The 288,358-nt window shown below is 38.2% G+C and overlaps 3 protein-coding genes across 9 annotated transcripts; 2 read left to right on the top strand and 1 right to left on the bottom strand.

Moving 5' to 3' along the window:
• Window positions 1-57,967: 57,967 nt before the first annotated feature.
• Window positions 57,968-205,192, bottom strand: OXCT1 (3-oxoacid CoA-transferase 1). Of its 2 annotated transcripts, XM_042950990.1 has the most exons (18): window positions 204,937-205,192; window positions 196,159-196,267; window positions 194,984-195,074; window positions 178,802-178,937; window positions 175,094-175,243; window positions 170,691-170,797; window positions 167,433-167,493; window positions 135,504-135,611; window positions 134,104-134,218; window positions 130,770-130,864; window positions 128,986-129,034; window positions 122,658-122,730; window positions 121,969-122,044; window positions 88,808-88,897; window positions 79,047-79,127; window positions 68,894-68,995; window positions 64,338-64,404; window positions 57,968-59,098 (listed from the first exon to the last, which is right to left on the bottom strand). In XM_042950990.1, the coding sequence occupies exons 1-17, from the start codon at window positions 205,012-205,014 to the stop codon at window positions 64,351-64,353; spliced, it is 1,575 nt and encodes a 524-aa protein (XP_042806924.1). In that variant the 5' UTR covers window positions 205,015-205,192; the 3' UTR covers window positions 57,968-59,098; window positions 64,338-64,350. The 2 variants fall into 2 exon arrangements, with proteins under 2 accessions (XP_042806924.1, XP_042806915.1); XM_042950981.1 differs by lacking the exon at window positions 57,968-59,098 and having other exon boundaries at window positions 63,839-64,404.
• Window positions 204,184-248,876, top strand: CA1H5orf51 (chromosome A1 C5orf51 homolog). Of its 2 annotated transcripts, none has more exons than XM_042951009.1 (6): window positions 204,184-204,834; window positions 232,909-233,015; window positions 240,054-240,197; window positions 242,678-242,809; window positions 243,707-243,821; window positions 247,585-248,876. In XM_042951009.1, the coding sequence occupies exons 1-6, from the start codon at window positions 204,825-204,827 to the stop codon at window positions 247,869-247,871; spliced, it is 795 nt and encodes a 264-aa protein (XP_042806943.1). In that variant the 5' UTR covers window positions 204,184-204,824; the 3' UTR covers window positions 247,872-248,876. The 2 variants fall into 2 exon arrangements, with proteins under 2 accessions (XP_042806943.1, XP_042806935.1); XM_042951001.1 differs by lacking the exon at window positions 204,184-204,834 and adding an exon at window positions 229,104-229,282.
• Window positions 248,877-256,655: 7,779 nt separating this feature from the next.
• FBXO4 (F-box protein 4) lies at window positions 256,656-271,093 on the top strand. Of its 5 annotated transcripts, none has more exons than XM_042950953.1 (7): window positions 256,656-256,961; window positions 258,197-258,432; window positions 261,066-261,286; window positions 265,045-265,120; window positions 265,231-265,406; window positions 269,266-269,336; window positions 270,550-271,093. In XM_042950953.1, the coding sequence occupies exons 1-7, from the start codon at window positions 256,773-256,775 to the stop codon at window positions 270,637-270,639; spliced, it is 1,059 nt and encodes a 352-aa protein (XP_042806887.1). In that variant the 5' UTR covers window positions 256,656-256,772; the 3' UTR covers window positions 270,640-271,093. The 5 variants fall into 5 exon arrangements, with proteins under 5 accessions (XP_042806887.1, XP_042806878.1, XP_042806895.1 ...); XM_042950944.1 differs by having other exon boundaries at window positions 269,161-269,356; XM_042950935.1 differs by having other exon boundaries at window positions 256,658-256,961; window positions 269,161-269,336.
• The last annotated feature ends 17,265 nt before the right edge of the window (window positions 271,094-288,358 follow it).

Below are 288,358 nucleotides of genomic sequence, written 5' to 3'. Positions count from 1 at the left end.
TTAAGAATGTATGCTATACTTAGACATGTTTGGAAAACAAAACCTAAACACGGCTGAGATTTTACATCTCATGTAAACATGAAACAGAAACATATTTCCTCAGCTAGAAGGATTTTTATGTAAATTAAATGTAAACCCCAGGAAGGAGATAAGATGCTCTGAGACGCAGCAAAGGCATCCTGAGATCCTCTAGCAATAAAAGACCATCTCCATAATTATTTCCCAAATCCTAATTCTTCTAAAAATTTACACTCTTCACTGGATATGTAATATTTATTTAGTTTAGGTTAACTGTTTTAATGAAGGATTTAATATTTTTTTGGTTGAGACTTCTCATGTTCTACTCATCAATGTAACTCTAATGCAGTATATTATCTGGTGGCCACATACCTAAATCATAGGTTCTGTATTTTGGAGAAATGAGTACATTCATTCCACAAACTGAAGTCATTAAAACAAGTAATAGTAAAGAATGCAAATATCCTAAAAATAAATGTTTGTGTAACTGGTCTCGTTTTAATGAAGATTTTCTTCTCTGTTCTTTTTTAAAGTTTTATTTTTATTTATTTTGAGAGAGTGCAAGAGGGGTAGAGAGAGAAGGAGAGTGACAGAATCCCAAGCAGGCCCCATGCGGTCAGCTCAGACCTCAATGCAGGGCTCAACCTCAGGAACCGTGAGATCATGACTTGAGCCCAACTCAAGAGTCGGACACTTAACTGACTGAGCCACCCAGGAGCCCCAATTTTCTTTTTTCTTTTAATTTGTTTTTAGCTTTATGGATATACAATTAGCAAATACAATGGTAAGATATCTAAAGTGTACAATTTGATGATTTGATATGCACATACATTTGAAAAATTCCCCCTATGGAGTTAATTAACACATCTACCCCCTCACATGTTTACCTTTGTGTGTGTGTGTGTGTGTGTGTGTGTGTGTGTGTATGTGCGTGTGAGAGAGAAAATATTAACTTCTACTTTCTCTTAGCTAATTTTAATTATACAACACAATGTTATTAACTATAGTCACCATGTTATGCATTAGATCCTCAGACCTTATTCATCTTATAACTGAAAGTTTGTACCCTTTTTGCCAACCCCCAAGCTCCTAGCAGCCACTTCTCTCCTCTCTGTTTCTATGAGTTCAACTGTTTGTTTCTATTCCACATGTAAGTGATACTGTGCAGTATTTGTCTTTCTCAGTCTGGCTTAGGTCACTTAGCGTGATGCCCTCCAAGTTGTAAGTTTGTGATCCCCTAATCGTAAAAGCATTTTTTTTGTGCTAATGGTTGGATCTCATAACCTTTCAGAAGTTGAGGTTTAACCAAGGATTGAATAAGCAATGCTTTTTACCACTCTGTCCTGATTCATATTGATCCACCAAAAATATAGAGATATTTGTCAACCTGTCTTATAAAAACCCATTTCAGTATTATCTTCAAGGCCTCCGGCATCAGCTGAGGTCTATAGCCTGCTGGCTCAAAAGCCATCTAGTTCCTAAATTCCCCCGATTAGAATCATTCCTCTGATATGAAGTATTGGCCACTAAAAGAAAGAGATATGATTCCAATTATTAGACTAAAAGCCATTAATATAAGGCACAGATCGGTTCATCACACAAATACAATAGGAAGAGTTGTTAGACTTAAAGCCAAACACCAGACTTTGGATTCTTGCTCTACCATGCCCTGTGTGACTAGAAGAAAGCCGTTTAACTTCATCAGACTTCTGATTCTTCTTCTGTGAAATACATATAACTACCATCAGAATGCTATACGGATTAAATGAGATGGTATGTTTTAAAGCTTTTATAACAGATTTTCTGATGCCTTTTAGGGACCAAATTAGTTGTTTTAAGAACAGAGTACTGAGCATTCAGATTTAATGAAGTGTGTGGCAGGTTCTCCTATTTGCTTAACCAATAGTTATTTTCCTCCTTTTTTTTTTTTAATTGATCCAATTAAGGAGTGACAACAGACCCAGATTAAAATAATCTTATCAGCCATGAGCTACCTTGCTCTGGATGTGAGAAAATAAACCCAGACTCAACCAAGCTAATGCAGTGGAGTTTTCTATTATCTGCAATCAAATGTAGTCCTGACTGAAGGAGAAACAGGAAGCCAAAGGAAGCATCTGGAGTATAAGTTGTTGATTAGAGCATATAGGGTGATTAAGATAGGGTGCAAAAGGGCTAGGAAAAATGTAAAAGGGAAAAGGGAAAAGTTTATTACAAAAAAAGAAAAATCTTGATTGGGTCCACACTTGTCCCAGACCCAGCCCAACCCTTAGAAGGTCTGATGGCCACTGATCACAATCGGGATTGAAGACAGGCTTGCATAGCAAGGACACTCTGAGCTGCCTTGCCCTGTAGGACAGATTCCTTATTTCTCTACATAAAAGTGTTCCGTGTTGCCATGTTTCTATTTTATTAGGTGCTAACTCATTTAATAACTCTTAAATTAATTTTGAACCATGTATTATATTTATGTTTCAAAAGAGCTTTTTTATTGCCAAGCAAGCAGAGGATAATAAAAATGACTGGATTAATTTCAATTCAAGAGCAATGGATTTCTTTTCTTTTTTTTTTTTCTTTTAATGCTAAATCGACCCATGCCTGGGTCATAGAACATGAATGGGCTTGGTTTCCATTTTTAAAGAATTTCAATTGATTTTAACTAAATTTCATATATATAAATGTCCTTGAGGAGATGGCCAATGCTTAATAGAAACCAAAGCCACAGATTGTTGATTACCATCTTACCATCTCACCTAGGTATATTGATAGTAAGTTTCTGTCCCGTACCACCTAGAGATACTATTCTCTAAACTCTATGAGCACCCACTGAAGAAACATCAGTGTAGGCTACTACGATTTAAATCATATCTTACGACAAAGGTTCAAAACATGAAACCAAGGTAATGCAAGTGAGGCACTTAGCTCAGGCAAAAAATTTAAGGGTGTCAGTAAAACTCAGCACTTAGGATAATTTTAAATAATTTCTTGGGGGTGCCTGGGTGTCTCAGTCAGTTAAGTGTCTTACTCTTGATTTTGGCTCAGGGCATGATCCCACAGTTCATAAGATCAAGTCCCACATCAGGCATTGTGCTGCCAGCACAGAACCCGCTTGGGATTCTCTCTCTCCCTCTCTCTCTGCCCCTCTCTCTCTCAAAAAGAAATAATATTTGAAAAGCTCATTAAAGATAATATAAATACATAAATAAATATTTGTACACAATGCTTTTTAGAAAAGCATTCCCCCAAAATTCCCCCAAATGCATGACAAATAAAATCTAAAACTTTACATAAAAACAAAGTCTGAGTCTGCACTTGCATGATTCACCTTACTTGCTTCATTTTAACCCCAGCCCCAATGTCATGTTACATTGGAAAGTCTTCTTTGGATCAGATCTGATCCTGCCCTGATCCTGTGGGACTGGGCAGTTGCAAAATAGAAGCACAGAGAGAGATGACAACAGCCATTGGGGTAAGACCTTGGGAGGACAACGACTGCTCATGGAGGCTCTGAGGCCCTTCCTGGATCTTGTTAATGAGCTTCCCCAGACAACCAGTGTCTTCCACTCCCATGGCCACATCTCTAGAGCCATGATGATGGCCACTTGGCCCCTGTGTGTTCAAGTATAGCCTGGGAGATTTTCACAATACTGTGCACTCCCTTTGGATGGGGGCATTTGCTCCACTGGAATTGATGTGTCCACATGGATTCTGGCTGGGACTGAATGACACCAAGTGTTCTCTGAGCCAGACTTTGGTCACATCCCATCATGCCTTGTGCTCAAGCCCTCCTGGTTCTGACAGAGTATGGTGAAAAAACTATCAAGTCAGTAAACAAAAATAAATTGATATTTTTCTATTTTCCTCTATTTGAAAAAAGTTAAAGTTAACACTAAGTTTTTCCTTTCTATAACCAAGAGTAACCAAGTAATATGACCTTCTGTTAATAGATTCTCCATTCCTCCCTTAGGCTTGGCTAGAACCACCCAGGCTGTATTGGTCTTCATTGTGAAGCCCTCATTAGTGCAAATGGCACAATAAGTAAAAATGGATCTCCACACCCAGGCCTCATTTTAAATATCATTGCCATATGTGCTCATGAGTCATGCATTATGTTTTTAGGCAATTCTGCCAGTAACAATACTTGATTCAGGAAGGTGTCTGACCTGAGGCATTAACTAGAGAAAATAATTTATTCCTTCAATTCTGTCCCAGCAGAGTACTACATTTTGAAAATGGAAACAACTCATGTGGATCACACAGAGCAGCATGCATTGCTACAGAAGCAAATGTTTCCAAAAATCTCTCAGACCACATTGGAGATGGTCTTCATTATCTCCTGATAATGGTTCTGAATGACACTATTTGATTGACACTAATGCCATTTGATGTAGGCAAAACTAATCCTCCTAGCCCAGGAGAGCCAAAAATATTTGTGAAGTTCCTTTTTTTGGAAGTGAGACGCCATAATTTTACATCAATTCAAGTTGAAATGGACCCTTAATTTGTTGTTTTCCTCCTGTATCTTTTTATATGAGGTTTCTTGCTGTCAATTATTGAACCATATGCCATATTTATAAGGACTTTGAGCACTTGTTTCGTAGCAGGAAGGGTTTCAGTGTTGGTTTCCTTAATTTTTTTATGACACAGTGTCTATTTGCTCTTCTCATATTTCAATCATCTTCTTGCCTCTGAAAAATTAGACCAAACAGAGATGGACAGGTTCACCTAATCTAGCCCATTCCTCCCTTTTTTCCTTATTCTGCACCAGTCTCGTCTCCCACTAAAGTACTTCAAAGAGAGGCTGGCTCTGTGTACACTGTGGACATCAGATGGACAGTGACTCTGTATATACTGTAATAGTCATTTATTAGCATTGGAGGAGAAGAAAGTAGGCTTTGAGGCTCACTGAGGCAATAGGCACTTTGCTTTTCCATCGAGCACTCCTAGGAACCTGACTGCCCTCGGTGATAATGTTCCAAGGGCTAGAGGTAGCAAGATCAATCTTGAGTGTGTCTTTGTGGATGAGGGTAAAATCTTTCCTGAAGGAAATTTTGTTGTCTGAGGTCAAGGATACGAAGGAAAGAAGAGTCTTTTGTTTTGCATGGGACCTTGTTCTAATATTTGTTTTTCCCCCAGGTATGCAAGCCACTCAGAAACCTGCCTCATTTTCCATCCCTCCTTCTCCCTCTGTGCCATTTTACTCTTTGTTTCTTCATGTCTCCCCATCTTTATTTCTTCCCTTTATTCTCTCAGTCAATATGGATGGTAGGAGAAAAGGCCAGTACTCTCAGGATCTAAGTGAGATGAGGTGCTGAGGATAAAGCTGGGGTGGGGTTGAAGCAATGCTACAGTTTTCAGCCACTGAATCAGGTTCTGGGATTTGTTGTATGGTGTACTTGTTCTCTGTAACATTTTCAGCAGGAAGCTTGAATACAGAACTTGAACAAACCTCCTGCTTCAGAAAGCAGATCTGGCATCATGATTGTCTGAAACTCTCAGCTCCCTGAGTATGCTCACTGAAGATACACAGGCAGTCATTCAAGGTTTAGCTAAGGTAAACGCCTGCGTTCCACCGCAGTCAGCCTGGCAGAGGCTGATCTCCTCAGCTGGCATGAAACTATCCTCACAGACGGTGTCTGCTCTCACCATGACCCAACTCTGCGATCAAATATTCCCCTGAAGCCAGCTTCTCATTCTATTCTCTCATTCAACCCTAGGATCCCCACTGATATCAAAGGGTATTCCCACAGGGCACGGTGAAAAAGGCCAGGCTGGCCCCTCTAATTGAGCTAGCAGGACCGCAGGAGTGTGGAAGTTAAGATTCCTTTGAAATGTGTTTGGAACATGAGAGAGAGCAGGGGAGGCAGGAGTCCCAGCAACACAGTCATTTGTGCCTTACCTTTGCCAGTTTCATTCCAGAATTTCGGCTCCAGAGAAGAGATATATAAATAAATGTATTTATTTCATCAGAGTTTGAATAAGGAAGGGCACATAACATCTTTTTAATTTGGCATATCATAGAGTTGTAGGCATTTCCTGGTTTTCTCTCCCCCTTTAATGAAAGCAGCTTATCAATCTAGTCATTTCACATGATTGTCTTGATTAGACAGATCCTGATGCTGATCAGGTCAAAGACTTCATGCCAGAAGGACCAGTTAGTTTTACCTCACTTCAAGGCTTCATTACTCATGAATCCCAAACAGCTTGGAAATGTCTGCCATTGTCACACGAGGGACAAGAAGATGAATAGTTGCACACTTATCTCTCATGGGACCCATACTATCACCTTCACATCTAAGGGACAACGTTGATTTGCTGTCGTTAATGTTGTTGTCACACTGCAGCATTACATGATGCTCTACAATGGCCAAGAGAGCCAGCAGCCAGCAGTAGAAAGTATGGCAGACCCAGAAGTCCTCAGTCCATTTTTTCTTCTGCCAATACCTTATTGTGTAACTTTGGATAAGTCACTTTCCCTCAATTTCTTCATCTGTAAAATAAGGATGATACAACTAATTCCTATACTACCTTCCACACAGGACCATTTTGAAGTTCACAATATATCAAACATTTGAAAGTGCTTTAAACACTAATGTCTTTTAAAAATCACTCAGTAGTTATTTCTGTTCACCATTTTGAGCTACAATCCCTCCATCAATCATTGGTAAAAGCCAGCTGGGCACATTCTGAGGTACTACACAATAATTTAAGTTCACTACTAGGACAATGCCGTCACTGACCTGGAGTGAGGAGGAGGTGGTCTCTCTTATTACTGAGAATCACATGGAGACTAGATTCCAAGAGCCTACTCCCTCCCAAAGCAGGTGAAGCAGATAAAGAAAAAAATGGGCTCTCATCAGTGGTGTCAGAGCTAGGAAAAGAACTGATATAAAGAGAAGCATTATTACCAGTAAAGTCTTGGACCTAAGATGAAGGAGTACCCACTGAATTTGTGGCACAGAGAAAAGAAAGAAATACTGACCTGGGACAGACAGGAGTTGAGTAGGATGTTTGTGAGTGGAAAAACTTTTTTCCATCAGCAAATCTTTGTCACAGTACTCCAGAGGCTTTCTTGACTTCTTAGACTTGACTTCAAGCTGTCATCAATAACTTTCATTCTTGCATCACTACAGATACATATCACACTGGACAGGCAGAAGGATGCATGAAAGAGGTGTGAAATGACTGAGACCCTGGGACTCTGAAAAGCTTGTGCTAAAGCGACGATAGGTGAGACAGTGCCTATGCCCCACCAGCACCTCATAGCCTCCACCATGAGCTGTAAATAAAGCAAATTCAAAACAATGTGTTTAACAGACAACATAGGTCATTCCCAGGAGTGAATTTGGGGAAGCAGAGGTAAATGAGGAACACTGAGAACTTCTGACTTTAGCTTAGAATATTTTTATGTTGTAGGTTTTTGGTCCATAGTGCTAATTCAGTGTGTCTGGAGGGGATACTCAATTTGCCATGCTTCATTAAGTATCTACTTACAACCTTACAAATAATAATTTTCAAATCTTTTACTAAGATATTTGAAAAACAAAACAATTAATCCACTTCTCTCTGGGTAATTTCAAAGCACTTATCTCCATAGTATCCAAGAAGCCAGACAAATACAAATCTAATAACAAGGGAGGAGAAAATATCCTTGGTGTCTCCTACAGAGAAACCAGGTGAATCTGAAACAATGCATGCAGCATTCAAGTACCCTTCTGTTTCCCAAATACAATACTAATATGATAAGCCAAACACTAGGATATTAGGTTCTCTATCCCTGGTTTTGGTTGTTTAAATACAAATCTTCTACTGAAAACATTTGCTAACTGAGTTATTTGAATCTGTTGTTAATTAGACTGAAGTATACACGGATTGTAGAGTATTTATCTTCCCCACAGCTTACCAAATGGAGGTAACCAGTCAGGTGCAAACATTTTGTATATAGGATAGAGACCTTTTCGTTTTCTTTTTTTTTTTTTTTTTTTTTTTTTTTTTTTTTGCCTTCCTGTCCCCAACACCAACTCCAGCCATTAATATTAAATTTTATTGAGGCAGTTTTACCTTATGAGTATTTCAGTATGTCTATGACATCAAGATTGTATTAGCTGTACTCTTCAACTCTTAACCAGGTAACTCACCTCACTTATTTGACATTATCACAATGTCAAATGGTGTTTCACATAAATGAATTTCCCAGCTAGCCATAACTTATCCATTAGAGCCTTTGAATATGTTTTATTTAAGCTATTTTATTTGAAAATACTTCTAACATATATTGAATGCTTATCTGCCTCATAAACAGAGGTTGCCTGTCATGATTTTGTCTCTTTATTTTGCTTGGCAATTCAGGGTCAACACCATGAACATCCTTTTATCCTGCAGGGTTGTACCACGGAAATGCTTTCCATTATGAGCGGAGAGGGCCACGTTTCTGTACAAAATGGCTCTGGGCTACTGTGATGTTTGTTTATTTGAAATTCTTGAAACTGCCTTTTCTCATTTCTCTGCATCCTCCATCACAATATGACCATCATCATGACTTCTTGCTCATTCTAATGAGTTTTCCCTTCTGATATATTGTTTCTAATATATTATGAACTGGGAATACTCCTAAGCTTGTTAAAATTTTGCACGCAGCAAGAACATACAGGGAACAAAGTGAAGATCAGGGGGACTATACAAATAAACTATATAAATTTAATATATGGGTATTGAGAAATACATTTTGTTGCTTATAAGCCTTCAAAAGTATTACTTTCTGGCTATTTAATATCAGATAGAATAAGTGACCAATGAGAAAGGGAATGTTGCAGCATTTAGATGTGTGAGATGGCTTTGGGTCATGTTTGTTCATGGCATATTTTTTGTAAAAACATAGTTCACCAGCCAACCTGTAATTGTGAGGTTGAGGCAGATGTTGTAAGGGACTTCTGTATTAGAAAAGGTCTCTTAAATGTTATTAACCAGTCAGTATGCTAAGTCTTTTTTTTTTTAATTTTTATTTATTTTGAGAGACACAGAGAGAGAGAGAGTTAGTACCCGTGCACACGCACATGCGTGAGCTGGGGAGGGGCAGAGAGAGAGGGAGAGAATCCCAAGCAGGCTCCATGCTGTCCGTGTAAGGCTTAACATGGGGCTCGATCTCACAAACTGTAAGATCATGACCTGAGCTGCAATCAGGAGTCAGATGCTTAACCAACTGAGCCACCCAGGTGACCCTAAGTCTTGGTTTTTATCATTTGACCATTGACAATATTAACTTGGCCATATTTAGCTCCTAGAAGATCATTCCTGATTAGGGAAGGATTACAGTTCAACAAATGTCCAAAGAAGAAAGTAGCTTTGACCATGCCAAGCTTTCTCATCTCCATGATCTAGATGAAATGACCATGAATGGCCACATGCTCTGCGGAGACAGTATGGGGAGAGGAACTGGAACCCTGAGTGTCTGAGCAGGATTGTCACCAGCAGTCACCTTGAAAAGATGGAAATTTGCCCTGAAATAGGTCAGAAGCAGCTAATTTCAAAGCCGCTAAAGTGCGGGTTTCTGAACTATTAGATAAATATCTCTAAAAACATTATCTTGCCTTTTCTCTTAAACATCTGATACCACAGGAAGCTGGAAATGGGGGAAACTGAGTATAGTCAAAGGACTCTCACAGAGAAACCCAACAGAAAAGGAAGAAATGTCCTTGGCTTTGCTCCCCACCTTCTCTTACTAAATAATTAAGGGGCTCAGACCCCAAAAAGGACATTGTTTTACCTCCAGAACCTGGAAAGGATCCTAGTGAAAATGTTTGCAGTTTAGTCCATTGTATTTGTATTTTTAAGCAGGAACTAAAAACTTTAATAATAATAATTTTTAAAAATGTTCTTCTCAGTCTGTGATAAATTGACAGGCTGCAAAAGTTTGAAGGGATATCTGAACCACACCCCAGCTCTCCTTTAGCTATTTTGTGGCCATCAATTCCACAAAAGTCCATTTTGTCATCTGACCATGAGCTTCCATCCTCTCATATTTCTATAAATCAGAAAGAAATTAAAGCTGTAAAGAAGTCCAGGACAGGCCAGAGCCCAAGGCATATTTTTAAAACATGGCCTCAGAGACCACAACATATTTCTTTTGATTATAAATAGTTCTTACTTCAGGCCTAAAAAGAGATGTAGTCTTTAAACTATGTCTCTGCTCTAGCAAGAAAGGGCTCTCTCATTGGGGGGAGGAGCAGGGGCCAGGGTAGATAACCATTCATCCATTTAGTCAATCAACAAACATTTATTGAGTATCTAATGCCTACTAAGACTGTGCCAGGATTTAGGACCATAATGGGAAGCAAAATAAATCCAAACTAGGGACTTAAAGAGCTTGCATTCCAGTGAGGCAGACAAGCATTAACAAAATATTATACAAATTAATAATTTAAATATCACTGTGAAAAGGGCCCTGAAGGAGAAGTTCAAGTAATTCTATAACTGGGACCATATCAAAGGCTGGGAGCCAATACAGGCTTCCTGAGGATGAGACATTTAAGTGGAGTCCTGAGGCTAAGTGGCTGTTGACAGTAACCATGTGTAGAGGGGGAGAATATGCCAGCCACAGAGAAGGACAAATATGGAGCCCTGAGAGGATCTCTGTTTGTTCACACCAAGCATGTGAATCATAAGTAGACATGTTTAGAATCTGCATGGTCTTTAAGTCCTCTTGAATCTACAGCCTCTGCCTCCTCCCCAATCCCCCTGAGTCCTGGGAGTCTTATCCAATGACCACAGCTCCTTAGATGCCTTTCTCCTCTCAAATATTTATCATGTCCTTCAGTTAGTGCTAAGTACTTACTGCCTTAAACTACTTTTTAAAATTATCTTACTTGTATTAGTCTGCTTGGTTATGACAACAAAATACCATAGACTGGGTGGCTTAAACAACAGTTTACTCCTCACAGTTATGGAGGCTGGGAAGTCCAAGATCAAGGTGCTGTCAAGGTAGATTTCATTCAGAGGTATCTTCTTTTGGCTTGTAGGTGACTGCCACATTGCTCTGTGCTTATTCAACCTCTTCTTTGAGGGCACAGGGGAAAGAGAATGAGAGCAAGAAAGCTCTCTGATGTCTCTTCTTACAAGGGCACTAATACCACCATGAAAGCCTCACCTTCATGACCTCATCCAACACTAATTATGTCCCAAATGTCCCATCTCAAAATACCATCACATTGGGGGTTAGGGACTTCAACATATGCATTTGGAGGGGACATAAATATTCAGTTCATAACATTCCTCTACGCATATATATCTTACCTCTACAACTAGACCGAGTAAGAGAGTTGTTGTTGTTGTTTTTAATGTTTATTTATTTTTGAGAGACAGAGGGAGACACATTGCAAGCTAGAGAGGGGCAGAGAGAAAGGGAGACACAGAATCTTAAGCAGGCTCCAGGCTCTGAGCTGTCAGCACACAGCCCAACAAGGGGCTCAAACCAAACCATGAGATCATGACCCGAGCTGAAGTCTGATGCCTAATGACTGAATCACCCAGGAGTCCCCGAGTAAGAGAGTTTTGTGGACTTGTCCTACATATCCCCAAATTCCCAAAGCCTCTTGTACATATCAATTGCTTATAGCAGCTAAGTGATTGCCAACAAATTCTTTCTGTCCCTATTCAATTAATCAAACACACGGAATTAATTAAATAAACTGAGAGACTTATTTAAGTAACTCATGTAAGCCTAACTACATGTCAAATGATTCAATATTTGACTACAAACATAAACTTCTTTCCTTTGGCTTCTTCAGTGTGTGTGTGTGTGTGTGTGTGTGTGTGTGTGTGTGTGTGTTGGGGAGTATGGAGGTTTTTGGTTTTGTTTTTTAATGTTTATCCTTGAGAGAGAGAGAGAATGGGCAGGGGAGGGGCAGAGAGAGAGAGGGAGAGACAGGACCCATAGCAGACTCTGCGCTGACAGCAGAGAGCTCTATGCAGGGATCAAACTCATAAACCTTGAGCCATGATATCATGACCTGAGCCAAAGTCAGCCACCCAACCAACTGAGCCACCCAGGCATCCTGGGGAGTGCATTTTTTTCTACCTGATGTTTTTAGCTGTTACTGGCATATTCTATTCCTTGCTGAAATATTTATTTCCATACCTGGTTAGGATTAGAATAATGAAGAAAAAAACCCCTGCTAAACAAATGAATGCTGAAGACATAGTTAGAAACAAAACAAAGGTAGGAAACAAGAATGTTTAGCACTATTCCAACTTTTCTATCTATCTATCATCTATCTACCTATCTATCTATCTATCATCTATAAAAATCAGTCCATAGAGCAGAACGGTAAAGAATGGAACTCAAACCAGAATGCCTGATTTTGAACCTGAACTCCACCACTCACTAGATATGTGACTCTAGACAAGTTACTTAACCTCTCTTGTTTATATGATGGGCATAATAATAGTACCTACATCATAAGATTGTTATGAGAATTACTGAGTTAATATTTATAAAGCATGTAGACCAGTGTGTGACACATTGAAATCTTCACATATGGCTTCATACATAAAATGAAATAAACAGAAATACAGCAAAGTACATGTGTCATAAAAGACGATGAATGTATATGCAAATATGTTGACAGAGGAAATCTCTGATGATAAAGTTATTTGATTAATACTCTCTTTAGGGAGGGAGGGGTCTGTATTTCCAAATTTTCTATAATAAACATATTTTTGGAGCAAAACCAAGAATAAAAATATATTATTCAAATATGCAATATATGTGTATAAAGGTATACATATACACACACACACACACACACACACACATATATATATATATATAATTATTGCACTGCTTATACATCAGTTTCTTTTTACGAAAAACTGGAATAATAATTATCTTACAAGTGTGTTGTAGAAAGGAAATAGTTTCTGTTTGCCTTTCTGCATATACTCCCACCCTTCTGTACCTTGACCTGTATGGACTATACAGCAAGAGGCTCCCTTGGCCTCTGGCTTCAGGTTGTGTTGGGTCACTATGGAGCCCCAACACAAGGTCATAGGATGAGGAGAATGAGATCATGGCTTGTATTTCCTGAGCCCCTCACATCAAGGTTGCTTCAAAGGCCCAATGCCCTCCAGCTGAGATTAGGTTTGATTCCTACAGCTTTGGATAGGCTTCTCTCATTCTTTCATTCCAAGGGTAATGGCCCCATTCTTACTAGTCCAGGGGTGCTGCATTATTCTTCTGTGGGTTCCCTACACCCTGCCCAAACCTCTGTGCATGTTCTTTTGTTAGACCTTCCATTATTTATTCTAACTGAGCTTGCCATCTATGTCTTGTTGGAGACTGTAACACAGGGCAGACATTACCTGACATAGGGTGACTGTTCAGTAATGCAAAGTTGGGTATTATTTTAGAGGTAAGAAAATAGCGCAAAGGCTAAGTGCCTGGGACTGAAGCCCAACAATCTGCCAGTAGTACAAGTTCCTTGTCCTTCCCAGAGCCTGATGCCATGTTCCAGAGAATAGAGTGTATATAGAGTGCTGACTACACACTGGTCAATGGCCTGAGTTAGGTTAGGACCCACCTATGAAATACTTAGTTTATATATGAGAGAACAGTGGTTAAATGTGGTTAATTAACCAGGTTAATTAGGACTAAGTAATGTTTGAAGTGTCTGGCTCCAAAATGTGTGCTTTTAACACAAATTTAAGTGGCTCCCTGAGGCCAGGACATACAAAGCCAGTAGCGACTTCAGCCTTTTGGCGGGCATGCATACAGCAATTTTCCAAGAATACTGGAAGAACCTGAACCCCTTCAGCAGCAACTGGCAAGGGCAATCTTGGTCTGGAAGGGGAGGGCCATGGTAAGAACATATTATAGGCCAGGTTTCTTTCCACCATACAGACTGACAGAAGCAGCCCTTTGCTGGTGGAGAAGGGTTATAATTCTTTGTCATTTTCCAAGCCAAGTTGGTCTTACTTTCATAGCCTACATAGTGTATTTTATGCCTTTATGCTCTCAGCTCTCCAGGGTAGGAAGCGGGCTCTTTGTCTGACATAATCTCATCTATTCTTGATCTGCTTGTTTCATCATGATGCTACGAATAAATAAACTATTCCCATTATTAACATGATTTGTTAATCATGCACCAAGAAGGCTTCCTCCCCACATGTTTTCTTGGCCTCCCTCTTAACATGCACTATTACCTCATGAACTAGATAGTTTCCAAATAAAGAGGCAGGTGCTATAACCATCAGAGAGGCAGTTGGTCTAGTGATTAGGAACACAAACTCTGAAGCCAGCTATCACTTTACTACGTGTGCCTGTTTCCTTATATGCGTCAAGAGGATAACTCTGGCATATCTCTCAGAGTGCTCGTAAGGATTGAAAAAGTGAATATATATAAAGACCTTACAACAGCCCATGGCACATATGTGTGCAATAAACTACATTTGACCAGGAACCAGAAAAATGCTTTTAAAACCTTGACAATGCATAGGGATCAGAGAAGATGGTGGAGCAGCATGGAGACCCTCAGCTTATCTTGTCCCTAAAATGCAGCTAGATCGGTACCAAACCATTTTCGCACATCTAGGAAATTGATCTGAGGATTAACACAATAATCTGCATAACCTGAGCCACAGAACTCAGCAGGTACACAGTGCAGGGAAGTGGACTAGGGTAGAGAAAAGCCACAGAGTGTAGGCAGCTGTTTTTGCTGAGAGAGGACAGAGAAAGGGGGAGAGTGTAGCACATCAGGAGAATGCAGAAAAAAACACTCCCCTGCTGGAGAGAAAGAGAAAAGAAGTGCAAACACTCACAGGGGACTGAATAAGAAATCTGTTCCCCAAAATCACTGACAGGAAGAAAGGAGAGGGTTTCAATACCACCAGGATTCTATAAAGGGTGGAGCACAGAGTCTGAAGTTCCAGAGCTCAGTGCCTGGCAGTACTCTGGTGAGGAAGTAGGGCGAATCCCCAGGAGCAGGCAGTGCGGTCAGAGAGGTCCATGTGCCACACAGGGAAAAGCAGTTCCCCTGCTTGGAGAGCATTTGGTAGAGGCCATATGGCCTCCACGCGGGCACAGATCCCAGTGGACCCCGGAGAGCAGCCACATTTGCTGGTATTGGAACAAAGAAGCCAACATCCAGTGAAACCTGGCGCTGGCTGTTTGTTGTGATTTGCCACAATCTCTGAACCTCTGCTGTTGTGCGATCACATGAATGTTTTCTGGGGCAAGCCAGCACCCAACCATTGCTCAGTGAGACCCTCCCCCAGAGAGTTGGAGTAGAACCAAACCACGGGGGGTCTCTGAAGTGTGGGATTTTGAAACATAACCTCATCTGAGATAAAACTCTGGATGGAGATGCTGCTTTGGAAGGAAGACAGCTTAGACATGGACAGGGTAGAGGTGGGGATTGAATGGAGGCCTGAGACAAAGGAAGGGTGCTTGATCTTGGGTTTGTGAGAGCACAAATTTCCTGTGCCAGAGACTAGGGAGCTGGGTGAAATCATTTCCACCTCTGCCATGCATGCACATGGGCACCACAGTGATCCAGCCCAGTAAGCTAAGGGAGCTTACTTATGAAGGGAGCCATTTCACCAACCCCCACCCAACTGCACCCTCCAAGCACATCCCCTAGAAGACCAGCACAAGTCCCTCCACCTGCTTAGTGTACGGACTATATAGTGCTTCACAGTTTCAGTTCTAGGGGAAACTGGATGTACCTTCATTAAGGTTTCAGTCTGTTTGACAGTTCATTTATTGGTTCAGTTTTTTTTTTTTTTGCTTCTGTTTTTGTTGAAATTGTTTTTGTTTTTGTTTTCCTTTCTTTTCTTTTTCTTGGATACAAAAAGAGAAAATTTTATTTTTATTTTCTTTTTTTTCATTTTTAAATTTTTTTTCTTACTTTATTTCTTTTTAAAATTTTTATTCTATTTCATTTATTTATTTAATTTTATTATATATTTTTTTAATTTTTAAATTTTTTCTTACTTTTTTTTCTTTTCTTTCTTTCCTTTCCCTTTTTTTCTCTATTCTATCAAGTTTCTTTCAACAAACAAACCAAAATACACCTAAGATCTAGCTTTGATTTTTTGTTTTGTTTTTAATTTGTAAAATATTTTTCTTCCTCCAAAATGACAAGAGGAAGGAATTCACTCCAAAAGAAAAATCAGGAAGAAATGACAACCAGGGACTTAATCAACACAGATATAAGCAAGATGTCTGAACTAGAATTTAAAACCATGATAACAAGAATAATAGCTGGGGTTTAAAAAAGCATAGAATCCCTTTCTGAAGATATAAAGGAAGTAAAATCTAGTCAGAAAGAAATTAAAAATACTATATTTGAGATGCAATCTTGAATGGATACCACGATGGCAAAGTTGGATGAAGAAGAGCAGCAAATCAGTGATACAGATGACAAAATTATGGAGAAAAATGAATCAGAAAAAAAGAGGAAAACAAGCACAAGACTGAGAGAACTCAGTGACTTATTAAAAAGGAATAACATCCAAATCATAGGAGTCCCAGAAGATGAAGAGAGAGAAAAAGGGGCATAAAGTTTATGTGAGCAAATTATACCAGAAACCTTTCCTAATCTGGGGAAGGACACAGACATCAAAATCCAGGAAGCACAGAGTACTCTCATTATATTCAACAAAAACTGACCATAACAAAGGCATATCATAGTCAAATTCACAAAATACACAGATAAGGAAAGAATTATTAAATCAGCAAGAAAAAATAAGTTCTTAACCTATAAGACAGAGAGATTTGCAGGAGACATATTCACAGAATATTCACAGAAACTTGGCAGGCCAGAAAGAAGTGGCAGGATATGTTCAACGTGCTGAATCAGAAAAATATGCAGCCAAGAATTCTTTATCTAGCAAGGCTGTCATTCAAAACAGAAGGAGAGATAGAGTTTCCCAGACAAACAAAAACTAAAGGAGTTTGTGACCACTAAACCAGCCCTGCAAGAAATTTTACGGGGGACTCTTTGAGTGGAGAAAAGATAAAATGAAACAAGACCAAAAGCAACAAAGACTAGAAAGGACCAGAGAACATCCCCAGAAACACCAACACTACAGGCAACACAATGGCACTGAATTCATATCTTTCAGTATATACTCTAAATGTCAATGAACTAAACATTCCAATCAAAAGACATAGGGTATCAGTCAGAGAAAGACAAATGGAATTTGATACAAAATAGATGAACATAAGGAAATGGAAGCAAAAATAACACAAAAACAGAGAGGGAGACAAACCATAAGAGACTCTTAAACACAGAGAACAAACTGAGGGTTGCTGGAGGAGTGTTGGGTGGGGAGATGTGCTAAATGGGTGAGGAGCATTAAGAAGGACACTTGTTTGGGTGAACACAGGGTGTTATATGTAAGTAATATGTAAGTGATGAATCACTAAAATAAATAAATAAATAAATAAATAAATAAATAAATAAATAGTGTAGTAAAAAAAAAAACCTTGACAATGCAGGAAAGGAGGTGTCAGGAAGTGGGGGGCCTAATGACTTTCTTGCTTGTTTTAAAATAAATAAATCCTAAGAGGAATAGAATAACCTGGTCTCTCAGGCAATTCATTCATCAAATACTTTTGAACACCAAATATGTGCCAGATATTCTTTACTAAGCATTGCAGATATAGCAGTGAAGAAAACAGGAAACAGACAACATGGATGCTATATTCTTGTGGAGAAAGACCAGCAGGAAGTATATAAGTTTCACACTGACTATAGTCAGTCAAGGTACTCTGCCAGTCCTCAGGATTAAGACATATAGCCCTTTTTATTAGAGATTTCAGTCTCTTGGGGGAGCCTGGGCAGTTACATAAAACAGGCACATACAAAAGGCCAGTGATGGTTGCTGATGAGTACTGTTGAGGATAAGAAATGAAAAGCCTGAAAAGGAGACCTGGATGCCATACACTCACAAGGGCAGGACTCAGCAGAGTCACCCTGCTCCAAGGTGTGGGCTTCACGTGGGTGGATTCAGAAGTTCAGTTTATTTATGGTGGCCAGGGATGATCAGAAAGTGGAGAACTTACTCCAAGTAACCATATTCACAAGAGAGTAATGTATAAATCAGTATATCAAAATATGTATGAGGATATATTCTTTTCCTGTGACAAAACTCAGTTGAATCAGGGAAGGCAGACTTCGAGGACTCAAGATACCTAAAAGGGTGGGAGAAGAAGAAAGGAACCTGAATTCATAATCAGATGTGTAGTTAGTGAGGTAGGATCAAAGAGAAATGAGTTAGACAGTCATAGGTCAATGGAGTTAAATAGTCTCAAGTGAGATTGCCACAATGTGGGCCACTCCCTTCGAGAACATGCCGGCTTCCTTTCATCCTTCACATTCAAGTTCTTTCTTCCTGGGCTAGATATACTCTCTACTAATTTTAATTCCTTCTTGTCTTTGCTTTATGCAGACCTCTTCTTTTTTATTAAAAGGTTCTTGGGGCGCCCTGGTGGCTCAGTCGGTTGAGCATCTGACTTTAACTCAGGTCATGATCTCACACTCCGTGAGTTCGAGCCCCTCGTCAGGCTCTGTGCTGACAGCTCACAGCCTGGAGCCTGCTTCAGGTTCTGTGTCTCCCTCTCTCTCTGCTCCTCCCCTGCTCATGCTCTTTCTCTGTCTCAAAAATAAATAAAAACATTAAAAAATTAAAAAAATAAATAAATAAAAAAATAAAAGGTTCTTTCTTCATTCCCTTGACTAAGCAGTTTTAGCCTGTTCCTAGGTCTTTTCCCTTTCAGATCTGCTGTGATCCTATCCCTGAAGCTACTGTCTGCTAATAGTGAATACCAGCCTTTGGATGATCTTTATAATTCTTTATAAATTCAACATTCAGAAGGGACTCTTAGAATACCATACCATGTAGCCTTCTGTGGACCACCCACCACCAGAGGGTTGGAAGGAGTTGCTGATCACACCGAGATGAATAGAGAATCTTGCATGCAGGAGGACCACTTGGAGCAAAGGATGGAGTCAGGAAAGAGCATCTGAAGAATGAAGTGAAGCAAACTTCTAGCAGAGATGGGATCATAACAGGAGCATGACTCAGGACAAAAGAGATGGCGAGGACTATGATATGGAGGGCCTTAAGCTCCAAGTCAAGAGTTAGGAATATACTATATACGCAGAAGGGGATCAACTGAATATTGTTGAACAGGAAGGTTCAAAAAAAAGAGTCCTTGAAAAATTAATTTGGCAATAATGCACAGGGAAGAGTAGAGAGGTGGATTGGAAGGAAGAAAAGGTGGCAGCATATCACTTTTTGGACTAGGACAAAGAAGAGGACAGGATACCAAACCCTGAGTCCCTTCTTAAGCCCTCGATTCTCATCACCCTAAATAACTGCATTAGGAGGAAGACAAAAATGACAATATCAAAAGTAAGACATCCCAACATCTCCTATCGTTCATTCACCTAGAAATTGTTAAAAGTTATGGAAAATTGGCCAGTGATGAAAATGAGCTAGTCTTCCTATCACCTCATTCTCAATTGTCCTTCTATGAAGTTCCTGTTCCCTGGCTCCTTCCAAAAACACCCAGACATAAACCAACTCTTTTACTCCCAGGTAATTTTATGTGGAATAGACCAAGGTGCCCTGGGGAAAAAAGAGGGTGGGGGGCTCAATGAAGAATCTGGAAACAGGCAAGGAGTTCTGCATACTTTCTCCTAAACTAGCATACCAAACCTAATCAGCATCAGGGCACAAGGCACAGTCAGGAATGTTAGCTCAGTCATCAAGTTTAGGATACTATTATGACTTTCTGCATCAGTAAGATAAGAGAGTTAAGCTAAAAAGTCTGTAAGTCAACTTCTACTGTCTATATTCTAGAGTCTAGATTCCCTTTATTTTAGGAATTCAGGTCAGGCCACACCAGCATAAACTGAGGTCAGGAAAAGAGATTCATTCATCAGGATAAGAAGAAGCCAGCAGGGCGCCTGGGTGGCTCAGTCGGTTGAGCGTCCGACTTCAGCTTGGGTAATGATCTCCCGGTTTGTGGGTTCAAGCCCCGCATGGGGCTCTGCACTGACGGCTCGGAGCCTGGAGCCTGCTTCGGATTCTGTGTCTTCCTCTCTCTCTGCCCTTCCCACACTCATGCTCTGCCTCTGTCTCTCTCAAAAATAAATGAACATCAAAAAGAAATTATTAAAAAAAAAAAAGAAGAAGAAGAAGCCAGCAATACAAAGAGCAAGGGAAAAAATTTCTTGGCAGAAAGAATAGCATCTCTTAAAGACTAAAAGGAAAACATGCCGGCAAAGAGGAAGACAAATGAGGAGGAAGAGTTAATAATGGTTTATATTTACTAGACACTCTTCACATGCTCTGCTCTAATTGTTTGCATGTATTAGCTCTTTTAGACCTCACAATTTTCCTATAAGGTAGGTGATATTACCATTCCCATTTTACAGAAGAAGAAACAGAGGCAGAGAAACTAAGTTCTTCACCCATGATCATAAAGACAGTGGTGGTGGAGCTAGGCGTGGCTCCCTGGATGTCTTGCTTTCATGCCCACACTCCTAACTGCAGTGCTTGGCATATTTATGGAACTGGAAGATGGTAGTGTGGCTGGAGTACAGGGAGCCAGAAGAATGACATGAGGTGAACTTGGAGGGGTAGGTGGGGGGCCAGCTCATGAAAAAGCTCTGATAAACAACTTGATTTAATTCAATGTGTAATGGGAAGTGCTGAGGAGTTCTAGGTAGGAGAGTGACATGACACAATTTACTTTCTAAAAACCCCTCTCTGATCGCTGGGTATAGATGGCCTTGGATTAACCATATGACCATCACCCAGGAGCTATTAGAGATACAGAACCGTAGACGCCAACCCAGGCACAGTGAATCACAATCTTCCTTTTAGCAAGTTCCCTGTGTGAGTGTATGCACATTAATTTGGGAAGCACTGGCTTAGAGATTCCACTTTGTAATGGTTGGAGAGTGGAGAGGCCTGTGAATGAGACTGGGGTGGTGTGGCCGTTAAGGAAAGAGAAGGATTGGGAACAGGTAGGGGCACAGAAGCCAAATGAGGAAAATATTTCAAGAGGAAAGTGTTGTGAGTAGCATCAGTGCTGCTGAGATGGCAAATAAGCTAGACAAGGATCAAGTGGATTTGGCAATAAGAAGGTCCTTGTGACCGAGAAAGAACAGGTCTAATGGACAGCAGTGATGAATCAGAAATTTGCCTCTAATCTTGGGCAAAGAAGAACAGGCCTCAGGAAATCCGTCAGGGATGCATAAGGCTTGATCCAAAAAGATGTATTAAGGTCAGAGAGAGCAGATGTTTGAGGTGGAAAGAGAGAATCCCATCATGTCGGGGTCAAGATTTAGAAGAGAAGAGGTCAGAAAAACTAACCCCTATCCACGAAAAGATCATTAAAGGGTCTTAAACACCTGCTGCTCTATCTACCTCTCTTGACCCATGCAACATACATGACAATGTCAAGCACATGGGAAACACATACACATTCCTAAGGTAGAGTCCAGGTCAGAAAGTCACAATCGCCTTGGGAATGATCCAGAGAATTTACTTATTCAGCTGCTACTTTCCAGGCATTGGTCTAGATGCTGAGGATACAATAGTGAACAAGAGAGACTTATCTGGTTCCTGTTTTCGTGGTCTTATAATGCGGGTGGAGAGAGGAAATGGGGATGTCCAGGGAAGGATAGCAGAAAAATACACAAATGGATATACAAATTGATGTCAAATAGTAACAGTACCATAAATCAAAGTAAACCAGGCTAAGGATATAGAAAGGCATAATAGGGCCTGGTGTTTTGGATAAAATAATCCATTTTTATGGTGACATTTGAGCATTTGAAGAGAGAAAGAGGATAAATAGCAACCAGATTTATTTTAAAGCACTATATATAGAACCTATACAGATTGTTCTGGAAATGCTGGAAATTCTGAAAATTATTCAGCAAGCCCTTAGGCAGGGAAGTATCTTCCAAACTGATAATTACTTATAAATAATAAGGACCAAACCTTTAAGAAATTGTAGCAAGCCCCCAGGACAGTGGCTTGAAGCTCTTTCTATTCATGTCTGAGGCAAGGCGAGACCAGTGAAATCTGTGAGGCTCAGGCAGGATGAAGGGGACAAGCTATCAATCATTTCAGTCTAGACAGTGCAGAGTTGCAGGGTTTAGCAAGGCTGCAGGCTCCAGGTGGCTCCTGCTCTCATAAACCTCTTCTTTCCTCCTTCCCTATAATGCATCATTATAGCATTTTCTCCCGGCTGGTTCTCAGAACCACAGTGCTGCTCCAGTACTGTGGTAGCAATTCTCTCAGCAATGGCTTCCTCACTGCTCCACCAACCCTGCAAAAATATCCTACAAGGCTGAAGAAAGCATGATCCAGCTTCTGTTAAAAGGGCAGTCTTTTTCCATCTGTTTGCTCCATTGCAAAAAATTCTTCCACCTGAAACCCACACCGAACTATATAAAACCTCCACTTAGTGGAAGCTGAAATTTTCTTCATGGAATGGCTTTTCCACCATCGGTTCTAGCATACCTGAAAACTCTCTCAGCAACTAGAACTCTAAGTCACTGGGTTCTTTCCTATTATGCCGCAGTGAGATTCTATTACAAGAAAATGCAGGCCCATTTTGTGAATCTTGAAAGCCAGTAAGGGAGTTTGGTTTTCTAAATTACGTACCACTATTTGGGCTTTTTGAAAGCAATTCCTTTCCTGGATTATGCCTTATTTCGAACAGGTGGCCTTCTTTATTCAGTTCATTATAACACTATTCCCAAATTGGCTAATAGAGCCCTTGATGCCCTTCTTAGATGTAACTGGCACAAATGTCTGCCTTAATAAAGCTGAATACCTAGAGGTGGGTTATTTTTCCCTTGAAAAATGCCATGTCTATGCTGAGTGCAACACATTTACTCCAAATTTCCTTTTTCAGCCAGCAGAGATTTGTCACATTGTGACATTCTGTACATTTCCTTATAGCATATCAAGACTATCTGGAAGATATATTACTTCAATTAGGTGTGTCAAACCATCTGCCACAGAAAATTCAAAATGCCCTCTCTGCCACCTGATGGAACACAGTTGATTTATTCAGAAGGTAGCTGGGAAGTTGGCAAAGGCTCAGTGCTTCGTGGAGGGAAGAGGTGCTGTCACGAGACACAAAAACAAAACCTCGCTCATTATAAAAAAAAAAAAAAGGAATGCCTGCCGAAGGCACAGTGGAAGGGAACGTAACAGATGCTCTTATTAAATTAGTTTAGTTTATACTATATTGCAGATCCCAGGTTGACTTAATATGAATGAATCTTGACATAATCCTTGGAAGTCGATCAGTTATTTGCAGCTGCTTTGCCACTCCACCTGCATATTTTTGTGTGCAGATGATATGCGGCTCCTAAAAGCCTCCTCATAAAGGCTGACATGCTAATTGCCACATATGAACAATCTACAATCCCTTGTGTATATGGGTCGGGGGTGAATAGGAATATAATGGGAATATGGTATGTCATGAATTTCTCTGGATTTCTTTCCTGCCTGAAAGATTATCAAGAAATGGGAAAGTAAATATTGAATGCCTTACTTTAGAGAATCAGCAGTGAACTGTAACAGTATTAATGTGGTCCCAAGAGGAGAGTTGGGGGCCTTACGTATTTCTCATAACAGGAATGTTCTGAATCATACTTTATCACCACCAAACATGACTTTTTTTCACAAATAATGTGGAGTGGATCAGACCCAGTCTTGTAGTTCTTTCTCCCTGTCAGCTGTCTCTGAAACCCTTTACCTTGAAACCTTTAAACACAACCTTTCTCAGTCTCAGCACTATTGATATTTTGTACCTGATAATTCTTTGTTATGTGTATATGCATATGTGGGAGGAGGAGGTGTCTTGTGTGTATTGTAGGATATTCAGCCACATTTCTGGCCTCTACCTGCCAGATGTCTACAATCCCTCCCCAGTCACAACTATCAAAAATGTCTCCAGACATTTCTAAGTATCTCCTAGGGTGAGAGGGTTAAATCATTCCTGGTTAAGAACCACCCCACTAATGGCTTGGAGGAGAAGAGATGCCAGAGTTCCCCATGGCAAGTCACATGACAATTTCCAACCAATTGCAGATCGTTGGCCTGGTCGAGGTGGTAGCTGTCTCAGTGACTAACGAGTGCCCATTGTTTCTTCATGCTAGTAATGGAACTACCAATGGGACCAAATTCTTGGACATACGTGATTTGTGGATATAACACTATTAAAATCCTGTTCCCTAGCAGTCATGATAGAGATAAATATGCCACTTTCACGATCTGGAGTAAATTGTCTAAGGTCATGAAGTATCTTGTGGTTCTTCCAAGGAAACCAAGGCAGGGCAGATCAAGAACTCATAACCTTCCTTTCTCATTGTCTAGTTAACCACAACAAAAGCAAAGCACTATTCAGCAGTTTAGACTTCAATTATGCCTCCTGCGTGTGTCGGGAAACAGTGAGATGGACTTCCCACAAGCCCACAGCCCATAAAGGATGTGGGCTGTAAATACTATGACACTCAGGATAGGAGGAAGTTCACATGGCCAAATGATAATGTAAACTGACATATGGAAAATGCTTTATGCTTTAAGTAAAAAAATAAAGTTTAAAGAAATTGGTATTTATTTTTGACAATCTCTCTCTCTTTCTCTCTCTCTCTCTCTCTCTCTCTCACACACACACACACACAGTTGTTCATGGCATATTTTAACCTAAGGTTTGGATTACTTTACTCAATAATGAATATGACCCTGGGCTCTAAATCACTGGTGTTCATTACCTAGAAGCTGTCCTTTTACTATTATTCATAAAATTGATTAAAGGCACTTTAAATACATACATACATACAAACATACATACATAAAATATTTTCTACAGTTCTACTTCACTCTTTATGAAGTTCCAAACATATTTCTCCAACGCAGAGGCATCCCCTTCTTCCATGCCTATTGGAGTTAAATTTTTATAATATTGTTCATCTAGCACTTAGCACTTCTCGGCCTATCATCTCAAGTAATCCTTACAAATACAACTGTCCTCATTTGACAACTGGGAAAACTGAAACTGAAATTATCTTCGAGATCATCTGGGGAAGCATAGAGCATAGAGGATTAAACACTGCTCCTCTGGTTTTCATCAAAGCTTTAACCACTTGCATTTGTTGAAATGTAAAAGGGACACACTAGCTGTTAAAATACCATAAATTTAGATGTTGGCATCTGAATGGTGAGTGACAAAATATTTAAAGAAGAAATGGTAATATCACATTCTAGACTGGCTCTTTGAGAAGGTAAAATGCTTGGCGGATCATAGTCTTGAAGTAAAGCGGTACGGGTGGGCAGGTACAATTGCAAGGACATAGGCATATCACACATGCGTGTTCCTCTCCCTTCATGCATTTACTCAAGTTAAATCAGAGTAACATGAACACCAAAGGTAGCCCTACAGTTAAAGGAAAATCTTAGAAAGATAAGGGAAGATAAGTTATATGACTAGAGAAGGAAACAGTCTCCATTACTGTATCTTGGAGATCAGAGGGTGTGTGGGTAATTGACACCCTGTCACCTCGAGGTCTTTTTCAGTGCTACCTTCTCTTTCCTCTCAAGCCAACTGCCTTTTTAAGTCATGGTCTTTTTAGCTGAAAGCCCAAGCCAGCCCCCACACAGCACCCTACCCTCCTCCCAACCACCGATCCATGGCAAGTGTGCTTACCTTGAGATAGTCTTGACAGAAGGAGTAAAAAATTTAAAAATTGCTTCCTAGTTCAGCACTTAGGGAAGAATACGCAACAAGAGTTTCATGGCGCCATACTCTCCTCTTAGGAACTAATTTACTCTAAGCTATGTTTTCATGTTCAGTGGCTTATAGGAAAATTGAGGGTCATCATATGAGCCAGCCTCTCTAAGGTGATATGAATAGCTTATAACAAAACAATTTTGACTCAGCCAGTGTGGAGCACATAGTCATGAAGAATAGGGCCCAGGTGATGGGCACTGTAGAAACCTGAAACAGAACAGATTTAGGAATTAAAGCATTCAGAGCCCGTCAGCTGCTCCCCACGTATTAACATGTAGTCCTGCCAAACAGCGTGTTGTCCACACTTGTTGTCCTTTAGCAGTCGCTGTGCACCAATTATCTCTGCAATTTATCCTCATTATCTCTAATTATAATAATGAGAATCTAAATTTTTGTGGAGCCTTAAGTTACTTTCTGATACTAAGGGAGGAACATTAACTCTTTCAAGTCTTTAGGGTGTCATTAAAGGCACAGCAACAATAGCATGCTAAATGACACCTACTGTCCTAGGAAAAAATTAATCTACCTATTTCAGTGTTTGGCAGAAAACCATAAACTCAGTGCAGACGATAACATAAAATAGTGATACAAATAGTGATCCTAATCTGTGCGTTGAGTTACAATGAAAAATAATCTTGGGAGGCCTACCTGGTACAGTTGATGGAGCATGCAACTCTTGTTCTCAGGGTTATGAGTTCAAGCCCCACGTTGGGTGTAGAGGTTACTTAAAAACATTATTTTAATTAAAAAAAAGTAGTGTTATTTGTGGGCATCTCCTTGGGTACATCTACAATTTTAATTTCCCCTAAAGTGTTTTCACAGTTCAGTCACAGTCAAGCTGGGACTTTGTTTCTTTTATACTTAATTCCATGACTGTTGCTGAATAATAAAGGCGTGGGCCTAATAAGTCAGAGTCTCTTGAATCTGATAACTCCAGCAAACACATTTTAAACAAGTCCAAGGCCTCCAAGAAGCCTGCCATGGGTCTAGGAACCAGTTTCAGTGAAAAGTTATTAAACAAAGAACTAAAACAACACCGCTGTCCTTCCAACAGGATCACCTGCCTTTTTTTTTTAACCCCTCTGGCTTCTTTCTCAGTGCTGTGGGAATTCTAGTGTCTACCTAAACTCAGCTTGTATCCGGGAACATTTGTGTTCAAAACACTTTTCCTTGTGCCCAATCCTTTCAACATAGCAGATGTCATTCCAGTTTGTCTAAAAAACTCCGTTAGAGACCATGTATTTGCTCAGGAGACCCTGAAATTTTGGCATATACACCATCACTACACTGTTGCTTGTCAGTGAACCAGCCCCCCTCCTGGCCTGAAAGGGGACGTGTGCTCGTTGTCTCTCAAACTTGATGCCTATGTACCAGCTGATAAAATGCAAATAACAGGATGGGAATTTTCAGCTTTTTTTTTTTTAATGTTTATTTGCTTTTGAGAGAGACAGAGTATGAGCAGGGGAGGGGCAGAGAGCTGGTCGCGGGCTTGAATTCACGAACCATGAGATCATGACCTGAGCCGAAGTCGGATGCTTAACCTACTAAGCCAGCCGCGCACCAACTGGAATTTCCAGCTTTTTAATTCAGTTTCTGACCATACTTCTAATATAAGTGATTATATTCTCATTGTTGGCTAAATGAGAATGTTTCTTCAACAACTAATGTCCTCACATAGGTTAGTGGTATTTTTTATACTATTATTGCAGTATAAAGTTGTATTTCTTCTGAGACCACTTCACATTTCAAATCGAGAAATGCACCTATCATATATACACAGAATAACTTCCATAGCAACTCTCCTGTCCTTTAAATTTTTAGTATTGTCATTTTTAAGTATAAATTTCCTGGTTTTTAGGATGTAAAGTCACAGGCCCCGAAAAATTGAAGTCATTAAAAATGGGCATAACATTGTGGACTGATGTCTTTAGAAATGAAAAAATAGTCAATAAAAGCCCAGTTTTTCATTGTCATGTAGATGTGTGCTATTCTTTGTCACAGCTTTAACCTCTGTCCTCTTGCCAAGAACAAAGAGACAACAACAAAAATCTACAAGAAAACAGGAGCCAGATGGAACAATTACTTTCAAAGCTGACCCTATCATTGAGGTAGTTAGTTTCCATTCCTTTTACCTTACCTTATTGTAGGAGCTGAAGTGGGCTCTGGAGAGCTTTTCTGAAACTGCTTCCTAATAGATTCTAAGAGAGTTTCAGGTTATTGGAAGAATCCTTGACAGATATCGATGAAGAAAAAACACTCCATGAAACATACCATACACTTCCAATCTGGAGAGAGCCACGGGAACAATTACAATTCTATTTCAAAGTTTATTGGTGTGGAAACCTCACAAAAGAGTTGCACCTCCAAATAACTCTTTTTCCCCATCTCTGCTCTCATCTACCGCCCCTTATCACTCAAACCTTTAGGGGAGAAGCCCTCCTAAGGCTTTCTTCCTGGGAGCCCTCGTGTTTCACTTGTCCCTGACCCCACAGGTCGTCTGTGAAAGTTCTTTATGCAACATGTGTGTATTTCCCAGCGGCTTCTAAAAAGCCAGATTCAATGATTCTGCAATTCTTAAACCCTTTGTCAAAAAATATTTTAAGGCAAATTAATTTGTCAAATCCTTCCACTCAGGTATCCTGAGATTCAGATAGCAATACATTCCTTCAGAATAAAGCATCATTTCCCAGTAGTGCTGAACATTTCTTGATTGAACATACAACAGTAGTTGAACATTTTTCTTGCTCTTCCTTGTCTTTCAATTCATGATTCCGGAAATATTCACAGATAGGAGCAATATTCACAACAGTTGTAGTTGGCTGAGGAATCCTTTGCAATATTAAACAATACATTGTTCCCTTAGATCTGTACATCTAGGCATAACATCAAGAAGCAGGATACTGTTTCTTTGCATTGGCAAATAGCTGGAAGATGAACAATATGATTGCAAATACTTTCATAAGAATATTTAGTAAAATAGAATATTTTAAAATATTTTAAAATTTCAGCTTCATTTCTTTTTATTTAAAATGTGGTATTTATTAGCTATAGTATATGTTTTGCCTTTAAATTTAATTGATGTGAATTTCTCTTCTAGGCTCTTTAGCTGATCTAATAATTAAATTGATCTAAGGTTGATTAAGAGGAGAAAAAGAAATTTAATTTCATACATATGGGAACTCATAAAATTAGGAGACTCAAGGAAGTGACCACAGCAGGCAGCTTTTATACCTTTTAGACAAAGAAACAATAAATTTGTGAGGAACTGACAAGACAAAGAAGTTTGGGCTTGGAGTAGCAGGTTAATGAAGCAGTAACAAGGTTTGTTTATACAGCTTTCTTGACCCTGAATTCCCATCTCTGATGCCTTTTGCCCTCCAGGTGCAAGGAGGGTAGCCTTCACATGGGAAATTTATTTTCTGCTTTCAGGGGGAGAGAGGAGGGTCAGAGTGTCCTTATTGCACTGGCCATTTCTTCAGTAGCTTTAATTCAAAATAATCAGCATTCCCAAATGGCATATTTTGAGATGCCCTGCCCTGCCCCTATCATGGTACCATTTCAAGATAGGAAGATAAAACAAGTTTAACCGTTTGTCAACTGATTTATAACTTACAAATTCCCAGGCCACATAAATGTTAGGGGCAGGCCTGTTTGCCTTTTCTCAAGAATTCCCAACTTTGTGTTCAGTTTCACTTTACCTGGATGGCCTCTCACCAGGCTCTTCTCTGCAAACTACTCTTCTAGAGGTTTCTTGAATTCTCAGGTGGACATACAGATGACGCTTCTCCAGCTGCCACCCAGGATTTTATCTTCCATGTTCTCCCCTTTCTTTCAGCACTCATCAATACACAAACGCATGATCTCAAGGCTTAGGGGAATGAACGCCATCAAATTCTGAACAGAAAGTTGGGGATCTACTCCCATGTCTATCCCAGAAAATGTGTCCAAATGAAAAGAGTTTCCTTCCTCCCCTTCATCTTATGACTTTGTGACCCATTCCAAAGCCATTTATTCACATCAAGTATGCAATGTATATTCTGTGAGTAAAGCAAAATTTTCTGATCAGTGAGTCATTCTCTCAAAAAGAAAAATTACTCATGTGGGCTACAATTATTTGGTGAAAGTTTCTGGAACATTACTTTTTAACACTCCTCATATTTTTAGATCTTTGCCTTATGGTCTAAATTTAAGAAGTTCAACACTTTTTGAACTTTATTTGGAATAAACTACTCTTATATCATTACTTTAGGAATGTCCAGGATCTAGCTAATGCGAGGAGGACACTTCACAATCGATGCTCTAAAGTCTGCAGGGATCTGTCTCTCAAGATGTAATACATGTGTAAGCTGCTATTAATAATAATTTCTCGTGATTAGAGAAAAAATTAGGTAGTCCTTGACTGTCAGGTTGTTATCCTAATGAAAAGCTGTCAAGATAATTTTATTTTACTCTGAAATGTCTCCATCAATTAACTTTAGCTGATTGCCAGAACATTAACCTTGATTTGCCTTTCAGATCTGCCATTCCCAGAATGCTATGTAAATAAAGATATGGTATCAAATATGTCACTGTTTAAAGTTGATTTGTTGGATTTTTTCTATGCTATATAAATAAAATCGAATGTCCTAATCACAAAAATGCATTAAGCATTTTCCTGGGATTAAGAAAATAGGGGCGCCTGTGTGGCTCAGTCGGTTAAGTGTCCGACTCTTGATTTTGGCTCAGGTCATAATCTCACAGTCGTGAGATGGAGTCCAGCAGTATGCTCTGCACTGGGTGTGGAGCCCGCTTGAGACTTAAGATTCTCTCTCTCTCTCTCTCTCCCTCTGTCCTCCTTCCCCCTGGACACACATGCACATGTGGTCTCTAGAGAAGAAGGAAGGAAGGAAGGAAGGAAGGAAGGAAGGAAGGAAGGAAGGAAGGAAGGAAGGAGAGAAGAGAAAAGAAAAGAAAAGAAAAGAAAAGAAAAGAAAAGAAAAGAAAAGAAAAGAAAAGAAAACCTAAATGTGTCAAGTGAACTCTAAATCTTATTGCAGGTACAGGTACTCTGTGGGTTTTTCAATGTTCATAGAACTATTTTATGCTCATATGATCTGTAAAATAATGATCCCATGAGTGATACCCATTGTTATGATTACTACTGGAAGTGACATCTATAAGATCTCCTTTACAATTTTGGTGATAGCAGGTTCCCCCAGAAGGGTATACTCAGGGTTCACAAAAGAGAAGCATGTTCAGATGACAGGAGAGAACAGAACATATCAGCATTTTAATGGCCCCAACAAATCAGAATTTAAGCCAGTGGTAATATCCTTAGAACCCCCATATCCACCCCAGTTCTGTTCTTCAGTCCACCCAGTTGTTCCTGAGTCCCCTTCTAGTGGAGCTCTGTTGTCTCCAGGAAAAAAAAAAAGGGGGGGGGGTGTTGGTATAGAGAGTAATGATTCACAGGTCTCTTGCTACAGTGCTGAGTTCTTAATTACTCCAACTGCATTTGAGGAAAGCACAGGGATACTGCATTACACACAATACTGAACTCCTCAACCATTCAGCAAAGTTTTACCTTAAGTAGTCTTTATGCACTTCCCCCTGTACTTGATTGCAAGCTCGTCAAGGACGGGAATAACATACAGGGCATTAACTGCCTCCCTCAAATATCCAGCATGGTAGTAGATGTTCATAGATGTTCAAATATTGCTTGTTGATTGAGAGAAAAAATGAATGGACTTCCGTTTCTGATCAAATGTTTGGTCAGGTATCCAACTGAAAACAACTATGAAGACCGAAGAAAATATTTGTTAAGCTTTATTAATTGCACTGAAGACCTTGCGAGATTGTGGGGATTTTTCAGGCCAAATTCTATCCATAGGATAAAACATAGAAGTTTTTCCTACTAGGAAGCAAACTACAAGAAAGAACTATGGGTTGCTGGAAAGAAGTAGGTGGGAGATGAGCTAGATGGGTAATGGGCACTAAGGAGGGCACTTGTGATGAGCCCTGGGTGTTGGATGTAAGTAATGAATCACTGAATTCTACTCCTGAAACCAATACTACACTGTAGTTAACTAACTAAAATGTAAATTTAAAAAAAAAAGGCTTTCCTTATAAGAAGAAATCACTTTTCTTCTGAGAAAACACTGAGAGCGTTTGCTGAACCTGGCAAACTTAAACATCAGTTTGCACAGCCTCACTGGTACAGGAACAGAAGCCATACTCAGAACCTGCCAGACGGGGACTTTAATCAGAGGACACTTCAAAGAAAGTTGCTTTGGTGCTGAACAAAGATGGGGAAAATGTCCCTAAAAAGTTATAAACAAAAGCTGGCCATTATGACAATCTACAAGCTAAATTTAAATTCACTAAGGAGGGGTAACAAATGTACCACACAGGTGCAGGATGTAGATAGTCGGGAGGTTGTGTGTGGTGGGAGAGGGGATATGTTGGGAACTCTGTACTTATCATTCAGTTTTGCTGTGAACTTCAAAATGCTGTAAAAAATAAAGTCTACTAATTAAAAACATTATCTAGGGGAGTCCTCAAAAATATGAAACAGGATTTATTTTAAAAAGGTTCCAGACTCAATGCTTCATGCTCCTCTCTTCAAGTCCTCTCTGAAAGAATATTCTCTGAAAATTCCCACAAATACTTTTGTAAGGGTCGTGCACACAGTCAAAACCCCAAAAATGCCCAAGGAAATAATTCTTCATAGTAAAATTCAACAGAAATGGAGTTCTTAAAATTTCAAGTGATGAAATAAGAAGACTCGTGATTTAAAATAAATCAGAGGCACCTGGGTAGCTCAATCAGTTGAGTGTCTGACTCTTGATTTCAGTTTAGGTCATGATCCTAGGGTGGTGGGACTGGGCCCTGTGTTAGGTTCCATGCTGAGAGTGTGGAGCCTGCTTGGGAGCCTCTCTTTCTCTCTCCCTCTGCCCCTCTCTCCTGCTCATGTGCTCTCTCGCTATCTCTATAAAATAATAAAAAATCCAATAAATCAAATCAAATGTAAGCTTGAGAATATTCTCAGGAAATAAGAAATATAAAGTATGATATATTGGGAATGCAAGCTGGTGCAACCACTCTGGAAAACAGTACGGAGGTTCCTCAAAAAACGAAAAATAGAACTACCCTACAACCCAGCAATTGCACTACTAGGCATTTATCCAAGGGATACAGGTGTGCTATTTTGAAGGGACACATGCACCCCAACGTTTATAGCAGCACTATCGACAATAGCCAAAGTATGGAAAGAGCCCAAATGGCCATCAATGGATGAATGGATAAAGAAGAAGTGGTCTATATACACAGTGGAGTATTACTCGGCAATCAAAAAGAATGAAATCTTGCCATTTGCAACTACATGGATGGAACTGGAGGGTATTATGCTAAGTGAAATTGGTCAGTCAGAGAAAGACAAAAATCATATGACCTCACTCATATAAGGACTTTAAGAGACAAAACAGATGAACATAAGGGAAGGGAAACAAAAATCATATAAAAACAGGGAGGGAGACAAAATACAAGAGACTCATAAATATGGAGAACAAACTAAAGGGTACTGGAGGGGTGGTGAGAGGAGGGATGGGCTAAATGGGTAAGGGGCACTAAGGAATCTACTCCTGAAATCACTGTTGCACTATATGCTAACTAATTTGGATGTAAATTAAAAAAATAAAAAATAAAACAAGTTATAAGCATAAATAAAAGATAATTTAAGAGAGTTAATTTGAAGTTCAAGAGAAATCAACAACGCAATTTTGCTGCTGAAAAAACAAATTCTATCCTAGGGTACGTTACTAGAATATAATGCTTGAGAAAAATGAGTGGACAGATTGTAGTTTCTGCAAGTCCATCAAACCATACCAGAAATATTGTGTTTAATTCCAGGTATGGCTTTTTGATATGGCCATTGACAACCTAGAAATGTTCCTATGTTGAACAGGGCAAGGGAAGAGTTCAAATTTACTGTAACTGTTATTTGTAAGAGGGGCTATGATGCACCCTCTGCCCTGTTCACCTACCTCTGCCCATGGATAGATAAGTAGGGAAATATGATAGATCTCTTAGAGTCAAACCATAAAAGCCAGCACAAACTGGATTAGAAGAGAGAGATCCTAGGCTTCATGAAACAGTATATAAAGTGCTACTTACATAGTATTAATATGCATTAAACAAGTCTGAGGAAGCAAGCATCTATTAGCGAGGTGGGAACACAGGAAAAATGAGTCATAGAAGAAACCATGAGGTATGCCGAGCCAAGCCCAGTCCAAGACAGAAGGGGTCTAAAGTTATGGAGTTTTGCAGACAGTCAAGGGCATTTCTATTGTGACTGAAGAATACAACCAGCTCTCATAGTTTGATGCTATTAAACATTCAAATCATCTAAAAAAATAAAATAAAATAAAATATGATGTAAGAGATTTGAACAACAATGAGAGAGCACCTTCAGAAATGATAAATCTAATTATTGCAATAAACAACTTAATAAATGGATTTATCAGCAGATTAGATACATCTGAACAAAGTCACTGTAAACTGGAAAAGAGGTCAAACAAAACATTTCAATATGTAGCACACACAAAAGAGAGGAAGAGTATGAAGGAGCAACTATGGGGCAGAGAAGATGAAGTAGGAAGTGTAACCTACATATAACTAGAGGTGCAGAAAGAGGACAAAAAGGAAGAGACTGGGACAAGATTTGAAGAGATAATGGCTGGCGTTTTCTACGACCGAAAAAGGACACTGATTCATGGATATTGGAATCTTAAGGAATCCCAAGCAGGATAAATACAAAGAAATTCATATCTAGTCATACCATAGAGACACTGCCCGACAACAAAGACCACTGAGAGATTTAAGGTCAGAGAGAAAAAGATGAATACCATCAAAGGAGGCACATTTTGACTACCAGAGACCATGGAAGCTATAGGAGAGTGGAATGATATCTTCAACATGCAGAGAAAATGCTTGACAACCAAGATAAGGGAGAAATTAGTTTATTTTCAGAAAAGAAGAAAAAAATGTTTGCCAACAGACTTTCGCAGAAGGAAATTCTCAAGGAAGAAGGAAAGTGATCACATATCTATGATGCAAGAAGGCATAGAAAGCATAGAAACTGAGACGTGTAAGCACATAGAAGTGAACATATTTAAGCATATGTAAGTGATAATAGAAATGTAAGCACATCCTGTTCAGACTACATAGATATTTTGACACTTCTCGCCACTTCCATCACCACCACCCTAAGCTAAACCAACATCATCTTTTGCTTGGATTGTTGCGATAAGCTTTCTAAAATGTCTTTCTGCTTCTTCCCTCAGCCAGACTGATTGGTTTAAAATGTAAATCAGTTGATGACGCTTCTCTGCTCAAAACTCTCCAATTGCTCCTATATCAGTCAGAATAAACCACAAAGCCCCAATAGACCTACAAGGCTCACATGATCGGGCCCCACATAATTGAGCTCCCCACTTTGTCTCTGGCTTCATTTCATGATGCTCTTTCTCACTATCTTTATTCCAGTGCAACTGGACTCCCACTGTCCTTGAACACACCAGAGTCGCTGCTGCCTCAGAGCCTTTAAAGGTTCTCTCCCTCTGCCTAGAATGCTCTTGCCTTAGAAATACATAGCTCTCTCCTTCACCTCCTATGGGTCATTACTCAAAAGGTACCTTTTCAGTGAAACATGATGGGACAAGGCACTCAGAGGGCATGAACTGGTAACGTTATATTCCTTGTATTACTTGGGTCCTTGATTTATAAGCATTCTTAAAAGTCATTACATGTGTTTTATACACTCCTCTGTGTATTTCAACATTTTAGAAATGAAAAAGATGGGTGCCTCAGTGGCTCAGTTGGTTGGCATCCAACTCCTGATTTTGGCTCAGGTCATGATCTCACGGTTTAGGAGTTTGAGCCCCACATCAAGCTCTGCACTGACAGTGAGGAACCTGCTTGGGATTCTCTCTCTCTGCTCCTCCTCTGTCCTCTCTCTCTCTCTCAAAGTAAATGAATAAAAATTTAAAAATAATTTAAAAATGTAAAAGAATATTCAGTGAGTAAATGAACAAACAAATGAACAGCCTTTTCTAGGAGAGCTCTTAACCTGGGCTTCCTATGACATTGCTGCTCACATTTTGGGAAAGTTAGTGGAACCAGACTCCTATCAACCCTCTTGAAATTGCTATCAGTCTCATGCTTCTTAAAAGAACACAAAGTTTTTCTTTTAAAAAATAGCAATGACCATCCTTAGAAACTCATTCAATAGCATTTTTAAACAATCATGTGCCCCTTTTTAAAAGCTTTTTATCTTCAAAGTCGTTGCTAAAGCTTTGGATTTTGTTTGCTTTTTGTTCCTAAGCCAGGCAATCTGCATAACAACAGTATTTCATTTGAAACTCCCATGCAGTGTTTAGAAACCAGCTGCCTGACCACTGTTTGTGACTTGTTATTGGTACAGCTGAGGATTAGCCAGCTAAGGTGATAGTTTTAATTATTTAGGGTATATGAACTCCTACTCCTTTCTCAAGCTTATGGCAGGCTTTGGAACTAAACATGTCTGGGGTCAAATTCTATCTTTGCCATTTACTAACCAGTCTTGAGCAATTCCATGAACTTTTCTGAGCCTCTGCTTCTTCAAGTTTGTAGGATTGATGAAAAAATATGAAATAAGATAAGTAGGATATCTCCCACCAATATCTGATGCATAACAGATGCCTACTAAATGGAAATAATTATTACACCAGAGTACATTTAGCCAATCCAGAGGTGAGGAATATGAGAATGGGGGTAGAGGAAGAGTCTAGGAGAGAGACCAAAATTCATTTCTTTCTACAAATGCTTTATTCAAAATGGAGGTTGTATTTAGGTCATTAGCCAGTTTTCATAGGGAACAGAGATTCATCTGTGATCACAGGTACACAGGAGCTAAGATAAGAATGCAAGGTTCCTGAGGGATCATCAGGCAAACAATCTTTCAAATAAAGCTCAGTGCCTCTAGAAAATCTAGCTATATTCTAGAGCTCTCCTGAAAAATTGTGTTGTGTCTGCAGCTGTGTCTAGGTGCCAGATCCCCCATATTCCCCAGGCCTGTCCATTGGCTCTGTCTTTAAGCCTAGTTCTCTTTCCGACTCCAACAGAACTTCATGGTCAAAGTTTCCCAGGGAACCCCAAATATCCCTTCAAATGAATAGCCATAGTTCTCTCAGCTGCTAGAAGTTCCTCATTTTTTGGTCTTATATTAGTCTTTTATTCTGTCACATACCTGTGAAGTTACATATTGGTACTGGCCATCTCTTCCCTTGTATTAATTTAACCTCAGAACTAGTCCAGGTTTCTCTGCAAGATCGTCCTCATAATTTTTCTTTGACCTTAGTTTTGCCTATTTTTAAAAAATCCAATTTTTACATTTTCTAGGAGAAATAGGGCCATGAGCTGTGTTTCACAAATTATATAGTGCTTATATGTCCTATGATGTTTTGTTATTCCAACAGCTTCTTTCCAAAAGTTCCCTTCCCCACCCTTCGTGCTCTGTTTTCTGTCCTTTCTTCATGCAATACTTGCTCTGCTGTTATGAAGGAATGGGCGCATTGTGACATGAGTAGGTATGAATGAATAGGGCAGTAGTTTCTCTCTTTCTCCAAATATTCTGCTTACCTAGAATAGGACCCTAATACAAACCTAGTTCTGCAAATTTTTACAAGGAAAGAGAAGATGGAATAATGACACAAAAGCGCTGAGAAGCAAAAGGAAGATCTTCTGCAACAAAAAGAGTAAATGACTTATGTCTGGAATTGCCTAAACTGAAGTAACTAATATTTAATTAATATTTAATATTAAATTATTATTTAATTTTCTCTACCCTACCACATACAAAATTTTTTTTCCCCTGGTGCCTGGGTGGCTCAGTAGGTTGAGCAACCAACTCTTGATTTCAGCTCAGGTCATGATCTCATGGTTCATGGGATTGAGTCCTGTGTTGGGCCCTGTGCTGACAGCACTGAGCCTGCTTGGGATTCTCTCTCTCTCTCTCTCTCTCTCTCTCTCTCTTTCTCTCTGTGTGTTTCTAAATAAATAAATAAATAAACATTAAACAAACAAATATTTTTCCCATATAGATCTGAAACAGTGATCTCCTCTCCTGGCCCTTTCTATTTCCCCACTCCAAACAGATTTTGTTTTCATTCCAACCTATGAGAGGGGGATATTGTGTATGCCCTTAATAGTGCTATAGGGGACTTAACATAATTTTTATTGTATTTATGTCATTTCCCTAGCAGAACTCCAGCAGAACAGATTTATAAGTGAACACAAAATTTAAGATTATACAATTATTCTAAACAACAGGAGAAAGTACTCAATAATTTGAGGCAAAAAAAAAATCACTTATTTATGCCTTTAAGAAACTCATTACGTTACTGGAATAAGAAATAAACATGAATGAGGATTTAGCAGAGAAAGAGATAACCCACTTTACTGAAGAGACACCATTGAGCTAGACCTTGAAGGATAGGCAGGATTTAAACATGCAGAAAGACATTCCAGAGAGGAAGAGAGAGAACAGCATGAGCAAAAGTTAATTTAAGTGGAAAGGGATCAAGACCATATGAGTACCAGTATGGTGTTAGTTGTTCTGCTCTCTCATCAACTACTCAACAAGTGCTAACACAATCCTTATTTACAAAAGAATTTTCATTTCCCAAAGATTTACTTAAAACATCTAAGCCATATCACATCAGGAAATTATCATGTAAGCTAAAATTATGAATGCCATTTCGATCAAGTACTAAAAAAAAACAAGAAAAAACCCCAAAAAACAAAAACTTTTTCAATTATTTCAATACATTTTTTCTACCATTTACTCATATCTTTCTTGATAAAGTAGTGAAGAAAGAGGCAGCAACACAGCTTAATTTCCTTTGCAGGTATTTCTGATTATCTGAACACTCCAGTGACCGAGAGTGCCTCATGCAGCCTGTAACAACATCAGGTTCTGTACTGTGGGAGGTGGGGATGGATTTGGAAGGAATCAAGTTGGCTGTTGAGGGTCTTGACTATCTGGGATGCAGGTTCCTTAGTCTAGCTGAACAGTTCCATGATATTAGAGACTGTGTCTGTCCTGTTCACTGAATGTTTCCAGTTTCTAGCATAATGTTTGGCATATTTGTTCAAAACATAAAATGTTTACTGGCCAGGTGGTCTCTTGGAGTTTGGTCTCTATGGTTTAAAATGAGGAACTGAAGACAGAATCAGGTATGATCTTCTCTTAATGTTCTCTTTTGATGGTATACTCTAAGGTTAGAGTTCACATAGTGACCCACAGACAGGCTTTGTTTGATCTGCACAATGATCAACAATTTTAAATTAAATACCCCAAATCTAAAGATCCACATATCAAATATACTTGAAAAAGCAAATGACATTATATTATTGTGCCAAGAAATTGGCTTGCCTAATGCCAGTTAGCTTGTTTAAGCTGGGCCTGATCTCTCTAATGTGCTACACTCCCCATCACTCCCTATTACTTACTCATTACCCTATTACTATAGCTCATTTTATCCATTTCCTTTAACTCTCTGGTCCCTGTAGACATTTGACTTTGTAATCTTTTAAATCTTTCATAAAATATTTTTCCCACGTAATACATGGGAATATAGACACACAAAAAATTGCATAATTACATTCAGGTCCCCATTAAGTATCAAAACCTGAAAATGGCAGTCAAATCTAGTGAGACTTGCATCCAAGCCATTACATACTTCTAGCTTTGAATTTCTCCTCATTGCCAAGGCTTTGCTCTCTCTCTAATGTAAAAAGCTTTCTCAAGACTCACTTGGAAAAGAAAAAAATGTAACACTATATAATTGTAAACTAGTTTTTGTAGAAACTGTAGGAGCATCTATATTTTACAATTCTGAATCTGTAATTTTAAAGATTAATTTTTCCATGAAGCATTAGCTATACTTACTCATGCTACTAAATTAATTTCCTTCTCCCTGACCTTAGATTGTTTTTTGTTTTGTTTGGAATGACCACTGTTAAGAGTCTGAGAGGCTTTCTAGTCCATTGTCAAAGGCATCTTCTATTGTGTATAGGGAGCTTGTTTTTAGAGGATAGTGGATGTCTCTGTTTTTATTAAGAGAAGAGGAAAACAGGCTTCCAAGATTTGGGCACATGCTAATGGTCACAGAGCAGGTAAGTTATGGACAAAACCAGAAGGGGAACTTACTATATCCCTTAGCCTCCATTTGAACTGTTTCATTATATCATGCTTCCTGCACCTCCCCTCTTCCGTTTTCAATGCTACAGGGAGAACTGTTACTTTCCAGAACAATGGTGGTAATAAGTCTAATCAGGGCCCATTCTACCAAGCACAGAGATGTCAACACACTTGTGGAATTTCACAGTTTGCATAGCTCTCTGTTTATTTCTCTAGAATCCTTCCTATCTAAAAATTTAACTGTCACTCCTTGAAAAAATCACTGGTTAAAAATGGAATTTCACTGGAAAATTCCACTAATTCCACTGCTTTAATGTTGTCCAAAGCTAAACTTCAGTCTATATTGGAGAATGGTCAAATTGTCTCAGAAGCTAATCATTCTGTTATCAGTCTACTGACCAATTAATTAAGATTGATCACCACATTATGGACCCTGATTGTGTTGGGGGGGGGGGGGAGGGGAGCATTATAGGGTCTCTAAAAGAAAAACAAGGCCTAGGGAAAAATTATTTTCTGTGTGAGACTAATTGAAAATACTGTAGGAATTCAGTAATGGGACTAGTAGAGTGCTCTGTATTAAACTGAGCAGGCTACTTTAAAGAGATGGGACTGTATCTGGGTCTTAGATGGAACTGTATCTGGGTCTTAATCTGGAGTAGATTACAGGTAAGTGAAAAGGAAGAGAGGTAGTGAAAATGCATGATAGGGGTGCCTGGGTGGCTCGGTCGGTTAAGCGTCCGACTTCGGCTCAGGTCATGATCTCACGGTCAGTGAGTTCGAGCCCCGCATCGGGCTCTGTGCTGACCGCTCAGAGCCTGGAGCCTGTTTCAGATTCTGTGTCTCCCTCTCTCTCTGCCTCTCCCCTGTTCATGGTCTGTCTCTCTCTGTCTCAAAAATAAATAAACGTTAAAAAAAATTAAAAAAAAAAAAAAAGAAAATGCATGATAATTTATACCAAAACAGGGGCAAACGTAGAGTGTCTATAGACTGCAAACAAGTGGCTCCTTAATTACTATAGGAGTATGTGGGAAGTAACAGAGAAAAAAGTCGTAGGTAGGGTAGGACAAGACACTGTATTTAGGACTGAATGATTTTCAAGGATGTGTCTGAGTATCTAAATCTACAAATAACCAAATCAAAAATAAAAATAAAATAGAATAGGAGAAGACATTTGCAAATGACATATCAGATAAAGGGTTAGTATCCAAAATCTACAAAGAACTTAATAAACCCAACACCCAAAAACCAAATAACCCAGTGAAGAAATGGGCAGAAGACACGAGCAGACACTTTTCCAAAGAAGACATCCAGATGGCTAAGAGACATATGAAAAAATGCTCAATAACACTTATTCCATTCTAGGATAACCACTCCCTCCATCCCACCACACCTACATGTTGTATTTGTCATTACAAACCTCAGTAGTGCTCACCTAAAAGAAGCTGTTTCCTATAGTAATTTGTTTACTTTTCCAGGCTTTGAAATACAAGATCCAGGGATTTAACCTGAGAACTGAATTTCACTCTTAAATTCTTTCATGACATTTTGTGTCTTTCTGTAGACTGGGCAATGGTGAAATGGACCTTTACCCCATTTCAAGTAAATCACCTGCAACTTGCAGACTTGTTTTTAGGGCAAGTTCCCTTATTTGGTTTATTTTTAAAGGTTTATGATTTATGTTTATCAGTATTGACATTTTCAGGAAGGAAGAAACAACAAATTCTATATTTAAGAAGGAGAGGAAAGGTGAGAGGAATAAGTAGATAACCAGCTCTTTCTCCCTGTTTCCCTTCCTCTCTTTCTTTCTGGATTTTTTCCTTATCTATCTACCTACCTACCTATGCATTACCTTATATTTGTTATTTAAACCATAATTGATTATAGTGGCTCCATTGACCCTTAGGGGAGAAGATGGCTTTTTGCTTGGTCAAATACCTTGATCAACTAGTTTGGGAATAAAACATGAGGTCCCCAGATAACAATCTGGAAGGAAACAGATAGGTAAAGAGAGAACCAAACTGTTCCACAAACCCAAAATAAAAAGGAATTTGAAGATAGAGCAAAAAATGGGGATGGGAGGGGAATGAAGGGAAGAAAGAGCTGATCATCATAATGGTAGGAGGGACCTCCAGAGCAATACCACATACAGAGAGACTTCTGGGGACAGGGATAGCCAGATGACCATTAAATATTGCTAAACATCTCTTCTCTGTCATCCCGAACTTAAGGTTAATCTTTACACACAAAACTTACTTATGTGGGTGGAGATATGGGGAAATTAAGGAAAGCAAGCTGTATTCCATGAATGTACCAACAGAAGAGAACAGCAGGTGAATATGAGGCATGAGTGAAATGAAGAGCTCAGAAGGAACAAGAAATTACAGCAAGAGCTGACCATGAGAATGTAAACCCCCTGGAATTTGAAGAAACCTTGGAGAGTACATCAGCATCTCCATTTGATGGGAATAGGGGCTTAAAGCAAAGTTAATGAAACTCTCAGGATAAGGTAGTGTCATTGGACATATAGGAGGTATCTAACACTCAACTATATGTCCACATCTATATCTTTATCCAAAGATAGATACACCATCTCCTTGTGTATGTTCCTTGTAAGTTAGATCATGGTTTTATATACTTGTCACAAAATTTAAGTTATTAATATATTAATCGTCTCAGAGCTATTTACCTTGCAACTTTATTTAATTCTATGTTTTTAAATACCTAGAGGTCATCTCTACCTTGGCAAATATAATATCTCATAATTGTCTCCTCTTCCTTTCTTCCATATTTTGGTCTCCGGTGATATCATTCTTCCAGTCTAATTAATAGATTGAAGACTTTCTCTAGCTCCTCCTTTTTCTGCACATTCCTCAAGCAAGCCTTTGGGTATTTCCTTTACAATATATTCTCTATGAGTGCACTAGTTTTAATATTCTTATTTACTAATAATTATATGTTCCAATTACTTTTATCCTAATTGTTAAAATATGTTAACTAGTCTCACCACCTTGAGTCTCCCTTCTTCAACAACCATCTCTGGTTCCAGACCATCTGTGTCAAGTTTCTATTTAGCTAAACTGGAAGTATATTTCCCATAATTTCTTTCCCTGCATGCTTCTGGGTTAGCAAAAAGAGAAATTTGTGTGAGGCTGGGAAAATGAAAGTGAGGCAGCTGACATTACATTCTGAAAGCTGGTGTATAATATGAGGTACGTTGTAGCTTGTGAAGTTGTCACTGATCTGCTGGTTCACATTGCAGTGTGGAGAAGTGGCCAGGCCTCCAGGGGCTGCTGGATTTCCTCTCTTAAGTTTTGAGTCCTGGACCAGATGTATTTGTAGCTCCACAATGACAGGTGTAAGCTTCTTCTACAGGCCAAAGATATTATCAGATTGGAAATGGTAAGAGACAGGTGCAGATTCCACTTTGTCCTCATAGTTGCCAGTTTGTCCTTTCTCTTTGCTGTTTAATGTCCAGATGGTCTTGATTACTGACTCTGCTGGCCTACAGTGACCCCACACTCATTACCAGATGCAGAGGTAACAGTCTTCTATAGGATTCTTCACCAGCTCCCATGGTGTTCCCATTCTAATTCCTATAATAAATTCTTTATTCCTTATCACTCAATATGGCTCTGCTCCCCTAATTGACACAGAAATTGGTACCAGAAGTAGTTCTAGGAGAATAGAACTATAAGGATGGGTTTTCTAAATTAGTTCTGGCAAATCTGGAAATGGTTTTTTGATTGGATTACGCTTAAAGACATTAATGGTTGTGTTTTCCAGAGGAAAAGGGAACACTGATGGTACATGGCAGGCAATAGCAGAACAGTCATTCAAATGATCACTCTTAGACACCTATAATTGAGTGCTTATAGAAAGTAAGGCATGGGGTGACCAAATGATGCAGCGATAGTGATTTGCGCTACATTGCCATTCAACTTATTTGGCTTGTGCAGACAACAGATAGATCTTGGAGAAAGACAACAGATTATCTTAATCAGATGGTGACTCCAATTGTAGCTGTTGTTCCAGATGTGGTTTTGTTGCGGGAGTAAATCAATACAACCTCTGGCACCTGGAGTGCAACTACTGATCGGGCAAATGCTTTTTCGTCTGTATCTTTGAATAAAGATCATCTGAAGCAGGGTTTTTGTTGTTGCTGTTGTTTTGTTTTATTTTTTTAGTTCACAGAGCTCACAGTAGATCTTCCCTTTCTTACTTCAGAGAAACTATCAATTCTCCAGTCCTATATTATAATATAGTCTGTAGTGACCTTGATTACCTCTCCATTGAATAGGACATCACACTGGACCATTGCATTGATGATAATGTCTGAATCTGATTCAGATACCTTGGTAAGCTGTATGTGTGCCAGAGGGTAGGGAATAAATTCCCCAAACATTCAGGGACCTGCCACCTTGGTGAAATTTATACAGCTCCAGTTATCAGGGGTTTGTCAAGATATTTCTTCCAAAGGGATAGACAAGGTGGCATCTGGTCCATCCCACCACTAGAAAAGGGGCACCACCACACACACATAAATCTCTGGATTTCTGAGGCAACATATAACTAATTTGGACATGCTCCTCATACCTGTTTACCAAGTAACCCAAAAGTTTGCCAGTTTTCAGTGGGGGCCAGAATAAAAATGCTTTGTAGCCTGCCCTGGGTGCTATGCAAGCTGCTATGCTGCTTGAGTTACATGACAAAGATTCAGTGGCGTTTGATGCAATGGTAACAGATGAGCATACTGCATGGTATCTTTTGCAGACTCCTTCTCTGTAAGCCAATAACAGTACAAACCTTTAGGATTTCGGAACAAGCTTCCCATCCTCTGCACATCTCCAGAGGATGAGAAAGCCATTTTTGGAAAAATAGTTTCTGGCTTTCTAAAGGCCCTAGTAGAGACTGAGTACTCGACCGTGAGCACCAAGTTACCAAGGGACCTGATCTATGACCAAAACTGGCTCTGGATTAGCAACAAAAGAATTTTCCATGCAATTTGGAAGCAGAAATGTAGCAAAAGTTATAGACATTGCTACTGATCTGTTGACTCCGTTGTCGGTATGATCAATGGCCAGGACTGAAGCTTTTGTAGTTTTTGTTCCACGTCGTCCTTCAGCTTCTCCAAGTCCTGAATCAGGTGTGTATGTCACTCCAGGGTGAAGGATGTTGGCTTCTCCAGGCCACACTTGTGCTCAAAGTTGGAGGAGAAATGCAAACAAGGGTTCTAGTTTATCTGCTTGAATTCCATGTTGTCATTTTCCCCAGCTTCACATTCAGCTTTTCTTCCCAAACGCCTGCCCTGCTAGCCTACTTTAGGCCACCACAAGACAGAGAGGTAACGTCTTTTCAGAAAATTCTACCTTAATTCCCACATTAACTGTATAAATTTTAATTCTTATGGAAGTCTTATTCCTTTTTTCTCCTAGTGGTTCTGCTTCATTGAATAAACCCTAATTGAAACACTACCGTTTTACTTTCAAACTTTATATATCTTTTTTAAAAAACTTATTTAATTCAAGTACAATTAACAGACACCGTTATATTATTTATAGGTGTACAATATAATGATTCAACAATTTTATGTGTTACTTAGTGCTCATCACCATAAGTGTACTTTTAATCCCCTTTACCCATTTCAGCATCTGCCCACCTGCCTCTCCTGTGGCAACCACCATTTGGTTCTCAATGTTTAAGAATCTGGGTCTTTTTAATATCTTTTTTTCATTCATTTTGTTTCTTAAATTCCACATGAGTGAAATCATATGGTATTTGTATTTCTCTGACTTATTTTGCTTAGCATTATACCCTCTAGATCCATCCATATTGTTGCAAATGGCAAGATTTCATTCTATTTTTATGGCTAAGTAGTATCCCATTATATATATTTATATAAATATTATATATATAAATCTGCCCTTCAAACAATATGAATTGGACTTGCTAAATGGGAATTTGAAGGGTGAAGCCATTTATTACTGAGACCACTCCTGCTTTTGAAACCTGACTGGATTGAAAGGAAGCCTACAAACTTGAATGGCCTAGCTCTGGGAGACATTTTCATATGATACAGCGCTAAGCTGAAGAACCAACCAGTCGTTAGAGGGTTCCCAGACCACTGCGGAGGGGAAGAGGGCTGGAGGTCAAAGTAATTGCCAATGGCCAAGGATTTAATCTATATAACGAAGCCTCCATAAACACCCCAAAAGAACAGGGTTTGTAGAGCCTCTGGGGTTGGTGAACACTTGGCGATGCTTGGAGAGTGGTTTACCTCAAGAAGGCATGGAAGCTCATTCCCCTTATTCCATGCGTCTTTTCCTTCTGGTTGCTCTTGAGGTATGTCCTTTCATAATAAACTGGTTATCTAGTAAATAAACGATTTCTCTGAGTTCTGTGAGCTGCTCTAGCAAACTAATTGAACCCAACGAGGGGGATCTTGGGAACCTCTGATTTACAGCCAGTCAGAAGTACTGGTAGAAGTTTGGGTTCGTGACTAGTATCTGACGTAGGAGGGTGGAAGCAGCAGTTTTGAAGCAACCTTTAACCTGTACAGTCTGATGTTATGTCCAGGAAGATAGTGTCAGAACTAAGATGAATTGAGTTGAATTCTTTGTGTTGTGTGGGAACCCCTCCCCCCTTCCCTGTCCCACCACACACACACACACACACACACACACACACACACACACAGATGGTGCAGATGGTGGAACTGGGTCCCGGAACCTAATACATTGGTTTTTTTTGTTTTTTGTTTTTTGTTTTTTATTAAGAATTCACTCTCCAATTTATTCTTCCCTTTTTTTTTTTTAACATTTGTTTATTTTTGAGACAGAGAGAGACACAGCATGAACGGGGGAGGGTCAGAGAGAGAGGGAGACACAGAATCTGAAACAGGCTCCAGGCTCTGAGCTGTCAGCACAGAGCCCGACGCGGGGCTCGAACTCACGGCCCGCGAGATCATGCCCTGAGCTGAAGTCTGACGTTCAACCGACTGAGCCACCCAGGTGCCCCTATTCTTCCTCCTTTAAAAATAATTTGTCATTTGTTCCTCTGGTTGCTTTTAAGATTTCTCTGTCTTTGACGTTTAGTGACTGGCTGCTCATATGCCTGGGTTGTTTTTTTTTTTTTTTTTTTTTTTAATCCTACTTAGGTTCAGTGGACCTTCTTTAAACCTGTGGTTTAAGTACTTCTGACCCTCTTGGGATAGTCTCGGCCAATATCTTGCCCATTAAAACTTTAGCCCCATTCTCTCTCTTCAACCTTTTTCAGATATTAGATCTTTTTACTGTGTTTCACAGGTCTCTTATACACTTTTTAGTATTTTTCTTATCCTTTTATTCCTTCTCTGCTGCAGTCTAGATACTTTATCTTGTTCTGTCTTCCAGTTTACTGATCTTCTCTTTCACCTTCTTGATGAGGGAGCATAAGGAAGCTGGCAGGTCACAAACACCCCCCTCCCTCCACAACCAGGTGGGATTTGTGTGATATTTCTTGGGCACTCCTGGCTGCCCAAGAACAAAGAAAAGGGGAAAAACAAATTGTTAACTGATATGGATCATAGTTCTGCAGGACCTAAGTTTCCATCACCCTTCCATAGTGAAGTGGGAAACAAAGGCAGGAGGAAATGGCAGATAGAACTCAATTTCCTTATAACCTGCAGCCCGTTGACAAATAAATACTTGAGGCTGGCAGAGTAAAATGTTTCTTCTGAAACCCCTTACTGTCTTAATGCTAATGCTTTGCTAGAGGGAAAAACAACCTTAACTTGACAATAGCCAGGCCTCCAGTATCCTGGGAGTCTTCTTTAGCGTATGAAAACCTCACTGGAAACTTCCCCCGGACTCTACCTCCCTCCCCCCCATAAAACCAGTCTCTCCTCATGGTCCCAGGGCAGTTCTTCCTGCCCCTGCTTTAATAAAATCACCTTTTTGCACCAAAGACGGCTTCAAGAATTCTTTCTTGGCCATCAGCTCTGGACCCTATGAACCCCACTATCACCCCCCCAAAACCTCATCATTTTCATCTGTTCTTACACTCATCTATTGAATTCTTAATTTTAATTCATAAATGTTAGAATTTCTCTGTTTAAATTCTCAATCTCATCGTCTACTTTTCTGAATATATTAATCTTTTTTTTAAGCCTGTGTCCAACGATTCCAACATCTGGACTACCTGTCTGTTAAAACTTGTGGCAATAATTTGAGGCTATTTCTGAGGTCCTCTTGAGAGCAGTTTTTTCTTTCTGCTGAATAGTCAGATCACCTTATTTCCCTCAGGGACTGAAATGTTTTGAAGATGGGTTTTTGTCCTTACAAAGGCTTATTTATTTCTCGTCCATTCTTACTTCTTAGGTATTGCCCTTCTGGGGAACTAAGTGGAATTTTAAGGTATTTACCGGTGATGAGGGAGCCAAAGGCAAGATAAGGGCAAAGCACAAGGCAACAACACCCCTTCCCCCAGGTGGGATGTGTGTGTCATTCCTCAGACACTCCCCAGCTGCCCAAGAACAAAGGAAATGGAAAAATCAATGGTTTACTGATAGAGATCGCAGTCAAGCTGGACAGGAGTCTCCATCAGTTTACAAATGTCTTAGTAAATTACAAAAAAAAAAAAAAAAAAGGCAATCTTATCAATAGCCTAATCTCCGGAAACCATAGACATTTTCTGAAGCCCTAACATCACCTTCCCCTCCATGATGATGTGGGGAACAAAAGCAAAACAAAACAAAACAAAACAAAACAAAACAAAACAAAAAACCCCCAAAAAGCGTAGATAAAAGTAAGTGTCTATAAGCAGCAGCCCATTGACCAACACTTGAGGCTGGCAGAGTAAAACATTCCTCCAGGAACTCCCTACTGTCTTAATGTTAATGCTTTGCTAGAGGGAAAAGTAACTTTACTTCAACAGTAGCCTCCAGTAGCTTACGAGTCTTCTTTAGCATATGAAAGTCCTTTTGGAAACTTTCCCTTGCTTTTAACGCCCCCACCTCCAACTCCCAAGCATATAATCAGTCACTCTTCATAACCCCAGTGCAGCTTTCTGACCACATGTCCTGTCCCCATGCTTTAATAAAATCACTTTTTTTTTTTTTTTTTTTTGCACCAAAGACGTCTCAAGAATTCTTCCTTGCCCATCCTGTTGTCTTGGGACCCCATCACTCCAAACTGCATCACTAGGACTTTTCCTCTTCAGCTGGCCCTGATTTCTAATTTTTGGCTCTCCAACTTCATGAGGCACTGTTAGCTCTTCAAAGTTTTCAGATTCCTAGGCTGTCATTTTATATTTACTTTCTCAGTGCTTTGGACCCACAAATCTTATAAATTAGCAAATACCTCAAAGGGGGAAAATGCCATGGAATGTCAAAGCTTACGAATGTTAAGACTAACTGCACTGTACTGTTTTTTTGCTCCAGAAAATTATGGTGCATTGTATACTCTTTGATAACCTCAGCATGTTTTTTGTTTGGCAGTGGTGGTGGTGGGGCGGTGAGGGTGTTTTATTCAGCTTTCCTGGTTGCCTTCTGTGGCCAGTTTTATCTATGGCAATCTATACATCATTACTAGAAGAAGAATATTCCTTGCTTGCTTTTTAAAAGAGTAATTTTTTCATTTTACCTTCAAAAGAGGTCTCATTTTTGCTTTTTCATTGTTTGCTTCACAGTGATATGCCCAAATTCGAAAGACCCCCAAGAACAAACCACCAGAGTCCAGAGTCAAAGACAAGCGGCAAGGGTCGTTTATTGCAGGTTCGAACCCGGACCTCCGCGCACTCGTGACCAGTGATGCTAAGAGGTCCCGAGTGAGGATCTTACAGCTTCTTTTATAGACAGGCACAAACAAGTTAGGGATTTTTTGCGGTTACAGAGCTGTTATTGGTTGACATTTAAATTTGAACATTCAGCAGAACTTGATTGGTTCCCGCCTTTTTTTCAAACCACTCAGCAGAACTTGATTGGTTCCCTGCCTTTAGGTCAGACCACAACCGGGCACGCCCTGGCTGGTTCCGGGAACGGTGGGGGGAGGTCTTTTCTTTGCAGTTGTGAGTACACCTGGTAATTTTTCTCTTAGTCTCTCAACAGAAGTATGTGGACTCAGAATGCACATAATTACCGACAGGGCAATGCTGGTTTTTGATCAGTTTTAATTACAAGGCCAGAACAAATTCTCAGTGAGTACTTTTACATTTTTAAATCAACAGGTGTCCTTGGTGATAAATGCAAACTGATGAGAGACCATCATGCAAATTTACATTCAACTTTAATGGCTTAATTGTTCAACATTTTAAATTGCCATTTAATTTCAATGCCAGTAATTCTTGATTTCATATGCTATACCTGGCCAGGAAGAGAATAGATAATTGAAGACCACAGATAATCCAGTATCTCTTTTTTGGCCACTGATTTTAAATTTTCTCTCCAAACTCAATTTTCTTACACAAAGACTTTATTGTACGTAAATATTTTTCATGTTCCAGAGGACACATAAACACATAAGAAAATTTCCACAGACAAAAGAGAGCCCAAAGAGAAAAGCAGGGGTCATAAAAAAAAAAATCTAAAAATGAAAAATGAAGGGGAAATTTCTGAGTGGCTACTATGCACCAGGCACTTAAAATGTATTTTTAATACCAACAACAGCCCTGTGAGGAAGATATGTCCATTTACATAGTAGAAAACAAGACTCAACGAAATTAAGAAACTTGTTCAGAGACATCCAAAGGGTGACATTCCTAGATAAAACAAAGTAAATCACTACTTCCTACTAATAGGATGATAACAACTTTTTCTTTATTCTGAATGGAAAAAAATAAAGAACATTCACCAAGGTTTTGAGCAAATTAAAAAGGCAGTTTTTGAACATTTGGTTATTTTTGCACTTATTTTTTCTTTGAAATTTTTACTGAGATGATTTTAATTTCTCATTCAGTTTGAATAAATAATATCGAGACGTCCAAGTCCCTGGTACATGTTTTCCTCCAATGACATCCTCTTACAAAACTGTCTTACAATATTGCATCCAGGCTAATCACAATGCAATCCATCAATCTTACTCACATTTCTCCAGTTTTACTTGTGCTCATTTGTGTATGGGTGTTTGTGTATATTTGGTTCTGTATCATTTTATCACATATGTCATAGTCTGTATAGCCACCACCACAGGTAAAATACAGTTCCATCACCACCTGGACCCCTCAAGTGATCCTGTTATGACCATACCCACCTCCTTTCCACTCTTCCTCCTAGGTCCCTAAGCCTTGGTAACTTCTATTCTGTTCTACATTCCTAAAATTGCATCATTTCAAATATGTTACGGAAGGGAAATGATATAGTATATAATCTTTTGGTATTGACTTTTCATTCAGCATAATTTCCTGGAGATACACCCTAGCTGTCATGTGTTCATTTCTTTTTAATGCTAAGTAGTATTCCATATTTGGGATTTGCCAGCTTGTTTTACCATTCACCCACTGAAGGACATCTTAGCTGGTTCCAGGTTTTGGCTTTTATGAATAAAACTTATAGACATTCATGTATGGGTTTTTGTATGAACATAAGTTTTTAATTTTCTGGGATAAATGCCCAACAGTATTTGCTAGGCCATATGGTAATTGCATGTTTAGTTTTAAAAGAAACTGGCCAACTGTTTTCCAGAATGGCTATATTATTTTACATTCCCAACAAGAACGTAGGACTGGTTTAGTATGTCCACATCCTCGGCATTTGGTGTTGTCACTGGTTTTTATTGTAGTTATTCTGATCCAGTGTAGTGGTACCTCATTGTGGTTTCAATTTGCATTCCCCCGATAGCTAATGATGTTGTCTTTTCATGCTTTTTGCACTTGTTTTAATTCAATTAAGCACTGAGATGTGCATTATTGGTGATTGGAAGAATAAAAAAAACCCAATTTTTAAAAATCCATCCTCATATTGTCTCCTCCATTGAGACTCCAGTTCCTTTTGATTAAATTTCTCGTCCAAAATCCAAGAGACCATCACTAAATCTCCTTATTCAGAACTGTAGTTATTATAGGGGCTCCTGGGTGGCTCTGTCAGTTAAGTGTCCGACTTCGGCTCAGGTCATGATCTCGCGGTCCATGAGTTCAAGCCCCGTGTCAGGCTCTGTGCTGACAGCTCGCAGCCTGGAGCCTGTTTTTCGATTCTGTGTCTCCCTCTCTCTCTGACCCTCCCCCATTCATGCTCTGTCTCTGTCTCAAAAATAAATAAACATTAAAAAAAATTTTTTTAAAAGAACTGTAGTTATTATAAAGATACTGAAATGGATATTCATTTATATACTTCCTTTGAAAGCCTTTTTAATATGAAAAATTCCATATAATTAAGTGAATAGTATAATGAATTCTCATGTACCCATCATGCTCAGCTTTAGTAATTGCCAAAATTTTGCCATCTATCGTCTCTTTCCCAATTTTTATCATTTTTGCCAGAGTATTTTAATTAAAAAAAAATTTTTTTATTAGAGGGAGCGAGTGAGCGCACCTGAGTGGGGGAGGAGCAGAGGGAGAGAGAGACTCTCAAGCAGGGTCCGTGCTCAGTGTGGAGCTTGACCCCATGACCCCAGGATCATGACTTAAGTCAAAATAAAACTCAGACGCAGGGTGCCTGGGTGGCTCAGTCAGGTGTGTCTGACTCTTGATTTCAGATTGGGTTATGATCTCACGGTCATGGGACTGAGGCCGGCGTGGAGCCCCACGTTGTGCTCATAGCTCAGAGCCTGCTTGGGATTCTCTCTCTCCCTCTCTCACTGTCCCTACCCCTGCTTGCAAGCACTCTCTCTCTCTCTCCAAATAAATATTTAAAAATAAATAAATAAAAGTAAAAACAACAACAAAAAAAAAAAAAAAAAAGGGTTGGACATTCAACTGGCTGAGCCACTAAGGTGCTGTTTACCAGAGTATTTTAAACCAAATCCTTGCCATATAACTCCACCCATGAATTAATACTTTTCCTCATGAGGTCAAGTCATAAGATTGTTTAAGCTAGAGAACATAAGTAGAATATAGGGCAAAGGTTCACATGCTTTCTTCTTGCACTGATGAAAAAAAAAACCTGTGCTTTCAGAACATGATCAATCAGGCAGGTATATTTCTTGGAAAGTCTCATTGAGTTATTTTTAATATAGTTACTCTTTTTCTAGACTATACAACCCTGTTCTATATCTATAGGTAGATTAACCTTTTTACTATGGTCTTGATAAAATGAAAAAGATGTTTCCTTATTAAATGGAAAATCATAGGAGATAAACATATGCATCTACTCTATGTACAGGGCTCTGACTTTAAACCCTCATTTTTTTTCCTCCCATAAAAAATGACTTTTAAGTTTATGCCTGAGTTAACTTTTGTAAAGATGTCCACTTCTACCACAAGCTCAGCTGTTCTTGGAACATTTCTGCTTCTCTGTGATACTATAGATGACAATGAGGTCATTTCACAATTGCTTCTTTTCTGGAGAACACAGCTGGTTCAGTCTGGTCAGCAAGATTCTCGTTGCTGCATTTCCTGAGTCACCACAGTATTTCAATTGACCCCTTTCCAGAACAGATTACATCCATGTCATATCCTTCCACAATAAAACATCTATAATCAAATGACTACAGTGGCTATTGAGTGGTATGCCCTTTACTCTGGTCCAGAATTGTTTGGGTTCATAACTTTTTTTTTCTTTAAAAAAAAAATTTTTTTTTTTTTACATTTATTTATTTTTGAGAGACAGAGAAATAGAGCATATGTGGGGAGGGGCAGAGAGAGGAGGAGATAAAATCCAAAGCACAGAGCCCGATGAGGGGCTCGAACTCACAAACTGTGAGATCATGACCTGAGCTAAAGTCGGATGCTTAACCAACTGAGCCACCCAGGCGCCCCAGTTCATAACTTTTCAATAAATATTATCACACTGAAATTTTAAACTCAGATTTTCTTAAACCAAGCATAAGCAATGACTGATTTTTGTCTTCCACCTGCTCCTTACCAAGAGTACTGCATTATTTGTGGCAGAATTCCTTCTGATTTTGTACAGATCATACCAATTTATGAGTTACTTTAGCTCTCTGTTTTTTGTGGAGTTTGTTTTGGTTTTGATTGTTAAGAGTCACTTTAGCTTCTTTTTTCCAGACACGTTTACACATTTTATTGAACAATCTGTGGTATATTTTAGGATATGCTGAACAGAGGCAGGCAAGTATGAAATCTAATTTCAAGATCCCTCTGAACAGTCTCCCATGGTACACATACTTTTCCTCCACAGAAAAGGGAAACTCAGCACAATTATAAATTTACTCTTAAGTGTGATTATTTGATTAAGAGCTATTTCTCTACATTCATTGCTCTATCCCTAGAGCCTACTGCACTGCTGGCTCTCAGCGGGTACTTATGTCAGTTATGAATTTATTGCCTTTCAGCTCCAAATTCACCCATCATTGTCTTCTCCAAGATAATGGGAGCGGGCCCTGCAAATAGTATTCCTTTGCCAACTAGGATGACGTTAAGCTTTGTCAATAAAAAGTTTGTAAGAGACACTTGAAGAGGAAGAGGTTTTTCCTCCTGGTATGATGTACTTCTCTTGTCAGCGCCCTGCAGCTCACTCTTTTCCCACTGTCCAGGCCCCTGCAGTAAACAAAGCTCCTCCAGAATCCAAAAACTGTGATACAACTGGCTTACCTAGTTCCTGACTCCTGCAGTGTGGGGTGGCCCGTGGGGCCAGTGCCTGCAGCTTCCCCCAGCACTACTTCAGGGAGTGACACAGGACACTTCCCTGTGAACAACATCCCTGTCATCTCTTCAGGTGGCTTTGTGGCAACTTCTGAAGTGTGGCATTCCCCTTAAGGACAGCTTCCTCTGGCTCCTCAAAGGCAGATTTCTAGCAAGTTCCGCTGGCATGGCACCAGAGCGACTTCTCTGTCATCTGTGAGCCATAGCTATGCACTTTCCCACAAGGTCTGGATCTCAGTCCTGTAAGCCTCTTCCTCAGAGGTTCCATCTCAAACCCAGGGTTATGGCTGTTCCTTAAATCCACTATTCCCATGTTGTAGAGACTTCTCTTTTCCTTTAACTAGCTAATCCCTCAATTCTCAAATTCCCTGTTACAGTTAATAATTCTTTACGTTAGAATTTCTCTGTTCAATTTACCATGTAAAGTGTCTACTGATTGGACCCTACCTGATAAAGTGCTCAAAACCACCTATTGAAAGAAGAACAGAAAAAAAAAATTAAAAGGAGGGAGAGCATAAGAAATTTAAGACCCCCAAATTATTATTGTCATATCCCCAAACCAGTTGTATATTTATTTGCTATTATTTGGAGTTAGAAATGTATGATCCTGTGTCATTGGAAAAATTATTTTCCAATAATTCATCCACTCTGTGTACTCCATCACTAAAAATTTATTGAGCAACTAGTTTGCTGAGCATAGCCAATACATTTCTTGGGATAATGAGAGAGTTGGTAAGTCTACAAAGAGAATCCAGACTATAAAACCCACAGAAATTTCCTTGAATATCAAGATTTCAGGAAACTAGATTTAAGACTGCCTTTAAATCAGACTACACAATATTTCCTGTTCTCTCCCTCCAACTCCCACCAATAAATAAATGAATGGGCAAATAATATGGTAAGTAATTTAATTCCTGTTCTTTAAAATCTCACTGTCAGGAAATGTGGTTAATGTCTAAATTAAATTCCTCACCCCTCCTTTTCTTCTCCTTTCCTTGACCTAGGGCATCCTTCACCAGTTATACACAGTATTTAAGTTATTAAATAACTCCTTGAGCTTCTGTAGCTCAAGTTAAATATTCCATGTACTTTATTTTTTCCCCATAGTTTGAGTCTTTTTAAATTGTCTTCCTGAGCACTTTCCATGTTGATCACATGTGTCTTAGTTCAGGCTGCTATAACAAATACCACAGACTGGGTGGCTTAAACATGAAACATTAATTTTTCACAGTACTGGAGGCTGGAAAGTCCAAGATCAAGTTGCTGGCAGATTCTGTGTCTGGTGAGGGCCCTTCTCATCATTTGAAGATGGCTGGCTTCTTGCATCCTCATATGGCAGAGAGAAAATGGGCTCTTGTGTTTCCCCTTTCTTAAAAAGGCACTCATCCCACCATGAAGGATCCACCTGCTTAACTTCCTCTAAACCTAATTACTTTTCAAAGGCCCTATAATGGGGTTTGAGGTTTCAACATATGAATTTTGGCTGGGGAGGGGGGACAGAAACATTTATTCTATAGCAATTTCATCTTAAATGCCATTGTTCTCTCTTTGGCAATCTCATATAGTTTGATACTATGGACTTAAGTGACTCCTCAAATACTTTGGTCTTCTACATGTGTGTATCTGGGTAACTGTTATAAATTAAATGCCTTTAATTACAATAATAAAAACATTTCACATTTAGAGTAAACTTATGTTTACTTAAGACAGAAATTATGTTTATGGAAAGGATAAGAGTTGGGGGGGGGGGGGAGGATAGAAAGACAGAGAGAGTTACCTGGAAGGCAAATCATGACTGAAAGATTACATAATAAGCACTTAGACTGCTTCAAAGAACTGTTTTAAACACCATTTACACATGCACTAATATAATCACCAACTCTTTCCTATCCATAAAGCAGACATTATGCTCACTGAGAAAGGCCTTAGAGAACCCCTTCCGATTCACTGCTTCTAAAATGAAGGATTTCCCACACTTTAACATCTTTGAAATTGGAATGCATTTCACAAATGACAGTATCCTACCATCGCCTTGGCTCCTTCAGCTTTTGGTAGCCCAACTGCTCTGGAAGAAGCTGAGGCAGGCACCTCAGCTCCCTCTCATCCTTTTTCTGACCTGACTCAACACCCCAACCTGTCCCCTGGACAATCCAAACCCTTATCAGTAAGAAGCACCTAGACTGTAAATACACAAACTTCAAGGCAGGTGGATTTCCTTGGGCCATTAACTGCTCATGATGTCTATCAGCTGAATAAAGCCTCCATTAACAGCCCTTCTGTTTTCTAAATACAAAAAGGAAATACTAGGCAAACTTACCTGAGACTGAAGTCTAAAAATTCTTAATATGTATACAATAACATTTTATAAACGATAAAAAGCAATCATAGTACATTTTAAAATTGATGGTGTTCGTGCTCTCTGTGGAGCGTCTGGGTGGCTCAGTTAGGTGTCTGACTCTTGATCTCAGCTCAGGTCATGATCTCAAGGTTCATGAGTTCGAGCCTCACATTGAGCTCTGCACGGACAGTGTGGAGCCTGCTTGGGATTCTCTCTCTCTGCCCCTCCTCTGTGTGCACTCTCTCTCTCAAAAATAAACATTTAAAAAAATAAAATGAAATAGAATAGATGTTGCCTTCGGATATTTAGACCAACAGAATATAATAGCCCAGAAATAAATCCATGCAAATATAGTCAACTGATGTTCAACAGGGGTGCCAGGAATATACAATGGAGAAAGGACAGTCTCACTCAACAAATGGTGTTAGGAAAACTCGATATCCATATGCAAAAGAACAAAATTGGACCCGTATCTCACACCATACACAAAGATCAGCTCCATTCAAGATTTAAACCCATAAATCTATAAAACTAGTTTTATGAATCTATAAAACTCCTAGAAGAAAACATAGGGGAAGATCTTCTGAACAATGGTTATGGCAATGACTTTTTAGATAGGACACCAAGAGCACAAGTAACAAAAGCAAAAATTGACTAGTGGGGCTGCATATCATAAGGAACTCCACAACTCGATAGTAAAAATTCAAATAACTTAATTAAAAAATAGGCAAAGGACTGAAATAGACATTTTTCCAAAGAAAAGATACAAATTGCCAACAGGTATATGAAAAGATGCTCATCATCACTACTCAAGGAAATGCAAATCAAAATCATAATAAAGCATCACCTCAATAATAGCTTAATAAGATAACTACTATTGAAAAAAAGAACAAGTGTTGATGAGGATGTGAATATATTAGAACCCTTGTATATTGTTGGTGGGAATGTAATGTAAAATGTTGCAGCTGCTATGAAAAGCAGTTTGGAGGCTCCTCAAAAAAATTAAAAATAACCTATGATCCAGCACCTAAATGTCCACTGACATATAATTGATAAAGCGAATATGTTATACACATACAATGAAATACTATTCAGCCATAAAAAGAAGGAAATCCTGCCATATGCAACAAAATAGATAAATCTAGAGGACATTATGCTAAGTGAAATAAGCTAGTCACAGAACAAATATTGCATGATTACATTTAGATCAAGTATCTAAAACAGTCAAACTCATAGCAACAGAGTAGAATGGTGGCTGTCAGGGACTGGGGCTAGGGGGACATGAGTTGCTGTTTAACAGGTATTAAGTGTCAATTACGTAAGATTAGTAAGTTTAGAGATCTGCTGTATTACACTGCACCTATAGTTAACAATAATTTGTTAAGAGGGTAGATCTCATGGTAAATATTCCTACTCTGATAAAAAAAAATTGATGGTATCTTATATTCTAAGAAACAAGATAGTAACAAATGTTCTCATACTGTATGTGTCTTGATGGCCCTAATGCTTTCCCATCCCTATACCCCCCAAAACTCCACAGGCTCCAGTACTGTGACCAATTTTCTTCTCATGGACCCTTTCTTCCCCAGTGAATGGCACTAGATCTCACTGAGTGATGCTCTCTCCGTGTCACCAATAATATTTATTTTCAGGTTGCCAATGTCAACCTTATTCCTGGAGTTCAACTGAATGGGTCTGAGCCACAACTCTGACTTTGAACATGTGTTAGGTTAATATAAAGGAAACCAAATTTCAAAAAGGAGTTTAGTCACAGAAATGAAGCAATGCCCATCAGCCCCTCCTGTTGATGTCAGTTGAGCATTCTTACCTGCAGTTGCCTACACAAAGCCTTTCAGATGAGCAAACTCAGTAATTTCAAGTCTTCCACAGGGACATTTTGCCTGGTGGGTGCCATTATCCTTTTTATTTTGGCAACTACCCATTTCCTCTCAAACTGGGTTGTACACAAGAGCTGTGTGGACAGGGGAACAAAGCTTCAAGATCTGTCCCATTAGGTTTAAAGGTTTTGTACTCTGTTTTATAGCTTACCAGAGAGCAACAAATCTAGTTCTATTCAGAGGATTTAATTCACATCTCATTAACTACCTTGGCAAAACCCAACATTAGCTTTGAAAGGCTAATTTGATTAAAGAATTGATGGACATTACTTCTCTCTGACTAATGAAGTTAATTTTAATGGAGGTAATAATGTCTCCCTGGAAGATTACTGGGAGAATAAAAGAAGCCAGCTAGCATATTCTAGGTGTTTTGTAAATTATGAAATGCTAAACAAATGTAGATGATTATCACAGGTCTCTGTATTCCTTTGTTGCAGTTTTTAGATTCTACCTCTTGTACCTTTCCCTTTCTTTCTCTAACTCTTTCTTAGAAGACTTGCTTAATTATTTAGCTGAGGGAAATCCTCAAGCCTGCAGGACTACCACCTCAGGTTTTCAACCAGTAAATTGGTTTAATATCATATTTGGAAGCCTACCATGCACAAGTTGTTATACAAATATATAAGGCGTTAAACACATACACGATACATACTACGTTCCAGTGAGGCCATTATACACACATTATGAAGCAGTATCTGGCTTAGAACCAGTTAGACAACTCTTAAACCCTTACCCACATTGAGCACCTACAAGGGTTGGAAACTGGAGATTAGAGGAATATTTATGGAGAAAATCTGGAAGGAGCCATTGGGGCACTCTAACTCCAAGAAGGCTAGGTGGGAGATGCTACCTCCTGTCCCCAGATCAAGAGAGAAGGGCTTCAAGTGGAACATCACAGTGTGTGTGTGTGTGTGTGTGTGTGTGTGTGTGTGTGTGTGAATCCATATCTCTGTATCTATAACTGTATCTATATCTGTATCAGACTGGTGTCTGATTTCTTCTTGAAAATTTTAAAGGGTAAGAGATAGAATGCCTAGGAATGAGCCAAAGAAAGAAAATGACTGTGTTGGGCCCTGCAGTTTGTCAGGGGAAATGGGAGGGTTTCCTAGGGACCCATGGTGGGTTATGCTACAGAAGGGCCAGGATAATTGCCTGAGGTAATTTCCAAGTGGCCATCTGGAGTGGCACCTCATTAAAGGTAATAATGACCATGATAATCAAGCACATTTAACCTCTAAAACCAAATATATTTTTTGTTTGACTATGGTTTTGAGGGAAGGAGCTGTCTCATCAATCAGTTACCTGGATTGGTATAGGTATCACTCTCATGGGACTTGCTACAGGGTCCATAAAGGGTGTCTTTGGATGATTTTACACAGACGTGTCTAACATAATGGAAGTAAGAGAATTCAAGTGTATGCCATACAGACATGCATTCAGATCACGTGACACTTAGTGATATGTATGCTTAAACCTACTTTGATATTTAGTACAGTCTTAGGTGGGAAAGCAGTGTAGATATTAAAAAATGATGGGAACAATTCTGTCCCAAGGTAATATTATGACATGGCATTTAAAAATGATCTGTCAGTATTTTGGCAACATTTTTCAATGTATCGATTTATACACTGTTATGTGTTCATTTTACAGATATATTAACTATGCCTTATAGAACCATGCTGAAAAGCAGTACATTCTGCTTCTTTTAAAGATGGGAAAATCCGAAAGTAAGTTTAAGAAACTGAAGATCATGCTCTGGTTGGAAAAGATTAGTACTAAGAAACCCATCCACTGAATAAATCTCTGCTTCTATTTCCATTGGAATAATTTTCAAAGCTATGTTGAATATACTGACATTGTCAGAAAAAGAACCTCTACCCACAACCTTCCTACCCACTGGTAATACCTATAAATGCTCTTATATGTGTTCTCTGGGACCAGCTGCAGCAGTTTTACTCATGTTCTGCATAACTTCTGTAGGAGACCAGATCCCTCCCAAGATTCATGAATTACAAAAGCTGTTTGAGTTCACACTTTGGTTGCAGATGAAAAGACCCACAAAGACCCAGCCGAAGGGAAATGGGAGACTTGTGGGCTCATGTACAAGCACGGCTGGAGGGAAGGTAGCCTTAGGCACATGGAGAACCAAGAACGCAAATACCACTAGGAAGCTCCTTACTTACAACTCAGTGTGCTTGTGTTTCAGCTTGTTTTGTCCAACTGGAACTCAGCTGCTAGGGTGTGCATGTGTGTAAGTATGTATGTGTGTGTGAGTGAAGGGGGAAAATGGGGTGTTGGTGCCAGACTCACATTCTTATGGCTTAGTGACCAGAAAGGAATAGGAAAATTAGCTTCTCTTTTATCTCCAGTTTTTGCACATGGGAGAAATGACCTTACTGGTATATCCTGGCTCATAGCACACCCCCGCCCACCCCCCCCCCACCCCCCCCCACCCCCCCGCCGCAGCGTATGAACACTATGGACAAAGAAGAGCTATCAAAACAGGCATTTTCTGGGCACACACCCAACCCCTTGGCCAGGGCATGAGTCTGTCACCAGAGGAACAACACAGATGCTGGGCAGACTATACTAGAGCCACTTCAAAATGCAAGCAAACTCAACATGCCACTGGGAACCTAATTAATTAATTAATTAATTCATTCATTCATTAATATATGTCCTAAAAGAATGTAAGATAAAAGCAAAAAAATACATATTAATACATGAAGCCTGGTAATCAATATTTATAGATAAATGACTGGTTCTGACAAGGAGTAAAATCAGAATTCATTTAGGTAAAAATTTCATTTGTTCTTTCATAAAAAACAGTATTTGCTCTTTGGTAAGATAGAAAGAAAAGCAACAACTTGATTAGAAGCCATAAAGTATATAAACTATTTATTGTTGGTCTTTCCACCAATCTCTAGTGTATTATTCCCATGATTGGTCACACCATTCCCAAACAAGAAAGAAGACAATCACACTGATCTATATCAATTCAGGATATTTACTGTATTTCTTATTGTGTTTTTATCCATGGCACCCTTTAATCAAGAATATAAAGTCATCTACTTAGGTTTTACCATTCAAAGTTGGGGACACTCTTAGAATCACATTATCTTAAAGTAATGAAATAGAATAATAAGCAACTAAGTCTGCAAATATAGCAACTGTCAATAACATACATTTTACCAAATTATAATTCTAAGATATGTATTATTCTCTGGACCTCACAAATTCCAAAAAGAGGCCTTTTTACCAGTATTGGGACAGTATGCTTTCAATCCCGCAGCCAGCAAGACTCTTTTAGATAGAGAGTGTGATACAAAAAAAAGCCTCTCTCCTCTAATACCATACATGACACAATTGTAGTTGTACCTAAACAGAAAGGGAGCTTCGATGCTAACTATCACCTAAAAATACACATCAATTCCTATATACATATCTGGTGCCAGAGGAATGACATATTGCACTGTACTATGCCTACATCTGCCTGGAGAACAGCTGTCTGACCTGTCTTCAGGGTACCCGGTCTATTTCTCCCATTTGATACCTAGGATGCCTGGGATGCCCACAGGGTGACTATTTGGTAGGGAGGATACTTCTGAGGAAAAGTTCCTTACAAAACCCACTCTACCATGTTTCTTTTCTTTTCTTACGTTTATTTGAGAGGGAGAGAGAGAGGGAGGGAGAGAGAGAGAGAGCGAGCGAGCGAGCATGCATGCGCACAGACACACATATGTGATCAGGAGAGGGGCAGAGAGAGACGAGAGAGATTCCTAAGCAGGTTCCATGCTGTCAGCACAGAGCCCCATGTGGGGCTTGATCTGATGAACTGCGAGATCAAGACCTGAGCTGAAATCTAGAGTCAGATGCTTAACTGACTGAGCCACCCAGGCACCCCTACCATGTTTATTTTCTAACACTAAAAGTTCCCTGCTCTTCAAAGCCTAGATTTACTTATCAGTATTTCCTTTATTTGGATAAAGCTGAATTAAAAGTAGTTTGTTCAAGGAAGTAGCCTGGGCAGAAGAAAGAATAGTGCTCTGCAGAAAAAGGCATTCAATATTTAGAAACTTTTCTCAACAGGGGTGCCTGGGTGGCTCAGTCAACTGAGCATCCGAATTTGGCTCAGGTCATGATCTCATGGTTCGTGAGCTCGAGCTTCACGTCAGGCTCTGTGATGAGAGCTCAGAGCCTGGAGCTGCTTTGGATTCTGTGTCTCCCTCTCTCTGCCCCTCCTCTGCTTGTGCTCTCTCTCTCTCAGAAATAAACATTAAAAATTTTTTTTAAAAAAATAAATTTTTCTGAACAAAAATAAGAGATCCTGAAAAGAAAGAAAAAAATATTTTAAACTCTGTTGTCACTGTGACAGGATTCATGATAAATTATCCCATAGCCCCTTGTGGCTTAAAAGGAAGTCTTGAAGGAGTAGCCCACTGTACCTCAATCACATAGAGAAAGCCTCTTAAGGGCCCCTCTGGATACACAGAAATACTACATTATTTTAAAATGAGAAAACAGACTAGATCAGTTAGGTTTATAGCCCTCTTCTCATAATAAACCTTCATCTTTGGCAAAGCACAAATGGTTGCTTGGTTTATAAAGGCAACTTGTTGGTGAGATGTCAGCACCAGCAGACCCTACACACTCTGGTCTCTCCCCATGAACCAGTTACTTCTCCCACACAGAGATGTTCCTGTTTGCCTTACTGAACATCGATTTAGTTGTAGAAAGTGTGGGAGGAGAAGGGATGCTTTAGGGAAACAAGATGCAATCACAAAATCAGAGGCTCTAAAAGAAAAGTCAGAGGAGGCCAAAAGAAAAACATAATCATTAAGACAGCATTTCTCCTACTCAAAATTCACACAGATGTTATCATTCAGCACTAGTGCAATGCTGCCTTGGGTATACTCTGGGTGGAGTTCTTTATCTCCCTCATTCTTTTTTTCTATACATCAAGATTTAGTTGGGAGGGACAGCACATCAGTGAAAGTCTTCCTAAGGGCCCATCTTGGTACAATTTTGTGTACATATCACAAAAGGTAAAGATAAATCCAATGTGAGCACCAGTTGTAAAGATAAGCCTTCAAAGCAATCATAAAACAAGTAAGATAATCATTTATATTATATATATATATATCTGTCTTTCATTAAAACTTTATAGCACACTAGAGAGAATAAAGACTACATGGCTGCTACAGTGTAAAATGCTGGAAGAAAACTAGTCAAAACTGCTTCTTAGATATACAATTATGATTACTGATGTCCTTTCAATGAAATCCTATGTGGTTAAAATGAGAAACACACAACCTGGGAGAAATGTCTATTCCACATTGCAAGTTGTGATCTGCTGCATTGGTATGAGTTTTGGTGAAACCTGGTAAAAGAAAGAGAAGAAAAAATGACCAAATTGTACAAAACCTCATGGCATCAACATCTCTTTTCTGAATTTCCAAACCTGAATAATGTTGGCAACAAACAGCCTTGCCACAGACATCACCTAGAGTTTCCTCATTATTTTCCATTCTAAACCAACGAGACAGAAAACTCTTTCCTGTTTATGTTGTGGGTATATAGTTCTCAACCTTCTTGCACGTTACAGTTCCTAAATTAAGCATCAGTAAGACTGGCAACAGCAAGAGGGTGGAGGAACAGACAGAGACGATAAAGGGTCCAGAAAACCAAGCTCTCGGAATGGATCACTGAGCTCTGAGATTGATGCCTCTGAGAGTACCCAAAACAGAGACACAGAGTAAGGCACAAGTCTCAAAATGCTCAAAATAAGTCTAGTCAATTCCCAATTTCGTTGACACAATGTAGTCTTTGGATTAACTGGGCCCATATTAATGAAGAGATACATGATCGATGATGAATTTTATCAGAAATATCATAATCAGAATGGAAATGATATGAAGGCAGTAAAAAGATTCCAAGTTATTTTTAAAAAGGAGGTAATAGCATTAAAAATATTAAATGTTGACTAGGTTTATGTTCAATATACAGAACAATACATGCATTCCTAGAAGACTTGAAGCAGAGAAAAATGAGGACAGGTCTACATTTAATGGTAGAGCTGGTGGAAGAATAAAGTTAAATGTAAGTAATTTGGCTTAATTTTGACTGATCTTTCAAGGCAATGTCAGGTACAGATGTCTTCATTCAGTCTGGCAAATATCCATGGAGTCCTATTAAGAAACAGTCCCCATGGAAAGCACAGTGGGGGCATATTAAAATCTAGATGATTTTTGAGCTCTTCAAGAATGAAGCGATTGAAGTGGGCCTAGCCTTCCAGAATAAACAGTTAATATTTTGTTAAATTAATGAAAAAATGAATGAATAAATGGATTAAATAAGCTTTAAAGAATTAGAAGAAAGGTTTTAATAGAGGTTAAAACAGTATTAACAATAGGAGTAGACAATTATTTGGCTTTGATGAGGTTAAATATTTTTAGTTCATTTATAAATTGTTTCTGTATTAGCTCTTCACAATGTCAAGAGCTAATGCCCCCTTTTCCGTTTTTCTACTAAAAGAATGACACGATCAGAGTAAAAAGGATCGGTATGGCTTGGTATACAGCTTAAAATAAATGACAGCTCATTCAGACCTGCCAGTTCCAAGAGCAGATATATAATAATAGACAAAATAATAGACATATAATAAATAGTCAAAAATCACAGCCCACATGTGCATAGATCTTCAACTCTACTAAAAAGAACAAAAGACATATGGGCTCTGAGTATTTAGAAAGTGTGTCTCACAAACAACCCATTTTCTTTTTTTAAACAACAGAGCATCTGTAGAAATAATTTAATGAAATGAAGCTCTATTTTTCGGGAAACAGATCATTTCCAATAGATGCTTTATAGCATTTCCTTTAAAAGGAAACTGGACACCTTAATTTTATAACCTAAACATCTGATCACTTTCCTTGGCATACTGACCCTACTTTGAGCTCTTAATGTCATTTATATCCTCAATGTGGACTCTGACTTATATGAAAAAAGAAAGAGATGAAGTTTTATGTAGACTGACTTGGCCCACCTATTTTTGTAATGAAAAACACCTACTAAATCACCATTTTTCATCCTGTTCGCATGCTCAGTCTCATCGACATTTTAAGCCCGTGCAGGCTGAAGCAGATCATCCTGCCAAGGTGATCTACAGGTAACACAAGACTATATGATTTAGGTATAGAATATAAGCCAACAATTTGTTTTCCCAGTCCATTGAAATCCCAATGGTATACAATTTAATTCTGGCATAATGCCAGTTCATAATAGATACGGAGTATAAATTTATTCAACTTAGCAAAGAATATGTACACCTGGCTTCTTCCAAATTTCACTGCAAACATATAAATAAGCTGTATTCTTACTTAATTTTTGCCAATGGTGGTTTAGATGTATTCCTGCCTGTAGAATAAGACCAAGACCCTTGGGAGTAGGAACTACACCAATTTGTTCTATTTTATTCACATTTCATAGCTCAATGTGGGACACAAATGGGTGTTCAATAAATAATCATGGTTGACTGGAAGTTTATTTTACCTCTGGAAGTTTATTTTACCATGTGATTTTCAAATATGGATTCAATTTTTTTTAAATCTAATTAAAAAATAAAAACAGAAGGAAATAATGTTGTTTCAAAAAAGGTCCACAGACATATATGGTAAAGAAAAAAATATTTTATGTAACACAAGCATGCATTAGAAAAGAGAGAAATGAATAACCATTTGAATTAACTACTCAGTGGAAAAAGAGACTTTGGAGATAATGCAATTTAAGTGATGGCATATCACTTTTCCCTTTTCTTTCTACTTTGGCCCATCAAGTAACTGGCAGGAACACACTGAGTGAAATACAGGAATCTGACATTTTCATTAGCTTGTCACAGCTTTAATAGGAGAAAATGTTAGCCAACACATTTTCAAAATTACTCAGACCTAGGTTTTCACCCTTTTTTCTTTATTATGCAACAACCTGGTTGTCTAACTATTCCCTTCTAAAATGTTTATTTCCAGGTATACATTGAAGACTGAGTGGGCCTTTTCTCAAAAAGGAATTTTGACTAACTTGTATAAAGTTATATAGAGAGTAAAATGGTACCTATCCATTAATAACCACATGGAATATCTTCTAAATTATGATGTGATGTGAAACACTTTATTTGAATTATCAAATTTGAATTTGAATTATTTAATTATTAATTTAATTTGAATTATCAAATAAAGAAATATTACCCTCAATATAATTTTATTATTGTATGTATTTTATTGATAACCCAGCTATTACACAGAACATATTAATTAGAGCATTCTAGTCCCTAGCATTACAGAAAAACAATCTGCTACATGTGATTTCACCCATCAGGATCTAAAGAGATGCCACTGATCATCAGATCCTCAAAAGCTAGCTCTTTTGTTGAGATGGTTCAGCTGATACTACACCTTTTCATTTTCACAACAACACTAATATGCAAATTCACATCTTATCTCAATAGCCTAATTTGGAGGAAATAAGATTACATGTCAATGTCAAAAGAGAAAGAGGGTGATATGGTATTAAATAAGAAACCACAGAGATATTTTTCAGTGCATCAACATAGGGAAACTAGCACTTAAAAACAAAAAGCAAAAAGCAAAAGCAAAAAGCAAAAACACTAAAACACCTGACTTAACTTTTCATCCTGACTTAACTATATAAATGGAAAAAAAAAAAAAAAGCAGATAACAACAAGGGTCCTTTCTTTGTATATCCTCTTTCGTGGCAAAGAAATGAAAATCATGTGGATTCGAAAATATTACCTGATGAAGAAGAGGTAGACAAAGACCCTCAGACAGTACCATAAACAGTTATATGTGGATAATGAATTATGCAGCAAAATTGTTTTTATAGAAATTTGTTATGCATTAACAGGTACCAGCCAAGCATGTAGTACCTAAGGAAGAAGTGTGTGAAATATATGCCTGATTTATCAAATAGGTTTTGTTAAATTACTTTCTCCAGGATGGGTAGCTGCAACATTTCTTCCCCATTATAACTATTTCATTTTAACTAGTAAATCCCTTCTTAAAATGTATGTGAAAAGGAAATTCTTTTCCTTCAGCTTTTCAGAGACATTTCTCCTTTATTTTGATTAACTTCAAACAGACTGAACCATCCTCTCGACCCCCATTAGATGGGTGATCAGTGATTTATAAACAAGCACTTACATTAAAGGGTGACTATATTATAATATTATTATTTTTGTTTTGAAAAGTGATTTGGGGATTTCTTTAATTATACTCCTCTGGTGTATTATGTGCTTTGTAAGTCTGAGTTTTTATGCACTACGTTTTTCTTTAAATGCAGGATATACCTATTTTGTGACTGTAACTCAGTGTCAGAGCTCAACGTTCCAACATGTTCAATGGATGGAATAATCAAGCATCGAAGTTAATAAAAGAGAAAGCCCTAAGTCATAGGTGGATTAAAAAATAAGGGAGCATCATTTCTCCATGTGTGGCTCACATCTTGGAGTTAACGGAGTCTAGCCACAGCTCTGATAGGTAACCCAAGAACAGAAGATTTGCAAGGGATTTTACAGAAAGTAGCTTTGTGTTCAAGCTCCACCTTCTGTTTCCAGCAGCCCCTGGTGGTTCCTCCCCCTCCTGCTTCTGACTCCTGAGCCAAAGGGTGGCCGTGAGTCAGAGCCCGTTCCTGCTCCCACCTGCTCTCATCTGGAGGCACCCTTCCCTTCACTCCTGTTCTCTGTAAAGGTCAACTCCAAAAATGATCACAAATTAATGGTTCATGTCCTGTAAACACCCATTAATCAAGCTCATGATATAGGACAAGTGGCTGGATTTATTCACAGAAACACTTACTGCAAAATCACACCCAGTGCTCTTTTTGATGTCATCCACGGTCAGGCCTTCCCAGAGTTCAATCAGAGTCAGTCCTTTCTTGTTGTCCACGTCAAACACAGCCTGTCGGAATCAAGAAAACGACAATGACAATTTCCATCACAGTAATAATTTTACAACACAAAACAGAAACAACCTCTCAAGTTCTTAAAGGAGAGACAAGACCGAGGACAAAAGACTCTGAAAATCAGCAATGAGAAAATGTCAACTCTAATTGTTATATTTTGGTGAGAATAAATGCCAGCTCTCTAATCGGCAATTGGTTGTGGAGCACTGTTGATGTCAGAAGATAAATGAATGTTGACTGCTGATGGCACATGCTACTCCTGTAACCAGTTTTGGGTTTTTGTTTGTTTTGTTTTGTTTTGTTTAACTACTTTCCTTTAGTTAGGTCTAACACTTCTGGTCAAAATTTCAGTTAGAAGAATAATGATGATTTGAAGGAAAAAAGGAATGAAGAAAGGGAGGGAGGGAGAAGATATTTGGAAGGTGAATGTACAAGGATGGTGGGGGAGAGCTGATCAATGCTGCTAGGTAAAGAGTTACAGGAAATAAAAGAAAGCACTTCGAAATGGTTATGAGTAATTACAAAGGGATAGCTGTCCTGATCCTGAAAGAACCGCCCCCCCCCCCCCCCAGGTAAATATTACAACTTTCCCTTTTAAGTCCTGCAAAGACACACAGGTCCAAGAGGACAGCATGAGAATCTCCCCCTTGGTATGAAAATCAAATGAAGATGCTCGTGTTTAGGACAAGCATGAGAAGGCTAACCTCACCTTAATGGTCCTTTACAACATTGTGGTTGGTAATGCCAGGTGATGGTAATGCCCATTGGTACAGTATGACCTCAGCACGAAGACTCAACTTGTTGTACCTGACTTAGGATACCTGCCATTTGTTACACTTAGCAATATGACAACCTGAGTGGAAGGGACTGACAAAGTCATTTAATATAACCTCCCGCTCAGGAATTCTTCCATTCTTCTGAGATGGTCGGCTCTGCTGAGAGGCTTCTGATGCTAGGAGGCTCACTTGTCTCAAGGCAGATTAGATGGTCCATGGATGGGCAGCTCTAACTATAACAGCCCAAAACTGCTTCCCTCTTTCACTTGCTGGATCTACAAGCAAAAGGCACTGTTCCCTCTCTTGGCTGTCACTACTAGTTTCCTCTCTCTCTGACTTAAAAATTATGTTCCTCATATCCTTCCCCTCTTCCAGGTTTACCTTACATTCAACTATTATTCACAAGCTGATCTTTATTTTCAGCTAGTTTGGAAATCAAACCCAAAATTTCCATTTTAAACACTCTAGTGGATAGGAGGCTAATATGAAGACACAGCAACCTGTAGAGGAAAGAACCCTGGCTTTCGAGCTGGACTGGAATTTCGGCTCTGCCACACACTAGCTAAGTGATCTTTGGTGAACCTGCCTTTGCATGTGTACATGGATATCAAAAAACCCTACTTCCCACGATTGTTATACAGGACAAATATAATGAACATTATCTGGGCACCTGGCATCATGCCTGAGGCATAGCAGGGGCACCATATACATGCATGTTCTTTCTCCTTAATAGCTTAACTTATTGTCACTTGTGTGTGAACTCAAATCAAAGCCCTAAAATGGTTATTAGTCTCCCCGTTAACTGATTTTTCCCCCTTGAGCAAAACATTAAGAGGACATGATACCTGAATTCTATGTTTATGTTTGATGAATTTACAGATTACCTGGTTGATTTTACTGGAAAAGATTTAAATTTTAGAGGAAATATTCCAGAAAACTTCCTTTTTGTTTGCACATTTTTATGTTCCTAAAAAAAAAACAACCTGTTTTTTCAGTAAAAATATGTGTTTTGAGAAGGAAGAAAATGGTCATTTAGGAATGTCTGTATGCTACATTAGCTTATTTAATTCCAAAATGACAATTAAAAAAATTTTTTTAATGGACACTTTTGCTTTGTAGAAAATGTGTCTGGAGCATTATTCATACTGATTTTCTTTTCCCTGCATTATGAACAACTGTAAATTTATCAAAATGAAACAAATTAAAAAAAAAGAGTCTCTAGATTATATTATTAAGAACAGGAAGGGAAGGGATTTGGGGAAAAGATAACTGTAGTGTCATGAATATAAGCCTTCAGTGATCAGGGAGAGAAAATCTATGGCAAATCTACTTACTGCTTTTAGAAAACTTTTAACACCTTTATCAAACTCTAATTAGCTCTCAAGGTCATATACTGGAAAGCCAAGCATCTATTATTAAAATGAAGGGAATTTACTTTTGAAATATTTAGGAAGATTTCCATTTAGCAGTATAAAGTATAAACAAAACCTTAATAAAAATGGAAACCACATTATAGATAAAGCAGTTAATCATAGCCCAGCTGCTGGCGAAGAAAGCATCTTTCATAACCTCATTCTAGCAGTACAAAACTAGGAAATCAGGGTCAAAAATCTCCAAAGCCTCTTTCAAAAGGCAAACTAATGGAATATCTTTAGAAGTTGAAAATGGAATTCTAGGGGCATATCTGCAATGGCAGGCTGAACACATTTATTGCCCTGATGGCACCGCATTCTCATTCAGTCATTCAACAAATATGCATTAGAGCACCTACTATGTACAGAGCCACAGGGGTAAATGTGCACCGTTCCCTTCCTCGGGGTTCCCACAGCTGTCTTTCCCTTTGCCCATTTTTATCTATCCAATGTCATCTACACTAAAGGCTTCAATTATCCTTTACTAGGTTAATGACTTCCACAAGTTTGGTCCAATACTGACTTTCCTTCTGAGCTCCACATCCACATCTCTGTTTATCAGAAATCTCTGACTGGACGTTCAGGATGTTAACATGTTCAAGAATATCCAACTGGGTGTGTCAAAGCTGAACCCAATCTTTTACTGCCTCCCACTGCTCCTCTTCTGTCTCTTCCTACCGTCTGGGCTTCATTAGGAAAACTTAGGAAGCACCTCTGTCTTAGCAGCCTTGTCCAATTCATCATCTAGCTAGGTTGAGTCCATCTGGGTCTCTCGAATCTCTCCTTCTGACCTGTGATTTAGAACCGTGATGCTTCTGGCCTAAATCACTGAACGAATCTTCTAACTGAACTCTGTCTCATCTCTTCTCCCCTTACTCTGCATAAAAGCTACAGCATTCTTTCTAACATGCAAATCTAATCCATCTAAAATCACTGAAGGGCTTCTACAAGCAACATAATGGCAATAAATTCATATCTTTCAGTACTCACTCTAAATGTCAATGGACTAAATGCTCCAACCAAAAGACATAGGGTAACAGAATGGATAAGAAAACAAGATCCATCTACATGCTGTTTACAAGAGACCCACTTTAGACCTAAAGACACCTTCAGATTGAAAGTAAGGGGATGGAGAACTGTCTATCATGCTAATGGTCAACAAAAGAAACCCAGAGTAGCCATACTTATATCAGACAATCTAGACTTTAAAATAAAGACTGTATCAAGAGATGAAGTAGGGCATTACATCATAATTAACGGGTCTATCCACCAAGAAGAACTAATAATTGTAAACATTTATGCACCAAATGTGAGAGCACCCAAATATAGAAATCAATTAATCACAAACATAAAGAAACTCACTGATAGTAATACTATAATAGTAGGAGACTTCAACTCCCCACTCACAGCAACGGACAGATGATCTCATCAAAAAATCAACAAGGAAACAATGGCTTTGAATGACACACTGGACCAGATGGATTTAACAGATATATTCGGAACATTTCATCCTAAAGCAGCAGAATGTACATTCTTCTCCAGTGTACATCGAACATTCTCCAGAATAGACCACATACTGGGACACAAATCAGCCCTCAGCAAGTACAAAAAGATCGAGATCATACCATGCATATTTTCAGACCACAATGCTATGAAACCTGAAATCAAAAACAAGAAAAAATTTGGAAAGGTAACACATACTTGGAGAGTAAAGAACATCCTACTAAGGAATGAATGGGCCAACCAAGAAGTTAAAGAGGAAATTAAAAAGTATACGGAAGCCAATGAAAATGATAACACCACAATCCAAAACCTCTGGGACGCAGCAAAGGCAGTCATAAGAGGAAAGTATATGGCAATCCAGGTCTTCCTAAAGAAGGAAGAAAAGATCTCAGATACACAACCTAACCTTACACCTTAAGGAGCTGGAAAAAGAACAGCAAATAAAACCCAAAACCAGCAGAAGACAGGAGATAATAAAGATTAGAGCAGAAATTAATGCTATCGAAACCAAAAAAAACCAGTAGAACAGATCAATGAAACCAGAAACTGAATCTTTGAAAGAATTAACAAAATTGATAAACCACTAGCCAGTTTGATCAAAAAGAAAAAGTATCTAAATAAATAAAATCAAGAATGAAAGAGGAGAGATCACAACCAATACAGCAGAAATACAAACAATAATAAGAGAATATTATAAACAATTATACGCCAATAAAATGGGCAATCTGAAAGAAATGGACAAATTCCTAGAAACGTATACACTACCAAAACTGAAACAGGAAGAAATAGAAAATTTGAACACACCCATAACAAGTCAAGAAATCGAATTAGTAATCAAAAATCTCCCCAAACAAGATGGCCTTCCAGGGGAATTCTACTAAACATTTAAGGAAGAGTTAACACCTGTCCTCTTGAAGCTGTTCCAAAAAACAGAAATGGAAGGAAAACTTCCAAACTCTTCCTATGAGGCCAGCATTACCTTGATCTGAAAACCAGACAGAGACTCCACTAAAAAGGAGAACTATACACCAATTTCTCTGATGAACATGGATGCAAAAATCCTCAACAAGATATTAGCCAACCGGCTCCAACAATACATTAAAAAAATTATTCACCATGACCAAGTGGGATTTATACCTGGGATGCAGGGCTGGTTCAATATCCACAAAACAACTAATGTGAATCATCACATCAATAAAAGAAAAGACAAGAACCATATGATCCTCTCAATAGATGCAGAGAAAGCATTTGACAAAATACAGCATCCTTTCTTAATAAAAACCCTCAAGAAAGTAGGGAATAGAAGGTTCATACCTCAAGATCATAAAAGCCATATATGAACGACCCAATGTTAATATCATCCTCAATGGGGAAAAACTGAGAGCTTTCCCCCTAAGGTCAGGAACAAGACAGGGATGTCCACTCTCGCCACTGTTATTCAACTTAATATTGGAAGTCTTAGCCTCTGCAATCAGACAACACAAAGAAATAAAAGGCAACCAAATTGGCCAGGAGAAGGTCAAACTTTCACTCTTCACAGGTGACATGATACTCTATATGGAAAACCCAAAAGATTCCACCAAAAAACTGCTAGAACTGATTCATGAATTCAGCAAAGTTGCAGGATATAAAATCAATGCACAGAAATCGGCTGCATTCCTATTCACCAACAATGAAGCAACAGAAAGAGAAATAAAGGACTTGATCCCATTTACAGTTGCACCAAAAACCATAAAATACCTAGGAATAAATCTAACCAAAGAGGTGAAAAATCTATACGCTGAAAACTACAGAAAGCTTATGAAAGAAATCGAAGAAGACCAAAAAAAAAAAAAGGACAAAGATTCCATGCTCCTGGATAGGAAGAACAAATATTGTTAAAATGTCGACACTACCCAAAGCAATCTACATATTCAATGCAATCCCTATCAAAATAACACCAGCATTCTTCACAGAGCTAGAACAAACAATCCTAAAATTTTATGGAACCAAAAGACCCCAAATAGCCAAAGCAATCTTGAAAAAGAAAACCAAAGCAGGAGGCATCACAATCCCAGACTTCAAACTATATTACAAAGCTATAATCATCAAGACAGTATGGTACTGGCACAAGAACAGACACTCAGATCAATGGAACAGAATAGAGAACCCAGAAATGGACCCACAAACGTATGGCCAACTCATCTTTGACAAAGCAGGAACAAATATCCAATGGAATAAAGACAGTCTCTTCAGCACGTGGTGCTGGGAAAACTGGACAGCGACATGCAGAAGAATGAACCTGGACCACTTGCTTACACCATACACAAAAATAAACTCAAAATGGATGAAAGACCTCAATGTAAGACAGGAAGCCATCAAAATCCTCGAGGAGAAAGCAGGCTAAAACCTCTTTGATCTTGCCCTCAGCAACTTCTTACTCAACACGTCTCTGGAGGCAAGGGAAACAAAACCAAAAATGAACTACTGGGACCTCATCAAAATAAAAATCTTCTGCACAGCGAAGGAAACAATCAGCAAAACTAAAAGGCAACTGAAAGAATGTGAAAAGATATTTGCAAATGACATATTTGATAAAGGGTCAGTATCCAAAATCTATAAAGAACTTATCAAACTCAACACCCAAAAAACAACTATTCCAGTGAAGAAATGGGCAAAAGACATGAATAAACACTTCTCCAAAGAAGACATCCAGATGGCCAACTGACACATGAAAAAATGCACAACATCATTCATCATCAGAGAAATACAAATCAAAACTACAATGAGATACCACCTTACACCTGTCAGAATGGCTAACCTTACCAACTCAGGCAACAACAGATGTTGGCGAGGATGTGGAGAAAGAGGATCTCTTTTACATTGTTGGTGGCAATGCAAGCTGGTGCAGCCACTCTGGAAAACAGTATGGAGGTTCCTCAAAAAATTAAAAATAGAACTACCCTATGACCCAGCAACTGCACTACTAGGTATTTATGCAAGGGATACAGGTGTGCTGTTTCGAAGGGGTACATGCACCCCCATGTTTCTAGCAGCACTATCAAACAATAGCCAAAGTTTGGAAAGAGCCCAAATGGCCATCGATGGATGAATGGATAAAGAAGATGTGGTATATATACACAATGGAGTATTACTTGGCAATCAAAAAGAATGAAATCTTGCCATTTGCAACTACGTGGATGGAACTGGAGGGTATTATGCTAAGCAAAATTAGTCAGAGAAAGACAAATATCATATGACTTCACTCATATGAGGACTTGAAGAGACAAAACAGATGAACATAAAGGGAAGGGAAAGAAAAATAATATAAAAACCAGGAGGGGGACAAAACATAAGAGGCTCTTGAATTTGGAGAACAAACAGAGGGTTACTGGAGGGGTTGTGGGTGGGGGGATGTGGTAAATGGGTAAGGGGAATTAAGGAATGTACTCCTGAAATCATTGTTGCACTATATGCTAACTAATTTGGATGTAAATTAAAAAAAATAAAATTTAAAAAAAGTCTAAAAATAAAAAGTAAAATCATTGAAGGGCTCCCAACTGCCTTCCAGATAAAACTCAAATTTCTTAACAAGGTGTTCACATTCCTTTATAATTTAGCCCTTCACTGTCTTTTCAACTGTAACCTTCAGAGTCCAGTCCTGCCCTCGCTCTACATTGCTCCGCTGGCAGGTCCTTGGGTTGGCTGTTTATTCTTAATAGCTCCACAACTCTGCCTATTTCCTTTCCTCAGCCCAGAAGGGCCTCTTTGGTCTTATTCTAACTTGTAAAACTCCTACTTACCTTTCAAGACTCATCACTGAATCTATCAGTTTTCTCCATCAAGTGAAGTGTACTACATTTATTCAACAAGCATTCGCTGCGTATGAGCAAACATCATGCAAAGTACTGGATAAACATTGACGAGTGAGACAGGCAGAGCTGAGAGGTTATTTCAATACAGTGGTCAGTGCTGAATTAGGGTACGTACTAGGATTCAGGGAAGCACCCAGAAGACTTGTGGAGAAAAAGGGAAGACTTGCCAAAGAAAGAAACATATAGTTGAGACATAAAAAAAATGAGCAGGAATTAGCTAGATGGGAAGGGTGAGAAGAACATTCTAGGGAGGGAAACAAGATGTGCAGAGTCCCAGAAGAACATGGAGGGTAGGGAAGGCAACACCATTCACAGCATTTTAACAGATGAAGTGGGGAGAATTTAAAAGCAGAAAGAGAGAAACTGAGATTGGAGGAGAAAAGGTAGAGTCTGTGAAATGCCTTGCAAAACCCATTACAAGTCTGTATTTGATACCATTCGAACCTCTCCTGACACTCTCCCCAGGTTGTTAGGCAGACTTCTTCTCTCCTGTGTTCCTAACTCCTCATCTGGCATGGCTCTTCTCACATTTATTACCCTAGCCTCGGGTACTGCCAGATGCACGCTGTCCAAGCCTCCTGAATGTGCTCCCTGGGGGCGGAGACTGATCTCTTTTCTGTAGCAAACTGCTGGTAATACTCTAGTTCAGACAAGATGCTCGCAAAATCCTTATTAAATGAATAAATGTATAAGACAACAATGTGAACGGGGAGAAAGGATAGATACAAGTTTTTATAAATGGCAGTAAAGTTAAATAATAGTCTGTTATATCATAAGGAAATGTAGGTATGAGATGACAGGTGTCCAAATGAATGGTGCACGACTGAGGATGAGGCACAGGCAGGAGTGCGAAGATGGACAGAAACCTCTTCATGATCAAGAGGAAAACTGCATGAGGCCTAAAGGATGGATAGGATTTGGGGAGGCAGAGTCGAGTGGAACGTATTGCAGGTAAGAGCAGTGAACTGGTAAGAACAAGGCCAGAGAGCACATGTAGTGGGGATGCGGGAGAGGGCTTACTTAGGAGAAGAGGAAGATCAATGGGAAAATGTTGCTGGAATTATCCTTAGAAGGTCTACCACTTCATTAAAGAAAACAGGATTGAGGACTGCTTTGTCGTTATTTTCAAAGTAATAGAATCTTTTCAGTAAGTCCTGTCACCACAATTTTGTAGGGGTTCAAGAAGCGGTAAGACTCAGGGAACGAATGGTAAAATAAAATACTCTGTAGTTTTATCCAATTTCTATTCTCTACAAGTCATCTTTATGGAACTCCACATAAACAGTGCTAGGGGAAGGCAACATTTACAACACAATGCTCTTTAAAATGTGGGGGCCCCTAGGTGGCTCAGTTGGTTAAACATCTGACTCTTGATTTCGGCTCAGGTCATGATCTTACGGTTCATGAGACTGAACCCTGCGTCAGGCTCTGCACTGACAGCGTGGAGCCTGCTTGGGATTCTCTCTCTCTCCACATCTCTCTCTGCCCCTCCCCCGCTTATGCATTTGCTCTCTTTCTCTCTCTCCAAATAAATAAACATTTTAAAAAATGTTTAAAAAGTAAAATGTGGATCTGTCAAGTACTATGAACCTCTGAACCTACTTCAAAGGGCTGCGTTGGGGTGCTTCTCACCACACTTCAGTGAGAGGCAGCAAACCAGACTAATGCCAAGATGCTGTCCCTGTGGCTCTTGCAAAAAGAACAGCATCCAAACAAACCAACCCTGATACAGATAATTTTATTTTTTGGTTTCATCAAGACACTGAATCAAGAAAACGGCACCCTCCTAGCTCACTTAGGAGAATTATGTCATTCCAACATTCTAGGTTCAAGTCTGGGTCAGAAAGATGACTGTAGACAACTGCCAGTGAGGCTTCTCTCAGATGTGAGCAGCTTTCAGTCACACCATTACCAACATTTTCCATCTAAGAAGAAAAAATCTAGAAAAGCAGTAGAATGGCTCGTGTGTTCTGAAGTTCTTTTTATAAAAGAGCTGAAAGCATACAAGAACCACAGAATAGATTTCTTGGCTCACTGTGGGGCCTTTGAACCCAAATGATGAAAACCCCAATTTTGACAGAGTTTCCTAAAATGAAATCAAACAATTTGTACTTGTGAGTTGGGAAAGCAAAGAAGAAAGGTAGAAATGATTACTATATTCTTAACTTTATATACATCATCCATCTTAGACATGTTAATCGTCCAAGTAAAAGGATGAATAAAACTTCTCTGTGATTATATATACTGTCAAAGTTACCAAGGACAGTAGTGCAATTGTGTATATGCTGCATGGTATACACACCAGAGAGATGCATGTCAAGGATTCTACCTTTAGAAACATTAAATTGACGAATTTTCCTATTCAGTCTACCCACGGATTAACTTAATCCTATGACTACCAACATACCCTTTTAGAGGGTGATGAAAAAAAATCTAAGAAGTCTTATAAATAAGAAAAAAAGTGCTGGCTGACATTAGAGGAAATGAAAAGAGGCACTGTACCTTTTCAGTAATGATGCGGTTGACGCATTGCTTTCCAGTCAGTGGCAATGTACATTTCTCCATGATTTTATGTGTATTTCCCTGTTTTAAAAAGAAGGAACATCAAAAGAGTAGTTAGGGACCAATTCTTACTTAGAAGTGGAATAATGATAGGACACACAGGAACTATCAGAGAAAGCATCTCCTAAGTACAGGCTGTTTCAAAATCTTTGCACAGTCACGCTTTTGCTTTCTTTCTGGGGATAGCTTCTGTTCCTAACATAATTTAGGTAGAATACCAAATGGATAGCAAAAGCCAGAAATGATTTAGTTGGGAAACACCTTGTCATAAATTTAAACTCTCAAGTCTCAGTCCTTATATATAATGTAAGAGAAATTTTACTTCTAGTATCCTGCTTCCTTTTCCTTTTCAGGGAACGGTCTCCTCGACAAACACGAACTATTATTCACCAAGGATAAAAAGCATGTACGAGATGCGAATGTGTAATACCCTTCTTAAAATTAATTTTGTTAGAAAAGTAAAACATACATGAGAACACCAATGCCTAGCCTCCTTTACTTACTTTTGGACCTGCTCTCAACAGGAATCAATTTTTTTTTCTAGCATTTTCTTTTGTATCTATACATTTTCCTATTACCTCTTGTTTTTTACAAACTGGGTTCCATGCTATTTGTTTCTTGATTAATTGATTTTAGACACTATGTACTAACTTCTTATTGTGGTACATGAAGACTTAACTCTCTTATAAAACCCTGTCCTCCATTGCCATCTGCACTTCTTCATTAGAGCTAGGCTGCAAACTGTAGTTAACTCAATGGTTAGAATTTACACCATTCTGCCTCAATGACCATTAAAACTGTTCATCGCTGAGCCAGGCAGTATAGTATACCATGGTTTTATTTACTTTCTCATACCGCTGTTTGCTGTTCCTGGAGTTTGTCTGAGCCTCAGTTTGCTCATAAGTAAAATGTATGAGCTGTCCTAAATCTGTATTTTTTCTTTTAACTACTGTACCCTTTCTTCAAACATAAAATAAAAAGGGAGTAAGAATAGAAAGCGGAGTATTTATACAAAGAAAACAAAACCACGAATTCAGAGAGATGTATGAACACCTATGTTTACTGTAGCCTTATTTACAAGATATGGAAGCAACCTAAATGCTCATCAATAGATGAATGGATAAGGAAGATGTGGGCACACACACACACACACACACACACACACACACACAGGAATATTATGCAGCCATAAAAATAATGAGATCATGCCATTTGAGACAACACAGATGGACCTAGAGAGTATTATGCTAAGTGAAATAAGTCAGACTGAGAAAGACAAACAGCATATTTTACTCATTTTACTCATAAGTGGAATACAAAAAAACAAACGAACCTGAATAAACAAACAGAAAACAGAACGAGACCTATAAATACAGAGAAAACTGATGATTGCCAGAGGGGAGGGGGTGGTGTGCTGGGCCAGGCTGGTGAAACAGAGGGAGACAGATGCTTCCAGTTATGGAATGAGTAAGTCGTGGGAATAAGACACACGGCACAAGGAATATCGTCAATGATATTGTAACAATGATGTATTGGGTCAGATAGCAGCTACCCCTCTGGGGATCACAGCATCATGTACAAATCTGCTGAATCGCTATGCTAAACACCTGAAACTAATGTAACACTGTGTGTCAACTATACTCAAAAAAAGAATGGAAAGCAGGTTTTCACCCATTATACTCCTTCCTCCAGCCTACATCCCAATGTAGACATGGCCTCTGGGCACCTGTACGGAAACACAATTGAAACATTAGCTCTGATGATCTGATTATAATTATCATTAAGCTCCTTTCTAAGTATCAAGCAACAGGAGCCTAATTTAGTATTTCCCTTGAGGATGAAAGCTACTTCATCATATTCTAGATCTTCTACTAAAAAATGGAAAAATGCTTCTATTGATTCTTTTTGGGGCCTAAAGCCACCATACATGGTGGCTCAGTTGGTTAAGCAACCAACTCTTGATTTCAGCTTGGGTTGTGATCTCACAGTCATGACATGGAGCCCTGCTTAAGATTCTCTCACTCCCTCTGCCCTTCTCCCTGGCTCATGCTCTTACCAAAAACAAACAAACAAACAAATGAATAAATAAATAAATAAATAAAAATAATAATAAATTAAAACACCACACATGATGTCATAATCATCTTTAGACATCTTACTGTTTTACCACTAAAATAAGCACCTGCTATCTGGCTTATATCTCTCTCAAATTTCTGTCAGATCTAGTGTACAGTCATAGGCAAGGAATTTCAGATAACTAGGTTTAATTAAAAAGATTTTGTTCCTCGCAATAAACTTTCAACTCTCCAATGCACCAGTAATTAAAAGGCTTTAGTGTACTTCACCCAGTGCATGGCACAAAAAGTATTATTTTTTGAATAAATGAATGGGAGGAAAATGAAAGGTCTACTGGAAATCCCAGATGGATTTCAAAAAAAGACAAACCCTACTATTTTAATTTAATCAAAATGAGTTCCAAATACATATAAAAATGGATACACATTACGCCTTTAATAACAAGTTATATGCTTCTGGATCTTACTGTATAAGAAAATTTATAATTGTAGAAATAAAACCTCACTTTCACTTCATTTTTAATGCTCTACTTTCTTTCCCAGTTTCAAAGGAAGTTTGCACGTGCCACAGAAGCTTAATTAAGGAGCTGAAATTAATGATGAATATTCAAGCTTGTACAGTTGTCAGGTCTCCTTACATTGAATATAACTCAAATAAGGCATGTCACAGTGAATTCCAGGCCTGCCTGGGTACAAAGGGAGCAATCTGTGGGCCTCTGAAGAACATTTTTTGCAGGGAGCTCTTAGCTTTGTTCTCATTATTTGAGCACGATCCACATCTGGTGTGAGCAAAACTACTTGGATTTTAATGAACAACGAACTCCATTTTAGGAGGAATCAGGAATTTCAACTGACAGGACTAACAGAGACCTTTCATGGACTATCTGCTATATAAACAGGATAGTGTATGGTTAAGAGTGTGGGCTGGAGCCAAAGGGCCTGAGGGTAAAGTCTGGCTCTGCTCCTCCCGGGCTGTGCAAAGTTCCTGGGCCTGGGCTTCCCCAGCAGCCCTCCCCCCATGGGGCTACCACAACGGTTCAATGAGATCCAAGTGTCCAGCACTTTGCAAGCGCTCAATAAATGTTAGCTACCATTGTTTACACAAAACCTATTTGACAATTCCACAGTCTACCAGGGAATTCTTTAGCTCTTATGTTCCTATAAGAAGTTAGACATGTGATTATGCAGAAAATGGCCTAAACCCAACTGCTGAGACCCACAAAACTAATGAAACCACAAGACGTTTTTGGGGACACACCATACGGCTGGCCTAGGAAACTGGCACCGGGTGTATTCTTGCAGTGAGAACAATGTAGCTAGATGACTCCATTCACATTTAGCTCTAGCACATAACAAAGATAAAGGAAAAAGAGAAAATGAGAGGCAAGAGATTAAAGAATGTCACAATTTCAGTATTCAACAATAGGTTAGCTATGAAGCCAACATTTAACTAACTCCCACTTCAGGGCTCCATTCTAACTGTGCCCGGCTGAGCCTTCCAATGTGGCATGGCGGCTGCATAGATTAACGATTCACAAAGGAGGAACAATTGCTGAGTTTTCAGCATTTAAAATTAAATCCTAAAAAAGAGAGGCAGTGTAGTGTGTGTGGCAGCAAAGAACACTGTATGAAGAATCTAAAGAGCCATTTTTTTCATCTTATTATCTGCCATTTAATGGTCATTTGATGCCTTCAATTCTTTGCGCTGTAGTTTTCTTTATGGTTGCCTTGTCTTCCTCACCTGGTCACCGTAGGAATCACACAAAATGTTCTGAAAGTGTCATAAACTAGGAGAGGTAGAATCTACACACAAATATTTAGGGTCCGTGAGGTCTGCTTCATACTTACCATTCTGCTTCTTTCTTTCTTCCCCAAGAAGAAATGCCAGAAAGGCATAGGAACAGATACCAAGTACAGCATTAAAAATGCTTTGACTAGTCCCGAGGGCTCCTGATTTCACTCGGTCCTTATTTGTGAACTTCATCAAAACCTTGATGAATCGCTAAATCTCTTCCTCTACCTGCCTCTCCACTTTTTCTCTCCCCACCCCCCTTGATCACTTACAGGCCTCATGGCAACACCGAGGAATTTACCTTTTTCTTTTTAAATGACTTAGGGCCATAGTACTTTGTATTACTTGCTTCGTGGTGATCTCTCTTTAATTCTTTTGATATTTGTGTAAAATCCTGGACCTAAATTCTTCAGTAACGAGTCTGGTTAAGTGATAATAAATCCCCCTGGTTATCACTACAGTAAGCTTCATGTTATCACAATAAACTTAATCCCAAATAACAAGCTCTCTGTTTCACAACATGATGATTTTTGCATTTGATGTCAGCATTTATTCACCTGAGGCAACAGAGCGTGCATGTAATAAGATTTTGCTTTACATAAAACGCTATTGCTCATCTTTTCTGTTAAGTGCTTATTTTAAATGTGGCTGCAACATAGTTCTTCTTTTAGGAAACTTCTTTGGGGAAAGCCCTAAAGACCAAGTACAAGAGAAAGCAAATTCTAGAAGTTGGTTGTTCCTTAAAGGACCAAGTCTTTAAGCCTTCATTCATGCTACCCAAAATACACACCACCACACAAGCACCACATTCAAATGGCAACACTCTCCCTGTTCTTCAGGACTTGCTGTCTGAATATTATAATTCTAACTGAAGGAACTCCAACAGAGCTAGAGCTGTAAAATACCATGTGACTGAGTATCTAAGGACCACTACAGGCTGCTTTCTAGTCCCAAGATATGTACTTACACATTCCCAACATTGGTGAGCTCACTAGGAGAAGCACAACGAGCAGAAGTATGTGAAGGGACTTACAAGACTTTGGGGAGATAAATAAAGGCATGATCAAAGGGAGAAGCAAGACATCTCAAGACTGCAGAATGAAACACACACATTTATAAGTCAGGAGAGAAGCAGAGTGAATTATGCCTGCTCCCTCTTAAAGCTTCAGGGCTTCCAGTAACTTGCTGAAAAGATGGGCTACGTAGGCTGAACTTTGTAAGAGAATATTCAATACTTTGGTAGCACAATGAAACCTATGACAGATCTCTCTTTGGGCTTTTGCCAAAACATCATAAAAGCCTGAATGTCACTGCCACTTGCCTTTTCTTCTTCCCACTGGTCTCAATTCTTAAACCAGGTGACAAAGCTTGTACACACACACACACACCACAAATACAAACTATTCAGGAATGCTGTATCACAAAACACATGACTGCCCAATCACCATTATGACTGGTGAGGTACACAGAAAAGAAAAATGGGACTGGCTAATGAAAGACAATCAAGGTATGAAGGGTAAAAGGACAAGATGATATTACTCACACTGAATTCATAATCATGGGATATTTTGGCCTTTACACAGCACCTATTTGCTAGGGATTCCAACAATCCTTAAAGGACTCGAACAGAAAGACTCAGCTAGCTCTGAGAACAGTTGCTATTACAAATGGTTTTTCTATGTGGATGTAATAACGGTTTGTGGCTACAGGCACATTCTCAAGGGGAAGACTAACCAAATGAGATGATACATATAGCAAGGCATTTTTTCTGAAAACAGCCTTCGGGGCTTTGAGATCTTAGAATACAAGGCCATCTTTCTGAAATATAATATAAAAATCTTTATCATGGCCTTTTATTTTCTCTCCAAAGACTGCATCCTATGATCTCCAGCCTAAGGATGGGACAGCCCAGGTATGAACAGGAATGATTTTCTCTTTCCATTCATGAATTGTTGTGGTACCTCAGAAAGCTTCTCTGTGAGTCAGTTTTCCTTTGAAGAGCCACGGACAAAGTCTCAGAATTTAAAGTTATTAGCTTAATTAAATTCTATAAGACATTTTAAAGAGCTTTAGTTGGACTGTGTTCTGCTTTTTTTCCCCCCATTATAACATTTTTTTTTGGCAGGCATTTCTATCATTAATGAAGAAATAAAAAGGCAAAACCATGTAAGCATTCCTATTTTTTTAAGGTAAATTTTTTTTTCTAAACAGATCCTAGCCACAAAATAGTCTCATTAGCAAGTTATAAAATATTGATAAGCTTTTATAAATGAAAAAATATTACACCAGCTGAAACTGTGTTAATTATAAATTATCCCAACAAATAAATACTTTATTTACCTTGGGATACTTTTCAATGCTGTTGAAAAGTATTCCAAGAATGTTTCCCAGGGAAGAATTTTTTGTTTAAAAAATCTTTCACATTTGTTGGCTTTTGGTAACACATTGGGTATAAAATAAATAGGACTAAGAAATCTCATTTACTTTTTATAATTCCTCCCCACAAAAAATAAAGACAATGTAAAACTACATTCAAGATTTCTATATGATACCTTTGCTATCAGATATAGATTAGACGTTATCGAAAGATATTCACAAAGATTTATTCCCAATGTCATAACAATGACGATTCCCTTTATCCCTTCAGAATCCAGACCTCCTACTGTAATAAAAATAAAATCTAAACCTCTTTTAGAAATAGAGCTTTCATTTATGTTCTCTAAAATAGGTACCCACGCTTTGCTTGTTTCCAATAAATGACAACTATGACCGAATTTCCCTGCTTTTGTGCTTTGAAAGTTTTACCCTTAGGAAATATATCCAGTACACAATATTGGGAACAAAGTACTTTCTTTTATGTTGTTAGTGGTGATGGTACCTGCCAGACAAAAAAGGTTATTAAAAAAAAAACAACCCAAAAAACAAAAACGGAGGCCCAAAGGCAGGATACGTGGGTTCTTGGCTTGCTTTTGCTCCAAATTTTCAACTTGACTTTTATCAGAATATTTAACCTCTAGGAAATTGTTTGTTTTTCTTTGCAAGGGAAACAATGAGACCTACACCTCACAAGAGTATCATAATGATAAAATGTGGAGGCAGTAATCCTGCAACTGCTTTGAAAAACTTAAAGGTGCTCTACATGTTCAAAGTATTATTATTTGAAGAATTAATAAATTCAACAAGTATTTATTGAGTCCTAATGGGCATCAGACATGATTCTCTTCACCTGTTATAACTGATGGGAGTCCCTGCCCTCATGGAACTTACATTCCAATGAAAAGGGGGATGAAGGTCAGGAGAGGGGGGACTTCTGTTTTATAGAACAGTCAGGGAAAAGCTTCTCTGATATTGAGCAGAGACATACGTGAACTGAGGGAGCAAGCCATGCAGGTATCAGTGGAAGAGCATTCCAGGCATAAAGAATAACAAGTATTTTGCTTTGACTCACCAAAGCAAGGAGAGCCTTAGGGAAAATTTAAAAAGGGAGAGTGATCCTTGTGCAACCTGAAGCTTTCAGAAAAGGGCTGGTTTTAAATCCTGGTGCGGAGATGGCTCTGGTGAGGATGCGGTGCGGTGTGGTGTGATGAACACATGAACTGAGTGAGACTCCGAACTCTATCATACACCTGGACAAGTTTCTTAACCTGCCCACATCCCAGTCTTACTGAAAAGGGTCCCTGAGAAGCTAGCGACATGAAGTATGTACAATGCCAAGCACAGGGCCTTGTAGCTAATAAGGACTCATACTGCTACTACTTTCCTTCATTTTCTTGCCATTCTTAGAGGGCAGAAGAAGGCCACGTCAAGAGATGAAGAGAAGCCTAAGAACAAAGGTAGTCAGACACCAAAAAAACTTTGCCTAGAAAGAAGAAAACAGGAAAAATATCTGCTTCTATAAAAAGCTTTAGTTAGGAATTTCTAATGAAAAGTTTAAAGGATGATTTCTTTTCCTCTTTCAGAAATTTTGGCTGAGACAAAAGACTTTGGAAAAACAAACAGAGAGAGAAAAAGAGTTTGTTAAATACAGGCCTAACACTTTGAAAACAAATGCATGAAAAAAATCTAAAATGATTTGGACTTCAGCATCTGTGCACCAACATTAAAGTAATAACAAAAGGGAAGTCAGAAATGTCTATTTATCCAAATAGACATTATGTTCCAGAAAAGATGTGGATTTGATTTGCATGCTTGGCATCCTTTTGCCTCTGAAACGAAGTATTTTGGATGCTTTCACAAGGCATCTCTCAGAAGTCACCTGTGTGGGTTTCATTTCTATTGTTCCGTATTTATGCTCTGCTGCCTAGTTTCCACTGTTTACAAACCAATTTAGGATATTTTCATATTTATTACACTTTTCACAACCGAACAATTTCATGGCACACATCACTCTGTAACAGAACTCCCTCATGGGAAGCAAGCTCCGTGCTCTCCCAAGATGCTGATGCTGCATCTCTAAATTAAAACAGGGCAGATGAACTACCACTTCCATTCAAATTAACAGGTCTCAAGGTGAGAACAGGTAGATTTTGTTTTAAACCTAAGAATCAGGGGCACCTGGGTGGCTCCGTCAGTTAAACATCTGACTCTTGATTTCAGCTCAGGTCATGATCTCACGGTTCGTGAGTTCAAGTCCTGCGCTGGGCTCCATGCAAACAGTGCAGACCACTTGGGATTCTCTCTCTCCCTCTATCTCTTCTGCCCCTCTCCTGCTCACTCACATGCTCTCCCTCTTTCTCAAAGTAAATAAATAAACATTAAAAAAAAAAAACCTAAGAATTATTTAAAAAAAAAAAAAAAAGGAGAATGAACAAAGGGCATAGATAATGAAGGGAGTATCACCCAGGATCAATTTTGCAAATCATCAGAAACCCACGGACTCAGCTTAGGAAAGCAATTAAGCTCAGTTAGTTTAAAGACACTGAGCTGGGAACAAGGAACAAAGTTGTACTGATTGCTCTATAGTCAGAACACTAGGCTTTGGAATCATAGATACCCAGTTCTAATCTCAGTGCCACTAGTTTAGTGACCTCAGGCAAGTTACTTAACCTCTCTGAAGCTGTTTTTGAAACCATAAGAAAATACCTAGATCAAGTTCATAAGCTTATACATGCAAATACACAGAGAGGGCTTAACATACTGTCGGAACACAGGGAGCTCGATAAATGGTAGTTATCATTATTGTAGGATGATGATATATCATCATCATCACCACGACCACCACCACCAAATGTAAGCTCCACGAGGTCAATGATCTTTGAGTAGTTTTGGTCATTGCCAAATTATAGAAGTATCTAACATTATGATCAGCACTCAGCAAATATTCAATGATACATCAAAATAAAGGCATCATACTTTACAGAATAAGGATACTCTCTATCACCAAGTCCACCACTTTCTAACCCTTCCCAAAATGGCATCTCACAGCTTTGGTAAGAGACCACACCATGCATTTGAAAATAACTGTTGTTAAAAGGCCACATTCTGTTGTATTTTTCATTTTGCAAGCACAGAGCAACCACTATAATCATCTTTAAACCTAAATCAAAACATCTGCCCTGACATATTTTCACTGAGTTTGAAGACTTTATGGCTTTAACTTTTATTGTGTAAGCAAAGTAAATAAAGACCCCCCCCCATTTGTTTCACTCAAAGTTAAAGAACTGTCTAGCTGAATGACAATAAGTAACTACTTTTATTTGCAGCCTTTCTCTCTAAAATATAAATGCTATCAATTTGAATGATCCTGAGAAAACAATAAAAAAACATGATTGCATGACCTGGAGTATGTACAGGATCTTGGCATACTGTGAATTTCCAAAAGCAGCACACATTACCTTTGCAGAATGTTCCATGGTGACCACCACTTTGGTCTTAGCACTGGACACGAGATCCATAGCCCCTCCCATTCCTTTCACCATCTTCCCCTACAAAACAGAAGTGGGAAATAAGATGTAATTCTCTTTCAATCCTTTAGTATGTGGCAGAATAAAATTAACTGGTAAGAATAAGTCACTGGAATAAATGAGCGAGAAAACCTCACTGATCTTTACTGCTTAGTACTAGAAGCTTTACAATATTAATATTCTGTTACTGTATTATTCTGTGATTGAGAGATAACTTCAGGACAAATATTATGATGTCAGTTTTATTACATTGTGGCTAACATTATTTTGTTGATGATATATTAGCAATAAGACAATCAGTGGATGAGAAAAATATTAAGAATCTTTTCAGAATTCTGGCACTTTATTATGATTATAGTAATAGGAGACTGAAATCCACATACCCTTGACATCCACTTTCTTTTCTTTTTTTTAATTTTTTTTTAACGTTTATTTATTTTTGAGACAGAGAGAGACAGAGCATGAATGGGGGAAGGTCAGAGAGAGGGAGACACAAAATCTGAAACAGGCTCCAGGCTCTGAACTGTCAGCACAGAGCCCGACGCAGGGCTCGAACTCACGGATCGCGAGATCATGACCTGAGCCGAAGTCGGCCGCTTAACCGACTGAGCCACCCAGGCGCCCCTCCACTTTCTTTTTAAACACAAAATCGGCACCACTGAGTCTTCAATTACAAACACTTTCTAAAGCACTCTCTTGGATTTCCTGCAGATTAAAATGCCATTACGTAGTAGGTTAAGACACTCATGGTGTTTCCCTAGTAATGATTAATATGAAAAGGTGGGTCTTTCTAAACTTGGCATTTATCTCACTCTTAGAAAAATAAGCCAAACAAAACAAAAAATATATTGCTGTCAAGCAAAAACAAAACAGAAGCAGAGTTCAGGGCCTCTCGCCGTTCCCATTCTATTTTTGTTCACCTGTCCATCTCCTCATTCATTAAACATTTACCAGCCACCTTCTGCACGCCGTACACTCTGAATATTTCCCACTGTCTGTTCTGTCTCCTGGTTACAGAGTTTGGGAAAAAGCAGGTGTTTCCAGAAATGATGAAATAAATTCTTCCTCAAGTACATGGAAGAGAAATGTCATCTAACATCAAAACCTCCTTAAAATTTTATTTTTAATCCGAGTCCTCTTGCTGATTTGACGGTAAACTCTTAGCTCCTTCCCCAAAATTTCATAGCTACAAGGAGATTAGGCAATGTACTCATACCTGGCTTTAAAACATAGAGGGCTCAAATCCTCTGATATCAAGAACATTTTAGAGGTCAGTGCAACACTGCACGAACATGAATTCGATGTGCATTATGTAAAGGAAAGGATCAAGCGGTCAGGATGTCTTCGTGATTTGGAGCCTGCCACTAAATGAGATGGGTAGCAGCTGGCAATGGCTGGAGGGTGGCAGCAGGGAGCGGAGATGGAGAGCAGGAAAGACACAGAAGGTACAAAGTCAGTCCGTCTTCAGACATGTAAGTTTGAAGTGAAACAATATCTATGTGGAAATGTGTAATATTATACTTCAATGAGCCATGCCATCATCCTTAGTTAGCTGCAGTTTTAATAAATTAGATATATTATTTTCATAATATTTCTGTAGAGAACACCAATACCTTATGGGATGAAATATGAATAACATTTCTGTAGAGAAATATATTTTCTCCACTATTATGGGATGAAGTATGAGTAATTTGGAGACAGAAGCAATGAATGTCTATCATTAACTCCAACACTAAGGAAGCTTGAGATTTTTAGAGCATCAAAAGACACTAAAGAAAGTCCATTACAAAATGTATTAATCTGTTGTGATAAGAACATCCAGCAAGTCTCAGCTTCCAGATAGTGTCCTTAGGAAGACTGTAAGGGTATAAGTGTTAGTAGAATGAAGAAGGCAAAGAAAACCAGAAACCAAGCTAGCATGTTAAAAACTTCTTGAATTAAAAAAAAAAAAAAAAGAATCCTTGAATTAGAATATACCAGAGGCAAAATTTCTCACCTGTGGCACAATGATTATAGGTAAAAGCTTATGCCAGTCTGTTACAAAAAGCATGTCCAATTCAGGTGAATCTGATTTAGACATTTTTAATCATTGTCAATTATTTAAGAAATATTTATAGAGCACCTACTGAGTACAAAACACTGTGCTGGCAGGGATATAAAGAGCTATAGAACATGGTAGAAGAACCGTCTCTTTGTCTTAAAAAGAACATTTCTTGGGACCTTACCAATATAAAAAGCTTCTGCTGTCCAACTTCGGGTCAGGTCATGATCTCACGGTTTGTGAGTTCAAGCCCTGCATCAGGCTCTGTGCTGACAGCTCAGAGCCTGGAGCCTGCTTTGGATTCTGGGTCTCCCTCTCTCTCTGCCCCTCCCCCGCTCACGCTCTGTCTCTCAAAAATAAATAAATGTTAAAAGAAAGTTAAAAAAAAAAGATAAAAAACTTCTGCACAGTAAAGGAAACAATCAGCAAAACTAAAAAAATACCAACAGAATGGGAGAAGATATTTGCAAATGACATCAGATAAAGGGTTAGTATCCAAAATCTATAAAGAACTTATCAAATAATCCAGTGAAGAAATGGGCAAAAGACATGAATAGACGCTTCTCCAAAGAAGACATCCAGATGGCGAACAGACACATGAAAAAATGCTCAACATCATTCATCATCAGGAAATACAAAGCAAAACCACAATGAGATACCACCTCACACCTGTCAGAATGGCTAAAATTAACAATTCAGGCAACAACAACAGATGTTGGTGAGGATGTAGAGAAAGAGGATCTCTTCTGCATTTCTCATGGGAATGCAAACTGCTGCAGCCACTCTGGAAAACAGTATGGAGGTTCCTCAAAAAGTTAAAAATAGAACTACCCTATGACCCAGCAATTGCACTACTAGGTATTTATTCAAGGGATACAGGTGTGCTGTTTTGAAGGGACACATGCACCCTAATGTTTATAGCAGTACTATCGACAATAGCCAAAGTATGGAAAGGGCCCAAATGTCCATCAACAGATGAATGGATAAAGAAGACATGGCATATGTATGTGTGTGTACACACGTACACACACACACACACACACACACACACACACACACACACACACACACAATGGAGTATTACTCGGCAATCAAAAAGAATGAAATCTTGCCATTTGCAACGAGGATGGAACTAGAGGGTATTTATGCTAAGTGAAATTAGTCAGAGAAAGACAAATATCATATGACTTCACTCATGTGTGGAATTTAAGATACAAACAGATGAACATAAGAGAAGGGAAGTAAAAATAATATAAAAACAAGGAGGAGGACAAAACATAAGAGACTCTTAAATATAGACAACAAACTGAGGGTTAATGGAGGGGTTGTGGGTGAGGGAATGGGCTAAATGGGTAAGGAGAATTAAGGAGGGCACTTGTTGGGGGGCGCCGCCTGGGTGGCTCAGTCGGTTGAGCGTCCGACTTCGGCTCAGGTCACGATCTCGCGGTTTGTGAGTTCGAGCCCCTCATGAGGCTCTGTACTGACAGCTCAGAGCCTGGAGCCTGCTTCAGATTCCGCGTCTCCTCCTTTCTCTGCCCCTCCCATGCTCATGCTCTATCTCTCTCTGTGTCTCTCAATAATAAATAAACGTTAAGAAAAAAAATTTTTTTTTTTTAAAAAGGAGGGCACTTGTTGGGATGAGCACTGGGTGTTATACATAGGGGATGAATCACTGGAATCTACTCCTGAAATCATTACTGTACTATATGGTAACTAACTTGGATGTAAATTTAAAAAAATTAATAAATGGGTGTGGGTGAAGGGGGAACGGGAGGAAGATGGTCAAAAGGGCAAACTTCCAATTATAAGATAAATAAGTACTAGAGATGTAAGGTACACACGATGACTATTACTAATACTGCTGTATGATATATAGGAAAGTTGTTAAGAGTGTAAACCCTGAGTGTTCTTATCACAAGGGTTTTTTTTTCCTTTTCTCCTTTCTTTATTGTGTCTATAAATGATGGATGTTAGTCTGAAAGTACTGTGGTACTCATTTCACAATATATGTATATCAAATCATTGTGCTATATGCCTTATACAGTGATGTATGTCAACTATTTCTCAATAAAACTGGAAAAAAAGAAACTTAAAAAAAAAAAACAGTCTTGTGGACTCAATGTAAAGGAGTAGCCTTTATCACTCAATGAGATTCTGATGTTTTATCTTCAAAGCAGCACATGCTACAAATTTCAAAGTACTATTTTGATACTGAAATATCTGTTTCCAAGAGTGAAGAATACACCAGATTCTGCGCAGAATACCTAAGATCTATTCTATTAACCCACTGTACAACATTGTCAAATTCTCTTGAATTGTCTGTGAATCCATTATCTATAAACCAAGACTAAGAATATCCATCCACCTAATCATAAAGCTGTTATGAGGAGTGCATGAGATAATGCATGGAAAATTATGGAGTAAATAAAATTTACAAATTCTTGACTTATCTTGTCATCTAGTCTATTCGGTTTACTGAGTGTCTAGTATGAGCCTGGCACTGTTCTGGGTACCAGAGTTAGAGAGTCTCATAACAGGCCTTTTTTCCTCATAAATTTCATCATCTGAGGGAGGAAGAGCATTGGGAGTAATTATGGGGACTTGGACCAAACTTCCTTCCTCTACAAGAAGCAGTACCACGGTTCCCTCATCCCCAAGAACCTAGTGCTAATCTCCTCTTCCCTGCATCCTTGCTATCTAGTATATAATTGTATCACAGTGAATTTCAACCTTTTTTTCATTATAGGTGCTTGGGTGAGTGAAGAGTGAATGAGTTAAACTAACATGGGCATGTTCAGGTCCTAGCTGAGCACTCGAGGATACAAGTGCTAACTGTGCCTGGCTGGGGAAGCAAAGGCGGGAAGAGGCAGGCAGCTCACGGGGATTTCACAGAAGAGATGCTTCACAACAGCAGTCTTACCAGATGGCAAAAAGAACAGCAGCGTAGCCTAATAGAAAGCATTTCTAGCAAGTTAACAGGTAAACCTTCAAATATTTGGCTTTCCTATTTTTTAAAGTAAGTTCATTGTATTGGAAAAAGAAAATAACATATTTCCTTCCATTTCAACTCCCAGATGATTTCTGAGACAGAGTCAATTACTAAATGAAAACAATTCGTTCTATCTATACCGGCAGAAAGAAACAAGGTTATATGAGACATGCTCTCCAATGCAAGTGGGAAATTCATCATCGTCCTTCAACCCACCTTAGCAGCCACTCTTTTGGGACTCAATTACTTGCGTTTCCTGGTTCTGTACTGCAGGGAGGGGTGGCCATGTGCCTGAGCTCTAGACAGTGGAAGGAGGGAGACGATATCTGTGGTTTCCAGCCTCTGGCCCATAAACACTTCTCACATGAAATCCCTCATGCCCTTTTGCCTTCTGGAATCTGGACACTGGCATCCAAGGTGACCTTGGAAGATGCTAAGCTTCCTTCAGGGTCCTTCAATGACCACGTGCAGCAGAGCCCACTTACCCAGGAACACGCTGCACCATTCAATATAAGTGAAAAATAAACGTATAGGGTGCTAAGCCACTGAATTTGGGAGCCCTATTTGTTACAGCATCTTGTGTGACTAATATAATGATGTGGTGACCAAATGAATTCTATAGAGGGGATAGAACTGAGTGTAGAATTAGAACTGTTTCACAGCATGGAGGTTCCTCAAAAAATTAAAGATAGAACTACCCTATGACCCAGAAATAGTACTGCTGGGAATTTATCTGAAGGATACAGGAGTGCTGATGAACAGGGGTACATGTACCCCCAATGTTTATAGCAGGGCTCTCAACAATAGCCAAATCATGGAAAGAGCCTAAATGTCCAACAACTGATGAATGGGTAAATATGTGGTTTATACCACAATGAGATACCACCTTATACCTGTCAGAATGGCTAACATTAACAACTTAGGCAATAACAGATGTTGGTGAGGATGTGGAGAAAGAGGATCTCTTTTGCACTGCTAGTGGGAATGCAAGCTGGTGCAGCCACTCTGGAAAACAGTATGGAGGTTCCTCAAAAAGTTAAAAATAGAACTACCCTATGACCCAGTAATTGCACTACTAGGTATTTATGCAAGGGTACGCTGTTTCGAAGGGGCACATGCACCCCAATGTTTATTAGCAGCACTATCAACAATAGCCAAAGTATGGAAACAGCCCAAATGTCCATCGATGGATGAATGGATAAAGAAGATGTGATATATATACATACATACATATATATATGTATGTATGTATGTATGTATATATATATGTATACACACACACACATACACACACAATGGAGTATTACTTGGCAATCAAAAAGAATGAAATCTTGCCATTTGCAACTATGTGGATGGAACTAGAGGGTATTATGCTAAGCGAAATTAGTCAGAGAAAGACAAATATCATATGACTTCACTCATATGAGGACTTAAAGATACAGAACAGATGAACATAAGGGAAGGGAAGCAAAAATAATATAAAAACCAGCAGGGGGACAAAACATAAGAGGCTCTTAAATATGGAGAACATACAGAGGGTTACTGGAGGGGTTGTGGGAGGAGGGATGGGCTAAATGGGTAAGGGGTACTAAGGAATCTACTCCTGAAATTATTGTTGCACTATATGGTAACTAATTTGGATGTAAATTTAAAAAATTAAAAAAAAATTTTTTTAAAAGAATAATAAAAAAGATGTGGTTTATATATACAATGGAATACTACTTGGCAATGAGAAAGAATGAAATCCTGCCATTTGCAACAACATGGATGGAACTGGAGGGTATTATGCTAAGTGAAATAAGTCAGTCAAAGAAAAGACAGATGCCATGTTTTTACTCATATGTGCAACTTGAGAAACTTAACAGAAGGCCATGGAGAAGGGAAGGGGAAAAAATAGTTTCAAACAGAGAGGGAGGCAAACCATAAGAGACTCTTAAATACAGAGATCAGACTGAGAGTTGATGGGGGCAGAGGAAAGGAGGAAAGGGGCGATGGGCATTGAGGAGGGCACTTGTTGGGATGAACACTGGGGTGTTGTATGTAAGCGATGAATCATGGGAATCTACCTCCAAAAACCAAGAGCACACTGTATACACTATATGTTAGCCAACTTGACTAATATAATTTAATAAATTATATTTTTTTAAAAAAGAGCTAACTGATTCAGCTACACAACAGAGGAGGGAGCAGGCCTTTGAGGGGGATGTTTTACCACTGCTCCTTGAAGGAGGGGACTAGGCAAGATACTGAAATTTACTTCTGTATCCAAATGTCCAACACAAGCTTGCCATTTTACAGAGATGAGATACAGACCTCACTGCCACCTCTAGCTCCCTCCCCCAAACCCAACATCCTATTCGACATACAAAACAAGAAGCTGCTAAGCAGTGAAGTTATGAAGCTAAAAATGTACCTTTAAATAAATCACAAGAGGGAAAGTGATTCTCCGAGAAAAACAGGCCTATGCTGAAGAAGAGACTCTGGGCATGATTGAAGCACGGGGCCAAGGTGACACAAAGTACGGCTTTCTTAAAAATCTCATCAGCAAACATACGTTTCTTGAATGGTGCAACTTTAGTTCTGAAATGTATTCTGGCTATCATAATGGAGAGATGATTGCTGGATACTCATTTCATGGCCGACTCATCTCTGTGCAGTTGAAGACTGACTCCGGTATCAAGTATGCGAAGAACACAGCAGTATGATGACTTAGAAATGCTGCATGCTATATTATGACACACTTACAGAACTTTTCTGAAAAGACACTAGCTCAAGTATTATCCTCAATTCATGAATATTTGCTCAAAATCTATTATAAACTGGGTACCAAAATAGGAATTAAGAATAGAAGAAGAATGAATATGGTTATCTACCTTTTTTCTAGAAAATAGATTTAAACTGAAAGCAATATTTTAAATATTTTACTTACTTTAATCTTATTCCCTAATATGAGAATTTGAAAGAAAGTAAAAGAAATGTCAATAATATAACATTAAAAAATAAACCTCAATGCAACAAAGTACAAATATTAAATTGCACTCCCAAAAATACAGTAATTCAAGTTCTACATGTGACATTTGGTGATGTTTTAAGGTTTTTACAAAAAGGTAAAACGAATACAGTGAACAGTTGTGTGAAATGCTGTTTAAAACACAATATAAAACATACTGAAAATGATTCTTGCCACCTTTACCATTAGCATGTGGTGTGTGTGTGTATGTGTGTATATGTGTGTATATATACACATATATACGTAGTAATGGCTGATTTGCAGATTTGTTGCCTATATTCTGTTCTTAAGTGAGAAACAAATGTACAATATACAGAAACAATTTTTAAAACCTTTTAAATTAATGCTATGTGCCTCACTGGAAAATGTTAATTGACTGGAAGAAAAGGGAAAGATAACTGTAGAGTGATTTATTAATAAAACTAGGGCTTGCTGCTCAATATTAAACACCAGAACATTAAGTACGCACCTCAATCCAAATGTAAGCCTCTTTATTTCTGTCTCACTTCCCCATTATTAAAAAAAAAATGTTCTAAGAAAGAAAAGGACCTCTAAAAATGCTCCTTGCTAAAGAGTATAGGAGTGAGGGAAAATAAATATAATATCAGTATTTGTTTAAACATAAAGGAGAGGTTATAACTCGGTTTTAGAGAAAATAAAAGATACATAATTTGTCTTAGTTTTGCCTACTTATAACAAAGTTACAGTAGTAATATTTCTCTTTTCTGTTCTATACTTTGTATTCAAAACCAAGAAAAATGTGATTTTCCTTTCAAGGATTAATTGTATTTCCCAGGACGGGTGGAGTGATCATGTAAACCAGCTAATATGGAGCTAGAAATATAGTTACAGTCCCTATCGCCAGGTAAAGTAACAAAATTGCTCCTAACAAATATCAGTTATCAATCATTGTATGGGCTAAAAAGAAGAGCATGTCAAAAAGCAGCACTTGGACAAACTCAAAACTTCATTTTAGTAAGCTCTCTTATTCCTGTTCTCTCGGGGACTTTGTTTCATCAACTGCCCCCTTGCTCTGATTTTTCCATCCCCAGCCCTTCTCTAGCTCCTCTCTGTTGATACCTCAATGCACTAAAATCTGGTTTCTGCCTTGACTATGCCTTTGAAATGAGAATTACTCAATCAGGTCTCTAACATTTAACCATCTGATGCCTTGTGGGTTTACTTTACTATATTCCTGGACCTATCGACTACATTTTACACTATTTTTCACAAACTTCTTAAAATGCTCTACTCATGGGTTTCCATGATACAATATTTCCCTGGTCCTCCTACTTCAGGGTTTGTCAAGCTCCTTTTTAGCATCCTTTTTCCCATCCCAGATTTGTGTGTTGGCCAACTTAAAAGCTCTGTCCTTGGCCTACTGCACTTGTCATTTTCTCTGAGAGTGACTTCATCTGCTCTTATGATATAAACTGCCCCAATTTCTGATGACTCCTAAAGCATTTTCAGCTCAAATCCTTCCTCTGAGTCTCAGACTTCAATATCCAAAAGTTTCCCAGTCATCATGTGGCACAATCTGTCAGCTGATCCCCCAAATAATTTCCTCTTGTTCCTGGGCTCAGTTAGGCTACTTTTTCCAGCCTTCCTTGAGGTTAGGGTTGGTCATGTGAATAGGTTCTGGCCAACATAAAGTGGGTGAAAGTGACCAATAATAATTCCAGAGTCGGACTATAAATGCTTGCAAGAATTTGGGTGCCTGGGTGGCTCAGCTGGTTAAATGTTTGACTTTGGCTCAGTCATGATCTCACTGGGCTCTAGGCTGTAAGCGCACAACACTCTTCAGATCCTTTCTCTCTCTTTCTCTTTCTCTCTCTCTCTCAAAACTTCCAAGAACTATGGTCCATGTTCTTCCCCTTTCTGCAAACTATCTGTTGAAAATAGTAGAGCCACAGATGGAAGGAATGTCAGTCCCCAAATTACTGCATAGAAGAGAGCTTCTTGCCAATCAGAGATACTAATCTTGATTCTGTGTTAGTAAGAAACAAAAACTTCTTTACGTTAATTATTGCATACCTCAGCTCAGCATGGTCCATGTTAAATTAAGTATTTTTATCAAAGCAAATCTTATTTACCTACCAAGTCCTGATCTCAGTTACTGGCCAACCATCCACATCAAGGTCCAACCAGAAACTTCCTTATCTCTTGCCTGTCCTTCGTTATCTATGTGCAATCAGCCATTCAATTACAAAGAACTCCAATTTTTCCAGTATTTCTTGAACTTGAACTTTTCTCACCCAAGATTCTTGTGATTTCTCCCTGAGTATTGCAATAACATCTCTACTGCCAGCCTATGTCCAGCCTTATCCCTCCCAAACCTTTCCAACCCACATGAAAATAATCTCTCTCAAATGAACGTTTTATGTTACTCCTCTGCTTAAAACCTTTCACTAGTTCCCCAGTGTGCCAGGATGGAGTCCAAGCACTTCAGTTGGGATACAAGGCCTATGACAACCTGGCCTCAACCCTCACTCATTTCCTCACACTCTAGTATCCTGTTTCTGTGCCAGGAATAGTGAGTTGCTTGTGCACAGCACATGGCTTCATGCTACGCCATAAGGTCCCACCCTCCTTCTATAAAGTGTACACCAGCTTACTCTTTGTGTGTCAAATCACGACTACTTCTTCGAGGAAGTATCCACATGCCTCTACCCCAGCCCACCAACTAGGTGTGATCAGGGACCTCTCTTGGGTGCTCTCACAGCATCCTTCCTTATCCCTATTGTAGAATCTGCCAAGTGATCTGCATTAAGATCAGGGTTGGTGTTCCACTGGCAGGTAGTGGCCGGGCCATACAGGTAGTTATAACTTAAATTCTTCCTTATGAGAGGCATGCTATCCCCTCCCTGAGCAAGCTCTCCCCAACTCCACCATCATCTAGCAACTGAAAATACAACAGCGGGCCTCCAAGACCCTATCTGGCTATGACTACCTGCTGTTCTGATAGAGCACATCTATGCAGATTAATCAGTGCCTATAACACTAAAGAAATCAATTAAACTCAAATAGAAAAAGTGAGTTCTGTTTCTAGCTATTAACTATGAATTTCCCATTTTGTAAAAATGTAAATACCACTCAGTAGGGTCTCCATAGTTCACTTATGAAACCTCATCACTCCAAGTGAAGAAATAAATCGCAAGCATATAAAATTGATTGCAAGTCGTTAACTCCACCTTTGTATAGGAGATTAGTAAGCATTTATTAGGTGAATAGTTAGAAGTATGAAACTCTCCTATTTTCTTTTCCTAAGTTATAAGAAATGTGTGACTAGGTTTCTTCTGGTTATAAACGAGGCACTTTGGATAGGTTAACTTCTTTGTACAAGATCAGATAGACTAACAGTCCATTCTATTTTTTGGATTAATAAAATGGATTGGAGAAAAACTGTTATTCTTAGCTCTGCTTTGAAGCTATAATTTCAGTTTTCACAGAGTCAACTGATAATTCTACAGAGATGAAAACATCAAACAACCTGGTTAAGTGAGTTCACCTTGTTTTATCAGGCCTCCTACAGAAGACATCGATGGAAAGAACTTGAGCAAGTGCTCTAGGATACATATAAGGGAATTTGCTTTTACTTAAAATGATAAAGGATTATTACATATAAATAAGTTATTTAATTGAATTTATTAAATACAACTAAGTACTGGAGCTTCTTGTCTTGTACATTATCCAGAAACAGAATAAGTGCAATATTTAAAATCCAAGGATAAATTATTTTCTGCATTAACAATTCTTCCTTCCCTTGGGTCACTGACAGAATGGTTTTAGAATCACATGAAATTGCCACATGTGACTATGTATCACCTACAAACACAGGAATTTCATATGGTTGGTTCAAACTAATGTTATAATGATGGGAAAACAGATTTCATTTACTATCACACAGAATTTATTTCAAAGGCTTATATTATTTTTAGGAGATCTCTAGATAATCACAACAAATATGTCCGTTAAAATACAAATTAAAAGGTAACAAGCATTTTTATTTACCTTCAAGTGATGAAGTATGTCAATTCCTTCATAACTCATTCCCATGGACTACAAAACTATTACTATTTCTTTGGGAAATAGAAAATGGGTATTTTCAGAAATTTTATTTTCTGATTCTTGAAACGGGACATGGGTTAGTTGGGATGAAGGGGAAGGTGTGTGAACAAGAACCATGGGGTGGGCATGCTTGCTCAATCACCTCCTCCCACCATCTGCAAGCTGTAAGGCACAGAGTTACAGAGTTATTGTAATTACACTGCCATCTCTCACAGCTGGATGGAACTCCCAGAGAGACATATAGTGACTGAAGGAACATTATTAAGGAATACATCAAAATAATTACCGTGGTTTTAATCCACAGTAGCAAAGATAAAAAAAAAAATTATGTAAAAGATCATTTAAAAGTAAAAAACAAAACAAAAAACCACTTAAGAGCAGTTGTGAAAGAGTATGCTATGTATATTAAATGTGGATGCCCTATTAAGCAAGCATTAGAGGGTTAGATGGAAGAACATAAGACCATTTTGACTCTATTAATAAGTACTCTGTTTATCCCCAAGATGTCCTCCAGATTCAGCTGATGACCCAGTTCAATGACTGCCACATACCTCCTGGGAGCTAACAGCTATGAACATTCATAGCGAACTGATAACCCTTTGGTCATTAGTGAAGAGTCTTTTAAGTTTTTTCCTCCTGGGCAAGACCTGATCTGTAACATGGGGACCGGATGCCTCTGACATGTGAAGAAAGTCTCACCTCTGGTTTTCTCAGAAAGCATACTCCCATCTCAGGACTAAGGTAACCATGGGCAACATAATTCCACAGAGACTTCAATCCTAGGACCAGTATGAGGTCTGACCCGGAGAGGGAGAAGCACAGCATCTTTGTGAGAATGACCCCCCTCTAGGGATAGAGAAAGCTAAGGAGCCATGCCCCTGTGTGGGTGGGTGGGGAGAGTGGTCCTAATATCTCAGGCATCAGAAATCAAAAGCACAATTTTTCCTTTTAGGACCCTAGAACTGAAAGTACATAAAAGGTGAATTGGCTCCCCCTTGAACTGGGGAGAATCAGGTGGAAACAAAAAACTTTTTCAAACTCTAAAATAGGTCAAGAGAGCTACTTCAAGGAATTTGCCCAAAGTTAATATTTTTGAAAGATATAGAAAAGGTGGTATTACAGGAGCATTAATTTCTACCTTCTATCTTTTCAAGCCAACTATGCCAGAGCCAGCTCTTAGATGACTAAAAAAAAGAGAAAGAGGGATGACAGATGAAAAATAATGCTGAGAATAAAAATGAAAAGTGAGGGGCGCCTGGGTGGCTCAGTCAGTTAAGCATCTGACATGGGCCCAGATCATGATCTCACAGTTCATGAGTTTGAGCCCCACATCACGTTCTCTGCTGACAGCTCAGAGCCTGGAGATTCCCTTGGATTCTGTGTCTCCCTCTTTCTCTTCCCCTCTCCTGCTCCTGCTCTGTCTCTCAGTCTCTCAAGAATAAATAAATGTTAAAAAAAAATTTTTTTTAATGAAAAGTGAAGTGTTTGAAAGACAAGTAACAAGTAAAAAAAAACTTTTTGGGGAAGATAGTGGTAATGTAGAAATCAAAATACTGAGAATCAAATAAAAAATAAAAAACTATCCTTTTGAAGTACAATACAAAGAAAGATCAGAAGAGGTAGAAATAGAAACAAATAAACTGTACCTCATTTCTTGATATGCCAGTGTTTTAACTCCCTAAACTGCATAAGTTGATGCTGTGATAACTACTTGTCCATAAGACTAGAGATGATATTACATACATGACAAAACAGTATTAAAAACCAACATGTGAGTAAAAAAACTTGATTATTTCAGATACACTTTATATGGAGCCTCAGTTGAGGGGTGTTTTAAATCTAGTACATTCTCTGGAGAGTAGCAAGAGCCACAGTAAGTGAGAAGAATTTCATTGCTTTTATGGTTACAACACCCGGTGGCAGACATGACTTCATTCACATTCACCTGGAACTCACGCGTGGCAAACACTTGGAGCTGGGGTCTACCTGCTAAAAATTATTTTTATTCCCAAGAATGCTGTTTCTTAGGCCCAGTATTTAGAAGGAAATAGTCTCTTGATAATCACCTTGACACACAGCTATTCAGGAAGGAGTTGCTTTTTTCCTCTAACCTCAGGGAAGCAGTTTATCTTTATTATTCAAAACTGTGTGAGTATGGTTAGTACAAGCATACCTCATTTTACTGCACTTTTCACATGCTGTGTTTTTTACATAGTGAAGGTGCGTGTCAGGCCTGCACTGAACAAATCTACTGGAGCCATTTTTCCAACAGCATTCTCAGCTTGTGTCTGTTTTACATTTTGGTAACTCTTGCAATACTTCAAACTTTTGCATTATTGTTATGGTGATCTGTAATCTTTGATGTTACTGTTGTAATTGTTTTTGAGGTGCCATGAGTCCTACCCACATGAGATAATGACCTTATTTAATGCTGTAGGTGTTCTGACTGTCCCACCAGCTAGCCATTCCCCCATCTCCCTTCCTCTCCTTAGGTCTCCCTATTCCAAGACACCACAATATTGAAACGAAGACAATTAATAACTCCACAATGGCCTCTAAGTGATCAAGTGAAAACAAGAGTCACACATCTCTCACTCTAACTCAAAAGCTAGAAATGATTAAGCTTAGTGAGGAAAGTACGTTGAAAGCTGAGACAGGACAAAAGCTAGGCCTCTTGTGCCAGTTAGCCAAGATGTGAATGCAAAGAAAAAGTTCTTGAAGGAAATTAAAGTGCTAGTCCAGTGAACATACAAATATGAAAGTAAAACAGCCTTACTGCTGATATGGACAATGTTTTAGTGGTCTGGATAAAAGATCAAACCAGCCACAACATTCCTCTTAAGCGAAAACCTAACCCAGAATAAGGCCCTATCTCTCTTCCATTCTATGAAGGCTGGGAGAGGTGATGAACCTGCAGGAGAAAAGTTTGATGCTAACAAAGGTTGGTTCATGAGACTTAAGGAAAGAAGCTGTCTTCGTAACATCAAAGTGCAAGGTGAAGCAGCAAGTGCTGATGTAGAAGCTGCAGCAATCCAGATCTAGCTAAAGATAAAAAATGGAAGTGCCTACACTAAACAACAGATTTTCAATGTAGATGAAACAGCCTTCTCTTGGAAGAAGATGCCATCTTCTTCATAGCTAGAGAGAAAAAGCCAATGCCTGGCTTTACAGCTTCAAAGGACAGACTGACTCTCTTGTTAGGGGCTAACACAGCTGGTGAATTTAAGTTGAAGCCAATGCTCATTTACCAATTTCAAAAATCCTAGGGCCCTTAAGAATTATGCTAAATCTATTCTGCCCGTGTTCTATAAATGAAGCAACACAGCCTGGATGATAACACATCTGTTTGCAACATGGTTTACTATGTATTTTAAGCCTACTTTTAAGACCTACTACACAGAAGAGAAAAAAGAAAGAAAGAAAAAGTTTCCTTTTAAAATATCACTGCTCACTGACAATGCACCTGGTCACCCAGGAGTTCTGATGGAGATGTGTAAGACAAGACTGGGGCACATTCTACTTCTCAATACTATCAAATTCCTTACTTCTCAAAATACTTCTGCCAATACTTCTCAAAACTATCAAAGTCATGAAAAACAAGGAAAGACAGAAAACTTCACAGAGAAGTCTTTCTCTCAGAAGAAACTGTCTTCTCCCAGAGGAGACTAGGGAAATGGGACAATTAAATGTAACGTGGTACACTGAATTGTATCCTAGAAAAGAGAACGCTAATAAAAAAATTGATAGTAATGTACCTGAAAGATTTATACAATGCAAACTATAAAACATTGATGATGAAACAAATTAAAGACACAAATAAATGGAAAGGCATGCCCTGTTCATGAACTGGAAGTCCCAAAGCAATCTTGAGAAAGAACAAAGCTGAATTTGTTCTCCTGAAATCCCTCCCTGATTTCAAAATATATTACAAAACTATAGTAACTAAGACAGTATGATATTGGCATTAAAAACAGAGAGAGCAATGGAACAGTGTAGAGAGCACCAAATAAATCCAACTGATTCGTACAGCCAACTGATCTTCAGCATGGGTGCCAAGAATACACAACAAGGAAAAGGCAGACTCTTCAGTGAATGGTATTGGAAAAACTGGATTATCCACATGGAAAAGAATAAAATTGGAATCTTATAAAGTGTAACAAAAGGGGACAAAAGCAAAAATAGACAAGTGGGGCTACATAAAACAAGAAAGCTTCTTCGCAGCAAAGGAAACAACAAAATGAAAAAGCAACCTAAGGAATGAGAGGAAATGTTTGCAAACCATACATCTAATAGGGAGTTAATGCCCAAAATATGTAACTCCTACAATAGCAAAAATTCAAATAACCCAACTAACAAATGGACAAAGGACTTGAAAAGATATTTTCTCCAAAGAAGACATACAAATGACCAACAATTGTATGAAATGATGCTCAATATCACTAGTCATCAAAAAATGCAAATCAAAACCACAATGAAGTATCACCTCATATCTATTATCCAAAAAAAAAACAAAACAAAAAACCAAAAAAAAAAAAAAAACCCACAAAAAACAAAAAGATGAGTGTTGACAAGGATGTAAACAAACTGGAACGTAGTACACTACTGGTGGGAATGTAAAATGGTATAGCTGCTCATAAAAAATAGTAGAGTAGTTTTCCCCAAATTTAAAAATATTACCACCATGTCATTTAGCTATCCCACTCCTGAGTACATATCCAGAAAAACGGAAATCAGGATATCAAAGGGATATGTGCATTCCCATGTTCACTGAAGCATTATTCACAACAGCCAAGATAGAAAATATCATAAATGTCCATTGACAAATGAATAAAGACAATGTGGTGTGCACACACAACAGAAAATTATTCACCCTTTAAAAAGAAGGAAAGCCTGCCATATACTACAACATGGACAAACCTAGAAGATACTACACTAAGTACAATAAGCCAGTCACAGAAGAACAAATACTCCATGATTCCACTCACATGAGATGTCTAAATAGTCAAACTCATAATAGCAGAGAGTAGAACCATGGTTTCCAGGGACTAGGGAGAGTGGGAAATGCAGAGCTGAATATAGTTCAATGAGTATAGAGTTTGAGTTATACAGGACGAAAAAATTCTAGAGTAGAGATCTGCTGCACAACACTGTGCCTACAGTTAATAATACTGTATTGTGCAGCTAAAATTTTAAGAGGGTAGATCTCATGTTAAGTTTTCTTACCACAATTAACAACAACAAAAAAAGACAAATACCCCCCCCCACACCCCAAAGCAGTAACATATCAACGTGTGTTTCTTAGTTTTGACAAATGTACCAAGGTAGCAGATGATTGTAATAATGAGGGAACTTGGGTGAGGGAATATGAAAACTCTTTGTGCTGTCTCAGAAACTTTTCTGTAAATCTAGTTATTCCAAAACACATTTGTTGTTGTTTTTTTAAATCTCAGTATGTGGTTCGTTCCTGTGGTTTTTGTTTCTTCATCAAAATAAAAACAAAACGGAGATTAAGTTCTCAGATTTCCCTCTGTGAGGGCCTCTCCTAATAGCTCTTCCAGCTTATTGCTAAAAAAACTCTGCAAATACTAACTCCCTAAAAACAAGTAAATTTATGAGAGTTACATGAATCTGTGCTTTGTTTCTGGCTACAATCTGTTTTCCTGTTGTAAGTGAACGTTATTTCTTTGCAGAACCCAACACTTACCAATACAGAGTATACTAGCATAAAGAAAGTCACATTAGTACCTGGATAAAGATTAAGACGGTTCTGAGAACTGCATATGTGGGCTTTTCCTGTTGTTGTTGCTGTTACTGTTTTTTTTAATTTTACTTTTTATTTTTACCTTTTGACCCTCCTCACCCATTTCTCATAGTCCCATGAACCACCTCTGGCAACCACCAATCTGTTCTTTGCATCTATTAGCTTGCTTTTTGTTTCTCTCTCTCCCTTTCCCTTCCTTCTTTCCTTCCTTCCTTCCTTCCTCCCTCCCTCCCTCCCTCCCATCCTCCCTCTTTCTTTCTTTCAGTTCCACATATAAGAAAGATTATACAGTATCTGTGTATAATCTGTCTCACTTATTTCATTTCTGTCTCACTTATTTCATTTAGCATAATGCCCTCAAGGTCCACCCATGTTATCACAAACAGCAAGATTTCATATTTTATGGCTGAATAATATTGTATCTATACCACAATTTCTTTACCCATTCATCCATCGATTGACACTTAGGTTGTTTCCATATCTTAGCCACTGTAAATAAAGTTGCAGTGAACATGGGGGTACATATATCTTTTTGAGTTAGTGTTTTTGTTTTCTTCATTTAAATACACAGAAAGAGATCTGCTCATTTATATGGTAGTTCCATTTTTAATGTTTTGAGGAATCTCCATACTGTTTTCTATAGTGGCTGCACCAGTTTGCATTCCCAACGACAGTGCACAAGGGCTCCTTTTCCTCCACATCCTTGCCAACACTTGTTATTTCTTGTCCTTTTGATAGCAGTCACACTAACAAATATGAGGCAGTATCTCACCGTGGTTTTGATTTGCATTTCCCCGATGATTACTGATGTTGAGCATCTTTTCACACGCGTGTTGGCCACTTGTATGTCTTCTTTGGAAAAATATCTATTCAAACTTCTGCCCATTTTTAATCAGACTTTTACTTACTTATTTATTTATTTATTTATTTATTTATTTGCTATTGAGTTGTAGAGGTTGTTTATATATTTTGGCTATTAACCCCCTATCAGATACATAATTTACAAATACTTTCTCCCACTTTGTAGACTGCCTTTTCATTTTGTTAACAGTTTCCCTTGATGTATTTTATTTTCCCAATAAAAAGACTTACTATCCAAGTTATCATTTTGATTAGCTTGTCCTACTGATAGCTTAGATTTCTGAGAAAGTACTTTTTAAAAAAAACCAAACATCGTAATGGAAACCTTTTAATACAATGTTCTGCAACCATATTATTACAAGTTTGTAAAAATTAAGAATACAGACTGGACGTTTGTTATATAAGCTATCATTTCTATCTTTTGCTATTGTTATTTCATTTTTCTCATTATGGTTTACTTTTTCCATACTGAGCATCTTTTCATAAATACAATTTTATGAAGATAATTCCTCATTACCTAAACAGTACTTGCAGAAAGTAAGGAGATAAAATTCAAGCTTTCCTTTACAAAAAGAGAAAGACCAACAAGAAAAAGTTAAATAAATTACCTAAAGTTATAGAACAAGTCAGAAAAAGAACTGGATAAAATCTTTCCCTAGTTTCCAGAAAGAGGTAATTGAATCCCCATAGAAGATGTTTTCTATTTAAAAATATCCATTATGTTGAATTTATTGCACTATTTTTCTTTCTTATTGTTCCTAATGTGCTGGATGGTGTTAATAGATTTAGTTAAGAAGCAGACAGCAAGCCCTATGTAGCTTCAGTTTAAACAACTTCTAAAAATACAGTCAGATCCTTTAGGATTGAAATTACAAAACTTTCTAAATGTGCTTCTAAACAAAATGTGCATCTTTTTAGCAACCTGAAAGCTATGATTTAAAAAATGAAATTTCCTAAAAACTACATGATTATGAGAAGTTACATTCAAGATGGAAATATGTTAACCAATAAAGTTTCTCAGTGCCAAAGTAATACATTTATTTTTCATAAAGTTCTGAGAGTAAGAAAAGTGATTGTTTTAAAGGAGCTATTCCTATTTTATTTGTGGATTAGCTTTTTGGGGTCTGATTATTTAGATGATATGCTATTTGTTTTCATGCTAATGTGCATTTATTTGCCCCTTAGTATTTGATAATAAGCACATGATCTTTACCAAAACAAAAGACCTAAATCATCGTAACGACACACCAACCAGAAATTCCTTATCCAATACTAATATTAAAGAGGTTATAACTACAATCCAAAAAAATGCAAAACAGGTAACAAATGGCTAAAACATGTCAAATCTCATATCTCTGGTTTAGAGCTTATGAGTCTCCCTCAAAGAATTCTGTACCAGGCCTTCGTGCAAAACATATTTACCCAACTATAAAAAAGTCAGTAATCTGTTTTCCATCCAATTTTTGTTGAATTTATTGGGTACAATAAAGTTAAAAAACACTACCTGTCTTTTACTTAGGGAAATGCAATTATATTGACTGAGGAGGAAAAAGAAAGGAGAAGGAAAACTCCATGTAAAATGCTGCTGATTTTGCCTGGCATTCTATTTAGATAGGGGAGGTATAAAAAGAGGATAAGATGTGAGATGGGAAACTGATATTCACTCAGTCTCAACTCCATGTGCCTTTCACAATGTGAATTTACCAAGGTAACTAACTCTAGGGTTTAAAGATATGTTGTTATATCTTATGACCTCCAATTAGAAGCCAACTGCTCTATCTAGTTCTTATAGTTCTTATAGTTCTCTATCAGATCAATAGCCATGATCTGATCTGGACTGTTCCTGAGGGTCTTATCAATACACATGCCAGTGCTAATATGATCAAAAGCTGGAAGTCTTTCTAAAAAATTATGGAATCATGGGGCATCTGGGTGGCTCAGCTGGTTAAATGTTCAACTGCACAGGATGTAGTTTATCCAAAACTGCATAGAATGTCTAAGAGAATTCTAAAAAATATATATACTAATAAGAGAATTTTAAAAGTGAATAAATACAAGATAAATATACAAAAACCAATAGTTTTCCTTTGTATTAGCAAGACCACTTAGAAACTGAAATGAAATACCCAGCTTGAAACATTGGCAGAAACTAAAATATAATTAGGAATAAGTACAATGAAAGAGGTAAAATGAGACTTGAATAAATGATAAAATCTGCCATAATCCTGGACCAGAATTACAATAGTTAAGTTACCAGACTTACAATAGTTAAGTCTATTAAGTATTCTTAAATCAACATATTTAATGTTTAATGTACAGAAGGGTTTGCACAGTACCATCATTCACCCCTATTTTTACCATATTCACTACAAAAAAAAGATTATTCAAAAGGAGGAAGACAGTACTGAGTTTGTTCACCACTCTACTCACAGTGACTAATATGCCTAATACCAAAAACAAACAAACAAAAAACTCCTAATGAATTTGTTGAATAAAACCCATCTCATTCACCACACCTTAAAAATAAAGAGCTGAGGTCTAGAAAGGTTAAGACACTTCACACAGACAAAAAGATGCATCAAAGTGTATTTGAAAGAAAAATGGAAGGTTCTTTACATTTGGATGTTGTATTTCAAAAGTAAACTTTTCCTCATGTCATGGAAAGAATTATTAGACTATAAGACAGGAGAGACAAGCTCCAGGATTGGCTTAGTTACTAATTTTACGATCTGAGTAAGGTCACTTCATTTTTCTGGATTCAAGTTCTCCATCAGTAAAATTAGGGTGCTGTATGGCTATGTTAAAATTATATTCTTAATTCCTTACCATTAATGAGATAACAGATTTGTGGTTCATAAAAGGAATCTTTACCTTTTAGAGATAATACTAAAATATCAGGGTATAGAATAATATATGTGGGATTTGCCTCAAAATAATCTGGGGCAAAGAGGAAAGTGAATAGGAGTATAGATGAAACAAGATTGGCCACAAATGGATAATTGTATAAACTGGATATGTGCATTTTACTATTCTATATTTGTATATATTTTGATATTTTCTCTAATAAAATTTTTTTGTTAATAAAAGTGCCGACCAAAAATTACTTCTAAACCAAAGAGTAAAGTAAGAAGTAAAGATTTCATCAACTAGAAATGCCAAATCCAGTTATTTAGTAAAATTTAGTCTTCGAGATTCATTAGCTTTTGGTGGCAGGGTCATATTGTCTTCAGCCTTTTAGCTTTATTCCCTGCTAAGTTATATCAGCAGCACCACTATTTATGAAATTACTAATAATGGGTTTCTAAGAGACATCATCTATCATTTTTAATGTTTCATCCCTTTCTTTTAAGTGGGCTGTTTAATGAGAAGGGGCTGTTGAGTCATACAAATACATCACTAGCCAAAGGGATAATAATTGAAAATATCAAACTTATTCATTGCTCATTCTCTCTGTAAAGAGAAGGAGAGAGGAGGAGGAGGAGGAGAAGATGACAACCAAACTCCCATTCTATGCATATGAATCCGCTTTCTGACACCAAAGAATATGGAGGGTATATGGTCAAATTCTTACAAGAGCTGCTGGGAGGCTGGGTAGCGACATGGCTCAGAATCAGTCAGATGTTTAGCTCATCTTCTTTTCAGTCTCTGGTTTGAATACACAGAGGAGTTCCAGTACACAAAGTTCTTAGGACTAAGCAGTTGTTCACAAACACATCATATGCATCATAGCAAGGAGGGAAATATTTCCTTCCTCCAGAGCCAAAAAAGACTCAGACAGCAATCAAAAGACAAAATATATTTAAGATCCCTGAGAATTGGTATTTCCAAAAAGAAAAGTCTATTTCACATTCTCATATCTCTTTGCCTACTTACAAGATTGACACTGGGGGCTGGGACCTAGGCTGAGTTAGCTGATTTGCCAATGAATTTGCTATTGCTCCTTTCTGATCTTAATTTTTTTTAACTTCTATTTAGGATTTCTGTTTGCAATGATTCCAATGTTTCTACAGTTATGTTTCAACTTTTCCATTTAAGAAATATTAAAACTAAAACTATAAAAATCCTAGTAGAAAACCTGGACTCTTCCAAAGGACTCCTCAGTTGGTACATTATAAAAAACAAAATGGTAAATAAAATGGATAAAATACTTCATACGTGAGATTTATGTTATTTATATGTGATTAGGTAGTGGAGACTTTAGAGATTGAGTGAGAGCTTAAAAAAATGATAATATGCAGAAAACAGAACATGCAAATGCTCAATGCAGCACCTTTCAAAACTCCAGCTTGAATTAGTATCATATATACAACATGCATCCTTCCTGTTGCAATAGGTTTTATCCCACACAATGAAACAATAATTTCTTTATCAAGTTTACAGAAATGCTGTAAGGATATTTATTTACTTTGCAGGTAGTTTTATTTCCATCATGAAAGGCATTAGTTAATGCACTTCCCAAATGAACCTTGTGGTAGAATACATAATACATAGATCAAAGAAAACTATGATCAAATCCCCACTTTGTAACTTGGTTACAGATGTAAACTTGAATAGTTAACTCCTGATCTGTCTCTTTATCTATAATAACATATATTTAATTATCAATATTCTATAAGGATTAAATTACAATAAATATACAAATAAATGGTACCTGGCCAATGGCATGTACTTAATAGCTATTAGTTCCTTCCTTCTAAAAATGTTGGATTTATAATTTAGCTGTGACTTTTAAACTTTAATCATAGCTTTTAACCACCAACAATATCCTCCAAGTAAGAGGAAAATTCCTTATAAAACTAATGTATCAAATAGGTTAGTCTATAAATATACTTTTAGTCTGAAAAATACTGGATGTAAACCACAAAACTAGGGATTAATTTTCAACATGTTTTCCAGATAGTCACAGATAAAAAGTATTTTTGAATAACTAAATATAGTACCCAAGTAAAGAGCAATAATGAACAGCTTATGTTTCTAATAAATTTCACTAATATTAACTTGTCTTTTTAAAAATGTATGCTCATTTATTAAGTTGCTGTACCAGAAGGAATCATTCTTTGCTCTTAGAAATTCTGCAAGCATTAAATGGGTCTTTAAATTGGCATGGGAAGTAAAGGTCCATCCGCTGGGTCACAGTAGTTTTGTTTTGTTTTTTGTTTTGAACACTCCTCTTTCCCCCTTCCACTTCCTCTTCTTCTCCCCAACCCCTGCCAACGAGGGGTCAGTGCAGTTTTTATTCCCCAGTTAGAACAAACAGAGCTTGGCTAGGTTCTTCCATGGTCCTCTCTTCTGTCTAGGGCAGCTGGGAAACAGAGTAAGCTGGAGGACCACCCTAATGTACACGATGGAAGAAATCCCTGCATGTATGAAGGCTTAGCTGAATATGAGCTCAGAGGAAGGAAACTGTGGTAGTAACCAGATATTAAACTGGGACTTCTTTTATCTTGTTTTGATGGATATACAAGTGTGACAGTTAGGAGATACCAGCATGTAAGATAGATCTCAGAAGCAGAATTTACAGAGAAAATGGTCAAAAACAAATTCCAAGATTCTTGGGATGCCTGGCAAGATCACGGGGTACAGCAGGCCATAGCAGAGGACAGTGTGTGAAGGACTTCGAAGAAAAGCATGGTGTGGTCCCACTCCCTCTGCCCCAGCAACCAAGGACAGGGTCAGGTGTATACCTGCCCCTCATTCAACTGACCACATAGCTTGTATGACAACTTCAGAGCACCTTGTCTCCAGGAGAAGAGTCGGGACACAACTAGGGAATGGCACACCTAACTTCTACTAGAGAAAGTTGAAGTGACTGTTTGGGGGAAGTAACTACATGACTACCACCGAAAGTGGACAAGAAATGAGTGAGAGCTTCCCAGGTGTGGGTCATAAGAAGGCCAGACTAAAGATGCTTTAACACTTTCTCAACAGGATGCTACGCAAGGGAGGATGTGTGAAATGGACCACAGGAAAACCAGGAGCTGCAAGGGAAGCATCTAGCTGCAAGGGAAGCATCCAGCAATCAGGATGGATGCTGACCCAGAAAGGGGTCTCCAAAGACCACCCCCCCACACACACACACAGAAAAAGGAATTAGCTTTGTCTGCAAGGACCAGAGAGCAGGGAACCAGCTCATAGCATTACTAGCCACTTAAGACCTTGCCCACCCTATTTCCTCTTTTTCCCATTCTCCTGAATTTCTACCTAGGTAGGTGCCAAACAGTGAATTGGGGGAGGAGACGAGTGAAGAAAGAAGCCGAACAACACCACACAACATTTCCCAAAGGCAGGTAGCCAGTCCTGTCTATAGTTAGAGAGCCAGAGAAAGAGGAGATGTACTGGTTTTAAATGTATCCTAAAGCAATGGTCACTATTTTTAACTGGACTGTAATTCTCGAATCAAAACAGAATTGGTGAATTAAACTGATCCAGTGACAGTTATTATATTATTGGAGAATGAGCTGAAATGTCATTTCAGAAGGAGAGCTTCCCTAACTAAATAAAGTTAAAGACACCACAGGAGATAAAAATAGCTCTGTTTTTATTTCATCCCACATGTAGAGCTTGTTCAACATATTGGATACAGAAAACACACACACACACACACACACACACACACACACACACTTCTCACAGCTGGTCTGTTAAGACACATTCACAAACACTGAGAACAGCCACCATCAATGTGATCTTTAAAATTAGCAAAGATAGCAGCATTGGAACAATATTTGATAAGAGGTAATAACTGCTAAAAGCCAAAAGGAAGGCCTCCAGAACAAAAGAGAGGAGGAGTAAGGGCTCCTTCAGAGGAGTAAGGTTCTGCTGGCTCTTTAAACAGTCACAGATGGCAGTTTTTAAAGAAATGAAAAATGAAACAATAGAAAAAAATACCAGCTTTGGTAAGAGAATGAAAACAGTATGAGTGTGAATTGGGATAGTTTTTCTGGACCATAATTCATTAAACATCAAAACCCTAAAAAGTTGGCCAAGGTATTCTACTTCTGGGGATTTATACTAAGAAAATCATCCAAGAAATATATAAAGACATAAGTTCAAAAATATTATTAATGGTATTAAACAATACAGGAAAAAGTAGCTTTCAGATATTAGCAAAAAGGCAGTTACAGGACTGTCATCTCTGACAGAAGGAAAGCCAATGAGGTGGGCCAATAATTGCCCCAGCCGACTGCCTGGAGAGAGGAAACCAGTGCAGGGAGAGAGACTCAGGTGGGATCCTGTAGTCCTGCTGGGTTCAGAGAGACCAAGTCAACTAGAATTTGACTATGTATCTCAAAATACCAGAACAGAGGTTGCTACACAGAGAAAGAGCTCACAGATTTGCAGAAAGGATTCATCTCAAGCCTTTGGTAGAGTACTAATGTGTGTATATAGGAGAAGAAACTAGTCAAGGCCTGAAAAAGAACCACTAGGAAATATTAAGCAAAAAATGTCCAGAACTCATGCAGGTTTGGGAACAATTCACATTCCTACTAGCCAGAGGGGAAAGGCCTCATAATACATGGTAGAGCCCTCAAAAGGAAATAACTTTAGTAGTGGGGCTAATTACACTGAAACTAGAGGCTTCTCTCAACTAAATTTAACGAAGTTGAAAAGCAAATATTGAAAGAATCAACTGGAGTGACATCCTTAAGATTTGCACTGTAAGAAACATCAAAGGATGTCCTTTAAGGGGGAGGAAAACAACATCAGATGGCAATTTGGATCAATGTAATGGAAAAGTGCAGGAAAGAGCAATATGTGGGGAAATATGCAAAATATATAACTTTTATATATAAATTATATTATATAATAAAAATATAAAAAACACACTTTTTTTTCTTATTTTCAATCTCTTTAAAAGAGAATTGGCTATTTGGAATAAAAATAATAACAAAATATCATGAGGTTTAAAACAGACGCAGAATAAAATATATGACCAACAGCAGCAAATAGGATAAGGGCAGAGAATAAAAGTTTACAGTTGTATGGTTCTTACATTATATGTAAAGTGATAATAAGATAATACTTAAAGTAGACTGTGATAAATAAAAGATGTGTATTGTAAATCCTTGAGGACCCACTGGGGAAAAAAAGAAATCAACAGTGAAGATAAAATGGAATCATAAAAAATACTTAGCTGATCTAAAAGAATGGAGAAATAAAAACTCAGATGGACAAATGAGGGGAAAAAAAAATCATGCTGACAGATTTAAGCCGAACCAGGTTGATAATCACATAAATGTAAATGGCCTAAATCTCCAATTAAAGGTCACAGATTATAAAACTGGATAAAAGAACAAAACCTAACTATATTAACTACAAAACTCACTTGAAGACATTAATAGGTTGCAGGTAGAAAAATGGAAAAAAATATACCATGCAGAGTGAATATATTAATGTCAGACAGTAGACTTCAGAATAAGAAATATTACCAGAGATAAAGTACAATATAACGATAGAAGTTAATTTGTTAAAAGAGCATAACAATTTTAACTGTGTACTAATACAATAATGGAGCTCTAAAATCTACAAGCAAAAGGTGACACAACTGAGTTGGAAATTAACAAATGCACAATTATAGCTCAATATTACATTACTCCTCTCTCAGTAACTGACAGGACATAGAAAACATGAATGCTATCTACCAACTTGACCTTACTGACTTACAGGACACTCTCCCCAACAAGAGCAGAATACACATTCTTTTCTAATACAGCTGGAACAGTCCCTAAGTCTATCACTAAGATAGACTATATTTTAGGCCATAAATAAATCTCTAATTCAAAAGGATGGAAACTATATAAAGTATGTCTTCTGACCTCAAGATAATTAAACTAGAGATCAACACAAAGTTTTGTGTTGATGGATCATCACATGCCTGAAATTAAATGACATACTTCCAAATAACCATTAAGTCACAGAAAAAAAAAATCACACGAGAGATTAGTAAATATTTTGAAGAGAAAATGAAAATGAAAACACTATATATAAACATTTGTGGATCTCACTAATAGTGTTTAGAAATTTATAGCATCACATACTTATATTAGAAAAGAAAGGTTTCAAACCAATGATCTAAGGCAGGAGTTGGCAAACTCTTCCATAAAGTGTGAAATGGTAAATGTCTTAGACTGACAGGCATACAGTCTCTGTTGCAACTACTCAACTCTGCTGTTGCAGCATGAAAGCATCTACAGGTAATACATAAATCAACAGATGTGGCTGTGTTCCTGTAAAACTTCATTTCAAAAAGAGGCAGTGGGCCAGATTTGGCACATGGGCCATATGTGCTGACCCCCACTAGAACATCAGCTACCTGAACACAGAGAATTTCATCTGTTCTGTTAACTGCTGCATCTTTAAGAGGCAAGAACAGTCATGCCCCTTAATACGTGCCTAATAAATATTTGTTGAATGAACTAATTTAATCCCCATCACAAGCATATGAGTTAAACATTATCATTTTTATAAAAGAGTATACCAAGATAAAATGATCTGCCATACCACCAGTAAGTGACAGAACCAGTATTTAATTACGCATAGATCTGTCTAATTCCAAAGTTCTGTATACCTTTCACCTCATTACACTGATATGGCAAAAGCATTACCGAATAATTATAAAAGCATAATGCCACACATACATATTTTCTCCACCATTTTCCTTACCCATAGTTTGTAGTTTCCTGAGCCTTAGGGCCAAATAAATAAGACAAATATACGTTAAATCCATATCTATATCTGTAAGTTTATACCTTTATTCTTACTTTAATCTTTATATTTTTATACCTGTATCTATGGATTTAATATTTGGACTACACTTGATGCAATTAAACCACCAGATTGAATCCTTTTTTTAACTTTTAAACTTTTTCCCAGCTGTAATGAGATATAATTGACATAACATTGTTTAAATCTCGAACACAAAATGCCTTAGTTGTACAAGTCAGAAGACTAGAGAGTTAGCTTATTTAAAAAAGACACAACTAGAATTATGAAACCAATTTTATGCACTCAGACATGTAGCATACATGAGTACACCCATTTGTATTTCTTCTTTTAAAATGCACAAATAAAGTTAAAAATGTGAGGGAAAAACAAACATAAAACATCCTGTTCTCCTTTGCCCTAAGAATCCCTCATTAAAAAAAAAAAAGAAAAAAATCCCTCATTTCACTTCTCCCCACACAGAAGCAACAAGCCCTCGGCTGTCGTTTCGCTCACACACAGCAGCGCTGTCCGGCAAGCCCCTGTTGCAGGCTTTCAACAACCAGCTCCCATCGCTGCTCGTACACACCTGCTTCCCTTCACAAGTCAATAATCTATGGCAGCTGTTTTCTAAAAATAGGCACTAGGAAAGCCAGAGAGGTTCTGAATGCAGATTCAACGGGCTGCACATCTGTCCACATTTTCGTAGCTTGCCTGGGGTTTTACCATCATCAGGGGTTTTACCATCATCACGATAATCAGGGAACTCGAAGGAGCCAACTACTATTCTGTCGCATTTTCTCTCTTCAGATGCTCAGGGCAGAATTTTTCAAAATCTGTGTACAGGAGATCAACACTGCATACTAAGAAGCTATTAAAGGATAAGACAAATAGCATCCATACAATTTGCCTGCCTTAAAAGCTTAATGTTTATTGTAATCTGACATCGTGATGATGGATGGGGATGCCATGATGCAGAGAATCTCAACGCTTTACAACCATTGAAAGATTATTCAACTCACTAAAAAGATAAAAGCAAATGAAAAATGATATAATAAAGCTGAACTTTTCAGCTTCTTAACTGCCAGATCTTGCAATAAAAATATATCTAAATTTTAATAATCAACATAAATCTTTGAGACAAATAGAAATAGATTGCTCCCTGAAACTATAAGAAGGATAGACTGTACCTTATCCATAACCAATAAGAGCCAGAAATATGTCCTCAAAGGGCTTAATTTTGGGCACTTGAACATGAACTGAGGATAAGCAGGTAGTACTAGTTACTGTAAAATATAGTCTTGCTTACATCAGTGTAATTTAAGGCAAATATTCCCTCTTTAATGTTAAGCAATAGAGGAATGAAAGAAATAACAGTAATAGCCACTATTTAGTGGAATTCTTTTAGTGGCCACTTTAATTTTCTTCTCAATTAATCCTAACAGAAATATGTACTCCAAATTGTATTTGTTAGAGGAAGAACTAAAATTCAGATCAAATTTATTACAAACTAAAGTTCATGGTCTTGACTCTTAAACTCTTCTGCATTCAAAAGAATCAAAAACATACACTATGCATCACATATAAAGAATCCAAGAAGTGATTATGGAAAAAAAGGAATTTTTTCCTTTTTTATTAAAGGAAAAAAAGAAAAGCTCGTCAGAAATGACATTACCATCTTCTATTACCAAATGAGTGGAACCAGACACAAGAACATTTTTTATGCTTAGTTTCTGTTCCTTCAGAACTCCAGAGTTCTCCATCACTGCCCCACTAGGTCCAGTCATTTGGAAATGCATGAGCTCCAATTGTATTAAGACTATTTATAAAGTTAACCAACACTGATTTTTTTTTAATCACTCACAGGAATCCTCACAGGATATATAAAAACGTGATACGTGTTGAAAAATCTTTCCTACAAATGACAACTACATAAGGTATACTCTGTGCGAGCTTCCAGCTTCACTGGGTGCCAAACCATAATATAAACAAGACATACACTGACTTTTTAAAGATGCCTATGTTCCTTAAAGACAATATGTTGATGATATTTCTGCTCCATACTCGGGACCACTGTGCAAATTGATTTCAAACTTGTTAAATTTTGTTTCAAACTTGTTATCTCTAGACTTAGAGATACAGACATATTTAAAACTCTATTGTTTCTGTCCATAGTAACTAATTCTATTCCCTTCTCTGCCAGGTACCTCCAACTTTTCCTTCTTGTCAAATAATAACAACCCATTTATTTAGCTTGTACTATGTTGTCAAGCTCTATGATATGTACTTTGTATATACTATATCATTTATTCCTTTATATAATCCTATAGAGTAGGTAGTATTATATCCTCATTTTACAGATGAAGAAAAAGTAGGCAACTGCCTCAGTTACACTGCTAGCAAATGACAAAAATTGGATTTCAACGCAGGTCTATCTCACTCCGAGGCCCTTGCTCTCATCCATGGAGCTAGGAGACCCCAATGAGACACCAGAAATTAGCTAATCTCAATTCTTCATTTTATAGATAGGGATGCTTTAACCCAAAGAGTTTAAGTGACATGTTCAAGGTCACACCTTAATTACTGGGTAGAGTCAGGGCTAGAACCCAGAGCTTACTTTTTTATGCTCCTTCTAACTATCCCATGTGGTCTTTTTCTAAAAATTTGAGAACAGAAATGTATTTTGATTTTCTACACAAGTAAGTATTCCCATAAACTGTCAATCTGATTCACTGTACAATATTCAGGAGATCCTCCCTGATTTCTCTGAAGCCTCCAAAAGCTGCCAACTCTTATAACCATGGCTGATTTAGAATGAACATGTTTAAGCTAAAATAACAATATACTCCCTAATATTAGTGGTTCAATGATGTTTCTCCCTTACATTTTATTTTTTAATTATTTTTTATCACTTTAAGTAAACGCTATTCCCCAACGTGGGGCTCAAACTCACAACCCCAAGATCAAGAGTCACATGGTCAGGGGCGCCTGGGTGGCTCAGTTGGTTAAGCGTCTGACTTCGGCTCAGGTCGTGATCTCGAAGTCCGTGAGTTTGAGCCCCGCATCAGGCTCTGTGCTGACAGCTCAGAGCCTGGAGCCTGTTTCAGATTCTGTGTCTCCCTCTCTCTGACCCTCCCCCGTTCATGGTTTGTCTCTCTCTGTCTCAAAAATAAATAAAGGTTAAAAAAAAATTAAAAAAAAAAAAAAAAGAGTCACATGCTCTACTGAGTGAGCCAGCTCGGTGCCTCTCTCCCTTACAGTCTGTGATTTACGATCATTCTTTAATATGCTGGTTCGCAAACCTGGCTACAGATGGTAATCATCAAAGTTGCTTTTAAAATGCCCAGTGCCTAGGCTACATCCCCCATTAATTAAATTGAAACCTCTGGGAGTGGGATCCAGGTATCAATAGTTTTTTAAAATACTCAGGTGATTTTAATATGACCAGGGTCTTAATTATTCAAACCTTAAAATAATATTTCACAGTATATTAGATCAAAAGAGCTAAAGACAATCTCTAACACTGTCATCAACTATATTAATCCACCTTCCTCAAAGATTACTAGAGGAAAATATCTAAGTGATTTCAGAAAAACTCTCAAATCATAGAACACCAGCATCAGTTACTTAAACAAATTCCTTGTAGCTGATGATATAGAAAAACACACAGAAATCCTGAAGTACACATCCAGAAAGAGTAACCTGAGCTACCAGCCAAAATGAGTTCATAATCATGGACATGCACTCATTATTGTTTCCACAAACACATTACAAAGCAACAACCTGGTATGTAACAAACCACACTCATAAATTAAGTCAACTGATTATAGTCCTTTTTCCAAAGCTAATTCTATGCTTTCTTCCCTGATTTAGGTGATTAGTAAATAAAACTTTGCATTTCAAATGCATGTTTAAATATCACAAGTTTTGAATTCCATAAGAGAAGACAATGTGACTGATTACCTATGAGGTCACATGACCAATTGAGAGGTTTTTTTTTTTTTTTTTTTTAATCACTATGAATGAGAAAATACAGAATTAACATAAAATTAATAAATTTATTTTTGTTCTTTCTAGTTATAAAAACTTAGCTATAATATTTGTATTTCTTATCTTTATCAGAATTAGCCCATTTATTTTTATTTATTTTTTTATTTTTTTATTAAAATTAATTTTTTTTTAACATTTATTTATTTTTGAGACAGAGAGAGACAGAGCATGAACGGGGGAGGGTCAGAGAGAGAGGGAGACAGAATCTGAAACAGGCTCCAGGCTCTGAGCAGTCAGCACAGAGCCCGACGCGGGGCTCAAACTCACGGACTGCAAGATCGTGACCTGAGCCGAAGTCGGACGCTTAACCGACTGAGCCACCCAGGCGCCCCAGCCCATTTATTTTCAATCTTCCCCAATTCTCTGTTCTCATGGAAAATTGTGTTTTAACCCTGATCCTGCCTTTTAGTCCTCTAGCAAACGGGCAAAGCCAAATAGTTCTCAGTAGCTGTTTTACCAAAATTTGACCAAAATATTAAATGTTACGAAAATGTTTCATTTTTGTAATAATTATATTGTGCTCTCATAGCAATTCAACAAGACTTTTCTTAGTATTTCAAAAATAACTACTCTGACCCAAGCGTAAGTCAGAAGAAAAATGTGTACTTACAGGTATCATCCAGTTAGCCAGGTCACCATATTTGGAAACCTGCATTGCTCCTAGCATTGTTAGATTCACATGGCCCCTGAGAGAGAGAAAAGGAAATATAAAGCAAACTTTGTAAGCTTTATGTCCCATTTGCTTGAAACTGCCAGCAATTAAAATAATTCTATAGCCACCAAAATAAATTTGCTTTCTCCTACCCAACACCTGATTTCAAAATCAACCAGCTCAAGCTGGTATAGAGAAATAACCATTAAGAGTTCTTTAAAAAAAAATATAGCCTATATTGTCTCCAAAAACAAATAAAAAACAGGTGTACACGGTGAGTCTGTTTCCTTCAGTAAGGGAGAATGTGGCTTGATTTGAAGGCAAACGCTAGCTAGAAAATGAAAACAATTTTGTAGAAAACGTTAGGATCCTTAGAAAGAACTTTAAAAATATTTACTTTGGTATACTCAGCACACAGATATAAATTCCATTTGGGGGGGTTCTTTTAATAACTGTGAGATGAATGTTCCAATTCCCAACATTCAATGTGAATAATTTCACATCTTGGTGCAACTGAACAAGCCAAGCCCATGAACATTTGCTGGCTGGGAGACGTGGCTATGTTTCGGAGTCTTGCTAACACGCTCAGAGGATGACTCAGTTCATTCCACGCCATGTGAAACACGAGGGGCTCCGTTGTTACATACCCTCTAATCATTGCAAATGATTCATCGCTGGAGAAGTAAGAGGCTCCTGGAAGAACAGTAACTGTTTCCTTGCCTAAACACACATACACAAGAAAGGAAACAAAGGAAAGAAAAGGCTATTAGATTTCTAAGAGTGGAAATCATGTAGAGAGAGGTCTATACTTTCTCTGTTTCCTAAAGAACTAAGACCTCTTTAACCAAACAGCAGTGGCAGTGGGGTTGTGGGAGATCCACTGGGAACTGTCACCCTGTGAAGAGGAGTATTTTGTCACAAGTATTGTTCAGATTTGCCCTTGCATGGTGATAATAGAAAGACCAACTTTGAATTTTCTTATTGTTTTTGTAATTCTCTACAAAGCACCCCCTATCACCTCTAAGCATTTCTGCCTCTCCCCAACCTCCACTGCCTCCACAAGCCCCTGCTAAATGCTGATGACCGTGAGGGAAAAAGGAGCCCCTGGGATGCATCTAGCAACACTCTAAGTCACTGGAGCAAAGAGATTGTGTGCAAAGATATGCAACTTGGAAGGAAATGACACAAGAGATGCTCCTCAGATATTTCTTAAAAAAAAAAAAACAATAAATAATCTAGAAAGTAAGGTTCCCCCCACCTAATTCCTTAACATCATCAGGCCTGAATCTCTTCTTTTAATCTCTCTCTGCCTCATATTTCAACTCTCTTGATCCTCTAAGTTTCTGTTAAAATCATAGGACTTTGATGAGATCAGGGAATAACATCCTAATACTGGCTCATGTATTTAATGGTAACTGTTTTTTTTTTTTAAGGGTAACTTCTAAGAGGTCCTCTTGGAAAGATCTCAACCAAAATGTACACCTCATAATTAAAGAGCTGAAAAGGATCTTCAAGTTCATCCTGTCCTCACACAACCAACAGTATCACCTGACTTGTATTTCAGCTGCTTTCTTTTTGTGATCTATTTCCTGTGAGTACAGTGCCCAGGAGAAGAATCTGGCCTCAACTAGAAAAGGACTCACATGCCATTTTGCCAAATAGAAGTCAACTGTATGAGAACACCTCATGCATTATCCCAGTGTAATAAAGCAGTCAAATAGAAGGGGAAGAAAAGTTATGATACCAGGGTTGGAAAAGAGAAAAGCTCCCAGACACAACAGGACTAGGGTGGTCAGATCATGCCCAGCTGTGCAACACAGCTGTACCCTCAGCTTTTCAAGCCTTGCCTGAAAGTTAAATTCTCCATCAATATCCCTCTCCATTTGAGCTCGAGTAGAGAGAAACAGTCTATTTATATCATGCTGAAATATTTATTCCCAAAAGGAGTCTGATTCTAAACAAGGGAAACATTTTCACATCTTTCAAAATACTGTAAGATGAAAATCTTTGGAGAGTACTTTCTGGTGTGGTCAGGAGGGGCTTTTTGGTTTAGGATTTGGAGGATTAAATGAAATAAGGTCCTTACTCTGGTACCTGGCACAGAGAAAGGACTCCATAAACACAAGCTTCATTATTGTCACTATTATTATATTTCTCACTCCGAACCTACTTGTAGAAGAAATAATGCCATCGCCCCTGTAGGGATAAATGCTACTCAGCAACTGGCTTATGTGGCAGAGTTATACCGCCAGCCTGGGAACTCTAAGCTTCAGGATAGGCATGATACAACTAAACTTGATCCTAACACAACTTCCATATCCAGTATATTTGGTTCCTGACCAGTCCTATGAGGTGCAAGGGGCAAGAATGTATAGGACAAAAAAGCAGAGAAACATAAAAATCTCAATTCTTTGTTCTTCACGTGCTAAATCACAATGACTTCCAAAGGGCAATCTCCACCAGCTGACAGTACGTAGAAGGCATTATTTATCGCTCACAGGAAAGCTGGAGATCAGTGAGAGAGTCTTGGCTCTCCCCATGTGATTTATGAAGCATAGTTTTATTTAAGAGCCCAGAAAACAACTCTCATAAAATATAGTTATTGTCAGGTACCTGCTAATACATTCTGCAATCTTATAAATTACATTCTCTGGAAGCCAAGTTAGTTGTCAGTATTTTTAAATATCCAATATCTAAGTAAAAATAGATATCCTAAAGTTGAATCCATGCTTTCCAAATACAATGTCCAAATTTGGTCAATAAGTAACTGTTATCAACAATACAATCAATATTTTAAAGGAAAAGAACTTTCTTATTTGCCTATTCCTTATTGACTTCTGTTTCCTCCAGTTTTTTTCTGCATTTGTCTAGATCCTTTCGTAATATTTGGGCAAACACAGTTATTCAATTTCACAGTTACTGAGTCCTTGGGCTCATGATTTAACGTGGTGTTTATTCAATATCAAGTAAAATGTCTGCTATGTGCCTTGAACGGTGTTACAAACCAAAACACAGACGTCCTAAGCTAATAGTTCTCAAACTTTAACACCAATTAGAATCACATGGAAGGCAGATCTCTGAGCTAAACTCCCAGAGTTCATAATTCAGTGAGCTTGTGATGAGTCCTGAGAATCTCTGTTTCTAACAAGTCTCTGGTGATGCTGATGCTGTAGGTCTGGGGACCACACTTCGAGAACCACCACTCAAAGCAAAAGGAATATACTATTCAGTTAGAGAGACAAATATACACGAATAATTACAAGGCAAAATGAAAGACACTAGATGTGTTACAGGTTCAAAGCAGGGACATTTCTGAGGATTTGGAGAGGACAAATGAACTGGAGCTTGAAGGACAAGTGTAACACATTTCAATAGGAAATTACTGATAAGGAGATGGGGATGCAGAAAGAAGGGGACAGAAGAAATGAATCTGATGATGCATGCAGGAAGAGCAAAGGCATGGAGAAGGGAAAGCATGAAGCATGATCAGAATAGACCACTTGGGGGCGCCTGGGTGGCTCAGTCGGTTAAGCATCCTACTTCAGCTCAGGTCATGATCTCGCAGTTCATGAGTTCAAGCCCCGCGCTGGGCTCTGTGCTAACAGCTCAGAGCCTGGAGCCTGCTTCAGATTCTGTATCTCCCTCTCCCTCTACCCCTCCCCTGCTCATTCTCTGTCTCTGTCTGTCTCTCAAAAATAAATAAATGTTAAAAAAAAATTAAAAAAAAAAAAAAAGAATAGACCCATTAGTCCAGTATGGGTGGACACAGAAGTCCTTGAAGGGTGTAGTGGAAGATGAAGCTAGAGAGGGCAGTCCCAGCCATTAGATAGATCGTGAACGCTGTACTATTCGTTTCTTAGTCTGCAGACCTATGATTCTTCAGCTGTGGCACGAGGACCTCGAGAGAAGGCACTATTGACATCTGGAACTGGGTAACTCTTTGAGGGGAGCTGTTACATTATTGTAGGATAATTAATAGCATTCCTGGCCTCTACTACTTGCCAATAACACTGGCAATCAAAAATGTCTTCAGACATTGTCAATGTCCCCAGGGGAATAAAATCCCCCACCTGCTCATTCAGAACCACTGCCCTAGAAGCACATGACAGGGGCCAAGGATATTTACAGGCCATGAGGTTAACATGGTGGTTCTTTCTAAAGGTGTTTTAACCAAAGGTAAGTCATTTAAAACATTATTTGATATTAAAATAAGAAAACCTGGGGTGACTGGGTGGCTCAGTCAGTTAAGTGTCTGTTGGTTCTGGCTCAGATCATGATCTCACAGTTTTGCAGGTTCAAGCCCTTCACGGAGCCTGTGTGGGATTCTCTCTCTCCCTCTCTCTCTGACCCTCCCCCTACTCACGCTGTCTCTCTCTCAAAAAGTAAACTTAATAAAGGAAAATTTTTAAATTAAGTAAAATAAGAAAACACAAGAAGTAGAGAAAAATGTGAAATGTACATTAATATGAAAGCTAAGGGGCACCTGGGTGGCTCCATCAGTTAAGCATCTGACTTCTGCTCAGGTCATGATCTCATGGTCCGTGGGTTCGAGCTCCACATTGGGTTCTATACTGACAGCTCAGAGCCTGGAGACAGCTTCGGATTCTGTGTCTCCCTCTTTCTCTCTGCCCCTCCCCCACTCATGCTCTCTCTCAAAAATAAATGTTAAAAAAATTTTTTTTAATTAAAAAAAAAGAAAGCTAAAACATGAGACTGACTGAAAGTTGCGCAATTGCATTGGAATATTCCAAATCTTAACAGGACCTCTGAAATGCTGCTGTCAGCACTGCCTTCTGAACATTTGTAAAACTCAGGTTAGGAGTGGGTTCAACTCAATGTGTAGAGGAAAAGGCCAGGGGCCAGGACAGCAGGCTGTGTGTGAGTCCAGTCCCTAGCAATGGGATCTTGAACACATCACATCACTTTTCTGTGCCCCAGTTTCCCAATCTGTACAATAAGTTTTTACTTAAGGCCCAAATGGTATATAACACGTGTGAGAAAGTATGCCACAAACCAAACAGTGCTATGCAAGTGGCAATCCATTTTTACATAACCCATGAAGTCATTATTTAGAAAAAGGGATCCTTAGAAATAGTTATCTAAAAATTTTAATACACTGATTACACCCAGAAATGTAACTCTTGGTATTCATTCCAAAGGATTTCTGTAAAAATCCTTTCAAATTAACACAAACAATGGGTCTTGCAGGTAACTTCCAAATCTGAAGAGTTGAGGAGACCACAAATATATATTCTGGGTTCTTTAGCTCAAACTATTTCCTCCCTAAATTAGGCAGCTCCAAAATCAAAAGCAACATAAATCCCAAAAAGAACTTTGATGAAGGAGCTGAAATACTATTAAACTGATTTGCAGCTTGGCTTCCCAAAAGCAATGAATTATTGTTTTACAAAGCAGTCAAAGATTATACAATGTATTTCAGAAGTTAAATAATAAAACTAGTGGCTTCATTAGGGTTGAGCTACTCTTAAGCTCATGGAATCAGAAATAGGGCTACTGTCCAATAGTCACTGAAAAGATTAACTACTTTTCCAAGGGAAGTGGGTTTTATGAACTAAGGCCTAAAATTTGGAAAATGGGAGTTATTCATTTTGCAAATAACTCACTAACATCATAAATTAATTAAACCAAGCAGCAAATATTTTCACAGATCAATGAGCTATTGCTAAAGGGTACAGTACAATTAAATTACAGCCTTAGTTAAATGTCATTGCTTTATCACAGTGGGCCTTTCAGGGTTGAGTCGTGTTAGCTAATTCAACTATTCAACCAGAAGCAGTTTTACTTCCAAAAATTCTAAGTATCAAACATCAATTCTGCTTGGCAGCTGGCCTTTATGTTCAGCTAATACTGCTTCTCTTCTGAGATTTACATGTACTATTTTTGAATGTGAAATAATACTTTTGTGGGGGTAGAGTGAATAAGAGTAAAAGGGCAAAGAAAATCATGCTAGGATATAAAAATCAGCTTCTTATGAGCAGCCCCAATCTAAGGATAATCTTCAGCCCCAACAGGGTGGCAGTGTTACCTCAAGCATGGGCAGTGACAATGACCAGATGGTCTGGCTTGTTTTTTCTCCTCTAGGCTGCTACCACATGCAACTCTATGTCACAGTCAAATTTAAAAAAAAAAAAAAAAAAAGGCAAAGCATATGCATGTGGGAATAAAGACAGGTTGAGTCCCAGTTCAAAAAAACTCCATTACTCACATCACTGGGTCACACTGAGTGGCAGAGTACATCATTCAGCACCCTTGAACTCTTGAAGAATGCTCTCCTACTCCAATGACAACTAGGGGGACAGTAAATATTGCTCAGAACAAAAACCCCAGTGTGCCAGATCCTTCCTTTTGCCTAGATGGATCCACTTGTCACCCCATCATAAAAAGGCAGACATATTTCAACCTAGGATTGGCCAATGGAAGGCACAAGCAGAAGGTCCAACAGAAGAGCCCCCATCCCTCACCCAGATTTCTGCAAGATGGCTGTTTCTCCATCAAAGACCATTGCTCCTATTAGGTGGCCCTCTCCCACTACCGTCCCTTAAGGCCTTGGGGTGACAATAACTCCCTGTGGTGCTTCACCATCCTTTCCTGGTTTCCCTCAGTCTTGTTCATACCCTTGTAAACTGTTCTTTCCTTTAATTCTATTCGTTACCCTATTTGGGAGTGCTCTATACATATAGCCAGGACCCTGACTGATCTACCCACCAAAGCTCTTGCCACTATATGTAACTCCACCTACAATTTCTCCCTTATCTTATTCTTCCCTAAACAAGAGACGATAAGCACACCAGACAAAGAAAAGATTAGGAAGTCCTCTCTCCCCTCCTCAGTGAAAAACACAGTGGAGCACTCTCCAAGAAAAGATAAAGAATCAAGCCCAACTCCTTACTCTTATTTGCCAAAAAAAAACCCTAAATTAACAGCATTGGAAAAGCACGTAATGAGGGAGTTTACCTGCATTGATTAGATCTGCATCAACTTCATTTTGTAGCGGATATGGACCCTGTCAAAGCACAAGTTCAATTAGTAAAAGAAGTTCTTCACTGAATCATACACTAAAATTGTAATATAAATGACTTCTTTCTCTAAAAACGTTGGGAAATTACTATCAAAAGACTCGAGGTGAACCTTTTAAAAATAATTCCAATGTTTTCATGGCTGTTTCTTCTATTGATTAGTCTTTCCTACACTAATAACTGTGATAAACAAAAACTATTTCCTAAAAATTACCAAAGTTTGAAAGAAATGTTAAGCTATTAGAAATATAGGTCAGTAAAACAAAAAGTAATTATTTAGTACCTATTATGCAACCAATGTTATCCATAAATCTTCCTGGTAGTCATCAGTGACTATAAACAAAATGGCTGCCTACTGGACTGGAAGGATCTGGGGAGGCAAAGTTTCATATTTTTTGGTATACAGCATCTAACAACCCGAATTTGGAGTCCTAACCTTATCTCTCACAACACCTAAGTTGTGAAGCTTTTATTTTTCCTTTGCCTGATTACTCTCAATTTTGCTTTTTAATTTTGTATGTATTTTTACAAGGCACCTCTACATTACTTCAATCGGGTGAGTAGTTTCATAACATAATATATAGTAAACAAAAGATGAGGAAATAGAAATAGGGAAAAAAGGCACAAGACAGAACCAAAAATGAGGAAATTCTAACATACTTCCAAAAAGAGGGACCAAACATATATCATTTAAATAAACTGAAGTGGCAACTATGTTTTAGGACTATGTAAATTTTCCTTCAAACATTGACTATGGGTAAGATACACCTTGTCTTCAAAATGAGGGGACTGGTCACTCTATAAATAATCACATTTTGAAGATATGTGAGTCTTTGATGGTAATATGAATCTGCTTTTATTCAGACTCATGTAAGTTTTGTGCTTTTGAAATTGGTCAAGATTACTGCCTCGATCATGTCAACTGTATGCTCATGATCATTATTCATGTTTTAAAGACTGGATATACATCTTACATATGGACAGTTTTTATTGCACTAACAGTTAAGATCTACTGAGAACAGAAGATTAAAAATCTTATAAATTGGCCAAACTATAAATAACCTCTGCCACAGTTAATATTATTTAAAAAAAATGTCATCCAGGAAGCAAAAGTATTTCTTAATATAATATTGAATAAAAAGTATGCACGAATTCTATGAGAATATTGAGCTCATATGGAAGATTAATCTTGAAGAAGAGAAAAATTCTTCCCTTTCGAACAACCTGACCTTGAAATGACAATTAGGTGAGAGGAATTTTTGAAATTCATCAACTGTCAAAAAATGTCCCTGTTCCTCAAGTAAAAACCTTACTTTTCAGTTACTCATCCAGAATCTTATTGATCATTATAATAATACAGAATTTTTAATGACCTTCGTTATCTTGTCCAACCACACAAAAGTTAGAAATAGTTATCTAAACCGGACACTGTGAGGTCTCTCTGAGGCAGGTACACTAGGGGAGGTAGACAATGACAAGCTAACATAAGAGGAGCAGTCAGAAAGCTCACATAGTCAGGGAACTACCATCTCCTACATGAAATACAACACTACATGCTCACAATTACCACTGTTTTATGGGGGAAAATATTTTATTATGATGTCAAAAATATAAAAAATAAGGTGGGGAACTTTAAGCTAACAACTCTCAGAAGATTTCATTGTATAGACTACTTCACTCTCCATCGAGACTGGATAAAGAAAACTTTAATTTTGGTCTTACCAAACCCAGGATTCCATTTTCACTTTGCAGATGAACTGTGATATTTGGGCTGATAAAGTTGCTGGCCAGAAGTGGGATTCCTATGCCCAAATTAGCTGGGGAAAAAAGATGTTAAGGTCCACTGCAAAACAGGTAAAGAGATTATGCCATAAATCTCCTACATATATAAATCTGAACTTCTCAATTCTAAAGGCACTTGCTCTGAATATAATCACTGACTACATTCTCCCATCATCCTTGAGGCACTATTTTCTAATTTTTTTTTTTAACGTTTATTCATTTTTGAGACAGAGAGAGACAGAGCATGAATCGGGGAAGGTCAGAGAGAGAGGGAGACACAGAATCCGAAACAGGCTCCAGGCTCTGAGCTGTCAGCACAGAGCCCGACGCAGGGCTTGAACTAACAGACCGCGAGATCATGACCTGAGCTGAAGTCGGACGCCCAACCGACTGAGCCACCCAGGCGCCCCTCTAATTTTTTAAAAAAAGAAAATTTCTAATTTCAATAACATTAATATGCTTTCCCATAAAGATAACAAAGTAGTGGCTTCAGAAGACTAGCCAAGAGGTCATTTTTATTGTAAGGCATATTTTATATTCATTAATGTGCTTAGCAAACTTGAACTGATGTTATTACTACTTATTATGACTGATATATTATTAAACATGGCTTGACCTTTGTTTAAAAGCAATTTTCACTATTTAAAACTCCAACTAAAAATAATGATTTAATATTCTCAAAAAAGGCTATCATTTTTAAACTAAAAAAAAGTTTTCTGACAATACCAATGTCTGCCCAAAACTGTAACGATTCCTTTGGGTCACTGAGATAACATTCATTGGTAAGTGAATCTTCTCTAGGACATAAAAGAAGGGGGGGGCGTGTAAGTTTTAGCGAATATAATTGAGACCATATAAAGAGTAGCTGAGTGTTGAATCTTCTTCCTCAAATGACCAAAACTGGGTCCCGATTTGTATGTGATGGTGTAGATTTAATCTTGCCTCTCAACACAAGCAGGCTCCTCAGATCAGAGATACACACACTCTGCCTGGAACTGCTGTCCATGCTCTCCTCGACCACCACACGCCAGCCAGAAATTAGTGCAGAGGATGACAGCACTCTGATGAGATTCCAGTAACAGTGAGATCTTTGTGAATCAGAGCTGGAAAAAATAAAGTTTGTATGTGCTGCCGTGTTACAGACTGCGAGGGGGGCAGGATGACTCCATGAACCAGGTCACTGCTCACAGACACAGGAACTCGATGAAGCTATGACAATAGCTACTTAACTCATCTACAAATCACAAGCTAGCATAGTTTGTACTTTATTTCTCACAGTGATGTACAGACCACATTGAGATATTATTTCCATTAGGAGTATTTTCAGATAAAGGCAACCTACATTACAATGCTTCTACGTAAATGCTTTCATTGTATTCTATAATTTTTTCAGGACGTGACACAGGAGGAGTATTCTTCAATACTTTTTAGTGGGTCAAATGCTAGGGGTAAAGAGGTCTATATACTCTGGGTTGAGAAAGAGCAGGTGATATGGGAAGACCATTTATATGAACTGACTTGCAAATATTTTTCATAGGTAATAGATTAACGGTGAATAAAGAACACCTAGAAGCCATTAGTATCTAAAATTAGTGTTATCAGGGGCGCCTGGGTGGCGCAGTCGGTTAAGCGTCCGACTTCAGCCAGGTCACGATCTCGCGGTCCGTGAGTTCGAGCCCCGCGTCAGGCTCTGGGCTGATGGCTCGGAGCCTGGAGCCTGTTTCCGATTCTGTGTCTCCCTCTCTCTCTGCCCCTCCCCCGTTCATGCTCTGTCTCTCTCTGTCCCAAAAATAAATAAAAAACGTTGAAAAAAAAAAAAATTAAAATTAGTGTTATCATACAGTAAGTATTTAAATATCAATGGGTAACCAAATGGCTGGAAGTGAGAAGAAATCCCAGGGCCTAGCTTTTACCTGCTAAGTTAACTTGGCTGGCTCTATATCCTGCTGATAGAGGAGCTGAAAAGGAGGCACTATTATATTCCACTCTCCTATGTGAACTCTCACCATAACACAGGGCATAAACTGGAAAACAGAGAAAAATGAGGTGGTGGGGTAAAAAGAAAGTTTTCCCAGTCAGTTTCAGTCTGAAAGATGATATTCATGGACAGGGAAGCTCGCAGAATGTAGACTCTTGTCATGTTTCTAGTCCCTCCTGTCCTAGGCCTTTAAGTAAGGCCATTCAACAAATACTAATTTTATCAAACACTATTTGTATTTATATGCATTACTTGTTATATGAATTATATAGGTCAATGTTTGATGTACTGAAAACTAGCAAAATGGGGAAGAGGCTCTCACATCCAAAATATGAATAATAAGGGACTCAACATATCAGTTGAGTATCCAACTTCAGCTCAGGTCATGATCTTGTGGTTCGTGGGTTCAAGCCCCATGTAGGGCTTTGTGCTGACAGCTCAAAGCCTGAAATCTGCTTCGGATTCTGTGTCTCCCTCTCTCTCTGCCCCTCCCCTGCTTGCACTCTCGCGCGCTCTCTCTCTCTCTCTCTCTCAAAAATAAACATTAAGAAAAATTTTTTAATCTCAATAATAATTGTACTACATTATCTCAACCTATCTCTTTTTTTGACAAAGTATCTAAAGCAGAATTTGTACTGTCCATTGAATACCCTTACAAAGCATTAGACATAAATGGGTACGCTCATGGGATCTTTGCAGAGGAAACAAGCGGTTGTTAAGAAGTTGAATCTTATGTTTCAATGAGTATGCAAATGTCAGAACACAGAAAAAGTAAATAGCACTGTTATAACTAGTACTTCAGAGATTTGAAACCTTCATCTTGGGTAATCTCTTTTCCCAATAACCTTTAGCCAAATGCCAAATTGTACTGAAATCCATTGTATATTAGAAAAAAGCTAAGCAAATTTTAGTTGCCATTTTGCTTTAAGAAGGCAAACAGATAATTCTAATTTCATATACCTTGATATCTTTAGGTTATATGCCACACTTTGTAAAAATTTATCCATTGTTTTAAAAATTACAATGGACTAGAAAAGAATCACTATGCAGGAGGCCTAGGCACCTGATGAATATAGAAAAAGTGAGGGAGGTGCTCCTGAGTGGATCAGTTGGTTAAAGGTCTGACTCTTGGTTTCAGCTCAGGTCATGATCTCATGGTTCGTGGGTTCCAGCCCCACCTTGGGCTCTGTGCTAACAGCAACATTAAAAGCATTTAAACATTAAATGCAATTTTAAACAAAGACAAGAAAAAGTGAGGGCTAGGCCTCTGCCCAGTCCCAGAAAGATAAAGGATACCATACATGCCATCTTCAAATTCAAGAGCTGCCCGCTTGATGATACGTTCCCTTACATTATCTCCAGGTTTACCGGATTTGGCTTTTACATCTTCCTCTTTCCGGACTGATAAACGCTTTAAAATAAACAGAAATGATTCATGATTGAGGTATACCCTGTATTTTATCACTGCCGAAATCTAAAATTTTATTGGAAAAAAACGTAGGTCTCTCCCTTTACTAAAACTATGAGGCAAATCTACAATATAACAGAGTTGTTTGTTTTTTTTTTTAAAGAATACCATGGGTGGTATCTGATGACAGAAATAATTTTTTAAGAAGTGAAAGAGGCCAGATCTGTTTGAAGAGAAAGATGTATCTGTTCTGTCTTTTTGAAGCAAGTAATCCCTCTGTTGCTGTCACACTGACTGCTGCTACTATTAGTCTTAAGACTTCTACAACTGAATTCTTCTCAGGTGCTCAAGGATTGAGCCAGAGCAAAGAACAAGGAACAGACCTTGGGACTCTGTTTTTGCCGGGCTGTCAGAATGTGTTCACCAGGTGTCGCTACTGCCAATTGCGTATTTCCACCTGAAGAGTCTGGACTGGTTTTGCTACAAGCGCATCACAGAAATCATAAAAATATCCAAAAACCAGCCAGGAAACTATTTCCATTACTAAATCTTCTTGACATAGACTCTGGTTGCTATTTGCAAATGTCCCACATCCTCTCTTCTCAGTCCCTTGAACTTAGTTTTAGATTGCAAAATGTCTTTCTGTTTGATGCAAGGTAGAGGGTATCTCTGATTCCCCAGTATCTCCCACTGCATGTCTATTCTGTTGCTGAACCCTACATAATTATGAATTTTGATACCACTTTTGGTCCAGCTGAGCATTCTTCACGCTCTCAGTAGCCTTAGAACATCTCCAATGCCCCTGATGCCTACCCCTTGCCTACACCTTGCCATGATCTCATATCCACCCAGCTGCCCAGAGCCCAACACTGAGGGGAATGACTTTCTGGACTTTATATACTGCAAAGCAACTTTAAGATTGATAGACATTTCTGAATAATCAAACACTAAGAGTCCAGCAGGGCTAAAGCCTTCCCTACCCTGTAGAACAGCCAGCCAAAACTATGCAGTGTAATAAATTAGGACAGTTACAGAAGCCTGGAAGACACAGCCTAGAGAATCATGTACCTTGGTGATACACACTTTCGTAAACACAAGGCACTAATGGGCTGGACAATAACATAGATGATCATGTCCCCTTAGGATGGACACATGAGAAGCTCCTACTAAGATCCAAAGCAGGACTTTCCATTCAGCTTTAATTTCCTATCATCTGGAATGGCCCCAGGGGCACATAATCTCTGATAATCAGATTCATAAATTCTAACAAAGAAACTAAGTCAATTACCTCAATCCTTTTCTCATATTTTTCTCCCTTTATAAGGCGATGTACATAAATCTTAGGAATATGGATGTCTTCTGGGGCAAATGATCCAATATCCACAATTTCTTCAACCTAGGCCAAGAGAAAATAAATTAATTAGTGAGAGCTTAAGCTGAAAATTTTTCCATTTTGAAAAAAGTCCATGCATCTTTATCTCCAACTTAGGTTGGATATACAATGTAAAATACACATACACACACGCATATGTGTATGTATGTAGGTGTGTGTGCATATATATGTGTGTATGTATGTAAAAGAGAACATATATGTATAAACATACATATATGTGCATGTATACAAAAGAGAGAGAATACACTACACACAGACACTTCTGGACCCACAAAAAAGAAGAAACTCAAATACATGTGTCTGAACATAAAATACAGAACATAAAGCTCCAGAACTTAGTCTCTGCCTAAAAGAGCCTCAGTTACAAAGTTGTCAAATGGTTTCCCAGTACAGCTGCTTGAACTTTCACAAATTGCAGCTCAACTATGGAAAACTTGAAAGCACAACCCTTAAACCCTGATTTTCAAAATTAATGGGAGATTTATCATATCAAAGACAAAAATCTGTAACAACATCTGCTTGGTCAATTGAAAAGCTTTTTAAATATAGATACAAATGCTATCTGTAACAGTTTTTAATTATTTGTTATTAGCATCCTAGGATCGTGATAGAACTGCAATTGCTGAAATAATTTTACTTAAAGACAGATCATTAATTTCAATATGGAAATTCAAAAAGGAAAATATTAACTAATGACTAGAAATGCTCAATGTGATTAGAATTAAAGTCATTTACAGAGCAAAAGGGCATTATATAGCAGCATGAAATGCTCCTAGTTAGTCTGCTACTTTATAATTCATTTTAAAAAGGACAAATGAAGGGCACGTTGTATACACTGTATATTAACTAATTTGGCAATAAACTGTATTTAGAAAAAATAAAAATAAATAAATAAATATTAAAAAAATAGATGTCAGCTGGGGGAAAAAAAGGACAAATGAAACAGTATCTTTGCATCAACATAAAAAGAACCTCAGAATAACCACGATCAAGAAAAACTAAGGTCAAACTAAGGTCAATGTTGTTGGGGTCAAAGAACTATCTTTCTGGTGCCAAGAAAAAATATTACCTTGAAGACTATTGGGTGCTCAGCTTAGTAGGTGTCATATCCAAAGCAAAGAACGATTTCCTTAAATAAACTAACTTGCGCAAAGTGACCTGTATGAAACGTGCCTCCTGAACTAAGAACTGAGCTCTCCAGAGGTCTTTGAGGTCAAACAGCACTCTTTATGCTATTCCACCCTGTATGCCCACGCCACACTCCTCCTCCAATGAAAGCATACCAGGAATCACAAGAATCATTTTGGGTGTTATGCACTGCTCCCAAATAGCTGAGAAAAACAGAACGTGGTAGATAAAAGCTATCTTTAATGATAATTAGAAGGATCTTAATGAAAATCAAACAAAAACTCCAAGGAGGAGTCAGTAAACATATGGGCATCCCAGCTGAAATAATGGGTAGAGATGCACAAGTGCATTCATCTGAAAATGAGTTCGAGGGAGGCTAGGGGACTCCCCATCACTGTAATCTGCACCTTCCCTCAAAAACTTCTCTATGCTCCAGTAGTTCCCACTCAGGGTGGTGACCAGGTAAAGAGGAGTAGATACCGGAGATGCAGCGCAGCTAAGCATTATGCTACTTCTTCAAGTACTTGGAACTTTTAGCCGTTAGGGCTAATTCACATCTTTATACTTATTCAATTCAAGCCTTCAAAGAGTTTCGGGACTTAAACAATTTTTTTTTATACATTAACCCATTAACCCTGAGGATATATATGAAGATTTAGTATTCAATAAAATATTGGCCATACCACTTGTTACAATAAGAATGAGCTGGAAACAACCTAAATCGCCAACAACAGGGTAACAGTAAAATATATAGGGTACATCCACATGATATATCAATATTATGCTTTCATAATACTTAATGACATGTCATAAGTTAATGTTTCATAAAAAGTAAGATTTTGTATAAATAACTATTTATAGATATGCTCTTTGGCATAATTGTCTCTCTACCTACAAAAAACAGAAAGGAAATACACAGAAATGTTAATAATTATTATCTGAGTAACAGTACAAGTTATTTCTTTTCATTTTATTTTGATAATCAAGGGGTGAAAAACTTACAGTTTTTTAAAGATACAATGGACACTAAGTAATTAGTTTCCCAAACCAGAGAATACATAAATGGAGGATGTCATAAATTCCTTAATTAGTTAGACATGTACCAAAAGGACACATTAAAAAAAAAAAAAACAAAACAAAAAACAGGGAGACTCAAAAAACAAAAACAAAACAAAACTGTGATTTCTAAACTCTAAAAGCACTTACAACTTTATGAAATGAATTAAGGAAACTCTTTTGTCTACTTTTTTAAAGATAATGCCAATTATTCTCCACGGCTAATGCTGTTCCAAAAGTCCAGACCCTCGTATCTTGTGCTTGAATTATTGTAGCAGCTTCCTAATTGGTCTCCCAGCCTTTATCCTTCAGCAGGGACAAGAAACATAAAAGAAAATAATAATAATAACACTTATCACTCAAGCTAGAAATGCTGATGGGAACCAGTCACTTTTCTTCTGATTCCAATAAAGAAAGTTTTGACAAAAAACATCAAGGTAAGACAAAGTTTCTTTACCAAGGGTAACGACATCATGACTTTCACAACAAATAGGGTGAAAGAACGTGTTCTGGTAAAACAACTGACGAAAAGCAGGAATCTGGTTGAGTGTCATCAGTTCTATGCTTTGTCATCCTAATAGAAGTGATTTTCATATCGTAGAAAATGCAAGTACAGCATTTGTCAAAACAATATCAACACTCCACAGTACTGAAAATTTCTATACAAAACTCAAAGCTTTCTTAGAGTGGGTTAGCAGAGTTAATAGCAAAGGAAGAAAATATTTGAAGTACAAACCAAAAGAAGAAAACATATGTTTTCAGACAATCTGTGAAAAGAGTTTTAAAAAACTGAAGAGGCAGAACTATCTTAATGCTAGCTATCGAAGGGACTGAAGCCTTCTGTGCAGGCTTTGTGTGATTTTGAGAAAGAACAGTAAGGAAGAACCAAAGTGGGGGAAACAAGTCTAGTGAGATCAGGCGGTAACATAAGAGCTAAAAGAAATCTGAAAAGAAAGATGAATAAAATGAGGCTGTTAAGAAAAAAAGTAAAAAGCTCACAAGAACACTCACTAACAATGGCAGAAATGTTCCTCCCGAAATCAGAAGTGGGGAAGACAGAAAATAAAGAACAAAGAAAATCTCAGTGCAAAGCAGTGAGCATATTTAAGTTTAAATATGCTCAAGATGGAGGAAAGGTAGTTAAGAACAACCCAGACCTCTGGCTGGCGCTAAGCATAGTTCTTAGGCAGCACCATCTGGTTCATCTAGAAACCCAGACACTTGAGGCTTCTCTAATTAGTACATGTCTTCAGTCATTAGCAGGAAAATAGAGGCTAGGAAATGTTAATTATTATTGATTTGAACTTTGTTTTAAAAGGTTGCTTTCTCTGCCCTATACCCTTTCTACTTTATAATTCTGAAAACTTTTATTTTAAAGCTCAGACAAAGATAAGAACTCATCCTTGGGTGACAATGTCTTTGTTTTCACTTGGCAAATATTACTTATATCTCAGGTAAGGGAACAGAGGAGCTACAAGGCAATAACTTTCTTATGTATTTATTTTATTTTAGTGGCAACCTGAATCTGTGATAGCCACAAAAAAATTGGGCCCTATGCTGCAAACCTCACAGTGATACTAGGTGAGGGCTGTTTGATACTAGGTGAGGGCTGAAGGGGAGGGATCACACTGAAGGTGTTTTTCTGGAGTCATTTTAACTTTCAAAACAGGTTAGGATGAATTTCTTCTGGCAAGAAAGAAAAAAAGCCAACAACAACAAGCATTAATGTCTAGAATCATGAAAAACACGAAGTGATCCCAAATTAGGAAAATCTGTGGAAGACTAGAAAAATGGAAGACGGAAGCAATGAGCCATAAGAGAAAACATTACAAGTTAGATGCAGAGGTGCTCTGGATGTCTCTGGGTCAGATGAAGAGAAAATGTGGAGAAAAAGGGAGGTCAGCATGCAGGGCATACTTCCCAAGAATCCAAAGAGGCAAATCAATCAAACAAACAAACAAAAACAATGAAAAAAAAAAAAAAAACAATTAAAAAATCCAAAGGAGCAAGAAGGTGCATATTGTATTAAGCTTCATGCTAAGAGATGATAAGATTAGTACAAAAAATATAAGATAAAATGGCATGGAAGCTAAAAGGACCTGGAACAAATTACAAATGGTCTTAGATATCTATATATAAATGCACAGACTGAAAAGATGAGTAGCTAGGCTATTAATGAATTTGCAACCTTAACGACAGTGGTAAATATGATTGTGTAGCCATGACTGAAACCTTGTTGACTGGATCTCATACCAATAGATACTCTACAATGCCCAGTGAAAATAAGCTCACAGAACATGTTATGTCAAGAAAAATATGCACATGCCTGGGAAGCCACAGACCTAGTGATGAAATGTGGTATATTTACCGTGAGTTTAAAAAGATATAGAATATCGCACTAATGGCCATACAATCACAGTGCTCTCCAAACTAAAGATGTAGAGGATGTATTTTTAGTAGGAATGTCAAAACTGGCTCAGAAATAAGACAGTCATATCATGAGAGACACTATTTGAATATCTTCTGATCATCACATTCCTCTGAAAATTTCTATAATGCCTTCTGACAAGTTCTATATTTGAGAATGAACAAGTGAGAGAAATCATGATTCTGGACCTCTACCAGATAAGGGTAACCAATAAGGATAAACTTGGTAAAGTAGAAATGATGGAATCCCTGAGAGAAAGTGACAATGTAAAATTGGAATTTGCGATGGCCTGGGAAGTGAATCCTGGACATAAGCAGAAATGTATCCTGGTCTTTGAAGAAAAGCAGACTGGAAAAAGTTGAGAGGAAAAAAAAAAAGGCAGAATCAAGTGGTCAGAAACTCTAGAAGACAAAGAGACTTATGAGGCTTTTGAAACCCCCATTCTGATAATACAAAAACGGATCGCCTTGATAATGAAGAGAATGGCATATAAAGAAGAGTGTAAGAGGTATAACATGGCTAGATATGTGTTTCCTCATATCTTACAAGGGCTCATACAAAAGAGAGACCGGCGTGGTCTAGAGCAAATGGGAGTCACCTGAAACTTTGAGAGGTGTGTCAAAAGGTACAAATCGGAATGAAACAAGTCATGTCCAAAATGTTACAGATGATGAAAGTGGTTTCTGGGATGATTTTGCTGTTGCTGATGGAGAATTCAGAAATGATAATCACCACTGCTTGAGAGACGACAGAAAAAAAGTGCCGTAGTTCAATTCCATTTTGCTCCTGACTTCCCCAGTAAGGAGAAGGAAAGGGCAGTACTAACAGGGCTAAGGAGGAATTGAATTCCAAGAAGAGATAGATAGATAGATTCTCTGAACTAATACTAGGCTGCAGACCCACAAAAATTATAACCCAGGATTCTTAAAGGGCCTGAAAATATGGTCAGAGAATTACAGCCCAGTGAAAAATGGTAGCAGTGTCAGCAGATGGAGAGAAGCATATAGACTTCTTTCCGAAAGAGGGGCTCAATTCACAACAGTATTCCAAAATGGATTATTGCACAGATAGTCTGTAAGGTCATTAAACAGAGAAAAGACTATTGTGAGACAGCAGTACAAGTTCCCCCACAGACCACACCATGCAGAATGAACTTCATTAACTTGCAGATCAGGCTAGCGCACTGGAGAGGAGAAAAGCAGAGTGTGATTTCACAAAGAACCTAACCAAGTTCGTCACAAAAGTTTTACAGACTCAGCAGGGAATCAGGACTTGGATACATTCACTTAAAATCAACAAATACGAATTAAGCACATACTAGATACAGCAATGAAGAAAATAGATAGGAAGCCTACTTTGATGTGCAAATAGTAGAGAAGTACTTGAAGAATCACAGAAGTATTTGCGGGCCTGAGAAATCCTTAGACATCTCTAATGCTGTAGTTTTAACTCTGGGGGAAATGCATAGTTCTTTATGAATCCAATGAAAGCCACACAAACTACAAAATCCTTCATGAGATTTCAGGTGTTTGGTCCATAAACACCGCCCCCCTGGCCCCTGCTCCTACTCTTCAGTGTCAGCTAGACCCCAGATCAGAAGAGAAGCCCTAATCTAACGGGCTGAGGTCTTTGGTCCTATCCTGTTCAACATCTTTATCAAGGCCTTCAATGAAGACAGGGAGCACATTCTGAGTCCACTGTGGTAAGAGGAAAGGGTCTGGGTGCAACAGGCAATTCTGAACAGATACATTTCCATCTCTGTAAGAGAAGACAATCTCAGGCTTAGGACTTCCAAGTATGTTGCAAAAGTCTGGGTGAGAAAAACAATATTCAAGGGGTCCAAACATTCTTTTTTTTAAATTTATTTAATGTTTATTTACTTTTGAGAGACAGAGCATGAGCAGGGGAGGGGCAGAGAAAGAGTTCAGACACAGAATCTGAAGCAGGCTCCAGGTTCTGAGATGTCAGTACAGAGCCCGATGCGGGGCTTGAACTCACAAACGAGGAGATCATGGCCTGAGCTGAAGTCAGACGCTTAACCGACTGAGCCACCCAGGCACCCCGTTTTTTGTGGGTTTTTTTGTTTTTTGTTTTTTTTTAATGTTCAAGGGATCCAAACATTCTTAATGCTCCAAGAGGAGTCTGTCCCTGGGGCAAACCAATAGCTTTATACCATAGTTACAAAGAGTCAGTTTCTCCCTCTTACAATCAAATGAGTTCTTTCTTGCAATTAAAACACAATGCCTAAGATAAAATTCTGTCTAGTTTACATAGCAAGAATAGTTGTAGTTCGCCTGATCTGATTAGTTTCTTTTATATGGTATATACTATATTTTTACTTGACATCTTGTACTCATTCATGTTTGCCATGACAGTATGATTTTTCAGTCCAATTCCACCTCCATTTTAAAGCCCTACCATTGCTTTTCTTTCTTCCTATAGCTGTGCTTTTTTTTGTTGTTTTGTTTTTTTTTAACGTAGGCTCCACATCCAGGTGGAGCCCAACCCGGGGCTTGAACTCACAACCCTGAGATCAAAACCTAAAGTGAGATCAAGAGTCACATGCTTAGTTGACTGAGCCACCCAGGTGCCCCTAGCACCTTTTTAATTGATGTTATGTTTGTATATATTCTGTGTCTTCTAAGCTACTTTATTATCATGTCTAGAACACAATGGGTAAAAATTAAACAGTGCATTGATCAAATTGGTGAATGATACAAGGCCAGAAAAAAGAGCTGATACTATTAAGATAGAAAATGGTCTCTACTGGTTAGGAAAATAAAAAATGATATTCAGCAGGGTACAAACGTTGCAAAAGAATACCTGGTCTAATAATTGTTTGAAGAGGAAATATAAAAGGGCTTACCTAAGCACAGGCACAAAGACTATACCCAAAAAACCCAGAAGAACCTTTCTTTCTCCCCTTGCTGTCCAACCTCAAAACTCATAACCACCTTCAACCTGATGTCCCTCATTGCAAAACAAAAACAATCCTTCCTCTCTATGATGTCTCATTTGAAACACGGGATGAGAAGGAAAACAGGTGTAGCAGTTTGAACTTTTTAGAAGAACTTTTTAGAAGCAGATTAATTTACTAAAACTATGATTAGCAGCAAAATATGCCATATTGATCCAAAAAAAGTAGGAATATTACTTTCTTCATGAACTATCCCAATAGTTTTTGTAATGGAGAAGACTATTTTTTTAAAAATTTATGATTTTTTTAAAGGTTTATTTATTTTTGAGAGAGACAGAATGTGAATGGGGAAGGGGCAGAGAGAGATGGAGACAGAGGATCTGAAGTGCACTCTGAGCCCAAGGTGGGGCTCGAAACCCACAAGCCGCAAGATCATGATCTGAGCGGAAGTTGGGACGCTTCACCGACTGAGCCACCCAGACGCCCCTCAAAAGACAAATTTAAAAGCAGTTTATGACAAGTATTATTTTCACTTCCACTGACTCTAAATACTATATCCAAACAGTCTAGTCCATGCTGGTATTTTGCTAGCATTTTTTTTTTATTTGACCAAAAATGTCAATCTTCACTAAGTATGTGATTTAATAACATCCAGGCAGTATTACAAATATCCAAATTTTATTTGTCATGTCTTCTTCTGAAAGGAAATTTTATTAGGACTGTAGCAAATCCAGAGAAGTAATTAAAAGGAGTACATCTACCCAAAGGAATTAAAACACTTCTAACATGTTCATTCAAAGCACCAGTCTTATCTACAACACTAAGGAAAAAAAATTACACCATTATCACATACCCCAAGGAAAACAGGGAGACATGATATAATTAAAAGAATTAAACTAGGAACATTTTTCAATGAAGAGAGTTATGGAGAAACAGGAAGAGAAAGAAAGTCTGTGTTGGGTTTTTACAGCCACCAAAAAACTGCCTATTAGTGACACCAACTAGAACTTTGAAAGGTTACTCTTTTAAGACTGTTTCCTTTAATTTCGAGCTGTTAATCGTCCTTGGAGCTTTTCATAATGTAAGAATGCAGTATTTAACACACAAACTGCTAACTAGAATTGGGTTAATCTCTAGCATTTCCAGAACACAGCGAATGGCTGCTTAATCTAACAGAAATTGCAACTAGGATTCACCTTGTGGATGACTCAATAATTCCTAAATTTAAAACCCTTCACCATGTGGGATAGAACAAGAGCTTTCTTTCTTCATTTTACCTTTTAAACGTTCTCTGTACATTTCATTTCTATAAAGCAGTAACCGATGTGGAATCTTATTAATTTCATTAAGAACATTAAAATGCCATGTTTCTTTTTCCTGATTTAGTATAAGGTAGACATACAATGCAAAAATAAACTTCAAAACAAGATGCCCTTCCCACCGCTCATAGTACAATTTCCGAAACTAGATCTTTACGTCCTAAAGAAATTCAAACATATTCAAACATTCTCAGCTGTGATATTAACAGTAAGAGCAAATGGCTGTTCCCTTCATACAAATAGCAGGTACACACGAACGGTTTTGTGGCTGGCATCACTTGGCTCCAGTTTTTCCCCACAAACTCAATTTTGGTCTCTGGTCATCACTAGGAAAGCAGGTCGGTCCAGACTCTGAGGTCATCATTCACAGCAATGACCGAAAAACCTACAGTGAATGAAGCTGAAGTCTCACATCTAAAATGTCTTTTATGGCATATACAGCTCATCCCTAAAACTTAATGCCATATCTGAAAAATGAAGAATGACAATTAAAAGACGCACCCTGGTTTTTTAGAATTCCCCCCATTAAAGACAAGTGGCTATGGGCGATGGAAAACAGTAATTTGTTGATGCCAGTACTCTGTAAGGGAGCAACTTTGCCATTTGACTCCAATGCCATGTATTTCACCTATACTTAAAAAACTGAGACAACAGAGTATAATATAGAGCACTGGATTTAGGGTCAGAAGATGTGGATTCTGGTTTTAACCCTAATGTCATCTAACACTGTGTTCTTATGTGTACCATTTAAACTCATTTCATCTCTAAAATGTGAAAGTTGAGTTTTAAATAATGCCTAGTATTCCTTCCAGCCCTTACATGTTGTTAAGTCTACATTTGTTCCTCAATGTGCTATAAAAAGACCTTAAAGTATGCAAATTAATGTATCTTTTTAATTACTCTAGGTTGTTGAACACTACATCATTCCCCTCTTATGCAACACATGATTTTAATTCCATACCTTCAATACTCTTCTGGACTTGCATATTTGCTATGCCAGTTCTTGCCTGAGTCAACAGGCCATTGCTTTTACAAGGCCAGTTTATTTGCCACCATTTGATAACCCTCTGCATATCTAGTTAACTACCATATGGCTTCTTCTGCTTTAACTGCGTAATAAAAGCCTATTGAATGAAACACACTATCTATTCCAGCCAGCATTAAAAGGCACACCTTGAGATAAAATGATCCCAGGGAAGTCAGAGGAAGCTAGTCACAGTAATAAGGAAAGGAATTATAGAACAGCTGGCAGCAGATTATCGAGTCTCTCAATTCAGGGTCTGACAAAGGCCTCAAATATAAAGCTGTCAGGAAGAACCACTGAGTATAAGACATTTTTGCTTCCTTAGACCACGGCAGGATAATGACGCCAATCAAGTAGAATGGGCAGAACATTTCTAAAACTGCAAAGCGATGCTTATATTTTAAAATTGCTGGCTCAGTGAATCAAAGAGCATTTAATGATCATCTATTATGTGCCAGGCATTGTGCCAGATGCTGGGGATACAAAGATGAGTAGGACAAGGTCCCACGAAGTGCTCCCAATCTAATGGAGGAGATAGGCAAACAGCTAATCACAGTACCACGTGGTGATAAATGCTGTAACAGAGGAAAAGCTCCCCTCAGAAGGCAGAAACAAAAAAAAAGGATGGGGAGGGCATTCCGGGCAGAAGAAATGGTAAGGGCAAAGTGCTGGAGTCAGGAGATATTGTGGTCTGGGGGGATGTGGCAAGAGGGTACTTGTGAAGAGATTTAGGGCATGCAGGAATGGGAGCGGCGGAAAGAAGTCTGAGAATTTTACTTCATGAAATGAGGAACCTCACTTTGGAAAAGCTATCAGAAATGGCAACAGCTATCCTCAACCAAAAAGAAATGCGATTTCCTTCATATTTCAAAAAACTCACAGGAGAGTTCACCTGAACTAATGCTGCTAGGGCAGTTTTTGATTACTGTGGCTTCTCTCTAGAAAAGAAAATTTTAACAACTTCGCAATTACATTCTCTCACCGTTACTAATTCTTGGTTGTGCACCTGGAGTTTCTAGGGGCCTAGTAAAGGCCACTGGGAAATTTGAATATATTCTAATTTTAGAAGGGTGCCATATGCTGTGTGCTAAAACTATAATAATGATACATGCTGACATGTGTTCATAAGAAATATATACAGTAACACAAAAGGGGTCAATGAGTAATGTTTATCACTTTTCCTCTCACACATTTCTTACTTAAATCATTTATGTAAGTTATGACTTTAAAATGCCTTCTTTCTAAAGCTATATTCTTGAACAAGAAAGATTTGGAGAGTTAACTCCTTTAAAAAAAAAAAAGCAGCTAATTTTTAAAATGAAACAATCTTGCATAAGCCCTAATTATCACTTCAGTATTTGTAGACTAGATCTATATTTGAAGTGGAAAAAATAACATTTTTTGACAAGGTCTCTGGAAGGAGTGAGGAAAGCCACTATTATTTTAATAGGAGTGACTTTAAAATCACAAGCTAAATTCTTAACACCAACACGGAATAAATCAATAAGTAGGTCAAAAGATGTTAGGTAAACTAAAGGAGAAAGTAAAATTAGTAAAAGGAATCTTTGTCCTTTTTTTGCAATGAGATAGTTTTGTAAGAGAGTATCCCGTTGATTTATGTTAGTCATACCATGGCTTACTATTCGGTAGCCTTCAGGAGAGAATATCATAGGTAAAGATTCCAAAACCATCATATTATGTTAGAAATTCCCCCTGGCCTTTTCTTACCTTCTCTTTCTCAACAGAATATATGCCCTCATTTGCAATGAGACGCTTTTGTGGGAAATCACAGGCCTAAGTTTTAGAGAGCTGTCTCAAAACAGTGAATCAACAGAGCACTTGACTCACACCTTATTTTAGGAATGGGTTCTGTGGGTATAGCTGCCAGTCACGGCTACGTCTGAGAGCCTTATCCATCTTTACTTCCATAATTAAGTCACTGCTATGGGTTCAAGATTCTCTTCCTTTTCTGGTCTACTAGCTAGAGCCAATCAAGTTTTCCCCCAAGGCGGGGCAGCTAGGAAGATCCTCCCAGAAAGCTGGGTTCAAACCCATAGAGCCCAGCTCCAGGGGACACATCAGCTTCTCTCTTTTGTAATTCTTCATCTTAGTGGGAGATTCAAGAACACCTAGGAATGAAATGCTAGAGACATTCCCATTAAAATAACGATAGTATTACCTACAACAACACATAAAATCACAAAGGAAATATAAATAGCCAATAAATATTCAACTTCCCTTGTCATCCAAGATACACAAATTAAAACCACAGGACAGCATTTTTCACCTAGCAAATTATCAAAAAAATATTAAGTATAACCTTCATGTTGTCGAGAATGGTTCAAAGCCATGCTTTTACATATCACTATGGGATTATAATTGAAATCAGCTTCCTAGAGAACAATTTAGCAGTGTTTATACATAATTCTAGGAATTTTGTCAAAGAAAATAATCAGATATGCACAAAAACAAGGATACTCATTAAAGCACTATTGACAATAGTGAAAGGTGGAAAACACCATAAAAACCCAACAATAAAGAGTTATTAATACATATTTGAGTATAACTATGGAAATAGCCTTTTGGGGGGAGGGGATATTAATGACCTGCAAAAACACCCTTAATGTTTTGTGCAATGAAAAACATATATAATATGGTCATAATCTTACAATATATATGAACAGGAATTAAGGAAATCAAGCCAAGAGACATCCAATTCCCTCGTTCCTTCAAGGCCCTTGGTTCCATGCAGGAAGGGTCTCCACATCCAATTTTGGCCCATTCACACCTTAGACTGTGAGCCAAGAGTGACAATCCACCATATACAAATATCTGCAGAAACTAGTCCAACAAACAGAAAGAGGTCCTGTGGGGTCAGCGGCACAACCCCACAGCCCACAACAGCAGGCAGGATCCCACAGCAATTACTATCTTGATCGTTAAATTTAGAACTCACTGGTCTAAATATCTAGGCGAGCCCTATCTCATCAACTAGATTGTGAGACAGTCTAAGATAATCACTGTGTCTTATGTGGCAGATCAGATCCCTATCATATGTGAACTTATATCTTTTGCTCTATTTCCAAACAGCTCTGAAGGTGGCAATTTGTTGATTTGGTAAGCTATGAACTTAACTGAGTGTTCACTTAGAATGGATTTCTAGCTGACTATCCACTTCCCCACTTAAGTGAAGCATTGTTTTTATCTCTACATGGTCACACATCCAGCAGCAACTTCTTCAAAGAATAAAACTTATATTTCCTTATGAAAGTCTGCACACAGGACCAGAAAAGCAGTGCTTGGATATTTGGGACACATACAGGAAACCAAGTATCAAATTCAACAATGGCTCACATTGACCACGTAAACAAGCCCACTATACATTCTATAAGGAAACAAACAAAAACAGGCAATTTATGACTCTTTCAGGAAGAGTTCCAACGAGTAGAATGGGTTAGCGTCCAGAGCGCAATTCTAAGAGGATGTTCAGTTTTGTTAGAAACTGACAAACTGTCTTTGAGAGCAGCTGCTTGACTGATGTTAAACAGCTACTCCAGGGTTAGGTTGATTAGTGTTGGCATAGTCATAGTTTTTCTTTCCCTACCCTTTTACTTTTAGTCTTTCTGCATCTTATATTAAAAATGTTTTTTTCAGAGGTAGAATGCTGGATGGGGGAAATGAAAGATTTTAGTCAAAGTGTACAAAATTCCAGTTATAAGTTGTACAAGTTCTGGAAATGTAATGCTTATCACGGTGATTTATAGTAAACAATATTGTATTATATATGTGAAAGTTGCTAAGAGAGTAAATCTTCAGTGTTCTCATCATAAAGAAGAAATGTAATTATATGAGGTGATCACAGTATTAGCTAATGCTACAGCAGCAATCATTTTATAATATATAAGTGGATCAAATCAACAGGTTGTATACCTTAAATTTATGCAATGTTATGTCAATTATATCTCAAAAAAGCTGGAAAAAAATAAAAGTGGGTTTCCCATAGATGACATATATTTGGGTCTTGTATAATCCACTCTTGAGAGTCTGTCTTTTAATTAGCATATTTAGACCACTAACTTTTATTATTAACAGTGCAAACAACAATCTTTTTTTAATCTCAAGTTTTAATTTACATTCTAGTTAACATATATGGTAAAATTGGTGTCATGTATAGAATTTAGTGAATCGTCACTTACATATAACACCCAGTGCTCATCACAAGTGCCTTCATTAGTGCCCATCACCCATTTAGCCCTTCCCCACCCACCTCCCTCCATCAACCCTGTTCTCTATAAAGAGTCTCTTATGGTTTGCTTCCCTCTGTTTTATCCCTGCCCTTCCCCTATGTTCATCTGTTTTGTTTCTTAAATTCCATATGAATGAAATAATACAGTATTGTCTTTCTCGGACTTATTTCACTTAGCTTAATATAATCTAGCTCCATCCATGTCATAGCAAATGGCCAGATTTCATTCTTTTTCATGGCTAAGTAATATTCCACTGCATGTATGTGTGTGTATACATACGTATAAATATACATATATGTGAAAAACATAAATACATATACATACATACATACACACACATACCACATCCTCTTTATCCACTCATCAATTGATGGGCACTTGGGCTCTTTTCACAGAACTCTTTTCATAGTTTGGTTCTTGTTGATAAGGCTGCTATAAAATAAACATTGGAGTGCGTGTATCCTTTCAAAATCAGTATTTCTGTATCCTTTGGGTAAATACCTAGTAGTGCAATTACTGGATCATAGGGCAGGTCTATTTTTAGAACCTCCATACTGTTTTCCAGAGTGGCTGCAACAATCTGCATTCCCACCAATAGTGTAAGAGGGTTCTCTCTCCACATCTTTGCCAACATCTGTTGTTTCCTATATTGTTAATTTTAGCCATTCTGACGTGAGGTGGGATCTCATCGTGGTTTGGGTATTTCCCTCACGATCAGTGATGTGGAGCATCTTTTCATGTGTCTGTTAGCCATGTGTATCTCTTCTGTAGAAAAGTGTTCATATCTTCTGCCCATTTCTTAACTGGGTTATTTATTTTGGGGGTGCTGAGTTTGGTAAGTTATTTCAAGATTTTGGATATTAACCCTGTATCAAATATGTCATTTGCAAATACCTCCTCCCATTCCATAGGTTGTCTTTTAGTTTTGTTGATTGTTTCCTCCACTGTGCAGAAGCTTTTTATTTTAATGAAGTCCCAATAGTTCATTTTTGCTTTTGTTTCCTTTGCCTCTGGAGACATTAGATCACTAACTTTTAAAGTGATTATTGATATAGTTGGATTAATATCTACCACAGTTGTTACATTTTCTATTTCTTGCCCTTGTTCTTTCTTTTTTCGTGTTCTACTCTTTTTCTGCCTTCTCTGGCTTTAATTAAGCTATCTGATTCCATTTTTTTTTCTCCTTTCTTAGCGTATCAATTATATCCTCTCTTTTTCTAGTGATTGTGCCTGAATTTGTAATATACGTTTACAACTAAGCCAAGTCTTCTTTCAAATAACACTATACCACTTCACAACAGTATAAGTACCTTTTAACAGAGTAGTCCCACCTCTCCGTTCTGTCCCTTGTACATTGCTATCATTTACTTACCCACAAACTATAACTATGGGTCCCATTAGTGTTAGTATTATTGTGAACAAATGATTATCTATTAAGAAAAACAAAAGATCTTATTTTACTTTCACTTATTCCTTCTCTCATATTTTTCCTTCCTTACTATTGACCTAAGTTTCTGACCTGTATCATTTTCCTTCTTCCTGAAGAATTTTTTACAACATTTCTTGCCAGGCAGGTCTATACTGGCAACAATTTCCTCAATTTCTGTTACTCTGAGAAAGTCTTCATTTTTCCTTCACTTTTGAAGGATAATTTCACTGGATACAGAGTTCTGGGTTGGTCACCTTTTGTTTTCAACCCTTTAAGTATTTAACTCCACTCTTTCCTTGCTTGCTTGGTTCTGAAGAGATATCTGATGTAATTCTTATTCTTGCTCCTCTATACAGAGGGTGTTTTACTCCCCTGGCTTCTTTCAAGACTTTGTCTTGGATTTTCTGCAGTTTGAATAGGATATGCCTAGGTGTAATTTTTTTTTGTACTTATGCTGCTTAGTGTTCTCTGAGATTTCTGGATCTGTGGTTTGGGGTCGATCATTAATCTGGGGCAACAGTCATTATTGCTTCAAATATTTCTTCTATTCCTTTCTCTTTTCCTTCTCCATCCAGCAGTCCCACTATACAAGTTACACCTTTTATAACTGACCCGGTTCTTGGATATTCTGTTCTATTTTATTCTTTTTTGTCTATGCATTTTAGTTTTGGAAGTCTCTCTTGACATTTCTTCAAGCTCACTAATTCTTTCCTTGGCTGTATCTACTCTATTAATGAGCCCATCAAAGGTATTTTTCATTTCTGTCACAGTGTTTTTGATTTCCAGCATTTCCTTGTGAGTCTCTCTTAGAGTTTCCATCTCCCAGCTTCATATTACCCATAAGCTCTTGCACACATTGCCCTCTTTTTCCATTAACATTCTTATTAGTCATAATTGTTCTAAGTTCCCATTCTGATAATTCCAACATCTGTACCATATCTGAGGCTGCTTCTAATTGCTTGCTTTCTCTCTTCCAACTGTGTCGTTTGCCTTTTATATGCCTTTAATTTTTGTTGAAAGCCAGACATATTTATAGAGTAAGACAAATTAAAGTAAATAGGCCCTTAATGTGAGGTTTTATGCTCATCTAGCTGGGGTTTAGGCTGTGCTTACTGTTTGCCGTAGCTACAGGTATCAGAGGCTAAATTTTTCTGTGGTGTCCTTGTTTTTGTCTCCTCTGTCGTCTTTGGATTTCCCTAGAGACTTTTTAAATAAGGTGCAAGACAAGATCTCTCAGCTGTGTTTCCCAATTATGATACAGGAACTCTACTGTGTGGTGGTCGTTGTGAAGGTGGGGAGGACAGGGAAGCATCCACAGTTTTATGATTAGGTCTGTCTGCTAGTGAGCCTTCCCCTACCCCACCCACTATCGTGACTTTCACTAGTACTTCTCAGTTTTGTTTTCTCCCCACTTAAGTGAGACAGGAAGAGGAGAGGAGGGCAGGGCTGGATATTCTCCTTCCCCCACCTGAAAGGCTACAGAGCTGGAGTTGGCTATTTCTTTTTCCCCAGGTCAGTTTGGCTCTGGTGAAAAGGTTTCTCTTGAAGGCAGACCCTGTTAAGAAGAAGAGAATGAGAATGCTCTGGGTGTATTTCAAATGGCTACTTTCCCCTCCTCCTGTCAGAAGCGCAAGATTTCTCTCTAATCTTCCTTGAGAGAATCTGGTAGAGATCCTGGCAGTAAAACCCATGAAAGTATGCCCCCCACCTACCCAACATGGGGCCACCCCAAAGTTTTTAACTCTCAAGCTTGCCCACACTGAGCTTCCAGCAATTCACCAATGAGTTTAGGGTTTCCTACTCCAGTGTTGGTTCCCACAGAGATTTCTGCTCCTGGGCTTGTTCTCCAGTATGCTGTGATTCTCTGGATCAGCCTATCTGTCTGCCTAATTTTGGAGGCAATGGTTTCCCTCACAACCTCAATTCCCTGATAGTTCTCTAAGAAGCACTGTTGATTTTCAGTTTGTTCAGCTTTTTCTCATTGTGAGGACAGGCTTGGTGACTTCTAGGCTCCTTAGATGCCAGACCAGAAACTGGAAGTGCCCACAGTCGTCCCTTCTTATCCATGAGGGATATGTTTCAAGACCCCCGGTGAATACCTGAAACTGACAGTAGCACCAAACCATATATACACTATGTTTTTTTCTATACATGCTTACCTATGAAAAAGTTTTATTTATAAATTAGGCATAGTAAGAGATTAATACCAATAATCAAACAGCACTATAACAAAATACTGTAATACAGGTTATGTGAATGTGGTCTGTCTCTTAAAATATCTTAATGTACTGTACTCACCCTTCTAGTGAAATGAATGATGTAGGCATTTTGAAGTAGCATTAGGCTACTACTGACCATCAGAAGGTGGGTCATCCACTTCTAATTTTTTTTTTTTTTTTTTTTTTTAACGTTTATTTATTTTTGAGACAGAGAGAGACACAGCATGAACGGGGGAGGGGCAGAGAGAGAGGGAGACACAGAATCAGAAGCAAGCTCCAGGCTCTGAGCCATCAGCCCAGAGCCCGACGTGGGGCTCGAACTCGTGGACCGCGAGATCGTGACCTGAGCTGAAGTCGGACGCTCAACCGACTGAGCCACCCAGGCGCCCCAATGGGTCATCCACTTCTGAACTACAACTGACTACAGGTAACTGAAACCGTGCAAAGTGAAACCATGGATGGGGGGAGGGGGAACTTCTGTACTCTTTAATCATTGCCAATATTTATTACATAGAGTCCTAAAATTTCTCAGAATCAAACTACTATATAACATGTTTCACCTCATTTTTAATTGGAGAAAAACCATTCTAGCTTCCCAAGTGTGAAGGCTTTCATTTTATAGCTTTTAGGGGGTTATCTTATTTCATAAGCTTTAAGAGGTTAACGTTACTGAATGATTTCTAATTTTGTGTTTATGGACGTATTACCTCTGTCCTACAGCTACATTTAGTTAACTGAAAAATTCAATTTGCTAAATAAAGATCTAAGATTCTGCCAGTACGGAGGTAGTAAATTATAAAAGTGGTAATACTGCAAAGTATAAAGCAAATGCACCTTAAAATACACCTTCTATCCTTTGCTTCTGGTTAAGTATATACGCTCTGGAGGCAGAAAGAAATTTGTTTAGATCTTAACTGTCCCCCTTACTGGCTTTGTCATCATAAAGTCTTTCCCTATCCTCATTTTCTCCCTCTATAAAATAAGGATAATAAAACTTAATTCACTGGATAATTACATTGGGTGACGTAAAGTGCTTTGCACTTAAGTGCATAGTATAAATAGTACTTGCTTCTGGTGTCATTGCTATTTTTATTATTACAAGGCTACAACTCCTTCACCTGCTATTGTCATTGTTGAAAATATTTCAATTATAGAGTCTACTGCACTCTGTGTAGGGCATACTTTAGCTGTATTCATTGTACTTAGACCATTATACTGTCCCTTCTACTTCCTAGGAATAAATTTCTTGAAGAAAAGTTTTCCATTCTATTTTCCTATATCCTTATAAAACCTAGCTCTCATCAATCTACTTGTAAAATGCTATTTTGTACATTAAAAATAGGAACCAACAGGGGCGCCTGGGTGTCTCGTCAGTTAAGCGTCCAACTCTTGGTTTCAACTCAGGTTATGATCTCATAGTTTGTGGGACTGAGCCCCATGGAGGGCTCCATGCCCACAGCACAGAGCCTACTTGGGATTCTCTCCCTCTCTCCCCTGCTCACACACACACACGCACACACACACTCTCTCTCTCTCTCTCTCTCTCTCTCAAAATGAATAAATAAACTTTAAAAAAATATATGAAACAAGAAGAAAAATAAACAAAACCTTTTGGGTAAAAACATAATGCCAAAAGCATTGGGAAAAAAAATCTATTAATAAATCAGCAGCTAAAATACTTTTTATAGCAAGTGTTGATTTATGGAATTGCTTTTAAAATTCTATTTCATACTTCCTGTATTTCTAAAGGTCTAGTTCCACTTCTGAGATGCCAATTCTCAAAATGATGAGGGTTGTAAATTCCTCAAACTGAGAGAAATTTAAATTAGACCAAAACTTCCAAGTTCAACAGCCTTAATCCTGTAGCTTTTTATAGTCAACCTGTATTTGTCTGAGTTTGGTAATGATGAATTTTTCTTCCGAGTTTTGTCTATGCCAGCAGAGCTTTTCCAAAAGTTAAAATGAAATTCTAAACTGAAAAGAACTTTTCACAATACAAGGCAAAACTTGTATCCTTTCCCCCCAATTATTAAAGAAACTAAAATAGCTTCTTTAAATGAATAACACAGCTCCTTTTCACAGGAAAGCACATAAAAGGTACTAGGTTCGTCACATTCCTGTTTAACTTCCCTCCTATGGGATTTGGATTTAATACTCTCTTCGAAGCAATGAAATGTGGACTTAGTTATTCAGTGACAGAACCACTAGTGTCCTAATGTCAAGTTTCAGAAGCTGAGTGGAAGAAGTGACTATATTCTTGGGCATGAGTGGTCCTGGTTTCTTCATGGAATGCACCTCAGAGTAGAAAACCATTACTTTCTAATAGTTCAATCATTCTTGTTTTCTAATCTTTCATGATTTCTCCCAAATTAACCAACTGTTTCAAACCTTTTCATCTAAAAACAAACAAAATAAAGCATACTTTTTTCATGAGTTTGTGAAAATTCAGTAAGGCAGAGCTTTCGTAAGGAAGCAGCGAAAACATACCTGCAGCCTAATTGATTTATATGTAACAGTGTGCTCCATCCTAAGGAATATGGAAAAAATCTACTTTGAACATTTTGTCCCTCTAATGTTTGCAGGCAGTGGTGTGTCCATGGTTGAACATAAATCATCCATGAATATCTGAGTCCCTCTTTATTCATTTTGTTTCTCTTGCTCCCAAAAGAATAACAAATGTTACTTTCATTCAAAAGAAGTCAAGATGGAGAGTCAGCACAAGCAAGTTTCCTCAGGGAACAAACTTCAGTTTTCAACCCAAACCAAAATATCTGAATCTTTTGAACAAAAGTACAACAAGATAAGTAGGTCATTAACTAGTGATCCATTTAAAACATGACAGCTAAGAGAGGTCATCAATATTTGAGCATATGCAACTTAAGCTAATGAAATGACAGATTCATAAGAACCTTCCTTTCTTCAAGGTGTCCATGGTGGGTGTTCCTCTTAAAAAGTCATCATAGTTTTTGAATGAAAGGATCAACATATTTAGATTGACTTTAATGAACCTTAAATATCAGGTAATTTACTGATGATTAAAGTTAACAATATATTTGAAGCATAATTTAGGTTAGTTTTTTTTCGTTAACTCACTAAGATTTTAGAAATTGGGAGTGTTATGGAATTTTCGTTCCCTTGCAACTCAAGAATTTTGGAAGACATGGAAAGGGTAGGGAGGGTGAGCCATGCCAGGGGTCACCCACTGCATAGAGTTCTAAAGCCATCATCCCTGGGTCAATGAGAACAACAGCAGTCATAGGTTTATTAACTAAAGCAGCAGGAGGGATCAAGGTGAGAACATAGCACTTGAGAGCTTTACAAAACATATTCAAATGCCCTGTCCCACTGGTGATCAAAATAGACCCATGAAATGGGCAGACAGGAGATATTATAAAGAAGCTGGGATTCTTTTTTTTTTTTTTTTTTCTTTTTTTAAACGTTTATTTATTATCGAGAGACAGAGCATGAATATGGGAGGGGCAGACAGAGGACGAGACACAGATTTCAAAGCAGGCTCCAGGCTCTGAGCTGTCAGCACAGAGCCCAATGCGGGGCTCGAACTCAGAAATTGCGAGATCATGACCTGAGACAAAATCAGAGGCTTAACCGACTGAGCCACCCAGGCGCCCCAAGAAGCTGGGATTCTAAAGTAATTTGTCCAAGGTCACAATGCTAGTGAGAAACAAAGATACAATTCTTAATCTCAGAGTCTGTTTATAAAAAAAAAAAAAAAAAAAAAAAAAAGATAAAGAAATATAGTGAGACTCCTAAGGGCTTAGTCCCAGGGCTTCTTTCCCTAAATGGTCTTTTCTATTCCATGACTGATTTATCAAATATATGTAGATTATTCCCAACAGTAAAACTCCCTTCCAGAGGATACTCGATACAACATTGCTCGAGTCAGGCTAAGGAGTTAATCTCTGCCTTTGCTCTAACCAGCACACCATATCCAATGCATCAGCAAGTCTGAAAGATTCCTCTTCCAAAATACTGTTTACCTCGATTCTATCAGCCTTCCCCACCTATACTCCACCATCACCTCATGCATGGATCAATGCAACTGTCTCCTTACTGGTCACCCTGTCTCCCTTTATGCCATCGTAAAATCCATTCTACACACAGTACCCAAGCTACAAGCATGACCCTCTCACTTGCACTTAAGTCCAACCTTCTGTAAAATCCCACATATCTACCTACCTACGTTTCCAATTTTACAATTCTTCTTATTGATGAGCATCTCAAAAATAAAGCCTTAGTACTGTTAGGTCTTGCCAGAGGCAGATGGAGCATGCAAAGTCAGGACCAAATCTTCCAAGTGTCCTTTTCATTCAGACCATTCAACTTCCTAGTGATCTACTCCCAGGAACCTACTCATGTCTCAGTTTTCTCATTTGTAACATTATAATAAAACTGCTTCTTCTCCTATGTCACTTGGTGATTAAGAGGATCAAATGGGTTAATATATGTGGAAGTGCTTTGAAAAAGCATTATACAAACAGAAAGGGATATAAAACGCATGCTACTGCAGAAATGGTGCTTAAGTACAGAGTTTAGCTTCTGCTTACAAGAAAGAAGAGTTAAGAAAATCTAGCTAAAATAATTGACTTTTGCCTCTTGTCACTAAAATACATTAGGCTGGTTCCAGCCTTTTCTTTTGCTTCAGAGGACTCGTGCTATACAAGAAAGCACATGGCTTCCTGATTTCCATTACCTTACCAACAAATAAGGAATAACCAGATAAATCTGCTTCTGACTGAAAACAGGAAGTTTAAAAGCCACAGTTCAGAAGGCTGAGAAAATCAGGCTCATCAGGCCCGAAGCCTCCCTGCTCCTCTCCTTCCTCCTCCCTCTCTGCAGGATGCGGAGGGTATAGCTCCAGAGGAGAGCTATAGGGCCCCTCCAAATGACAGGAACACAGAACAACTGCAACTCCAGACCACTTCCACAGCTCCTGGAAACCGCAGCTCCTGCCAGCCAGCAGGAGCTGTACCCGCATGGGAGACATGGCTCAGGTGGCAGAAGTCCTGAGGTACCGACATTCACCTGGCTGTGCATTTGTGTACCCAAGAAACTAGTCCTCAAGTACGAAACAAGTGAAACAGGCAGGAAAAGGCAAGATGCTTCTAATAAAATCAGCCCATCAATTCATGCTAATATTAAAGTCAGATTTACTGACAAAGGCACTGGGATTTTAAAGAAATGGTACCAACTGTGGATGGATACACAAGTTGTTGTATCTGATCTTCCTTTCTTTATGGTTGCTCCCCAAAGGGTCTGCCAAATTGCACATTCATTTCATTACTACACAAATTCTTGTGATTTAATTTTTTATTGATTCTTCTCAAACCACTTGCTATTGTTTCAGTTCTATTTGAGCTCATTGGTCTTTTAAGAAATAACAGACTGACATTTAATATATTTGGACTACAAAAATAGAAATTATACTGTAAATTAAGGGTCTGCAAACTTTTTCTGTGAAGTCCAGTTAATATTTTAGGCTTTGTGGACTCTGTCACATATTCTTTTTTTAAATAGCCCTTTAAAAATATAAAAACATTCTTGGGGCACCTGGCTGGCTCAGCCAATAGAGCATGTGACTCTTGATCTCAGGGTTGTACGCTTGAGCCCCACGATGGGTGCAGAAATTACTTAAAAAATAAATTAAAAAAAAATAAATTAAATAAAAATATAAAAACATTCTTAACTTCATGTGGTACAAAAACAGGCCATGGGCTATAGTTTTGCAATCCTTTTAAATAATTACTGTGAACTAATAGTATATAGAACATATATGGCTACACACAACGTAAATCAGCCTTTCATTTAAAATGAATCATAGCGGTTCCACAGGTTTCCTTTTCCTGAAGCAGGTACTAAACTAGGAATTTTTTATATTAGAGAAGGATGAGGAATATACTCTGATGATTTTTCATGAGGCAAAAAATTCTGCCCAGATAGTTTTTTCTCCCCTCCTTATGTGGTCATGGATAAAAGATGCTCACCAAGAATTAATGAAGCTTCCCTTATAATGTACATACCTTTATAATAAATGTAAAAGCCTAAGTTTATACAGTTGATACACATTGACAAAATGCAAATTTGTGAAGCCTCAAAAATTATAAATAGATACAAACTCAGAAACCTAAAAATAGAATAAAATTCACCAGCCCATCAAAAAAAAAAAAAAAAAGGGAATGTGTTATTAAATGACTTTCAGGATCTCTGCACGGACAATAAAAAACAGCACCTAAATTTTGTAAGGATAATGGCACACAAATGACTTGCTGTAATTGGTACTGCTACCCCACAATGCAGTGAAGTCCATTGTACCCGAGATAATGGAACTCTCTCACATAGCTGCTGCATTGTTACCAAGCAACAAGAAATAAAATGTCAGGATTAGCACTTGATTTAATATATTTTTATCATCAATAAACCATGTTTCTATTCTGCTATTCTTCTGGATGTAAATGGTCATTAGTCTAAGAATTATATTTAGTAATCTATAAGAGTGTGCAAAAAAAAAAAAAAAAGTGAAGTTAACACCAGGCATTCATCAAGTCCATACTTTTGTAATATATACTGTTTCCTTGGTAGAAACAGCAGATATTAATGTAATAGTAATTCTACTACTGAGAAGGTTATTTTGCCAAAATACTCAACTCGTCTTCATTAATACAATTTGTCTTCATTAAATACATCTTCATTAGCATTCGAATATTTTCAAACCAATGTAGCATTTCATGAAAATTCAATGGCCTTTAATAGCCATGAATTATCTTTAAATACTTTAATACTCTGAAATAAGTAAAGTCAATCACTTCAGTTAGTTTAGTGGTGTGAGGAAATTATCTGTCAAAGCACTGTTTATCTGGCTGAATTTGTAGCATAAGAAACTTACAGATACCTCTTTCAGAGTGATTTAGTAATAATTATAAAATGAAATATAAAGCATGAATAAAATCTTGTGACTAAAAACCTGTAAGAAAAAGAAATGTAAATGAAAAGATATAAATTAACAGGTCTAACAACAAAAATCAATGTAAATGATATCCATTGCTTACCACATCCATCCCAAAAGTTAACACGTGGGCAAGTGACTGCATTCTGCCTTAGGATCAAGGGTCACCAGGGTTCATGGGGGGGTTGGAGGAAAGAAGGTATTTGTTCTTTTTGTATTGTATCAAACAGCTCTCTTACCTCCTCTCACCTTTTAAAAAAGAATTTGTGTCGAATGTTCAACTCAACTGGCCCATGTAGATGAAGTAAGGAGGACTGGAATAGTTTCTTGCTGTCCTCATTCTAGTTAACTAACTGAACCAGGGCTTTACCAGGTAAATACTTAAGGGCAGTGAAAAATACTTAGCATATTATGCATCACACAGTGACTATCAAATTTGACATTCTAGCCAAGTTCTCATAAATACCACGTTTCCATAGGTCAATCAGAGAATAGTGTGTGTGAATGAATTGCATACAGGCATGACCAGTAGTTGCCTGGGTATGGATGTGTGTGCTTGAAACTGAATCTGTCTAATGAGGTCTCTTAACTGATTAGAAGTACTTGTCTTATGTGGAGAGAAGTTTTAATTTTTTCTATTTATACCCATGTTTTTTCTTTTTACTATTTTTTGTAAAAATTGTGAGTTTACTGCTTTAGAAGCTGTAATATCATAAGGCATTTGCAATGTCAAGATTAAGAAGAAAAGACACTTAGGAGGAAAGGACTTATGTTTATCCCTGGGGCATTTCTGTGTTCTCTAAAGCAGGAAGGAAGATAACCAGAGTCTCTAAACCACGGATACATTAATTGGCCTGCTTGGTGGAGATTAAATGTTCACAGGATCCATTGAAGTGATTAAGTCATGTCATTAAAATCCACTGTGTTCCCACCTTCTATTGTAAAGTAAAATAACAACCAGTTTGATCACTTCTGCTAAGATAATTCACGGGGTGTTATCAATGCAAAGTTCTGCAAACAGGGCCAGAGAGTCATAAGAGCCAAGAGGTTCCAATCGCAAAATCATCCTCCATTTATCTCAGAGTTTTGTTGTTTTGTTTTGTTTTTTTTTTTGTTTATTTATTTTTGAGACAGGGAGAGACAGAGCATGAACAGGGGAGGGTCAGAGACAGGGAGACACAGAATCTGAAACAGGCTCCAGGCTCTGAGCTGTCAGCACAGAGCCCGACGCGGGGCTCGAACTCACGGACCACGAGATCATGACCTGAGCCGAAGTCAGACGCTTAACCGACTGAGCCACCCAGGCGCCCCCATCTCAGAGTTTTAAGGTCAGATTTAGGCCTAATCATCTCTTGGGGACTATTATGAAACGAACTAAAAATACAAATCCTATTTCACATAGCCTCTGAAGGAGACTGCCGTTGCTCTCAAGAAAGCTGCCCTCACGCAAGGCTCCTTGGGCTGCTTGCCGTCCAGCACTGAACAAGAGAGAGTAGGTCTTCCCTGGTCTTCAAACCCACCAGGAATGTGCTCCCCCTACCGCCTAGACAGCTCCTCCTCACAGGGCTGCCGAGCTGGTGCCCTGACTTCCTGGGGAGTCTCTACTCAGGAGTCAGCTCACTGTGGCCTTTAACTGCCCACCTTCTCTAAAACTTCAGTTTCGTCTCCTGCCGTTTCAGGTTTCTTTTCATGCTTTTTGGTTGTCTTTTCTCCTTAGCGTTTATCAATAGATAGCACACTGCCTGTTTCCCTTGGGTATTGCCTGTCACGTCTGAAGCATCAGAACGTAAGCTCTGTTCACTGCTGTGCTTCCAGAACCTAGAAAAGTGCCTGGCACCCTCGGATTTAGGAACTTTCTTGAACTCTCTTTAGAATGTGGTTGAGGTATAAAATCTGGTGGTTCTTCCCAGATAAGAAAGGAGGAGCAAAGGGGAGATGGGGATGTGGAGGAGGCAAGCATGAGAGTCACTGCCTCTGAGGGACGAGCTCGGGGGTGGGGGGTGGGGGAGGCCTCACTCTACTCTCCTGTTTACTGCTGTATATATGTTCATTGTCCTTCATAATGAACATCAAAAACAAACATTTTTTACTATCCTTTATACTGCAATCGCTCTCTGCCCTTCCTCACCCACCAGTGTGTCTGCTGGGCAGGATGGCAGATGTGCCTCTAATCTTTTCCTCCAGTTAATCTCCTAAGGAGAGATGGCACGTGCCAGCCATTAGGACAGAACGCAGAAGTCACAGTTCCCAAAGCCTGCCTCTGTTGACACAAGTCTTAGGATAGCACTTGGGGAAATAAGTTTCAATATGTCCATACCTTATGACTTAGAACATTTTTTTTTAAAGCAAGGAACTGATAAACACAATATCCCTAGCAACGGTTATGGCCGCAGTGGATGCAGGCAGACGAAAAGGAATATGAGCAATCCGCTAATTCTTACCTTGGGTGGGCTCACAGGTATTCAATTTATTATTATACTTCATAACCCACACAGGCTACACATCTACAATATTTGTACGCATCAAGTATTCTAGAATATAAGCAATTCTTTCATAAGCAAATATAGAAATACGCCATGATGTGAACAAAATAAAAATAATTTTATTCAAGTCGTGATAATAAATATACTATTTTCACTAAAAGCTGAAATGAGCTAAAATAGAAGAGGCCCTGTATAAACCTAACACCAGCCATGGCACAACCCTGACGAAACCAGCTGGGCTATTTTGGTCTCAGGCAGCTTGAAGAGCCTTCGGTGGCTGAGTCAGACGACCTTTTCTGACAGAGCAGGCACGCCAGGCTGCTCGCAGGAGACAAAGGCTTACCAGTCTCCTGAGTGAAGCACTCCAAACGCTCCCCCTGAGTTTTCTATTATAAGCTACTTTTGAAAAAAAATGCAGAGACAGGTCACTTCCAAGAAAAAACGCGGGGTGGTGGGCTAAGCACCGGGGAGACTGGCAGAGGGATCACAGGGAATTGAGGGGACAGCGAGACCCTTCCAAAAGCCAAATGAGTTCCCTCAGGAAGACGCGACAGTCCTCACTTCTCCTATTACACACGCAGAATGTAACACCAAGAGTCATTCCCTGGCTGGTTTTGCACTTAAACGTGTGAAGTTTATCAGGGAAGACGACTTCACCCACTCAAAGAGAAGGAGGTCCAGAAATAACACTGTCTGGGCCCAAAAGAGAAACATCTTTCTGGCATGTGTGCCAATATGTGCACCCACGTGCACTATTTTTCCCAGTAGCTACCCAGTTCCTTACGGGGGTGAGGGGGAGGGACACAGCCAGCATTCACTATATCACAACTTGGTGGTGAAGTATGCAAGTGGTTACAGGTTTTAAGAAATATGAATGCAATATTCATATGGATTGTAGTAAAGGGGAAAATGACCTACTTGGTCACCTCATTGGCTTTATATAACTCACAAGCTTGTGCAGAACACACGTGAAGGGGAAACTTTTCTGAAAAAGAGGACTACTCCCCTTTTAGAGAAAGTAGAAAGAATTCATATTGAGGGCAAATTTGATACTCTCTTTAACTCGAGATAAACACACTGGTTTGCTTCTTCACATAAAATATTTACTGTAAATTAATGAAAGAAGAAACAAACAAACAAAAAGCAAGAAGACCACCCTGCTTCTAAGTCCAAAACACAATTTTGAGCGGTCTAAGGGAACCATCATTAATATTATAGACAGTTATAGTTCTGCCCTCCTTAAAACTCAAGTTACAGGATGGAAACAGGGATAAAGGCTGCAGAGATGCAGCCATGTGGAGCGACACGGGGCTTCGGAAGAGAGGCTCTAACCCAGATGCTGCTGCTGAAGAGTCCTCGATTTCCTCCTCCATAAGAGACAGGACACGAGCTGAGAGCTCTAAGAAATAGCTTCTGACTGTCTGCGAGTACCAGAACAGACATTCAATCACCATATTTAGGGAAATCTGTGAAAAGTTGCAAGGTTCCAAGAGGCTACAAAATAGAATGAACTGAGTCTAAGAGAAAGACTGAATGGACCCCATACAGCTACTGACCACAGGGTGAGGCTTTTCTAAAGCCAGCTGCAAGGTATATGGTAGTGGAGGAAAAAAGGACCATGATCAGAATAACTGGCAAGGAAGAACAGAATAGAGGAAGAAATTAGCCAAAACACTCTGCTCGATTCTAAGAGTTAACATTGAAATGGTCTACTTCCAGAGATTCAGCATCTTTCACAAGTTTGAAAAACCATCCATTTATGACAGTTTGAGAGTATTTCATAAAATAATGCAAAAGAGCAGACACCCTGGAATCAATATCTCTATTGCTCTGTTCTAGCTCCACCTAGCTGTGTGACATCGGGTCACACACTTAACCTGTCTGTGCTTTAAAGTCCTCATCTGTAAAATAAGGATAAAAATGGTTCCTACCTTATAGGACTATCTTGAGGATTACAAAAATAATAACGTAAAGAGTACAGCAGTGACTAATACATAATAAATATTTGATTAACAGTAGCTATTATTGTTGTTAATAACTAGCAGGCAAGAGAAAATATGGGTAATTTATGATCTCTGAGGATTCCTGTTAAATCACTGTTAAATTCCTGTTAAAGCACTTCAGTGACCAGCTTGTAATCACCCATCCCACTATGATCACCATAAAATAAAGTAGGACAGGACTAGAGAAGAATTACAGAATCCTGGAGGTCAGCGCAAGTGAACAGAGTATACAGAACTCTGAGGAGTTGGAGCTGGAGGCTAGGGTACTCACTAGACTCAGAACAATACAAAAATCACAAAATCAAAATGGACTTTTCATATCAGAAAATACCCAATCTACTCACCATCCCCAAGTCCAAATTATTTTCCTCTTTCGAGAACACAGTTCTTCCAATTCAACTTATGAGCATGTGGACTTCTACTATTGAGCATGCCGAGGAGATAGGCTTATAATAATCCCATTATCTACAAGCTGTTTTGCTTAATGAGAAAGAACGAAATACGGCCTTTTGTAGCAACACGGATGGAACTGGAGAGTGTTATGCTAAGTGAAATAAGTCATACAGAGAAGGACAGATTCCATATGTTTTCACTCCTGTGTGGATCCTGAGAAACTTAACAGAAGACCATGGGAGAGGGGAAGGAGAAAAAAATGGTTAGAGAGGGAGGGAGCCAAAACATAAGAGACTCCTAAAAACTGGGAACAAACTGAGGGTTTATGGGGGGTGGGAGGGAGGGGAGGGTGGGTGATGGGTATTGAGGAGGGCACCTGTTGGGATGAGCACTGGGTGTTGTTTGGAAACCAATTTGACAATAAATTTCATATTAAAAATAAATAAATAAAAGCTGTTTTGCTTAGATTCCTAAACTAGAAGGACAAATCAGATTTCATCTTGATCATTATAAATAACCCTGTGCAATAAAACTTTTCACAGATATCTGTGTTGATCAAAACAGTAGTTGCTAGTTATATGCAGCTATCAAAGAGAAAATTAATTTTTATCTTGTTTAATCTTAATTAATTTAAATTTTAAATGCCACATAGGGCTAGTGGCCACCATGTTGGTCATTGCAGGTAGAGTCAATTGGGAGTGGCTGTCTACAGCACCATTATTGAAAAGTATCCCAATGTGAGTCTGAGTCTAGCAGAAATGTGTGCAGTGATAGATCAGAGACGTCTGTTCCCAGGCAAGGGAGGCTAGCCTTTATCGTATTTTCAGGATCAGTTAAAGGATTTTATCTCCCTTTTCCTTATGCCAAAAACAAAACAGAACAAAACCAAAGAAAATCTCTCTTTTCTAATATTTACAGTGATTCTCAGACACTAGAGGGTCATTTTCTGTTCTTAGAAGAAGACTGGCTGAAAAGAACCAGATTATAAAGGAAGAAAAAAAAAAAGAAAAAGAACTTCACCCAGGACAATGTATAATATCTCCTGGTATTCAGAGAAGGAACACTGTTGCAGGAAGTTTTATAGAAATATATAAAATGAATAGAGGGCTAAACTACCAATTATTTTAAGCTATGTTATAATATAGGCTTTTATTCAGTAATATTATGTATCTGTGTCACAGACAGATCATTAAGATGATTCCATAAATAAAAAACCAGATTACACAGAGTCAACCACATTGTCCATTTTAAATGCAGAATATATACTGAAGTCATTGCAAAGAATGACTGGGTTGAAGGTACCACATCCTCCAGAACTTTAAAAATAAAAATAATACACTTCACTTTCCAAGAGATGAACTGAATTCTAACATTTGATTTTTTTAAAAAATACCACCGTACTGATTCCATGAAGTATCATCTTGGCCAAATGTATGCAGAAGTCAAAAGATGCCACATACAACACTACCATCATGAGAAAAACCCAGAACATATATTCTCATTTCCAGATCCCACGATGGGTTCCTATAAAGCTCTCCCAAGGAAAAACTACCTCAAACTTTTGTGAAAATTTGGTTCCAAGGCAATTCTCAAAGCCTCAAGTTAAGAATCATTACAAAGTCTCCTCTCAGGTTCAAATACATGTAAATAAAATGGGTCATTATACCCAACAAAATGGGTGTAAGTACCTATTTCTGTCACAGAGTGTTAACGCTAGCAACGGTCTCCCACACCTTGAGATGTCCAAAGAAGAGTCAGTCAGTTCCTTAATTCAACTGTTCCAAACAGAGCCACGACAAAACAATTATTTGTACTACCCCCTCTTTCTTCCGTAAAGAATTCACAGTATCTAAGATAATGAACTTCTGACACAACTTACTATATTTTTGGGATTCTGTATATAAAAATTCATCTTGCAATTTTACCCAACATGGTCTATTTCACTCAAGTACCAAAGGACTTTTATAAGCTGGTCAGTCTCATAGCTTGATCTCAAAGAGAGCATTCTAGTGAGACCCTAGCTAACCAGAAAGTTGATGTTACAGTAAAATTTCAACTACTATACATTGAAATAGAATTCTTCGATATCCAAAATTTAAAACTTGTCACTGTTTATCCTCTAGAAAACAAATGAACTGCTGTACATTTTCTGAGCTAATACATAACATCAAGTTTAAAAAGTAACCTCTGGAAAGCAGAAAAAACCTCTTCTCTTACCTCCACCACTGTGGTTTCTGCCGCTTTGCACATCGGCAAGTTGAAATTCCTTGCACTTTTCCTGTATTAGGAGTGGGGGAAAGTGGGGAAAGAAGACCAAAAATAAGAAGAGCCTCTCTCAGCTTTCATTATACATTAAAATAATTTCTATAAAATAAAACTCTGTGAATTTTTTTAAAAGAATGTATCAGATTTTCCGTAAGTATTAAAACTATTTTATAAATAAAAACAATTTAATGGCCACTTCATTCAGTTATGTAACTTTTATGGAGTTGAGGAGAAGAGGGACTATTTTTCATGTTCAACATATGATTATACACAGAAAGATAAAATAGATATTAATAAATCTACTCTATTTCAAACTATTTGCCTGAATCTTTTAACTGAGATGCCACTTTGTTTCTATAGTTATGGATTTCACTAAACTTGGTCTTGTTAAAATATTAAGAAAAGTAGCAAGTGCTTTATATGAGAAGGTATAGTAATTATATTCTCTATTAAAGAGAAACTTACTGCTGAATTTAAATGAAACATTCACTGGTAATGTGTGAATCATCTATAAAGATCATTCCGGGGAACCAATTTCTAATGAAATTATTTGAAGTACAACACCCACATCAGACCCTGAGGTGTAAAAACTTCAAGAAAGTGCCAAGTTTGCTGACGGTTTTGCATTCCCAAGTTCTTAACTTAATGCACCACCACTATCCATAAAAAATTTAATGTATTTTTTGTTTCTGAGAAGGTAAGTTGGTAGAAAAACTCATTTCATAAAGGGAAATGAGTTACAGCTCTCTTTTACTAGCTCTTTTAGGCCACCAATGTTTATCTCACTGGGATTCAAGGATAAATATAAACTCAGGCATGTCCCAGAGAGAGAGGTCCTTGGGTACTTCCACAAGTTTCTGTGTTGGATTCCACTAGACGTCCAAACAGCACTGAAAGCTCCAAGAGCAGTGTGGCCGGAGGCAAAGGCATGCAGGGCTGTTCTACCAATGGCCTAGACAGACCTCTTACCAGTTGTCCCACTAAACAAGAGGGTCATCCTGGAAGCCAGTATCCTAAGAATCTAAGTCACGTAACCATTACTGATAGGCGGTCTCATCTCATATCATATCTCAAGAGCCACAGGCATAAATAAATGCTCAGAACAGCCCTTGTGCAGTCTTTAAGATAGTAGAGCCAGGCAGTGAATCACAGGACAAACGCATGGAAATATTTTAAATCATTCATTTCCATTTGCTTCTATACAATTTCATTAATATCTTCTTTAATTTTTTTAAAGTTTATTTGTTTTGAGAGAAAGAGAGAGAGAAAGCACAAGAGAGAGGGGATGAGAGAGGGAGAATCCCAACTAGGCTCTGCACTGACAGCGCATAGGGCCAGAACTCACAAACTCTGAGATCATGACCTGAGGCGAAATCAAGAGTCGGACACTTAACCAACTGAGCCCCCTAGATGCCCCAATTTCATTAATCTTTTTAAAAAAGCAACTAAACTTTGCAAACATTTTACCAAGGTGTCAAATAAGATAGGATGCAAAATGTGTAACTTCCAAAATTAGCTGTAATCAAAAACTGGTTGAATTCAAGAAATCAAATATATGGGAATACAAGCTGGTGCAGCCACTATGGAAAACAGTATGGAAGTTCCTCAAAAAACTAAAAACAGAACTACCCTACAACCCAGCAATTGCACTACTAGGCATTTATGCACGGGACACAGGTGTGCTGTTTTGAAGGGACACATGCATCCCCATGTTTATAGCAGCACTATCCACAATTGCCCAAGTATGGAAAGTATGGAAAGTATGGAAAGTAGCCCAAATGGCCATTGATGGATGAATGGATAAAGAAGATGTGGTATATATATACAATGGAGTATTACTCGACAATCAAAAAGAATGAAATCTTGCCATTTGCAACTATGTGGATGGAACTGGAGGGTATGATGCTAAGAGAAATTAGTCAGAGAAAGACAAATGTCATATGACTTCACTCATATGAGGACTTGAAGAGACAAAACAGATGAACATAAAGGGAAGGGAAACAAAAATAATATAAAAACAGGGAGGGGGACAAAACATAAGAGACTCATAAATATGGAGAACAAACAGCATTACTGGAGGGGTGTTGGGGGGGGGGAGGGTGGGCTAAATGAATAAGGGGCACTAAGGAATCTACTCCTGAAATCATTGTTGCACTATACGCTAACTAATTTGGATGTAAATTTTAAAAAATAAAAAATAAAACAAGTTATAAAAAAAATCAAATATAGTATATCATATAAGGTCTTCAGAAATCAACAAAAATGACATGAGAATGGTCACTGAGAATTTAATTGTGATCACACCAATGCTGCATTTGGTAAAGATAAAAAACCCCTAAAACAGTAAATGACCATATTATATAAAATAAACTATTTCTGTAACCTAACAAGTGAAGTCTTCAAGACCACACATTTTGGAAAATTTGCTTATGTATATTCAAAGGTGGTACAATTTTCAAAATACAACCATATAATGTATAAAGCCAAGATACTAAATACTTGGTATTTAGTATGCTTAGGGTAATCAAAAGATCTTGAAATCTATTAGGCCTGTGGCTTAATATCTGTGGCTACCCAGATAACAAGAATGAAAGTTCAGGATTATCAAGATTAATCAACTTTTCATTAGAACCTACATACGTATTTCCTAGTAGACACCAACAGGACTGGAAAAGAACTGATCTAAATGGTTAGTAGCAGTATCTTTCCAGAATATCAAAATCACATAGGCCCTTTAAGACAATGCATATCAATAACAATATCAAAATTAAATACAATTGTGTGTTTTTGTCACATTTGCTAAGCATGTCTCAACACTGTACCTTTCCTGGCAACTAAACACACATGGAAAAATCGTTTGTATGTAACTATATACAAGGGTATATAGATTCAAATGCCATTCAATGTGGGCACCAGCCAATCAGAACAGATTCCCAGAAGCACACCACATCTCAACAAGAGCAGTTGCCTTGAGCGTGCACACGCACATACATACATATACATATATATATATACACACACACACACACACACACACACACACACACACTGACCTGTGGGTTGGTTTGATTGTAAGCCACTTTTTAAATGAATTTTTAAACACCAAACACACCAAGATATCTATTCTGTAAACGTAATTTAGGAAATGTAAAGTTACTGAAATGCAACTTTGCATTAATTGCATTGTTTTACATAAAACCATCATACTACCTGAAAATCACATTTCCTGCTTGGTCTGCCTTCCAGGCTTTCACCAAAGCAAAATCTCCCGTAATTGCTTCCTCCAAAATAAAATGCTGGCCATTAAACTCCCTCACCTGCAGGAGACAAAGAGGGCACTGTCAGATATTTGCAGAAGTCTTGTTTGGCTGTGGTATGTGCTCTGATAGAAGCAGATAATAAGGATATGAGCCTAGTCAGGGAAGGTTTCTCAGAGGGAGGACAATCTGAACTTGAGGACTCAAGGGTGAGGAGTGGTAGGCAATTAGGATTTGATCAAAGTGGTGGAAGGGGAACTGGGAACAGCATGTGCAGAGACTCAGCAGCAAGAGAGAGCTTAGTAAACTGGAGGACCTGCAAGTTCTATATGCCAAAGGCACAGACTGTGTTAGCACTCATTATTTATGTGCATAAGTTATATACATTGAACATTTCCTCCACCCCAGGAAAAAAAACTATATAAGCCTCATAAAATCGTCAATGTATTTTGTACATAAAATAGTTATAAAAATCCATTCATCTCTAACTAATCTATAACCATCTGTTGAGATATTAATTGGAATTCCTAGAACCTGTAGATGACATTGGAGAACTGACGTGCCACATCTTTCCACCCATGAGTTAAATACACGCCTATATTTTTTGAAATCTTTTACTTGTTTGAATTGCTTGATAATTCTTCCCCCAAAAAAACTTTGTATACGTTTTTTAGGTTTATTCATAGGTACTTCATGGTGTTTTTATGCTACCATGAAAGTTCTATGTTATTCTATTACACCTCCTTTTCTATCGTTACTGTTTAATGGAATGCTATTGACTTCTGTATTGTATTGCCTTTTAATTCTACTACACATGGAAAGGGGAGAGGGAAGAAGCAGCATAAAGTAAAACTATGCCATGGAATTTTGTTCCTTTTTTCTTCTTGGGGGTTTAGCTCTGGGAATTGAAACAAAGAAAAGAAAAAACAACGTCAATGCTGTGCCCCATCCTACACGGGATTGGAGCCATAGGAAGGCAGAACTCCATTCTCGCTCATACTACGCCCTCTAGTGGACAAACTGCATGCATATCACAGAAAACTTCAAGAGAAAGTTCTGTATAGTTACTTTTCTTTATGGTTTAAAGCAGAAATCGCTTCTTAATCAACAGCTTCTTTAAAGGCTTTATCCCACTTTCTGCTAGAAAATATTAATGGATTTAGGGGATCACTGATGGAGGATCTTATTAATATGAAACTTAGATAAGTCATACAAAAGCTATTTATAAACTGCACATCAACATACAGCTTTTTCAAGAGCCCTGTGTATTTCAAAGTCATTACTGTAAACACTAATGATAATAGATGAGAGTATGCTGCATACAGATCTGGAAACCCACATACAGATCTAAATATATGCTAACCCAGGGCAATGTGAAAAAACCGACTTTTTTTGCCCTATTCCAACTATACAATTTCCTGATGGGTCTACAAACCAGCAGTTACTGAGTGCTGACATTCTAAAATTTTAAAACAGGGAAGGGATTGGTTTTGCCACACTATTACACTCACTTGAAAGAGTTCTGTTTGCCCCGATTGCCACTTCCTCTTTTTTCAGCCCTTTCTCAAATCCACTCTGATCAAATTTCTATCATTCCAGAAAAATCCTCCCTTCCAGAAAAATCTTTTTTTTTCTTTTCAAGTTTGTTTGTTTATTTAAGTAATCTTTACACCTAATGTAGGAACTCATGACTCCGAGATCAAGAGTCACATGCTCTTCTGACTAAGCCAGCCAGGCACCCCTAGAAAAATCATTCTTTAAGGTCACCAGGGCTCAATGCCCCCTCCTGTTACACCACCTCTTCTCAATGGGACAGTGCTGATCACTCCCCACTTTGTAAGATCTCCCTTGTCTTTCAAGTTGCCACACTCCCCTTGATTTTCTCTTCACAGACTAGATACTTTCCCCTTCTTTGCTTCTCTTTTCACTCTTCCCACCCTTCAAATGTAAAAGAGGTTTTCTCTACCTGCACTCCAGCCCTAGACACTCATCCAGTTCCACAGATTTAACTACTACACGCTGATGGCTCCAATCCCCTATCCCAGCTCTAAACCCTCCCCAAGCTAGAGACTACCGAGCAGCTTTTGCTGGAGCCTAAAGGACATGTCAAACGGACCCAGTCCCAGACAGGGCTCTTTGATCACCCCCGTACTTCGCCCATCTCAAAAAGCAGCAGGCTTGGTTCTTGTCTTTCCTCATAGCCCACAACCAATCCATTGGTAAATCCTACTAGCTCTGCCATCAACGTATGTCTGGATTCCAACCCCTTCCCCACAAGTTCCACCGTTTCAGCTCAGTCTAAACAACTTCCACTCCCACCTGGATGGATACAACAGTCTCTTAAGCTCTCTCACTGCTTCTGCTCTTGTACCCCTACCAGAAAACTACCCAGCAGCCACAGTGATGCTTCCAAAATGGAACTTGGACTACATTACTCTCCCACTTTGGAACCTCTCATTGCACTCAGTAAAACCGAAACTCACACGAGCTGGCTGCAGCCTCGTTTCAGCCTCCCATCCTACCACTCTCTGCCTCATTTATGCTGTTCTGGTCTCACTGTCCTGCTGTTCCACAAACTGGGCTATCCTGCCGCAGGACCTTGTCCTCTCTCCTCCTTCTGACCAGAGCACAACCCTATAATCCTCACCCGACTCATTCCCTTGTTTCATTTCTGTATCTACCAACTGTCACTTCCTCACAGAGGTTTCCCTGGACCCAATCTGGAACACAACCTCCCTGGCCACTGACCATTCTCTCTGCCCTTACACTACGGGATTTTTCTTCACAGCACTTTCGTCACTGACATTACGTGTTTGTTAATTCATTCCTTGTCAGTTCTTCCACTAGAGGGGGCCTGGGTCTAGATCATCGCCTTTTCTACCATACTTAGGCTAGTGCCAGGCAAAGAGTAGGACCTTAATAAATGTCACTGAACTAAGGCATTTACTCACCTCCTCTTTCTACCACAAGTAGGGGAAGTAAAGAGCTAACAAGAATCATTTCAAGAAATTATTTGTCACATTCCTAGATAATTGAGACAAAAGTACAAAACTATTAGGTTTGTGCACCTGACTCCAGGCCCAGGCATTCAGGACAGACTCTAGTCTATCCTATGTTTTCCTAAGGCGAGTTAATGCTGTAACTTCTAGCAAACTCTCAAAGTATTAACCCGATTTTTCTGAGCATCATTATCTACATCACTAAGATCCATTTTAATAATTAGACTCCTGTCTTACTTTGTCAAAAACTTTTTAAACCTTATTAGGTAGTAAAGGAGCAAGATAGAAAAAAAAAATGTTAATCAAAGCTTTGAGTCAATATAGGTCATTCTAAGCAGAAAGGCAAAGCTCCAGATGGAGGACACTGCTAGAGACAGTGAACAGCAAGGGGCATGTTCATGTCTGGACCTTTTATCTTCTCTCAAAAGAGAGAAGTGAACAGCAAGGGGCATGTTCATGTCTGACCTTTTATCTTCTCTCAAAATATGGAGGTGCAGAGCTAACATCCCTATAAGCAAAAAAAAAAAAAAAAAAAAAGTTTATAAAAATCACCGTAAGTGATAAGAGGTCCCTTGATTTACTAAGTTGTCACTTCCTTAGAGCTAAGCTCAGCATTTCTGCAACCTGTGTTCCTGCTTTTGAGCCATGTGGCCAGAGAGAAGCAAGAGGTACTGAAAATACAGTAATGGAATACCGGCCTGTGTAATTTTTAAAACTGGCTCAAATCTAAGTATCTCAAATTTCTGTATCTAGAGTTCCACTCTTTTCTAGTATGTGAGTGAAGCTACCTAGCGTACTCCATCCTACCCAGCACTGTAAATATAACTGAAGTACTCCATCAGCTCCGTATGTCCACTATACAAAATGAAGGATAAAGGAGCCGGTATAAATGTTCTATTATGTAATTACAACGGTCCCCTACTTTTCAATATTGCATGCAAACATACGATGTCTTTTTTTTTTTTTTTTAATTCCTTCATCCACAGTCGGTAGGGGCTTGAGCATGAAGAGTTTGCTATGATATATATCACACATCTACTCTATCTTCCACATACGCATAGTCAGAAGTTATAAATGCTCTTACATTTGTTAACACTTATCAGAAAACTAATCTTGGCTCACACATATAGATTACAGTTTCTTTTCTTCTCATTTATTTATTCTAGTTTCTCTATGTGATTTTAATTACTAGAGGATGCTCAGTTTTAGCTAGAAATGTTACCTAGCATATTCACAAAAATGAAGGACAGTGTCTTCTCACACTGAAGTGATTGAATCCTTATCTACCCACTAAGTCCAGTTGGAATCCTACACTGAAAGAGAGTCCCAGCGCTACCTGGACCAGCGTCCTTCTTACCTCTCTTGGCTTACTGGCAATGGCAATGCTGCCATCCTTGTTGTATTTGATCGGTGACCCTCCTTGTTGCACCAGGGTCCCATACCCGGTGCTGGTGTAAAATGCAGGAACTCCAGCCCCACCTGCACGAATCCGCTCTGCAAGCGTGCCCTACAAGTGAGCAATCAGCACACCATAAAAAGTTCATTAAGCACACTTCTGTATGTGGATACAGAAACACGTACAGACATGGTTCCTCTCTCTAGAAGTTTATCATTCTAAATCGGACCGAGCATTGTATATTGCTGTATTTCACGAACACTGTATGCTACATTAATTTAAAACAAGTACTGCACCTCTAGACAACAATCTCTCAATTCTTTTTTTTTTTTTAACGTTTATTCATTTTTGAGAGACAGCGTGAGTGGGGGAGGGGCAGAGAGAGAGGGAGACAAAATCCGCAGCAGGCTCCAGGCTCTGAGCTGTCAGCACAAAGCCTGACGCGGAGCTTGAACTCACAGATGGCGAGATCATGACCTGAGCCCAAGTCGGACACTCAACCGACTGAGCCACCCAGGTGCCCCAAGAATCTCTCAATTCTTAACCCACATTCAAATGTAACTGCTTGTTTGTATAACCAGGATCTCAGCTTTCTGGCGCCCACTGCTCTCCTGACATCATAATCTGTATCAGTCTATCTGTAAAATCAATATTTAAGCCTGAAGTATATAATTTATATTTATTGAAAAACATGTATTTAAATGTTGTGTTTTACTGTGTGCCATATGTAGGTATAGCCTGAATCTTATCATTGATAACAATGCCATTATTATATAATAATATGTTCACTTTGTTTTATTCCAAAACATTCTTATAAGCATTTCATCTAACACATTATCTAATGAAGAAAAAATCCGAAGTTAAGCAAAGATTATACAACATATAGGTAATTTGTTGGTTTTTCTGTTTGTTTGTTTTATTTATTTTTGAGAGAGAGAGGGAGACAGCAAGCAGGGGAGGGGCAGAGAGAGAGGAAAACGGAGGATCTGAAATGAGTTCTGTGCTGACAACACAGAGACCAATGTGGGGCTCGAAATCACGAACTATGAGATCATGACCTGAGCCCAAGTCGGACACTTAACTGACTGAGCCACCCACATGCCCTAGTAATTTGGTTTTTAAAAGCTAAGAGTACTTTAAATTCTATCTCCGGGTAGAAACAGCTGTATGCAAAGTTTCTTGTACCCTCTTTTGATCATCTTTATCACATTCCCAGGTACCAGAGATTTAAACCTGATTTCCCTAGCTCCCTCCTTCCCCCAACTACTTTTCCACCCAATTTTCCCCACAGGGGAACAACTCTGGCCCTGAATATTTCCTGATACCCTCCCTAACACTGAAACCTATTGTTATGGTCTAGCTACATCATATTCATGCTAGATAACTGACTGGCCATTCAGTAGTAAGAATTGATTTAGGTATTAATGACAATATGTTAATACAGAAAACAAATTTCTACTTTATCTGTGAAAACAATTTCTACTTTAGCTGGGGCCTTCAAATACTAAACTCAAAGCAGGCACTAAAAGTTGGGACTTCAGACATTGAGTCATTGAAGTAGGTGGGATAATCTGGGGAAGGCAGGATTTGAGGCATAACTGAAAATCTTCCAGATAACTGTTTCTCTATTCCATTTAATGGACAGAGATAACTCCATTTTGTTTTAAGTTAATAACATTCACAAAATTAAACCATCAAAACAACCATAATAACAGCCCCTAGCATAAAATATTTTTTATGTCCACCCTTCTTGAATACCTTTATTCCTTCTCTCTGTCCATCTGGGCAAGAGCCTAAAAGTGGACAATTTCTACATACAGGCTCTCTGCAGGTACCGCCAGACCCCTGCATCCAAACCCCGAAGGGAGTCCTCACCCCTACCACTTTATCAACGCTTCTCTGGCTCACAGGCTGCAAAAAAAGATGCCAGAGCCGATGTCTGTGTACCTGGCACAAAGTGGGCAGAGAGACACCGACCTCTTTCAGCTTAAAGAATATAAAAGAAATACTAAGGAACACCCATGTACATGCCCTCTGACAAAATAAGGGGTAATGCAAAAGATAAAAGAAGTAACTGAAATTATTTTCAAGGGCTCCACAACCCAGAGGAAAAGGGATCTCAACCTACAACGTGAAGAGGAAAAGTATATGCTATCGACTGAATTGTGTCCACCGCAAATGTGTATGTTGAAGCCCTAACCCCCATGTGACTGTATCTGGAGACACGGCCTTTATGGAGGTCATTAAGGTTAAATGAAGTCATAAGGATAGCGCCCTGATCCAACAGTATTAGTGTCTTTATAATAAGAGAGCCCAGAGTCCTCATTTGCAAGTGTGCGTCCTCTGTCTCTCCCCGCCCTCCTCCCCTCTACCAAGAATCACATCAGCCTGTACCTTGATCTTGTACTTCCCACCTGCCAGAACAATGAGAAATCACTTTCTCTTGCATGAGCCACCTAGTTTGTTACAGCAGTGCAAGCAGACTAAGACAGGATACCTTTTGTTATTTTCATTTTAAAGGAAAACCAGATAAACGCCAGGCACAGTGGGAGGCTGTGACAAACACCGCTCCCAACAACACTGCAGAGTGACAGAGCATGACCCGCGTAATGTTGTATAGCCTCAGGTACAAGACGGTTCTCCCCTGCATTGCTGTCTCTAGACAAGCATATACTGAGAGTTAATTATTGATTTTTTTAATTCTGCTAGATCACATCATTACCAATGTAGTGAAGTTAGCGGTAATAATGATTCTGTTGACAAAAATAAAGCAGAGTGGTGGGTTCAATTTCAGAGATGAAGGCAGATGATGTCAAATTAGAAGACAAGTGCCTAGGGGCACCTGGGTGGCTCAGTCGGTTAAGTGTCCAACTTTGGCTCAGGTCATGATGTTGAGGTTTGTGGGTTTGGGCCCCACATTGAGCTCTGTGCTGATGCTGCAGAGCCTGCTTGGGATTCTCGCTCTCTCCCTCTATCTGCCCCTCCCCGACCCACGCTTTGTCTCTCAAAATAAATAAACTTAAAAAAAAAGATGACAAATGCATATGTAACCTGTAGAGCCCTGTTTTACCCAAATGACTTCAAAAAGTTTCCTCTATGACAAACTCTTCAAGCAGTTAAGACGTAGTGTAAGAAGGGAGTGGAGACTTGCCAGATTAACTGCAGTAACTGGCTTGTTTGGTAATTGACATCAATTCCCTGGAGACCCAGGCCCTGATTCCAGCACTTATTCTGGGACACACCCAGTTCTACCCTCCATGGGCTCCACTTTCCTGATGTCTCAGCAAGAACATATTCCTCACAGATTTCTCATTCTATGATTCACAGGAACGGACTCTCAGGACAATCCCCCAGCATCTCGGCAAGTCCTACTGCAGGCTTCCAGCACAATGTAGATCATAGGGCTGAACTTAAAAATTTATCCTGGAGCCTAGATATTTTTACTAGAAATACCTCCTTTTTTTTTTTTTTTTTTTTTTTTTCCGTGCACAGCAACAGAAAGTAATAGTCTAGACATCAACAGGTGTGACCTACAAACAAACTTCCTTGGTCTGGCAAAACTGAATCCTCTCTGCCTTACCTCTCTTGCAAAGGAAAATTCCCAAAGGGGAAAAGGTAAATTTTAAAATAAGTTACTGCTGTGTAAGAGAAGCAGAAAAATCTTCTTACCTGAGGTGTCAGCTCTACTTCTAATTCACCACTCAAGTACTGTCGTTCAAATTCTGCATTTTCTCCAACGTACGAAGACACCATGCGTTTTATCTGCTTGGATCGGAGTAAAAGGCCCAAGCCAAAGTTGTCAACCCTAGAAGAAAAATGCAAGCAGCTTGCAATCAAAGGAATATCAGAGAGAACACTAATATCCCAGACTTCACAAACATGAAATGTTATTAAGTTAAAGGATTCCCTCCTGCCGGGCATTTAACGCATATTCTCTCAGTCCCCCACCACCCAAAGAACCTTGCAAGGTAGCTATTCTTTTCTTATTTTACAGCTGAGGAAACGAAAGCTCTAAGCCTTTAAGTGATTTCTGGCAAGATCTTGGGTGACACAGCCAGTATCCAAAGCCACACCAATCCTACAAGTCTACCCTGCACCTTTCATTCTTCCCACTGCTGCAAAGTGATGCCAGGGTGGAAGACAAGCAGAGATGAGTTGGATCTTGCCTCACACTTTGAAGGCAAATGTAAAAGAAAAGCAATGCCACGCACCTGATCGGCACTAGCTCCAAATGGAGAAATTCATTCTGTCCTAAAAAGCGAGCAAGGCATTCTCATATTTTTTTTTTAATTTTTTTTTTTAACGTTTATTTATTTTTGAGACAGAGAGAGACAGAGCATGAACGGGGGAGGGTCACAGAGAGAAGGAGACACAGAATCTGAAACAGGCTCCAGGCTCTGAGCTGTCAGCACCGAGCGTGATGCGGGGCTCGAACCCACGGACCGTGAGACCATGACCTGAGCCGAAGTCGGACGCTTAACCGACTGAGCCACCCAGGCGCCCCAAGGTATTCTCATATTTAAAAGAAAGAAGAACAGCATATTCTTGAAATTTGGACCCAAATTATAAATAACTATGAACATTTTCCCTATACCACAGATATTTAGGTCAAGAAGATTTAAACACTTAAACATTTTTAACAACAATAACAAAAAAATCAGGAAATTAATCACAAACCAGTGAAAAGATTATAGGCAGCAAGAATAATGCTGTTATCCGTTAGCTAGTAAGTTTTATATAATATAGTTTAATATTTCTATTAAGGTTAGAGTTCAGGGGTGTCTGGGTGGCTCCGTGGCTTAAGCGTCTGACTTTGGCTCAGGTCATGATTTCACAGTTCGCAAGTTGGAGCCCTGCATTGGGCTCTCTGCTGTCAGCACAGACCCCGCTTCAGATCCTCTGTCCCCCTCTCTCTCTGCCCCTCCCCTGCTCATTCTCTCTCTCTCAAAATAAATAAATAAACTAAAAAAAAAATATTTCTAAGGTTGGAGTTCAATTTATTCTCTTTTAAATTTTATTTAAGACTTTATCTTTTTTAGCGCAGTATTAGGTTTATAACTACACTGAGAGGAAGGTACAGAGATTTCCCAAATACCCTTGACCCCACACATGCATAGCCTACCCTATTATGAACATCACTCACCAGAGTGGTACATTTAGTTACCACATATGAGCCTATAATTGACACTGGAGTACAATTTCTTCTTAGAAATGGTGCGTATAGTATTGGCTTTTTCATTAAGTGAAGGTCTCTAAGTTTATGCCTTTCTTATTTATGTCTATTCTTTTTCAAAACAAAATACATCTAGAATTTCAAGCAAAGTCAATGTGACGAGACAGATTAATAACCGAATGAATACTTTCCTGTTTTTAGTCACCTTATCCCTCTCTTTAAGTGTTTCAAAACTGCTCTAACCACTAGATAAACATTTCTAAGATAATGAAGAATGCTTAAACTTAAGCTATAAAACTATTTTTATAAGAACTATGGTAAAAACCACAATGAGAACCACTGTAAACATGAAAGAATGGCTAAATTTAAAAAAAGGAAATACCAAGTGTTGGAAAGAATGTGAAACACCCAGAACTCTCACATATGAGGAGGGGAATGTAAACTGATCCAACCACTTTTTTTTTTTTTTTTAAGTTGATTTATTTATTTTGAGAGAGAGAAAGAGAAAGATATTGCAGGCAGGGAAGGGGCAGAGAGAGGGAGAGACAGAATCCCAAGCAGGCTCCATGCTGTCAGTACAGAGCCTGACATAGGGCTTGACCTCACAAACCGTGAGATCATGACCTGAACAGAGATCAAGTGTCGGGCGCTTAACCAACTGAGCCACTCAGGCGTCCCCCAACCTCTTTTGAAAAATTATTAGCAGTTTCTATTAATGTTGGACATAGGGATATGCTATGTCAGCAATTCCCCTCCTGGGTCTATATCCAACAGCAATGCACACTTACGTTCATCAAACAACAAAAACAGTAGCACTGTTCCTGATGGCCAAAAAACTGGAGCCTCCTCAATATTACCCAACAGCAGAACAGACAAACTGTGGTATCGCCACATGTTGGAATGCCACACAGCAAGGAGAATGAATCATCTACAACCCCTGGCAACAATGGATGGCTCTCACAGATAGACAAAATGTCAAGCAAAAGAACCACAAAAGAGTACTTACTGCATTATTCCTTCTATATGAAGTTCAAAGTCAGACAAAACTAATGTATAAGATCAGAAGTACGATAACGGTTAAGTTCAGTGGTGGGAAAGGAAGTGACTAGAAGAAGCATGAGGAGGGCTTTCTGGTATACTGGTCATGTTCCATGTAAAGAAGCTGGGGGTTGGTTACATGGGTCTGCAGCCTATAAAAATTTTTCAAACTTTACACCTGTGATATAAGCACTTTTCTACGTTACTCTGTATTATGCTACAATAAAGCCACTTTAAAGAACGAATATCGTGAGGGAGTTCCGGAAGATGGCGGCGTAGGAGGACGCAGGGCTCACAGCGCGTCCTGCCGATCACTTAGATTCCACCTACACCTGCTTAAAGAACCCAGAAAACCGCCAGAGGAGTAGCAGAAGGGAGTCTCCAGAGTCAAGCGCAGACCAGAGGCCCACGGAAGAGGGTAGGAAGGGCGGCGAGGCGGTGCGCGCTCCACGGACTGGCGGGAGGGAGCCAGGGCGGAGGGGCGGCTCGCTGGCCAAGCAGAGCCCCCGAGTCTGGCTGGCAAAAGCGGAGGGGCCGGACGGACTGTGTTCCGACAGCAAGCGCGACTTAGCGTCTGGGAGGTCAGAAGTTAACAGCTCTGCTCGGAAAGCGGGAAGGCTGGAGGACAAAGGGAGGGAGAGCTGCTGAGCCCCCCGACGGCAGAGCTCAGCTTGGCGGGGAACAAAGGCGCTCACCAGCGCCATCTCCCCCGCCCATCCCCCAGCCAAAATCCCAAAGGGAACCAGTTCCTGCCAGGGAACTTGCTCGCTCCGCGCAAACACCCAACTCTGTGCTTCTGCGGAGCCAAACCTCCGGCAGCGGATCTGACTCCCTCCCGCTGCCACAGGGCTCCTCCTGAAGTGGATCACCTAAGGAGAAGTGAGCTAAGCCTGCCCCTCCAGCCCCCGTGCACCTTGCCTACCCACCCCAGCTAATACGCCAGATCCCCAGCAACACAAGCCTGGCAGTGTGCGAGTAGCCCAGACGGGACACGCCACCCCACAGTGAATCCCGCCCCTAGGAGAGGGGAAGAGAAGGCACACACCAGTCTGACTGTGGCCCCAGCAGTGGGCTGGGGGCAGACATCGGGTCGGACTGCGGCCCCGCCCACTAACTCCAGTTATACACCACAGCACAGGGGAAGTGCACTGCAGGTCCTCACCACGCCAGGGACTCTCCAAAATGACCAAACGGAAGAATTCCCCTCAGAAGAATCTCCAGGAAATAACAACAGCTAATGAACTGATCAAAAAGGATTTAAATAATATAACAGAAAGTGAATTTAGAATAATAGTCATAAAATTAATCGCTGGGCTTGAAAACAGTATACAGGACAGCAGAGAATCTCTTGCCACAAAGATCGAGGGACTAAGGAACAGTCACAAGGAGCTGAAAAACGCTTTAAACGAATTGCAAAACAAAATGGAATCCACGATGGCTCGGCTTGAAGAGGCAGAGGAGAGAATAGGTGAACTAGAAGATAAAGTTATGGAGAAAGAGGAAGCTGAAAGAAAGAGAGATTAAAAAATCCAGGAGTATGAGGGGAAAATTAGAGAACTAAGTGATACACTAAAAAAAAATAATATACGCATAATTGGTATCCCAGAGGAGGAAGAGAGAGGGAAGGGTGCTGAAGGGGTACTTGAACAAATTATAGCTGAGAACTTCCCTGAACTGGGGAAGGAAAAAGGCATTGAAATCCAAGAGGCACAGAGAACTCCCTTCAGACGTAACTTGAATCGATCTTCTGCACGACATATCATAGTGAAACTGGCAAAATACAAGGATAAAGAGAAAATTCTGAAAGCAGCAAGGGATAAACGTGCCCTCACATATAAAGGGAGACCTATAAGACTCGTGACTGATCTCTCCTTTGAAACTTGGCAGGCCAGAAAGGCTTGGCACGATATCTACAGTGTGCTAAACAGAAAAAATATGCAGCCGAGAATCCTTTATCCAGCAAGTCTGTCATTTAGAATAGAAGGAGAGATAAAGGTCTTCCCAAACAAACAAAAACTGAAGGAATTTGTCACCACGAAACCAGCCCTACAAGAGATCCTAAGGGGGATCCTGTGAGACAAAGTACCAGAGACATCACTACAAGCATAAAACATACAGACATCACAATGACTCTAAACCCATATCTTTCTATAATAACACTGAATGTAAATGGATTAAATGCGCCAACTAAAAGACATAGGGTATCAGAATGGATAAAAAAACAAGACCCATCTATTTGCTGTCTACAAGAGACTCATTTTAGATCTGAGGACACCTTTAGATTGAGAGTGAGGGGATGGAGAACTATCTATCATGCTCCTGGAAGCCAAAAGAAAGCTGGAGTAGCCATACTTATATCAGACAAACTAGACTTTAAATTAAAGGCTGTAACAAGAGATGAAGAAGGGCATTATATAATAATCACAGGGTCTATCCACCAGGAAGAGCTAACTATTATAAATGTCTATGCGCCAAATACCCGAGCCCCCAGATATATAAAACAATTACTCATAAACATAAGCAACCTTATTGATAAGAATGTGGTCATTGCAGGGGACTTTAACACCCCACTTACAGAAATGGATAGATCATCTAGACACACAGTCAATAAAGAAACAAGGGCCCTGAATGATACATTGGATCAGATGGACTTGACAGATATATTTAGAACTCTGCATCCCAAAGCAACAGAATATACTTTCTTCTCGAGTGCACATGGAACATTCTCCAAGATAGATCATATACTGGGTCACAAAACAGCCCTTCATAAGTTTACAAGAATTGAAATTATACCATGCATACTTTCAGACCACAATGCTATGAAGCTTGAAATCAACCACAGGAAAAAGTCTGGAAAACCTCCAAAAGCATGGAGGTTAAAGAACACCCTACTAACGAATGAGTGGGTCAACCAGGCAATTAGAGAAGAAATTAAAACATATATGGAAACAAACGAAAATGAAAATACAACAATCCAAACGCTTTGGGATGCAGCGAAGGCAGTCCTGAGAGGAAAATACATTGCAATCCAGGCCTATCTCAAGAAACAAGAAAAATCCCAAATACAAAATCTAACAGCACACCTAAAGGAAATAGAAGCAGAACAGCAAAGGCAGCCTAAACCCAGCAGAAGAAGAGAAATAATAAAGATCAGAGCAGAAATAAACAATATAGAATCTAAAAAAACTGTAGAGCAGATCAACGAAACCAAGAGTTGGTTTTTTGAAAAAATAAACAAAATTGACAAACCTCTAGCCAGGCTTCTCAAAAAGAAAAGGGAGATGACCCAAATAGATAAAATCATGAATGAAAATGGAATGATTACAACCAATCCCTCAGAGATACAAACAATTATCAGGGAATACTATGAAAAATTATATGCCAGCAAATTGGACAACCTGGAAGAAATGGACAAATTTCTAAACACCCACACTCTTCCAAAACTCAATCAGGAGGAAATAGAAAGCTTGAACAGACCCATAACCAGCGAAGAAATTGAATCGGTTATCAAAAATCTCCCAACAAATAAGAGTCCAGAACCAGATGGCTTCCCAGGGGAGTTCTACAAGACATTTAAAGCAGAGATAATACCTATCCTTCTCAAGCTATTCCAAGAAATAGAAAGGGAAGGAAAACTTCCAGACTCATTCTATGAAGCCAGTATTACTTTGATTCCTAAACCAGACAGAGACCCAGTAAAAAAAGAGAACTACAGGCCAATATCCCTGATGAATATGGATGCAAAAATTCTTAATAAGATACTAGCAAATCGAATTCAACAGCATATAAAAAGAATTATTCACCATGATCAAGTGGGATTCATTCCTGGGATGCAGGGCTGGTTCAACATTCGCAAATCGATCAACGTGATACATCACATTAACAAAAAAAAAGAGAAGAACCATATGATCCTGTCAATCGATGCAGAAAAGGCCTTTGACAAAATCCAGCACCCTTTCTTAATAAAAACCCTTGAGAAAGTCGGGATAGAAGGAACATACTTAAAGATCATAAAGGCCATTTATGAAAAGCCCACAGCTAACATCATCCTCAACGGGGAAAAACTGAGAGCTTTTTCCCTGAGATCAGGAACACGACAGGGATGCCCACTGTCACCGCTGCTGTTTAATATAGTGCTGGAAGTTCTAGCATCAGCAATCAGACAACAAAAGGAAATCAAAGGCATCAAAATTGGCAAAGATGAAGTCAAGCTTTCGCTTTTTGCAGATGACATGATATTATACATGGAAAATCCGATAGACTCCACCAAAAGTCTGCTAGAACTGATACATGAATTCAGCAAAGTTGCAGGATACAAAATCAATGTGCAGAAATCAGTTGCATTCTTATACACTAACAATGAAGCAACAGAAAGACAAATGAAGAAACTGATCCCATTCACAATTGCACCAAGAAGCATAAAATACCTAGGAATCAATCTAACCAAAGATGTAAAAGATCTGTATGCTGAAAACTATAGAAAGCTTATGCAGGTAATTGAAGAAGATATAAAGAAATGGAAAGACATTCCCTGCTCATGGATTGGAAGAATAAATATTGTCAAAATGTCAATACTACCCAAAGCTATCTACACATTCAATGCAATCCCAATCAAAATTGCACCAGCATTCTTCTCGAAACTAGAACAAGCAATCCTAAAATTCATATGGAACCACAAAAGGCCCCGAATAGCCAAAGTAATTTTGAAGAAGAAGACCAAAGCAGGAGGCATCACAATCCCAGACTTTAGCCTCTACTACAAAGCTGTCATCATCAAGACAGCATGGTATTGGCATAAAAACAGACACATAGACCAATGGAATAGAATAGAAACCCCAGAACTAGACCCACAAACGTATGGCCAACTCATCTTTGACAAAGCAGGAAAGAACATCCAATGGAAAAAAGACAGTCTCTTTAACAAATGGTGCTGGGAGAACTGGACAGCAACATGCAGAAGGTTGAAACTAGACCACTTTCTCACACCATTCACAAAAATAAACTCAAAATGGATAAAGGACCTGAATGTGAGACAGGAAACCATCAAAACCTTAGAGGAGAAAGCAGGAAAAGACCTCTCTGACCTCAGCCGTAGCAATCTCTTACTCGGCACATCCCCAAAGGCAAGGAAATTAAAAGCAAAAGTGAATTACTGGGACCTTATGAAGATAAAAAGCTTCTGCACAGCAAAGGAAACAACCAACAAAACTAAAAGGCAACCAACGGAATGGGAAAAGATATTTGCAAATGACACAACGGACAAAGGGCTAGTATCCAAAATCTATAAAGAGCTCATCAAACTCCACACCCGAAAAACAAATAACCCAGTGAAGAAATGGGCAGAAAACATGAATAGACACTTCTCTAAAGAAGACATCCGGATGGCCAACAGGCACATGAAAAGATGTTCAACGTCGCTCCTTATCAGGGAAATACAAATCAAAACCACACTCAGATACCACCTCACGCCAGTCAGAGTGGCCAAAATGAAGAAATCAGGAGACTATAGATGCTGGAGAGGATGTGGAGAAACAGGAACCCTCTTGCACTGTTGGTGGGAATGCAAATTGGTGCAGCCGCTCTGGAAAGCAGTGGGAGGTTCCTCAGAAAATTAAAAATAGACCTACCCTATGACCCAGCAATAGCACTGCTAGGAATTTATCCAAGGGATACAGGAGTACTGATGCATAGGGGCACCTGTACCCCAATGTTTATAGCGGCACTCTCAACAATAGCCAAATTATGGAAAGAGCCTAAATGTCCATCAACTGATGAATGGATAAAGAAATTGTGGTTTATATACACAATGGAATACTACGTGGCAATGAGAAAAAATGAAATATGGCCTTTTGTAGCAACATGGATGGAACTGGAGAGTGTGATGCTAAGTGAAATAAGCCATACAGAGAAAGACAGATACCATATGGTTTCACTCTTATGTGGATCCTGAGAAACATAACAGAAACCCATGGGGGAGGGGAAGGAAAAAAAAAAAAAAAAAAAAAGAGGTTAGAGTGGGAGAGAGCCAAAGCATAAGAGACTGTTAAAAACTGAGAACAAACTGAGGGTTGATGGGGGGTGGGAGGGAGGGCAGGGTGGGAGGGAGGGCAGGGTGGGTGATGGGTATTGAGGAGGGCACCTTTTGGGATGAGCACTGGGTGTTGTATGGAAACCAATTTGACAGTAAATTTCATATATTAAAAAAAAAAAAAAAAAAAAAAAAGAACGAATATCGTGATAAAGCCAGAGTTCCTCCCAGAAACAGAAGACTTCATTCATGATCTCTCCCTCCTAATCCCCTTAGTGCTCCGATGGCCTCTCCCCTATGGAGCGTGGGTCTTCTACGTGGCTCACTCATCCAACAGTCATTTACCAAGTTGTTCCTGCACCCCAGGGCTATGTGGGTCCTGGGCCAGGGGAAATTCTAAGATATCAAGAAATAAACAAGTAACCCTATGATTACAATAGAGGGAGAGATATGCTAAGAGAGGTCTACATCAAGTGTGATGAGAACACTGAAGGTCACCCAACAGAGAGGAGTAAGAGGTCAGAATAAGCTTACGGAAAGTGACGCTGGAACAGACTTGAAGAAAAAAGTCTTTGAGAGAGGAGTAGAGGTGTGGAAGCGATGAGCCAAAGAGGCAGATGGGCAGCTTTGCAAAGGTGCACAGTGGTGTGACTGGCTGCATGCTGAACGCGACCGCAGTATGGATCGAAAGCGGAAGTGAGCAAGAGAGGTGCATGGCAGGCCAGCTTGTGACCTGTCACATGAGTCACACCAAGGAATTAGGATTGCATCCTGAAGGAGATGGGAGACCTTGTGAATAATTTTCAGTGGAAAGTGACAGGGTATACAATCAGAGAGGTTCAGTGCTTTAAAAAAACAAAAAACAAACAAACAAAAAAAGGCAGGGAGATCAGTTAAAAGGCTTGAAATAATCCAAACAAGCAAAGACGGGGTTCTGAACTAAGGTAGCAACAACAGAAGTGGAGAAAAAGAGACAAATCAAGGGATAATTAGGGTAAAATCACTCACAGACTTGGTGTAGATACAGACCCACCCCAGAATTCTGACTCTGGCAATGGAACATAGTGGGAGAATGCACTGGTGTGAAATTAGTCTACTGATCCCTAGTGACATCCCCTTGTTTGACTAGGACAGGGATAAGTACGTATGGTTCCTTGTGTGACAAACCACTGACGTTTCTTCTAACAACCTCCTTTTCTCCCACCTCCACTTCACTCACCCATCCCCCCACTCCTCATGCTCACAAGTGCCCATCCTGCTCAGCTGACTCCTAATTCTCAGCATGTTGCATTTCCAAGCCTCTAACCTCCACCAGGCAGCCCGGACACACTGAATTCCTCAAAGTAGTCCAAGTAACCATTTGCTAAACGTGTTTACAGTTCTAGCCTCCAGTAATGAATCTGATAACATTTCTGATGCACCAGGAGCATAAAAGAATAGTTACGTGATTTATCCTCGCTTGATTCAAAAGAAAACTAAAGCCTCAAGAAGTATTTTCAAGAGTGTACTTTTGAGATACGGAGCCAATCCCCTCAAGACTAATAATGTGATTGGCACTAGGGGGCGCCAATCACCTCAGATTCCCTGTCTTGGAAAGGTAGTTCTTCCCCACACTCACACACAATGCATTCTCCCTGTTTGCCCCCTAATACCTAACTGGGCCTTCACTTCTTCAGGTTAATAATTCCATTCCCCTACATTCAGTTCCACCTGCAGCCTGCCCCATCCTAACAGATCTTCTGTACAAAAGTAATGACCTGTCACTTCTCTTTCATACTCTACATCAACTACATTGGAAAATCCTGACTCTACTTTCAAATCCCATCCAGAATCCAAGCATTTCCCACTTCCTCCTCCATGACCTGCACCATCTGCTGTCTCAATCCTGCAGCAACCTTCCCTGCTTCTACCCCCGCACCCTGTAATCCACTCACAAAATGGTGACCAAAAACATAACTATAAAAACAAAGTATGTCAGATCACATTACTGCTCCGTCTTAAATGCTGCAATGGCATTCATGTATTTATGTGAAAGCAGAGATCTCTAGAGTGGCCTGCAAGGCCTCGTAAGATGGGATGCCCTTTAGTCTCAGACCTCATTCCACCCATTTCCTTCTTGCTCCCTTTTCTTCTGCTGACCTCCTCACTATCCCTCAAAACCCCAGGCATACTGCCCAAGGCCTTTGTGCTGGCCTTTCCCTGACTCACAAACTCCTCCCCAGGTAACACAAGGTTCCCCCCTCACTTCTTTCAAGTCTCTGGTCAACTGTCACCTCAATGAGTCCCTCCCTTGGTTTTGTTTTGTTTTAATTTTTAAATGTTTATTTATTTTGAGAGAAAGAAAAGGGAGAGGGTTAGCGGGGAAGGAGCAGAGAAATGGGGAGAGAGAGAGAATCCCAAGCAGCCTCTGCATTATCAACACGGAGCCAGAAATGGGACTCAAACTCGGAGCCCAAACCAAGAGTCTGATGACATTTAACTGATTTAATCGGTTTAACCGACACAACCACCCAGGTGCTGTTGATTGCCTGATTTTATACTGAAAACTGCAGATCTGTTTTCACGCTCCCAGTCCCCCTTTCTTGCTCTTTTTCTTTTTTTTCCCCACAGCACTATAACCTTCTAACATACTGGAAAATTTGCTTGTTTGTTATGTTTCCTATTTATTGTCTGCCTCTCCCCATTGGCATGTAAGGTCCACAAATGCAGGGAACTTGGTGTCTCATTCACTGTTGTACTCCCAAGCACCTGAAAGCCAATGCAACACACAGAAGGTACTACATAGACACAGAATGTTTACTGAAGAAATTTATTGCTTGATTTCACTTTCCCCCTCCTTACTAGCTCATCTCTAATAAAAATGAAAATCACCAAGTCCTTATGCTGGATTATTTTCTATATGCCTGTCCAGACCCATTCTCTGATCTCCTGCCTTCCCTGTGCCAGGATGGCTGACTCTAGACTGAATCAGGGGGCTAACCTGCCCTCTGGCTTCTGACCAGGTAAGAAGAGAAGGATATCGGGATTTATATTACCCCGACTCTCCCTGGCAAGCTGCAGCACATTGGATAGCCGTCTCCATAAAGCTTTCTCCCAGGTCCTGGCAGCCCCTTCCCCTCATTCTTCAGGCCTAAGGCTGGTGGTAACAGTTCTTCTGTTATTAACTCCAGGGAAATTCAATACTCATGTCGCTTTCCCTCAACCTTAACCTCTCCTTTAGAGAGAGTCCCTTTGGTAAACTCTCTTCAATTACCCAGTATCAGAGCACCATCGATATCCCCTGGAGCCCTCTCTAAATAAAGTTGTAACAATAAAATAATCCATGAAGGTGAATATAGTCCATTTGCTTTCTGTAGTTTTAAATACCCAAAATTCCCTTCAACTATATAGGTCCATATGATAAACTAGAATGTACTTGCCCAATTCACTGACTTCGGAAATTTTTCTAGCCACCCTCTCATGGCTCTCTGTTTGGCTTTTTCAACCCATTACACGTTTGAACTTGGCTCTGTCTGGAGATGAATTCTCTGTATTTGTTGATCTTGGCTCTGGGAACTATGTATATTTGGCCTTTGCTTTCTTCCTGGATTAACAACCTGGCATGGCATCAAAGCATAAACTGAGCATAAAATGCTCAGCCCAGGCTACCCCTGACCAGGTATAGAGTTAGTGCACATACCTCGAAAAATACTGTTAGATAGCTTATAGTAAGAGTGTCTTCCTTCCACATACTTTCTAACTCCCCAATTCAGCAAACATACATCCCTTCTTCCTGTGTATCAGACACTGACAATATAAAAATGAAAAAGGCAAGACCTTTACAATATAAAGAGAAAAGAAATACACATGTTGTCTTTTGCAAATGAGAAATATACCATTCCTAGTAGAGAAACGTGTGTAATAAGGCACCTCGCAGCTCTCTGATATTAAAGGTCATTTTGATGGAATTTAAAAGAGATTATCTTGCTTGCCTTTAGAACCCAACATTTTTCTAGCACACCTAAGGAGAGAGAGATTTGACCTTCCTCCTATAGTACAACAAACTCGGGTTTCAAACATTTCAGTGGTTAAAAAAAAGTCTAAAACCAAGAATTCAGTAGATACATTCATGTGTTTCATGGAAGACCTAAATGTTCCAAAAGTATTTTTCATTCTTTGAATCTAAAATTTCATTTTCTGGGGGCGCCTGGGTGGCTCAGTCGGTTAAGCATCCGACTTCGGCCCAGGTCACGATCTCATGGTCCGTGAGTTCGAGCCCCGCGTTGGGCTCTGTGCTGACAGTTCAGAGCCCGGAGCCTGCTTCGGATTCTGTGTCTCCCTCTCTCTCTCTGCTCCTCCCCCGTTCATGCTCTGTCTCTCTCTGTCTCAAAAAGAAATAAACATTTAAAAAAAAATTTTTATTTTCTGAATTTTAATTTTCTGAAATCTCATTAATTGGAAATTCTTGCTAAAACAAAACTCTAATAAAAATGAATTTGCAACCATTTACCAAGCTGTATTTCTCTTCTTTGCTCTCATTTTAGGCATACTTAAATCTCAATTACAGTTTTTACTTTGATAGTATCAAGAATATCAAAAGAGAAGACAATGCTATATTTGGACAAAACATTAGTTTATGACACAGTTAAATGGAACAAGTGAACATTCCCTTCCATGAGCTAAGCAGAGAAGTTCAAGTATACATCCCAGGAAGTGGTTAGCCCTTCCCAGACAAAATAATCAAATCTTAGAGGAATGCTTATAATCAGACAAGATGGCACATTCTCTCTCCATTGAGCCCTACAAAGCTGCAGCTGCCTCAACAAATAATAAAGTGGCCACTGTGAAGGAGCCACCTGCCTTACTTTCTGGTTCAAAATCACTGGTGCAGAAACAGAAATTTTATTTAGAGTGAAAAAATGCTCATTGGGCCCTCACAGAGTTCCTATAACTGACTACTATAATACCACATATAAGCAACAGTATTATAACCACAAGCACAGGGGTATATATATCTTCAGATAGTATTTACTCGGCTTCTGCATGTAAGCTGGACTGTCCTTGGAGTTGTCTAAATTCCCACCTGCGAGAAGTGTAATCTAAAATAATCGTCATGGGGCACCTGGGTGGCTCAGTTAAGCATCCCACTCTTTTTTTTAATATACGAAATTTATTGTCAAATTGGTTTCCATACAACACCCAGTGCTCATCCCAAAAGATGCCCTCTTCAATGCCCATCACCTACCCACCCCTCCCTCCCACCCCCCATCAACCCTCAGTTTGTTCTGAGTTTTTAAGAGTCTCTTATGCTTTGGCTCTCTCCCACTCTAACCTCTTTTTTTTTTTTTTTTTTTCTTCCCCTCCCCTATGGGTTTCTGTTAAGTTTCTCAGGATCCACATAAGAGTGAAAACATATGGTATCTGTCTTTCTCTGTATGGCTTATTTCACTTAGCATCACACTCTCCAGTTCCATCTACGTTGCTACAAAGGGCCATATTTCATTCAAGCATCCCACTCTTGATTTTGGCTCAGGTCACCATCTCACAAGGCTGCTTGGAATTCTGTCTCTGTCTGTGTCTCTCTGTTCCCTCCACTCATGCTTGTGCACATGCCCTCTCTCTCTCTATCTCTCAGAATAAACTTTAAAAAAAATTAATAAAATAATCTTGTCATGAGGAAATGAGTGTGATTAATATAACACACCTAATCTTCCCTTACTTTTGAATTGGTTGATATATAGTATATTGTAAAACTTTTTGCTCATACAGGCTTGTAATTCATATATCAAAGTCTTTTAAAAAATAATGAAAAGCATGGTTTCAATTTTTCCTACCTTCCTAATCAATCCATATCAAAGTACTGATTCATCTAAGTGATCATGAGGGGGAAAGTTTATCTCATCAAGACTAACAGTTAATGCTACATACCCAGGGAGGTAAGTGGTACCTCATGGCAACAGGTCCCTTTCATAACTAAAAACAAAATAAAAACAATCAGGAGTCCTGACCTTTGAAAGACTTCCAATGTGGGCAGATCCTTCCATAAGAAGCCTTTTTCTAAATGAGAGAGAAGTTATTACTTCTAAGTTCTCTCCATTTACTCAACATTTCAAACTATCTTTGGTTCTCCAACAGAGCAATGCTAAGTTTTCCTTATTTGTCTGACTCTAATGGCCAAAACAAAGCCCTTGTTGCCATAGGCCTCTAGGATTTAAACCCACCTAATTGAGAGAATCAACTGCCAATGAGGATATGCAAAGTGCCTTCTTCATGTTCAAGATTTGTGTGGTTATCAGTACTTACTCTGCATCAAGAATTTACACTGATTTATACCATTTCTTGTAAGCACTGAGCTAGCTAGAACACCCAACAAAGTACTGATAGTCAAAAGTATTTTTAATAAGTACAAAGTAAGTTCACAGGGCATGGGACGGGTTTAAGAAATATCAAGTGATCATGAACAAGTCACTTCCCTATTTACAAATGAGTTTCCTCTGTTAAATGAGGGAACTAGAACAGATAACCTCTACAAACCCATCCAGTTCCAGCACTTAGTGACTCTGTGCCTCAGGCTCAGCATAGTACGGAAGAAAAAACTACTTTAAGCAAAAGAGCAGTCTGTAATATACCTCAGGGAATAAATACAATTCAGTATACAAAGAAATGCTAGAAGTCTCCAAAGGAACCCAGAAAGGGGCAAAATCAGTAAGTCTAGAGAAGTTCTTTAATTGGATAAGGTTTCTTTGAGGATGTACAACCTGAGTTGGATCCTGAAAAATGGGAAAGATGTGGATATGCAGAGAAAAGGTGGGAGAACCTTCTAGATGAAAACAAGAGCATAAATAAACTCAGCAAAGAAAACATGAGCACAAATGTAGGATCTGTCTCCTGTCTTAAACAATTGGTACAATTTATTCTAAATTGCATTTATGGTACTAGGCTAAACTGCAAATTTAGTTAATTTTTCAGTTTTTTTCTTCCAAGTCTTTCACTGTTGAAAGAAAACTGATAACTTATCGCTTTATGTAAAAATACTTTTTTTCTTCATAACATATCTTAATGTGCATGCCATTATCAAAATGTGATGGCTTATTGTTGACCACTTTGATTGAGACCCTACTGTCTTAAGTGCTGGCTGCGTATCCTCCTCCTTCTACCAAGACCAGCAACATTTTTAATGATTAATGATAACCTTACATATCATCTAGAATATGGTATAACCAAAGCAAAGACTTGAAACATATTTCAAACCGCTTGAAATCTTCCACTATACAGAATGATCTATAATAACAAAATATAAAGGGACATCTCTGAATTATAAAATGAAAGATTCAATTTGAAAATACATATCTTAACTTTAATAATATATTTGAAATTTAGAAAAATAAAAGCACATCAGATTAAGAGACACATTTATGCAAGTCTGTTTTACTTATGATTATGAAGAATGGTACCAAAAATATTTGAAGAAATGTAACCTCTAACTCTTGAGCTTGTTAAAAACTATCTTTTGATACTTGAGCATGTTGCTCATAAAATGAGGAAAATTTTCATTTCATTCTTAAACTTTGTATAAATATTATAGAGAACTGTCATTTGTTTCAAGCCAATTGTTTTAAAAATGCACACTTACCCTGCATTGTTGCTGACTGCAGTCAGCCCTTTTACTCCAGTCTTTAGTAAAGCTCCTATAAGGTTCTCTGGAATCCCACATAACCCAAAACCTACAGTAAGTGAAAAAGACAAATGATTTGTGAAGAGGATAATGTTCTTTCAGAGAAATCTACGTGTTACTCTTTTCCCTTAAAAAAGAAAAAAAAAAATGCAAAGCACATTATTAGATCTACTAAGTGAAATATAGACATATCTCATCAACTCAATAAACGGCTACACAGCTGTATCCAAATGTTCTGGACCATTGTGTAGCACCAGACATCACCGTCAAATCTTTGAACCTTAAGAATAAAGACAAATGCAACCTGCTAATATGGCTACACGATGGTTACACATTGCATATCTTATACTTTACTGCATATCTAGAGTTTAGAATTCAACCTTTATGTACCTACTTATTCAAGCATGTTTGTTTTATATGCTTCAGTAGAGTTTTGCAGAATCAGAAGCCTAGACTAATGACTTTTACTTCTTTGTATCTTCCACAATTTGTCAAATAGTATTAGGTTTAAAATGGACATTCAATGACTGATCAGTTGAATGGATGAATGAATGAAGAGCAGCCCTAAAAATAAGGCTAGCCTACAACCAAGGCCTAGAAATTAAAAAAAAAAAAAAAAAAAAATCACAAGAATCAGGCAGCAAGTTTAATGAGTGTGAGACCATGGTTCTAAAAGACATTCCAAGCAAGGTGAAGCAATAGAACTCAGAGGCCTCAATAATAGATAGGTGCATTTATGCTTTCTATCTCCTAAAATGAGGAATAACCAAAGGAGTGGCTAGCTAAGGGATGAAGAGATCAATGCAGATGTTTTAAGTTAAACAGGATTCCAAAGGATCTAGGAATGTTTTCAAAGCTACTAATAAGACATCCATTTTAAGCTTCAGCTTTTCAAAATAATAGAAAAAGAAACACAAAAAGAAATAAAACGTACATTAAGTACTATACTTAATAAACCTTTAACTAATAATTACATAACATGCTGAATTTATTATGAATAAAAATAAAATAATGAATTAATAATAAAATAATTGGCATTTTTAATCTACATAGCTTTGCCACTTTGATTTCCCTGCTTTGCTAAAAACATAAGAATGTTACCATCACAAAAAGAAAACAATACTATTACTCACCACCAACCAGAATCGTTGCACCATCAGGGATGTCTTTTACAGCTTCCACTGGATCTGTATAAAATTTGGTATGGCGATGTGTACTGGTTGAAAAGTAGCCAACACATCCCTAAAATATTTTTAAAAATTTTTAAGTGAATAATCATTTAGAGACATATCTTTGCATATACATTCACTTTTTATATATGCAATGATAATTTCACTATCTGCTCTTTGAAAGAAAGAGTGGGGCTGCAAATAATTCACTGTAAGAGTAGAAAGGACATACCCTATCCACACACTATCAACGGACTTCCCTTGTGATCATGATGGATACATTCCATTATATAAAGGAAAATTCTGTGTCATTTGTGGCCACCCAAAACACTGAAAGTTGATAGCCCATACACTGGGACTCAGATTCACAATAATGATGTCATCAAGCATCAGTTTCTGATAGTGAGCTAACCTTCCATTCGGTCAACAAATATTCATTGAGAGCTTACTATGTGCCAACTACTATGGTGCTTACTTCCATCCAGTAAATGCTAAGACATGACTGCTGCCCTGGAGATCAGATATGGTATAACCCATATACAAATACGTAGTTGGGCCCTGACCCAGTCTTAGGTCAGCGAATGCCTCCTAACAGGACAAGTAATGACCAGCACACAAAAAGATCCATCCCCCTATGGTGCTTGGAGTTTATAGATGCTGCAAAAAATAAGAGACTATGACCTATGAGGGAGGCGTGCCTAGTCTTACCACAGTGATCTATTCGGTGCAAAACGGGTTATCTAGTGAATATTCACAATCAGTTTTAAACGGTTTCTCTCTTTATGCTTCATACACAGTATGGACAGGAGAAAATCAGAGTTCACTGTGTTGTAATCATTCATAATCAATGTCACTTATCCTTTATTTCTTATTATACAGTCAACCTAAAAAGAGAAGGAGTAAAGAGCATGGCTCTTGACTCCTCATATGCTGCCATGTTAAAAGGTCTGTAAGTGTTGTAAACTCACACACACTGCCTTACCAGTCTTTGACAGACGACCTATGGGGTCAAGGTAATGGCATTAGTAAGTTTCTAGCATTCTTTTCTTCCTCTATAAACTTCTTTCATAAAAAGTGTCAATTACTACAAAAGCCTATTGCCTTTAAGAGAACTATACTGAAAGCCAAATAAGATCTGCAAAGGTTACACAGATGACTTTTGTCCCTTTAAATTCAACCTTCAGCCAGGTCAGGCAAACACAGGGGGTACGACCTGGCACACCACCCAAATGCCAAAAATAAAAGGAGGCAGAGCTAGAAAGGAAATAGGCTGAGCTGCAGACAGCTTACTTCTCTGTCCCATCCTCAGTAGCAAGGATTTATTGGATTCTATTTGAACACTGAATATTTTTTTTTAAATCCTGGAAATGAAAAGTTCAATAGCCTCAATAAAGAGGCCAACAGATGAATCACAAAATAAAGTTAAGAATGTCTCCTTGAAAATAGAAAAAAGAAAAAGACACAGGTATTCTAATCCTACCAATTCTATTTACAGGTCAAGTTTCTGAAGCTGAGTAAGATTTTGTAATTGTAATGTACCCAACACTGTGTTACAGCAAGACCAGATCCCAGGTTTTGGCCTTCATCACAGAGTCCTTCTACCACAATATGCTCCTTTCCCTGTTTTTTAAAAGCCCTAATCTTACTCTATTTCATTATTTAGAGACAACAAATCGTTATGAATACCCTATTTTTTCACGAGGAACTCTACTGTCATTATCTTCACTAAACAGTGAAGGACAAGTCAAGTCATTGCTCTGTACACCTTAAACTTAGTGTTGTTTGTCCATTATATCTCAGTAAAATTGGGGAAAAAGTGTAAAAACATGAAATATATAAATTAATGCTAATCCTATCTCTTACCAAAAAAAAAAAAGTGGGGGTGCTGGTGAAGAGTCAGGGCGTCAGCAGGAGGAGGAGGAAGAAAATAAAAGAATTCATCTACACCTAAGCAGTCTAGGGGAGAGGTCACCCTGAACTACTTATCTATAGACTAAGAAACATGAATCCTATAGAGAGGAAGTCAAAAGAAAAGTCATTTCTCCTACAGATCCAGGACACTTTTGGGGTTCACAAGGAGAAACAAAAGCATAAACAGACTTGACAGGTCTTCTGTTCCTCTGTTTCAGCTGAAAACTAGTATCTTCATTAGTCAGAAATTATTGAAACACTTGCCCCACACCTTGAAAAAAAATACCTCAGAAGTATTTTAGAAAAGACTCAAGTGTCTCACATTTATCCAGATAATGAAAAGCTAAACACAAATAGATGCTCAATGTTTGCAGGGAATGGGAGAATGGCTCAATATACTTAAGAATTTATGTCCAACTTTGTTTTTTTCATTTTTCACACATTCGGTGAATGTTTGTTGACTTTTGCTATCTGTTATATTGACAGTTGATATCTACTTGCTGAGAAATCAATAGCGTGGCTTAATGGGCCACACTCCAGTAATCCCGGGGTCAAAAATACCCTTGTTTCAAATTCCAGTTCAACCACAATTGCATGACACTGAGAAAATTGCAAAATCGGGGGGGGGGGGGGGGGGTGGATTTTAAATTTACAAAAGGATGACAGTTGTTTCTCAAGGATACAGTGAGGATTAAGTAATGGTATAGCAGAAACACTCAGCCCTGGCCTCAGTCCTGGGCTTGGATTACAGAAGATACCCTGGGGATGTTTGCTTCTTTTGGAGAAGATTAACTTGTCATTGATTGGAGTTTAGTTCTCATTTAAAAAATTTTTTTTAAGTTTATCTATTTTTGAAAGAGAGATTGGGGGGGGAGATTGGGGGGGGAATATTGGGGGGGGGATCCTGGGGGGGGGGCCTGGGGGGGGGGCAGAGAGAGAGAGAGGGAAACACAGAATCTGAAGCAGGCTCCAGGCTCTGAGCTGTCAGCACAGAGCCCGACGCAGGGCTCGAACTCATGAACCGTCATGAGATCATGACCTGAGCTGGAGTCAGACGCTTAGCCGACTGAGCCACCCAGGCACCCCAGTTTTCATTTTTAACCTCCCTGCTGTACCCTACTCATACACACATGTATGTACATATTACTGATTTGACAAAGAATTTTTTTAGCATGACCCATGCTAGAGCAAATTAATCCACACCGTTTTTGTTGAGGGTTTGAAAAATGGGTCCTAGCTTTAAGATTATTTGAACACGTTTATTTTATTTGTAGTCAAATTTGCCATTCTAAGTATTCAAAGATTACCAGGCAAGCTAGAAGCATGCATGCAGGTAGGGAGGCAAAGAGGAAGCACGGTGTCTGAAACCAGTTGCACCAGGATGTTTCCTGTGTATCTTTAAGGCTTCAAGTCTGGGCGGGGGGCGGGGGGGGGGGGGGGGGGGGGGGGGGGGGGGGGGGGAGCAGCATCCTAGGGAAAGCCTCTGGGTTTGTTTTCTGAACAGGCTTTCTCCCTGCCCACATTCTCTCCCATACCCCCAGGCTTTGGGAGTCAAGGAGCATCACTGCTAACACCCTCTAAGACTAAGCAGGAGAGGTGCCTTTTTTCTTAGGTAACTGAATTCAAAGTGAAGCTCTATGCTGCTCATAAATTGACATGTCTTCTAAAATGCTAGAACAATGAGGTAAAAAGACCCAAGTACCATCTGCTAATAGCCTTCAAGTTTGCAGAGGTTACCAAAAGAACAAAGAGTGATGAACTGTTCAGCTTCAACATCTATTTATTCTGAGGATAATTTTTTTCACCAAGGTCTTCTTTAATATTCACCTAGTATATTTCATTTTGCTTTTCCACTCTCCCACCTTCTGCAAAATTTCACTTTATGTTGCCACTAGTTTCTGCTATTGCTACTGGAGGAAGGAAATAAAAATGACTGTACCACAAAAGATCAAAGTACTGAAGTGCAAGAAATAATCAAAATTCTTACACTACAAATTTTTTTCTATTTAATCTATTTCTCTTTTTAAAATCCTCTCTATCTTCACTCTTTGTCCTCTGGTTCAAATTCTTGCATTTAGAATCTGAAAACTGATTTCACAGTTGAGCCTAAATTTCATCTCATGGCTTCCCAACTCAGAATCTCCTTCCTTTCTTACCACTTCCACCATTACTTCTTGTGCCTAAATTTCTTTTTTTCTTGTCATTCAATGCTCCAGAACTTCAAAAAAATGCACTTCATTTTGAAGTCCTTTAAGGGAAACTCAACACAGCATATTGCTTTTTTATCTTTAAATTATCGTATCTTAATGATATGGAACTGTACACCCAGGTAATACTGACCTTGTCACCTTACAGTTAAATAAATCAGGACACAGGAAGACCGATACTGCCCACTTCAGTTGAAAGTTTGATCCACAGAAGTGGGGAACAGAAGTCATATGGAGAGAGATGAAGAGGACCCTCTTGGGAGGAAAAGACAGTAATACGTGGGTAGCTAAACACACACACCTGGCAAGGAGCATAGAGTACCACGGCCAAGCAGAGGTGATGATGTGTTGAAATGCTTTAGTGCGTTTAGTGTGAAATGCTTTGATGATGGTCCATTACGGGACAAGTATCTGTCAAAAGGTAGAATGTTCACCTTAAACTAAACACTACCAGTTACACACTTATAACATGAATAAATAACTTTCAAGGAGCTCACAGGGAATTACTGACACTAGGCAATTCTCTAAAGCAGGAGCATACTGTTTCTGAGGGAACATACATGTTCTATTCCAATGATGGATTGATGCCCAGCACTTTAAAGGAGCACAGGTGAAGGAGTGATGCATTCTGCCTGGTAGATCAGAAAGCACGAGGAGCTTGCCAAGAGTTAAAATATTAATGAGGATGGGGAATCCAGAAAGAGAAGAAGCAGGAGTAAAGGCATGGAGATATAAGGCTCTCACTGTGTTTGCTCAAGGACATGTGGGATCAGGTCCCATGGAGAGAAGCTTGTGAAGATAAGGCTAGAAAAGGAGACTGAGACAGGTTGTGGAAGGCGTTAAGGACCATACCAGAATTTCAACTTCATCCTTCAATGAGGAAGGGACAGCAAAGCTTTTGAAACAGAGATGTCACAACTCCTATGAAAGCCTGAGACATGAAAGTGGCAGAGGAAATCATTGTTTCATTCACCCATTTGATCAAAAAAATATCCATTTTGCATCAAACATACTAAATACTGGAATACAGGATTAAACAGAAAACTACTCAGGGGGCACCTGGGTGGCTCAGTTGAGTAAGCACCTGGCTCTTGGTTTTGGCTCAGGTCATTATCTCATGGTTCATGGGTTTAAGCCCCACATTGGGCTCTGAGATGACAGTATGGAGCCTGCTTGGGACTGTCTCTCTCTCCCTCCCTTTGCCCCTCCCCCATGCTCTCTCTTTCTCTCAAAATAAATAAATCTTAAAAAAAAAAAGGAAAAAGAAAACACTCTGGCATAGTCCCTGCACGGATGAAACTTAAAAACTACTCAGGCTAATAGTCATTAAATAATTACAAAAACTTAAATACAACTGTAATATCCAATCAGGGAGCCGTAAGGAATAGATGGTTGATGGGAAAGAGTACCAAGGACAGACCCGCAGAAATTTCAGGAAAGGTACACACATGGCATCGCTTATCAACTGGAGGTGGAGGGAAGAGGGGAGGAAAGAAGGATACCAAGACTTCTAGCTTACACACTGGATGGATACTGGTACGGTTAGCCATAATGAAAACAAAACAAAACAAGGGAGGAAAAAGCCACTTTGTGGCTGGGTCATTTTGGGTCAGAAAGAGCTTGAAGCACTAAGTGGCATCCAGGTGGAGTTGACCAGTAAGTTGTACCAGGACTGCAGCTCAGGGGAGAATGGAATTGAAGGGAGATATGGGAAAAAATCAGTTCAAGAAAGAAAGGTAAATAAAGTATTAATGGTAGTTTGAGGATCTTTTTCTAGTAATAATTTTCCCCAGTAAATGGAAATAGTATTAAATGCTCCCTCTAAAATAGTAATGGAGAAGAAAGATAACTTCAGATAGTCTATTCAAATCTAAGTCCATGCCAATGGCTCTGAAATGTAGTCCTCAGACCCAAAGCATCAATATCACCTGGGAACTCATTTATGCAAAGTGTGCTTCAAGCCCCACCCACCCGGCTGGACCCTGCAACCTCTCTGATATAAAGCCTCCAGGCACTCCTGAGGCTCACTCAAGTTTGAGAGACTTGACAAACACACACACAACACATACACCATCTCATTTGGGCTGTTGGTTATGTTCAGCAAAAAAGTTCTCAAGGTTACTATTTCTGTTTGTCCAGAGTTCTTTCATCCATATATTAAACATGTATTGAGTGTCTATATTATGCCTGATAGTATGTAATGTTGAAAGGGATGGAGGGTGCCTGTGTGGTCATATCAGGTGAGCCACTGACTTCAACTCAGGTCATGATCTTGCGTTGATGGGTTCGAGCCCCACATTGGGCCTCCCTGCTGTCATTGCAGAGCTCACTTTGGATCCTCTGTCTCCCTCTTCTGCCCTTCCCTGCTCATGCTCTCTCTTTCTCTCTCTCTCAAAAATAAATAAACATTTAAAAATTTTTTTAAAAAGTGTTGGAGAATAAGGTATATGATATTGTTCCTGACAACCAGAAACTTTCATCTTGTTAAGCAGTCAACGTATACATTTGAAAAGTTAAACAAGCACCCAAGTGTTAAAGTTTAAGGGAAGTTAGAGATGAGAATTCAAGAACTAAATAATCGTAATGCCAAGTGCCAAGCCTGAAGAAACACCTGCATGCAGGCACTTGGATCTATGACAATCAAACTGGAAAGGAAGAAACTTTGGACCCTCATATGAACTTTTAATGAGGTATAGCCTCTAATTTTTTTTTTTTTAATGTTGGTTTATTTATTTTGAGAGAGAAAGAGCCTGAGCAAGAGCAGGGGGAGAGGCACAGAGAATTCCAAGCAAGCTCTGATTTGTCAGCATGGAGCCCAAGGGAAGGGGAGGGGCAATCCTGATACCATGACACTGAGCTAAAATCAAGAGACAAGAGAGGCACCTGGGTGGCTCAGTTGGTTGAGTGTCTGACTTGTGCTCAGGTCATGATCTCATGGTCCATGAGTTCAAGCCCCACATGGGGCTCTGTGCGGACAGCTCAGAGCCTGGATCCTGCTCTGGATTATGTGTCTCCCTCTCTCTCTGCCCTCTCCTCCAACTGCTCACGCTCTGTCTCTGTCTCAAAAATAAATAAACGTTAAAATTTAAAATAAAATCAAGAGACAAGAGTAGGAGGCTTAACTGCCTTAGCCACCCAGGCGCCCCACAAAACCTCTAATTTGTAACTGCCACCTGAGAGGTTTGCTGGGCTTCAGAAGTGGTTTAATGCTATACCTAAATATGGAAAGTGAGTAAATTACACTTAGGCAAATAAGTAACTGGCAAAAGAGCAAATGTTTTTAACCTCTAGGCAGGGTATCACAGTGTCCTGGCATGCATTAGTTTCGAAAGCACCTGCAACAATGTGACTGAAGGTTAGTCAAGTGCCCTTCTAATAATGCTTTATAAACCCAAAGCTACCTGCAATTACCAAAAAGCTTCCTTTCCTAAGAGGCATTTATGAGTAAAATGTTCCAGTTCTACATCACCCCCTAGCATTTACCTAAGAGGTTTAGTGGCCCCTGAGTTCACTGTTGTCAAGAGACTGGATGTGGGAAACAGTAATGGGGCGGGGCAGTCTGTGAGTACACCGTGTGCAAGGTATGTTTTTCAAGTACAAAACTATCACTTAATACGCTACTAAGTTAAAAAGGTCCCTTTTCGTTGTTGTTCTCTTGCAAGGAAGAGGTTCCGCGGTTACCATGGTAGCGGAGATGAGCTACCCTCCACTCACTTCTGGGCCAGTACTGGCCTCAGGGAACTCGGAACACGAATTCCAGCTGAGCTTGGGCTACATTTAGGGACAGAGCAAGGCAAAAAAAAACAAAACAAAAAAAAAAAACAAAACAAAAAACCTATCAACTAACAATCGGCGCGAAGAGTGTCTCAGGATACCACTTGTTGGCGAATTGGCAGTAAGGGCGGAACAAGATTTTCTAAGGGTTTGAAAACGGAAATCCTCCAACGAGGATGCCGGCGCCCCAAGACCGCGCGCGAGCCACGGCGGGCCGGAGCGCTACAGGTTTCTCCGCTGGATAGAGAAGATGCCCAGGCGTGCGCTCCAGTCCGGGTTCCCTTTCCCACCGCCGCGGTGCTGTGCGGCGCAGCCAAAAAAGGGAAGACAGGGAGTGGACGGCATTCCACCTCCAAGGCACCCGGCATCCGCCCCCTCAGCGGCCAACTCATGCCGTTCCGTGGCTAACCAGCCCTGGGTTCTGGGCCTCTAGAAGCCCCCCAGCCCTCAAATCCCAGTGCGGGGTGCAAACCTGCCCCCTGCTGCCGTCACCCCTACCCCGCCGTAGACACGCGCGCCCTCCCGGTGCCCCCCTGAGGACGCGATTGTGCCCTGAAGGGCGTCTCGCCGCTGCCAAACGCCTTCCCGCCCGCTTGCAGCCCCTTGGCGCGCCTCTACGCCTGGTCTCGCCTGGCTCAGGGAATCGGCTGCAGAACCGCGCAAAGGCAGCCACCCGAAGGAGCAGAGAGGCAAGGCAGGCATCGGTGCGTCTCGCTGCCTCTGGACCCGGCGCCACGGATGCTAACTTGTAGGTTGGACAGCGTGGGTGCGGGCAGGGGAGAGGACACGGGCACACGCGGGGTTTCGTCTGCTCTGTGGCGGAGCGTGGCCTTCTTCGCTTGCACTTTACCTTGGACCAGACGCCGCCGGAGCGGCAGGTGGAGGCGCAGAGCCAGGGCCAGGCGGAGAGCCGTTTGAGAGCCGCCATGTTCGGGGCTGGGCTGGGTGGAGACGGCGATCGGCAGCGCGCGCGTGAATGTGTCGGAGCGCTGCCGGACCGTCGCAGCGTCAACGGGAAGGGAGCGAGAGGCAGGCGCGCGAGGGGCGGGCGGGAGGCTCGACCGCGCGTCGCTGACGTCCTCCTGCCTCCCGTGCCCTCTGAGGCTGCAAGTTTATAGAGACGCGAGGCTGGGAGGGGCCAGGCCGGGAGCGTAAGCCTGCGTTGCTAGCGCGGGTCGCGGGGGAAGTACCCCAGTCCTTCGGCCCCGGAGTCTTTTCCCAGCGCCGGCGGGTTCCGGGCAGCTGTGCCCCAGGCACGCACTTGCCTAGGCAGCCCCTTGTCGGCCTGTTAGCTTTGAGGGGGCGTGGGAGTCGGCCTTCGCCAAAGTCTTTGGTAATTGTTGGCCTAGCATTGGGGCAACGCAGGGTCTCTCTCGGAGCCTGTTGCTTTTCCAAGTCAGTGTCCGGCACGTGTGTGGGCTGCAAAGGGATACCCCCTCGAGGTCCCTTACATCTGTTCTCCCTCCCGGACAGCTTTCATTTCGTCCATGTATCAGTCCCCTCTCTCTACCCTTGGCCCTGACTTGAGTAGAGCAGGTTTGCAGTAAGAATCTGCCACAAGCCAAATGCCATTAGGTGTGACCAGGAAAGCCTGGTCAAGATTGCCCGTGGACAAGAGACAAGGTTAGGACTGGGCCTCTAGGGCCTTCTCTTCCTTCTTTCCCTTCTCCCATCATCCAAGTCTGTATTTTGCAAGATCTTTCTGGCACTAGAGTCCCAGAAACTCCAGAGATTACTCAACAGATGCAAACATTCAGGTGTATATCCTTTTGACTGTCCTTAGGTTACATAACTTATCTAGGCCTAAGTGTCCTTACCTGAAAATCTTAAATGTCAGAATTGTCATAAGGTTTACATGAGATTAATCATTCAAAGCTTCTGGCCCCGTTATAAACACGGAACAATTAAATGTTAGGCATTATTCAAGTTGCAGTTGTGGATTGGTATGGTACATACATTCTCTTAAAGCCTTATCTTTTGACCAACCCCTTGAGGACATGAGCCAAGTCTGATTTCTTCTTTTTTTTTAATTTTTTTAAATGTTTGTTTATTTTTGACAGAGACAGAGTATGAGCAGGGGAGGGGTTAGAGAGAGAGAGGGAGACACAGAACCCAAAGCAGGCTCCAGGCTCTGAGCTGTCACCACAGAGCAGACGCAGGGCTCGAACTCACAGCCTGCTAAATCATGACCTGAGCCGAAGTCGGATGCTCAACCGACTGAGCCACCCAGGCGCCCCAAGATATTTATAGAACCATCTATGCGTTTAGCAGACTGCAAGGACCAAGTGGAAACTCCGTAAACGTTTTAAGTGCTGACCAAATCCTGGGCTTATGGCTCTTTTGAACCAAAGCAAAGCACACAAGGAAATTAAATAAGACCTTAGCTTCTTTAGCAAGCACACTTAACGCAATCAACCATCCAGTTTCAAGTCTGTCCATAAAAGCATTTGCCCTTTCATGGTATTCTTTTAACTCTTTTTTTCCTTATGAATATTATTATTTTAATCAAAATCAGTGAGAGAACAGGATGCCAAGTTAGACTATCCAATTACATTAGGAGAAATTATGTTAGTAATGCTCTATGTTTTCAACATATTTTAAGAAGTTGAATAGAGGGGAAATTCAGGTATTAGAACTTAAGTCCCATTACTAGTCCTAATCAGCATATAGCAGCTGTCCTGTAGCTTATTGAATGTGGAAAAGCTAACATTCACAATTGGGTCTGCTTTTCCACTTTTGCCCTTCTAGAGGACATAGGAAATGGAAAACAACTTTGGCAACTTTGTCTAACTGTGGTCATATGACTCACTCTTCTTGGCTGGTCTCACTCTGTTGCTTCTGACTGAAGAGAAGACACACATTTCAGGCTTGTACTCCATGTGACTTTAATTCTTGTGGGAAAAAAAATCAGCCTCATTACTCTATGGTCAAGACACTGTACTATTTTTTTTTTTACAGCTCTATGGCTGTGTTTTATCCTTTTTAAAGTATGAGTTTCTTGAATTTGAACAAATTATAGAAAAGTTCTTCTATACAGGTTTCCCTCCTGGTTCCAAAGTCATTTCAGTTTTAGCCTGTGTAAAACCCAATTTTTTTTTTAATATCTGAATTTTTCTGAATTATGAGAATAGTTCCCTCTTGCTTTGGAGGACAGTTTGTGGCTAATATATTCTGGAAACTATTCTTTGTGTAATATTGTACAGCTTAATTTACACATTCTTGAAAGTTGAGATTTTTTTTTTTAATGTTTATTTTTTGAGAGAGAGGGAGCTAGTGCACACAGTGGGGAGGGGCAGAGAGAGGGAGACAGAGAATCTGGAGCAGGCTTCACGCTGTCAACGTAAAGCCAGACACGGGACTCAAACTCACAGAACTGGGAGACCGTGACCTGAGCTGAAGTCTGACATTTAACCAGCTGAGCCGCCCAGGTGCCCCAAAAGTTGGGAGAATTGAATTGAATTCAAAGCTTTTATTTTTTATTTTATTTTATTTAACGTTTATTTATTATTGAGAGACAGACACAGAGCGTGAGCAGGGGAGGGGCAGAGAGAGGCGAAGACACAGAATCTGAAGTAGGCTCCAGTCTCTGAGATGTCAGCACAGAACCCGACACAGGGCTTGAACCCACAAACTGTGAGATCGTGACCTGAGCTGAAGTCGGTCGCCCAACGAACTGAGCCACCCAGGTGCCCCATTTTCTGAATTCAAAGCTTTTAAACAAAAGGTCTGATTCCAGAGAGGCAATAGGAAAGTTTCTTTTGTATTATGTTATTTTATGTATGTGTGTATATATGTATATCATATGTTATGTTTTATATATATGTGCATACATACATTCATTTGTGTGTATGTTTACATACATATATATACTGCATATCCCCTTTCTGTCAAATGAATGCAATTTGTCAAAGTTAGATTGTAAACTTTCTAAATTGTCATTCTCTGCTTGAGGGATTTTTAAAGATTTTTTTTGAAGTTTATTTATTTAATTTGAGAGACAGAGAGAGAATCCCAAGCAGGCTCTGTGCCCTCAGTCCAGAGCCCAGTGTGGGGCTGGATCCCCCAAACTGTGAGATCATGACTGAGTCAAAATCAAGAGTTGGACACTTAACCAACAAGCCACCCAGGCATCCCTGCTTGAGGGATTTTTGCTTAAATTAACCTAAAATACTATTTATTAGTATCGTCTCTCATTACTGAGATATAGGACATCCTGCCCTCACAGCTGATAGAGTATTCATTTACTCCTCCACATTGATAAACAGGGGCATCTGGAAACTTGTTTTTCAAAGGTTGTTTGGTTTAACTAGTAATAGTTCTTAACTAGATCATTTGAATCAGTAAAAAAATGTATGCATGCTCCATTTTATACAATGGTTTGTTAATATATGAGAAACAAATTCCTTCAGATATTTGCCTCTAATGTATTTGAAAGACATAAATTTGAAATTTTACATAAATATGTAAATGTATTATTTTATAATGCAAAGTATCTCTTAATTTACTTCTTTTATGTGTTATTTTCATAGATTTTTGGAAACAGTGCATTGTATTAACTAATGTGCTCCTAATATTTATTTGATTGGGGCGCCTGGGTGGCTCAGTCGGTTGAGCGTCCGACTTCAGCTCAGGTCATGATCTCACAGTCTGTGGGTTTGAGCCCGGCGTCAGGCTCCGTGCTGACAGCTGAGAGCCTGGAGCCTGTTTCCAATCCTGTGTCTCCCTCTCTCTCTGCCCCTCCCCCACTCTCACTTTGTCTCACTGTCTCTCAAAAATAAATAAATACAAAAAAAAATTTTTAATATTTATTTGATGGATAAAAAATGAATTAAATTTTACTTGCAGTGTAGAGTGGGTGGCAGTAAAGTAAATGCACAAGATGTTTGGAGAAAGTTCAATTCCGGAAATGAAAAAGAAAAATATGTTCAGGTGCTAAAGAAATTTAAAGAAGCAAAACACACCAGAACAATTTTGTATCATTTCAAGTCTGGATGTATTACTTCTGCTTAAACCCTCTCAGTGGTGTGGGGTGCTGGGGTGACTCAGTCTGTTAAGCAGTCAGCTCTTGGTTTCAGGTCAGGTCATGTTCTCATGGTTTGTGGGTTTGAGCCCTACGTCAGGCTCTGTACTGGCAGTAAGTAGCCTGTGTGGCTCTCTCTCTGACCCTCCCACTCTTTCTCAAAAGAAAACAAAAACAAAAACGAAAAAACCTCTCCATGTTTCTAAGATACAAAGTTCAAGCGTCTTAACCTGGCATACAAGGGAGATTATCTCTTCTGGTTTTCCTTTCTCCCAGCACAATACCTTTATATTTCAATCTATTTGGTATTTGCCTCTTCACTTCCACAGGATGAATTCACACAACCTCAAAATCAAATGTTGATAGCAAATGGTAAAGAACATGGACCCTGTATGTAGCTAGGCTGCCTGGGTTCAGATCTCAGCTCTGCTATTCTCTAACCATAGGGGCTCTTGTGGTTAATAGTTTAAAAAGAGGCACAGAATAGCAAGATGTAAGATCATGTCCAGACCAGATTCTGTTTGCAGTTTTCAGTATCTGTTTGCATTTGCAGTTTTCAATCTGTTTGCGAGAGGATTATACTTTGTGATGCTTTCTGTATTTTCATAAACTAGAATACATCAGGCAGGATTCAAACCCTGGACTAGATGGTAGTATCGATTGCTTTTATCTTTATGCTTCCCTGTTTTATAAACTGTCTTTGACCCTGACACCCAAGTTTCACTCATTCTGCCCAAGCTCAGGACTTGAGGACACTTGAGTGTCCATTTCTCTCATCTGCTTGATTGGAGTTGCTTCCTAAATGAATTTCCTTTCTCTCTCAGAGTTCACCACCTCTTAAATGATCATGTCAAATACACATCTGGTCTTTGCACAAACTCTCCTAAACTTTTCAAGAATCCTCATAGACTGCAGGTTCAAGTTCAAGTTCTTATAGCCAAGATCTCTCTAATCAAGGCTTAGAAAACCATATAACCTTAACGGCTTCACTGAAGTACTTCAGAGGTTCCACAAACATTGTATATATTTTTTAAGTTTATTTATTTTTTGAGAGAGAGAACGCGCGAGTGAGCATGAGCGGGGAGGGCCAGAGAGTGAAGAAGACAGAATCCGAAGCAGGCTCCAGATTTTGATATTAAATCTTAAATTATAGTTGAACTACCCTATCAATTCTAACAAAACAATTGCATGTACACTCAATTGTGATGTTTCTCTGATTTTAACATACTGAAGGTTACCAGATTATGCAGTTGGGAATAATGTTTCTTTCTCTTCTGAATTCCTGTGCTTCAACTTGCAGAATAAATCAGTGATTAAGGTTGAAGGGCACGTGGGTGGGTCATGTGGTTAGCAGCAGGCTTTGATTTCTGGCTCAGGTCTTGGTCTCTGGCTCAGGTCTTGATCTCAGGGTCTTGAGATCTCGGGGTCTGTGCTGAGCATGGAGCCTGCTTAAGATTCTCTGCCTTTTGCCCCTCCTGCTCGCGCTCTCTCTCTTAAAAAAAAAAAAAAAAAAAAAGAGGCTCTGTACTTATCTTTTTATCATTTTCACTTCTGCATGTTAAGTCACTTAAACTTGTATAGCTGTATAATAATTGGATGCCCTGCTTGGATGGATCTACTGCCTAGCATTATTTCTCATTACAGCATAGCAGTTGTTCAACAAGAGCACCTAAAACACTTCATGGTAATGTACGATAGACAGCATTTGAAGTTGTTTTCAATTTTGGTTACTTCATGTCTGATATTTGTATGTATAAACAAAAGCAATCAATATTATTAGTGACTGACTATTGAAGCAAACACTTTCTGCTACTTTTCTTTCAAGCTTCTGATATTTTTTTAGGTTTATTTATTTATTGGGGGGAGGGGGGGTGGACAGAGAGAGAGGGAGAGAGAGAATCCTGACTCAGAGGTTGATCTCACCAACCCTGCCATCATGACCTGAGCCAGAATCCAGAGTCAGACACCTAACCAACTAAGCCACCTAGGCACCTCTGATCTACTTTAATGGAAGCAGATTTTAGGGATTTTAGGGCAAGCTGCAATACAAATCAGAATTTTCTTAGTATTGTGAACCCAAATAGAAAAAAAAAAAAATAAGAAAACAATCAGACATTAATCCATGGTTACAAACTTTTTGTTCATCAAAAGAGCCTTATTATCATCATTGATTTCATTTATAACAGAAAAATATTATGCAACTAAAATAAAAAAAAAGACATTTAAATTATAAAGTACCACTTATCTATTTTATATTATTTGGGTTATAAATGCAATTTTATTTGAAAGTAAATATTTAGTAATTATGTTTGGAAACTATGGCTTTGACTATCTCAGCCCACCTTCTGCTCCACATGCATATCAAGGGCCTTCTGACATGGAGTCTTTCTTCATGCCTTCTTTCCTATTATTAAAATAAAATGCAAACTGGAGACCAAACTTGAAAATTCCCTAAGGAAACAAAATCATTTAAGCCCTGTAAACAAAACTAAATGTTATTTCATGAACGTTAGTGAAATTTAGGTTATTTCTTATAAATGCCTCTGATAATCATAAAATATACAAGTCATCTTTCTAAAATGGTATAAGATAATCACTTAAAATTTTTTATGAACATATAATTGACATATAACATTAGTTTCAGTTATAGAACATAATGATTTGATATCTGTGTATATTGCAAGATGATCACCACGATATATCTAGTTAACAGCCATCACCACACATAGCTACAATTTTTTCTTGTGATGGTATCTTAAAAGTTATATATAATACAGTATTATTAGCTATAGTCACCATGCTGTGCATTACATCCCGTGATTTATTTATTTTATAACTGGAAGCATGTACTTTTTGACCCCTTAACCCATTTGCCTACTCCTTACCCCCTCTGACAAGCAGCATTCTGTTCTCTATGAGTTTGGAGATTTTTGTATGTTTTTAATTTTTAGATTCTACATGTAAGTGAGATGATATGGTATTTGTCTTTCTCTGACTTATTTCACTTAGCATAATGTCCTCAAGTTCCCTCCATGTTGTAAATGACAACAATGTCTTTTTAATGACTGAATTTTATATACATATAATTATATATATAATTATATGCAATATATAATTATATATAATACATATAATTATATATAATTACATGATTATATAGGTATAATATGAAACACATTTTCTTTTTTTCTTTTTTTAAAATGTTTATTTATTTTTGAGAGAGACACAGAGTGCAAGTGGGGGAGGGGCAGAGAGAGAAGGAGACACAGAATCTGAAGCAGGCTCCAGGCTCTGAGCTTTCAGGACAGAGACGAACACAGGGCTCAAACCCATGAACCATGAGATCATGACCTGAGCCAAAGTCGGGCACTTAACCGACTAAGCCACCCAGGCACCCCATACAGACATATTTTCTTTATCCATTCACTCATTGATGGACACAGGTTGCTTCCTTGCCTTGGTATCGTAAATAATGCTGCAGTGAATATACAGATACATATATCTTTTTGATTTAGTGTTTCCATTTCCTTTGGATAAATACCCAGAAGTAGAATTGCCGGATCATATGATATTTCAATTTTTAATTTTTTGAGGACCTTTTATCCTGTTTCCCACAGTGGCTACACCAATTTGTATTCCTACCAACAATACACAAGTGTCCCCTCTTGTCCACATCCTCATCAACACTTACTATTTTTTGTCTTTTAGATTCTAGCCATTTTGACAAGTATGAGGTGATAGCTCATTGTGGTTTTGATTTGCGTTTCCCCGATGATTAGTGATATTGAGCACCTTTTCAGATACCTGTTGATTGGGTGATTTTTTTGCAGCACAATCCTGCTAATTGTGCTCTAAGACAACTATTAATGCCTGCAATAATATGTTTGGAAAAAATGCTGCCGAGAGACTGTGACACCCTTTAATTATTTTCATATCATGTTCCAAGTTCATTATTTTAGAAGCTCAGTAGAGCACAAGTCAGGGTAACTTATCCAGCCATAGGGAACCAACTCATTACATTATAGTATATCATGTTTTGTTTTGTTTTACTTAATGTTTATTTTTGAGGGGCGCCTGGGTGGCTCAGTCGGTTAAGTATCCAACTTCTGCACAGGTCATGATCTCACAGTCCGTGAGTTTGAGCCTGCGTCGGGCTCTGTGCTGACAGCTCAGAGCCTGAAGCCTGCTTTGGATTCTGTGTCTCCCTCTCTCTGCCCCTCCCCTGTTCGCACACACACTCTCTCTCTCAAAAATAAGTGACAGAAAGAAAGAAAGAGAAAAAGAAGCTACTAAAGAAGAAAATACAGCTTGAAGCAAATTTACAACTTTTTCAATAAGAGATTAAGTCATGTCCGTACTGCGTATATTCACCGCAAACCAACACTTTGGCCAGCAATAAGCAGGACGCTCTTCTACACATTTCTCACTTTTTTCCAGTTTCCCGTGCCCATCCTGAGGATGGTTTTCTAGACCCAGAGTCTACTTCTTTCCATTCCATCAGGTTCACAAAGAGAAGTTTCTCAATTCCTGTTATTCCTCTTCACTACACCCCTCCTGTGCCTCGTGGTCTTCTAGGGCAAAAATCTTGGCCAATTTTAGTAATGTACTTCACAGAGTCAGCCGCTGGATTTAAAAAAAGAAGGAGAAGAAAAGAAAAAAAGTTTTGGAGGACCAAGCAAAATGAGCTCTTGGTCCAAAATGACTGGTCCAAGTCTAGATGAGGGCAGTCCTTGACAAGAAAAAGATGGGAGGTGAGGCCTAAGTGTAAAGGAACCAGAGGCTATTGACCTTTTCCAACAGCCATATTTCAAGTTCGTTCTCATAAGCCTTTACTGAATCCATGCTCCTCGAAGCCTCCTCATCTCTGAGCTCCTCTTGTCTCCTGAGAGGCCACTCACTTATGGCTAGCAGATACTTGGGTATCCCTTTTAAAATAATGAAGGTCATTATTTGAAACATGGAATTAAACAGCCACACAAGGGATCCTTCCTCCATCATACTATTTGATCAAAGGTCACATGTCAAAGCCCACTGAAGACAAAATCTATAATCAATGAGTTAAGATAGTACTCTTGTAATGAATCAGGTAGGTCCAATAGTCTTCATCATAAATTATTGAAAGTGCGTGGAAAAGTATAGAGAAACTGTACGTATAGTTTCATTGTGAGTTTAAAATATCTGTTTCAGGATTTCGAAGAGGTATTTGTACTCCCATATTCATTGCACCATTATTCACAATAGCCAAGATGTGGAAGCAACCTAGATGTCCATTCACAGATGAATGGGTAAAGAAAATGTAGTATATACATACCTTACAAAAGAAGGATATCTTGCCATATGTGACCATGAATGAACTTGGAGGACATTATGTTAAATAAAGTAAGTCAGCCCCAGAAATACAAATACTGTATGATTCCACTTGTATCAGGTATCTGAAAGAGTCACATTCATAGAAGCAGAGTAGAATGGTGATTTCCAGGGGCTCGGGGAAGGGGAAATGGGGAGTTGCTATTCATAATGGGTATGAAGTATATATAATATACCATTATATTCATAATGGGTATGAAGTTTCAGGTGTACACAATGAGTAAGTTCTAGAGATCTGTACCACACTGTATGTAGTTAATACCGTATTGTGCAATTAAAAATGTGTTAAGAGGGGCTATCTCATGTTAAGTGTTCTTAACACAATATATATATTTCCAGTGTGTTATATTTAAGTGTATTTCATATATATGTATATTTATACAGATATGTATTTCCAATTCAGTTAGCAACTTTGTCTTCTCCAGTCTCAACCTGGGAATCCAGGGGAGTGTTTTAGGAGACTAGATGTTGTATTTCATATCACACACTAATCATTCCTGTGGCAGCCCCCAGTGGAATAGCAATGATAAATCTTCTAATATGTACTTTTCTGTAGATGAATTAGGGTGGCGGCCTTCAGTGAAATAAAGCTATTTAGTTGGAAAATAAATAAATTAACAAGATAAACATTTCCCCACTTATAAATCCTAAATGGACACCAGCCAGTTCCCAGTGGTCTTGAGCTGTGACTTGAAACATTGCTGCTCTTCAGTCATATCTACACTGTGAGTTTTCTGCCTACCTCAGGGTACCCTGCGGTTCCATTTACTGATGTCTAACAAAACACTTCCAAATGCTGAAAGGATAGAATGGACTAATATATTGAGTAATCCTAGAGTATAATCAGTCTAATAGCATTGAAGTGCTGTTCACTGGAATGCAGTTGGGAAAGTAGTGGGAGGAAAGAAAGGGTGACAGAATTTAGAGATAGCTTTTAGTGACCAGATGTAGAAGGAAGGGAAAGTAGATTTCAACAGGCAGGCTTTATTTCCCATTTTGTATAAGAACCTGGAAGAAAAATTGGTTTTATATAAATATCTTGTAATAATTAATGATTTTTCACTGTCTTTTAAAATTTTTTTTAAATGTTTATTTTTGAGAGAGAGACAGAGAGACAGAGCATGAGCAGGGAGGGGCAGAGAGAGAGGGAGACACAGCATCCTAAGCAGGCTCCAGGCACAGAGCTGTCAGCGTGGAGCCGGACGAAGGGGCTCCAACCCACGAACCACCAGATCATGACCTGAGCCGAAGTTGGATGCTTAACCGACTGAGCCATTTTAGAAGGCAAAACATAACATTTTAAATATCCATCCCCTTCAATATATTATATCTTTACCAGGAGAAACACTACACAGCAATTAAAAACAATGAGAGAGATCTACATGTACTTACAGGAAAACTTCACCAGAATATATTGTTAAGTAAAGAAATCACGTTGCAGAGTAGTGTGTATGATGTGACTCCACTTATGTAAAAAAAGAATAAACCAAAATTATACATTTGTGGTATTTGTATAGAAATTCATAGAAAAATATCTGAAAGGAAACTAAACTGTTAACGGTGGTTATTCTAGAATATTAGAGTAGGAGTCCAAAGTAAAGGGGGCTTTTTAATTTTCCATTCTATATGCATTGCCTTGTTTTAATTTTTACTGTATGTAATTACATACTATTTGTATAAATTTTTTTAAAATTAAGAATCAACAGGGGTGCCTAGGTGGCTCAGTCGGTTGAGCATCTGACTTCAGCTGAGGTTATGATCTCACAGTTCATGAGCTCAAGCCCCGCGTCTGGCTCTGTGCTGACAGGTCAGAGCCTGGAGCCTGCTTCCAATTCTGTCTGTCTCTCTCCCTCTGCCCCTCCCTACTTCACGCTCTTTCTCTCTCTCTGTCTCTCTCTCTCTCTCAAAAATAAATAAGCATTACAAAAATCAAAAATTGTCCAGTAATTTCGTAAACTTTTAATTGTGTAGGCCCTGCAATATTAAAAAGAATGACACATTTCAATATCTTCAAGACATTGACAAGTCAAAAAATCAGGTTAAAGCCCAATGACAGTATGATTCTATGGAAAAATTTGCTTTTGTTTATGCATAGATGCCTGGAAGAATATTTATAGAAAATTCAATAGTAGTTAATTCTTTTTCAGGTGATTTTTACTTTATTCCTTATGCTCTTATAATTAATACTCATTTTTATTTCATTGTGGATAGAAAGGCATATCACCCCCACCTCCTTTTTAAATATCTGGGTAGATATCTGTTCCCAAAGAGGTGATAAAAACATTCTAAAATTTCAAATCATCAGACATTTGTTCTACAGCAAGCTCTCTTCTATACAGGAGAAGTATAAGAAGGAATGAGATATATTCTCTTCTTTCAAGGGACTAGAAGTCTAGTGTTTGTAAGAAATATTTTTTGGACTTTGCCTAAAAAAGGTTGTTAGAATCCAATGATTTGGAAACAAGAGAGTCACATTATTGCTGTTCAAAACAATATAATGGATAGAATATAAAATAACATCTTTTGTGTTTTAGAATAAGTAATCTGTGGCTCTCCTTTCTGATAATAATTGAATAGCTATGCCAATTATCTGTTAGAAGTCAATCATTGGGGCACCTGGGTGGCTCAGTCATTTGGGCATCTGACTTCAGCTCAGGTCATGATCTCATGGTCCATGAGTTCGAGCTCTGCATTGGGCTCTGTGCTGACAGCTCAGAGCCTGGAGTCTGCTTTGGATTCTGTCTCCCTCTCTCTCTTCCCCTCCCCTGCTCACTCTCTGTGTCTCTCAGAAATAAATAAACATTAGAAATTTAAAAAAAATAAAAAATAAAAGTCAATCCTATTAATAATAAAACTAGACTCTCTGCATGTAAGAGAAGGCTTATTTTTACATCCTTTCAGTTGAGAGGTGCAGGAAAAGGAACAGAGGTATGGCCCATAGCCAGATCATTCATAAGTGTACCCATCAAATCATGATAAAATGAAAATCCATTAGGAAGATATTACAATTATAAATATGTATGCATCTAGCATCAAAGCATCAAATACATGGAGTAAAATACAGAAATGAAGGAAGAAATAGAGACTTCAATATTCAACTTTAAATAATGGATAGAATAAGTAGATCAACAAACATACCAACTGATTTCCAACAAGGGTGCCAAGTCTATTCAATGGGCAAGAAATAGTGTTTCCAAGAAATAATGTGGAGACAATTGGATATCCACATGCAAAGTATGCAAAGGAATAAAGTTGGATACTTTCCTCACACCATATGCAAAAATTAACACAAAATGGATCAAAGACCTAAGTAAATGTGCCAAACTATAAAACTCTTAGAAGACACAGAAATAAATTTCATGATCTCAGATTTGGTGGGGGATTTTTAGATATGACACAAAAAGCATGAGCAGCAAAAGAAAAAGGACACCACTAAGAAAGTGAAAAATGATGGGGCACCTGGGTGGCTCACTTGGTTCGGCTGCCGACTTCAGCTCAGCTCATGATCCCGTGGTTTGCAGGTTCAAGCCCTGCATCCTGTCAGCACGGAGCCCACTTCAGATCCTCTGTCCTCCTCTCTCTCTGCCCCTCCCCTGCTTGTTCTCTCTCTCTCTCCTCTCTCTTTCTCTCTCTCAAAAATAAATGAACATTTTAAAAAAAGAAAGTGAAAAATGACATATGGAATAGGAGGAAATATTTGCAAACCATACATCTCATAAGGGATTTATATCTAGAATATACAAAGAACTCTTGCAAGTCAATAATAAAAATGATAATAGCTCATTTTAAAAATGCACAAAGGATCTGGATAGACATTTTTTCCAAGGACATACAATTGGCCAATAAACCCATGAAAAGATGCTCAATGCCATTATTCATTAGGGAAATCCACATCAAAAATTCAATACAATACCACTTACACCAGGTAGGCTAGAGTCAAAAAGTGAAATAACAAGTGTTGGTGAGAATGTGAAGAAAATGGAACCCTTATGTACTAGTGGGAAAGGAAAATTGGAAACAATTTGGCAGCTGGTCAAATATTAATTAAACATAGAGTCACCATGTGACAGCCATTCATTTCTTACCCAAAAAAAATGAAAATATATGGTCACACAAAAACTTTCATAGAAATATTTATAGCAATACTAATTGCCAAAGCTGAAAACAACCCAAATTCATGTCAACTGATGAATAGATAAACAACATGTGGTAAATCCAAACAATGGAATCTTATTTGGTAATAAAAAGGAATGAAGTACTGATATATGCTCCAAAAATTGATGAACCTTGAAGATGTTGTGCTAAGTGAAAGAAGCTAGCCACAGAATACCATATATTATATGATTCAATTTCTGTGAAATACAGCATAAGTATAGACCATATCCATCATCACAGAAAGTTCTATTGGGCAGCTCTGGTCTGTACAATAGTAATAGAAAGGTTGGTTGTTCTTTAGGCATGAATAATTTCTAACAAGTCTTTTTTATTAGTATTATTTATTTTTAAGAGAGAGACAGAATGCGAGTGGGTTAGGGGCAGAGAGAGAGGGAGACACAGAATCGGAAGCAGGCTCCAGGCTCTCAGCTGTCCGCACAGAGCTTGACGCAGGGCTCGAACTCACGAGCAGTGAGATCATGACCCAAGCCGAAGTCAGACGCTCAACCGACTGAGCCATGCAGGTGCCCCTGTAACAAGTCTTCTAAGAGTTGGCAGCAAACAGTTAGAAGATGGATTCTTAGCAAGAATGGGATGTAAGGAGATTTGACTTTAGAAAGAAGGTGATGTGATAAAAGCACAAAAAGATTTGAAGATGCCACATTACTAGCTGTGAAGACAGATGAAGGGGCCATGAGTTAAGGAATATAAAAAATACAATTCTAGAAGCTGGAGAAAAACAGGAAATAGATTCTTCCCTAGAGCTTCCAAAGGGAATATGGCTCTGTTGACACATGTTGAAACTGGTTTTGGAATTATAAATGTGTGTTGTTTTAAGCCACTGATTTGGTGGCAATCTGTGACAAGTTAATATAAACCTAATGGAAGCTTTAGGGGAGAATCAGTTTTCTTGCCTTTTACAGCTTCTGGAGGTTACCCATATTCCTTCTCATAAGCCCCTTTCTCCCTCTCCAAAGTTGGCAAAGGCGAGTCAAATCCTTCTCATATGGCCTCCCTCTGTCTTCTGCCTCCCTCTTCCAATTTTGGCCCTTGTGATTACAGTGAGCTCACTCAGATAATCTTTATTTTAAATTCGGTTGATTAGCAATCTGAATTCCATCTGCAACCTTAATTTTCCTTTGCCATGTAACATTCGCAGGTTCCAGAAATTAGGATGTGGATATCTTTGTGGGGCCATTGCTCTACCTACCACAATGGGTCAATCATCCTCTCAATAAAATTGAAGATATTAATCAAAACTTTGGCTTGGAGAGTTGCTCACCTCTACCTGGAAATGGAAAAGTGGTAAAATATTCAGAACTTTGTGTCTGATGGGATGAGATTGGAATGGAGTGAGTAATAGGATTCAAGGATGATTCCAAGATAAGAACTGAGGGATCACAGAAAGGATAGGAAATGATGATTCCAGGTTTGGACATTTAAAATTTTAAACGTCTATGGCATTTGCACTCGAAAATGCCCAGTAAGCAGTTTCATATATGAGTATATGGAAGTATGAAGCTCCGTGAAGGTGTTTAGGTTGGAGATAGGTTTAGGTGTCACTATATACATTGTATACATGGTAGCCAAAGTCATGAGAGTGAGAAATGTTAAACAGGGCCGAAAGGATGTGAGAAGTAAGAAGATGAAATGGTGTTTGAACCCAGGTCTCTCATACATAGTCCGAAGGTGCAGTTGGTAACTAGTATAATATAGAGCATCCCCCAGAAGGGCCAATGGTAAAGAAGTTTTGGAAAGTGGAAAGATGGGGAAGAAGATGGGTGGTAGCACACATGTGGAATGATCAGAGATCTAGGGGCCAAGAGGAAGGAGGTTCAGATCTCTAATCTGCCACTAGCTAGTTGTGCTAACTTAAGCAAGTCATGTAACTTTTTCTGAGCTTCAGGTTTTTACCTGTGAAATGTGGAAAATAATACTTACATCTATTTGTTTCACAGAGTTGTTGAGATTTAGATAAGGTGCAAGAATTCTCTGGGAAGTTAAAAGTGCTACACAAATATAATTTATTTGAACAGTAAAGTAGTTCTTATCTGATCCCATTACCATTCTGACTTACTATGTGAGCTAAAAGTCATGCTGTATGGACCAAAATGGTTTTTTTTTCAAAATGTGTTTTTGCCTTACAGAATCTGAATTAGAAAAAAAATAGATGATATGTTATATTAACATCATACACACTCATAAAATATATTATGCAGGATATATGAGTGGGTATGGAAGAGGGGTTTTGGTATGACTGCAGAAACCAGCAGAGACTATCTGCATAATACCACTGGTATTAAGGTATAAAATGTGGTCAGATTAACTAGACAAATGTGTATTAGCCCTTTGGATAATTTTCTGTCGGGGACTTGAAGAAGCTGAAGTTTTTAATCTCCTGTATCCACTTAGGAAAATTGGTTAAAACTCATTGATTGGGAATAAGAGTAGTAGATTAATAAAGACCATGAGGACTAGGTAGGACAGTAATGAAGAAGGAGAGCCAGACAGAAGAGGTTGTTTAAGACCGTTTTATGCCATCATCTAGACTTCCTGTGCATGCGTTGCTTGTGAAAGGGCAAGATTTTCTTTCTGGCAGTGGTCTGAATCTCTCTGCTTTTCAGCCATTGTGGGCATGGCTGTCTGTAGTGTACATTTGCATTTTTGCTACTTGGCAGCCTCCAGCCACTCTTTTCCTAGTACTGACAGTTTCTAAAACAAAACTCCCTTTCTCTGTTTTCAGGTCTCATAGTTTGGGGGAGGGGAGGGCAGTGAGTGGACCCACCTGCTTCAAGGGACAGTCATGCCCTGGGGAGAGTAGTGGGCTCAAGGATGAACACCTGATCAAATTCGGGCGCGTGAGGACCAGGCTCGTAGATTTGGTTCTGATTTTTAAGAGAAGATACTGCTCTTCTTTTTGATGGGTTTCTAACATGAGGTTGGGAACCCAATGTTGCTGCCAGCCTTTGGTACCACCTGTTTGAGAATGGAGCCAACAGAGAGACAAGGGGGATAGGCAGTTCGTGAGAGACCTGGTTCTAATGATTTTATTTTGGCCTCTGTTTTTCAGTTACACCAGTCAATAAATTATATATATATATATACATATATATATATATATATACACACATATACACACATATATATGTGTATATATACATACATGTGTATATATGCATATATATATACACACATGTATTTATAAATTATATATATATATTATATTATATTATAATATATATATTATATATATATTAGCTTATGCCATTATTTTAGGCATAATATATTATATTATATTATATAATTATATTTATATATTATATAATTATATTATATAATATTATATTATATTATAATATATATATTATATATATTATAATATATATATATTAGCTTATGCCATTATTTTAGGTCTAATTTCTTATCGGTTACAACCAAAAAAGCCCCAGTTGATTGTGGTCCCAGTGTTGGAAAATATCCATTCTCCTTTCCTTCCAGAGTAATAGAACTATGGCAACCAACTGTTCAGCATTGAAAATCCTGTGTCTCATAAAAATCTAGTCTCACTGGTTACCCTAGAAGCCATATGGGCTGCTGGGAACAAAGCCTACATTTTCTAGTTTCTTCTAGTCTGGTATGGCCATATGACTAAGTTCTGGCTAGTAGGATGTAAGTAGAAATGGGCAGTGCAGCTTCCAAGAAATGCCCTTTAAAGGAAGGAACATGATCTGCCTTTATTCCTTTCTGTTGGCTGGAATATGATTACAAAGGGTAGACTTCCACAAACCACCTCAGATCAAGAGGAAACCTTAGAAAGGAAACACTTGTGACAGAGCAATAAGATGGAAGAAATCTTGCACCCTGACACCATGAAGTCCTTCTACAACTCTGGACTAAACATTCCCAGACTTCTTGAATCTGAGAGAAAAATGAGCATCTATCTTAAGCTTCTGTGGTTTTGTTTATAACTCATGATTAATCTAATTCTAATTCACTAATGCAATGTCTAATTGAAAAAAAACTCTCTGTAATGTGTGTCTGCCTCTCCAAACATTACACTGCCTATAAACTCACTTACCAAACTCGACCCTCTAAGATGGTCACAATTTCAACATGAGAAAATTCTCAACATTATAAATATAAGTCACCATTTTTGGCATTCCCAAAGAGATCACAGAGGTAATGGGACTTATTTATGATCCATGCCACTAGTGGATGTTTTTGCTTGCCTAGTTGACATTCACTCCTTTTTCTCCTCATAGAATCCCAATTTTGTACAGGTTTGCATTTCTACCCTTCTTCAACACACTCCTCACAAGTTCAGAAATGGAACTTGTGATAGTTTTATGTGTCAAACTAGGTAGGCTAGAGTATTCAGTTACCTAATCAGGTAGTAATCTAGGTGTTGCTGTGAAGTATTTTTCCCCCCAAAATGTTTATTTATTTAATTTGAGAGAGACAGAGAGAGACAGAGGGGGAGAGAGAGGGGGAGGGCAGAGAGAGGGAGGGAGAGGATCCGAAGCAGGCTCCACACTGCCAGGACGGAGCCGATTCAGGCCTCAAACTCCTGAACCGTGAGATCATGACCTCAAACAAGATGATGACCTCAGCAGATATCAAAAGTTGGAAGCTTCTTAAGTGCCGATCCACCCAGGTGCCCTGCAGTAAAGTATTTTGTAGGTGTGATTAGCATCTAATCAGTTGACTTTAAAGAGATTATCTTTGTGGTAGACATGTAGATGTAGATACAGATTACCCTTTCCCTCATTGATTCAGTTTCTCTGGAGAACCCTGACTGATACAGACCTAGTCAGTATAAGAGTAATTTTAACCTTGTGTTTGCAGTTGGTTCTAGTCCAGACATGTGATCAGATTGGACCAATGAAATATGAGGAAATGTTTGATTTGAATTCTGGGGAAGTTCTTCTTTTTATAATTCTGTGAAAGCTTCTAGCAGCAGCTGCCTCTGTCTTCCTTTGACTTCCTTTGACAGCAGTTTCCTTAGATATGAGGCCTACAAGGGCTGCAGCCTTTTCGAGGTCAGGCTGAGGATAAAGCCAGCACACAAAAAACCGCAGGGCCAGGAGACTTGCAGGGAAATGGAGCTAGGCTGTTGGTTGAAGTCAGCACTGAAGCCTGTCCTACCTCTGGGATTTTCCAAACCATGTTATTTCCTTATTGTTTAGGTTGTAATTGAGTTTTCTGAGAACTGTAGTCAAAATTATTCTACCTAATATAACGCTTTTCCTTAAGGTAAATACTTTAGGATATTAAGAAGCTAGTGTGGCTGATTTGTCAGTTGAAATCCATGTTTTGTGTGGATATGGTTTAAACATGTTTAATTATTAGGGATTAAAAACTAGTAATATAAATCAAGTATAGTTTTTAATAGATTCTTTGCAAGTTGAATAGCAATTATTTGTAAGGTTTCAATGTGTTCTATTTGTTTTAGGAGTATTAAGAGTCTCAAGATTCCAGGGAACTTCTAATAATATACTTTATCTTTAAATGTCATGTCCCTGAAAAAAAACATAGAACTTGGAAATTACCTGACATTGCAGCAGTAGTGCATACTTATTAGCATTAGTTTATCTGGCAGATACATTTTTCAAGTAATATGAATATCATTACAGATACTAAAGGAAATAGTAAAACAGGCTGCCCGTGAAATATGGAAAATGATTAATTACCTTGGAGAGTGGAGGAGGATAAGTAATTTCTTGTAAGATAAAATGAGACCTAAAACCCAAATGATGCAACATTTAATGACAGAATATTCCATTCTGTTTCAGGACCATTTATTCTAGAGCTTAAACTATATAAAGTTCTTATTATTCAGGATGTCTCTAATTATCATGTCCTAAGTTCTTTCACATAGAGCAGCTTAGTTAACATTATACCTATAGGGGAATTTTCTCTCCCCCCCCCCCACCTTTTTTTTTTGTCTTTCTCTCTCGGCAGATGTAAAACTCAAGACTGAATTGCCAGGGCTCCTGGCTGGCTCAGTCAGTTGAGCATGTGACTTTTGATCCTGGGGTTATGAATTCAAGCCCCATGTTGGGTTAGAGATTACTAAATAAATATATATTTTTTAATGTTTATTTATTTAAGACAGAGAGAGAGAGAGAGAGAGTGTGTGTGTGTGTGTGTGTGTGTGTGTGTGAGCAGGAGATGGGCAGGGAGAGAAAGAGGGAGAGAGAGAGAAAATCCCAAGCAGGCTTTGCACTGTCAGCGCAGAGCCCAGTGCAGGGCTCAAACTCAAAAACCATGAGATCATGACCTGAGCCAAAATCAAGAGTTGGACGTTCAACCATCTGAGCTACCCAGGTGCCTTCAATTTTTTTTTTTTTTTTTAACAGCTCAGTGTGGAGCTGTGGGAGATGCAGTGAGAGAAACATCAAAGGAAAAGACTTCAAAAGGGAAAGGCTGGAGAAGGTGCAAGGCCTTAGGACATGGTTACATAGCTGAACACAGCTGTGGCTACTAAGGAACGCCTTGAGCCATTAACATTGTCCAGGGCCAGATCCTCTTTCACACCTGACCCTTCCTAGTATCATAAAAAACAATTATCCCAAAATTCAACCTTGAAAAGCAAAATCATTAAGTTGATTACTTCACTTGCTTAGTTGACTTTATGCACTTAGTCTTTAGCAATTATCCTAATAAAGAGAGGCTTCATTCTGGAGTTGGGGCCTCATTCCCACTGAGTGTGAGGACCTTCACTTAACTGCACTTTGTTTGCAGACTCATCTTTTGCAACTCTGGCCATACTCCCTGCAACATGGAGCCTGATTATGATTTTCTCTCTCTCTCTCTCTCTCTCTCTCTCTCTCTCTCTCACTCTCCCCCTCTACCTCCTCTCCCCCTCCCCCCCTGCTCCTCTCCCCTACTCTGTGTCTCTCTTCTCTCTCTCAAATTAAAAAAAAAAAAAACTAAATAAAAATTAAAAGGAAAAAATTGGATTGCCAGTTAGATGAATGTAAAAAGTTACATTAGATAAAAGTTTTATTCAGCTTGTGTTTACATAAAGACCTCTAGAAATCAGGAAGACTGAATTCTTGCTCTCCTTCACTGATCTGCTCCTCCTTCAGATTCATCTGAATCAGTAAATGTCACTGCCCTTGGCCAAGTAGCTCTTGGCAAAAACCTGGACACAGCTTTGATATCTTTCCCCTGCACCTCTCATGTCCAATCCCTTCCCCAAATCCTACTGATTCTACTTCTATAGTGTATCCAATTGAATCACTGCTTTCCATTTCCACTGTCCCTATTCTAGTATGAATTACTTTATTTCTCATCCAGAGAACTAAATGGTCTCCCAGGTGAACTACCCACTTCTCTTTCACACTCTGTCATTCCATTCTCTTCACAGCAGCCAGAGTAAGGTCCTTAAAATACAATCTGATCATACCACTTCCTTGCTTGTAAGCAAGCTTCAATAGCTTCTTGTCCCATGTAAGATAAAGTCTACAATCTTTAACGTGGTACCAGAAGCCCTGTCTGACATGTCCCTACCAACCTATACCCATTCTGTATTATTGTTTTTTGATTTCAGACAACAGGAACTTGCACTAATTAGTTTCAGGATAAAGATGCTGGAAACTATTGAGGAAACGTTGAGCAACCAAGACTTAGGGAGATAAACCAAGTCCTTCCCCAGGAAACTCCACAGCAGCAGAATTCTCTCTGGACTGCTGACATTAATATGATTAGTCTTGTCTCTGTGCTTCTCTCTTCAGTATTTCAAATTACCAGGGGAAAGAATTTGATTGGCTTGGCTTCTGTCAAATTTTTACCCCTGGATCTATCTATTATCCCCAATTTGATCTATCTCCACAAAGTCTACTCTGTCTTATTTATTACCATACACCTATGCCTGGCATCCAGTAGGTGTTCATTAAACATTGAATTAATGACTACATAATTGAATAAATAATTTGGTCATGGCCAGAAGACAAGGTCAGTTAATATAGACATGGCCAGTGGGAGCTTACTCCAGGTTGTGGAGTTCATTTCCATGGTTGTGAGTGAGGCATCCACCTCAAGAGATAACCTCCACCTGTGCTATTAATCCTCACCTTGTTTCACTCCCCCCCCCCCCCCATACTAGGAACCTTTGGCCTCCTTCCATTCCTCCAAGCTGTCAAGAAATTTACAAATTCAGAGTCATTGCATGTGCTATTCACTGTGCCAGATATATTCTTCTCCACTGTGCTGGTTATAGATTTATTGCTCCTTAGCTCTAAATTTATGCTTTTTGCCATTTTTATGAAAAATATATGGGCCCTTTAAGTGTTTTTTTTTTTTTTTTGTAAACTGATACAATGTTAAATATTGTCAATAGAGGGAACTAGAGAGACATTGCAGAAAGCACAAGGTCTTCCTGCTTGTAAATTTAATTTAATTTATTTCTTCTCAGTTAATTGGATTTTATCCAATTATATATCAGTGATGAGGACAATGGTACAAATAGATCAATTATTTATTTTAGAAGATATTTTTTGGTAGATTCATGATGAGTTACTAATTTCTCTGAAAAAATTTTTAAATCTAGCATTATATTTTTATTATATTTATGTGAGTTTTTAAAGTAAAAATAACAAACTGTAAAATTGGAGAAAATTACTCACATTTTTTTAAAGGCAGGGTTTCTCTGGCTTTAAGCACTTTCTTCAGTGCCTTTCTTGGTGAGGGCTGGCTGTTCTCTGTTTGTATTTACCATGAGACAGTCTTCTACAGGTGCTTACTTTGGTATAGTCTTGGATAAATCACGGAATCATGTACTCTAGGGTTTGGAGCAGTTCATAGACAAATTCTGTCCAGTTTCTTCATCTGGATATGAAGGGTTGTACTATGTGCTCTCAAATCCCTTCCAAATCTCTCTGAAGACATGCACGCATGACTATCAGTTGAGCAAATAATTTCCAGTTTCAACTATGCTTCCTACTGAAAGTCCATGGTTGTTTAATGAATTACTGAAATTGTAAATTTTATATAAAATATACACTGAGTAAGTTTTGGCTTTTTTGAGGTGTGAAATGCTTATTAGAGTTTCAATTTTTTTTTCAAAGTTTATTTGTTTTGAGAGACAGAGAGAGTTCACATGTGTGTAAGCATGAGAGGTGCAGAGAGAGGGACAGAGAATCCCAAGCAGGCTCCACACTGTCAGCACAGAACCCAAAGTGGGGCTTGAACTCAGACTCATGACCCGTGAGATCATGACCTGAGCCAAAATCAAGAGTTGGACACTTAACCAACTGAGCCACCAAGGTGCCCTTAGAATTTTGATTCTTTAGCCCACATTGATCATATAATGCAAACTTCCTGGCCTTTAGCTTCCTGATTAGAAAGTTATATAATGAGAAGATAACGTGGGATTTTTGTTTAACTAATAAACACTTTCTGAATACTTATAATGTGCCAGGCACTATAGAAGGCACTGAGGAAACAAAATTAATACGTGATTCCTGTCTGTCCTCTATATTTAGAGTGACTTGGAGGAAGAAACTGTTGTTATAAAGGTCAGCTGGGAAGCCTTTGTGGTCCATCGCTTATAAATTACAACACACTATTTCCCTATTTTTAATGTTTCCTATTAGATATAAAACTATCTTTCATAAAAAGATAGGATGGAGATCATTCAAGATGTGCTGTGTCAAACTGAAAAAAAACTTGAGTTAAGATTTGATAAGAGGCAAGAATATAGGGAATGCAAAGTAGAAATTAGACTTGTTGACGAAGTACTTTGAAACTCACACATGAGAGGATGAACTTCACACACTATGAGCACTTTGAGGGTGTTGAGGTGTATGGCAATATAACTTCTTGTAAATGCAAAATTTTGGTACCACTGGACGCGAGATGGTTAAAGTACATTAATACGGGCTAGCCAAAGCAGATCAGAAAGAAATAAAACAAACTCAGGAGCTAAAATTAAGATTTGGAAAAGCGATACTCCAACACCTAGACTAGAAACACACACTAGCGCTGGGATCTCCCCTCCCAGATGCACAATAACCTCTCCGCTCAAAGACTTAGATGTGCTACAAGGGGGCTGTCAGGCTTTACCATTTCTGACTAGGAGATTATAGTCATTTGATTTTAGGCAACGCTCTCGCTACAAAGGCCAAAATCGGACAGGGGCCAGAAACACAAGAGCAAGGCCAGACAGTCAACCACCACCAGCCAGTCGCTGCCACGCTCTCCTCCCAGCGCCCCCTCAGAGAAAGCTGGCTTCCTATTGGACCAACCTGAGGGTGTGGGCCGCTCCCGATTGGTTTAGAGGAGGGGGCGGGAGAGAGGCGTGCCCTGATGTCATGCCAGCCCCTAAAGTATCCCTACCGCTCAGGATTGTGGGAAGGAGAGGAAGTAACCGAAGACGAAAAAAATATAAACCGCAGCAACCTTTACGGGCCTGGACCGGCCCTGTTGCTGAGCTGGGGTTCCCTCCCACCAACCGGGTGAGCTCCGCCCTTACGCCCCGCCCAAGCCGGGAATCAGGTGACCGCGGCCCGGCAAAGTCACGTGGCTGGGGCGCGCCCGCCCGTCGTGGCCATGGCGGCCGCAGGTTCCAGTGTGGTAAGACGAGTGGAAGAGCTCGGGGACCTGGCTCAGGCTCACATACAGCAGCTTAGCGAAGCCGCCGGCGAAGATGGTGAGGGAGCGGAGGAGAGTGGGGAGGGCGGGCTGGCCGTAGTTCATAGCTGGCACTCGACCGCGGTACGGGCTGGAGGCTGCGGCCTGTGCTCGGTGTAGATCCCAGGCCAGAGCTACCGAAGGTGTTGCACTTGTTACCCTCGCTGCACCGTCGATTGTCCACCTCCAGAAACTCACGTTGCCTTAAGCCAAGGCATTTGTGTCTACACTGCGTTTTTTATAACCCATGAAAACCGCTTACATCTGAGTCAAATCAGTGCTGCTCGTCTTTATGCCTATAGCGATTGGGAAAAGAGTAGAATCTGGATAAAAGTACAAAAGTTTAAATGAGTAGTTAAAGCTGACTGATAGTACGCTGGTAAGTAATGATTGGGATGCAGTAAAGATAGCTAGGCATGTGTAACAGTTAAACTTTTTAATTGCTGCCTTATAAATTTTCGTCTTCTGTTTTGGATTCTAAATCCAACTGTAAACAATACTCTACAGAAGAGCTTTGCATTGGTATAGTTTGGACGATTCTTTTCTATACATCGCCTCAGTTCTCACCACGGCTCTGTTAGTGTTAGAACACTTGTTTGGAAAGGTCCAAGTGTTTTCCTTAGGAAAGACTGGCTTAGAGAATTACTGCGACTTTTAAGTTTAATTGTCTTATTTACATCTCAGCTCCCTATAGGTTCTACATTATTTTATTTTTGAGTTTTGAGCATTTAGTAATACAGATAGGCTTTTAAATTCTGGTGGTCTGTCATCAGACTTATAGGAAAATAGTAGTGGAACATTTTGCCAGATTATTGATTGTTGGTGAATGTATTGAATAGGGTCCACAATGAAATGGCTCAAGTTCAATAAAGATTATTTGCTTGATTATCTTTTCTTAGAGTATGTTTTTCAAAATCCACAGACCACCCTGAAGCTGACTTCTTTTTTGGTTTGTGGTAAGTGAATCCCAGGATTCACATGAATAGTTTATCCACCGTAGTGGCTATTACCTGGAAGTGTATCCAAATTACCTCTAAATAAGCTATACAGTGATCTTCACCCCACACCAGCTCCACTTAAACCAGACTAAAGAGATCAAAGAATGTTTTTTATTCACTTATCACTGAGCCCAAACGTCATTCTCATTTTTCCATGGAAGAGTTCTTTACTCCAGACTAGAATAAGGGGTGGAAGTAAAAGTAAAGTGGTGGGGCACAGAAGTGGCTCAGCTGGTTAATCATCCTCCCTTGGCTCAGGTCATGATCTCATGGGTTTGAGACACCATTGGGCTCTCCACTCTCAGCAAGGGGCCCGCTTCAGATCCTTTGTCTCCCTTTCTCTGCTCCCTCCCCTGGTCACTCTCTCTCTCTCAAAAATAAATAAACATCAAAAAAATTTAAAAAGTAAAGTGATGTATGTCCTTGTTGAGAGACATTATTTGATTTTTTAATTTTTAAAGATTTTAGTTTTAAGTAATCTCTGCACCCAGCATGGGGCTCAAATTTACAATCCCAAGATAAAGAGTCATATGCTCCAACCACTAAACTAGCCAGGCACCCCTTTTTGGGAGACTTTAAAGTTGTGAAGATTTGCTAAAAGTAAAATAATACTGATCTTCGTTATGAGCTATTAATGAGTATTAATGGCAACATTTTCTTATTTTATGAAGTTAAATTAAAACATGGTTGCAGATGTTTGAACTGAACTTGGCATTCTTTTCCACACAACAAAAATAATATTCACTCAATATGTGTCCTTTCCTGTAACAGCTACATATTTGTATTACATTATAGGAATTGATAGTTTTCTGTTTTCTACTTCAAATGAGATGCAACTAGACATTATTCTAAGATTGCTCTCCTTTTTATTTCTGGTCAATTTTTGTTCTTTATTTCTCATTGTACAAGCACAATATGTTCAGTATATAGAAATATGCCATGAGAGGGACTTTTTCCAGAGGTCATGTAAGAGTCACTTGTCTTTGCCTTGCCAGTCGTCACTTTCAATGGTTCTAGTAAAAATACTATATTTTATAAAAGTTTGCTAAAATGTGAGCCATTATCCCCTCTCCCCTGTACTTAGGAATTCATGTGAGATACTCCTTCAGCAATGGTTTAGTGAATTTAGTACAACTCTTTACATTTAAAATAATCTTGCAAATTAAGAAGAAGAAAATGTCAACTAAGTTTCTAAAGCACATATAGAGTGCCATGTTCCATTCACAGTGGAATTTTTTTCCCCCCAGGTTGGGAGATGCTACTTCTGGGCTGAGAGATTGGAAGGCAGTGCTAAAGAAGTAGCTTTCAAAGCAAAAAAAATAGTGGATCTTAAATCAATCAGAATCTGGTTTAGATACAGGCTAGTCCTCACTTGGAAAAACTTAAGGTCATTGTATGGTTGCCAACAGACATAATGAAGCTGGTGTCGCTTTCACTCCAATACTAAACAACTTACTATTTGTATAAGTGCTAAAGCTGGATCAGATGGGCCTGCAGTAAGTTCTGCATTTTCTGTCTGTTGGCTAGTGTTGGAAAAGATACATATTTCTGAAGGGAAGCACAAAAGGGGCAAATTCAGAGACTTTGAAGTCTTGATGGTAGGCATGTCTAAATTTGACTACATGAGATGGTGCAGAAGGGTAGATAAATAGCACCTTGGTATGGACACTTGGCGGGTTAGGGAGGAAAAATCTATAAGAAAAAAGTGAAACCATGAAAACCAAGGGAATATGATACTGGAGACAGGGGAGAAATTAGACAACGTAGGGGTGCCTGGGTGGCTCAGTTGGTTAAGCATCCGACTCTTGGTTTCCGCTCGGGTCATAATCTCATGGTTTGAGTTCGAGCCCCTCATTGGGCTCCAAGCTGACAGTGTGGAGCCTGCTTGGGATTCTCTGTCTCCCTCTCTCTGCCCCCCCCCCCACTTGCGCTATCTCTGTCTCTCTCAAAATAAATAAGGAAACTTAAAAAAATTAAAAAAAAAAGAAATTAGACAATGTAGAGGGGAGAGAGGGTGAATTGTTTTTAGAGGGCATATTAGAATACTCCTTTCTTTGAAAGAATTAGGTAATTTGTTCCACTTACAGGTTTTTGAAGGAATAAAATATGCAGATGGGTTATGTAATTTTTTAGATTATGTAATTTTAATTATAACAGCTATTTACATACATAAATACATAAACAGGATAAAGTTAAAATTGCTCAGAGCTTACATTTTTGGCGCACTTGATTTAATCAGTCATGTTCTTTTAGGAAATACATTTATGAAATTATAAGTTTTTAGTGAAGAACTTTCTGTAGATTTATGTATATTGTTTGTACTATTCGAATACAAGTTTTCAATTTATTATTTAAATATTTTGAGTATGTCAACATCATAAAAGCAGCACTATGAAAATGAAAATACACATTGCATTTAAGAAATGGCAACTGAACCTGGAGAAGTTCAGTCTAGCTATTGAGAATAAATTACTGTGATGAATTTAGGTAGGATTAGGCATTATGATGTACTTCATGGTTTACATAAGATATTACTACCATGCTGCGTCTTCATGCTGTGACATAATATGATTTCAGATACACCATTTTTTTTTTGTTTAAAGAACACCTTGAAACTATATGAAATTCATGTTTTTATCTCTTACAGATCACTTTTTAATTCGGGCTTCTGCAGCTCTAGAAAAATTGAAACTTCTGTGTGGAGAAGACAAAGAATGTTCAAACCCATCAAATCTTCTAGAACTTTACACACAGGTACTGAAACAGATGTGGTTTCTGAGATGATATGGGGACAGATTGCCTATATAAGATGATTGACTCTGACTCCAAAGTTTAGGTGTAGTGAAACCAATTTATTCTCTATTTAAAGTGTTTGATTTTTGGGGCACCTGGCTGGCTCAGTTGGTAGAGCATACAGCCCCTAATCTTGAAGTTGTAAGTTTGAGCCCCACATTGGGTGTACAGATTGCTTAAAAATAAAATCTTAAAAAAAAAAAGTGTTAGGGTACCTGGGTGGCTTAGTTGGTTAAGGGTACAACTCTTGGTTTCAGCTCAGGTCACGATCTCACATTTTGTGGGATTGAGCCCCATATGGGGCTCTATGCTGACAGTGGGGAGCCTGCCTTGGATTCTCTCTCTGTCCCTCTTTATCTGCCCCACCCCCACTCACATGCTTATGCTTGCTCGCCCTCACTCTCAAAATTAAATAAACCTAAAAAAAAAAAAATAAAGTATTTAATTTTGGTCAGAAAAACCCCTTTATATATAAAACATATAGACTTGAAACTTTGAAACTATAGAAAGAAGATTTATTATTTAATGTATTGTTAAGGAAAAAAATCTTGCAGATAGCAGAATTGCTTCCTTTTATATTTCATTAAGCAAAACACTAGTACATGCAATTTCCAAGCTTTTGAAAGTTATTCAGAGGGAATAAAGGTCTCTGTAAGGTCCCTGATTATTTTTTTTCCCTGAAATTCATCCTTTTTTGGGATCCTCCACATGACTCTCCTGCTATTGTCATGCAACTGTATAAAATTTTTCTGCACCCCAGTCTCCCCCCTGCTGCTTTTTTTTTTTTTTTTTACTTTCCTTTCAAATTCAGGTCTCTGTATGGGGAAGACCTAGTTTGGTTTTCTCAAACACTGCTGAGGCAAGTTGACATTAAGAAACATAATTTCATTATAGTAACTAACGTTCTTATAGCACTGTATAGTTGACAGAGTGCCTTATATGCTTTACTTGATAATGAAGACGAAGTGGTTATGAAGAGTAGAGTAAACATAGTTAAGCTTTCAAAGTACACATGTATAGCATTTAGGGGCCTGGCACTCTACTTCTTATTGGGAGGTACATAAAGCTGGTTTCCGCCTTCAGATATCATGGTTGACTGAACCTATAACAACTTACTCATAAAACCCAAAGGGCTGCTGTTATTTGGCAGAGCTCTGCCTGGCTTTCTTTCCCTTTGGAAGACTCCCTGCTTGTTTCATTTCTTTCAGTGAGAGGGTTGTAAACATTTTTTTTCTCTTCAGATTTTTATTTAAATTCTAGTTACTTCACATACAGTGTAATAACTGGTTTCAGGAGTAGAATTCAGTGATTCATCCCTTACAACACCCAGTGCTCATCATAACAAGTGACCTCCTGAATACCCATCATCCATCTAGCCCATCCCCCACTCACCTCCCTCCATCAACCCTGTTTGTTCTCTTTCACAGCCTCTTGTGCGTTGTTACCCTTTCTGTTTTCAGTGTTTCCCCCCCTCCCCTATGTTCATCTCTTTTGTTTCTTAATTCCACATATGAGTAAAATCATATGGTGTTATTCTTTCTCTGGCTGATCTATTTTGCTTAGCATAATATACTTTAGTTCCATCCGTGTTGTTGTTGCAAATAGCAAGATTTCATTCTTTTTGATCACCGAGTAATACTCCATGTACACACACATACACACACACACACAGACACGCACCATGTCTTCTTTATCCATTCTCAGTTGATGGACATTTGGGCTCTTTCCATACTTTGGGTATAGTTGATAATGCTGCTATAAATACTGGGGAGCATGTGCCTCTTTGATTCTATATTTTTGTATCCTTTGGGTAAATACCTAGTAGTACAATTGCTGGATCGTGGGGTAGTTCTAGTTTTGATTTTTTGAGGGACCTCCGAACTGTTTTCCAGAGTGGCTACACCAGTTTGCATTCCTACCAGCAGGGTAAGAGGGTTCCCCTTTCTCCGTATCCCTGCCAATACCTGTTGTTTCTTGTATTATTAATTTGGTATCTTATCATGATTTTGATTGATATTTCCCTAATGATGAGTGATGAAGAGCATCTTTTCATGTGTCTGTTAGCCATCTGTATGTCTTCTGTGGAAATATGTTCATGTCTTTTGCCCATTTCTTCACTGGATTATTTGTTTTTTGGGTGTTGAGTTTGATAAGTTCTTTATATATTGTGAGTACTAACCTGTTATCAGATATGCCATTTGCAAATATCTTCTATTGTATAGGCTGCCTTTTAGTTTTGTTGACTATTTCCTTTGCTGTGCAGAAGCTTTTTATCTTAACTACTAATTTATTTTTTCTTGTTTTCGTTGCCTTCAGTGATGTGTCTGGTAAGAAATTGCTCCAGCCTAGGTCAGAGAGGTTGCTGCCTGTGTTCTCCTCTAGAATTTTGATGGTTTCCTCTCTCATATTTAGGTCTTTTATAAATTTGAATTTTTGCATATGGTGTCAGAAAGGGGTGCAAATTCAATTTTCTACATGTTGCTGTCCAGTTTTCCCAACATTTTTGTTGAAGAGTCTGCCTTTTTTCCATCAGGTATTCTTTCCTTCTTTGTTGAGGATTACTTAACCATGTAGTTGTAGATCCATTTCTGGACTTTCTGTTCTGTTCCATTGATCTGTGTGTCTGTTTTTGTGCCAGTACCATACTGTCTTGATGATTACAGTTTTGTAATATAGCTTAAAGTCCGGAACTGTGATGCTTCCAGCTTTGCTTTTCTTTTTTATGATTGCTTTGGCCATTTGGAGTCTTTTGTCGTTCCATACAAATTTTAGGATTGTTCTAGCTCTGTGAAAAATGCTAATGGTATTTTGATAGAGATTGCATTAAATGTGTAGATTGCTTTGGGTAGTATGGACATTTTAACAGTGTTCTTCCAATCCATGAACATGGAATATTTTTCCTTTTTGCAGTTGGGGGGGGGGGGGTCCTCTTCAATTTCCTTCGTAAGTGTTACACAGTTTTACTGTTACACAGTTTTACTGGTTAGGTTTATTCCTAGGTATCTTATGATTTTTGGTGCATTTGTAAATGGGATTGATTCCTTGACTTTTCTTTCTGCTGCTTCATTATTGGTATATAGAAATGCAACAGATTTCTGTACATTGACTTTATATCCTGAGACTTTGCTGAATTCATGTATTCTAGCAATATTTTGGTGGAATCTTTGGGTTTTCCACATAGAGTAACATGCTGTCTGTAAATAGTGAAAGTTTGACTTCTTCCTTGCCGACTTGGATGCCTTTTATTTCTTTTTGTTGTCTGATTGCTGAGGCTAAGACTTCCAGTGTTATGACAAATAGTAATGGTGACAGTGGGCATCTGTCTTGTTCCTGACCATACAGGAAAAGCTCTCAGTTTTTCCCCATTTGAGGATGATATTAGCTGTGAGTCTTTTGTATATGGCCTTTATGATGTTGAGGTATGTTCCATTTATTCCTGCTTGTTGAGGGTTTTTATCAAGAATGGATGCTGTATTTTGTCAAATGCTTTTCTGCGTCTATTAAGAGGGATTATACAGTTTTTATCCTTTCTTTTATTAATGTGGCGTATCATATTGAATGATTTGCGGATACCAAACCAGCTCTGTAGCCCAGGAATAAATCCCACTTTATTGTGGTGAATAATTCTTTTCATGTACTGTTGAATTCTATTTGCTAGTATCTTATTGAGATTTTTTGCATCCATGCTTATCAGGGATATTGACCTGTAATTTTCCTTTTTATTGGGTCTTTGTCTGGCTTTGGAGTCAAGGTAATGCTAGCTGCATAGAAGGAGTTTGGAACTTTTCCTTCCATTGCTATTTTTTGGAACAGGTTAAGAAGAATAGGTAGTAACTCTTTAAATATCTGGTAGGATTTCTCTGGGAAGCCATCTGGCTCTGTACTTTTATTGGGAGATCCTTCTTTCCTTCTTTCCTTCCTTTCTTCCTTCCTTTCGAGAGCATGGATGGTTGACACGGGCGGGGGGGGGGGGGGGGGGGGAGAGAGAGAGAGAGAGAATCTTAAGCAAGCTTGATGTTCATGATGTTCAGTGTGGAGTCCGACATGGGGCTCAATCCCACAACCCTGGGATCATGACCTGAGGTGAAATCAAGAGTTGGACGCTCAACAGACTGAGCTACCCAGCGCCCCTGTTGGGAGATTTTTTTTTTTAAGTTTATTTATTTATTTTGAGAGAGAGAGCTAGCAGGGAATGGACAGACAGAATCTCACATAGGATCTGCTCTGTCAGCGTGGGGCTTGAACCCACAAACCATGAGATCATGACAGAGCTGAAATCAAGAGTCCGATGCGACTGAGCAATCCATGCGCCCCAGGAGATTTTTGATTACTGATCAGTTTCTTTGCTGGTTATGGGTTTGTTCAAATTTTCTGTTTCTTCCTGTTTCAGTTTTGGTAGTTTTTATGTTTCTAGGAATGTGTCCATTTCTTCCAGATTACCGAGTTGATTGACATAATTTTTCCTAATACTCTCTTACGGTTATTTGTATTTCTGTGGTGTTGGTTATGATCTCTCCTCTTTCATTCCTGATTTTATTTATCTAGGTTCTTTCTCTTTTCTTTTTGATAAGTCTGGCTAGGGGGTTATCAATTTTATTAATACATTCAAAGAGTCAGCTCTTAGTTTTGTTGATCTGTTCTACTGGGTTTTGTTTGTTTGTTTCTACTTCATTTATTTCTGCTCTAGTCTTTATTATTTCCCTTTTTCTGCTGGCTTTAGGCTATATTTTCTGTTCTTTTTTAGCTTCTTTACATGTAAGTTTAGGTTGTGTCTTTGAGACTTTTCTTGCTTCTTGAGGTAGGCCTGTATTGAATATACTTCCCTCTTAGGACTGCCTTGCTGCATCCCATAGGTTTTGGACTGTCATGTTTATATTTTCATTTGCTTCCATGTACTTCTTTATTTCTTCTTTAATTTTCTGATTTACCCATTCATTCTTCAGTAGGATGTTCTTTAACCTCCATGTATCTATGGTCTTTCCAAATATTTTCTTGTGGTTGACTTCAGGTTTCATAGCTTTGTGGTTTGAAAATATGCATGGAATGATCTAGATCTTTTTGTGTTTGTTGAGGGCTGATTTATGACCCAGTATGTTTGTTGCACTGGTTCTCAATACTTGCCCCTGTAGAGATGCATATGCAAGGTGCAGGGGCGCAGGGCTTAGTGTAAGCACCCGGTCTCCACTTGGTCCTCTTTAGCTCACTGAGATTGCTCAGTACTGATGGGCGGCGGGGGGAGGGAGAGTGCAAAATGGCTTAGCCTGGCTCTTCCGTCCCCAGAGCAGGGAGCTTGTGCCTGCCACTTTTCGTGTAGTCCTCACAGAAAATCACTTCTCTTGTGTCCCTGGCTTTCATCAAATCCCTGTCTTCATGCTGTCTGTGTCTGAGCTGTTTTATCTCAGGTGTGTGGCTTGATTTCTAAACTCCGAATTTTAGGGACTTGTGCAGCAGGGCCCTGTGCTGATCCTCTGGGGGAGGGTCTCGCCAAGCTGTTGCCCCTTGCCAACTGTCCCAGGAAAGTGTTTGCAGGACCGCGCAGTGGTTTGGAGTTCATGGCAAAGTGGAGCAGAAAACTGGCATCAAGACTCGCTGTCCTCAGTCAGTGTCCCTGCTCCTATGCCTGGGAATCGTGTAGCACGTTAGCACCACCCTTTCTTCTGTCCCCTAGAAGGCCTTGCTGCCACTCCCAAGTGCAATCCAAGCAGGGGATCTATTTCTCCCCCAACAACCAGAGAATCCTCAGACCACACTGTCTTCTGCAGGGTCTTCACCCTCCTTCCCCACGGGAATACTGCTAAGCCAGGCACGACCTTGGCAGTGGTGGACTTCTAAAACTTGTTGCACTCCACTCCTTACAATACTTTGCAGTAGTCTTTTTTTTTTTTTAGCAGGGCTCCCTCTCCTCTGGAGCACCCTCAGTTCTTATCTCCCCCAAATCAACTCTCTGCAGATTCTACCTTCCACAATTTTACTTGTAGTGTTATTTTTTCAGTCAGTTGATTTCTTGGGTGTTCAGAGTGACTGGATATTTATCTAGCTGTGTTCAAGGGAAGAGGGAAGCTTCCCCTATCCCTCCATCTTAATTAACTTCTACCCTCTAAACATTTGAATTTATTTCTAAAGATAAGATGAAAGACCTAGAGATACAGATTTGAATTCTCCAGGCCCCCTTAGACCCTAATTATGGTTCTGAATCAAAGTTACTATCCGTAGGATAATGATTTGCTCTTCCTGACTTAGGCCTTCAACACAAGAACACTTAGCACTTAAGTAGCCCTGTATAATTAATATTCTGTGTGTTGTACATATGTTAATTCATTCTATCATCAAAGCAAGGAACTTTGAAAAGCAGTTTCTTTATTTTACCAATAAAATTGACTGTCCTTGGTTAGTTGGGTGATTAGTGGAAGAACTCAGTTTCCTTAGTCTTAGTCCAGTAGATTAAAAAAAAAGAGAGAAAGGGTTGTGTAGTTTTAAGGTACTTGAACAGAGCATCTTATATTTAGGAATGCTAGGGATTTAGTGTTTAAATTGCATAATGTTGGCTATATACTGCCTTTATTGGGTGGCAGAATACATATTCCCCAAATGCTAGGTCTGCATTTGAAGAAACAAATAAACTATTTGAAGATTCAATATATGAAACTAGAGGTAGTGATCTTAAATTGATATAGCAGGCATTTAGAAAATTTTCAAGAAGTATGTATGTGTAAATTGCAAGGAACATAATATATTTTTCGTAATTAATGTCATATATGATTAGCTTAAAGTCTTATTTATTTACTTTTTTTGAGAGAAGCAAGATTATCATTAATTCAATATTTTACTAAAATACCTATGAGGTTTCCTATGAGGCCCATCAGAGACTATGTGTACAGCTAGACATTTTTCCCACTTTTCAAATTTAATTGTCTAATAAAGCATCTGTATATGTAAGGTTAAAATGTAAGTTATTCACATTTCAATCATTAATGGATACTTTTGTTTGTTTTACTGCAGGCCATTTTGGACATGACATATTTTGAGGAGAACAAACTAGTAGATGAAGATTTTCCTGAGGACTCTTCACAGAAAGTAAAAGAGCTGATCAGTTTTCTTTCAGAACCAGAAATTTTAATTAAAGAAAATAATATGCATCCAAAAGTAAGTTTTGTAGTCCTGTGAATTATGGTGGAATGCTGTTTCTTCCTCTTCTGCTCTTTAGAGTCTGTCATTTCTTCTTCTGGAATGTGTCTTGGTCTCTGTTTAAAATGAAGATTAAAGGAGGGATGTATGAGACTTTAACACCTCAGACCAACATCACGACTAAAGTATCACATACATGTTTCAGAATATTTGCATGATGGAATTGTATTGGAATTACTGGTGCCTGATCATTTTCTGAACACAGATATTTGCTATTTCTGCTCCCTTTACTTCCGCAGATTGAAGGTCCTGAGGGATCTAATTAACACATCTCTTGTCCTTTTTACAGTCTTTTTCCTCCTGGGCATTTGCTGCTTTTCTTCCTATTGATCACCCCATCCCTCTGAGGCCCTCAGAGCCTGGCTTTTGTTCTTCCCCAAACATCTGCCCTTTCTCCCATCCTGGAAAGATACACCCTCACCAAGGATATCTTAATCCTCTGATTTTCTCTATTCTGTCTGCTTGACAACCTGTTCACATGCTTTTTATTGTCATCTCTGTTTAGATGATTCCAAGATTTTTGTCTAGCCCTGGCTATTCTTGCAAGCAAATAATTTATTATCTTTAACTGCCTGGTGGCTCTCTTTACCCAGATTTTTTTTTTTTTTTCTCTCTATGTGTTTATCAGGGGATGTTAACTGTGGGAACAAATAATCCCAAGTTTTAAATGATACAACACAGTAAAAGTTTGATATATTAAAACCTTATATATATTTTTTTTCATTATTTTATTCTAACAGTACTACAAGTGTCATCTTGTTTCAAGTAACAGATTTCTAAAAAGTTACCCTTTTTTAACACTTATTTTTTATTGAACTGTTGTTGACATACAATGTTACATTAGTTTCAAGTGTATGGTATAGTGATTCAACAATTTCGTATGTTATGCTATGTTCATAAGTGTAGCTACATCTTCCAAGGCAATTACAATACCATTGTACCCATTTTCCCTGTGATTTACTCATTCCATAACTGGGAGCCTGTATATCCCACTCTGTTTCCTTCACCTGTTTTGCCCATTCCTCTGGCAACCATCAGTTTGTTCTCTATTTATGAGTCTGATTCTGCTTTTTGTTTGTTTATCCATTTGTTTTGTTTTTTAGATTTCACATGTAAGTGAAATCACGTGGTATTTGTCTTTCTCTGTCTGATTTATTTTTCCTAGCACGATACCATGTAGGTCTATCTACGTTATCACAAATGGCAAGATCTTTTCTTTTTTATGGCTGAATAATAACCCTTTGTATTTACCACATCTTTTTTATCCATTTATCTATTAATGGACATTTGGTTATTTCCATATCTTGGCTATTATAAATAATGCTGCAATAAACGTAGGAGTGCATATATTTTTTTAAATTAGTCTTTTTGTTTTGGGTAAATACCCAGTAGTGGAATTACTTGATCATACAGTAATTCTATTTTTAATTGTTGAGGAACATTCATACTGTTTTCTCAGTGGCTGCACCAAATTACATTCCTACCAGTAGCATACAAGGGTTCCTTTTTCTCCACATCCTTACCAACACTTACTATTTCTTGTCTTTTTGATTCTAGCCATTCTGACAGGTGCAAGATGATATCTCATTGTGATTTTGATTTGCATTTCCCTGATAATTAGTAATGTTGAGCATCTTTTCATGTGTCCGTTGGCCATCTCTATATATCTTCGTTTGAAAAATGTCTATTCACGTCCTCTGTTCGCTTTTTGATTGGATTATTTGGGGTTTTTTTTGGTGTTAAGCTATATAGATTCTTTATATGTTTTGGATATTAACCCCTTATCAGGTAGACCATTATGTTATTTGCAAACATCTTCCATTCAGTAGGTTGCATTTTCATTTGTTGATGGTTTCCTTTGCTGTGCAGAAGCTTTTTGTTTTGATGTAGTCTCAGTAGTTTATTTCTTTTGTTTCCGTTGCCTCAAGAAAAATACCTAAAAAAATATTGCTAAGGCCAATATCAAAGAAATTACTGCCTATGTTTTCTTCTAGGCGTATTGTGGTTTTAAGTCTTACGTTTAGGTCTTTATTTTATTTTGAGTTTATTTTTGTGTATGGTGTAAGAAAGTAATCCAGTTTCATTCTTTTTCATGTAGCTGTCCAGTGTTCCCAGCATGATTTATTGAATGAAAAGTTATCTTTTTAATCAGATTATGGAATACTTATATTTCAGATATATTAGAAATGGCTACTAAAATACTTAAATATTATTTTCTAAAAAATTGTAAATTGGAGTAGTTATTTTCACGTAGCAATAGATTTCTAAACTTATAATTGATTCAAACAAAGTAAGGCATTCATGAATAATAAGTAGCCAAGTAAAGGGCAAATTTTGTGAAATGAAAGTGTTTTGAATTGCTCAATATTTTGGAATTTAATTTTGATTTTTACAGATGTGACGTTTCTTTTTTTAGCTAAGTCTTTGTTGTGTTTCAGCCCTGCGATTTGCTTGGGGATGAACTTCTGGAATGCCTCTCTTGGAGAAGAGGCGCTCTACTCTATATGTATTGTCATTCTCTGACCAAAAGGAGAGAGTGGCTCACAAGAAAATCCAGTTTGCTTAAAAAGGTAAAAAGGTGTTCCTTATACATTTTAGATTGTTGACTTTACAGGTTTCAAAAAGCTGTCATTGGTGTAGTACGAAGAGTAGTGGAATCAAAGGGTCTGGGTTTGCACTCCAGGTTTCAACTTACTAGCTATGTATTCTTAAGCATATGGGAATTACTGTGAAGATTAAATAAGATAACATGTGAAAGCCTTTGTAAACTGGGAAGTTGACGTGCTTTTTTTAAGTTTGGGATTTTTTTTTTAAATAGAATATAGACTGTCTGTATTAATTTCTAAGCATATTTATGGCCTGAAGGAAACAAACTTGGCTGTGACCCTCTCTCTGTCAGCAGATCACTCATAAAGAACCTTGTGACCCTACTGTAGAACACTGTAACCCTCTGATTCATCTTGACTCTTCTGACCAAATCTGTAAATCCAAAGAACCTGTCTTACATTGTTCACTAAGAATTCAAACTTGAGTTGGTTGTATACATAGTTTATGCGGGCCTAGAAATGAGAGGTTACCCTTGATGTAAAATTTTGTTCATAGTATTTCTTAAATTATAATAAGTACATGTTTTAATAAATTATTTTTGAACAATTACTTGTTATTTTATCTTTTTCTTCCTCTGTTAACATCTTTGAGAAATATATTACTGAGTCATGTGTTCTTGATTAGTTTTTTCTTTTTTTATCTCCCATACTCTTTTGCTAATTGGAGCATTTGGAAGGTTGTATTTATAAAAGTTTTGGGATGGGGTGGGTCCTTCTACCATTGTGATATAATAACCACAAGATACATTTACAAACTAGTCAATTTTCTCTTAAGTAAAGAATGGGGGGGGAATTAACGTTTGAGGTTTCTACAGTTCTTCATATAATACTTATAATTCTTTGGCTTTGATTTTCATTTAGTATCTTATTGATGGAATCAGTTACTTGCTACAGATGCTAAATTACCGGTGTCCTATCCAGTTAAATGAAGGAGTTTCTTTCCAAGACTTAGACACAGCTAAATTACTGAGTGAAGGTAATGTGATCTCTTTTTGCAGTTTCCTGTTTTAAAGGTTTTTTTTTTTCTTAATTTTTACGTTTACTAGACTTTATTCTGTTTTAAATGAATTTCAAGGTACATTATATACCAAAAAATAATAAAAGGGCTTTTAAATATCTTCTCATGTAAAAAATAAAAAATACTGCTATTCCCTTTATAGTAACTTTGAAAGAATTATATGTCATGCTGCTTTTATTTCGTATCCCCAATTAGGCACTAGATTCGGCTACTTGAAACAGACTGGAAATAACTTTTTTTAAGTTTATTTATTTTGAGAGAGAGAGAGAGAGAGAGCGCCATGCATGCAAGCTGGGGAGGGTCAGAGAGAAAGGGAGAGAGAGAATCCTAAGCAGACTCTGCACTGTCAGCATAGAGCCCGACTTGGGCCTTGAACTCACAAACCTTGAAATCATGACCTGAGCCTAAATCAAGAGTTGGATCCTATCTGACTGAGCCACCCAGGTGCCCCGGAAGTAACTTTTAAACAAGTAGAAATTTACTGCTCTTTCACATAAAAATGGTCTTAAGGGGCACATGGGTGGCTTAGTCAGTTGAACGTCTGACTTCTGCTCAGGTCATGATCTCACGGTTCCTGGGTTCAAGCCTCATGTTGGGTTCTGTGCTGACAGCTCAACTTGGAGCCTGGAGCCTACGTCAGATTCTGTGTCTCTCTCTCTCTCTGTCTCTGCCCTTCCCTCACTTGCACTCTCTCTCAAAAATAAATAAACACTGAGAAAAAAAACAACAACCAAAACCAGAGCTGATTATGGTGATTCCTATCAGGATCCTACCTTTTTCCTCCATCATCTTCAGAACTACAGCCTTACAGCTTCAGAGGGAGGCATTTATACAGAATACATGTAAATAGTACTTCCCAGAGTTGTGCAACATGCACCTCTGTTGAGGATATTGCATTTTCAGTGTCTCAACATGCTTCTGGAGGTCTTTTCGTCTCACCTGTGTTTCAGTCTATAGGAATGGCAAAAAGATGTTTCTTTCAGTCAACACTGCTCCTTTGGAAAATCTTCTTAGAAGTTTCTGACACTTAAAACTTCCACCTACATTTCACTGGCAATAATTTAATCACATGGCTTCAAACAGCTACAAGGGAACCTGGAATTACAGTATAGCCCGTCACCTGATACATTGCCATCCCAAATAAAATTGTCTCTTAACTAAGAAAGAAGGGAAGAATGAATACTGGGTGGCAAATGTTAGTTCCTATCATATCTATCCACCTGAAAATATTAGGAACTGGATATAGAGCATCATTTGGGTTTTAGACTGAGGTGTGGGAGGGAAGAACCACTTATTTTTGCCATCTCTTTGTAAGTGGAGGAACTGATGTCATGATAAGCCAGAAGATGTGTTGAAGGTCACATAGCTGGCAAGTGACATTAGATTATATGTGTAAACTTTCTTTTTACTTCATCTGAAATTTTGATGGGGAGAAATCAAATACGGAGAAGAAGAAACCTTAGGGAAAATTCTATATTTCAATTTTATAAGTATATTTTAATTATCCTTTTTTCTTTGTTAGCTTTTGTAGGTTTTTCCATTTTATTTGAAAACACTGCTTAGAAAAAGCAGCATGATTTAAGCTACTGAAAGTTGTTATTTTCAGTTAATTCAGGCACATAGCTGTCCTAAAAATTGCAAATACCAAATGCTCCTCCAGTGGGCCTGTTTTGACAAACATGGTGTTTTGGTTTATTTGTAGGAAGTATTTCTTGCGGATAACTAGTAAACTGATTAGCTGCATTGACAGTGGCCTTCCTAAAATCTCCTCACCCACCAATATGGATTGATGTAAAAGAAAAAGTAGGGATGGGCACGAAAGCCTATTTGGAACCAAAGAAAGTAGCAAGAGTCACCAATTTCTCTTATTCTCTCATTTCTAGTCATAGGGTAGTATACTCTTACAGCCTGGAATTTTCTCTTCAGGATGTTTGTGGTACTAGTGTCTTCTCTTAAATCATAATTTGATTGCATTAGCCCCTAGCTTCCACTACTTCTTCCACAGGAGAATCAAAAGGGACAGATAGGGTCTCTTTTTTCCAGGAAAAAAAAAAAAAGAAAACAACATCCACTCCATAGCACTTTTGCCACAGGGCTAGGTACTCTTCTGGTGTTGGCTTCTTGTTCTCATCTAAAGCAGTTTGTTCCTCCCTACTTCATCTCTCTCAAGATGTAGGTTAGGAGCCAGGAAGCCTACCTGGCTGAATTACTCCTGATACCCCATCAGAGAGGTTCTAATTTTTTTTCTTCACTTAAAACATTTATTCAAAAATGAAAACAATGTAAGTGTTTTGACATGATAGTTTTTGTATACTTAAATCTGTATATTTTTATACATACTATGGTTTTGAAAATTAGTTCTTAGTATTCTGTAAGTGTGAAAATTTTATTTTAGACTTAGGAAGGATCTTAGAGATTTTATTTTATTTTATTTTATTTATTTATTTATTTTAATTTTTTAATGTTTATTTATTTTTGAGACAGAGAGAGACAGAGCACGAGCAGGGTAGGAACAGAGAGAGAGGGAGACATAGAATCCGAAGTGGGCTCCAGGCTCTGAGCTGTCAGCACAGGGCCCGATGCAGGGCTCGAACTCATGGACTGGGAGATCATGATGTGAGCTGAAGTCAGATGCTTAACCGACTAGCCACCCAGGGGCTATTTATTTATTTATTTATTTATTTATTTTAAATTAAAAAAAAAAATTGCATCCAAATTGGTTAGCATATGGTGCAACAATGATTTCAGGAGTAGATTCCTTAGTGCCCCTTACCCATTTAGCTTATCCCCCCCTCCCACAATCCCTCCAGTAACCCTCAGTTTGTTCTCCGTATTTATGAGTCTCTTCTGTTTTGTCCCCCTCCCTGTTTTTATATTATTTTTGTTTCCCTTCCCTTATGTTCATCTGTTTTGTCTCTTAAAGTCCTCATATGAGTGAAGTCATATGATTTTTCTTTCTCTGACTAATTTCGCTTAGCATAATACCCTTTAGTTCCATCCATGTAGTTACAAATGGCAAGATTTCATTCTTTTTGATTGCCGAGTAATACTCCATTGTATATATATATACCACATCTTCTTTATCCATTCATCCATTGATGGACATTTGGGCTCTTTCCATACTTTGGCTATTGTTGATAGTGTTGCTATAATCATGGGGGTGCATGTGTCCCTTCAAAACAGCACACCTGTATCCCTTGGATAAATGCCTAGTAGTGTAATTGCTGGGTCGTAGGGTAGTTCTATTTTTATTTTGAGGAACCTCCATACTGTTTTCCAGAGTGGCTGCACCAGCTTGCATTCCCATCTAATTATTTTTTAATATTTTATTAGCCAATATTAAACATAATTCTGAATAATCCTTAATATTAATTTTAAAAGTTCTACATGAATTCAAAATATTTTTGTGGCCAGATCTTAGTGATAATTTGCCCAACTTTAGAACTTAAGAACACAGTGACCTAAATGATTCTTTAAAAAAAATCTCTGACAAACTGTTTTTTAGGGGGTTGGGAGTGATGGACCTCTTTTATAGGTAAAATAGAGATAGAAATGCAAATTAAATGAGGATTATATTAGTGATCATTTGGCTTTTCTAGTGTAACTGAAATGAGAAGGAAAAATGCTTAATGACATAAAAGGAATTTATTAGAGTTTTAATAACCAAGGTTTCTTTTTAAATATTTAAATTCTAATCTCTCAACCTAAATGATTTTCCCAGGAATATTTAGTGACATTCATTTGCTGGCTATGATGTACAGCGGAGAAATGTGTTACTGGGGATTGAAGCATTGTGCAGATCAACAGCCAGAAAATCATGAAGTGGATAGTGGTGTTTCCGGAGCAAGCTACACGACACAGAAAGAACCCTTGGATTTCCGAGAAGTAGGAGAAAAAATTTTGAAAAAGTATGTATCTGTGTGCGAAGGACCCCTGAAAGAACAAGAATGGAATACAGCAAATGCAAAACAAATTTTAAACTTCTTTCAGCATCATACCAACCAGTAAGTTCAGCTATTCTTTTTGAAACAGAAGAACAAAACAACCCGTGAAATGGAAAAAGTTCCAGAAAAGAAGACATATTGACACTGAGCTTAAGAATGTTACACTATGTAAAGATAACCAGCAGGGTTACCTATTTTTAAATGCCATCGCCATCTTTCATTACATATTTTTAAATCTATGAAGGAACAATTCTTTAATTTCTAAGATGGCATGTAATTTTAATTCAGCCATCCTGTAACTAATACTAAGTAGTAATCCAGTTTAGCTTTTTAGAATTTTTTTATTACTTTAGGTTTCTTTTTTTAATATTGTGACATAAAATTGACCACTTTAAATATCTTCAGATTATTTTTAGGTCTATCTTGAAGCTACGCTTCAGCGATTAAAATCAAGTCACCTCATTGCTTTAGATGGATAAAAAATGGGCAAAATAGAAGATTACAGTATTTAGACTCCCATTTCCAGAATAAGATAAATAATGCAATGCCACAAGAGAATTGTTTGATTTTTTTTCACCATGTATTACTAATAGAATTAAAAAATTTTATGCTATTGGGCTTTATATAACCATTTTCAAATGATTTTCCTGTTTTGTTAAAAGAAAATGGATGGCTTATCAAATGAGTAATGAAGGTGAAACCAATTTAGGTTAGTCCATCATTAGCTCATATGTGTTTAGAGCACACCTTTTTGGATGTATTGAAATTTTAATATTCTTGTCTTTAATAATAGAGATGGCCAGAGAACCTAACTTTCTATCTTGCTTACGGTATTTCTGTCTACCTCAACTCCTCTTGTCTTCTTGGGATGATCTAATACCTTGCTGATATCCTTGACTTCTGTGCCAGTGACTTCATCACATTCCAAGAGCTTACTCCCATAGCTACACCTTGAATGAAAATCACCATCTTGTGTTCTCTTTCTGAAATCTTAAATTACAGTAACCGATAACAATTTCTATCTTTCCAGCTTTTTCACTTCCTCATTTTTGTTGATTTTTCTTTCCCTGTATTTCTATTCTTTTTTTTTTTTTAACGTTTATTTATTTTTGAGACAGAGAGAGACAGAGCATGAACGGGGGAGGGGCAGAGAGAGAGGGAGACACAGAATCAGAAGCAGGCTCCAGGCTCTGAGCCATCAGTCCAGAGCCAGACATGGGGCTCGAACCCACGGACCGCGAGATCGTGACCTGAGCTGAAGTCGGACGCTTAACCGACTGAGCCACCCAGGTGCCCCCCTGTATTTCTATTCTATCTCTAGCTTCTTTACAGCCTTCTCCTCTTGACTGTTCCTCTTTCTCCTAAACCATCAGCCCGTTTCAGATTTTCTTCCTTTCCTCCAGCTTCAGCTTTATAAGGGTCACCAGTTGAAGTGCTCTCCACAGCCCCTTCAAGTCCGTTGTCCTCTTGTCCTTCAGTGTAACCATTCTGCACATCTCACCATTGAATTTATCCTGTCACCCACCTTTTCTGGAATGCTGTGTCCCATGTGAAGTTCATGTAACCCTTCAAGGTGTAATCCCTATGAGTGTCTCACCTTCGACTTTAGAAGAGCCCTCAGTATAAGCCTCTTGTTTGTTCCTGCTGTGGCTCCTCTCCTTTTCTCTTGGTGGCTAATCTAAACCTCACTACTTTTTTCATGTCCTCTATCTCCTCCCTTAGCATATGGCACTTGGTCCGCTCTTACAGAAAATTCAGACTATGAGGAGTTTAATTTCTATTTCCCAGCTTTGCCGTACTCATTTTCCCCATTTTTAGAAGAAAAGAGGTCACCTGCTTCCTGTCTAAAGCTGATCTCCACCTCTCCTCATTTCCCCTGGAGCTTCTTTTTTTTTCCTGCTTCCCCCTTAGATATTGCTCTTCCCTGAAGGTCTGTTTTCTTTTTCCCCTCCCCCCCCTTTCCTTCTCTCCCTCCCTCCCAATCTCACTCTCGCTCTTTTTTTTTTTTTTTTTTTAAACTTTAAATACTCTTAGGTGATGTCATTCATAGCCCTGGCTGCTTGTGACAGCTATAATGTTAGGCTGACTTCTAGACTTGGAACTCAAATCCCAGCTTCTCCTGCTCTCTGAGCCTTCTTTCTAACTGCCTATTAAATATCTTCACTCACACAATTTTGGTAATTCAGTATGTCCAAACAACTAACCCTCATCTTTTGTTTAAAATCCTTTTTGGTTCATGTTTTTTCTTTCTTTCTTTCTTTTTTTTTTTTTTTTCTTTTTTTGGTCTTTCACAGAGCAAGGCAACAAAGAATGCCACAATCTAGTTTCTGTCTACCTCCCCAGTTTTCTCTCTGCAGTGCATCCCATGTTATCATGTTCTAGTTCAGTGTTCCTCAGCATTTACAACCCAGGCTGCTTTTTGATAAACATTCTGATAGAACATCTTGGTATAAGGAAAATCTCTCCCTATCCCTGCCCCTGTCTCCTTGCTTATCCTTACGCAACAGAGATTTTTATTTAATATAGCTTTTTTAACCAGTTTTACTACAAAAATACCTTTGTGCTTTCTAAGTATAAAAATTTAGATCATTTTTAGTATGGTTTTAGAACCACACGCCCCCTTACCCCCACCTTTTGGAGCATGATGATCAATTGCAAATACTTCAGTTCCTTTCCCATTGGGGTCCCGTCAGTACTCTGCAGATCTCATTACTTCTGCCGGGAATGCTTTGCCCTTCTTTGTGGCCAGGTGAATACTTGTACTTTAGGACTCAGCTCCAGTGATACTGGATCCATAAGGTTTTTTCAGCCCTTTTCAGTCAAATGTTCCTTTGCTTCTGCTCCCTTAATGTTCCTTCCCATGTTATCAAACAGGTAACACTGCTTTATAGTTCTTTTCCTTATGCGTTGGTGAACTCCATATTTAAAAAATGTATCTTAATACATTGTGCTTAATGAATGGTAGACCCTTAGTAATGTTTTTTGGTTTTGTTTTGTGGGGTTTTTTGCCTTTTTTTTTTTTTTTAAATTAATAAGAGACATGGTTCTTAAGTGCCGAACTCTGCACAAAAGGGTTGCTGCTATTGGATTCCAAACTGCCATGCCCTCTACACCAGTGGTTAATAAGGCAAATAAGAAATTAGTTCTCAGAGAAGTAAAGTATTATGTAGATTTGGAACCTGAGAAAACCATAACTTTCTCTTCAGAAATGGGAACTTCCATTTCGCCTTTACGACCCTTGGGAACCACTTGGGTCTCTCACTGGCTGGTGTAGTTATGAGGGTGCTACTGGGTGCTTTTTGTACAACTTTTCCATCCCCCACATAATTGGAGAATGATCTGTAGACCATAACGCTTACAGTGCTTTTTACTAGGGTGTATTACAAAACAATGAACAACAGATTTTTGTATGTATGTGTTAAACCTAAGTAAATTTTATTTCATTTAAGTGAAGTATCTTCAAGATAACAAACACTCTACATCAGCAAGGCACTATAATTCCCTCATCAACAATTATTATGTGCCTACTACATGCCAGGTTTCATCTTAGGCATTGATGATATAGCTTTGTAAAGCATCATTTTTGGGGGTTTATATTCCAGTGGAGGAAGTTAACACATTTTAAGAAATAAATGTATCGTGTATTAAGTGGTTAGTGCTATGAAGAATAAAGCAGGGTAAAGGGCTTGTGTGACTCTGGAGAGGAGTGCTGTTTTATGTATGGTGGTTGGGAAGGCATGCCTATCTAGCATTAGCGTCTTCAAATTCTCTCCCTTTGGTTAAATGCCTTGCTGCACATTCAGTACATTCATAAAGTTTCTTTCTTATGGAAGTTCTGATACAGAATTAAGGAACGAGTCAGTCACTACGTAAGACCTTTTTCCTTCGATTACATTTAAGACGTTTTCCATTGTGGGCTTTACTAATGAGTGAGTGAGAACCTAAAGGCCTTGTTGTGTTATTACATGGGGGGTTTCTCTCCATTTTGAGTTCTCTGATTGTTACTAAAACTGTTTAAAGGATTTTTTTTTTTATAATCCTTAAATTTGTGTGTTTCTTTTGCAGTATGAATTTTTTTATGTTAAGTAGTTAAGTTTCAAAGTAAGCTTTGAAACTTAAAGGCCTATCTGCTTTGTGGCATTTATAGGGTTCCTGGCTATTATGAATTGTTTGATGCTGATTAAGTTTCAAATCATGACAAGACTTTCCCTCATACCTTTGCATACAGTAGAGTGAAGTGAGTGAGGGTTGTGGCTAAAACTCCACAATAAAATTACATTCCTATCTTTACCCTCCCACTGTGGGTTCTGTGATGTTCTTTGAAGTGGGAACTGTATCTAAACGTATTCTCAGCTTCATTTTAATGGCATTCTTAAAAACACACAACTGGATAACATGCTAGTTTTGGATGGGTTGGCACTTTTCTCTTGCCACCTACGAGGGCTCCTTTTTTGGCTCTAATAAGGATACCTTATCTGCAACAGAATCCAGGATTCTGTAGTTCTCTAGTGTCACTTCCTTGTATTATTTTTAACACAGTATGAGATAACATGTTAGGAAGTATTGTATTAAAATGCATTTACTCTATCCATAAATAAGTATGTGATATGTATTCATGCTGAAGTTCTTTATTGTTTTTTGTTCTCTTACTTGTAGTGAAGATTTCCAAGTAAAATGTTTTGGAGCATATAAATTTTTTTTAATAAAACCATATTCCCATATTTGTACCTTGGTCTTTATTTTATATCTGAGTGTTGTATCAGAATGAAAACTTTCATTGTCTCAGTTTACTTTGACATCTGAACATTATTTCTTATGGTTCTAATAAATGTCATACAGTATAGTATATTGGTTAGGAATATGGGCTCTGGAGCCAGAGATCTGAGGTTAAATATTAGCCCTGTCGTGTCCTAGCTTTGTGGCTTCACATAAATTACTTAAACTTTCTGTACCTTAATATCCTATTATTTAACAAAGGAGCACTATTAGTACCTACATCACAGGTTATTGGAGATTAAATGAATTAATGTTCGAAGTTGCTTAGTTTAATGCTTAGCACATCCTAAGAGCTCAAAAGACTAGTTTTTATTATTTTCTTTAAGTCTAGTTTTGTGTATCAGTTCATCATGCTGAAAATATACTTACCAGCCAGGATAATTGAGTGACAAACTCTTGTTCTGGCCAGTGAGCACTCACTCACTGCCTTGTCAGTTCAAGTGGTGCTGACCTTTCTAAATGGAAAGCAAGTTTCAGAGAAGAAATTACTGGCTAGATAGACATTTCAAATGTTTGTTTTAGATATGGCTAGAAGGAAACCTACAATTTTCAGAAATTTTTCAGCCCCAGTCTCACAATGTATATATATATCCCTGTATACCAACATCAACATTTACCTATCAGCTTGATTGACTTGGCTTCTAGTACCTTTAGGTCACACTGAACTGACAAGTCAGAGGCATTTAATGAAATATTAGTCATCTAATATTTCATCTATTATCCTTAATATCCTGTTTAAAAAATAGATTAAGCTGGGAAATCCACATGATTGAATGGTATGTAGCTATAAGAAGCAAAAGCAAATATTTCTGTATAATGCTATGGAGTCATCTTAAGTGAAAAACAAGGTGGAAAAGAGTATATAGTACTATTTAAGAAAGGGAATAAATATGTGTGTATAACCTTGTTTGCTTATATATATATATATATATATATATATATATATATATATATACACATTTTTTTTTTATTTAAAAATTAAAAAAAAAAAAAAAGGTACTTCTGGTGGGAGGTATGGAGAGAGGTACCAGATGGAGGGGACCAGGATGGAAGCTAGACTTCTGAATATACCTTAAGTTTTGTACATTTGACTTTGGAGCATGTACTACATTTTTACAAAGCAAGATTACATCAAAATTAAAAGCAACTCCTAAAATTCCAAAGCAAAATACAACAAATGAGCTGTATTGTGCTTCAAGTTGGTGGCTTAACTACACAGGAATATTTCAATTATTTTTAAAGAACAATAATTTGCATTCCCCTAGTGGATATCCCCAAGGGCTGTGAAGAAATCAAACTCCTCAGTAATTATAGTATTAATAACTCTGCTGATATCATTAGAAATGTGGATTTTCAGTGTAAGGGAAAAGAGACTAAATTGGAATCAAAGAAGGTAAGTAAAAATTCTGTAATTCTGAAGTTGAATAGAAATTAACAGCATGAACTCTTATTTTCTCTACATAAAGACCACCAAATAATGTCCAAATACCATTTCCCATTAAAATAAACCAGGGCTCTGGGTCACCTGGGTGGCTCTGTTGGTTAAGCATCTGACTTTTGTTTTCAGCTCAGGTAATGATCTCACAGTTTGTGAGTTTGAGCCCCTTGGGATTCAATCTCTCTCTCTCTCTCTCTCTCTCTCTCTCTCTCTCTCTCTCTCTCTCTCTCTGCCTCCCCCCCAACCCCATATATAACTAAACTTAAAAAAAAAAAAAAAAAGAACCACAGCTCCCTGGAGATAACGGCTGAGTCGTTATCATGGGCAGGACAATCAAATAGTTGATGAGAGACAACTTTTATTTAATCATCTAATCAAAGAGATCATAAAATTAGAATAGTAATACTTTAAAACTTGTAAACAATAATCATTGATAACTCCTAAATCCTTGAGATGAAAAGCTTATGAGGAACTTGATAATAAATGGATCAGAATTTGGAAACCATTGATCAGTTTGAACATTAGAAAATGAGAATGACAATTTGAGTACACAATACCACTTAGAAATATTTTACAAAACCTATCTAAATTTGATCATGCCTTCCAAGAAAGTCCAGAATGTGATCCTGAAGTCCAGAAAGACCAACCTAGTTTCTTTAACAGTTGCCAGGAAAAATAAAGGAGAGGGAACCTATAGAATGAACAGGTTTTAGGAATATGTCTACCAAATGTAACATGTGGATCTTGTTTGGGTCATGATTTTAAAAAGCCAATTGCAAAATATAAATTAAATAAGTATATATATTTGAGGCAGGTGAGGAAGTTAAGCCCTGCCCAAGTATTTGGTGATTTTAAAGAAAGTTAGGTGATAATGGTACAGTGATGATGGTACAATGTTTCTTAAAAGTTACCTTAATTTTTAGAGACATATACTGAGATATTTAGGGATGAAATGATATATCTGGGATTTGCTTAAGAATAATCTCGATTTGGGGATGTGTGCGTTGGGTGGAGACGGTGATGGAGCAAGATAAACTGGTAACTTGAATCAGCTAGTGGACACATGGGATTACATTATTAACTCTAATAATTTTCACAATTAAAAAATTATAACCCATGGGGTGCCTGCGTGGCTCAGTCAGTTGAGCGTCCGGCTTCAGCTCAGGTTATGATCTCACTGTTACTGGGTTCGAGCCCCGCGTTGGGCTCTGTGCTGACAGCTCAGAGCCTGGGACCTGCTTTGGATTCTGTCTCCCTCTCTCTCTGGTCCTCCCCGACTCACGCTCTGTCCTAGAGCCTTAAAATTATGTATTTATTACTTTAGATTGAAATAATCCTTTAAGGAACCGAGATCTAGCTTTTAAGCAAAGTATTTTTTGGATTAGATTGAAGTAATCTATTTGAAAATGAATGACACAGTAGTATTTGTGTCCTTATCAATAGAGACCATAGTCAGTTCAATATAATAGGTTACCCTTGTTGAAAAGAAAACCACAGGCCCCAGATGGAATCTCTTATTTTAAGGGCCCCACTTCAGCAAACCAAAACCATAATACCTAACCTACCTGCAGTTTCAGCCACCTGAGGAATGTAACCTTTAACCAGTCAACAAGGAATCCCTGGTCAGGACTAGGAAATTTACTGATAGACCTCTTCCATTCCCCTTAGGAGAGTGACCTTGTCTACAACAGTGTACTTTTTGCCAATAATTTCCTTTTTTTCCATTTTTTTTTTTTTTTTTTTTTTGCCTTTAATAGTTTTTGTTTATTCTCTACACCCAAGATCGAGAGTCTCATGCACCACTGACTCAGCCAGCCGGGCACCACCACCGCCCCACTTCTGCCTTTTAAAAACCTTCCTTTTCCTGCAGCTCAAGAGAGCTCCTTTCTTTTTGCTAGATGGGATGCTTTCGTATTCATGAATTGGGCAATAAAGACAATTTGATCTTTTAAATTACTCAGTTAAATTTTTGTTATTACCTTGTAATGTGGCCTATGGCATAGTTTCTTAAAGCCCTTTCAAAGTAAGGCTGGACAAGGTGAGTAAAATGGATAACTGTTTTGACAGATAAAAAAACAACAACACTAGCAGGATTTCAACAGTACTGTATCTGGCTTCTCTTATTCTGGCCCTATGTTGCTGCCCTTTTGTGAGATGCCTACCTTCAGGAATTTTTTAATGTACCTATATTTTTAAGTAGAGAATACAGACTCCTCACTTTGGCATAAGGTCTTTCATGATGAGTCCCCTGGCCACCTCTCTACTCTCATTTCTGCCAATCCCCAAGAACACAAACAGTAAATCGGAGACTGAAAAACAATTAGAAAAAACCTCCACGCCTGGCACGGCAGTGCTGAGAAGGAAGCAACTGGTTATTATGCCTAAGACAGCGGAGGAGGGCAATCTATTGAATAAATAGGGATCACCTAGGCCCAGATGAAGTGTAAACGGGTCCCAGACAGAACGTCTTTGGGTGAAGTAACCAAGTTACAAAGGGCCAAGAGATTTCATGGGACCGAGTGAGGTTAGCAAGGCTGAGGTCTGAAGTGAATGGGGCAGTGAGCGGTGCTTCGGGCTCCACTCGAGACGGCACCTGACTGGGCCACATCTCGAGTCCCTTCCGGGTGCGGAGGCTGCCCGCGGGGAGACGTGGCAGGGGCGAGACGGGAGGTGCGGGGCGGGTGGCCAGCCGCCCGGAGGAGGACGCGCAGCGCGTGACCCTGCGGCGCGTCACGTGCGGCGTCGGCGGCCATGGCGGGAAGCGAGCCCCGCAGCGGAGGCAGCGCCCCTCCGCCACACCACAGCGACTGGAGCCGGCTGGAGGCCGCCATCCTCAGCGGCTGGAGGAACTTCTGGCAGTCGGTGGGCAAGGAGCGGGCAGCGCCGAGGGCCTCCCAAGAGGAGGCGGACGAGGAGGCCAGTACCCTGACGCGGCTGCCGGTGAGTGGCGGCCACCGGACGCGGAGGACCGCGGGGCCGGGCCGGGAGGGGCGCCCCGCTCGGGCGGCCTTGGGGGCCTCGCCGCGCCCGGGCCTGGGTCTGTCCCGTCCTGCAGCCATTCCGGGCCGTGTCGTCACCTGGGAATAACGGTAGAGCAGAGACGCCGAGGCGTTGACCTTTGGTCCTCCGCCGCGGGACCGATGGTCGCGGCGGAACTCACCGCAGAGGGGGCGCCCCGCTAACCGGCCGGGTCATCCTCAGGTCTTCAACCCCGCAAAGCGAGTTTTGATACTGGAACGCCCTGACGTCATTCAGGAAAAGAGGAGACCACGCCAGACTTTGTGGGTAGCCTGGGGAAGCCTTCAGCGACTGTGTTCTCAGCGGCTCTCACCTCAGGTTCAGGGTCCAGAACCCCTGGGGGACCCCCCCCCCCCCCCCGGAAACACTCGGCTATGACGCTGTGGTTCTTCTCCCACCGCGTGTTTCAAGCACCGACCCTCACACTTCATTGAGAAGAAGTTACAGGCGCCTCGAGGGGCGACAGGCCACAAGAATTATACACCTCATTTATTGTTAAACTCTTCAGGCAGGTGGGAAAATGGAGAGACGAAAAATTTTCTTCGAAATTATTAAACTCTGTATCTCGGCTGAACTCTTGACACCTGCCTGTGACATCTATCAGAAATTGAAAACTGCAGGCTTAGAATGCCTCCAAGGGTCTCCCTTTTGTAGGGGTTCTTGGAAATAATAGATTTTATGGAGGCACTCAGATGACAGATTTATTCTTTGATTTGCTCTAATGACAAGATCAGAAGTTTGTCAGCTTCATAGAGATTTTATGTTGAAGGCTAGATTATTTCCTTAAGTAGTTTGTTCAAGTGAACGGTGTGGCAAAATATCCGTGAGAAATTAAGAATCTGGTTATTTTGCTTGAAAAATGAATGTTTCGGTGTGTCAAAAATTAAGTGTTCAGTTACGTTTCTCTTTTGGTGGCAGGAAATTAACTTCCAAATAGTAGATTTCATTAAGAATACTGACACACCGATCTTTGGTTATCTAGTATAATTCTTTACAAGTTTTGTAATTTATCATGATATAATCATTAAAAAGACAAACTCTTTGGTTGACCTTTGGTTTCCTAGTATAATAAAATAAATTTTATAATTTATTATCAGAAAACAATTTTCCAAGATACGTTTTTCATGCCTTTTACCTGTTTGCTGTTTCCATTTCAGATTGACGTACAGCTATATATTTTGTCATTTCTTTCACCTCATGATCTGTGTCAGTTGGGAAGTACAAGCCATTATTGGAATGAAACTGTACGAGATCCAATTCTGTGGAGATATTTTCTGCTGCGGGATCTTCCTTCTTGGTCTTCCGTTGACTGGAAGTCTCTTCCAGATCTAGAAATCTTAAAAAAGCCTATATCTGAGGTCACTGATGGTGCATTTTTTGACTACATGGCAGTGTGAGTATCTAGTTTTATGAATTAAAAAGAAGATATTATATTTGACTATATTACGAGTCAATAGTGTAAATTAGTCTTGGCTCTGCCACTAATTTGTTTCATGGAATTTGGGTCTAAGTGTCTTTTTTAAAAATTGAGGATTAAGTTAAATGACTTCCTTCATAGGACCCTTTCGTTTTTCACATGTTGTTATTTGCCTGTGGTGCCTGACTGTAGACTGTTTCAATAATTGTAGATAGTTCATATGCCAAGAAGTAAAACACTTGTTAAAATTTTCATTATCTATAGAATACTTGTTATTTTGTTAAATGATAAATACTTTTCTGTGTCCAGAGAAAGAATGATTAGCAATTAGAGACCAGTTCTTTAGCAGGAAAGAACAACATTCTCAAGATTCTGGGAAGTAAGATTTTGTTATCCAAAAGCACTGACACTTTTAAATATCGTGTAGCTGAGAGAATTAATGTTCTTGAACAATTGTAATGCATTGGATTCTATGAGGGGTGCTCTTTGTATGTTTACTTAACATGATTTTCACGCAATAAAGAAGGTATTATCCTTGTGTTACGGATGTGGAATTGAGGTTCAAAATGGTTATGGATTTGCCTAAGGTCATATAGCTTATAAGAGACTGTTCTGGTTGGAATCCTATCATGCTGCATTAAGCATATAATGTCATTGGGTCTGGATATAACCTCCTTTATTGAGGGCCCCACATTTAAGGCATGGTAAATAAAATTAAAAGATATTTGTGTTTTAGGTAAAGATTTTAGTAGCTATAGTATTTTTTTCATATTTTATTTAAGGTATTCATATCTTTCCTTATTCTAATGCAGATGCTAAGTCTTGTGAAGCTACTTGATTAAAATGTATGTGTTATGTTATATATAATTTCAATAAGTGCTACTGTACTCTCACTTGCTAGTTGTTATTTCTACATTGTCCCACAACAAGTATATCATGCTGTGGAACCAAATTTTCCCCAGGAATAGTAATAGTCATAGTAACTACCATTCATGATCATATAAAGTGTTTTTTTTTTTATTGAAGTATAATTAACATACAGTGTTATGTTAGTTTCAGGTGTATAATATAATGATTCAACAATTCTATGCACTTTTCAGGGCTCATCTTGATATGTGTACTCTTAACACCTTTTATATCACTCATCTCCCTACCAACCTCTCATCTGTCAACTACCAGTTTGTTCTCCGTATTTAAAAGTCTGTTTTTGGTTTTTTTTGGTCTCTTTTGTTTTGTTCATTTGTTTTGTTTCTTAAATCTATAAATTAATTTCTGATCCATACAACCCTGGGTTAATTGTTATTGCTTAAATAATGCAGATGAAAACTTAAGTTTAGACTGTAAGTGGCTTATATAAATAAAGTGGTAAGGTTTGGCTAGATCTACCTAGCCTCAAAGTAGATTTTTTTTTTTTCCTTCTTGAATTACAAGGTTCCTAAATAAAGATCATTATCTTGTTAGGTTAGTGACTGTCTCAACCAGCTTGATTTAGTTAAAGGGATTTAGGTTTTATTTTTATTTGGGTACTACGTTTTAATTTTTGCTAACATGTAGACTTGCTAATTTAGAAATTTATAGCTATTGAAAGAAACAGTTGTTTTTTTCACATGATTCTTAGTTGGCTAGGTTATCCGTAAGGAACATTTGAGCTTCTGTGTATATCTAACACTTTTTAAACTGTTCCATTAGAGGCTGTTAATAAGAGTACTTAAGAAATTTGATTAGGGGTACCTGGGTGGCTCAGTTGGTTAAGTGTCTGACTTCGGCTCAAGTTACGATCTTAAGGTTCATGGGTTCGAGCCCCACGTTGGGCTCTGTGCTGACAGCTCAGAGCCTGGAGCCTGCTTTGGATTCTGTGTATCCCTCTCTCTCTGCCCTACCCCACTCACACTCGCTCTCTCTCTCTCTCTCTCTCTCTCTCAAAAATAAGTAAGCATGAAAAAAAATTAAAAAAAAAAGAAATTTGGTTATATTGGTGGACTTAGTGATTTTTTTCTTTTTCTTTTTTTTTTTTTTTTTTTTTACATCTAGAGATACTTATGCTAACTATCCACGTAGTTTATCTTTAGTGTGCGGTTTTTTCAATCTTGGCACTACTGACATTTCAGACCAGGTGTTTAGACCAGTTGTCCTGTGCACTGTAGGATGTTTAGCAGCATCCTTTACCTCTGTCCACTAGATACCAGTAGCACCACCCGCTGACCCCCAGTTGTAATGACAAAAATGCCTGAGAGTCATAATGACAAAAAAAGGCTGAGAATCACTACTCTATGTAGTGAATTTTTTACAGCTGTAACAAGTGTTAGACCAAGTATTCCATGAGAAAAATCTAAATGAAAGATTAGAAAGTAAGTAACTACTTCCTGGGGAAAACTTTTTCAGCTTCTGGACCACTTCTACTCCCAGAGCGCCTTTGTTTTTTCCTGTCTGGCATTCAGCATACATACTATAATGGTATCTGTCCTCCATGTCCCTCCATGAGGATTCTAACTACATAATTATTATATCTCTTGGGTCTAGCAGGTTCTCAATAAACTATATATTGTTGAATGAATAACTGCCTAAATTCTTTTCTGTCCTGATTTTCTAATTGTGACAATTTTATATAGCTATAAGATGTGCTGTCCATATACAAGAAGATCCTTGAAATCTAGCCGTCCTGTGTATGGAGCTGTCACGTCATTTTTACACTCATTGATCATTCAGAATGAACCACGATTTGCTATGTTTGGACCAGGTTTGGAAGAACTGAATACATCTTTGGTGTTGAGCTTGATGTCTTCTCAGGAGCTTTGCCCAACAGCTGGCTTGCCTCAGAGGCAGATTGATGGTAATTTTCTTGTTAATCTATAGTATATAATAACTAAAGCACTTTGAACTTGATACTTATGTTGAATAATAAATTAATTTTTAATTAATTACATCATTGATGTAATGAAATAATAGTAATTTGGTGAATAGGAGCCCCCTCCTTGGTCCCAGTGGGTTGAAAGAATTGATTTACTTTTTTATAAGAGGTGAGCTTTCCTTTATTTTCTCAAGTTTGTGTAATCCAGAATGTAAGATTATGTGAAAGTAAGTTATATGTTATCAAGATGTTTGTACAGTATTTACCATATGTTAAAAGAATGTTAACAGCAAAAATCATTCAGCATCTACTGTGTGCAAAGTACTTTGCTATATATTGGAATTTTTAAAAAGACCTCAATTAATACTTTCCTCTTCTTTCTATGAAAACGATAAGTTAGTTGGCATGCAGGAGATATAATAAACATACCTAACAGTATAATCTAGCTTATGCTTTCCTCATTCATTTATTGAGAGCACCTATTAGATACTAAAGGTGCAGAGATTTAAAACAAATATCAGCAATCTTTGTCCTGAAGATACTTAGTTTAGGTAAGGGCAGAGGCAAGTATGAAGGTGATTCGTGTATGGTATAATTAGCCTCCTGGGTAGAAAGATAAGGGTCAAAGAAGGCTCCATGTTGAACATGATGCCTTATTTGAGTCATTAAGATGAATTAAAAGAGGCCATTAAAAAAAGGGTAAAAGTATTATGAGCAGTGAGCACTACATTTCTAAAAGCACAAAATTCTGGATACATGTGACCTTTTGAAGTAGCTCTGTGTGTCTACAGTGGGGCTAGGTGAGAAGACACTTGTATGTCATGCTTAAGCATTTGGGAGCTGTCGAAAGATTTTTAAGCAGAAGAGCGAGATGATCAAGATTGTATTTGAGAAAGATCTGGCTTCTAAGTGGAAAATTGATTAGAAGAGGCTATAAAGATGTGGAGACTCATTAAGAAACCACTATAATACTGTGAAGAAAGTATGAAGGATACAGTGTTGACTGATTATGTATTGGCAGTATTTCTGATGTGGTTTTCATATTGGATGATGGTGCCATTCACTAGGATAAGGAAACACAGGAGGAGGAAGAGAAACTTTACAGAGATCTGTATAGGGAGAATGACAGCCACTCTTTGGAGTATGCTGACTTTGATAACTCTGGGAGATATAAGTAGAGATGCCCGCTATAAGCAATCCACTTGTGTGAAAGCTGCATTAGGGCAGGCTAGCTTTATTCTTGGCTGTCAGGCATGTAATAGACTGTCAACATGTATATTTGATGAATGAATGAACAAATGACTTTGTGGATTACTCTATGCATCCAGATCTTAAGAGTAAGATCTGGGTTAGAAATCAAGATTGGGAAATCATAGGGTGTCTGTGTGGACTTGAGAGTTTTTGAGTATAGAGAGGAATATTGTGAACCAGGTGCTGAAATCTTCAGTGAATGTTTAGAGGAAGGGGTTGTCAAATTCATAAATGACATCCTAAATGTCATGGATATCATAAATGATGAGGCTGAGGAAGGGGAGATGGTCCTGCAGCTGAATGGTGTGTCCAAAAAGAGATGAAGTTTCAAAGAGAGCTGGTGAGTAATAGGACATGGAAGTGAGGAGTAAAGAGAACATTGACTCCACCTCTTTGTCCTGAGATATGAGAGGATAAGCAATTTTGTTAATTGAGAGTCTTCTGCAAGAAAAGCAGCATTTAAGGGCAGGCCAGTTTCAGATAAGGCTGTGAGGTGGAACACTTTAAGAAGAGGTTGGGGATATGGGGAAATTTGCTAATGATGAAATGTTAATTTTATTCTTCAGACAACAGCAGAAGTGTTTGTTTTGAAAATGCCAATCTAATTATGCCTCAAACGCCACAAGATCAGGGAAGAATAGAGGGATGGGTCATTGGCAAGGTGGTACAGAACAGCATGGAGATCATACTGGGCTGAGGTTAGATGTATTGAGAGGGTAATCTCTGGAAATTAAACTGAGAAAAACAAAAATCAGAGATATAGTAGAATTTGTTTCTTTGATCTCTTTGGGGATCTCTTTGGGGAATTTGTGTACCAGACCTGGTGGCCAGGGGACTAGGGTCATGCTTGCAGTCTCAGCCACCAGGATCTCTACCTATGTGTTGCCTGGAATGGTGACATAGGATGGCATGGCAGGTTTATTTAAGTAACTAGATTGGCTGTAATTCATGGATCGATGATATGAAAGGTGGAGTTGTCCTAAAGAGGTAAGTAAACGTGAGATTATATCAAGTTGTTTTTGAAGAGCGATGGCTTTGAAGGAAAGAGAAATAATTAGGCATTTTCAAGCCATCTTTCCAGTTGCTGTCAGAAGAGTGGACAGTAGGGGACAAAAGTGGATGTAGGAGACTGGTAAAAAGTGATTGCAAAAGTCCAGGTGATAGGTATGATAATTTAGACTAAAAGGAGGGAGTGAGGATGGAGAGAAATAGATCTAAAAGGACATTTACATAGCAAAAAGAAATAGAGCCATAGAAGAAAGAGGGATCTTTTCATAATGCAAGAGGAGAATCAGCTCCTGAGTGTTAATACATCCAAAGAAGGGAAGATGTTAAGAAAGAAGGAAAAATGACAATGTTGAATAATTCAGGTAAAGGTAGTAAGAAGCTAGTGTTTAGCTAGGAGTTTTACATATACAGTCTTATTTAATGCTTACAGTATCTCTAGGAAGTATGTATTTCTATATTTTGATGTCAAAACTTTGGCTCACAAAATATGACAATGTGTGACAAATGCAGATTATAACCCAAATCTAATTCCAAATTTCAGTATCTGCATATTTCCTCAATTTTCTGAGGTGATACTGGTGAGTCCCCATCAATTTATATGTATATATATATATTTAAAAAAATTTTTTTTCTTAATGTTTATTTATTTATTTATTTTTTTTTTTTTTAATTTTTTTTTTAATGTTTATTTTTGAGACAGAGAGAGACAGAGCATGAACGGGGGAGGGTCACAGAGAGAAGGAGACACAGAATCTGAAACAGGCTCCAGGCTCTGAGCTGTCAGCACAGAGCCCGACGCGGGGCTCGAACCCACGAACCGTGAGATCATGACCTGAGCCGAAGTCGGACGCTTAACCGACTGAGCCACCCAGGCGCCCCTGTTTATTTATTTTTGAGAGAGACCGAGACAGAATGTGAGTGGGTTAGGGGCAGAGAGAGAGGGAGACACAAAATCTGAAGCAGGCTCCAGGCTCTGAGCTGTAAGCAGAGCCCGACGCGGGGCTCAAACTCACGAGCTGTGAGATCATGACCTGAGCCGAAGTCAGACGCTCAACCGACTGAGCCACCCAGGTGCCCCGACTCCCCATCAATTTAAAAACATTTTCAGAAGGAGAAAAAAGCCATTTCACTGAATGTATGCATGGAGTATATGACTAATGAGAAACATAAAAGTTGGTAAATGAATCTTGAGGATAGATAGTAGCTGTTATGATGCAGCTGCTACTGATATGATACAGAAGGAAAGCTCTAAGCCTAGCAGTTCTTTGTTCTTTATCCATATTTTTATTGCCATATAAATGAAAATTGCATACTGGCATCTTTTCTTCAACATAAACATTTCATTTTATTCCAAAGCTGTGTGTAACTTGTCATGGACTTTTTAGTTGCTCATTTTGCTTGCACTGGGTAATTTTTTTCAATCTGATGTTTTTCTATATTTATTAATGACTTGTTTTGATAACTGAAATTTTCTTCTTTAGGTATTGGATCAGGAGTCAGTTTTCAGTTGAGCAACCAACATAAATTCAACATCCTGATATTATATTCCACTACCAGGTAAGGCTGCCTACTTGGTGGCCTACCTGAGGCATCAGGACTTCGATACTTTAGGGGGATGGTGCTTGTTTAGTGTCTGTTTATGTTTTATATTTACATTTTTCTTATAGAAAGGAAAGAGATAGAGCAAGAGAAGAACATACAAGTGCTGTTAACAAGATGTTCAGTCTACAGAATGAAGGAGATGATCAGCAAGGAAGCCGGTATAGTGTAATTCCTCAAATTCAGAAGGTGTGTGAAGTTGTTGATGGGTTCATCTATGTTGCAAACGCTGAAGCTCATAAAAGTAAGCATTATCTTATTTTCTTTTTAAGAGCACGTTTCTTTTTTTTCTTTTTTTGCAAAGCAAATAAGACATTTTTAGGCTTTACTGTGACTTTTTAAGCATATGATGGTTAATTTAATAAAAGTGATTCTATGACCATTACTGTTAATAGTGGGCTTTCAAACTTTGATGTGCATTAGGATCACTTGGGGAGCTTGTTAAAAACATACCTGCCTGATTCCTACTCTGATGGATTTTAATTCATAGATTTGGGTTGGTTCTTGGGCATCTGTTTTTTTAATGAGCACTTACAGAATTCTGATGCATATCAAAGTTGGATACTATACATAGTATTTCTTTGCTGTATGCTTCTGCACTTGTTATTGATGTTTTGTCTGCTTCTGGTTCTGTTCAAATAATTTATGCAGATAACTGAAAAATTTTTACCTTTGTTTCAGTTGTCCAGATAGATGTGTGGGGTGGAGTATTTAATTAAGTAGATTAGTTAACACTCACTACATATTCAGAATAATTGCCCTTCACATTGTTATTTAGGCATAAAATCAGAGTATTACTGGGTCACAAGCAAGTATTATAATTTTTCTCCAAAATCTTTTGTGAATAAGTTAGGGCATGAATATATAATACATTGTCCTCACTCAGAACAAGGTAGCAGTAGCCACTCAACTGCCGAAAGAATTTAAAGTTTATGATGCACTGAAGTTAACCACAGCAACAAAAGCTAAGTCCAGCTCAACTACTGACTGGTTGGACTCAACCACTGCATTAGTCACCTAACAGAAGAAGCAGCATGTCCATGTCTGGGAATAGATTTTCTTTACCTCAGTGTCTACTCTTCTTTTACATAAAACATTTAACATTAAATTAAAAATTATAAGACACAAAAAAATAAAAAATGACCCACTGTCCAGAGACAAAGCAATCAGTGGAATCAGACCCAGAGATGACCCAGATGTTGCCACTCTCAGGGACATTGAAATAACTATGATTAATGTGTTAAAGGATCTAGTGGAAAAAGTGGAAAATATGTGTGAACAGATAGGGATTTTCAGCAGAGGAGGAGGAAGTTATGAAAACATAAAATGGGAATGCTAAATGTGAATATATAACAGGTGAACGGGAAACAGGTGAACAGTTTCCTTAATAGATTTAAGGAAATAAACCTTTGGTGAACCTGAAGATAAATTAATTGAAATTATCCAAATTAAAACCTAGAGAAAAGAGGAGTGGGGAGCATCTAAGAACTGGAGGAACCCATCAAGGGAAACAACTGAGGGGTCAGCATACTTTTTCTTAAGAGGCCACATAGTAAATATTTTAGGTGTATAATAAGCCATATGATCTCTCACAGTTACTCAGCTCGGCTGTTAAAGTGCAAAAGTAGCCATAGGGAATTTATAGTGAATGGGCATGACTGTTTTAGAAAAAATTTATATTTATAAAAATAGATCCATAGAATGTAGTATTGCCAGTCCCTGATCTAACTCATATGTAACTGATCTTCCCAAAACATGAAGAAATAAAATAAGGAAAAAGAAATTTTTGAACAGATATTGGCCAAATGTATTTCAAAATAACTAAAAGACAACAGACCATAGATCCAAGATACTCAGAGAACTCCAAATAAATAAATAAATAAAATACATAAGTAAAAAATACATCTAGATACATTATAGCCAAACTGATGAAAACTAAAGACTAAGAGATTATCTTGAAGGCAGTGAAAGCAAAAGGAAGCATACATAGAGAGGGCCAAAGATAAAGACACAGAATTCCTGAAAGAATTGCTGAAGGCAGTGAAGGGAAGTCTTTACAGTATTGTAAAGCAGGAAAAAACTTACATCCAGCAAAGGTACCTTTCAAAAATGAAGACAGAATCAAGACTTTCAGACAAAACCTGAGAAAGTTCATTATCTGCAGATTTGCATTACAAGAAATATTAAAGAAAGCTCTTCAAGCAGAAGACTGTGATACCAGATAGAAAATTGGATCTTAAAAAAAAAAAAAGAAGAGGAGCCCTGGGATGGCTACACTGTTTCCATATATACATATAGACATATATATATATATATATATATGTCCATATGTATATATGTCCATATGTATATATGTCCATATATATATATATATCCATATATATATTTTCCCTTAATTTAACTTTTTTATAATTATGTGAAGGAAAAATAATAACAATTATCGTGGGGGCACCTGGGTGGCTCAGTCAGTTGAACGTCCGACTTCAGCTCAGGTCATGATCTCATGACTTGTGAGTTCGAGCCCCACGTCGGGCTCTGTGCTGACAGCTCAGAGCCTGGAGCCTGCTTTGGATTCTGTGTCTCCCTTTCTCTCTGCCCCTCCTCTGCTTGCATGCTGTCTTTCTCTCTCTCAAAAATAAAAAAAAAAAAATTAAAAAATAAAAAAAATAATGTATTGTGGCTATATGATATTTTTAAGATAATAATACAAACAGCATGGAAGAGAACAAATGGAAATTCACTGGTACAAGGTTCTCCTATATGTAAAGTTGTATAATACTAAGTAGACTGTTACAAGTTAAAAATGTACATTGTAAATCCTTGAGCAACCACTAAAAATGTGAGAGAGGTACAATTAAATAAGTCAGTAGTTAAGGTAAAATGGAATCATTACAAAACACAGTTCAAAGAAGGTAGGATAAAGGAACAAAGAACAGATGGGACAAGTAAAAAAATCTAAGAGATCTATGATAGATTTAAATGGACCCTGTTGATAATCACATTATAATGTTCATTCATTTTCTATTAATATATAACAAATTCTCTCCAACCTAGTGCTTAAAACAACACCTGTTTATTAGCCTATAGTTCTCTATATCAGAAGTTTGCACAGCTTCTTCTGGTTGGGTTCTCAGCTTAGGGTTTTACAGGCTGAAATCAGGGTGAGATGGGTTGCATCACTTTCTGGTGGCTCTGGGGAAAAATCTGCTTCCTAACTCACTGAAATTATTGGCTGAATTCCGTTCCTTACTGTTGTAGGACTGAGCTGTTTTCTTACTGACTGTCAGCTGGGGCTGAATCAGCTTTTAGAAGCTATCTTCATTTCTTGCCTTGTGACTCCCTCTTGTCTTCAGATTCAGCCAATACAGAATCTTTCTCACCAAGAGAACTTCATCTCTTCTCTTAGGTCAGCTTCACTGAGGATAATCTCTCATTCTTGAAGTCATATTTGTCTTATCATGTAGTCTGCTCAGGGCAGTGATATCCCATCACTGATTCTAGATTCCTCCCACACTTAAAGGGTAAGAGATTATACAATGGTGTGAATCATTGGGAGACCTTTTAGAATTTTGACTACCTCACAATGTCAATGATTTATACACTCCAAAGAAAGGCAAAGATTGCTAGTTTTAATAAAGAGCTGGATTCAACTATATGTTTAAATTGTTTAAACTAAGGCCTTTGAAAGAAAGGGTAGTTTTAGCTACAAAATTTGTGAGAGGAAAATATCTATATCAAAGTATTTTTATTTTCAAACTGTAAAGACATCTGAATGGTACTGTGACTATTTTTGCCCTCTAATATTACCAAAATTCCTATCCTTGAAGACTACTTAATGTAATTTTATGATAGATCGTAAATGAACAGCTGTAAATAAACAGCAATAGAGGCACTTTATTATGTTTGGATCCTGGTAATTTTTTTTTATTTCCTTGTTTTGTTTATTTTAAAAATCACTATAAGTAATGCAAATTAAGGGTTTTGACTACATTCTCTAGGACATGAATGGCAAGATGAATTTTCTCGTATTTTGGCAATGACAGATCCAGCTTTTGGATCTGCAGGAAGACCTATGCTGGTTTTATCTTGTATTTCTCAAGCAGATGTAAAAAGAATGCCTTGTTTTTATTTGGCTCATGAGCTGCGTCTAAATCTTCTGAACCACCCATGGATGGTAAGGTCTTACTTTCTCTGGTGAGAAAAATCTTATTTTTATTTTTCACTATTCTCTATTTGATTTTATTCTTTCCTACTCATTCTCTTTAATGAAATCACATTCTAAAGTTAGTTTTAATAGCTTAATCAGTGGGAGATAGTCAGTTGGTATCACTGTTTCACCTGATCAGTTTGTTCTCTACTTGCCTTTCCTACCATAGATACAGTAAATCAGTTGGCCATTGTTTTGGGTTTTTTTTTTTGACGTTGGTGTCATGTTTTTTTTAAACATGAATGTAATATGCTCTAACGGTCATCAAAAATACAAGTTCTGTCTTACTATTTCTTGCTTTCCAAATTTTATTTTAATCATGGAACCCTTTCTTCAATGAAACCTTACGTGAAAGCTCCTAGGTAAAATAAAGAAAAGTTAAAATTGGAAATACTTATGCTTAAAAAGTTACAGGATTTTCTTCCTTCCTCCCCCTACACCTTCCACGGAGCCCTGAAGACTCTTTGGAACACAGTTCGAAAACAACTGATAAAGGCGTCCCTTCCTGGGTGGTGGGAGTTTTAGCTTACCATTAAGAAGAGTGGCAGTCTTTAAAAAAAATTTTTTTTTAACGTTTATTTATTTTTGAGACATAGAGAGACAGAGCATGAACGGGGGGAGGGTCAGAGAGAGAGAGGGAGACACAGAATCTGAAACAGGCTCCAGGTTCTGAGCTGTCAGCACAGAGCACGACGCGGGGCTTGAACTCACGAACCGCGAGATCATGACCTGAGCCAAAGTCTGACGCTTAACCGACTGAGCCACCCAGGCGCCCCAAGAAGAGTGGCAGTCTTAAAGACACGTTTTTGCAACTGGATATCACATTTATCATCTGAGTAGCTGGATTCTTTCAAAAATGTTTTAGTTTTCAAAGTGGATATTTTGGAGAATTTTTTTTTTTTTCTGATACAAACAAGTCATTGAAATGATAGTTTTTCCCATTCCCAAAGCTGAGTTCTAAGATACGTAATAAGCCTCATATTGGTAATAAATTATAGACATAAGAGAAGATCATATTTTTTTATCTAAGTTACATAGAAGACAAAATTTGAATGACTCACCCAAAGTTTATTGGGATTTTTTAAACTGTATTCTTTTGTTAATATCTAGAAAAATGTTTCTTTTAATCATAAGATTTTGGACTCAGTTTCTTACAGTGATCTCTCTTATCTGCTCATAGGTCCAGGATACAGAGGCTGAAACTCTAACTGGTTTTTTGAATGGCATTCAGTGGATTCTTGAAGAAGTAGAGTCTAAGCATGCAAGATGATCCTTCTTTTAGACCTTGAGAACTGAAACCATTTGAAACCTGTTACTAAGGTCATGATGTGGATATTTGCTCAGTCAGCTCATTTTGTCCTGCCTTTTTGCAGGTGGGCTTTATATTGGAACAGCTGTAGCTGCTATGTTTTTTACATAATTTTTACTTTTTACTTTAAATCAATTACAAGAAAAAAACTTTCAGTGCTAGTATTTAGCCCCAAAATGAACCCTTTAAGATTTTTTTGATAACTTTTATATTTTTCTTTTTTAAAATATTAAATTCTAGAAAAAACAAGTTTGTACCTCTGTCATTCCTTGTGATTTCTCTTTTCAGTTCAGAGATTGCCCTGGTGGAAAATAACAAATTTGCCAAATTTTCTATAGGTTCTTTTCAAGGGTCCTTAACTGGTTATCAGAAGTTTTTATGTATTCTTAATAAATATATTCCTTATAGGCTGGAATATTCTTTGGAATTGCATTTAATATTACGGTCATACAACTTCTGGGTTTTCTCCTGAGACAGTAGAAATTAACTTGGTATCATATTTCATACTAATTACGTGAAAATAACTTTCCTGGAAGTTCTTGCTATTTCAGATAACTTTGAAGGCTCATAGGTTCTAAAGTCAAATTGTATTCCATCCTCCTAGAGAAAACATTCCATTAAGGCCTGTTCATAAGACTTCCTCACAAATTGCACTTTGCAGAGGAAATGTTACAGCTTTCCTGTCACATTGGAAGTGAGGAATTTTAAGATTGTAATAAAAAGAGCATAGTATTTGGGTTAGCATTAGGGTTAGTGTTAAAAAAAAAAGTGTAGTAGTATTAGTGGTGCTGGACCCAAGATATAGCCTACAACCTATGAGTGGGTGCTACTCCAAAAAAGGTAACTCCTGTGTCTTGGGTACACTCATCCAGAACTTGGTTTCAGCAGCATGGTAGTCGGGGGCTGGATGGGAAATGCTAACATCCTGCTCCTGGAAAGATATTTCTCCAACTTAGGTAGTATGGTTTTGCTTCCTTGGCTGCCACGGTCTAGACTGGCGTTTCCATCTTGCTGAGTTAGAGGAGGGAAGGAGGCAGTGAGTCTTGGCTCAAATCCCAGACACTTGATGTTCTTATTGAGTTTTAGTAGACTTTTAAAAAATGCTTCTTCATTTACTGTATGCTTTGGGGACCATTTACAGAGTCTTTAAATGGTTGTTTGTTTAAAAATAATTTTCTCCAGTTTCTCTAGGGAGCTATTCCATGGAATTCCTTATGTTATTATGCCAAAAGTAGATCTCCTTATTTTGCTTTTATTATTTGTAGTTTGTCACCTCATTGATTTCTGATATTGGTAACTTATGTCATTTTTCTTCTTGAGCAGTCTGGCTGAAATTTTATTCTCAAACACCTTTTGGTTTTTATTGATTGATTCTGCATTTCAATGATTTATGCTCTAACTTCTCTTTTTCTGCTTTAAAATTTTTTTGAACTTTCATTTTCTCTTTTCTAGTTCCTTTTTTTCATTTCTATTATTTAAGATAGAAATTTAGGTCATTGATTCTCATTTTTTTTAAATAAGCATTTAAAGCTATCTATTTTCTCCTAAGCCCTCTATAGCAGCATGAACACATTTTGAAATATTTTGTATTTATTATTATGCAGTTAAAATATATTCTAATGCCTTGAGATTACTTTTCAATCCATGGATTATTTAGTATTGTTTTAGTGTTGTTTAATATCTATTACCTATATATTTGGTAATTTGTCAATATTTGCTATTGACATGTAATTAAATCTCTTTTTTCAGAGAGCACACTCTAAAATTTCAATCTTTTTAAATTTGTTGAGTCTTGCTTTGTGGCCCAGCTTTATGGTCTATTCTGGTGAATATGCTACATGAACTTGAAAAGAATTTATATTCTGTAGTTGTTAGGTAGAATATTTTATAGCTATCTATTATCTCAAAACCATTGATAAATTTCAGATTCTATATTGGCTACATTGATTTTTCTTAAAGATTTTATGTTTAACTAATCTCTACATGCAACATGGGGCTCAAACCTGCTAAACTGAGATCAGGAGTCACATGCTCCACTGACTGAGCCAACTGGGTGCCCCATATTGATTTTTATATAGTTGTATCAGTTACCAATAGTCATTAAAATTCTTAAGTATGGGGTGGGAGGGAGGGGAGGGTGGGTGATGGGTATTGAGGAGGGCACCTTTTGGGATGAGCACTGGGTGTTGTATGGGAACCAATTTGACAATAAATTTCATATATTGGAAAAAAAAATTCTTAAGTATGATTATAGAATTGCCTATTTTTCCTTTTAACTGTCAGCTTTTGCTTACTGAGTTTTGATGATGGTTTAAGGTGCACATACGTATATGACTTTTATTTTCCTGATGAATCGATCCTTCTATCATTATTAATAATGGTCTTTTTGCCGATAACACTCATTGGGTTTGAAACCCATTCTCTAATATTAATATAACCCCTTCAGGATTTAAAAAACGAAACACTGTTCTCATGGTATATCCTTCAAAATCTGTCTTTAAATTTTAAGTGTATCTCTTGCAGATAGAATATAGCAAGTTTTGCTTTTTCTTTTTTCCATTCTGGCAATACCTACATTTTAATTAGAATGTTTAGGTCATTTACATCTAATGTAATTATGGATAGGATTGGTTTCAGATCTATCATTTTATTATTTGTTTATCCCCTCTTTACTATTGTGTCTATTCTTTCTGTTTTGGATATTTCAGTGTTTTTTAGAAATCAATTTAAGTTTTTCTGTTAGCTTTTTTTAGCATGTCTCTGAATTTTTTAGAGGTTGCTGTAGTGATTGCAGTGTATTTCCTTAGCTTTTGAAAGTTTTCTTATAGTTAACATTGTTCCAATTTGTATAATATGTAGAAATGGTGTAACTGTGTAAGTTTTATTCTTCTCACCACTTTTTGCTACAGCTGTTAAATGCATTATACCGGCATATGTTATAAATCCCAGAAGACAGTGTTAATAGATTTTGCTAAAACAGTCCATATATATTATAAGGAAATTAAAAGAAGAAACATTTTACAAAATAATGAAAGTGGTCTTATATTTTTTTAAGATATATAAAATACTGGGTTGACATTTTTATTCTTTCAGCCCTCTCAAGATGGTTTTTTGTTCTCTTCTAAGCTTTGTAATTTCTGATAAAAAGTTATTTACTAATTACATCTTTATTCTCTTGCATGTAATTTACCCCTTTTTTTTCTTCTTCTTTCATGTTTACTTTTTATCTTGGCTTCCAGCAGTTTAACTACAGTGTGCCTAGATATGGCCTTGTTTATTATTATCCATCTTGGGAGTTACTAGGCATATTGAATATTGAAATTCATGTCATTCACCAAGTTTGTGAAATTTTTGGTCACTATTTCTTCAAATATATTTTCCTCCCCATTCAGTTTTCCTCCTTGGATCTATATTGTGTAACATATGCGTTAACATAATTCGTTATTATTTTAACCTGTTTCTGAGGCTTTGCTCACTGTTTTCAATGGCGTTTTTTTTCTCTGTTATTCAGTTTGGATAATTTCAATTGATTTATCTTCAGGTTTTCAAACTCTTATTTTTATCTATGTTTTGTTAAATCAATCTTGTGATTGATTATAATTTATTATTTTATTGGTTCTATAATTTCCTTTTGGTTCTTTTTTTTTTAATTCTATTTTTCTCAGACTTCCTTTTTTTTTTTTTTTTTTTTTTTTTTTTCATTGAGGGCATATGTTCCTTTACATCAGTGAGAGTGGTTGTAATAGCTCCTTTAAAATCCTGTCTGGGGCACCTGGGTGGCTCAGTCATTAAGCGTCCAACTCTTGGTTTTGGCTCAGGTCATGATCTCATGGTTTGTGAGTTCAAGCCCCGTGTCTGGCTCTGTGTTGACAGCGTGGAGCCTGCTTGGGATTCTCTCTCCCCCTCTTTCTGTCCCTCCCCTACTCTCTCTCTCTCAAAATAAATAAATAAACTTAGAAAAATTAAAAAAAAATATTGTCTGCCAATTCCATATCTGGAAGGGCTGGTTTTAAAGGTTGGTTTTCTTTTATAAAAGGAATGGGTGCCATTTTCATTTCTTTTGTATCTTGCAAATTTGTATTAATATGAATGATAAGTTGTTGAGATTCTAGCTTCTGCTATTTTTTTCCAGTAAGTGTTATTTCTGTTGTTTAAACAATTAACATGGTTAAACGTAAATTGCAAACTCTGTTTCTTGGGCAACAGTTCCACATTCAGTTTATCTTTTTTCTCCAAATGAGCACCTTAAGTTGGTCTTTCACACAAAGTTTAGCCAAAGATATAGACAGAGAATTTAGTGATTTTTTTTTTTCCCCTGGAGTTTTCTTTTCTGAGATGACTTCTTTCTTGGCCTGAACAAAATCAAGACATTTTTCTGCTTTTCAGATCTGCTCTCTTGTCTTTTCCCAGAATTCCTGTTGAGGGCTCAACAGTTTATTTTCACATTTGGAGTTCTTACATTTGCAATTTGGTATATCAAACATAGTGTCATGAAAAGTGTCAGTGTTGGGAGGTGCTTAGATGGCTCAGTCGGTTGAGCATCGGACTTCAGTTCAGGCCATGATCTTGCAGTTTACGGGTTTGAGCCCCACATTGGGCTTTGTGTTGACAGTGTGGAGCCTGCTTGGGATTCTCTGTCTCCCTCTCTCTCTCCCCCTCCCCCACTTGTGTTTTCTCTCTGTCAAAAATAAACATTTAAAAAAAGTGTCAGTGGTATTTTTCTTATCCAACAAAATTTATGACAGGCCTGCTGTTCCACCCACACCTACCCAGAATAGGCAGTTGGTCCCATAAAAGCAACAGTTCTTTGAGCACCAAAGAGACCTGTTTTATCCTTGGAATTTATTTAGACTTTTTGTACTTACTGCTCTTTGATGGCTTAAAGTATAATTTTCATTTTATTCTGTTTTCTTATTGCTGTAACTATCATTTGTGACCTACATTCTATCTGAAAGTAAGCAAAATTCTTAGCGGTTTTTATACTGTCTCTTAAACACCTTATCATTTCTAGATCAGTGTTTATTTGTCAAAAAGTTTCTAGCATTATGTATACACAGTAGCTGGACTATATTGATCATTACTATACATTGAGAAGAGTTCTCATGTCTTATTTCCCCTTGATTTTCTGTATTATTTGATTTTTACTATAAAGTATGAGGACTTTTTATTTTTTATTTTTTCCTCTCAAGGAAATTATATTTGCCTTCACATTCTTTGATCCTTGGAAGAAGTCCTCAGCAACTTTTCATAACATTTCAGATCTGACCCTTGCTACAGTCCCAACAAATTAAATATATTTAAATTTAAAATATTACAGTTGATTATTCTTTCTACACAGTTGTATAAGAATGTTAGAAGTAGCATAACTAAGTCATGAAGTGCATAGACCTTAAAACCAGATTGGTCTGAGTTCACACCCTAACTATATTACTGTGTGATCTTGGGCACATTTCTTCTATATGGCTGAGTTTCCCTAATTGTAAAATGAAAATACCTACTTCATAAAGTTCTTAAAAGACTTAAATAAATTAATATTTTGAACCACTGAAGACTGTCAGTTGTACAAAAAAGTGCTCTAAGATAGTTTGTCCAATAAGTTTCGATGTACAGCACAACACCATTATCAAAATGAGTTTTTATTTTTATTTATTTAAAAAAAATTTTAGTGTTTATTTTTGAGAGAGAGAGAGAGAGGTAGACACAGAATCTAAAGCAGGCTCCAGGTTCTGAGCTGTCAGCACAAAGCCCAATGCGGGGCTCGAACTCAAGAACCGTGAGATCATGACCTGAGCTGAATTGGATGCTTAACCGACTGAGCCACCCAAGGGTCCTTGAGTTTTTATTTTTAGTCTCATAAGAAAAACCTGCTGTAAAAATCCCCATTTACTTAAGAAAGCTTATAAAATGTAACAGTAGATGGATCTAGTAAAATAACTCCACGAGAATGTAAGGCTCTTGATTTTTTTCCCCCACAGAACTATAGAAATTTTAGTTAAAAAGTTGGCAAAGGAATACTTAATTTTTCTGTTTGCCATGATTAGCACTGTCAGTTTTACACCAGAGTACATTGAAGGCCATTTTCTGTTTTCTACCTTGTAAAGCACAAAGTCTTAGCTTGTTTGTCAGATGTTGCTATAACAGAAGACTATTAAATTCTGAAAAATGTGACAGTGCTGTCTCTAGATTTCCAGAAGGTGGCACGATTGCCTCATACAGAAAGAATTTGTTCCCTCCCTCTCAAAAACAGCTATTTCAATTTAACTTTTACAATTTTGATTAGATTAGATTTTCAGTAGCATTTTCTGAAGTGTATTCTAAAAGCATAGTAATTTTCTTGATAACTATACTTCCTTAGTGAGCATTTTGTAATGTACATAATTGTTGAATCACTGTTGTGCATCTGAAACTAATATGTCAACTATACTTCAGTTTAAAAAAAATCAGAAAAGAATCTAAAGATGTTTCTCCAAAAGAATAAACAAATGACCAATAAGCATATGAAAAAATACTCAACATCATTAGCCGTCAAAGAAATACAAATCAAAATCACAATGAGATACCGTTTCACACCCACTTGGATGACTAATAAAAAAGACAGATACTAACAAGTGTTAGGGAGGATGTGTAAAAATAGAAAAACATACCTTTTCGGTTAGAGTAATAACTTTGGAAAATGATTTGGCTGTTTCTCAGTATGTTAAAGATGGTGTTAGTTACTATATGAACCAGCAATTTTAGTCCTAGGTATATACCTAAGAGAAATGAAAATGTGCATACAAAAACTTGTATATAAATGTTCATAGAAACATTATTCATAGTAGTCAAAAAGTGAAAACAATCCAAATGCCCATCATCTGATAAATGGATAAAATTCTGTATATCCATACAATGGAATATTATTTAGCAATAAAAGAGTGCTAATATGGATGGATCTTGAAGACATGGTAAGTGAAAGAAGCCACTCACAAAGGACCACATATTAGTTCATATATATGAACTCATTTCATATATATGAAATATTCAGAATAGGCAAGTTTGTAGAGACACAAAATAGATCATTGGTTGCTAAGACTGGGAGAGAAGGTGATGGAACCGTGGGGTGGATGGCAATAAAATTTCAAACATCCGTCTAGACTCTTGAATTTTTTTCTTGGATAGTTACACTACATGTTGCTGAGTGTCGGTAGCCAATTCTGGGGTCATGTGTGCTTTTTTCTTTGATGTGAAAACAACCTGTAATTAAGTAAAAAATCTAGGCTAATTACTAAATGAAGTAGAAAGTATAGGAACTACTAATAAATTGTTTGATTCATTATAACTGTATAGGCCAGTATTAATCAGCCTGATTTTTCTAGGTTATTATGAACATTATTTAAGAACCATTTGAGTATTTTTTCTGTGAGCTTTCTGATCATGTCTTTTGCCTATTTTCTATTGGACTTTTTTTCCCTCAAAATTTTTTTTCAATATATGAAATTTATTGTCAGATTGGTTTCCATACAACACCCAGTGCTTTTAAAGCACTCTTCAGATATCAGGATGGTGAATCTTGGATGATACAAATGTTTTTACCCAGTTTATCATTTGTCTTCTGATGTTGTATTTTTCCCGTACAAAACTTTTTAATGTCTAATTTATTAACACTCTTTTTTTTTTGTATCTACATTTTGTTTCATAGTTAAAAAAATGCCTTACCCACAAACAGGTTATAAAGAAATATACCCATATATATTCTTGTACTTGTGTTATTTCATATTTTACATATAAATCTTCTATCTATTTGGAATTTATTCAAGTATATTGTGAAGTGTGAATCCAATTTTATCTTTTTCTAAATTGATATAATTGTTGCATAATTTATTAAAGTGCCCATATTTTCCTCAGTATTTTGAGCTACCATACTCATTCAACACTAGATTTCTTTACGTAATTGAGTATGGCCTGTTTTGTTTTTTCAGTCTGCTTCTCTATATGCTCTAATGCCATACTATTAAACTTATAAAGGACTTTTCATGTGTTCTAATATCTGATAGGGCATGGCTTCATCATTTCTCTTTTGAAAGGTTTTCCAAAGTATTCTTAAATACTTACTGTTCCATATAACCTTTAATATTATCTTTGTTAAACAAACCCCAAAAAACCTTGTATATTGGGAATGGGATGTATACACACACACACGTACATATGCATACATATCTTACATATATATGTAATACTTTGGAGAGAAACTACATAGGATGTTGTCTCCTTTCCAAGAAAATAGATGTGTTTCCATTTATTCAAAACAGGTGTGTTTTTAAATTTTCCCTAGGTACATTTTGCACATTTCTGGTTAAGTTTATTTTTAATAATTTTATCTTTATTGTTGCTATTATAACATTATGTCTTCTACATGATTATTTATATATATGAAAATTGTTGATTTTGTGTATTAAATTGATATCCTTATACTTTATTATTTGACTTAGTTTCTTATTAATAATTCCTTGGATTTTCCAGATTTACAGTCATATGATCTGCAAACAGGAAGTTTTACTTTTTTTTACAATGCTTAATCTTCTATTTGCTTTTGCATTGCTAATACTGCCAGTATAATGTTAAATAATACTAAGACAATGGACGTTCTTCCTTACCCTGTTCCTCATCCTGGTGGGAATGCTTCTTGTCAGAAGTTTCCCATTATGTAAGATACTGGCTTTGGGAGTGATGTTTAATAATCATGTTAAGAACATATGCAAAAAATATTATTAAGTGCTTTTTAAAAATGAGGGATAGGTGTCAAATTTTGTCAGAGGCCTTTTTAGTTTCTATGGTGATAATCATATGATTCTTCTTAAATTACTTACAGGGTAAAATAAATTAAATATTGAACCATCCTTACAATTTTGGGATAAATCTCTCTTGCCTCATACTGTATTATTTCTTTTACAGTATTAATATCTTTTGCTAATATTTGTTTAGGATTAGTTTTTTGCTTCAATATTTAGAAATGAATTCATAAGAATTTAAAAAATATATAATATCTTTATTAAGTTGATGTATTAGTGTTATACTTGCTTCATAAAAATAATTATAAAATTTTTCTTTTTTCTATTCTCTGAGACAGTTTAGGTAGTATTGAGAGAACATGTGATTTTGATATTTTGGTAGAATTATTCTGTGAAAACATCTGGTTCTGATTCCTTTATTACAGTAAAGTTTTTTGCTAATATTCTCTACTTATTCTATGGAAATTGGTTTGTTTAATCTTTCTCTATAGGATTCAGTTTTTCCTAAGAAATTATTTATTTTATCTAGATTTTTCCAGTTTATTTGCATAGGTATTTATAAACTACTGTCTTATGATTTTAAAATAAATCCTGTTTCAAGATAAATTTTTCCTTATCATGCCTTATTTTGTATTTGTATGCTTTCTCCTCCTACCCCCCCCCCCCCCGCCTTGAAGAGTTAATACTTTGTACTATTGCTTATTTTTTCAAGAACTAGTATTTTGATTTATGCAGCATTTTGTTATCCTTTTTTATACCTCATTAATATCTGCTGTTATTTTTGTTCTTATACTTCAGGTTTATTTTACTGTACTTATTCTAACTTTCTTTGTTGGGAATTTGATTATTTTTATTCTTTCATTTATTCTTTCATTTGATTATTTTTGTTTATTGATTTAAGTGTTTAAGGCTATACATTTTCTTCTGTCACTGCTTTTATTGTATTACATAGATTCCTTAATGTAGAGATTTTATTATCAAGCTTCTTTAGAAATTTAGAAATTTTGATTTTTATTTCTCTATTTTTAAAGAATTATTTAATAGAAGGTTTAAACATTTTTATTGAAGGGTATTTCATTGAAAAGTCTTTGTTTTCTGTTTTTAATTAATTTCTAGTTATTTTATAATCAGAGAATGTGATATTAATTTCATTTTATGAAATGTACAACAGTTTTTGGTGAGCTTATAGGTGGTCAGATTTACTGAATGCTTTATGTGTATTGAGAAGAAAGTATGTTCTTTTTTTACATGTGTCAGTAAGATCCACTTTATCTTTAATGTTTATTTAAACATTATTAACTTTATTTAATGTTATCTATATTTTAATGTTTTTTATTCTTTTTTGATTTTTTTTCAGTGAGAGTGAAGTATTAAACCCATTATTATTATAGTTTTGTCTTGTGTTTTCTGTAATTTATACTTTGTTAAGGAAGTTACTGCATTATATGGTGAATATATATTCATAGCCATTGTTTCTTCACTGTGAATTAGATCCTTTAGCATTATGAAGTAAGCTTCTTGTCTTATTTAATATTTTTAAGCCTAAAGTATCCTGTGTGGAATGTCAAGATTTCTTATTCACTTGGATTTATCTGGTCTAGCTTTTCTTTTTTTTTTTAATTATTATTTTTTTTAACGTTTATACATTTTTAAGAGGCAGAGAGAGACAGCATGAGCGAGGGAGGGGCAGAGGGAGAGGGACACACAGAATCCAAAGCAGGCTCCAGGCTCTGAGCTGTCAGCACAGAGCCCGATGTAGGGCTCAAACCCACCAGCCGTGAGATCATGACCTGAGCTAAAGTTGGACGCTCAACCCACTGAGCCACCCAGGTGCCCCTGGTCTAGCTTTTCTGAATCTGTTTGTGTTAAGTGGGTCTGTTTATTTAACCCTTGGGTTTGTTTAGCGGTTGGGTTTTGCTACATAAGCCAATCTGAAAATGCTTTTTATTTAATAGATGAGTTAGTTCATTTTTATTTATTGATTTAATTATTATATATTTAAGTAATATTTACTGTGTGTTATATATTTATTGCATTTCTTTTCTATGTTGTCTATATATTTTTAATGTTCCTTATTTAATACTTTTAATATTATATGTTATATATTAAATATTATGTATTTTACATGTTCTGTGTTTATGTTTTTGTTTCTATGGTCATCTTGGTACTATTATTTTCATTAATGATCTTTAGATTTCTTTCCCATCTTCTCTATCCTTTTGATCCTTTTTATCTATGTCATTTTATTTATTTCATTTGTTTTAATTTTTGCTTATGTCCCTTATTACATTCTCAATCTAATCTATATTTCCTGTGATGTCTTCCAATTTGGTCTTTTACTTTATAGGTGATTTTTTCTTTATTTTCAATTTTGTTTCTGAGTTCAGTCAACTCTCATTTTACACCTTCCTGTTTTTATGTTGATTTTTATTTTGAACTTTTAAATAAATATGTTCTTTGAGGTTTTTTTGTTTTTTTTTAAACAGCAAATGGTTGTTTAAGGGTATTTAATTTAGACTGGCATATTTTGGTTACACTTTTTCTGTTTTGTGGCTGTTTGGGGGAATTATTTTCATCTAAAATGTTTTATTTTCTTTTTTTTTTTTCTGTTACAATAACCTTTAGTATGGATGATGTCTTCTATTTTCTGTTAATTTTGGAATGTCTTACATTTTCCTAGGCCAGCAAGTTTTAAGTTTGGTGACTTTTTAGATTTGTTAGCACAAGAGTCCCCTCTTCTGTTGGTATGATGAAGTGCAGGTTCTTAAATTAATGTCTACTACATTCTTTTGTGGCCAAAGGAGAGAGGATAATGCTGCCTTCTGATGTTTCTATTTTGTTTTTGTAAAACCTTTACTTTCTACTACTTATTTCCTTCTTTCCCCTATTCCCCAAATCCATGAGAATACAAGGCCATTCCCACTTCCAAGTTATTCCACTCTTCTTGAGAAGGGGTGCAACTCCCAACCTGATGGCATCCACTTTCAAGGCCCTCCCTCTCAATTCTCCATAACCAGAACTCTGAACATCCAGGTAGCAGATTTATTTTCAGCATTTCTGCCTTGAGGTGGGGCTTCATCTTTTGGAAGATGATTATGTCTGTATTCCACATGTCAAGTGCCTACTTGCTGCTCTACAGGGGACTCCAGAGGTGGTTCTTCTGGCTTCTGAATGTTTACCTTAGTTACATTGAAATTGAAGTATTATTCTGTTTTAGTCATGGTGTAAGCATGGGATATCAGAGGGTGGTTTTTTTTGGTTTATTTATTTTGAGAGAGAGTACATGAGTGCTAGTGGGGGAGGGGCAGAGAGAGGGAGAGAGAGAATCCCAAGAAGGCCCTGTACTGACAGTGTGGAGCCCAAAATGGAGCTCAATCCCACGAACTGTGAGATCATGACAAACTGAGCTGAAATCAAGAACCAGTTGCTTTCTGACTGAGCCACACAGGCGCACTGGGTGATCAGGGGTTTTATTCATTGTCTCTGATCTGTATGGTATTCAGAATACATGTGAATATTCTAGTGGTGGCCCCACTGCCCTGTGGAATTCCAAAATTAGATCATGTTGTTTTTGAATAAATATAATTGTTGATCAGGTCTTCCTTTTTTGAACTAAAATTTCTTTTAGTTTCTATGTATCGGTCCTGGTTGTGTCTTTTGAGACAACATAGGGTAAATCAAACTTCTCTCTTATGTTCTAACAAAAGCTGTTCCCCAGCCCATAAAATCCTTCTTCTGAAGTAATCATCCATCAGCTTTTCAACCATTATTCAGGTGGTGAAGCTTCAAGTCACCCTTCCCTCATCTGATCACTTTCTTTATCACAGGTGCAAACTTCTCAGGTTTATAGTTTTCTATAATGTATTTACCAGCATAACTTGAGGATGTTATCATCACTGGAAGAAGCTAACAATACCAATTCAAAAGTTCACTCTTAGAATAATCACTTTTCTTTGTCTAATCTAAATACAATGACTTATGTAAGGAAATAAAGGAAAATTGAAAATGGGAACAATATGTTTTTGTATTTTGCTTTTGACAAAGGACAGTTATCAATTAGCTTATCCACAAATACAGGAAGTATTTGTTCTGACTGGAAGAACAGTTAATGTGTCTAAATGTTTCTAACCAAATATAGCAAATACAGTGTAGAATAGCCTGAATAAATATGAATACTTATGAAGCTCTTAATTAGGAGTCTAGTGCTGCAAAGTGAATGCTAATGAATTAAGACAGTACTGCTTTGCTTGCTGTCATTTATGTGGCACCAAAAGGTTATGCCTTTTTGTGCAATGATGCAAGTAAATCCTGGAGTTGCTAAAAATTTTCAGTATGGAGCACAGCATTCTTACAGGTTTCAAATAGAAAGGTTATAGGAGAATGTGGGGGAAATGGAATGGAGGAGTGAAGTTGAGAAGATAGAGTGAGCACAGGTTTAGTAATTTTCATTGCAACTTTGGTGGTTACCAACTATTGATGAAAACCAGAAGTGGGACTTAATGAAGCAAAATGATACATTTCTTTATGTAATTTTACCACCTGCACTTCCATGTGTTTTCATATCTTTATTAAAGAGCAGAGAATTAAACCTGAAGATTTGGGTACAGAAAAATATAAATTTAAACCTAGGGAGTAGAGTATAAGCAAAAAAATAAAAATAAAAATCTAACCTACTAGTTTGGGACCATAGGAAAAAAATCACCACTAAATATCAATAAATACCAGTACTACTTACTTCACAAAGTCAGGGTAATAATATGGAAGAATCCCTTATATTTGTGCATGGTTTTCTAGTGTATCCACCATGTTCCTCATTTTATCTCATTAAGTCTTTAGAGATACTGTATATACACGGTGCAAGGTTCATCAAGATTAAGTGATTTGTCCGTAGACACCCAGATAGTAAGTGACAGAGCCAGTACTCACACTCATGTATTCTATATTCATTGGAACACAGCACACTGAGAAAGTATAATGTAATTCATTGTTAGCCTCAATACCCAAATACTTCCTAGACTTGTCACTTTGTACTTGTCAAACTGGGTTAATAAAAATTTAAGTGTGTGCAACACACACGTGCTTGCATGTAAAAGTACTCACACATACACTTGTGTAAATGCTTATGCAGATATCCATACCCATGCACATGTGATGTAGTATTCCTTAACCATGCATCTTCACTAAAATGTAAGCTCTGAAAGGGTAAGAATTTTAGTTTTCTTTTAGTGATTGTCTTATCTCCAGCACCCAAAACAGTCATTAGTATATGATGGGTGATCAATTAACATTTTTAATTTTGTTTTTTTAAGTTTATTTATTTTGAGAGAGAGCAAGTGGGGGAGGGTCAGAGAGAGGGAGAGAGAAAATCCCAGGCAGGCTCTGTACTAACAGTGGACATGGGGCTCGAACTCACAAACCATGAGATCACAACCTGACTGAAGTCAGATGCTTAACCGACTGAGCCACCCAGGTCCCCCTCAATATTTTTAAAATACAAGAATAATCCACTGGTGTGTTAATGATTATAGTTATTTTGATAATCGTGTTTATATTTACTGCACTGTTTAAGAATAGTCTTTCTTAAATAAAACTAAAGTGTGTAACTTGTGGGACATGTTAGGCATAAATAAATTAAGTAGTGTTTATGTGTACTGAACAAATATAGGGAGGGATGGAAGGAACAAATAGGCACTTGACATTCATGAGGTATGGAATATTCAAGACAGTTATGTCCTTAAATTGGCCATCCATTATTGACATCCAATTTGGCCACAAATATCCTTTGCTGGGACTGTTACTGACCAGGAATATTTGCTTCTAGATATCTAAATCAGCAAGTGAGTGCTGGCTCCAGGTACCTTCCATCTGCTGAGTCACTTCTCTCACCTTTAACTCTGGTCCTTATAACTGTATTGTAAGCAGAGAAGGCTGATATAACAAAGAATGAGAGGGGGGTAGCAAGCCAGCAAGTGAGAGGGGAGGGAGGGGAAGAAAGAGAGGTTGGGGGAGGGAGATAATGGCGGGTCGTGGTGGGGGAGAAAGACAAAGAGAACATAGGAACATTGTGTAACACAGGATTCAGGTAGCATGGTACCTTTATCCTGCTTGAAGTCTCTTCTAAGTGTATTAACCAACCTCATTTCTTTCCTCTTCTTTTTTTAATGTAAACATTTTTAATTTTAATTCCAGTGTAGTTAGCATACAGTGTTTTGTTGTTTCAGGTGTACAATATAGTGATTCAGCAGTTCCATATATTACTCAGTGCTCATCAAGATAAGTGTGCTCCTAATCCCTTTCACCTGTTTCACCCATCCTCTCACCCACCTCCCCTCTGGTAACCATCTGTAAGTTCTCTATAATTAAGAGATTGTTTTTGGTTTCTCTCTCTCTTTTTTTCCCTTTGTTTGCTGTTTTGTTTCTTAAATTCCATATATGAGTGAAATTATATGGTATTTGTCTTTCCCTGTCTTATTTTGCTAGCATTTATACTCTCCAGTTCCATCCATGTTGTTGCAAATGGCAAGATTTCATTGTTTTTTTTTATGGCTTAATATTCCATTGTATGTGTATATACATACACACACACACACACATACACACCATATCTTCTTTATCCATTATCTATCGATGGATACTTGGGCTGCTTCTAGAGTTTGGCTATTATAAATAATGCTGCAGTAAACGTGGGGGTGCATATATCCCTTCAGATTAGTGTTTTTGTATTCTTTGGGTAAATACCCAGGAGTGTGATTACTAGATCATAGGGTAGTTTTATTTTTAATTTTTTGAGGAACCTCCATACTATATTCCACAGTGACTGTTTTCCACCAGTTTGCATTTCCACAAACAATGCCTGAGGATTCCTTTTTCCTCACATTCTCACCAATACTTGTTATTTCTTGTGTTTTTGATTTTAGCCATTCTGAGAGGTGTGAGGTGATATCTCATTGTTGTTTTGGTTTGCATTTCCCCAATGATGAGTGATGTTGAGCATCTTTTCATGTGTCTGTTGGACATCTGTATGTCTTCTTTGGAGAAATGACTGGCTGTATTTTAATTGGATTATTTGTTTTCTTTGGTGTTGAGTTGTAGAAATTATATATTTGGATACTAACACTTTTTGAGATGTGTCATTTGAAAATGTCTTCTCTCAATTCAGTAGGTTGTCTTTAAGTTTTGTTGATGGTTTCCTTTGCTGTACAGAAGCTTTTTATTTTGATGTAGCCCCAGTAGTTTATTTTTGCTTTTATTTTTCTTGCCTCAAGTTACTGCTTGTCCTTCCTTCTATGGTTTTTATGGTTTCAGGTCTCACATATAGGTCCTCAATCCACTTCAAGTTTATTTTTTGTATGGTGTAAGAAAGTAGTCCAGTTTTATTCTTTTGCATGTAACTGAACAATTTCCAGAACACCATTTGTTGAAAAGACTTTTTCACATTCTTTATTCTTGCTTCCTATTCTATTCTATTCTATTCTATTCTATTCTATTCTATTCCATTCTATCCATTGATCTATATGTCTGTTTTTGTGCCAGTACCATACTGTTTTGATCACTACAGCTTTGTAATATAACTTGAAGTCTCGAATTGTGATAACTTCCATTCTGTTTTTCAAGATTGCTTTGGCTATTTGGGGTCCTTTGTGGTTCCATACAAATTCTGGGATTGTTTGTTTTCATTCTGTGAAAAATGCTGTTGGTATTTTCATAGGGATTGAGTTAAATGTGTAGAGTGCTTTGGGTAGAATAGACATTTTAACAGTATTTGTTCTTCCAATCCATGAGCATAGAATATCTTTCCATTTCTTTGTGTCGTCTTCAACTTCTTTCTTGTTTTAAGAAACTATAAAACAATTCTTCAGTGTTTTATAGTTTTCAGAGTATAGATCTTTTTCTCCTATTTGGTTAAGTTTATTACTAGATATTTTATTATTTTCTGTGTATTTGTAAATGGGATTTTTTTTAAATTTCTCTTTCTACTGTTTCATTGTAGTCTATAGGAACACAACAGATTTCTGTACATTGATTTTGTATCCTGCAAACTCAGTGAATTCATTTATTGTTCTAGTCATTTTTTTTGGTAGAATCTTTAGGGTTTTCTATATATAGTATCATGTCATCTGCAAATAGTGAAAGTTTTACTTCTTCCTTACCAATTTTGATGACTTTTATTTCATTTTCTTGTCTAATTGCTGTGGCTAGGAGTTCTAGTACTATGTTGAATAAAAGTGATGAGAATAGATATCTTATCCTTGTTGCTGATCTTGAGGGAAAAGCTCTCAGTTTTTCACCATTGAGCATGATGTTAGCTGTGGGTTTTTCATATAAGGCCTTTATTATGGTGAGGTATGTTCCCTCTAAACCTACTTTTTCTTGAGAGTTTTTATCATGAATGGATGTTGTACTTTGTCAAATCCTTTTTTTGTGTCTATGGAAATGATCATGTAGTTTTTATCATTTCTTCTATTGATGTGATATATCATGTTGATTGATTTGCAAGTTGAACCACCCTTGCATCCAAAGATTAAATTCCACTTGATCATGGTGAATGATTTTTTTAAATGTATTGTTGGATTCAGTTTGTGAGTATCTTGTTGAGGATTTTTGCATCTATGTTCATCAGAGATATTGTCCTGTAGTTCTCTTTTTTGTGTGGTATCTTTATCTGGTTTTGTTGTCAGGGTAATGCTGGCCTCATAGAATGAATTTGGAAGCTTTCCTTCCTCTTCTCTTTTTTGGGATAGCTTGAGAAGAATAGGTATCAACTCTTCTTTCAATGTTTGGTAGAATTCACCTGTAAAGCCATTTGGTCCTGCAATTTTGTTTGTTGGCAGTTTTTTTATTACTGATTTAATTTCATTGCAGATAATTGGTCTGTTCAAATTTTCTATTTCTTCCTATAATATTCCTGATTC

The sequence above is a fragment of the Panthera leo genome, chromosome A1 (genome assembly GCF_018350215.1).
Source record: "Panthera leo isolate Ple1 chromosome A1, P.leo_Ple1_pat1.1, whole genome shotgun sequence".
In the NCBI taxonomy this organism is placed as follows: domain Eukaryota; kingdom Metazoa; phylum Chordata; class Mammalia; order Carnivora; family Felidae; genus Panthera; species Panthera leo.
This window is presented reverse-complemented; position numbering and strand designations above follow the sequence as displayed.

Bases quoted from the DNA above. Each gene is read 5' to 3' on its own strand.
- FBXO4 (XM_042950935.1), top strand. From the start codon at position 256,773: ATGGCGGGAAGCGAGCCCCGCAGCGGAGGCAGCGCCCCTCCGCCACAC. The intron at 256,962-258,196 runs GTGAGTGGCGGC...TTTCCATTTCAG, and splicing joins GTACCCTGACGCGGCTGCCG to ATTGACGTACAGCTATATAT. The intron at 265,407-269,160 runs GTAAGCATTATC...TACATTCTCTAG, and splicing joins AAACGCTGAAGCTCATAAAA to GACATGAATGGCAAGATGAA.
- OXCT1 (XM_042950990.1), bottom strand. From the start codon at position 205,014: ATGGCGGCTCTCAAACGGCTCTCCGCCTGGCCCTGGCTCTGCGCCTCC. The intron at 196,268-204,936 runs GTAAAGTGCAAG...AAAATATTTTAG, and splicing joins CCGGCGGCGTCTGGTCCAAG to GGATGTGTTGGCTACTTTTC. The intron at 64,405-68,893 runs GTAAGTGTTTCT...TTCTTTTACCAG, and splicing joins GCACTGGGTGTGATTTTGCA to GTTTCACCAAAACTCATACC.
- CA1H5orf51 (XM_042951001.1), top strand. From the start codon at position 229,183: ATGGCGGCCGCAGGTTCCAGTGTGGTAAGACGAGTGGAAGAGCTCGGG. The intron at 229,283-232,908 runs GTGAGGGAGCGG...TATCTCTTACAG, and splicing joins CGAAGCCGCCGGCGAAGATG to ATCACTTTTTAATTCGGGCT. The intron at 242,810-243,706 runs GTAAAAAGGTGT...ATTTTCATTTAG, and splicing joins AATCCAGTTTGCTTAAAAAG to TATCTTATTGATGGAATCAG.